The 288,358-nt window shown below is 41.3% G+C and overlaps 3 protein-coding genes across 13 annotated transcripts; 2 read left to right on the forward strand and 1 right to left on the reverse strand.

The window, feature by feature from the left end:
- Positions 1 to 4,198: 4,198 nt before the first annotated feature.
- Positions 4,199 to 142,916, forward strand: TMCC3 (transmembrane and coiled-coil domain family 3). 3 transcript variants are annotated; one of them, XM_052774282.1, is made up of 4 exons: positions 4,199 to 4,359; positions 131,948 to 132,846; positions 134,346 to 134,481; positions 137,267 to 142,916. In XM_052774282.1, exons 2-4 carry the CDS (start codon positions 131,963 to 131,965, stop codon positions 137,567 to 137,569), a joined length of 1,323 nt encoding a protein of 440 aa, XP_052630242.1. In that variant the 5' UTR covers positions 4,199 to 4,359; positions 131,948 to 131,962; the 3' UTR covers positions 137,570 to 142,916. The 3 variants fall into 3 exon arrangements, with proteins under 3 accessions (XP_052630242.1, XP_052630243.1, XP_052630241.1); XM_052774283.1 differs by lacking the exon at positions 4,199 to 4,359 and adding an exon at positions 62,299 to 62,352; XM_052774281.1 differs by lacking the exon at positions 4,199 to 4,359 and adding an exon at positions 88,683 to 88,838.
- Positions 142,917 to 149,423: 6,507 nt separating this feature from the next.
- On the forward strand, positions 149,424 to 177,319 carry CEP83 (centrosomal protein 83). Of its 8 annotated transcripts, XM_052774265.1 has the most exons (17): positions 152,743 to 153,294; positions 155,262 to 155,521; positions 155,873 to 156,023; positions 157,297 to 157,389; positions 157,667 to 157,798; positions 161,522 to 161,773; positions 163,084 to 163,215; positions 166,969 to 167,083; positions 168,560 to 168,704; positions 168,839 to 168,988; positions 169,641 to 169,716; positions 170,813 to 170,970; positions 173,753 to 173,882; positions 174,771 to 174,874; positions 175,539 to 175,719; positions 176,410 to 176,520; positions 176,995 to 177,319. In XM_052774265.1, exons 2-17 carry the CDS (start codon positions 155,373 to 155,375, stop codon positions 177,040 to 177,042), a joined length of 2,127 nt encoding a protein of 708 aa, XP_052630225.1. In that variant the 5' UTR covers positions 152,743 to 153,294; positions 155,262 to 155,372; the 3' UTR covers positions 177,043 to 177,319. The 8 variants fall into 8 exon arrangements, with proteins under 8 accessions (XP_052630222.1, XP_052630224.1, XP_052630226.1 ...); XM_052774262.1 differs by lacking the exon at positions 152,743 to 153,294 and adding an exon at positions 149,424 to 149,502 and having other exon boundaries at positions 176,410 to 177,319; XM_052774264.1 differs by lacking the exon at positions 152,743 to 153,294 and adding an exon at positions 150,942 to 150,997 and having other exon boundaries at positions 155,363 to 155,521; positions 176,410 to 177,319.
- A 1,186-nt stretch (positions 177,320 to 178,505) lies between these two features.
- PLXNC1 (plexin C1) lies at positions 178,506 to 250,265 on the reverse strand. 2 transcript variants are annotated; one of them, XM_052774547.1, is made up of 31 exons: positions 249,253 to 250,259; positions 239,009 to 239,131; positions 237,494 to 237,628; positions 235,373 to 235,473; positions 230,120 to 230,234; positions 228,970 to 229,114; positions 225,692 to 225,761; positions 224,249 to 224,324; positions 224,074 to 224,127; positions 219,452 to 219,591; positions 218,183 to 218,362; positions 216,795 to 216,882; positions 215,090 to 215,296; positions 214,785 to 214,976; positions 211,218 to 211,317; positions 210,080 to 210,181; positions 209,591 to 209,694; positions 205,696 to 205,737; positions 205,081 to 205,205; positions 204,333 to 204,531; positions 202,787 to 202,933; positions 195,168 to 195,345; positions 193,901 to 194,004; positions 189,541 to 189,595; positions 188,450 to 188,481; positions 188,254 to 188,361; positions 186,168 to 186,331; positions 185,581 to 185,728; positions 183,590 to 183,730; positions 183,426 to 183,500; positions 178,506 to 181,713 (listed from the first exon to the last, which is right to left on the reverse strand). In XM_052774547.1, the coding sequence occupies exons 1-31, from the start codon at positions 250,204 to 250,206 to the stop codon at positions 181,609 to 181,611; spliced, it is 4,509 nt and encodes a 1,502-aa protein (XP_052630507.1). In that variant the 5' UTR covers positions 250,207 to 250,259; the 3' UTR covers positions 178,506 to 181,608. The 2 variants fall into 2 exon arrangements, with proteins under 2 accessions (XP_052630507.1, XP_052630508.1); XM_052774548.1 differs by lacking the exons at positions 178,506 to 181,713; positions 183,426 to 183,500; positions 183,590 to 183,730; ... (2 more) ...; positions 188,254 to 188,361; positions 188,450 to 188,481 and adding an exon at positions 188,494 to 188,753 and having other exon boundaries at positions 249,253 to 250,265.
- Between the last annotated feature and the right edge of the window lie 38,093 nt (positions 250,266 to 288,358).

The following is a 288,358-nucleotide window of genomic DNA, read 5'->3' on the forward strand; positions in this document are numbered from 1 at the left end:
TCTGCTTTTATTATCTTTTTGAATATCAGCTCTGTGTATCTTGTTCACTTTCGCTAGGGAAAACAAATTCACATGTCAAATACTGCTGGAGTCATTTCTTCAGGCAAGATGTACCCACACTTGGAAATTAATGGAAATCAAACACATCAACAAGAAATTAGTATTTAGGGACAACAAAAAGAAGAAATTACTATGGGCAGAATATACTGAAAATCCAGGCTGTGCTAAAAAAAGTGTGTAATAAAGACAAAATTGTGTGCTACTTCTGTTTTTATTATATATCATTTAATGTTCTTAGGTGTTTTTTGGCTCTGATGCTCAGTAATCAGTAGTGACTCTTGCAGCTACAAATGAGGAGGGAAAGGGAAAAGCCTTGCTTGGTAATGCTCTGTTTAATTCATAAGGTAATTAGGAGGGACGTATATACCTTGACAGGTACAGAGCAGTACCAAGCTGCATCTTGCTATAAATGTTATTCACCAGATGTTTGAACAGAATGAAAGCTTTATTCTTAGCCAAGTTGTCATTGTCCGGTCTTTACAACTTGCTGGGCAAAACTGCACATACTGGGACAATTTGGGCTAATGGGAGTGGGTCTGCTGGGGGAAAAAAGTGCCTTTTTGGTATTTTTAGGTGCTCAGAGATTGTCTTCAAATAGTATATAGCACTGTCGGTCAAAGACTGCATTTCAGGGTTGAGGTAATAATGAGATTTTCCTTATTCAGCTATTTTAGAGGCTCTACTATTTTGGCTACCCTCGGGGAATATAAAATGTGTTAGCAGTTAAATCCATGACAACAGATAACTTACTTAAGCATTAGATTTAGCTGAGCTAAGATGCAGGCAATTTAACTGGGTGAGACACAGGCCACCCTGGCATGAGGGGGCCCTGAATAAATCCTTGCTCCAAAGACAGCAGAGTGGGGGTTTGAATAGGGGTCTCTGGCCTTCAAGAGAAACAGGACAGACAGGCAGTTGGAGATTTCTGCTAGAGCTTGGGCAGGCTGTGACTGGGGCAGGTTTAAGTGGTGTTTAGTGGATTTTTAGTGAATTTAGGTGCCTGGAGGTGTTTAAGTGCCTAAAAGATTACATGATGTGCCAGTGAGGATTTCGGTGGGACATCAGCGCTGATTTTGAAGGACTAAAGATTTCCTGCCTTTACCTCAAGCACTCCTATTTGCTAAGGAGTTCATTTTCCCCATCACTGCTTCTGCTAGTTTTTTTCTGTGACTCAACTGATTAGCAGTGGGATCCATCTCTGCCAACAGTGTCTGTGATGCAAATATGGACCAAAACGGGGCCAAAATTCCCCAATGCTTGAAAAGACTCGAAACAGTAGCAAGGGAGTGAAGGGGACCAAGGCAGTGAAGCTGAGGCTTCAGGCTCGGGGGTGGTGTGTGTTCTGCGGCAGGCAATAGATGATGGACGGGCAATTCATTCTGCTCTGCAACGCCAACTAGGATGTTTAAAAGGTAGGCTGGTATTTCTGCAGTTTTGGAGGTCTAAAGTAAGTTGGAAGTGTCACTGTGGTATAAATAAATGTCAATGGGCTTTCTCAAATATATCTACCATTCATTTAAAATCTCTGTCCTAAAATTTATTTTCTTAAGATTCTGGAGTAAAATTCTTTGAAGTTGGGCAATAAGGAGCCAAAATCTAATGGAAAGTCAGTGAGGTTTATGTGTTGAATTCCCTGGGTTCATTTCTGAAAATGGGATTTAAATGGCTGACGGGCTTTCAACTGTCTTTCTTACTGATCATATTTTTATCTGCCACCTCTGTTGGTAAGCAGAGGGGAGAGCAAGGTGTAAATGACATGGGGAGGAAGAATTAGAGAGTGACCGATTGTTCACTGTCTCTGTCAGCAGAAGAACGGGGGCCATCAAGTGAAACTATCAGGCCCCAGGTTCAGAGCAGAAGGATGTGCTCCTCATTTAGCTGTGCAACTCCTTGCCATTGGGCGTTGTGGGGGGCACAAGTTTCCGTGGATTCAAAAAACAAGCAGGCAAATTTAGGAAGAATACTTCAAAAGCCTCTGAGTACAAAATTAACACCGCTGGCTCAGGAAAGCCCTTGACCTGCAGATCCCCAGCAGCTGGAAAGTATTCTGGGGAGCAGCATTACACAATTATTCTGGTTGTGAGAAGCTTCCCAAGGCATCCACTGTTGGCCACTGTTTCAGCCAAGATACAAGCATGGATTTAATATAAGCCAGTATGCTCCTTACAGTCCAGCACCACAGAACTGAGCTTTGTTTTCTCCTGAGGTCGATTGTGAGATATTGAAACTATTAGAGTCATACTGTTGTTTAAGCGGGTCAGCTGAAAAATGTTTTATGAGTCGATGTTGTCTCAGAGATGCGTGCATAACTTAAGATCGAAGCAGTGGGAAAACAAATGAAGGAAGATTAAGATCTCTTAAACGTGTTGGCTTCATTGAACTAAAAACAGAAGGATTTTTTTAAAGTCATTTCATGTGTTTGTGACTCCCGTTCAGGGCAATGGTAGGTCAGAGTGGCTGGTTGCATGTTTATCGACAGCTTGCCTGCGCCAGGACCAACATTTCCCAAAATCTCCAAACAGACATGGGGAAAAAAAAGGGACAGAGGAGCTGATTGACCTTTTTGGTTGTGAGGAAAGGAGGGAAATTTTGCCTCCTTTGACAAAGATGATTTCCAGGTTTGACCAGTGATAAAACTGCAATTTCCGAAGGGTTTTTCATTTCCATTGTTTGGGGTATGGCTGTGCTGGATTGAGCAGCCAAATAAATGGAGTTAATAATAGGTTCACATAATGACAACCTCCAGTCATAAGGTGAAAAATGGTTAGGGCTCACCTTTTCTGTCTTACTACAACATCTGTGCATGCCCTGACAGATCTCATGTGGCTTCAGGACCTATAAAATGAGGACACTGGCTCTTCGGTCACTGGTTTCCTGCTTCTGAACAATTCATCTTAAGCCATTGTATTTAATGTAGTGAAGCCTGACCTTGAATGCCAGAAACCATTACGAAAGGAAATGCTTCACTGGCCCATATTATTTCGTCAAAGCTGTTTTTAATAGAAAATAAGGTTTTGATTTAAAAAAACCCAACACCACAGAAAAGGAATTTCTGCTGAAAATATTGATCTTTTTCCCCTGAAAAACTAACCTCTAGTTGAAAAAAATGGCTTAAAGTTCTTTATTCTCAATGGGAAGTCAAAATCTTTTCCAGAAGGGGAAAATATGTCTTTTTTTCCCAACAGCAATATAGTATTAAAGCTTGCTAGTTTGATTCATATATTCTACTTTTTTTTGTAAATGAATTAGTATTTACATCTGGCTTGTTGGTTTTTTTAATTATTGTTCATCTTGGACATTTGCTAGCATGCAATTATACATAGCAGTAATTGAATTTGCCAATCTCCCAGTAGTTCTCTGTCCTTTTCAGATGCTCTAAAAACTGTTCTATTACATGTTCTCTTTGTCTTTTTCAGCTTATTTCTGGGCAGATGAATAAACATACTTTTTAATGCATTTCAATTATCTTGCTTTTTGTCAAGATATATTTTCAGATAACACAATTAATTAAAACTCCATTAACCGTTTAAAAAGGGCATATCCCCTAGTGGCAAGCCTTTGGTACTGGCCTACTTGAGCTAATGAGTGCAAATGGATGTATGATACATATGGACTTGCTCAGAAATAAAGGGGGATTTTTGTCCTTTTTCTTGCTTTTTTATGTATAAGGGAAGCCTGAAGAGATACTCTTTCCACTGCTTTTTACCATTTAGATTCAGTTTATTCAGATCTTCCTGAGACTTAGATTGCAGGGCTATTCTATTCTATTCTATTCTATTCTGTTTGTTTTGTTGAAAGCAGGGCTGGTTGTACAGACTTGGGATGCCTTCTCAGCAAACAGATTCCCTCTGACCTTTAGCCTTCAGTAAGAAAGAATTAAGACAACTTTTCTAAGCTTTTCGGTATTTGCATCCACTCTCAGCAAAGGTATAACCGTGCCCAGCCTTGCAGCCGAGAAGCTGTGTCCAGCCTCAGAGGCTTTTTTCCTTCTCCTGCCAGACCAACCTGTTCCCATCCCCTGCTGTTCCCTTCCCACCTGAGCAGCCAGTCGCTGAGGATGCTTGTTCCGGCTGTGGGAGAGCTCAGGTAGACCAAGTTGTTTTTCTGAACTGCTTTGCAACACAAAAAAGACTTTTCAGAGAGAGCTGCTTTCACCGCTGCTCACTGCTGCCAGGTCAGCTACTGGTCTGGGCAAACTGGGCTTTTGTGGCTTGCAGAGCACCTGCGTGGGAAGGCAGCTGAGCACAGAGGCTGCCTTGATGAGGGAAAGGAGCAGGAAAAAGGTCCTTCTGCAGTGTGGTGAGTGCTATATTATATGAATAACGCTTGATTTTTGTGATTACTGGGGAGCAGTGTGACCAGATTGCTTTCTAGGCTGTAACCCCAAGTGCTGTCATTGCAGAAACTACATAGAATGAGTTGAGGGTATGCAGAATAAAATGTCCCTGGCTTTGGGTGGTAATAGAAGCCACAGTTTCCTGACACTTACTTATCGTTCCTCCTTTTAATGTGTGATCCAAAAGTTTTTTTTTATCCAACAGGATTTTTTAACTTAGCCCTGCCACAGGTGACTTCTTTTAACTACTGTTTTCAGATCCTAAAAAGTAGGAGTGCAGCTTTAGCAAACAAGAATGTGTATCTACATATGTAACACGCTGGTAATTCACACATGTTGGGAGAAAAATAACAGATTTATATCCTAATAGCCTGGCGTACCAGTTCTAGAGGTGGGAGTGAGTAGTCAAGACTTTTGTACTTGGCAGCTCTGCTGCCAGACTCTACAGAAATTGGAATAACTCAAGAAAAAGAGGAAGTTGCTTTTATTCCATAATATGGCAATGGTGGAGAATAAAGGAACTTCGAATCACTGGTAGTGGATAGTAATCTAATGTAAAACCCCAGGCAGGTTAAGTTAATGTATTCTCGGCGTGGTGCCCAGAATAGGATGGGGGGGAAGGGATGGGAAAGGATGAATCAGCTCTGATGTTTTGCAAGATTCTGCCTTCTAGTTCAATATTGTTTTGTTTTCTTTTCCTGAATTTATTCCTGACAGGTGGTGACAGAATGTTTTCATTAAGGAAAGGCAGACACCTTCCTAGAATCACAGAAATCATATGAAGTCTCCTGTGGCAAACTAGTATTCAGACTTACAAAGGGCTGGATTCTCTTCGCCAGTTCTTTAAAGCTTTGAAATTCCTCATTGCTGCCTAAAATCCCTTTTTTCTGGGCCCCATTATCCAGCAGTGCAAGGACGAGAGCACACAGGCTATATCGCTTGCTGCCTGCCCCTGCCCAGAGGGAGAATGGCTGCCTGCAGGAGGACAGGTCGCCCGCAGCAGGATTGAGCCTTTTCCATACGCGTGCGTCCCGACATACTCTAGCGCTGGTTGACGTTAAATTACAGGTCAGCTATGGCATTTTTTGCTAGAGCCTCTGAGATTAGGGTACAGTTTTAGAAATACTGTCAAGCTGGGCATAGGAAGCACTCCCGTAACAATGCCACTGTAAGAATAACACATTATTAGTGATTGCAAAGGGTGCTCGTGCCTCCTTTGTAAGCAGCTGGCAGAGCCAGGGTAGCTCCTGATGCTCAGGGAACAAACACATGAAGTTTGACTCTCGACCGTCCAGGCTGGGTCGCTGTGCCTCACCTCCTCTGTCCTCGAGAGCTGGTTGCTGGAGTTTGTTGGAGCCTGCGCCATCGGCTCTGGTCTCCCAGTTGTGGTTCCCCAGTAAATTTGAATGAGAATGTGGGTCACTGTCGGGGACAGAGGAGAATGTGACCGTCTGTACCTGAGCAGGGTGGACAGTCAACCCGACAGCTACTATTTCCAAGTTCGGGGTCAGGGACAGTGTGTGGGCCAGGTCTCCGTGTATAGAGCAGGAAAGGAGAGAGGAAGAGGAGCTGCCTGAGGAACCAAGCGCTGTCGTCACGAGTCTTAGCAAAGCCGAGCGTGCTGGAGGTGGTTTTTAATTGCTGGTTCTGGTGTGTTGAACCGCCACCTCCAGAATAGCCTGCCTGTACCAAGTGCCCAGGTGTTCAGTCTGGGTTTACTGTTCTCTATGGTAACTGAATTTAGACAGAATGTAATTTAGAAATGAAAGACACAAATCCCTAAATCAGAGGGAAGCATGGCATTGAATCAAATGAGGAAAAAGCAATACTTTCCCTAAGCTAAGTAACAATTGGTTCATTTGTTCTTTGTTGCTGGAGCCCATTTTGATTTCTTAAGCGCATTTTCTTCCTTAGCATTGCTGCTGTAGGGATTTTGAAAGTATATGTGTGTTCTCAAAATTTTTGCTGTGCTGAGATCAGCATTGTTAACTTTACTCCTCTGAGTGTTTGGTTGAGTCCCCTGGGCCTATACGGTGATCTGCTCTGGCTGTCCCACCAGGCAGATTTTGGCAAACGGCTTTAGAGATGCTAACAGGGGCTGGTGGAAGGGGAGAGATACTCACCACAGGGCTAAGTGTGCATTAAAAACCTACTGCCTTGATGTACCTTAACGCTTGCAGGACTTCTCATCTTCACAGTGCTTATAAGCATTAACGAATCCTCATGACACCACTATGAGGTTATACAGATACGTATTATCACTATGTTAGATGAGAGGGCGAGAGATAAAATTTTCCTGTGTAAGGCTCTCTAAAGAAGCCAAGGGGAAACCCCATAGTTTTAAATGACTGTCTTTTCCAAGACGACTAGAATTTGTCTTTCTAAAACACTGCGTTGTAAAAGCATACACTTGTGTAGCCACATGCATCAGTGCTCTCCTGAATAAAGAAATGTTCCTAAACTAGTGCTTGGGAAACCAGCGCAGCTTTGAAATAGCTGAATGATTCTGCAGGGAAGAGCTCTCGGGTTTTTGTATCTGTTATTGAGCTTACTAAGGTTTTTCATCCTAACAGGGTTTAAGATTAGAGCTTGTTTAGCAATTTCAGACTTTGCTCATGCGATTTTTCCTTCCCCATACCTCAGTTTGAAAAGGAGGATGGGGGAGAGGGAAAGGAACAGCACCTCTGGCATATGTGAGGAGCGGTGCTCGGGTCACCGAGCAGCGGATGGGAGGAGAGCGAGCAGCTGAAGGAGGTGGCTCGGGGCTGAGGATCCCTGACAGGGCTGTGGTCGTGGAACTCCAGCTAAGGGAAGAGGCATTGCTAGTTCTAGCATTATCTGCTAGTTCTGCTGGAGCATCCTTGGCTGGGCTCTGTAGGTCCTGGGCTTTGTCTGCTCTTAATGCCTGTTGTTGTCATCCTTTTGTAGCCAAAGCCTTTTTAGTGTAGTTCCACCCTTGCTGCATCCACCTCCTCCCATCTGTATTTGTTCTCTGCTCCTAGCAGCTCCTTGGCAACCTGCCGCACGAGTTATAATCTGCAGCCTCACTTAGAGAATTACTCTACTCTGACCTCCTCTGTATTGCAGACTACTTCTGCTTCATGGGGCTTAATCCTGCAAAGAGCTAAACTCAACTTAAACTCGGCACCCTTGGCTGAGACTGCCTTCCCGCATGGTCAAAGTACATTAACCACTATAGAGTAGAAATCAGTATGATGAATTAAATTTTTCGAGTGAAATCTGTAAACTAATTCTAGCTGTATAAAATCACATTTTTGGTGGAGGATCTTCTTTCAGAAATAAAAAGCTAAGGTAAAAATGAAAGCCTATTTCAGTATTATTGATTTTAAAACACCGTAATGTATTTCTTTTACAGGTAGCACTAATGTTTTCTGACCAGTGGTCACTGAACATCATTCAAGATCTTTTTTTTTATATATATATAGCATAAATCTAGAGACAAATACTTAGGTATAGAGAAGAACTAGGACACAGATAATTATGTTTCTGATCAAATTAAGTTTCTGCATGCTGAAATATCCATGAAACAACCTTTCTGAGGCATTTTAAATGGCATAAAGCTCACCAGCTGAATCCCTGCTGATTCTAATGCCCATTGTGACCTGCATGCTCTGAGCACGACAGCCTGACACCGTGACTTGTTCACAGAAAGGCTGACCGGGTTCCTTTGCTCACAATAATGTCATTTCAGAAGCTGTAATGGCCATCTTTTTTCTGTACCTTGGGTTGCTCCATGATAACCTCTTTATTTTCTGCAGGCACTTCCCTTTCTGCTCTCCTTCCAAAGGAGGTGCTCCCACAAACGCTGTCTCCCACCTTCCATCGTACTGCTGTCCTCTTGGGGTCCATCCACCAGTGCTGCGTCTTTTCAGACCCCCCGGGCAGGTGCCGCAGCTCTGGCTTGCCTTAGCCCTGGTCCCTTTCTCCTGCTATGTGACATTTGTGTAGCTCTTCCCAATTGCTCTGTTGTCCCCTTCTCCAGCTCTCGGTGCTGCTCCGTCTTTTCTGCAGTCAGTGGGCTGAGGCAGGTACCAGACATTTTCTTCCCCATCTCCTTTCACCAAATCCCACTTCTTTCCCTCAGAGCCAGCACCTTTGCGTGGCGTTGCCCTGTGACTAGGACTTTGTGTGCAGGTCTCTCTCGGCTATCTTACGCTGCTAGGATGCTTTTCAGATAATGAGGTATGAAAGAGTGACATAGTTTACTCAAAGAGCTGGATTAGATTCATGTATCACCTGTAAACCTGTCTTCCTGAAAATAGAGCAGAAGTTGATGTCCCAGTTTTGGCTAACGATATATTTTGAGTTTTTCTTTTAGCTGGTAGGACATGCTGCTATCCGGGAAGCAGGCTCCTGTGATGCTTTGGCAGTTGTGAACCTCCCTACGTTCTCCGTGGGCTCTTCCCAAGAAGACAGGCTGATTGATTAGTAAAGTGTTTGGTTTCCCCCTAGACTTTGATTGTGTGTCTTGTGGGTTTTGTTTCCCCTTTTAAGAATGCCAGGCAGATACTAGTAATGGCGATTAGTGAGTCTGATGCCTCAGTACTGTTGTGTACTTCTGTGTTCGAGGTAAGCACATGGGAATTAATTCATGCTGAGGAGTTCTGCGTAGTCCATCACCAGTACATAAAAAAGGGTGTATGTGAACTCATACGTTGAGGTTGCTCTGTTTAAGTATCCTGCATTGCTACAACAGACTAAGAATTAGTATCTGCATGTCACATTTTTGTAGTACTAGTTTAAACTAATTGAGCTGTATATGATTTGCCTTCTGGACTCTCACGCCTACTGAAAACAACTGGTGATCAGTGCCAGTGCAAGTTAGACATGAGTAAAACGCTGTTCAGCTAAACAGCTTGAATAACGTAACAAATGGTGCCATTTTGCATGCCTATTCAGAGCGCGGCAAATCAATCTGCTTCCCAAGCTGGAGCCCTGCCACTTGATTTGTGGGTTTCTAGCAGTTTCAGACTTACAGCCCAGTTTACCTTATAGTTAGCATAATCACGCTGTCCAGTCATGAGCATATAAACTGCACAGGTTATGTTCAGGAATTACATTGTGGAAATATAGATGGGTCTGTTTAATGAGGTACAAAGCCTGTTTTGCATGAAATGTATAATCCTCAATTATCTGTACACCACAAGGGACAAAGGATAATTTTGATAATCAAGCTTTCAGAAAATGGCAGGAGTATTCAATGTGATAAGCATTAAGAATCATGACCTCATCTGGGATAACACAAAGCTTGGATAATTGAAGTGCTTCTGTATTGGATTCAAAGAGCGTAATAGTACTTAATGTTTGGGCTCCAGTTCGGTGACTGCTATTAGTATCCAATTCAAAAAGATCTGTAAAAGCCAAGTAGGTCCGAGTGCTTCTCACTGGCACTGGTAGTCTTCAGTTAGCTATTACTGGGGACAGAAAAGGAGAATTTGACAGCCTGCTTCTCAAAGAGAGCCGGTGTGCCATTTTTACACAGTGTATTTGCTGACTCAAAAAAAATATTAGTGGGCTTAATTTTCTCTGAAAGTTGTATTTTAAAGAGAAATCCTTTTCTTTTTGTTAAGGTTTGGAGCTTGGAATGTTTTGGAATATTTTTCTTGCTCATTTAGAGTAAATCCCACTTCATTTGAATTAATTACTGCTCCTATGGTGATATTTGAAATAAAGACAATCTTGGATGCTCAAAAGAGGAAAAAAAAAGACTAAAACTCATCATATGAGTCTTACTGATAGAATCTTATTAACTCTGCATGCTGATGTTCACAAGTTCCTCCATCCTCCTGCCTCCCACTATCGCTGCCTTTTGGTTTTTAAATGCATGGAGGGTTTTTCAGACAACTCCAGTTGACGTAAGCTTCACATTACCTTACCAGTGATAGGGATCAACTCAAAATCATCTGAGTTGCTACACTCTGAAGAGATCTATGTTTACATTCTTGGTATGAATTAGCATATTCTCCTGTTTGAAATACCAGTAAGTTTATAGTGAATGAGGACATCCACTGCTTTGGTGGCTTTGCAGCTCTTTTACTTGACTGCTTCACATTCTGCCAGACTGTGTATGAGTGTGTCTTCTGCTCCATGGACAGAATGTATAGATTAATCCAAAGAGACAGATGCATGAATGAATGGATGTTGTTTGTCTGTTGAGATGCAGCCTGCCTGGGTCAATTCACTGTCAATTGCGTGTTCTGAAGTCAGTCTGTAGCTGACACTGCTTTGTTATTCCACCACGCAGTGTGCTTGGAAAGGGGTCTGGGGCCCATCCATCGTCTCACTGGCTTTTTGAAAACTTTAGTCCGTTGGCTGAAAGGATGCCAGTGCAAGGTCACTACTGGGATGTAATGCTAGATCAAAAATACCTGTAAGAAAGAAAATATCTAAGGCTAGGCTCAGGTAGTTCTGCTGTCTGTCCCTACTGTGTTCTTCTGCATAGCATGTGGTAGCTGGAGGTGGGCAAGCCACACTTTGTGGTAGTATAGTTGCAAATATAACAGTGGTTTAGGACCTTGCATGTTCATAGTAAAGGCCTGCCTGCAAGCTAAGGAGTTCTTTGCAGTACAGGAGACCAGATGGATACAGAAGATCAAGGGGGACCTGAACTCATGGCCTTGCTGTTTTCACATCAGTTGTGCTCCTCCGTGACAACCCTGCAGACGGTTCTTCAGTCGGTGAGCATTTATCTTCTAACCCATTTCTTTTCCTAGTGCTATGAATAACTGGCACTGTGCGCTGACACATAACCAGGACCTCATTCTCTGTGTGTGCACGGGGTATTTGGAGATTCAGTAGGGTCCTTATCTTTGTGTTCAAGAAGATTTGTTAAGAATGACAGTCTTGCACTATTCTCTCCCAGACTGTCATCATCTCCTCCCTTCTCATAGCTGGCTTTAGGTCCCTTTTGCCATTCATTTAAAGTGGTGCCAGCTCTACCGTGTTGTTTTACAACAGCAAATCAATAGTCACAGGGAATCTCTGTAGTTCATTTTACCATAACCACTATTCATTTCCTGTGACTCTGCTTGCAAAGCCTGTTTTCCCAAACTCTCTGCCACTCTTGTCCTTCGCATTATATGTGAAACAGAAAATTACTTCTTAGAAGTGTCCTTGTTGGGTGTTAATGTGGCACAGAAAAAGAGCAGAATCTTTATGGTATTACATGCCAGAGGACAGTCAGTTGTACAAAGAGGGGGTGTGTTACACACTCAAATGTACATTTTGAAACAGGAGGTGCAGTGCTTGAACAAAACTGAGACATTTTGTTTTTCAGGACAAAACCTAGCAATTTAAGAGTAAATAATATATGTGAAAGTACATATGCCAATGATGTTAACCCACACTGTATCACGGAGATTTCTGTAGGATGACTTTATTCACTTGATTTCTGTGGGAACCCTGTGTTCTTGTGGAGTATAGATAACGTCAGGGAAAATATTAGGAGGTAATGTTTCAAAGCAGTGCCACCTTATGGTTCTTTTCAGAATAGGAACGTGTGGCCTCCCACCCATGGAAAACATCGTGTGTACCTGGCTGGGTTCTGTAACTTTCTTAAATGGTCACCTTCTGTGTTTCTGATCACAGGGGTCAGTGGTGGCCTATGCCTATCACTCTCAGGACTAATTGCAGAGAAACAAATGCAATTATTAGCCTGCTTCTCAAAGAAGAGCCATTCCCTCTGTACAATTAATCATCCCATTGCTCACTTGGGCAAAAAATCCTGCCCCGAATCCTTCTCTCCCAGACTGCTTGCAGAGGTGCACGTGCAGTTACTGTCTAGGGCTCCCATTTCTGCTGAGATGTTGCGCTTCAACCCAAGGTCACAATCTATAATCTTGATAGCTGCAGCCCGTATTCATCATACCTACCCCTGCGGTCCTGTCGTTCACGCCACGGTAAATAATCGCTGTCTGGCCAAGAGGAGGAGGAAAGGCTTTGAAGTTCTGCAGCGGTGTTCTGCACCTAGATCCCTGATCCCTAAGCAGCGTGGGTTTCATGGGCCTGGATGTGACCCTGCAGCCAGGGAAGATGATCTTAGAAAAATCCTTGCCGAAGAAACTGGTCTTCTCAGTCTCTTCCTGCTCTTGTTCCAGTTTCTGGCAGGACTAGCTGCTGCCTGGATGCCAAAAGTTTGTCAGAGTTGCTTGGTTGTGTGGCTGCACTGAATTCCCTGAGAAGTCAATTACATATTGACGTATGCTCATGTGTTAATTACAGCTACTGGTGCAGCTTAGAGACCTCTTTTGTCTGTAGTAGCCGGAACAGTTTGCAAATAATTCTGGCTAGCCTGTGAGAGAAGGGTCACTGAATTGCGGGAGAAAAATCCTGGGGATACTTTAATTAAATTCTAGATTTAAAAGTAGCAGTTTCTTCCGACAACCGCAATGCACAAGTCCCAGAAGTGGGATTAAGGAAGATGGGATTCCTCGCTACCCTGCTGAATGCAGAGGAAATCTATTTCTCAGGGAAATTACTGTTTGAACTGGAATGAGAAGTGGCACAGGGATGGATGTGGCGGGAGCAGCTGGGACTAACGTTCAGCTGTTACTGCACTGCTGCTCAGTGCAGTTCACACAACCATCACCACCGCCATCCTGTGTTGACCCACCACCGGTTGCAATGGGGTTAAAATAAAATAGGAGCCATTAGCTAGGCTTTGACCCTTTCTGTCAGACTAGTTTATTCATATGCAGCCCCTTCTTCCTTTTAGGCACACAGACACTACACAGCAGCTTTACTGAGCATTGTGCAGAGATGGCCAGCCCAGCACGACTGCTAAATTCCCTGAGATTCCAGCAGCAGTCCCATATATAGTGGAAGACAGTAAAGCTCATCATTAGTATTAGCTTAAATATAGCTGCTGCTATGAATTTAGGTTGTTCACAAAGGTGTGTATGTTAAGTCCTGTGGCTACAGAGAATACTCCGTTCCCTATGATCTTAGGTCTTTTTATTCATAGACTTTTAAAAATTAAATTATACTACCATTTTCTGTTCTCACCATGTATCCTATAAAATTCCCATCCTTTCTCATACAGCCTTTCTTCTGCCAAATATTTTGACAGTTACATGCAGGCTGCCCCATTTGACTTATTTGGCCAACCAAATCAAAATGTTGGCCTTCCCTCACTCTGGTGTTACAAAATACACAGGGAGCTCATCATATTTGAGATCTCCAGTATCTGTCTAATTGGTCTGAAATCAACGTTAAAAGTTTATTACAGACATATACACAGACTGATCCTGGAAATCTGATTTCTGTAGGGAACCAGGCTAGCTAAACCAAGTAAAAAGTATGGAAATTACAACCAATGTAAGATGAAAATGATTAGAGTATGGAGATACAAGAAAACAGTCCAGAAATGAAGGTGATGCTACACTAGCTGCCTTGTAAGAGCATCTGAAACCCTCCACATCACTACCTTCCATGATTTAAGGAATATTGCAAACTTTACTTCCGAACATCTTGACTCACAGACTTGGGGCAGGTTCTTCTTGGGAATAGACGGTTACAGCTTTCCTGACGGCAGTTTCAACGCCAGCACCATGCTGAACACCAGCCGAGGGTGAGCTCATTTTGGAACAATTTTGCAATGTACCTTGAATTGTGTATTTCCAAATCACTTCAGAAGAACTCTGCTGCTCTGTCTCGAGGCATCCATAGTAACTTTAATACGTGGTACTGGTTTGGCAGGCCTGTTTTATGATTCACTTTTTTGCTTGACACTATTTCTGTAAACTCGATACTTCCCTTTCATTGTAATAAAGCTTTTGTTATCAAACAGTGATTGTATGTGTTATAAAAAAGATTTATTCTAAATGAGAGAACTCGCTGATGGGGAACTTACCATGTTTCTCTATGCCCTTGACATAATCTTTCAACAGCATCGTCTGTTCATGAAGTGCATTCTCATTCCGATGAACGATGGATTTATTGGTGTCACACAAACTATTGGATATCAAAATTATATATATCTGGGGAATTAAGTAACTGCAATGTTGGAGCTGTTCCTGGTAAGTAATTTCAGTCCAGATTCAGGTGACTTGAGACACATATGGTAGGTCATACAAAAATTCTGAAATATCTAAACACACGTGCGACCGTGTGTAGCCTGCCGTGACAGCCTCATATGCCGATTGCAAGGGCTAGACGTCAGAGTTCCCTGCTCCCTGATTGCAAGGGCTAGATGCCAGAGATCCCAGCTCAGCAGGCTTCTCTTGACATGAACGGGAACCTTACTCAGCCAAATAGGACCCTGTGATTCACAGGTGTGTAGTTCTGATCATGTTCAGCAGCATGCATATGTTTGCATTTATGTACTCTCACTCTGCATTATTAGATGAATGGAATGGTTTTACTACTCCTGTTGTTTCTAAGATAGGGGTTTAAGTTTTAGGAAAAAAGCTGACTTTCAAAAAATGAGTATATTCTCATTAAATGTGTGATATTAATGGAGTAATTGTTATAGCTTTGTTTTGAAGTCTCATTTGACTTGTTAGCATTTTAAGCGTGTAAATTTATTTTGTTGTATGTATTTTTGACACAGCAGTTACTGGTTTGACTTTTTTTTTATAAACACGTTTTATGGAGACAGAAAGTTATTTTTATAAAGTATTTCTTACCTTTAACATTACGTTGCTGAATTTGAGAGACAAAGAAAGAAGCTTTTCAAAGATTCTGCCAGGTTCTTTAATGCCAGGTTTTCCTATATGAAAGAAAATATTTAGAAAGGATTCAGGATTATATGATTAGAGAAAGTGGGTTTTGGTTTGCTTCTGAAGACGCAGTTTTGGAGGCTGTACGACCTCCCAAATTCAGGAGGGCTCATAGTTGTAGCGAGACTCATGTTGTCGACAAGACATTGCTGGTGAGCGCTCTTCTGCAAAGAGTCTTCTAGTGGTTTTCTTCTAGCTTTCCTCCCTCTCCCTACTTACTTAAAGAGTAGTCCTTTATCACCATTGTTTGTTTTAATGTTCCCTGCCGTCTAACTATGGCTTCAGGTATGAAGCGGCGACACACTAGTTTTCCAACCCTCTCATTGGTATTCATGGCCAGATTTAAAGATGGGCTGATCTTTACTTGCCTCCAACAGTATCTGCAGGTTTATAGCATCTCTGATTGTCAGCCTTGAAGGTTCGCTTACACTTGCATACAAGATCTCACCGCTGTATATGTAGCTGAATGTTGTTTTGTTTCTTTACATTAGAAAATCTCCCAGCTTTGTGCAAGATGATGAGACTGAAAACCATGTTGTGTGTTGCTAGTGTTTTTTATATCTGCCAGAGCATTGTAGTTTGTGACACCTGAACTGTGATCTGCTTCTAATCACACCACCAGTAAATACTCATGGCTTATTTTTATGCTGTTTACTTTTTAAAGCATTAGAAGCCTTTGTATTGTTTTCACATTTTTAACAGGGGATTGGTCTGTGGAAAATTTTATCTGTATCTTAGAAAGAATCAGGCTGCTTTTCTCACCCTTTTAACCTCAAAGATGCACAAATGTACAAGAATTTGTGCAAAGTGATTAAGTATGCAACACAGAGACTGACGCACTATACGTGCTTCTCATGTGAGGGCATTTTGTTTCAGTTACACCTCCTGGCGTATCCCCTGGAAAATTATTATGGATGCTACAAGCTGTATGGAAAAAGTAGTGCTGCTAAAGGGCATGGGGTAATTAATGTTATGTAGGACTTCATGCTTGCGTGGATCCTGCTGCAGGATCAATGTGTGATGTCCGTGTGAGTCTGGGTGAGACACAGCCTGTGAGGTGGAAGTGGCAGGCTTAGGGTCTAAAAGGCAATATAATGCTTTGTCTTCCAGTTTGTTTTTCTGAGGTCTGCAGTAAATGCTACTGCTTGAATGCTCTCCACCTGGTTTCGTCTTTCTTCGAGGCCCTGCCATGCTCAGCAGGAGTGTGTTAGGACGGAGAGCTTTGGGTAGTTGAGCTTTCAGTCTCCTGCTCTGTTGCATCCTTCCAACACAGCGCTGCAAGAGGAAAAGAAAAGGTATTATGTATGAGAGAGATCATACTAGGAGGTAGGTTCCCTGCAAGAGGCAGGTTAACCCCATCTCCTTGCAGAAACCGAGCCTGTCCTGTCCCGTATCCTAAATTCCTTGTATACAAAATGACTTTAAGCTGCCACAAGCCCTGCATCTGCCGATGTGATCAGTCCCATTTGTTTTTGTACACTCAGTTTTCTGAGGTTTAGGTTTTATATAGATGCTGCTCTCCGAATCCAAAGGTTACAGAAAGCCATGAGGTACCCAGTGATTTCAGTGGGCTCTGGGGCCACTCCTAGATCCTAACCTCACTGATGCCTTTCAAAGGACCAAATGATTAGATGAAGTTTTGAAACAGGTAGATCAGCAGGATCTCCATGCAAGGTAGAACATACGAGTCCTTCTGCTTCACCTGTTCTGAAAGTTACTGCCTCCCCTCAGATTAAGGAGTGTGATTTTATACCAAAACTAGTGTGTGATGTTCCCAGAGGGGGAATGAATGATGCCCACCAGCCCCGGGCACAGAGCACTGTGCACCCACCATGCGTGCCATGTGCCGAATTTGTTTCCAATGGGCTTCTCCACTGCCATGCCCCGCCAGCCCCATGGCAGGGAGGGAGGCACTCGGGGAACGCCAGTGTGAACAGCCTTCAGGACGCAGTTGTTAAACCTTAGCTTGCATGTAGTCTTGTTACCAAAAAAGCCAGTCGAAGAAATCTTAAGACTCAATTTCGGAGTTTTAGAAAGCAAGCATTCTTTATTGCAGTGCTGGATGCATGGCAGATAGTTCCTCGTAGCATGCATACCGTTACCTACAGCAAGCAAAGCTTATATTGTTCTAATATATACATATTCATTACATTTCCTGGAATTGTTGTACATATTCATGTTATTTCCCAGAAATTATTTACATAGTGTCTGCCCCTTTTGGGCATGTGCTATTAAATGGGTCGGTGGTCTTTTGGGGTCTGGTGGTCATTTTCTTGGTGTCTGCTAATTGAACTCTCTCTTAAGGCATACGCAGTGCGGGTCATCTCAGGTGGTTCATCTCTTCTTCCTAGTTAGCTGGTCCTGGCAGATTTTACTTACAAAGCTCAGCAGAACTTAAGGCTTCTTATCTATTTGTGCATACTGTTAACAAAGTTCAAGGTTTTTTTACACACCAAAAGTTTCAAAGTCGCTCAAGCAAGCATAAATTAAGCGCTACAAAAATACAATGGAGTCTTTCAACTCCAGCCTTTATTTCAAGGCATCAGTCTCACCAGCCACAAGCCTGCTTCATCAAAAGAAACACATTCCCCAGGTCTTGTCTTTAGACCCTGAAGAGGGGCTGGTGCTCTGGAGTCACGACAGCCTCTGCTCCGCAGAGCAGCCTGGTAAGGAAGGCACAGGGCTTGCAGTGGGTCTTTTCTAAGTGTTACTGCTCTGTGACTTCCCTGGGGGGCATTGCAGTTTTCTGTGCATCCCCCTCCCCTGCAAAAAAGAATGCCATTTAATGGACTTTGCAACGTCTTTTGACATCCTTAGACGTAAAACAATCTACAGAAATGGAAGAAGATCTGTTTACATTTAGCTAAGACTAAAACTGGTCATTTGAGTTTCACTTTGATGATGCAAAATTACAGGACTGAAGCTATGATAGAATAAATCTCCCAAGATCACCCAGTTCAAAGATTTATTTTATGTTGAACAGTATACATCTTGTGAAAGATTTGTTGATTAGGGTTGTTTCTGAACCAGTCTCTCCAAGTTGTGGATCTAATCTCACCTTAAGAGCATATGGTTAAATAATTCTTTACACCGGCTCTTGCAGTTCAAAAGAGGCTGCGTCACAGTTGCTGTTTGATCTGATTTCAAGGTCTGCCACACTGCAGAGTTATTTTTTATTTTCCTGCCTCTGCTAAAGGAGTCATGCGAGTTTTTTCAGCTACCGTTGCTTCATTTGAACAAAATAACAACAAAACCTTCAGGTCCAGCATTCCTTTCTGGAGAAATGTTCAAAGTCTATTAAGTTATCAAACAAACCGGCACCTAGCAACAGATTGCTCAGGATATGTATGGATGCGATGTGATTCAGTAATAAACAACCTGGCGATACGTACATTGCCAAATGTTTTTTCCTGTGCTACAGGACAGCAGTGCCAGTTTGGGATCTGAGCCTTTTGATTTTTTGTTTGTCGGTTTGAGTCACAGGTGGGCAGCTATTTTCATTTCAACCTATTATTTTGTACAGCTAGCAAGGTTTCTGCACGATCTGGAAAAGAGGAGGATCCTGCCGATTCGAGCTCCTGTTGTGTGGTAGCATCGGTAAGTCACGAGTAGAATTGGCTGGTGCAACAGTGCTGGTTAACCACCAGCTGGCTCGAAGGGGTAGGGTTGATCAATCTCCTTGTTTACCGTTGATAATCAAAGATTTAAGATCTTGAGAAGGTGAAGAGCTAGAAAAAGGCTAGAAAAGTGTGGAAGATTCCTCCCTCCCCTTCCATTTTTCATTTTGGCTGAAGGATCTCACTATGGGCAGCAGCAGTGACCAGTCTGCCCAGGGAGAAGCGATTGCTGGGTTTGGCTCAGGAGGTGGATCTGACATCTGGGGGGGCACAAGCTGAGCTGAGCCTTACCCCAAAATTCCTCTGTGACTCCCCAGGCACTCGTGGGCTTTCACAGTCCCTCTTCCTCCGCAGAGGGAGAAGGAAGAGCCGCCGTGCTTGGAGGAGGGCTGGGAAGCTGCGCTCGTTAGCGCTGGGAAGGCCCTATGAAATGCAAGTCAAAGTACCATTTCTTGTCTTACACATTAGAATAATTCACAGCAAATAATTCCATTTGAAGAGGACAGCAGTTTATTTAAAGATGCAGTTTGTAGTCATGTTCTTACCATGGTTTTAAAAGGACACGCTTGTTCCTGTTGCAATATTTTTAAGAGTGATTTGGTGAACAAGAAAGAGGAAGCTCTGAAAGTGGCTGTATAAAAATTGCCATCAAAGGCACAAAATAAATTGAAAACCAGACAGGCCATGCTATTCTTTTTTAGCATCTTGTGCTCTGATAAACTTAGCAGTTGGTGCAACTATGGCAAGTAAAAATCAAACCGTGTGATATTTGCGTGTCTTTAACATGATGTTTCTTTCCCAAATGGTGGCTGAGAGTAGCTGAAGCATTTTATTCCTCTGTACTATATGACTTAAATAGCCCTTTTTAAATCATCAAGGGATTAGCTTCCATTTATGTGTTTATCTTGGGTCTGTTTATTAGGTTTGTTATATCAAATGATGTAGAAGTAAAGGCTCAAACCTCTGAAGATACAGCACAGTATTGAACACAAAAAAATAGGAAGAAAATAAAGTTGCAGTATGTACCTCAGCATGTTCTTTATACTAGATGAAATATTTGTATTTACAAGTGCAGAAACTAGTTTTACAAGATATGCAACATTATCAGTCCACACCACGGGGCCAATTACACACATAAGGTTGGGGGAAAGAAATGGGAAAGGAGACTGTGCAGTGGACTGGCATCCTTCCTCATAAGACCAGGAGCAGACATCAGCTCAAGTAGTATTGCTGAGGGTTGGTGCTGCCTGTGGTTATCTGGTGCCGCTTTACCTTAGTTTAATTACTTCAGGAAAAAAAAAAATATTAAGTGAATAAAATCTTTAAAGATACAAAGTGGAACAGATTTTTTCCCAAGAGAAAAATCGGATTCCATGTATATGAGACATTAGTCAGATTTTTTGTTCTGAAAAGCCAACATATTATTGCTTTTCTATAAAATCACCATTTTTTTTATTTTAAGTAAAATAAAAAGTTTTAAACCATAATGGATGATTTTGTGGAACTTGAGAATATTGTAAATTTTTTATTTTGCTAGGAATTTAGAAAATGCTTGTTTTCCCTTCGTAACAGAGCCAAATAATCTTCTAGGGGAAAAAAGAACAATATGAATCAGTTTTTCATTTACCAATGCCATCAAATGCTATGGAAGTGACAATCCTTTTTATTAACTTGCTCCAACAGCAAAAGCTAGCACAGGGACATGCTTCTCTTGTCAGAGACCCAGCAGACAAATTTTAGGGGATCCTGTGACAGGTGAAGTCTCTCAGAGTCCTTCAGCATCAGTGCCCAGGGCTGGAGTTTTTGAGAATCGTCCCTGGGTTTCTGAAGAGCCTTTGGTTGACTTCCTTAAGCAGAGGCCGTCTAAGAAAATCAAGATGCGCAGTGTCCATGAGTTAAATGTGTTAGCTGCATCACTGTTTGTTTTCAGCTCTTCATGTTGTGTTAGTGGTTTCATTTCCTCTTGGTGAGCACTTTGCTCAGAAGCTACTGTTTCTGTCATGCAAGTGACATCTGAATCAATTAAACCTAATTTTAAATGAGCATCCAGAATTGCCTTTCATCTTCAAAGGTACAGCTTAGTGGGGTTTTGAATGCCTGCTTTGGTCTCCCATCAGTGCTTTAAATGCAGGTCTGAGAGTTTTGAGCAGGCTCCTCTCCTCCTTCCTGCAGAAATCAAGGAAATAAGGTTTCCTTTAGAAAAATGTCATATCAAAATGTTCCCAGTTACTACAGTCTTGTGTTATTACCGCTATGTGTGCACAGATGTGAGAGTTCATAAATAGCTTTTGCTGTACTGTATAGCTTAGTACAGCCAAACACGCTGTAGTAGAAATGCCATTAATAGGAGAGGGGAAGGAAAGAGCACTGCCTTATCTGGTGTGCAACACATGCAGGCAAGACCTTAGCTATGTTTCCCATGGAGCTTACATATCTCCTGGGTGTTCAGAGCCACAAATTTTTGGTCTCCAATTCTAATTAAGATGAAGGACAGGAAGGATGGGATGAACACTGCTGTCATCTCTCACAGCGATAGACTGTATGGCATAAGGTAGCATTTGCTTCTTGCTGAGAGCCAGAAAATAAAAGATATTGAGAAAGGTCTGAACGGATCGTATTGTCTACTTAAACAAATTCTCCAAGTTCTGTATTTTAAATGAATTAAGCTAAAAAAATTGGTTCACCTGTAGGCTTTTCTTTTTCTAAACCTTTTTCAAATGCCTTACTTATGAATTGTATTGTTCTGGTTTCCAGAAAATAGACCTTTCAAATCATTAGTGCTAAGACATATTTCCTGAGGCCTGACTGTCTTGTCTTTTCTTCCATTTTCTTATAAAACATCTGAAATCCTATCCTGAGGCACAGAAACAAGGTTGTTTGATTTCAATTTCATGTTCTTTAACTAATTAACTTACCCTCTTGCTTTGGCTGTCTCATGGTAATTGGTCCCAGATTCTTGGTATAAGCTCTACAAGCACCTCAGGAAATAGTAAGAAAAGTCCAGCTGGGAGAGGACCGCTGTGAAAGACTGGCCATGATGCAGAGCAGTGCCAGTTAAGGGAATGTTTCTGTATCAGTGGAGATAAAGCTATGTGACTGTGTACTTTCAAACCACTTTTATCCTGCATTATGTAGGTAAAAATACAGCTCTTAAAAATGGCTATTTTAAGCTGAACCCATTAAACTCGTGTGTGTGTGTAAGCTCCAAGAAGTGCAGAGGATGTCCTCAACAGGCAGATATGTCAACAGGTCACAGTTCACCCAAAGAACCAAATTTCTCATTCCTTTGCATCCTATAGGTTTCTTTTCATGTCTGTGTGAAGTGAGTGACAGTGTTTCATACTGAATTTACCCAGAGCAACACACAGTCCTTGAAGCCTCCAGTCCTGCAACCTTGGACCTTTAGCTTCTAAAATGTTTGCACTTCTTTTTCAATGTGTGCATTCAGACTTTATTTTTTTTATATTACCAGTGTGATGAAATGCAGGGCTGTGGGCTAGATTCTGATCCTGTTTATAGTCTTTCTTCCAGTGTAAGTTGGCTGAATTTGCTGGAGCCACTGCTGATTTACATGGAAGGTTAGTTTGCAGAGCCTTGCTTCCTTCATGTTTCAGCTTCTCGATGACTCTGGTTCCTTCTATTTTGTAAGAAATGACTGTTGTTGCTAACACATTCATGTTTGTGATGTAATTTTTCCCATCGAGACTGTAATCCCCAACGAGTTTCCAGGCTGGTTGAAGAAAGCATCTTTGGTGAGGGATGGTAAAGAGGAAGCTGAGCTTGCTTTGCTGTGGGGAGACCCCCCTCCGCCATCCCACCCCTTCTACTTCCACTACCACTGTGCTCAGGCAGTAAATGCTGTGTTGGTTAGAAGGACCAGGATGTCCCAGGCAGGAGGGATCTGAAGCAGAAGCTGTAAGGCCACTGAACTTTCTCTTCTACTTTGTTTAAACTGCCAGTGCTACCTGTTAGGAGAGAGGACAAGGCTTGTTTTCTCATCCTTTCCCTCCCTAATCTTTTATTCCAGAATGGGACGAAACTTACTTTAGTCCCTGGCAACACTCAATATGTAGGTGTGAGCAAAAATGCCTCATTTATGATGAAATGTGCTGCCAGCTACAGATTTTGAGCAAGTCAGAGTCCTTAGGCTGACTTAAACCTTCAGACAGTCTAGATGCATTATCCTGCTTGAAATGGAACATTGTTCCTGTTCTTAGGCATATATTGCTCTAGACAAACCAGAACTCATCAAATGGTACGTACTTTTAAGTATGTTTGTAGTAGCAGGGCTGAAAAGGGGAAATTATTTTTTTTCAATGCATCTGAATAGAATTGGCGTGTCCTGCAGGACTCCCAGGCTGTACTGTTAAATAGCCAGCACCCTCATGACCCTTAATCTCCACTGCAACGAGAAACACAGCAACACTTGTCTGGGTGCCAGATAACCTTGCTGTGAATGAAGTGGAAGGAGTAAAGGCTGCTCACTGCCATCTCTCTAAACTACAACAAGGTGGCAGCGTACCTCAGGACATTACTGGTGGATCTGCATCTGCAGCTGGCTGGCCATTAGCTACCCCTTCTCTGGGTCACCACTGGGTATATATGCATATCCTGCATCTACTGCTGCAGCAGCACCCCTAGGCATGCAAGAGTCATGAGAGGAGATGTTATTGATTATCTGTCTCTGGTAGAATAATGGCCATACCAGGTCACTCTGTAGGTCTCCCATGACAATCAGTATTAGATACTAAAACATGAATTTAAGCATCAGGCTGCATGGGTGTGTATATACAGATACAGCTCTAGGTATGTATGGAAGGGAACATAGCAACAGTAGCCCACTTTTTTGTAATCGGTGTTAGGGGAGCATCCTGAGCCAAAGCTTGTGTCCAAGCTGCCATTCTTACCAGCAACTGATAGTCACAGCCTCCATGAGGTTTCCACATTTTAGCCCATTTATACTTCTGTCCTGTAGAACATCACTGCTAATAACTACCACAGTTAAACTGTGCCAGGCAACAGGGGTGGCTCTTAACCACAGGCAGCTGGGGGTAGTTGTCATAGGCAAGAGACCAAAGTGGATTGCGGAGCAAAATTGGTTTTGTTGGGTGCTAAAGCTGTAGGTCTGCCTGCACTTAAATTAGGCTGTCAGGAATCCTCATGCTGCATATTCTGTGGCTGCTGGGAAGAACTTATTTAAATGCCACTAAGAGGTCCTCACACGGATCTGCAGAGCATCTCAGTGTCATGTCACATTTGTTGCTTCCATCCATTGCTCACTTTTCCCACTTGCTTATGTCTGCACACAGAGGAGCTCTCTCTGTATCCTAAGCTGTGCCAGCAAGGACCCGCCGAGCATGGGGACCTCTGCCTTTGTCCAAAAAGATCTCAGAGCAGGAATAAGCATGTTTGTACCTGGGTGTATAAAGACCGTGACCAATGTCCAGTACTCCATGGCAAAGGAGAGGAGGAGATCTTCATTTTGCTTTCTCAACAGCATGTGTTGTCTCATGTGCATGTTGCTGGGGCACCTCTGCTGCCTCAAGCTGCAGCCACCAGTGTAGCATGACAGTCCTCAAGGACTGTTTTGGCCCCGTAGTGGACACAGATTACTGGGGTGAGATATCCCCTAGGCCCCCAAGAAAAGAGGACACCGATCACAGCCCCTAGAAGGGCTTCTTTGTGCTTCTTTCACAGCTTCCTTGCTCCCCACTGGTTGTCCTCCCTGGCTCCTGAAAAATCCTTCATTTTGTTTCAGTCTGGTGCCTGGGGCATCTGCTCCGCTGTCCTTCACGTGGAGTTGCACTTTGCGATGCTGACTGCAAGCAAGAAGCTTAGAGCTGGCTCTGTATTAGTGTAGTACATATCATGAGAGATGAAGGTCTACAAAGCTACCTGAGATTGACACCAAGGTGTGTAAACACTAGAGAGGTGACAAGTACAGAAACATTTACACCCTTCCTGAAGACATGTCTTCACCTGTGTGTTTCAGAGGAGCAAATCTTTGGGTTTTTTTTTTAACTCTGACTGAATTTGCTCGGCTGCACATCGGCCCAGAGATGTAGCTCTTGAAAAAACTGGGAAAAACAGTAATTTGGAAACAAGATAACAAGGGCAAAAAAAGACAGATGTGATTTTAAGAAGTGTAAAACAGAGGGCAAACATCCCTATCAGCTTGTAGAGATGACACCCTTTTTTTATCCATTTGGAATAGCTTTTGGTTTTTTGGTTTTGCCAGCTGATAAATGAGCTTTTTGCTTTTTATTGCATATACGGTGTCCTGATTTACAGCTGTGTGGGAAAGCAGCGGTGACTCTTTAGTTAAAGCAAGATTCTTATCTGAGGTGTTTTTGCCTTCAAACTTCTTCTCAGTCAAGATACCTACTTTCCACTGGAATTACATTCTTGTATTACTTTCCAACCTGGTTCTGTGCTTGGCATGAATTTGGCTATTCTTTTGCAGTCAAAAGAAGAATGTATTTCTTCTGTTATTTTTGCTTCTGAGTTGGTTTTTTCCCCCCAGGAAAAATGAACATGGACAGACGCAAACTTCCTGAAAGTACTTTTGGAATGAAACAGTCTTAAACCAGTGACTCAGCCACACAGCTTTTTCTGATATTTGTAGAGATCTTTACCCTTAACAAGTGGTCTTATGGCTTCAGAGGTAATGATTGCAGAATTGGATTCAGGCTTGAATTCCCTGCAGGTTCATCATGGGATTATTAACACCTGCTTCTGCTGGTTGTAAATCCTGTCACAGAACTTCACGATTTGGCCATAGAGGTGAAAATTTCCTCTGCTAGAGCTACCTGAGGAAGCCAGTTCTGGCTGGGAGAAAGGTGAGACTGGAGCAACAAGGTGGGTGTATGCTTACCTGAATTTTTCAGTAGTTTCCTCTAAAGGAGTACAAAGTAGAACTAAAGCTGTTCTCACTCCTCTGGGAGGATCAGATGGCAAAAACGTTGCCTTATCTTTCCCAAGAGAGGTGTTTGGTTGGTGAATATTGATTCTCTATGGAGTGTTTCTCTTGAATTCTGATTTCAGGTTGGAACAAATTTGTATCTGGCTCATGTACTAGAAAAAAATTGGCTGTGGTAGATAATAAGAATATGCAATCCTTGGCTGAAGTGACTGTCTGTGACCTGGTAGGGAAGGTGGAGAAATCAATCACTATGTGACAAGTCCTGGGTCGTGTTTTTGGTAGCTCCAGAATGTATTTCACTGGTTTAAACTGCTTGCATAACAGCAGGAAATAAAATCTAGCTTTGAGGTTTAGAGTGTTTGCTCTGTGAAAATCCTCTGAGTTCAATCTTCTTCAGATATTTATGATCCAGTGAGAATTAAACCTTAGCAGAAGGTTTATGAAGCATGAACATATACATAAGCAAATGCACACACTTGGATATGCACATCTGCACATTCTGCATTAAAATCCTGATTTCCTACTGGGGGGGGGGATAATTAGCTCAGAATTATACAACTGAATTTAGTTACTTGAAGAATTAGGGCAGTGTATGTGGCTCGTGGAGGAGCCACGAGGTTGACTTTTTGTATGAAATCATAGCTTCTCCTAAACTTCTAACTCATTAAAAGATGAAGTGTATGAACTGGCTCCCTTGTTTCAATGGTCTCCTGGGACTATGGACTGAAGTGCCTTGTTGAATTGGAGCTGCAACTGCTCCACAGTAAGGTAATAGTTCAAAAAGGACTTCCCAAATAGTGTTTTGAGTCCATCACTGTACTAGCTACTTTGGAGATCATATACAGCTGTGAAAGAGGGGGCACACTTTGCTCCAAAGTCGCCTGCATAGAATCAGATATGAGGGAGCTAATAACATATAGTTCTATTTTCAGTAGTGTTTGTGTACTTTTTGCACAGAGAGAAAAAAATTTAATCCTTTGTGGCAATCTCTCCTTTTGGAAATGCATAGGTCTAGCATTACGCATGTTTTACATCTGCCTTCTCTCCTTTTCTGCTTGTGGGGGTGTGTGTGGTGTTAATCTGTAATAACACCTAGGGAAAGAATCATGGTTTTAAAAGGTTTTCTTTTACCAGTTTTTATTAGCAGTTCTCAGCTTTTTTTGTGGTAGACTGTGTAAAAGATGTTGTGTGTACAGTACATGGAGCGGTAGCAGAAGATAAACTGGCCTGGAGAGAGGAAAAAAAAAAAAAAAAAGGCAGACTTGGGAGACCTAGAACTACTAACACCATTTTGAGCTAAATTACTAACACGTATTTTGTAGTAGACAAAATTGTACTGGAGTAATTTCCTGGCATTCAAACATATATCTGAGAACACCTGCTATTGTAATTCCAGCTTTATGTTCTAAGTGAATAAAATCCAATAAATGTTACATTTTGTTCTCATTTTCTGTATACATACATCAGTTTCAATTTACATAAACCATATGCTGTGGGGGGTTTTTCTGCTTCCTCTGTTTATCATTCTGTATATTTTCTTGTACGTAAGAACACTTTGAAAAGATTTGCTATCCTTCTGAGGCATACTGAAGGAGGAGACCTATTCCCCAGATTTATTCTCCCAGTGCTAATTGTCTTACTTTGTAAATAAATCCAGCAAGCCTAAGCCAGAATAATACATTTTATGTTAAAGATTGTGATAGTCAAGTGGATTGGCAAACGTACGGAGCCTGTTTGTTCTGTGCTTGGTGGTACTTGTACTGCCATGGTGTTGTAGATTATGTGTCTTTGGTCAACAAAGCAAAAATATCATAAAAGTTTTGTTTAGCCCAGGTTGTGCTTCCGAATGCTTTGGTCTAGCAATGTATGTAGTGCTCGGCACGCTGGAAGCCTGAAGTTAGAGAATGTCTTGATTTACAGTGCAGATGGATAAAATGATTTGAAACTTGGTACCACTGCATTTTCCCACTTTCCTGCTACTTCTGATTGATTGTGAACTGTACTCTCCTACTGTTTCTACTAATCCTTGGTAATGCAAGTATTATTAACAGGTTTAATAACAACCAAGTGAGATATGGGGTTTAGTCTGAATTTTAGTTTCTACATTCACATCATAATTTTGCAATTGTAACATGGAGTAGTAAAATACTGCTTCGTTAGCTATGTAAAAAAAGAGAACTTTTGATCATCTTGTGTTTTAAAAGTAGGTATAACTAAATCATTGCTAACCAAGGAAACAAATTAAAAGTTCTTTCACTAAAATACTTAATTTGCAAAAACCCTGGGGGTGATGGGGATTGATCCTGTGATGGGTGCTTAATTTGATGCTTGTGGTGCATGCAGCGCTCTAATCCTAATGACTTTCAAATGATGGAAGAAACAAGTTGTGTTCATCTGTCATCGCCTAAGAATCTTGTTTGCATATATCAAATGCTGCAATCGGTTGAGAGGACTGGTGGAAAATGACAGCACATAATCTCATTCCAGTGAATCTGTGTGCTCCCAGCAGGTTATTACTGGGTTTCTCTCGATACCTGTAGGTTTTGCACTTTTATTTTTCTGTCCTGTAGGCTTTCAAACAATCCTTCTCAAACCTGTATCACCTATGCAGGCACAGACTGGTCTCTGATTCATTTCTTGCTGTTGGAGTGTTGCAGAATGGCTCTCAGATGGAGAAAAGATCCAAGAGGGAGGGAGACTCTTTGCTCATGTAGCTACTACACATGCTGCAGGAATGGGCATGCTTTGATTAATGGGGAGGAGAGCTGGGGAGAAAAGGGCAAAATACCTTGTGGTCTCCTGTCTCTCCTGTGCCCTGTGAAACAAATATTCAATATAAAAACTTCATATGGCTGTGCATTATCCTGCAAAAGACCCTTGGAAAGATTTGTTTTGATTTTGTTTGATTTATGAAATTTACTGATGTTTCCTTTTTTATTTCATGATAAATCCCTCATCTGTCTTTAGAATGATCCTCCAAATAGAAAATCAGTAATAAATCAATTTTGTGTAGTTGACCAGAAGCTTACTGCTGACAACTAGGTATTAAATATGCTGTTTTATGATGAAAGTTGAAACCCTTTCCTTTGGCCCCTATGGCAAACCGAGGGAGAGATGGTTTGCATTTGTCTTCCAGCTCAAGCCTGCTGTTAGTAAGGACTAGGCAATGGGGATGCCTTTGTAAGCGCAGTCCATTCTCAAGGCTAAAGTGGTTCTGCTTTCCTTATCAGGCAGCAGTATCGGGAGCAAACAAAAAAGGGCTTGTGAGCCAGCAGATATCTTGTACGACATGTATTCATACAGAAATTGCCGTGGCCTCTGGATTACCTTTGCTTACGTAAGGCAGGGAACAGCAGAGCGGGAGGAGGGAGATGTGCTCCCAGCCCCAGCTCTGCCTGCCTCCAGCGCGGGGGACCCCCGGTACCCACACAAAGCCGGGGTGGTGGCTGTGGCTGGGCTTTGGGGACACAAGTAGCCAGAGGTCTGTCTGGGGCTGGTGGTGGAGCTTTTCCTCGCCGTGTCCCTGCCCTCCGTCTGGGAGCGCAGCCAGCTCTGATGGGAGAGCAAGCACATGCTGCTGTGGAGGTCTCGCCCATGGCAAAAGAACTTCATGTTTTCATGAAAACGCTAAATAGACTTTCTGAGGCAGTGCAGGGTGGCCTTAGCTTCCTACAGGCACTGGTGTTGAAATCATGACAGTTAATGCTATCTGGTCAGAGAGAAACTTGTCTTCTCCAGACGCTTCCATAACATTCCCTCAGCCTGAGGAACCGAGATTCCTGAACCAACACTCTTGTCGCCTCTTAAGGTATAGTGTTTCCCGAGCATTTAGTGAGCTGAAAACATGGGTATCTGCAGCATCACACAGTAGGAAAATGTCAAGGCTATTTGATGAATGTCTTAAGTTTTTGACGTACTAGTGAAGTACAATAAACAAGTATGAGCCCCTGTGAATTCCTGTGCTGCTTCCAAGACATCTGTTGCTTTTGATTTTTGTACTCTTGGTTGATATTAATTAACACAAAAAGAAGAGAGGTGCTTTTCTATTTCTTTTGGAGCTCTTTTTGGTGCTAGAGTTGCCTATGAGTGCATTTGGACTCTCCTAGGACTGTCAGATGCAGGGAGTTCTTCAATTAGCAGTGACTCTCTCCCACCGCTGGCTTTTTTGCTCTGTCTCTGTAAGTATGCCACTTCTGCGTCTCCTTTTTTTTTCTTTTATCTGGATTTCTTTCTCCCTGTCACTCTACAGTAGAAGCTGTAATGTCACTGAACTGCTGCTGTGCTTCCCTGTCCTTTCTGTATCAATCAAGTCATCTGGGACAGAGGGAACACTGTGAAGGTCACAGCCCCACTTTTGCTGTGGCTGTATATTGAAATAAAGGGTGTAGGCAAGAAGGAAACTAGCTGTGCTTTTAGTGGCGTGATCTGAACCCTGGGCCTCAGTTCTAGTTCTGATGCTGGCTGTCCCACTTACAACTTGCAGATGCGTTTCCCTGTGAGAATGGTGCTATGTGGTTGTTAAAGGAACTGGGATTTCTGTAGAACAAAATTTCCCATGCTGCAATATGGAAAAATCTCATCTGACCAGTCTGTGATGCAGGATGAGTAATGGGAGTCATGTGGAAGATGTAATATGGTCAGGGATCCTGAGAAGTAGCAGAGAACAGAAGTAGAAAAATCCTGGACCAAATGCAACAACCCCAGTTACTGCTCTCATTACATTTAATTATCTGTGTTCTTTGACCACCCTGCAGTAGTCCGTGCATTCTGAGAAGTGCAGTGCCCAGGCTGGGTGCAGTACTCTTGCTGAAGCATTAACATCTACAGGTGAAACGGATGTTTATGGATTATGAGGTGAAGTTTGTTTTAGAGTCATTGTTTGTCTGTTTCGTTTTGCAACAGCATGACACAGATGTACATTTGTGACCCTATCTGACCTCTACATTCACCCATTCTCCATGTTGCACTTGTGCAGCTGATAACTGCTTCTTCATTTGTTCCTACTGTATTATCATCTTATTTTAAGTCCATTCCAACTGATTTCTCAAATCCTTTAAACTTCTAATTCTGTCCTTCCATGTGTTCGCAGCCCCTTCCAGATGCCGTCTGTACTGTGTAAGGAAAACGCATGTTCTCAGTTTCACTGTCTCAGTCGAGACCTAAGCAATATCACAGGGATGGTACCTGCCTTCCTTTTTGGCAGCGACCCACCGAGAAGCACTTTCTAGTTTTGTATTGTGAAAGAGCATTAAAAAAGCTGTATATTAACTGAAGATACAGAGCATCTCCTACTTCTGTCTTACAGAAGGGCCTTTTATCTTGCCGTAGGAGGAAGAGTGACATGATCTGTCTCTGATAAATCCACATTAGCTTTTCCTGAACGCTCTATAACCTTCTGGGTGCTTGCAAAGAGAAAGCTCATTTCCTCTCCTGTTTCCATGTTTCCTGTGAACTGAAGTTCAGTGGGGCCAGAAATGACTGATCAGTCAGCATATTTGTTGTTCCCAGAAAGACAGCAAATTTTCCGCTGAATGGAAGTTCCCAAACACATCCACTCTGTCTCTTATGCTGAGGTAACTGTAATCTATTTCGTTTTGATTTTCACTGCATTTTTACAGAAGCCGTGTTTTCTATCTGTACTCTTGATAGAAATTTTCTCTCAAGCTTAATTTCAATAATCACTGCTGAATACAGTGTCCTTTATTCAGTGAATTACTATGGCAGTGGAAATTGTGGTAGTCTACTTTCCAAAATAGTGGGACTCAGAAAGCAGAGTCCTATGTCTGACGCAAAAGCATTGATTTGTCTGTAGGTGTTACTATTGGGAGATCTAGATACATCAGCCTAAATTCACTCCAAAGAATTTGAAGCTTTTAAATGACAACTCATTTTTCTTTGTACAGAATATCGAGAGTGCTTGGATAGCAATTTAGGGGCTGCAGTTAAAGAAAACAAGTTGGGTGGATGAACTCGGGCAACAGGGAGAAAGTAAATGCACTTTGAAGTCAATAATTTACTGCATGAATTGATGCAGACACTTAACCTCCTGAAAAAACATGGGGACCTCACTAAAAATAGAATGGCCTGAGAGGGACTCCTTGTAATCAGTTTTGGCCATGATTGTGACTCTCCAAAATGCTGAGACTAAAAAGACAGGCTGATCAGCCAACTAATTTAGGTTGTGATCCAAATTGCACTAAAATTAATGGATGTACTGTGACCTCATGAGAGCTGAATTGAGCTCTAACAGATAAAAGAATTCACTAAGCACAAGACACTTCAGAATATTTTTCTTGCTCTTTAAAAGCTATATTTAGTTTAAAAGTTTCAAGCCTCTTTCTTAAAATAGTATCTGCCTATGGTGAACCACATGACTTGTCTGGATTACAGCAGAGCAGGAGTTAGTGAAACTTTTGTCTGGTTTTGTCTTTCCTCAAAATTTTCAGATTAAGATTTCTGTATCTTAACCCTACCAAATACAACCTCCTTTGACTTTTACCTTCATTATTTTTCACGTTAACATCTTGCACGCTTTCAGCTTGCTGGTTTTAGGGGAGAGATGAATTGCAGAATGAGGTAGGTAGGACAGGACCTCTGGACGCCTCTATTCCCCCCTCCTGCTCAAAGCAGCCCCAGTTAGAGCAGGTGGCTTGGGTATGTTCCTGTTGAGTTTTGAGTATCTCCAAGGATGGAGACTCCTTGGCCTTTCTGGGCAGCCTGTCCCATGGTCTGGCCAAAACAGAGCTCTGATGAGCAGATGACATCCAAAACAGAGCTCTGAAAGGCATTGCCGTGATGGCAGTGGATGGACAAGCATCCTGGGTTTCCTCTGGAAACAATCAGGCATTCGTAATTGCAGAGAGGCCTAGAGAGACCATATGTGCAATAGATACTCCATCCTAATATTTTTTATAGCCTCAGTTAGGGTTTAACTAGTGTGTACGCAATCTGTATTTTTGTTGGAGTTTTTCAAACGAGGAGGAAACTCGGTCTCAGCTTGACCACTGTAGCTCCCATTAAGTTTTTCTGATTGGATTTCGTTGTTGGCTGCTACAGAGCTTGCTATTTAGGGTTGATCCTTTGGATCGGCGGAGAAGATCTGCAGGAGGCTGTGGTGGACGTGGAGCTGTCTGAGCTGGCCACCGAGTCCTTTACCTTGACCCAGTCACAGTGACATTTTCTCTGGATGTGTTTGACATTGGTTTGGTAGAAAGCCTGTCTGCATGCAGGCAGGAGGGAGAATGTTCGCTCCGATAGCCTTCCAGCAAACACTTGGGACCAAAGTCTGCCGCCGTGCTGGCCTCCATCCCTGCTGAGCTGCAAAAATTGGTTTGAGGGGACCAGAAAAGCCAACCCAGACTCCAGGGGTTGCCTCTTGCAAGATTTAGCCTCGTCATTTCTTGAGGCTGGGCCCTGCTTTGCCAAGGTGGGACTGCAGGCAGCTGCCTCCTTCCCTCCCTGTTAAGGTCAGGCAGGGCAGTAATGCTGCAGGGAGCACTTGGAGGGATGGAGGCTGGTTTCTTCCTCTTATAGCCTCCTGGAGATACATCACTAAACCATGTGCATCATGTTATGGGAAATATTAAATGCAATAACTTTCTTGCAAGATTCAGGTTTTTTTCCCCTCTCAGTAAGCATTGTATGAAGATTAAATATAGTATTAGCTGAACAGGTTGCTTATATTACTAGCAGCATGCACTCACAGGGATACTCGCTACACTCTGCTGGTTTTAGAGTGACTTCTTTTTGGGGTGGTTACACTCACTTCTCACCTTTTAAATAACATTTCTGGTTTCTCAAGCTCTGGGAAAACCTGGGAAAATAAGAATTTTGAGACCGGTAAACCAGAAGACAAAACCTTAAAAGTATACATTCTGACGTGTGGTTGTTTTCTTAAAACAAGGTCTTCAATCTCAAGGACTCTCAGTGTTTTAAAAAAACCTGAAATTCTTCTTTGACTAGCCTTGCTCTGCAGCCTTATACTGTCTAGAGTTGTTGAAACCAACATCAGTTTGGGTCTCAAAACTCAAATGTTAATACCACTAATTAACTTCTGGCATGCTAAAATGGGAAGAGTATTAAAATTTTTTTTTTCATTTTGTGTCCCTGTTTTGACTGATTGGATTATTTAGATGTCATTAGACTACTTATTTATAGCGTGAGCGCTGCACTATGAGCAGTAGAAGTAATTCCTGGCTGCTTACCTAGAAGTCCAAATGTTAATTTTTATTAGTGTTTAATTTAAATGAAAGCATCATTTTGTTAAATTCTTCAGTATCCAAAATAAATTGATTACACAAATTAAAACAAGCTTAGTCTCTCATTTTATTGTGCAAGTTGACTGTATCAGTATTAGCCTGCAGTCTTCATGACTTGCTTATAAATATTGTACATTGCTTTGCAGTCACTTAAAAAAATAAAACTTCCTGAACTGAAGAGAAATAGTTCAATTCTTTTTAGAATAACAGCCCCGATATGCATAGCATGGAGATAACAGTCATATTTTATCAAAATGCATTCTCAGTAGAAGACACTTTGCAAAACATGTCTTAATGGAGATAGTGTTTAATCTTGCTGTTTTCTCTGGATTTTATGTACGTGATTGAGTTCATGGTTCAGCACTATTTAAGCCAGCGGTTATGCATGATATAGGGTCCTTAGATTGCAGAGCTCAACTCTTAAAGCAATGCTTTAAGGAGCTAAGAAGTCCTATCATGAACACATGCAATACTGTGCCCCCCACTCCCCCCCCCCCCCCCCCCCCCCCCAAAAAAAACCCCAACCAACCCACCCCATACATTCAAAAACAATACTTCCCAATAGGAAAAAAATTAGGAGCAACCCTGCCCTCCTAGCGGAGATCCTTATTACAGACTCTGCATGTTCTTCCTGTAGCAGAACTCAATTAATGAACTCTTTTCTCTTATTTTAATGCCTAGAAAAACCTCAGTTGTGGAGAACTCCTACTTCCCTCCCTCAACTCTGCTTTTTTGTCTCTTTTCTCTCGTTCCCCTCCATCTGCAGCAGAATAGCACTGCAATTTTTTTTTTTTTTTTCTTACAATCTTTAGAGTCTAGCTCAAGAAGTTACCCATTTGTGCTGATTTTTACCTTGAAGACTGTGTGCAAAACTTGGGATCAGCTAGGGAGTTTGTTCTCTTGGGTCATCCTGTCATGGTTTGATAGCTGTGGAGCTCTTCTAGCCTCTGCGAGTGGAGACTGCAGCACCTCCAGGGCCTTTATATAGTCCTCGTGACCGTGGTGTTCGAGAAATGGTATTTGGTTGCACAGCAGCCTGGGACTGAGGTAAGAACAGAATATCAGCCTCTGGAGTCTCATTTTGGTTTTGCATCTTCTATTTCCACCCTAGCAGCCAGGGTAATGCCCATGCCTGGAATTTTTCTTGTCCCTGGAGTTTTCTGCCCATCCAGGTCCAAAGTATATTTTGAGTCTGGCTTCAAGCCCAGGGGGACTAAAACTGAGAAAATACTCCTGGGCTGATTAGTGACTGAAGGAGGATAATTGATCTAATGATTCTGGTTTGCTGGATATATGGGAAAATTACTGCATTTTACAAGTAAAAAATGGTTTCTAAGTTTGGGTGTGGTTTTTTCTTAACGTTTGTTAAGAATGTCTACTGGCAATAGATGGACATGCAAACATAATCTCTATATAAGTAAACCAAAGAAGATTGTGATGCTATCACTGATGGTCCATGCTTTAGTATTAACTGGCAGTTGTGATAAGTGTTTAAGTGAGGGAGTGCTCTGTAAGATTAATATGCTTTGCACTGAAGTAGGTAGCGTGATGGTCCCTTGCTGGAGAGTAAATGCTACACTTAACTCATTATGTCACTGTAGAGTTAAAATCTAATTAAGATACCTGACAGAAAACAGTCCAGAGAATGTATTTACAGGAAACACAGAGAATTATTTCTAAAAAGGGAAATTTAATTGAGTGGGGAACAGACTGAAAGTGCTAGTGAGCTAAGTGCTACTGGTATGTTTTAGTTGTCCCTCAAACTTTCCTCAGTAGGGATTATGGTTTGGTGCTGGTTTGTGGCCAGAATGCCAAGCAGTGCCATAGAAAGCAGATCAGGTAACTTGTAAGTCTGCTGGTTTTACAGCACGTAGAGGAAGGCACAAAAAGTACTAGGTGTGAGCAACAAAATTGTCTTCCTTTGTTGTATCTGTAATAAATAATAAAGCTGGAATAGTGCAGGATGATGAAAGGACTACATGGAGGTGTTTAATGAACGCCTGTGTGTAGACAAAAATAGTTCAGTGGAAACAGAAGAGTCCTGAGGTTTTCTTTGGCTGGTCTTTTGTGGATCAGACTGGCTGAGTATAATAGTCTTGCTGGCCTTAACATCTATTAATTCAAATCATGTCAGTCATTAGCTGTTCTTTTTCCTCTTCTTTTTTTAGAAGAGGTACTCACATATTTGATCAGTTCTTAATGAGGTAGCTTCATTTGATTTCTTCACGTAATTGCAGTTCGTGCACATCTGTGTGTAGCGATATTGAGTTTTGCTTTTCATTTTTTTCTTGTTCCAGTCAATCAGTCACAGAAGAAAATGTGGAGACATCCGAGGGGAAGCTCTAAGTAGCCTGCCAGGCTGCCTTAAGATCAGACATCTAGCAGACTGGCCTAGAAAGAACAATACCATCTGGACATGGAAAGAACCCTTAAGATGTTTTTGTGTCATACAAGGTTATTTACATGGTAAATGTGCAGCAGTAAAGCCTGCCAGAAATCTGCTAGCTGGTCCATGTGCTTTCCAGCAGCTGTGGATGTTAAAACTTGCCGGACTAGCAGCCTGCAGCTGTACTTTCATTAGCTCCCTGTGAATTTCGGCTCTCGCTGAAGTGCAGTTCCTAGATGGTAGGACTACTTGAAGAAAAAAAAAAAAATCTCATTTGATTTACTGCTTTATCCAATTTAAGCAAGTGCTAGCATTCAGGAACTATTTTTCAGCCATTTACAAAATTCAGCTATTTTAACTAAAACTGTTCTTAAAGCCTAAAGACTAAAAATTCTGTTCATGACCATTTTCCAGACTTGTCCCTAGCAGATGTTAAACTCTTGTTTGTGTTACGAATAAACCTTTGAGATGGCTTCATTGCACCATTTACCTAGCTGAAGCTCAGCTGACCAGTTTGGTTAGCACGGCAAAGGCAGGCGGGTGTCACGTTTAGCCAGGTTACTTATTCGACATGGATAGCCATCACTTCCAGTGAGGGTGCCTGGGACTGGGTTTTGGGATGCAACTGGCACAGTCAGCTCTTACCCAGAGTGAGCTGCCTTATCAAGCCCACTCCTGTGATCGGTGCTCGTTTCTCATTTTAAATTCTAAACTGGTATTTTAGCTCCTGTACAGCTAGTGGGACCGATTTTTCAGAAGCTCTCTCTCCAGGTCTGGAGGAAACAATTTGATCTTACCCCTCTGATTTGAGGAAAGATGATATTGCATCCTGCCATCCAGCTGCAGTCTCTCACCACCCTTCAACAACTGTCTTGGATTTGGGGAAATGTGATGCCTTCGGTGTTCTGTTAAGCAGAAACCTTTCCAGGAGTGAACTCAAGCTAAATCAAAATGTGATGAAAGTGAAGTTGAAAGGAAAAAGGCTTAAAAGCCAGCCTGTGCTGTAATCACCTTGTGAACCTTTCCTTCCTCATTGGCTTCATTATTCCTCCTGAGGAAGCTTAAAATCAGGCCAAGTGCAGATGTTATCAAATGTAACTCTGTATTCTCTATGCAGAGCTCTGTGCCGCCTCCTGACTCTGCTCCGTTTTTAGCTTTGGAGTAATGTAGTGCTCTCATGATTTTTTACACAAAACATTCTGGCAGCAGAAAGGATCAAGAGTAGGTGGGGGCATTATAGCTGTTATCTAATTCTTTTGAATGTTAGGCTTTTTTTTTTTTTAAATACTCTTTTTTTATGTGTGCTCCAGGGTTTCCATTTTGTGTCAAAGAAGGAGCGGTCTATCTAATAGCTAGCTGACCCTCCCTAAACAGGGTAAGATCCAAACACTGAAACTCAAGAGCAAAAACTCCCAGTAACCTCAGGAGGGGGAAGGGTTTTTAATGCCTTTTGTATGATCACAAAAGAGACTTCTCTGCACTCTCTGGAGGACAGCCTGGACATCTTCCTTCCCAGCCTGTACGCCTGTTTTTTGTGGGAGTGGAGATGATGCTGGAGGGGACCAGGCACTCCATCCTGCATCCTCTCCTGGTACATGACTCCCCCAACAGATTCCTCTGAAACTACCTGGATCATGGTGCAAGGAATGAGGGGGTAGATGGGGACAAACTCGTACCTAGTAATAAGCCTCTCTGCAGGCTCCAGTGAATAAAGGACAGCTAAACATGGGAGCGTGGGAAGTACTGGCAGCTGTCAGAAACCTCACGTTCAAGCGCAGCATAATTTTTTCCCAGCAGAGAACCACCATGTGTTGGATGATGCAATGGGCCACTTGTTGGTCATGTGAATGGGCAATGGCCACAGTGCTAAGCCACAGCTGTGGGTTGTGTAGTGGGACTGAGAAGAAGGAACAGTGTCACCCTCTGAAATATCCTCAGCAAGAATACAGGGCTGTGGCCCCTTCCCCGCTCCATGTCCCCTTGCGTTGGGTTCGGCTGCTCAAGGAGACCATGTGTCACGCAAGCGATCTCTGTACAGCACGTGGGTGCCCAGCGTGGCAGAGGGGACGTCTGTGCATGGTATAACCCAGGCCTGACTGAAGACGGGTGTGAAGTAGGAGCCAGCGTGTGCCTTGTACTCGGTGCAGTGGGGAACAAGTGCCGTGTCCTCAAGGTACAGCTAACACAACCTGCAGTGCCAAGTTGCAATTGGGTGTAGTAGGGCTATGTGTAGTGTGCCTCTTGGATGCAGCTAATGCAGAGAGCAGGAATGAACTAGCTGTGAATAAAAGATCTAGAGTAGTTTGGAAAAAGTAGCATTAAAAAAAAAAAAAAAGACAAGCTGGTGGTTGTACTCCTTCAGAGAAACTTGCTCTGCAGTACAGAAGCAGTGAGGATTGCTTTAACTCTTTTGTTTGATCAAGAAGTGCATTAGTCAAATTATTTGGTTTATTCTTTTGGTATTATTTATACTAGCCTGAGAATGAAATGTGGCTGGTCTTTCCCTGGGACAGCTTAGGGCATCTACAATCTGTAAGCACTTGTGAGAATGAAGAACCGCCCACCCTAGGAGAAGGTCAGGTTTGAGACCATCTAAGGAACCTGAAGGTGCACAAGTCTGTGGGACCTGGTGAGGCGCATCCATGGGTCCTGTGGGAACTGGCAGAGGAAGTGGCTAAGCCACTATCCATCATATTTTAGAAGTCGTGGCAGTCTGGTGATGTTCCCACTGACTGGAAAAGGGGAAGCATAACCCCCATTTTTAAAAAAGGGGAAAAAAGGAAGACCCAGGGAACTACAGGCCAGTCAGTCTCACTTCTGTGCCCAGCAAGATCATGGAGCAGATCCTCCTGGAAGCTATACTAAGGCACATGGAAAATAAGGACATGATTGCTGACAGCCAACATGGCTTCACTAAGGGCACATCATGCCTGACAAATCTGGTGGCCTCCTGCAACAGGGTTACAGCGTTGGTGGATAAGGGAAAAGCAACTGACATCATCTACCTGGACTTGTGCAAAGCATTTGACACTGTCCTGCATGACATCCTTGTGTCTAAATTGGAGAGACGTGGATTTGGCGGATGGACCACTCAGTGGATATGGAATTGGCTGGATGGTCGTACCCAAAGAGTTGTGGTCAACAGCTCAATGTCCAAGTGGAGACCAGTTATGAGTGGCATTCCTCAGGGGCTGGTATTGGGACTGGTGCTGTTTAATGTCTTTGTCGGCGACATGGACAGTGGGATTGAGTGCACCCTCAGCAAGTTTGCCGACGACACCAAGCTGTGTGGTGCGGTCAACACGCTGGAGGGAAGGGATGCCATCCAGAGGGACCTGGACAGGCTTGAGAGGTTGGCCTGTGTGAACCTTGTGAAGTTCAACAAGGCCAAGTGTAAGGTCCTGCACATGGGTCGGGGCAATCCCAACCACAAATGCAGGCTGGGGGATGAGTGGATTGAGAGCAGCCCTGCGGAGAAGGACTTGGGGGTATTAGCGGATGGAAAACTGAGTATGAGCCAGCAATGTGCGATTGCAGCCCAGAAAGTATTCTGGGCTGCATCACAAGAAGTGCGACCAGCAGGTCGAGGGAGGTGATTCTGCCCCTCTGCTCCGCTCTGGTGAGACCCCCCCCTGCAGTACTGCGTCCAGATCTGGGGCCCCCAACGTAAGAAGGACATGGACCTGTTGGACTGAGTCTGGAGGTGGGCCATGAAGATGATCAGGGGGCTGGAGCACCTCTCCTATGAAGACAGGCTGAGAGAGTTGGGGTTGTTCAGCCTGGAGAAGAGAAGGCTCCGGGGAGACCTTGTAGCAGCCTTTCAGTACTTAAAGGGGGCCTACAGGAAAGATGGAGGAAGACTTCTTACCAGGGTCTGTAGTGATAGGATGAGGGGCAATGGTTTGAAACTGCAGGAGGGTAGATTTAAATTAGATATAAGAAGAAATTCTTTACAATACGGGTGGTGAGGTACTGGAACAGGTTGCCCAGAGACGTTGTTGGCTGCCCCATCCCTGGCAGTGTTCAAGGCCAGGTTGGATGGGGCTTTGAGCAACCTGGTCTAGTGGAAGGTGTCCCTGCCCAGGGCAGGGGGGTTGGAACGAGGTGATCTTTAAGGTCCCTTCCAACCCAAACCATTCTATCATTCTCTGTTGAACTTTAAGCTTGATTGTGTGTGACTCTGGGGAGAAGGAGCAAAGGATTTATCTTTCCCTTATGGGCCTTAGTAATCTGGTGATGAAAATTCTCACCAGTTTACATCTTTTTATAGAGTTTTTAATGAAGGTTATAAAGAAAAAGTGCAAAACTAGAAAATAAGCAAAACTAGGTCCTCCTTGTGGTTTCTGGTTCCTCTGTATTCCTGTGGGGTCTCCAGCCTTTTCACTAGTATTCAGCTATCAAAAGTCAGCCTGGAAGCATTGCCCGCACATCTTTGCTCAGAAAGAGCAACCTCTAGAAAAACTGTAGGCACCGCATGCCCTCCCGCACCTTCTGTCCATCCTGGACAGCTGGGGCAAGTAGGCTGATCGCTGGCAGACCTGCTGCCTGGGCTCAGCGCTGGGCAGGATACGCTCCTGCAGCGCAAGAGGCTTTGCATTCGTGCAAGAGGAGGAGTTGTCTGGTTTTGAGGAAGGGCTGTCTAGCAGGCAGACAACTGCTGGGTTGCACTTCTAGAAACAGAAACAACTCTCTTGTCTGACTTCAGTGCTGTTCAGGTCTGCTGCTCAGCTCACACTTTTGTTTCTCCCCAGGCAATAACTCCTACAGATGCTACATCAAGGCAGAAACCATCTACCTCTCCAAGTTAATGGTACCTACTTAACCCTTTTCACCTTGCTGGGAGAACGTTGTCCTTCTGGACTGCTTGGGGAACGCTGTTGGCTTCCTGAGTACAACTCACCTGTATTTAGATATTACTGTCATCTGCTTTTCCAGCCAAGACTAGGTGGTCTGCTGTGGTTGTAGCCTAGGAGTAAAGATGTTCTCCAGATGCTCATACGCTTTTTAGTTTGACTGTGTCTTCTGCCGTCTTACAGAGGCCTTATTCTCTGCCTCCATGACAGCAGACTGTATTGTGTATGTGCTAAACAAGTAGTAGTCAGCCTGCAGAGGTGACTGTTAATGTAGGACAGATTGAGTTTGTATCCTGATTGTCGAGAGTTAGGCAGTAATAACTACCAGTGATTAATTAGATGACGAGCTGTATGTATAATACCAGTATTTACTGGAGTTGTTTTACTTTTGAAGTTCATGCAAAATCAGAAAATAGGTTAATCAGCATTTCTGTAGTCCTTGTTTGCAGCATTTACTGGGAAACACAGTCGTTTGGCTTCACGTACCTCACAATTTTCCTTCAATTTGGAAAAAACAGAGAAAGACTTGCATTTACAATGTTCCAAATATATTTGTCATGTTCCTCACTCATCTCTTGTTTTGCAAGGGCTAGTTTTAAGCATTCATTGCTCAAGTTAGCAGGTGACTCAGTTTATGAATCTATTATCGTATGTTTTTGAAAAATTGGCCAGGAGACCAGTTTCACTGGTGCTGACTTGAGTGCCTGCATACAGAACACAGTGGTATAAATGAGCAACAAATTTATCAAAGGTCTTAGCCTGTTTTATCTAGTACTAATTTTTAAAGTGTATTAAAATCACTGAGGGTTGTCACCTTCCTTCCTTTAAATATAATATGGTTTTCCTTTCTGATATAATAGCCAAGATGCTCCACACCACATATGTACGCTTACTGTATTGACTGTAAGAGAAGACAATGTGATACTTCTTCAGAATAAGTACATATATCTGGATTTAATGACTAGATTCTGAACAGCAGTTGAAAGTGTAATAACCTGGGATTTCAGGGGTGGAGGTGTTCTTGTGAGGGACAAGAGGCACTAACTGAAAGTGGAACAAGTTATTTCACATGATTATCCCCTGACTGTGTGGTCATCCATAGTAAATGCATTTTGTGGGTAGGGCAAGGCTGGCTTTTGATAAGCGAACCTGAATAGGAATAGTTTTTGTGAGTAACACATGCATACAGAGGACAAAGCAGCTGACATTATGCGAGTAAGAACTGGGAAAACTGAATTGGGAAAGAACACTGGAAGTAGGAAACAGACAAGGAAAATTGATTTAAAAAAATGTATTGCATTTTTTTCTTTATATGCAAAGCAGCAAAATGTTGGGAGTTGGGTGGCCCAGTGGGAATTCCTGCGGTGTTGTGGTGTAGTTTGGGACTGACTGCCTGGCTCGGAGTACTCCTTGCCTAACATCAGGTAGCTGAATCTTAGACAGGGACAGCTCAGGTCAGCCATCTAATTGCCGATGGTAATCAAAGGGGTTTGAAATATACAAAAGCAACCATGCAATGGCGTATATAAGACAATTTACACTCCGTTTAAAAGAAGACGATTTACAGCCTCTAAGTTGTGTAGATAAACATGCACAAGATAGCTCAAGTGATGAGGTAAAGGAGATGTGTATGACTGGATTTCTCCTGGGACTCTGAGAACTCTTTCTTATTATCAGTATCTCTGCGTCAGGCTTCAGCCTGTCGGTGAAAACCTCGAGCCCCTCGGCAGTACTGCGAAAGAAGGTCTCTTGCTAATGCTTTCACAATAGCAAGGCTGTGCCTGCTCTGCTCTGCTCTGTGGTGGGAGCCCTAGTTAGATGCTTCTGTAATTAGTGTGTGTAAATATGCTAGCAAAATATTAGTTGCTACTCCTGACAGTCTGGAGCTGTATGGACATTGTGTAGCATCCATACAGCTTGGTGCCTGGCAGGATCTGTCCGTGCAATGCTGTATTCGGAAGCAATGCACCTCTGTTAGGAGCACCACAGGTAGAAAGGCCTGAAGACAGCTCCTAGAACAAACTCATTTTTGTTGGTTCATCTAGCCTCCTTGATAAACTGAAGTATTTAATGACTGATGTGTTTGTTGAGCGTACTATGGTGGTATTTTGCACTTATTCCAATACTTGAATTTCTTTGAAAGTAGTTCTCTTCTGGGGCCATACAGGACAGTGTCCTGACAGGGCCAGGTGGTGCTGCCGGAAGACTGAGGAAAGCTCAGGTTCCACAAAATGATATATCATCATGCCCCGTTTTAAAGATAGCCACTCAGGGATTAAATGCATGGGCTTGGGTATCTTTAAGGCAGCTGCTATTCAGGCAACTCTCACTCTTATTCTGTGTACGGGGTATCAAGTCAGTTGTTCCAGAAGGTGGCTGTATGGGGTAGGTTAGTGGTTTTCTCCATATGTGTGCCTGTGTGTCAGCACACTGTGAGACTTGGGCTTGCCTTTCACTTTAGACTCAGCATCTGAAGGTTTCAGCCACTGATGTATATGTAGTTCCCTGCCTGTATAAGGATCTCAGGATAAGAGTAGAGGCAGTGCACAGCACCTGTAGTAGGGAGTCCTTATCCAGCAGTGTGGATGATGTGTGCTAAGGCTGTCCCACATCTGCCTTGCAAGAAAGAATACTGCAAGGTCTTGGTTCTTTCTTATGTTGTCCGTTAGTTTTCTTAGTAGGAGGAGATTTAAGAAATAGGATCTCAAATCCACAAAAAGGGATAATTAACTGTAATAATTGACAATGCACTGTGTGTGTGTTGAGAACATGTAGATAAAGGGAGGGTGTTAAATCCTTGGAGAGAAACTAGCCTGACTTGTGCTTGGATTTTGAACTTCTTGAAAGTAATGCATTTTAATAGCATCATCACTGCAAATATCAGTGGTCTTGGCTTCCTCTGACCTAACGTGGTTCCTCTTGAGAAGACTGAAGCTGTAGCATTTACATCCAGCTCAGTTCAGTTTTTGTCAGTCACTCCATCTGAAAGGCAGCAGCTCCCTTCTGGCTTTGGAGCCTTGTCCATAAAACTATGCATCCACTGATACCACTCCTGTGGCTAGAGGTGTGCTGGGTTATTCTCATGCCTTCTCCTGCTCAAGGTTGAAATTCATGTAATGATTTAAGTCACAAGTAGCAGCACACTGGGAGTTTCACCTTCTCCTCCTGCTTACGCACCTCAGAGAATCTGTGTTGAAGAGTGAATTACATTTAAGAGAGTAAAAGGTTGAGAAACAAAGTGTGAGATGCCTTCCCAAGAGGGATAGGACTTTATTCTTGCATTTCCAGTCTACCCTAGCAGGGTAAAAAAAGCCTTGAATGGATGTAGGCCAGCCTTAGTGCAAATCATAACCAGGCTGCGGATTTATTTAATCTACGGACTCCTGAGATCAGTGTTTGTTCATGAGGCTCAGAAGTCATCTCCTCACTGCGGGGATTCCTGGGTGACTTCTGTGTCCCGTATGCTGCAGGAGATCAGAGCTGCATGTTATGGTCTTTGCTGGCCTAAAATGTCTGTGCTTCTGTGAACTGGGAAACAGCAAAAAGTGGAGCAGTTCTTTGTGAGAGAAGCTGATGGACTGCATCAGCACTGTGTTTAGTGCAAGCCCTTATTTTGCCCCCGTCGTGTTAATTAGGTGCTATTTTGAGTTCAACAGGGGATGCAGTGTTAACCAGACCCTTGTTTTGCTGTTACTTCTTTAAACAGTTAACTTGACACCAAAACCCGCAACACAATTATCTGCATTATTAATGGCTTTCACTGCTAAAGTATGTTTAGCCTTGTAAGAAAATACACAAGAAGAAAGGAATCCACTAGCAGATAAACATAAAGGCTTAAATAGGGCTTTTGCTGCAGCAGCCTTTCTTACTGCTTTCGATGTTGGCTGCCTGGAGTGCGTGTAGGGAAAAGCCTCTGTGTGACTGTGTCCTAGCTGGTGGTGTCGGTCTTTCTGAGATAGAGAATTGGATGAGATGATCTGGCACTGCTGTCAAAGTTTGCTCTTTTTTCTGTTAGGACAGGAAAAACATAGATAAGGGAGATGACTGAAATGATGAAGTTTCTACCTCTGACACCCACTTGCATGTATAGGCCTTTTCTGGAAAATTCAAAAACATAACACAAAGTGTCAGCCACTCAGGCCTTGCAAGTTTACACCAGTCCTGAGCTGTAAAAACCACTGCTTTCCTTTTGCTTTCTGGTTACAGGCTTCAGGCAGTGTTGCATGTAGTCAGGATGACTTGACCAGCTATTTCTGGCACTTACTAAACAGAAGGCAGAAAAAGAGAAGTTTGTAAGAGTAGAAATACAGAGGAAAGAATGGCATCTGCCTTTTGGAGGGTAGGATTTAGTTGATGTTGCTAATAATAGAGATTTTGCATTCCATGTCACTGGCAAAACTTTATCTCTGCAGTTTTCATTAGTGGGAAGATCGGAAACAAGAAATATGGTCACTTCTGATCCTTTCAGTCCATCCATCCTCATGGTCCTTTGACCCTTTTGTGTCTTCTAGATAAAAAATTTCCAGAAAGTAGTGGTAACTGTATGCAGTTAAAACTTACCAGTCTGAACATTTTCATAGCATCTGTCATACTTCATTCTAAATCTCCTATTTCTAGAGTATTCTTGGGTTTGGGGGGGGGTGGTGGTTTGGGTTTTTTTTTTGCTTTTGGAGGGGGGAGATTGCCCCCCCCCCCCCCCCCCCCCCCCGCCCCCGGTAGTCCATGAAGATACCCAAAACACTGAATAAATTTGATTGATTGGTTCTTTTACTTTGAAATATTAAAAATTATGTAAAGTGATTTAATTTCTGTTTTTTCTCAGTTTTATGACTATTGCTTTTATAGGTGTGTGTCTGTGTAGTGGCCTGAGTTGGATTTCATTACCTTGGAAAACAGACCTCTGCTTCGCTCCCCTGCTTTTATGCACAGCTGAGCTGAAAGTTGTGCACATCTACTCAAGATGGAAAATAGTAACATACATGCTCTGGGAAAAAATTCACATTTTTTCAAAACTGGGGTATTGCAGTGTGATTGCATTATTGATGGGACACTAGTTAAAGTGTTTTGGTTACTTTCTTTTTTATATAGTTTCTAGATCAGATTCCATTCCATGTTCCTTTTGCCTTTACAAACAAATAGATTTTAGATATCTTGAAGCAAACTTACTGAATATTTTAGTTTTGCTATGGGGGAAAAAAAAAGGACACTTATCTTTCTGCAGTTAACACATTAATTGGTATTGCCAAGCCTGTATACAAATATGTCCAAAAACCTTCAGGGCAAAAAAAGCTGAAGCTTTCCAGTACCTGGCTTGTACGAATATGCTGGGATTTATGGCAAAATGTATAAATGGTTGCAACAGATCTATAAAATTTACTGGCAAAATCTATAGTTAGTTTTTCATTGTTTAAACAAATTAAAAAAACCTCCACGGCCTTCCCTCAAATTTATGGCCCCATTTGAAGCCCAGTTGAATTTTGCCTTTCTAAAGACTTCAGCAGGCTTTGGACCACGCTGATATTTTAAAAGGTAAGTGTTTGTCTTCAGGGGACACATGTTAAGAGATAGGGATCACATTCTTCATCACTGAATTTTCCTATGGTATTTATGTGATTCTTTTCATGTCTAACTATAAATTGCTTCACCAATGAAGCCTCCATCAGCTGCCTAAGGAAAGCATCCTGCATTTCGGTAGAGCTTTCTTCCCCAAGGCTCAGCATCCATGCTCCCCCTCTCAGCTGAAACCCTCACTCTTGGTTACACCCCGTGCTGACAAGTCCTGCTTTTCTCTTCCAGCACCAGCTGCCAGAAGCACAAGCCTGTGTACCAGCTGAGATGCTCTTCTCCTGTATTCCCGTCTTTGGGGCGGGGTGAGCTCCTTGTAGCACTGATGGGGGAAGCAGGGATGGAACTCCCAAACTGAGTGACCTGCGTTCCTCCTGATAAGAGGAACAACTGCTGCTGTTACAGTTGCTTATTTTAATATAAATATCCTTTTTGCTTGCATGTTTTAAGAGCATCAGTAGGATCAGGCAGAAGGCCATGGCTCTGCAAACAAAACCACTTGATTACGTGTTCTGTTCAATGCTTGTATTGTGCCAGGCACAGCGTGGGGTCTTGCCCTAGATTGAAATTGCCACTGTGTTATAACTAATAAATAATAACATCTGACAGTAATTGTTTCATTACTTTAAGGGTTGGACCCTTTAGTGGGCGATCTGCTAATTGACAAACATGTTGTTCAGCTCTGTGGTACAGTCTCCTTAATAGAAACAGGCTTTTCTGTGTCTTCGTACTGAGATGGAGACTTGAAGTCATTAATCATCATCATAAATAAAAAAAGAAATAAGAAATTAGACAAATAAGTTGGACTTCAGTGCTTCATGGCTTGTTTTAGGATTCTCCCCACTGCTCCAGGCAAGTGAAAGATATAACGAGGGATTTCCCATGCTGGTCATAGCCTGTGTCTCTAGGTGACAGGAGAGGCAGGAGGCAAAGGGAGGGTGGCAAGGCGATCGTCACAGCTTGGCTTTGACTTGCAAGCCCTTGCAGCCACACAACTGCCCTCCCAAGACCCTGCTAGGGCATACCTGGGGTGTATTGGTCCTCTCTGCCTTGGCCACCTGAGACCGCCTCGCTTGTGCCAGGGGCACACTTCAGAGCACTGAGAGGCAAGTTAGTTTTAAACAGGGGTGTGATACTAGTTTGAAAATGGAAATTCCCTTCCTGGTTCTGCCACACAGTTCTGGTGATGCCTGCAACAAGTTGCTGCTTTCCCAGTTCCCAAAGAACCATGGAAATACTAATTTCCACTAATTGTCCACTACCTTGCCTTGTTTCCTCCTACAAATGTTCTTTCAGGGAATTTGGAATATTTCTGCACTTTACTGATTAAAAAAATGTTTGCTTCACCTCTGCAAAATGGCAGTTAATCCACACTGATGTCTTCTCATAGAAGTGAAAGACCTGTCAACCTTGCAGTGATGTACTTCTCAAGAGTTTCCATCATGAATAAAAAGGGCAGTGATTCTGACTGGATTGCTGGGCTTGTATGTGGATCTTGCTATATTAATTTCTTGTTGCACAGATGATTTTGAACAGCTTGGAAATTGTTTTCCTGCTTTATGAATAAATCCTCCTTTGACAGAGGAATGCCATTTTTCTCCATGATGTTTTTCAACTCAGTTTTTGTCTTCCATCCTGGTCACAGATTTGTATCTCTCTACATTTATTAATTGAAGTGAGTGAATGCTGATTTGATGGGTTAGTCTCTGCTATTACTGTAACCTGACTCCCCTCCAATAAACTAGTTAGCATGGGATTTTTTATTTTTCAACTACAAGATATGAAGTGGAATGAAATGAGAGGAAATAGTGCCATATGGTGTTCATGTTCCATAAATCACATTTCTTAATCCGCCAGCTGCGAGTCCTCTCCTGTGCCTGGGAGATGGTTTCTGCAGACAGTTCTGGATGTGATGTGCGGGCAGGGTATGGCCCAAGCCCTGTCCCCAGCTGAGGCAAGATCACAATCTCTTCCAACACTGCTTCTGGCATACAAGAAAAAAATAATGGCATTCATTTTCTTCCTGTCATTTCAGCAACATCACCATAACATTTGTAGCTCTCATTTCAGCCTAGGAGGAAGGCATAGGAAGATGGTCTGTGTTAGGATATGAGCACAAACCCAGAAATGATGGAATTGCTTTCTCTTGAGTCGTCCCTGCTCATCAGCTGAGCCTGAGGAGCTGCTGGTGTGCCTGGAGCAGCCAGCTGGGAGCAGTGGCAGCCAGAAGGCAACTACTTCTATAACTTATGCTGAGGCCCACGTGAACCCTGAGGATGGGTTAGCCGAAAGGCAACTGAACCTTCTTGCACGTTTTCTACCTTCAGTTGGTGCTAGGCAGAGTTCATGCCTAGTGACTGGCTTTCCTGTGTTTGGGTGCCGTCAGACTTCTCGAACCACGCTGAAAGAAAAAAAAATTAAAAATAAATAAATCATGCTGAGATAAAACAAAGACAATTGTTAGGATCAAGGAGATCCAAAATTTCTCTAGACCAAACCCCATTTTATCATATGCCACAAAACTCTTCCTTGAACTCCAGTTGAGCCAGACTTTCACAGATGGAGCTTATTTTATTTTGGGGAGTTTGCAGACTTGGAGCAGTTTGGGCAGTATTTAGTCATCTGTGATGTGAATGTGTAAAGCAGTGTAATGAAGTAAAGCCAAACAAAGCTCTTAGTTTGCAAAACCCTGCAATGAAATTTTTATGAATTTTGTTACAGATCCTTGAAGACAGAGAATAACTCAGTACCATGTAGTCCTTAGCATCAAGTGGTCCTCTTGCTCTGCAAGAAGTTTTGACATTTCTGTGTATTTTTCAAATATATTTTGATTTCAAAATGAACTGAAGTAAACCAAACCATGTAAGTAACTTCTATTTATGAGAATTACCACACTAAATTTGTGCAAATAAAGTCACACAGCTGCAAGAATGTTTGCAGGACATTGCTGAAAAGGAAAATGGCTTGGGCCCCATTTGCAGGGTGCAGTTATTCTACTTTGTAACCAAAAATGTCTTTAACTGAAGTGTGACTTTCACTGGCAACTTCTGGTTTTGTTTTCAATATATGCATTTGTGCTCAATGATGGGTCAAAAATTTTTTCCATGAGCAGAATTCAAATATGCTGTTTTAAATTCATGTAGTGGAAAAAGGCCTATTAAATATAATACAGAAAGGACTGCTAGGTGTATTTCAAATTTTAGTGGGCACAGGAAGGGAGGTAAAATTAGCATTTATTCATTATTTAGTTGGTTTTTAATATTTATGACTAGCTCTAATTGTATTCTATTTCTTTTTTTTATTTTTTGAGAGTGCTAGTGTAGTTAGATTCTGTAGAAGTGGTATTTTGGGGCAAAAAGCAGAACTGCTGACATCAAGTGTTTAAAAACTGAGACTGACCAAAAAAACTGCTTTCCTCATTCATCTTATGATTCCTGAGCCTTCAGATGTACTGAGATCCCATTTCACATTTTCTCTAGGAGACCTGAAAACTTTGAACTTGGGCAGTGTTGTTTTTCCTACTGGCAGGTGATATGTTCATCTGATGACGCTGATCCAGACACTGGGTCCTTTAGCATCATTGTGGGATTTGTTATAAAGTTATGAGAGCTGGAATAGTGTGTTGGAAGGCTTGCATTCCCATGGTAGTAACTTTGTGATCCTCTAAGTGTCTGAGCAGAGATGATAACGCTGAATATCTGACTGGGGCTGAATTCTTTGTCTAGAATTTGAGGGGAAAAAAAAGGGGTTCATCCATTTTGAGGGCAAGATTAAGGAAGATAGTTTGGTCTTGTCTGTTTGCTGGTTTTTGAGAGTAGGCTGGTGGGCTGCGAGGACCCGGTCTCTTGTGAGGAAAAAGAACAAAAGCTTTTGTAATACACAGCAAAAGGAGTTTTGGTTCTTGCAGGGAATGAAGGATGTGGCACGTGACTGTGGCTGTTTTGCCTCCTGTCTCACAAGCTTGGGGAAGGGACTTGGCTCCCAGATTTGCCTTCAGACTCCCCTCTGCTCCAAAACACAAATCCAGAAACACAAATATCTATTTCACCCCTTACCCCTTGCTGGCTGATGAGTTAAGAAAGTCCCCAGGTAGTGCTGATGAGTTTCTGTTCCTCTGAGGGCAGCTAGGTACAAGATTGCTCGCTCCAACTATCCAACTGGAGCTATCCAACTGGAAACCATATCAATTAGAGATGCACTTTGAATGTATTAAGTACTATAAAAGTGTGAAGTTCTGAGCAAAATGAAACCAAAACTGGTGGATATTATGGCACTGATATTTCTGTCTCATTTTCCCTCCTGTAGAATTGTACCCTGTAATTTTCTAATGCATTTAAGATAACTTCAGAAAAGTTTAAGAACTCTGGGAGTCTGATGATCCCACAGTAATGCCCTTGCAGAAATGCAGGGTACAGGCATTGGGAAGTGACATTATAAAATAAGAAAAACACAGTTGGAATGTTAGATGGATAACAATGGCAAATGCCATTTTCTTCATTCAGGTGAATGATGCAATCGTTTTGTTTAATCATTGTCTTTTTTTCTGTATCCTTCAGTGTCCATCAAAAATACTGCTGTTACGGTATGCTCTGACCAAGTCCCCTGCAAGGGCAAGCAGAAGTCCAGGACACATTGTGCAGTCCTGGGAAGCATGGCAGAGCACGGCAGGTCCTGCTCACCTAGGCGTTAGCATGTGGCTTTCCAACACAGGCTTTATCTCGCTGCTCCCGAGAGTGAGGATGGAAGTGAGAAGCGTGGGCAGCCAGAAGACAAGCGTGTGCTAAGACGTGATGCTTCCTGGGGGGTTGCTGGGAAGCCAGCGTGTGCGTGGTCCCCCGGCATGGGGAAGTTGCACCAGCTTCAGCAGAGATGGGTGTTGTGACTAGCTGGTGTGCCCTGCGCTGTCCCTCAATTAACAAGGCAGGAGAGCAGCCAAGCACTGTAGAAGCTTCCTTGCTTCACGACATGATTTCTTGCTTCCTTCTTACCCAGCCTTTGATTTTCCTCCTCCTCTGAGAGGGCTGACAGTTCTCTTGTGTTTCAGGAGCACCTTTCCCTAGTCTCCTGGCAAACACGTTTTGCCATTTTCTCTCATCTTTCGTTGCCCTTGATCTACTCGAGCCTCCCTTTTCATTTTCACTCCTCCCTCGCAGGGTCCCTGGTACTCCCAGCTCTCTTCCCCTCCTCTCCTGTGCAAAGAGCGCTAATGGGCACTTTCAAACCTGTGCATGCTCTGTCTTGTGTGTGCACCAAGAATCAGTGGATGGTGACACGGCTTTGCTGAAATCACGCCGGTCATGCTGACCTGGGCTTGCTGAAGCTCCAGCAGTAGTTAATGAGCAGCACTGGGAGGCTCATCCCAGATGCGGCAGGTGAAGCTTGGGAAGAAGGTGTACTGTGAGTTATTAATTGTGCATTTGTTTTAGCCTGCCTGATCCTGTAAATGAAGGTCTAGTGTTGTACAGCCCAGTGTTGAACCCTGGAGGTTACTGAGTAGGGTTATTTGTAGGTACTTTGGCACCAGTGTTCATATCAGGAGCTATTAAAAATAATGAGATGCTGCAGCTTTACTAATGATTTAAGAGGTTCTCCTTGCATCTCAGTATGAGGCTGATCTGATGCAACCATCTTCTTGATAGCATCCCACAGTGTTTTGTCTTTATGAGTACATCTTGTTCTGGCTTGTTTCAGAAATCTGCTCTTAGCTCTAAGGTCTACAGTTGTTGGCCTGTAATTAGTACCAATATTACGGTGCTATTACTGCACTGGTCTGAACTGCTGGCTATTTTTAGATACGACATTGTTCAGGTTTTTTGTTGTGTAGCTTATTTCTCTCATCATGAATCAGCAGGCCGCTGAGTATAAAATAATGCTGGGTTTTAGAACACTTAGTGCAGACTTCTGTAGATACCAGTTAGCCAGTATTTATACAAACATATCTTTAGATGGAGACTGTGGTCAATATTCTCTTCTGGTGGCTTGAAATACTAAGTACCTGCCTTGCCCATGGGCCAGGTAGTTGAGTGGATTTACACTTAGTCTGCAGCAAAATCAGATACTTGGCGTGCACACAGGTCACATTTACCATAACTGAAACTGAACTGTTTGTCAAGAAGCTAAATACTACTAATGCCTTATTGAGAAAGAGCCAGGTTTATGCCTTATGGAGGACTAATAACAGGAAGCCTGATTTCATGAAAGCTTGGGTAAAAACTAGGACATGTGCTGTGTCTGAACCCTACAGCTCATGTCTGAGTTCTCTCAACTTGCATCTTCTCTTTGAATTGTAAAATGTTAGCCCTCCGGTGGCTGTCGTGTCCTTGACTCCCAGCTAGTATTAATCATAGATTGTGCAACTTTTGTAGATAAGTGGCAGCTTCCTATTTCGGAGATCTTCTTTGAACGCCCTTAGGTTTTATTCACAAATAAAACTGTATTCTCTTTTCCTTTCTCAGCACTGTCATTAAAGAGAACTTTCTTTCTGTTACACCTCTAAATCAAGATGTGCTAAACGTAAAAACCCACTGAGCCTGGTGAAGAAAAAACCCACGCAACTATTGAAGATACAGTCCTTGATTCTGCAGGAGGAACTTCCGAGACTTTAATATCCCAGAGAGCAGGCCAGTAGCCTTAAAGGCTCAGGCTGAATAAGAGGTAATTAAAGCTAAATTAGTAGCAGGCAGTTTCCATCAGTGAGTTTAGAATCGTAGAAAATACTTAACATTAGAAAGGAAGGCATCAAAGCACAGAACTAGAAAAGTAGAAATCAGGAGGCTACCTCCAACACGGATGTTCACTGCCCATGCATACTAAGTCAGTCATCACAAAGAAAGATAGAAATGGGCTTAGAAAACAAAATGAAATTCACCCTAAAATAAAGCTAGATCTAGGGAGAAATTTTCATAGAAAGAGAAATACTAGAAAGGTTTAATTTTGAAAAAATCCCAGGAGTGAGAGCATGCAGTTAATCAGTTATGACGTTGCAATTAATATGAATTATTCTTTATAATTTGATAGCATTCAGAGGTATCAACAACAAATGAGCATTTGATTTTTTCTGTAGAATCTGTCATTGTTTTACCTGTACTGGTTGGCTAATTATTGCTTAAATCTCAGGAGTGTTATGAAGCTTAATTCCTTAATGTGTTTAAAGAGCTCGGATGCCCTGTGCTAAAAGATGGCATCAATATAAAAATATTGATAAGCACTTACATTTTAGTATCATTTCTGTATTTTGTTAGTTGATGAATCTCACTAGCATGTGTCCCCATGTACATGTATGAAAATGTGCACATTTTCAGTTTTCAATAATTTTTACTCTGCTCTACAAGGAAATTTAGTGATAGTTATAAAACCTGCATTTTTATATAGTAGCATTTTAAGCCTTACTTACATTTCAAGGGAGAAAAATACATCCTGAGGTATGGCTGACCAGGGCTGAAACTGCTGCATGCCATGAACAGACAGCACGTGGCAAGCTGTGGGTCCAAGCCCGTGACCCCACTGTGTAGAGGGTTGCCAGCAGCTTTCCCTGAAGAAGACACGGCTCTGTTCTTCAGATGGAGAGAGGATGTTTCAGCCCTTTCGCAGGGGCTCTGTATCGAGCTGTCAGAAGAGAGAAGACCTCATGACTGCAGTGACCGGACTTTGTGACGTTTCATCACAAAAATTGAAGGCATTGTAAGCGACCTGGTGAAAATGGAGTCGGGACACTCCTGAGCACCTCCAGCTATAGCAATCACGGCCTCGTCTCTTTGAGTGTGGACATGAGCCTCCTCCGTAGGTAAATGCAAGAAATTAATAGCACTGATAAAACTATCCTGTGGACACTCCTGCAGAGACATGAAAAGCTAATGTGGTTGTTCACCAGAATGAAAAACTGCCTCACTTCGATAAGGGACTGCAGCTAGCAGGACAGAAATACTTCTCAGGCCAGTTTTCCTCTCTCTGATTACTGAGCAATCTGCCCTCCACAGGAAAGCAGAAGAGAAACCCTCTTTAAAAAGTTGGTTACTAACTAAATTGAAGTGTAGGGGCTTTTTAAAATTATTTTTTTTAGTTCTGGAACTATCTCTTCGCTTTGGGGAAGTAAATACATCTTTATTAACCTTGCCAGGAAATACTGCTGAAGATCATCAGCTCTTTTTAGCATTTCATTTCTAAATGCATTTCTAGGCTTTGGTGAGCTTTCTCAGTGCTGAATATAACCCCTCATTTTGCCCCACTGCACAACCTGCTTGTCTTATGTGAACTGAATCTAGCAGCTTCTTTCCAAACTTCTGGAAGTCGTGTACCCCAGCCAGCCACCTGGGTGTTCCCGTACCTCATGCTACCTCATCCCCAACTTGAATTGCAGCTGGTAAGGGCCTTCGCTTCATGCCTTTCTTCCCCTTCACCTCTTTGCGTGTGTTTGGGAGGGCAGGAGGACTGGGAGGACTTTACGGGCACCACGTGTGCGTCCTCTCCTTCCTCTCGCTGCCCCGTGTCCTCTGCCGCAGCTCCTGGCTTCCCGGGCTTGCTGGGCTTCGTTCTTAGGAGGTTGCCACACACTTGACTGACCCAGCCTCTCTTTTTTCTACTTTCCCCTGTGCTAGAAGGTGCACAGGGCAGACACCGCTCCTGCCCTATTCCTGCTGTGGCTCTGTCTTGAGAAGTCCAAGTAATTTTATGCCAGATCTTGTATTTTGAGTTCTTGACTTTCTTGGCCATTGGGAACCCACAGAAAGGTGCTATGTATGGGGAGAATGAGAGACTCCTGGAGTGTCCTAGAAAATGGAAGGCTGCTGACTCCAGGCACTGAACACTGGGCACTGCCAGTCAGTCTACCTTTGTTCCGTGACAAAATACAGCTTGGGGATTAATATGGTGCAGGGAGACAACTCCAGCTGCTTCTAATTTCCTCACTAGGAGCCCATCTGTCTAGCTGCCAGGTTGCAGTACAGTTGTATTGCTAGTTGCATTGACTCATACTCTCTTTTCCTAATGATGCACAGAGATCAATTACCCATATGTTGTTTCCAGTGCCTGTACCTGCTTTTCATGCAGTCCCTCCTGAGGGGTTATTGGCGTTCCCGTGGAGCATGAGAAATGGATGGGACTCTCGCAAGCAGCCTCTGTACTAAGCTGTGAAGAGATCCTGAGGAGGGAACGGGGAAATTGTTTCCCTTCCCTTACAGTGTTGTGTGATGTATGTGCATATGAGTTCTCTCTAAATGGGTTTTAATTTCTTTTTGATTTCTTCATTAAAAGGTGTGTCACCTACCTTCTTCCTATTGCTTATGGCTAATATGCAGCTGAGCGAGTTTTTCAGTATCATGTCAAGACTGGAAAATAGAGGAGAGTGAGCTGGCTCATTCTCAGTGCAGATAAAAAAGCTTGGGAAAAATATCCTGAATATGCCTGCCCCCTTTACCCTGAGGCAGTGGTTGCACCCATGGGCCACCGAGGGCCTCAGTTAGACTCCCAGATATGGCAAAGAATCAGCATGTGCTCATTTATGGTACTTGTTTTATTTGTATTCGTTTGCTACCATTCGCTGTTACTTCAACATTAGAGATGTTTGCAATGACTTACATTCCGAGTTGCTGCTTAGTTGCTCCACTAAGGACTAAGCAACGTACGACACTGTTACAGAGAGCATCTTGCTTCAATCATATTATATTATGTTTTCCTTTCTTACTGGAGGCTCTTGACTTTTCATTAGGTTTTTAAAATACTGATGTTAACCCCAAGTGGACTGGGATCTGCATGGTGAGAGAGAAGTCCTATCTCAGGCCATATTGCCACAGATAAAACGTAAAAGTGCTCGAGCTCATTGGATTCATTTTTCAAGAAAGCCAAGTGGCTGGATCCACTGAACCATTTGCTTACAGCAGCCGGAGTGGGACAGTCTTGCGGGGGGGCCCAGGTATGGTGTTTATCAGTGAGGCTGCTCATCATCCTTGCAGAGCCTTACATCTTCTGGCTTCAATAACATGCTGATTGCTAGATTAGAAAAATGTCTCATTAACACTCGTTACTTTTAGTAGGTTTGTTCTGACTGGACACAGTGACGTGATAGGAAGTAACAGGACTTTCTGTACAGAAACAGAGAGTTAACATTCTTTACCTTAGATTAACTTGGCAGAAGCAGAACCATGCCACTGAACCTAGATTTGCAATGTGTTGGACTTCGAGTATTTATTAATTCCTAACTGTATGAAACTTCTTTACATGAATATATCCTCACTTATGCTGAACAAATATTTTAAAATGCTTAATTCTTCCCTAATTTCATTTTTCCAGACGCCTGACCATGACAGAATCAAAGAATAAAATCCGCTGGCAGTGTGATGGCTCTGTCTTGTGGTTATAGGTGCTTTCCAGTAAGCAGAAAAGTTTTGCCTTTGTACTTTGCCAGGTCAACACTCTTGTAAGAGGTGACATGATGCTGATTTGTTAGGCTGGTTGGTCTGTTTTAAAAGAATTGAATTACAGTCTGAGGCATGCACAGCATGTCAATAAATAGCAGCGTTGCTGTCTGCAGATATTTCTGGGGTTTGGTTTGCTTGGGGTTTTCTTTTCTGTTTCATTACTTATACTTAATGAAGGAAGCAGGCTACTTAAAGCCACATAGGAGTTACCAATTTGGATCACACTGGCAGTTCATTAACTCTAGTTATGATCACAGCTAAGTGCATTGGAGGAAAGTATAATAATATGCAGCATAGAGCGTATTTCATAACTTGTCTCCACAAAAAAGACCTTCTCAACCTCTTCTGTCTGCTCCCCTTCCCCCCTCCAGTTGCGAAGATGTACTTTCTAACATTACTTCCAAATTTTCTATTTGTAAGCTGTGATATTCTTCCTGGATTGTTCTCATCCAGAGTTGTTTGGGTCCACAAGTCCTGCTTGTTCCTCTGTCTGAAGCCATTTCCTAACCCTGCAGGTTAGGTTCTGACCATCTGAACAGACTTCAGGTGGCAGCTGACCCCCAGGGAACCACGAGAGATATTGGATGTCTGAGAGATGTCTGTGAAAGGACGGGAAATGTCTTTAGGACAGAAAGAAACCCTACAGGAAAGCTAGGAGTAAACAGACTCAGGAATTAATCTTGCATAGCAAGGAAACTGAGTATCCAATTGAGCAGGATGGAAACTTCTTTGTGAGTTTTATATTCTTGGAATATAATTCCGTCAGATGACAGGCCGAGTGGAAATACCTTTGCTGCCTATTGTTCTGTGGGAAATCCACCAACCTCTAGTGAACATTTTCTTGCCAGCTCATGTTCGCCACTCCTCGCTGCATTACTAGCTACCTGCGAGCCAGGTGTTCACAGCACAGCATTGACATTTCACATCACCCAAGTGAACCTAACAGGATGTTAAGGTGCTTGATCTCATCCAGACCATTCGACAGCTAAACATTAAGGCTGTGAACTTCATTTCCTCCATCAGCCAGGTCTCTGTTTACACAGATGTCAATAGGTGACAGCAACATGTTAAGACACGTGCTGATGCAGGAGGCACCTCTACAAGAGGGGAGCCTGGCACATTGTAGAGCCTAGGTGCACTTCAACTAGGTCCAGCTAGGAGAAAAAACCCAAGCGCAATGGAATTGGGTATATTTGTGCATTCTCGTAAATAAACAGAATTGCATCAAAATCCCACTCCCTTGAATGCCAGAGGAGTCAGTGGGTAACCCAAGGCAGGGTCCTCGCTCACATCGCCAACACTTGGGACCGCGGGTAACTCCCCAAGGCTTGCTCTGAAACCTGCTTCAGTCACCTCCTGCTGCACTTGTTCAGCCCTGCTCCAGCTTTCTTCTGATGCGAGCCATCTCTCCGAGCTTCTCATGCTGAGCTGTCACTCACACATGCATTTCTGACCAAAGCCATTCCCTGCAGACCTTCACCGTTCAAGGTTCAACAGCCTTTGGCCTTCTCCCGGTCTGGGATGGGAGGAGGGATGAATATATACATCTCTTGTCAACAAACATCTGTCAAGGACTGTTTAGCTAGCTGGTCCCCAAGGCAGCTCTGTGTCTCTTTAGCTCCTTCCCATTTTTTTAGGTTTCTATGAATTCTGGATTTTCTTTTAATCCTTTTAGGAGACTAACTAACTACTTGCCCATAAAGGGATGTGATGCCACCATCCCCCCATTGGTTTTGTGGAAGGTATGTAAGTTTCTTCTGAATTTAGCTGGAAGATTGAACACTTCCAGGCATAAATACATTAAACTGATTGCTTTAGAAATACCTGACTTTATTAATTTCAACCAAAACTTTTCAGTGACTTCTGGCTGACTTGCAACTTTTGCCGGGTCAGCTGAAACTGCACTCTTTTTCTGCAAATAAACTGTTTGTTAATATACTGACCTAGTCTTTCATGCTAGTCTAGTGTCCTGTTTACAGCAAGTTGAAACCAGCCTTGATAAAATACATGTTTCCTATATTTTTTTAATCAATTTTATCAATTGATAAAAAATTGAGAAATTTTATCAATTTCTCATCACTGTCATGGAGGCACTACTCTGGAAACATGAGAAGTATGTGCATCTGTCAGCATTTCAGTTTGATTAGAAAGGTTGAGTACCATCAGTTAAAACAGGAGATTTGTGAAGTGGATGCTCATTAGAAGTTCAGGACTACTCACTGAAAGGTTAAATGAACTGGGGCACACTCTGTATTTCCCTTTCCCCACACCGTCCCCAGACCGAGTAGAAGAGATGGGTGCTATTTCCCAGACAGATACATCTTGTGGATGAATCCCCTTAAAATTATTTTTTAATAGAACTGTGCCTTACAATGTTTTAAATAACTTTTTTCCTAAATATGCCAGAAACAGTTTCCATCTTTGATAAAGGTGTTTCTAGTGTCTATTTTGGTGTTACTAAAACAAGCCATTACGATTTAAATGGCCTTAAATGAGACAGTTTGTATAATGACTGAAGATTAACAAAACCCAAACAATGTGCCTCTAATACATACCCCAAACACATGCATATTATTTAAAGATATTTCAAGGACCTAGTTAGATTTGACATCTTTTAATTTGAAGCTTAACATTGAGCTGTACTAATGGCACAATTAACTTGGACTGTTACTAATGAATTTTCTAAATACATTTTTATGCAAGTTGTTACTATCCAATTGCTGGAGGCAAGGGAGTGCTGGGGAACCATACCAGCAGTTGCAATAATGTCTGGGACTAATTGCCTCTTAGGGCTTGACCTTGTCAATTGCTGGGTTTTCATCGGCTTCAGTGATTTATTTTTCACAGAATCAGAGTCGGAAAATATGAAAGCAACCAGGTAGGTTTGCTTTTGAAAAGCATCATCTGTTGTTCGTTTTCAGTGAGCACCAGGGCAATGGTATCTTCGGGCTGCTGCAGATAGAGTCCAGTTCCTGGCTTAGTTGAACTTTGTGACTTGAGTGAGTTGTTTCTGCCAAGACACGCCACAATGTTCATTAATTTTTAGCTACATCAAAGTTTGGGGCCAGGATGTACAACTTCTTTGAGGCAACATTTAGATGTATTGCGTCCCCTCTGCCAACTTTTGTACTTAGCAGCCATGAGTCAGACCTTCCAAAGTAATGAGATTAAAAACAATGACTTTTTTCTCTTTGCCCTCTATTTTATGAGTCGTCAGGTGACACTCTTGACACTTTTTTAGCTTTTCTTTGTAATCACAAATTTACACTATTACAAAATATGAAAGCTGAGAATCTCACTTAGTTTTGTCATTCCGGGACTGGGAGCTTTGAGAAACTGTAAATGTCAGGAAATTTGGATAAAATCACGAGAGTTGACAGGGCTGTGGCAGGACAATAGAGCCCTTCCTCGGTCCTGCAGGAGGGCTTACGCCTCTCTCCCAGGGGTATCAAGGGATCAAAGTTTGTCAAGGGATCAAGGCCTCCTGACCTAAGAACCCAAGAGTACACAAGCCAGGAGTGACTGACAAGTAAATGACACCACGGATACACACATCAGGAGCGTGGTCCCCTTGAAAGGGTTGTGTGGGATCCTAGCCACTGCTTGCCTCTATATTGGCTAGCTGTGTATGGATGGGGAGTTAAGGAAACTACCTGCTTCTCAACTGTCCTGAATCCCTGTCAAAAATTGATTAATTGGCCCATGCGCAGCTGTAGTGTGGAGACAGCTGGTCTTCATGTACTTCTTCTGAGATACGTGCCATGACAACTCTTACTCTTGGTGTAGGAAAGGTCACGGTCTGACCTAACCTATGTCTGTGACAGTGGCGCGGTGTTTATCTGCTCTTGCAGAAAAGAAAAGAGAAGAAAGTAATATCTGAATTTCCTCTCTGGTAGTCAGCATAGGGATTTACTCGTTCTTCATAGAGAACTGTGCAACGTTAGGAAAACAGTGTTTACAAGACAGAGCTCCTGATGGCATTCAGAGCTGGTTTTCAACCGCTTGTCAAAGTGACTGCAGTCTGAGCTACCGGGGCACAAGAATAAATCCTAGAATTAGCAATCGCGGTTTGCAGTTGCACATTCTGACCCCTCAAGATTTTGTAGCTGCCTCCAGTAAGGAACTAAAAACACAGGGGTGCTGTTAATCTTGTATAATTCTTACGCAATGGCCAAATAGGAGAATAATTGGAGAAAATATCAAGAGAGAAATTACTCTTGCATTTCACAGAAATAAAATAGAAAGTTGTTATCTTTCTGAATTTCCATGTTTGCGTCACATATGAAATTGATTATTTCCTAACATGATTTAAGTAAGTTGTGAATGTACTTCTCTGCTTTTAAAAGTCTCATTATTTTATCCCAAGGAAGATCTGTGCGTGATCTGAATGACACACATTTTGGGAGCTGCTTGTGTTCTGCTGAAAAGTCATTAGACTAAGGATGAGGAATGGTATATGTTAGAAACTCAGCAATGTAATTATGTGCAAGAACTCTGCTACAGCCTTTGGTGATAAACTACAGTCTAGATCCAGTCCTTGAGAATCCAGGCAGTATTACCTTATGAGTTACTTAGCCTGACTCACTGCTGAATCTCTTCTCTGTAGTCTAATGCTATGTGGCATGCTCCCACGCTGTGGGAAATGTGAAGGCAGTGGCCAAAAGACCATGTGTGCGATGAAACCATTTCCCTTCAGTATTTGTATTACAGTTTCGCTTCCTTTTTTTGGATGTGTACAAGTGAAAAGTGTCAGCTTTGCATGCAGAGCTCAGATGTACTCTTTTCAATCAGCCAAGCTAAGACTTGGTGACACGTATTAAAAAACAAACTCCCAACAGCCAAGTATCTGGTAATTTAGGCCGTTTGGTTATGATGTACCCATGCTCTTTGGTCCATCCAGGCATGTGGAGTCCACAAGCTGTGTTCTGGAATTGGGGGAAGTTGAGAAATGAGGATTTAGAGCAAGATGTGTTGATGATACAGAAAGTTTGATTTCTCCACCCCTGACGACACTTTCGCTTCGTATCAGCTCTCTCACTTATGCACTATGTATACGCTGTTCCTGCGACTCTCCATCAGTGCTCGGCGTGCTAACAACCAGCTGCTGCGTGGCGCTTATGGAAGTGGGTTGGCTAGAGGGAGGGATGTCAAGGAGAGGAGGCACAAACCACACTCAGCATGCAAAGAGAGCTTGAGAGGAAGAGGTGGGTCATTGTCTTCTGCTTCTGTTCTGTCAGATGCGTCTGCTCAGATGTGCAAGAAGTTGCCTTTTTTTTTTTTTAAATCTACTAGAGGGATAGAGCAATGAGAACTTTAATATTACCAAGGAACTGAGAAGATCTGGACCTGTGCTGAGATTTGCAGTAGGTACCATATTTAGCATACGCCCAGAGGAATTTTTGTGGTGAATTGTCTGTACATCTTACTGAACCCAGTAGAAATCCTGCGAGAAGATAATCTGATTTCAGAAGACTAAAGAATTTCGGAGGGAAAATGGGAGAATTGGGCAGAACAATGGGAGATCTATCAGGCTGAAGGAAGCCAGCTTTTTCTCAAAAAGTGAGGTATCTTTGGATAAAACCAGGAAGCCCATACCAAACCTGCTATGGGTAACTGTTTATTTTTGGTGTTATAACTCACATGGATTGTTTTGAAAGTGGCTGGCAAAGTTACCTCTGTTCTCATACCTCAGTCCAACTTAGTCACTGGCTACCAAGGCTGGTAAGAAGAATAGGACCTAACTTTTGTTGAAGTATTGAGAATCCCAGAAATGTTCTTTACTGGATTATTTTTAGGTATGTCAAACTGTCTTGAATGAACTAGCATTCTGCATTCCCAGATGCACTTGTTATAAGTCAGGTCTTTGACTTTTCTGAGCTTTAGTTAGCAAAATCTGTATTCTCTAAGTTTTACTTAAAATTAGGTATAGCCAATGACATTTGTGTAACTGGTTTTCTTCTTGGAAAAAAAATGGGATAATAATTAGCCATTTCTCCTTGTGTGTTTGATTTGTTCATGCAGAGTGCAAGCCAACCCTCCCTGAGGCTCCTTATTTTGCTAGAATGGCAAGTGCTCATCTATGGTCTTTATCAAGTGAAGACCTTGGGAAAAACTGGGATACTATGTTCAGGTGAAGGACACTTCCTTTTTGTCCCCGCACCTAATTTAAAGAATCCAGGCAGTTGGTAAGCTGGTAAGAACAGATGTTTTAGCAAAGCAGATTCAACTTAGGACTAGAATAACTTATGTCTAAGTGTGCCATGGTGATCTAAGCTAGACAGGTGCTTTAGGTATGCTCAGAGCCTTCTTTCGCAGGTGATGCTGGGCAGCTCAGGTGGCAAGTCTTCCTCTTGTACCGGCAACCCCCAGGCGTATGGGACAAAAGTAGCTGGAGATGGCGAGTGGGCCCCTGGGTTTGAGATGCCTGAGGAAACAACCTAGAAGAGGCTGAAGGCAAATTTAGCTGCTGTGGGACCCACGGTGGCAGCCATTTGGCTGAAGAGTGGATCAGGTAGGACTGGTTGAGGTAATCTTTCATCTCCCCACAGATTTGCATCTATATTTGCCTTTTCGGTGGCAGTTCAGGTGAAGGAAACCCCTTTGTTCCTGTGGGAGTTTTGACACATGAGTGAGGAGCCTTACCAGTGCACTGTTTGCAAAAGACTGCTTTGGAGGCTTGTGGGAAGTCTCCAGCCTTCTGCAAATCAGCTAAAATGTATCGGTCTGTTTATTTCTGCCTTTCCTAATCTCTTTGTTTTTACCAGACAAGAGCCCAAGTCACAGGCTCAAAGACTTGCAGCTGAATTTTGTCATTGACTCATCACATGCCTATTGGTAAGCCATCTGCAAATAAGATAATCGTCTGTAATTTGGGGTGTCTCATCTAAAGATGTCAATTTCCATTACTAAAAAATGAGACTAATGCATATAACACAAGGATATTGTGTAGAATAACTCACTGTATCTAACTATTGAAGAGCTCTTGGCAGGTGTAGAGTGCTTGTTAATGGCTAATTAGCGTTATTTAACTGTACTTCCAGCCATTAAAACACCACTGTCCCAAATGAAACCAAATCAAGCTTTTATTCTAACCTGTACATAGAGAATAATTTTTCCAGCCATAACTGTGTGTAACTTGCCATTTGCTCTCATCTAATCCACTTATTAGCTCTTGACAGTGAACTGAGTTCAATCTCATCTGACTCAGTAGCTCAGATGTTCCTAGACTTCATCCTGAAAACCTCTGCATGCAGTTAACACGTTAAATCCCCATTTTGTTTAATGGAGAGATTGTCCCATTTCAAGCAGTTGAAGGTTGAGAACCCTACTCAATAAGTAGGGGTGCAGGTTAAAAAAACAGTATATGCCACACTCAGCAGGAAGCTTTTTAGACTGGTAGAAAAGGGACGTGATAGATTGACTGCTGGGTGGTAGCTCACCCGTTGCAGGTATCACAAAGCCACAGAGAGCCTTTCTCTGAAGAAGGTATCTGCTTTGTCAGTTCAGATATACCCCAAAATGGCACGTGCTTCATCTCTGTATATGAGACACAAGACACAATGAAATACGATAACACAGGATTTTCTTTCTTCTTGGTTTCACTGGCTGGAGACAAGTTCCTTATTCATTTGCTCAGAACAAGTGTCAGAGCAGGCTGTGGAAAGTAGCACAAAAACGCCGATCATTATCTTTAATTTCACTGTGATGTTTATTACTGTGTTTCACAAAAGTGATTTCCTTTATGAGGCAATTTCATGCCTTACTGCTTCCTAATGCATCTTGCTGCTACCGTCAAATGTACAATTTTAGAAGACTTTTCCACAGAATCCTTTTCAGTTCCCAAATTTTAAAATATTCAATATACTCCAGCATGATTGTCATTAGGCTTTAGAATCTATAGCTCTACCATGTTTACTTTTAAATTTCATTTTCTAGAAATACTCAATTACTCACAGCAACATGTGATTGATGATAATTCTGCAGCCTGGTGGAATCCAGTTACTTGGTTCAGCAAAAGTTCACTTTTTGAGGGGTCACAGGGGGAACACGTTATCCTGGAAGCAGTTTTGGGCAGTTTCCCATTTCCTCCTCCTTGCACATACTTACTTGTTTCAGCGTTTGTTACGCTGTGCTGAAATCCCATCTCTACAAGCTTGATTCCTGCTCCAGGTGGATGGCGTATTCTCATTTATACCCTTTCAGGTGTTGTGGCTGAACTTGCCTTCTAAGCAAGACAGCAGAGGCTTGACTAGAGCTCTTTGAAATCAACCTTTCTATTTACTCATTGGGCTTTATTCTGAGTTAACAGCATACTCCAGTCAATTGCAAAAGCAGCACAGCCCTTTCCCCAACTTGCCCTGCCCAAAGCCCGGCACAGAGCAGATTGTCATCATTTCTTTCATCCTTCTGCCAGTTTTTTTTTCAGTTCAGCCTGAGTGTCTGCTGTCTGGTGTTTCTGCTATGGGATGTATGTTTTAGAGTAAACAAGGTTTGTTTTAATTTCTCCAAGATAAATCACCTGTAAAAAAAAAAATAATCGTCGCTTGAAAAAGCTAATTGCACTTAGTCAGTCTAAAACTTACCAGTTAGTGTGTCTCATTCCAGAGCTGGAGGCATGTGTCTGAGCCCCTTGCTCTGCTCTCATGTCAAAGGCTGTTCCTAGTGAGTGCCGCTGGAAACGAGTACCTGCTCTGTCAGGGCCAGCAAAGCAAAGGTAGGGGCCACGGGACTAACCCCATCCAAGGGAGCTCTTGTGCTCCAGGCTACAGAAAGGAGCATGCTTGCTGTGCCATCTGAATTGGGGGTGGGCCAGGAAAATAAAAAGGAATCGATCAGATGTGCCTGAAGCTAAGTGTGTCATTTATTTAGAGGTGTGAAGTTTGTATTAATGCGGAAGCGGGAATGGTGCACATGTGTCAGAGAGCGAGAGCGAAAGAAAACTTCATAATTATTGGAAAACAAAAAGTTAAAAACTTGTATGTTCAGATCTGATGCTTGTCAGATTTCTTAGTAGTTCTGAATGATGATGAATGGAAAGCTAGAACCCCCTGAACCTAAACATCCTTGTATTGTAGTTAGTCCTGCTGGATGTACATGTAAATCCAACAAAAGAACTTCTGTGTTCACAGATTAAAACATACCTGTGTAAATTCTCTCACCCCTTCCTGCCTACCTTGCCCACCTTGAACTTCTAACTAGGAGGAATCAGGAAAGGACGCTGTGTTGAATTTGCAGTAAAATTTGGCCATATGCATGTGATGTAAGTATATATCATGCCAGACAACAGCTATATTATGTCACCCTGATTAAAAAATGGACTGCTGTATCAATAAGCTACTGCCAATCATGATGTCAGTCTGCACAATGCCATTGGTTTGGCAGGCTTTTAAGTAAAAGAATTATAACCTCTTTCCTTTTGATCACTTTATTAAATCCAGATTGATCTTTCATCCAAAATGTCAAGGAATCTGCCAGCAGCTTAGCAATTAATGAGAATAATGACCTGCTATAAAACGAACAACGGTGAATTAAAAGTACAGGTTGTGTCTGCATTTGCCAACAAGATACAGATAACTTTTTTTTCAGCTGTTCTTAATTGTCATCTTTAAAAAAAGACAGAGATACTACAGAGAGTCTGTTGATTGCAGTTGAACTCAGTTTCCTATTTGAGTGCTCAAAGATTTTGGCTCACAAATAGGGACAGCTTATGCTAAGTCTGCTGCAGCAATTCTGGTCCCAAGCTTTTCACTCTGCTCTTCTCCAAAGATTTCTGCCCCTGCTGCTGGGATTGCTCAGCTAATCATAAAGCAGTTGCAGATCTGCTTAAATCATAGCTGGATGCACTGGGAAGGACCAAAATTGATGCCAGTTTATGTTAATATGCCAGAATGATACAGCATCTACTTCACCAGAAGCTGAACTGGTCCTGTGAGGAGGGAGACAGACATCTAAAATGGGCAGATTGTTGGGACAGAAAATTCTTCTAAGCTTTCCTAAGCTCATCTATATCTACTAATGAGTCAGAGCTTTAATTCCCTTTGAATTAAACAGATCAACTCCAAGAGAGTTTTGTACTTGAGTATTTTTAAGACTCCAGCCCTTAAATTCTTAAGTTATTTTGATGGTAGGACTGAAGCTCCTGAATCACTTAGACTTTGCAGTGTTTTACCAAAAATACTGTAATTCCATTTAAAAATTCATACAACTCAGACACTATCTGTAAAAAATATTCTTGATCAAAAAAAAGCGCATACTCCGAGAGAATGTACTGTTTCTTGTTCACATTTATAATTAAAAGGGTTTTATTTTAAAGGTTAAATGTTTTACATTTTTGGCCAAACATGGAAGTGAAACTGTGTTACATTTTAGTGTAAATTTTAGCAGCACTTCTGCTTTCCTTTCATGTTGACATAGGCCACGTTGGTAAGATTTTGTCTGTGTAAAAGATAAGAAACATCCTTACTACAGTACCGGGTAAGATGTGTGAAAGTGTAACTTAAGTCAGAGGCAAAGCTCTCGCTTAGTTTAGCGAAATCAGGGTTTTCCTAGTGTGTTTACGAGTACGTTAGTGCTTTGTAAAAGGTCTTGTTCCTTCCCTTAGAATAAAACACCACAACCTCCTAAGTACGAGAGCAAAAAGAGTCACTGTACTAGCATAAGCCTCTAAACACCATTAGAGACATTATGGCTTGAACAGTGTGGTTTTATTTGCTTGGATTATTCAGCATGTGAAGATACATCAGTTGTTTCTCATATATGTATTAATACCAAAGCCACAACTAATCTTTGTCAGGTCCTGCGTGGGAGAACCTTAGAGTCCTTGGATGCAAGTCCCAGCTTCTTGCTTGGCCTCCAAGAGGGCACGTCAAAAGGTCTTTTTCACTTCTTTTTGAAACACCGGGCCTTTTCTGATCATCTATGCTGTCTTCTCAGAGCTACCAAACCTCAGAGCATTGTCAGCGTAGCCATCAGCTCCCAGCCCTGCTCTCCCCATCCCTCGCTCCTGCCGGTCGCGTGGTCCCTCTCGTGCGGTGCGGAGGATGCAAACGCATCTCTTCTAACACACAGCGGGTGTCTGGGTCAGCGGCTTCCTACCTGTTCAGAAAGATGTACCGTCACTTCTCAAACGAGTGTTATTTTCTAGGGATAAACTGGCCGATAGCTCTTTTGGCTGTAATGCTGCTCCCACTTCAGCTGGGCTGCTGTCCCAGCTGTGAGATTTGCAGTGGTTTGTGAGCATCTTCTCAAAAGCAGACGGGTGCTTTTCACGCTGCTGATGTCTGTTCGAACGCCGTCTGTTTTGTGCTCTGAGACGTTTCCTGGCCACTCAGTTGAAATTTCTGATTAATTAGGTATTGTCAGGTTGAAATGTAGTTAATTACAAAAAAAGAGGTAATCGCTTCAGGGATGATGCTTGCACATATCTTTTTTTCCTGTTGGGGTTTTTTCCCCCTAATTCTACGGCTGAAAAACAGCCTGGTTTTTGTTTTGCTGTAGAAAGACCCCATACAAAGAGGAGACACAGCTAGAACTCAGTTGTGCACAAAATGTTGTCGAATGAAAGTGTGAGAAAATGAGGAAAAGGAAATAGTTTTTTCACTACCTCTTTGAAATCTAGTAAAGGGGCCTGAGCCTGGTAAAGTTCAAACTTGGCCATTTATGTTAAGAGTAGAACATTGAAAAACACATACTTCTAGCAGGAAATTTCTGTAATTTCTCTTTATATAGTGTGAACCTGCTTCTTCGGAATAGATAGGCTTTTGGAGATGTCTGGGGTAGTGATATACATACACCTATTTTGTACCTTATTGCAATGGAGCTTCACATCCATTTGGGTTTATCTGGTATGTGGTATTTAAGTGGTGTTTGTGTTTCATTTATCAGCTCATAATTTTTTCTGCACATAAACACGGCAAAAGGCATGCCAAAAGAAATATCTGCATTTAGATTGAAATGATCCATTAATATGAAGGACCAAGATATATCAACATCATTTGTATTCTGTATACGTGCATATGCTAAATAATTTTGTTTTCAGAGTGGATATATTATGGCTTTCTGACTCTGAAATAATTACAAGCCTCAGCTGTAGCTGAAGTATTAGTCACAGTGATTTAGCTCTGCCGGTAATGTTGTGAATATATAGACTATCAATATGGTGTGGGGCAGCAATGGTGAAGATGAATCTGTGGCTGTACTGCGTATTCACCTTTCCAGACAGCATCACTCATCTCTCAGTCAGCACTTGCACCCATCCATCTGTGTAACACTGGGAAACACTCATAAAATCAGATCCTTGTTTTCAGTAAAAAACTTTTTTTTTTTTTAATTAAGACCATTTTATTATTTAGTTTTCCAAGATCTTGTGTACCAGTTCCCATACCCATCCTCGCATGCCCTGGTGTCTCAGCGCTCTCAACGCTTTTCAGTACTGCGCTTGGTAAGACCAAAATGTGCCAAAAGCAGCTTATTTTATTATTCTGACTATACTATTTTGCTAATATTTTGGTTTCTTCAGCTTTTCTCAAAATGGCTAGCGCTTACAGCTTCTTTTATTTTCCAGTGATATTTGCAGATACTGAGCATATCTGGAAATTACAGTGCGAGTAACTAAAATAGGAATTCAAATAAGCTTAAGTACTTAATTTGGAAACATTTGCGATTGACTTATTCGTAGACGATGATCAATCTGAGCAACAAGTGTGGTAGTCACCACTAAAAATTATGATTAAATTACCTTTTTCTTAAAAAAAAAGAGTATATTTCCAAATAAAGAGAAAAAAGTTGCAAGTGTAGAGAGGTTGCTCAGAAGGCACTCTGCACTGCCCAGGCGTACATTACCTTAAAAAGACGAAGGCTATTGCTCCCCCTCTTAGACAAGCCAGCAAAGGCAGACAACCGCGTCCTTGCCATGCACGTTGTGTTCTCAGCTGCAGCTTGGGGTTGCCAAACCTGCTAATTCCTCATTCAGCAGAGACCCAAGCTACCTTTGGCTGTAGGATTTTTGCTGCCCCAGATGAACCTGAACACTGGTGTGCTTCACTGCCTGGGGTGTACCATCGAGCATGTCCTCTACAGGTCTTTCCTGTTTGCAGAAACTACCTAACTACTAAGATAGTGTCTGATCATACAAAACAGGTCTTTTTTTGTCTGACTAAACAGAATTTATATTTTTAGCCTTTCTGCCACTGAATTTTTTAACGTTTTTCTTCATTCAAGTGAGTAGCAGTTTACTGAATCTTACAGTAGCTGTTCAGTTGTAGCTTGTACCCAGAGAGCTGATGACGCTGCATCTTCAGTGAATTACATGGTAACGATTGAATTTATTGGAGTATAGTGCCAAGACAGCATGTTTCACTGCATTATTTTTTGCAATGAAGGAAGAGAAGAATACCTGTAGGTGGCAATCATATGGAAGCTGTAGCCACACGCCATTGCGGTTTTTTTAATTAGTAGGTTACCATCAAGTTAATTTTCAAGTTAGCTTTCTGCAATTCCAATTCAATAAGCTGCTTTACTGATGCTGAAGGCCAGGGCAGTGTGGTCCCTAATGTCTGACTGCAAATCTAAGTGCCAGATTCTCCACACTGCCGGCACTGTCTGGCTTAGGCAAATTCATGGATGGCTTGAGAAATTTTGTTTCAATGTTTACTGATCTATCTACCCATTTATTTATTCATTTTCAACCAGTGAGTGCTGACATGGGTTTTTAATGACAGCATTGAAAGAAGTGTGATATTTTTATCACTAGCAATATTTTAATGCACAGTACAAGAAGCTACAATAATAGAGCTACAAATTACAGAATTATCTCAGTGAACTGAAAAGATAAAAGATTGTGTGTACCCAAAATAAAAAAAATAACACTGTCCATGGATGAAGCCCAATGCGGTCGCTCTTTTCAAGATGATCTCATGGTGCTGATGGGTAACATCAGGACCTGGGGAGCGGAGTGGTAGCTGTGCAGCTTTGAGGGCAGCCGAGGGAGAAGGTCTGCCATGAGCATGAGCAGCAGCACAAAGGACCTTGTCAGGGTTACCAGTTGATGGGCTGGCTGGTGCGCTCTGGGTTTCAGCTACGCTCAGGACAGACCTCAGACATCTCATACGTGGGCTGCTGTCACCCGGGACTGATACAAAATACTCTGGGAGTGTGGCTGGCTCCAGGTCTGCCGGCCTCAGAGCCACACATCAGCTCTTTACACTGCATTCAGGGGGTTGCACGATGCCTTTCACAAAGTGCTTCTTGAGTAGGAGCACAGCTAAAGTGTCAGAAGTTACTAATTCAGTTGGTCATCGCACTATGATGCACTGGATTTATCATGGCAGTGGTTGAAGACCAACTAGGATTACAGAAGTATTGCAAACAACTGCACAGGTACAAAGTAAGAAACAGTTCTTAATTTACAGTCTATATCAGTATTTCTTCTGCATCGTTATTACTTGGTAGGTTATTTAAATGCCTACTGAAAATTAAGATCTTACTTTGACACAAATAGTTTGCATTAGATGAAGCAATACTAACTGAATAGAAAAATCTAAGTTCTATTTATGGCCCATTATCTGTGGTGGCATTTTTATTAAATTCCACAAAATGGGGAAGCGACACATCCACTCAGAATTCTGGTTGCCACTAGAATAATTGTTTGTCCAGAATATTATTTTCTGGGGGAGTCTAATTTATGCATTCCAAGTACTTTGCTGGCTGATAGTAGTTCAAAATAACGTTTTTCTGCAGAAATTTAATCATTACCTTCAGCTGTGAATGCCCAGTGCTTGGAGAAAATTGTCCCTGTAATTGTGCTACCATTTTAACTGGCATTTTAATTAAGGCTTTTCTGCTTATCAGTGTAAAACCAGGGACCGTTTGTTGTGCACCTGAATCCACTGACTAAAATGAACAAGTTGGAGAAATAAACTCCATGTAAAATGTTGGAGAGTTATTTGAAATAATGAAATAATTGCAAGTGCCAAACTAACACGTGAAATCAAAGCAAAAGAGAGGAAGCCTGTTGTGACTTTGGGAGCAGCAGGTGAGGTGGTGACTCTGTGACCTACTTTGCTGTGCTGATTTATTGGTATTAGTCATCCTAGTAGCCAAAACCCAAGATCTGTTGTTACGCAGATGCTTGTAAAGGAAAGTCCGTGATGGTGGTTTCAAGCACGGCTGTGATTTTTCTCTCTGTGATTCACTATACCTGACTAGACTTGTTGTCCTAGAAGGTTAGCATGTTGTTCTCCTTGACATATTTTATCCCTTTTTTTTCAATTCTTTTTGCTCTGCAGCTTCAAATAGTCCAGGCCTTTAAGAAAACATTTATGGTAGTGGAATTCAGCAGTCAAATATCAGGAAAAATATAGCTAAGACTAAGCTCGCAACTGGTGTGTGTAAGTCTTGTATTTAATTATTGATCCTAAATTATTTGAACTACCTTGTGCCATATGCCTGCCTTTGCAGTCTTAGAGTTCAGCTTGGTGAAGGAACAGTGTTACAGCCTCCAAAGGTTAAGAAAAACAAGCAGCCAACACACCTTAGAGGAATTTTGTAACACTAGTGGTGGGTGGAAACAAGGTTAAAAACCTTTCTGTGAACTGAAGTTCAGATACATGTTTCTGTTGTCAGGGCTGGGAACTCAGTTAAAGACTGATGACCTCAGCTGAACTTAATTATCTTGTTGTATAATGATCATAAAAAAGGGAGAGGCTTAGAAATACTGCCTTTCCTGTCCTTGTATAAATGCTGGGCAAAGAATTTCTGGGTAATGCTGAAGTTGACTTTTTTGTGTGTATGAGCATGCTTCCAATCTGTGCTGTGTGTTTGTGGGGTTTTTAATAAGATGTTTTGAAAAGATCGTGAGAGAATTTAAAGCTTGACTTGATTACGCAGGTTGCTTAACTGCTGAGGAACCTGGGGGCCACCCAACCCACGATAATTGTGCCAGGCAGTATAGGTAAATGGTTTACAGACCAGCAGTAATGTTCTGAAAATACATTGCAGCTTCTCAGTTTTACAACATGGGCAGATCCTATGCATAAGCTACAGGATTCATACGGGATATCAAAACATCTTCCGGCAAGTTACAGACTTCTGTGTTTCCTACGCTGCCATTTTCCGACTCACCATTGTCCTGTCTTGCAACAGCCCTTGGAAAGATGGTCCATCCTGGGCTGTGGTGGTAACGGGACTGGAGGAAAGCCCACCTGGAGGTATTGCCTCCCACTCTCTCTGTGATGAACATCTGTCTTTTGCCTTGCTCCAGGTTACCAAAGGGAAGCATCAGGGGATGACGTTACATCTGTCGGGAGGGATGGTGCAGTCCCCTGGGCCCCTCACCCGGCCATTTAGCTCCCCTCTCCCTACCTGACACCTCCTCCGAGTACGATGGCATGTGGCTACCGGACCCTCTAACCCGCCCTAACCCTCCGTTGGCCGGTGTGGGACTTGTGCAGCCCACTGCATCCCCCCCCGAAGAATCTGCGGACTTTGCAGGTCAGCGAGACGTCACGCTTGGCGTTGCTGCACGCTCCTGTGCTGTGTGTGCCAGGTGGTGCTGCCGTGTCTCACTGGCTCCTCGCAGCAGTCACTGTCTTCCCCGGGGAACTTAAAGCGGGGATGATGGTGTATTAAAACCCCCAACATGCTTGTTGGTCTGAAAAATGCAAGCATATAGCCACTGCTCCAGTTTTCTCAGTCTCCTCCCTTGCTTTTCTCAGACTGCTGCTTCCTCCCCTGCGCTATTCCATGTCCTATCACTTTCTCCTCCCCGCACAGCCAGATGATGGTGCAACGCATGGGTTAAAAATAAGTCTTTTGAATGAGAAGCATGTTTACAGTGACAGCAGACAAGGGAAACAAAAATCAATAGAAATGGTTTTCTAGTTCACAGTTTCGTTAATGTCTTCAGCTTTAAAGGGATTTGAGATATTTGTGAGGTAAATGACCCGTTGCAGGCTACACAGACATTTCAAGTTACATAAAAATTTTAAGGCATAATAAAGTGTTTGTGCATACTCCTGCTCCAGGGGATTTGAAAGGTTACTGCAGATTTCCTTTCCTGTTGCTATGCATTTTATTTTCATTCTTGGGAAGCACAGATGAAGGCAAAGATAGCAGCTGTTTTGGGAGGCTGCCCATGAAGCAGGAAAGTTTTGTCAAAGTGGTTTAGGTACCTTCTTCCATTCTTGTTCCATCCTGCACAAGAGCAGATGCCGAGTACCATGTGCTCTCCTATTTTGTCAGTCAGCTTCTTACATAGGATTCGCCTCTGCTTCTTGTGTAAAGGCCTCCCAGTAAGCCTCAGCCGCTAAGCCAGTTCCCCTGTCCCCATGCCCGTCTCCATTTTGTAAAAATGCGCCTGGAGAAGGTTTACAAAATTGTATGTGCCCCAGTAACTTCCCATGACAGTCCTCGGGGTCCTGTACAAGCAGTGTAACATCTGAAAAATATTTGAACACAGCAACAGAATGACGGAGCTACCGATGGCCCCCCTCTTTTCCTCCCCTGGTGAACTGGTGCAACTCAGTCCTTGCTGGGCATTTATCCAGGGTAACTGGCATTAGTAAATAAGGCCACAGGCAGATTTTAACAGAAAAAAATAGCTTAAGAATTTACCATATCATCTCAGCAGAGGCAACAATATCTCTTGGCAGAGTTTCCACCCACCCCATGAGTGGATGGAGCAGGACGTGTGCCTGCACATCAGCTCCTCGAGGACACGGTGGGTGACGTCTGCCACCCCAGCCCCCTCCTCCTCTGCTCTTGCTGGAGGAAGGATCAGATGTGTAACTCCACAGCAAATGAAGCAATGTAGGTCTGAAAGAAAGTGCTCGCTGTCCTCTGCCTGGGACAAGAAAACACGGTTTTTGCTGGAGCTGCGGCTAAAACGTGTGCTGTGCACACTGGTTTTATTTTTTTTAGGCTTCCAGTTATCGTGATACATTTAAAGATGAATGTTGACGAATACAAGGAGATTTTTACATCGAGTTTTCTTACCTCAGGGCAAATTTAAAACATGGTGCCGCTGGATTACAGCATGTCAACAGATGCGGTGGATTGTTTCAGGCAAGCTTTCATGTGTCCTGCAGTATCACCTACGCAGCAGATCGCTAAGCTTTGTTGCTGTGCTTAGTATCAGTTACAACTTTCTCAGTGCCCATGTGCTTTTAACTTCCCTTGAAAACTGGCTGCTGCTGCAAAATAACCCAATTTCTGTTATTATAACATTTAAATGACATAGCATGGTCCAAACAAACCATCTGTGCTGACAAGGATTGCCATCAGTACACAGCTGAGGCATCAGCCTTCCGCAGAAGAGACCCAGTTAACAACATCTATCTTCCTTATGATTTATTTCAAATTCATCTAACACATCCATCCACTGTCTTCCATCTTTCAGAGAGGCTGACAGAAATGAGATTAGTTGGAAACTGTCTGAGAGGTGAAATTCATTCTTTGCTCATGACAACACCCCTGACGCGTAGAGAGCTCAAGAGGTTCTGTTCTGGGAACAGTGTCGTCTGATTTGCTTAACATTATCGCTTAGGTATACTTGTTTGTGTTATATTAAAGCACAACTGCTATAAACAATTTATATATATATATATATATAAATATCCTTCAGACTGATATTTGAAAGATCCCTGTATGTATCAAGTCTTTCAAGTAAGCCACAAAATCAAAGGATGCGGAAAGATCAAGGTTGAATACTAATGAAAGGTTGCAGCAGGAGGCCTTTCAAACTCCCTGTTTAGCAGTGTTAGTGCTGTGGCCATTTCTGAAAGTTAACTCTGGGTTTTCTTCTGTTCTTTTGTTAGCACCTCACCTTGATACTCTCCAGATCTCTTTTAAGGAAAGACAGATTAAAAACAAAGTGAAAAGACCAAGTAGATTATCCAGGGAAAGTTAAGTTTTAGTAAATGATGAATGTACTATAGCCCTGAGTGATGGATAATTCGGTAAAATATCAGTGTGCCTTTGAAATAACCTTACGGAAGAGCCACCCGCCATAAATTAAGTCAGTAACTTGTATGTGCGCATTTCTAAAATCTCAAAAATACTTTCCATGTTCTCTCTCAGGTGCCACATGATCTGACAAGGTCAGCATATTCTTCAAAGGACTTGCATAAATACATCAGTGTCTTTGCAAAACTATGTGAAATTCAAAGTCCAAAGAATTAGTCCTGGGTATCCATTGCAGCAGGTATCTCACCTACATGGTAAATTCTGCCACAGCTGCTCCAGAGACTGATGCTGACCAGTACTGACAGCATGATCTACAAGGTCTAGCTAAATTGTGATGTCTGGTGTAGGAATCCCCGTTTGTCTAAGCAGCAGCACTATATGCTGATCAAATCCTTGATGATCAAAATCAGTTTAATTACTGTCATTAGATTTGAATCAGAGAGGTAACACACATTCAGAAAAGTAGATACATACTTCTGAAATTTCTTACGGGGAACAAACTGTCATCATGTATATGTTTTTTATGACTCATTCAGTTAAATCCTAGTAAATGGAATTAGGAAAAGCCAGCTAGAACTAATTATGTATTTCTTCCCTTCTCGTGAGACGCTGTCCTGGCGGAAGTGCTCCGGTGAGCTTGCAGCCCACCTATTAATAAGAAAACAGAGCAGCTGCTCAGCATTAAAACTGCAAGTTTTCATACAGCTTCTCATACTTCTGATTCAAGAAATTATGCTATTGCATATTCTTTCTTTTATATATATATGAATATATGTGTCTATAAATATATGTATTTATGTATATAAATTCTAGCTTGAAATAGCTAGACACAGACAAGTGTGACTGAGGGCTCCATATCCAACATTCAAAGGCATCCAAGTGCCACAGAATTTGTGGTGGAAAGAATTTCAAATTTACTAGTGGCGGAAAGCAAGATTTTATTGCACACCTACAGCAGGACTGTAGTAAACTACAGACACTGATGCTGCATCTTATTTGAATGGTTCTGCAGAACATGAGAACTCGCTCGTTCCAATTACAGGACTAATTTTTTCTCTTCTTTAATGGCTGTCTACAATTTATTGAACTAAAACCCATTGGCAATAACAGAAGAGATTCGGGAGGGTCCTCAGCTGTTGAAAATTGGTAATGTTCACAGAAGTCAGAAGGTTTGTCCCAATTTCATGACATTTAAAAAATCTGTTGCAAGAATTAATTACTAAAAATCAGCTCAGAAACCCCTCTAATCAACCTGTAACATGCAGAACAAGTCCACTTATTTTTTTTTTCTTGGGGTAAAAATGTACCAAGACTGGTACATCCTTTCTCAAAGAAACTGTTAACTTTCCTCCCACTGCCCTGTTTTACTATTTACTGTCCATCCAACACAGTGCCCAGCTGACAACTGTTCAGGCTTTTGGCAGAGTGAAGTCCAGAAGGCACAAGACGTGCGTTCCCCTTACACACCGCGCAGTGCCACAAGGAAACTGCTCACTCTGCCTCTAAAATACTGTAAGCACTGGGGAGGCATAAATTAATAATGTGTGTTTATACATATGCATGTCCGTAGAATACCTAATGAACAAAGAGAAGGTAGCTTGAGCAGTATATTTTTAGCCTCAAAGTTTTCTGTCTAGGTTTTTCTTATTTCTGAGATTACAGGGCACTATGAAAACATGTTGAAAATAGTAGGGATTCGTTTGCTGGAAGTGTCATTCACAGCTGCTGAGGAATATTGGAAAACTAGGGGAGGGGGAAAACCTCATGTGCATGTGTTTACCAATGCACATTTGTATGTGCATAGATCTAGAAGTTACAAAAGGAAACAAGAGGTCTATGTCAAGAAGTTTGGGGGGGAATCAAGTCGGAAAGAGGTTTGTCACAATGCAAACAAGTTGCAGGGAGTTTAGCTCTGTGCATGCAAAGAGGAGATAAAAAGTTATCCATAAATAGAAAACACGCCTTGTGGGGGGAAAATCTGCTAATTTGGGGTCTGTTAATCTCTTCTGGTTTAAAATTGCTGTATGATTTTGATAGATGGGCTGAAGATGTCTTGCTGAGAGCAGTTAATGTTTGGTTTTCTTCTCATTTTAAAAAGAGGATTTACTTTAAGCTATTTAAATGCTTAGGGACATTGTTTAACTTTTAAATGTTTATTCTGCTGCCTGTCTCCATTCACTACAGAGGAATGCAAGAATAGCATGCTAATTTAGTTGAGCTTATCTACTTTTCTGTATCAGTGAAGCTCAGTTGTGTACTGATGCGCCCTTATTTCTTAATATTGGATACCTTAGAAAAATAAATACATTATGTTTTTGGGGACTGACCAGATGAAGTCCAGATAACTAAAGGAAATTTCATTATCAGTAGCAAGGGGAAAGTTTATACGGATTTAGTGAAGCATGCCCTGGAGATGACACATTCTTAGAAAAGACAAGAACATATTCTTGCTGGGTTACTTATTTTCGTTTCATAGAAAGATTTTTTCCCTTTTGTAGCAAACCAGATAATTGTTTGTCCTACCTCAGATGCTTTATCTCCACAGATGTTCTAATGCCAGATTTGCATTATTCTTGATCCTTCAGGCAGTCCTGTTAGTTTTCATCTTTCCCTCATCATAATTTCAGCAGCTGGTATTATGATACTCAGATGTAATTGCTGATCTCAGCTTCACCAGAAGATTCTCTCCAAAGCTTTCCACTAGGTTTATGCTTGGATGAAGCTGGCTGTTATTTTTCCAAGGCCTGCCTGAATCATACTATTATTGAAGTTCTGTTAGAGAATGAGAAAACAGTTCATTTTAAAGGCTCAATAGTTCATTTTGGATTCCCCATGCTTTTACAGATTTCCATAAATGTTAGATGGCTTAACATTTGACTGTATCCTGACTCTGTATCTTTTACAAGGATAATTAACCTTTATAAAGATCCACAGTATATTGATGTTAAGAGTCTTTGGACACAAACATACTGAACATGCTACGACACAAACTCTTGGCAACTAAGAATGCAATTGAATGATCAACTTCAGTCCTTTCGTCTGACTTCTGCCGGGTTCTGCCTTCTGCCCTCGGGCATGATTCCCTGCCCACTTTCCTGAGTCAACACCATGCCTTGAGGAGCTGTGCAGCCAGTCAGATGAGGGAGTTAATAAAACTCATACATATGTATTTTTGCAATCTAATAGTTTATGTTGTTTTGACAGAGGTAGTTTTCACCTGGATCAGCTCTCTGAGCAGCTCACCATTGTTGCATCCAAATTACAACCCAGCCTCGAGGAGAGGATACCAGACCAAACACAGGCGTTAAAGGTACATCTCTGCCCTGATAATACACACACATGTAGCATTACAGGCTACCAGTCGTCAGTTCTACATACTAACTCTGAAGCAGTGGTGTCCAAGCAGTCAGTGGTTTTTGTTGCAGCTTAAACACATAGGATGAACACTCCTCTGCCTGTGTCACTGCCTGTGGGTAGCTCACGTGGATTGCTTCCAGGCCAGTATCAGTAACTGGCCATTTCTGTTTATGGCCCTGGGGCCTTTGATACCTCCCCGTGCCCGGAGTTTCAAGGCCGCTGGTGTCAGCCAGTGACTGTGCTGTCAGGAGGCCCCACCTGTAGCTGGGATCGTTCTTTATCTACGCAATAAAGGCATATATAGAGAGCACCCTTTTGCAGCTGCTTGCTATTACTCTCTGTGCAGTCACAGCAGAGCTGCAGGTATGTGACCGGAGCGACTTTGCTCACCAGCCAAGGCAGAACTGTGACTTTCCAGCTTAAGCAAATCCTCAAACCATGCCTAGGGTTTCAGCGGCGCAAAACAGAACTGCTGGAAAATGGTAGGTTGTTTTCATGAAAACTTGTGGCAGAAATGAAAAATAAGTGAAGTGAAAAATGAAAATGAAAAAAACCCCCACCTCTCGAGCTTTTTCCTGTTACGTTTTCAAACAGTGAAAGGTTTGTGATACGTTGTTTTAAAAGACAGAATAACGTGAGAAAATGTATCATTTAGAAAAAACACCTTTCATTGAAAGAAATACAAGGTTTTGGTGAGTGTTAATGAAGAATATACTCTATTGTTTTGTAATTGTATCAGACCTGTGTGCCTGAGATGCTGAAAATCATTGGAATTGGTGAGCGTTAGAGTGGGTTGCAAGGCAGGCACTTTCCCTTCATATTCTGTGTCTTTGCAATGCCGCTTGTTTCTGAGGGGTTTGTCTTGATTTGGTAATACAACTTCTCCTCAGCTGTGTTATTTTGTCATAACTTTCATATGCCAGGGCCCTAGAGCTCTTAATTACTTATGATGTATACCATGTTGCTCTTAGAGTTTTTATGTTGCTGTTAGAGTTTATATATTGCTCCAATGCTTTCTACTGAGACTCCTAATTACAAGTGTTTCAATACATGTATGTAATAATTAATCTTTATTAGCAGAATAGGAAAGCTGGAACATTCAATTTCTCCCCTTATAATACTTCAAGTAAAATTGTTTATTAGGCTGTGTACGTGTGTGAGACACACACACAAACACAAATAGATTTACGGGAACGTTGTAAAAGAACAGTTTCACTAGTAAGCCTGTAGTTATTACAGTTTTTCCCTCTGTTTTGATTTGTAAGCATGTGCCTGTGGGATTCTTGTTGATAATGTCACGCCTGGGCTTGAAAAATGTCTGACATCTGTAAAATTGTTGGCCTGAGGTGGTTACAAAAAAGAAGTGGGCTGGAGCAAAGGCAATTACTTGCCGACCCAAACCCTGCTGCCAAAATTAGGTTTTTTTAGGCAGGAAGAGGGACAGCTTCATCTTTCAGTGACACTTGAGGCTAGCTGGTGATGGGCAGGACTCAGTACATGGTGGGCACTGGAAGGGGCAGAGGTGTTTCGGTTTCTTCCAGCCACAGAGCTGGCCGGCTGCTGCAGCGCGTCTTCTGTAGTGTTGTCAGGCGTCTGTGGACACTGAGGTTCTCTACGCTTCTGTTGCCTTAGGATTGCTTTACATATAAATGCTTTATCAACATTGCCATGTTGGTTAAAAAGGTAAAGAAAAAGAAATCCTACCCTTCATGGATGTAACTTCAGTAAGAAAAGCTCAGTTACAGTTATGCTGGGAAAAAAAGGTATTACTCTTGTTCCAGAAAATGATATTCCTATATAACAGAATAGGAATTTTTATTGGCAAATGTTGTATCTCCACTGTTCCATTTTCTAGTGATCTCATGCTGTAACATTGTCCATTTGTGGACGTTCAGGGGAAACTCCCCTGAAATGCTAGGACTCTACCTTGTGTGGCTACAGTTTCCAAAAACATTGCAAAATAAGCTGCTGCTTATATATTGCTGCTTCTTATATATTCCTGCTAAAACTCAGGTCCCAGGGATAAGAAAATTGTACTGTATGATATCTCATACATTTCACTGGTTGTATAAGAACAAAGCAGGAGACTTTAATCTTTCAAAAATTGTCCCAAAAATTTTGCAATGAATAATAGCTTATGAAATTAGGATTTTAAAAGGCCCAAAAGGATGACTATGAGTATATGTTAAAAATTCAGACTTATTTTTTCTACTTAAAATCTGTATTCTCTCACAGACTATTCTGAAGCATCTGACAGCACCAGGATAGTTAAAAATAGGAATCATGTTATATCTTATCACTTGCCTCTGTGGTCAACCAGTCGCATGTCTAAACTCACTAAATCTAAATTCGAATCTAAATCATGATTCCAGTACTCAGAGTTGTATAATTCTGATGCAGAAACGTATGCATACAGATGCTGCAGTTTGATGTTGTTAAGAATGAATACTTACATGCAGGAAGTTATGAAGCTCTGCCCTTATCTTTGGGACATTAGTAGTGAGTGAATTTGCTGTGGAATATGCAGAAATATGTGATAAAGGCCTTGCATATTGAAGCAATTGGCAAAACTTTAATCAATAGACCTGGATTTTTCCATAAAAAGCCTTATAAAATGAAAGTAAAATGAAGGTAATACCTGTTAGCAATACAACCAAGAAACAAATACAGCAAATACTTTATTCAGTGAAAACTATCCTGTAGAATTATATGGTAATACATAATAATAACCCAGAACCAGCTCCTTGATAAATTACTATATTTAGATGAGTAAAATGAGTGTGTTGCTGGATACTTATAAATGATGGTTGATACAAATTTACTTAGCATAATGCAAATGTTTATGCTATGCTGTGTTTTTTTGTTTGCAATTTGCTGCCTTTAAAATATTTGTTGTGAAAATCAGGCTCTTGGAAATTTTATGCCAATTAAACATAGTGGCATTTGGGCTTTTCTGCATAGTTGATGTTAATCTTTCAAGTCCCTGTCACCCAAATCAGAGCTGAATGTCATATGTTTAGGTCCGCCAGAGCGAGAAGGAAACTGGAAGGAGCTTTCTGGTTTTATTATGCTCATCTTAAATGGGCTCTTAACCATATTTATCTAACGGCTTTTATTAATGCCTGGTTAACCCACCAGATAACTGACTTAACGTACTTCCCTGTTCACCTGGTCTTAAAGGAAAGCTTTCATATTGCATTGAATTAGATTTAGCAGAACCACAGCTAGATGAGTTGTAGGTGGTCGACTTTGATAGTGGTGAGGGAACTTGAGGTTCATGTCCCTGTAACTTGCATCTCTGTAGATGTAGAGTCACTGCAGTGAAACCCAAAGGGCTACGTTCTAACAATGCTCACCAGGAAGAGCTGTAGGCTTACTTGCATAATCATTAATTTTTCTGTCCTCTCATAACCCATCTGTGTTTTCTGGTTGACTGGCAAAGAAGTCCTAATCCTGCATTTGACATTGTCTCTTGATATGGAAATAATTGATGTCACACATTTAGCGTGACGTAACTTATACAGACCCACAGCCATGCAATGAACTTCACAGACAAATAAAATTGACAGGTTCCCGTCCAGCACAATCTACAGTCTCTCTGTGCAGCCATCAGCCACCAACTGAGCTGGGATGTCTGTGAAGCTACAGCCATAAAGCAGGAGGGTGAAAGTTGTGGTGTATTGACTTACAGAGCCTTTAGGAGCTCAGATGTCAGCTACCCAGCTACATGCCACTTCAGGGGGGCTATGTGCACTTCTCTGAGCAGTGGGTAGAGGTGGCACATCCTGAGAGCAATTCTTGTGCTCATGGGCTATGTCTAGTTTGAAGTTTTGGCTTGTTTATTTTAATTTGGGGTAAACCGATGTAACCGATGTAACCACCAGGATATGCAGTAATAGGAGATTCAGGCTGGCTGTCTTCTGGCTGCAGTCTGAATGGTTTGGATGTAAGTTCACATTCGTGTTTTGGAATAGGGTACACATTTATGCACCAACAGGCTGCAGCTGTTGGTCCTGCATACCTCATGGCACTATCAAAGTGTCTGATTCGGGACACACAGCCTTCATACGCTTATTCCCAGAAGGGCCCCAAATCACGTACTATGAGGCAGAAGAAAATTTGTATGCTGATAAGCAGCAACCATTCACATTGCCCGAGGGAGAATTCTGTACTTGCCTCTGCAACATGGGTCATCTTTAACGTAAATAGCTGGGTTCCAGGCAAGTTCTTGGGTATACAGAACAGCTGTCATTCAAGTCTGCTAAAAAGGTGGCTCTTATTCACAGCATTTGAAATGCAAAACACTGCCACCATCCTGTAGGTACTGTTTGCACTATTGCTGTCACTCAGCAGCAGCAATGAGGAATTACATAGTAGAAATTTCCTAGGCTGTATGAGAATGAGGAAGGGGCTTGAAATTGCCTCTCATCACACAGCAAGGGACACAGGATAGTAGGCAGGGGAAAGGAAGAAGAGGGAGAACTTCTGTTACCCTCAACTGGAATTTTTCACGTGCTTCTCTATACTTCACCCTCTATCAATGCACCTCACTAATACACAATGACAGTCTTAGTTCTGAAGCTTTTTCCTGTGTAGAAAATGGGTACTCACAGAGCATCCATGGCTGTTACATCCTGAAAGCACATAAAACATTTCTTAATGAGGAGAGGACAGGGGAGGAGAGGAGTTGATTTGAAATTTTAGTTTGATATCTGAATGTTTATCAACATCTTCTGAATGAACATCACAGCTTGGCAATGCAATCTGTAAGTCTCAGTGTGATCCCTTGGTAGTTTGTGCTGGGTACAGAGAAGCGGAGTATCTCCTTTCCTGTGGGTGTGAAAGGCTCATGCTTTGGCAGATAAACTGAGAACTGTCACAGTGTGCTCACGGATAACTGCAAGACTGACGTCACTCAGCTCTGTCCCATTTGCCGTCAGACTTAAAATGGCACTGACAGTCTGTCATCACGTAGACCTTCTCCCTGGGGGCTGGTTGCTACAAGCTTTAGGAAAAAGATTTCGAGGGCATGTTAAAAAGTCTCTCATAAGAAGCCCCAGTATGCTGTTTAGAGTACAGATGTTACCATTGTGGACAAAGGGACCTTCACCTTCTTCCTGATTGTGCCTTTGAAATACACATTTGACACCACATGTTTAATTTCTCCCAACAACACCAGAACACAACATTTAATAATAGCATTTTTAATTCTGGAGAGCTCAAGGTTCTCCGCAGAAGAAAGATGTACTGTGCTTCTCCTTTTACAAATGTGGTAGTGGAAGTCCAAAGAAGTAAAGTAAATTACCAAGGTCCAGATTCATGATAAAACTGGAAAGAAAGCGGGGCCAAACCTCAAGCCAGCCTCCTAATGACAGAATTTCCATGCCTTCCATCTCCATAAAGGTTTCCTTTCTTGTGATACTTCCCAGTGTGTGTGTAAGACCCCATCTATGGGATTACATTGTGTGGGAGTTGGCTTTTGCTAAGTAATCCCACTGTCGCCACTGCTGCTGCTTGTCCCTCCATGTCCTACCCATAAATCAGTATAGATAATTCATGCAATGCAGGCAATGCAGGCAAACCCAATATTGATGTCTGCCCCTCTGAAAGCCGAATACAGTGGTGTACGCCCTTGTACAGTGATCTTAAGTCTAACCAGACCTTCCATTCCTAATTGGCATTATTGTTTAAAAGGTCACTTTAAAAATGTAGGCAAAATAATGTAAACATCAAGAGCATTGTGGGTCGTGTCAGCATGCTGAAGTGAGGGAAAGCACTGGAAAAGGATGAAATTACTCTGTGCCTTTAAGGGCAGCTGGGCAGTCAGTGAGGGATTTTGAGGTATTTGAACTTTAAAATTGACACAATGGATGGCTGGGATGATTTAATGCTTTTATCATTAATTTAAACCATAGAAATGAATTTAAAAATACTTTGTGGGAAGAACAAAGGATGAGAGAATTTATCTGTGGGCTACCACTTCTATCTATGTCACTGTCAGTCCAGCCTCATGCTCCTGCCAATACATGGAAGGATTTGCTTTTGTGGGTTGAAGGTTCAGTTGGAAATAGGTGCGCTGTGTGGGAAGAGCATTTATTCAAACTCCATGGGCTTTTGAAAATAACTGTGAGAAGTACCTGGTGAGGCTGTCAGAAGTACTGTGCTGTGCAGCATTCTGCCCCGTGCAGGGAGTCATGTCTCTGTTTTGGAGTGAGGAAGGAGAGCTGTACAAACCAGCTGTGTGTGCGAGGAGGGGGAGTTGTCTTTGCTCATCCAAGCAAAATGAAATGTATTCCGCAAACATGCCATAGGATAAGTCCTTCTGCTCCCGCTACAGGGCAGGGAGGACCTAGTGGCATGTGTGTGAGGGGGAAAGATAAAGGGGGAAAAGAGCAGCCTTTGGCTGCCCAGAGAATTGCATGGCACCACGGTTTGATATATGCTGAACTTACATTCTGAAGATGCAGATGATTTGACTCCAACGTATGAAAAGAACCATTTATTGAGATGTTTGTGAAGTGTGTGGCACCTGCAGAGGCTGCCGAGATGGCAACAGCTCCTAATTCAGCTTGTGTGGAAGGGCGCTCCCGACCTGTGGGAGAGGTCCCTCTACCCAGGCAGCTATTTCTGCTCCACCATAACTTGCTGCTGTGTGCAGCAGTTGTTCCTCGTTGCCCAGCCCGCTGCCAGGCGGTCACAGCTCCTCCAAGAACTGCCCAGTGCCACGGCTTTCGCTGCGGGTGCAGGACACGGGAGCTGTTGTTGCTGCAGTAACTGCCACCGCTGAGAGCAGCGGCCAAGCAAACGGATCCACAGGCTTGATTGGAAGGTGTGACTAATACAACACTGAGGTCTTACGAGACTAACTGTATTATCCTCTCTTTTTTAGAAGCTACATTAGGAGAATGCTTTCTTTGTAAATCTATTAGTATGTATGTTAATACTACTGAGCCCAACCACACATGATATACCTCTAAATACATATTGCACATCCCTGCCTCTTTTCATCTTGAAGAGAAGTTTCATCATTTTGTGGCTAGTCTGCTGGTATTATTTAAATAAAGCTGATATTATTTAAATAAAACTCTTAAACTTTTGAGTAAACTATGATTTATAATAAGCCTTGTATTACTAAAGAGCCAAGTAGTTGAAGCCTTTTATGTACCCCTTTTCCAACTACTTACCTTGTCTATGCTTTGATCAACTGCATCTGGCAAGGCTTAAATAACCCTGAAAGTTTCTGAGGAAATAAGGATGTTTCATCCTAGGTGCTTGAAACTGCACAGTCCCCTTTGGAAGTGTGCAGTTACGACTTCAGAGAAAACCCCAAACCCACAATATTTGCCTATTTAATTTCTTACTGACCTTTACCTCCAGAGTCCCCCACCCCCTGGCACATTTTGAGTCACGAATTAAATTTCATGTCTGAGCTGAAGAACTGAAGAAATCCAATTCCCATTTTAAAGCTTTTTCCCAGCAGCCTTCCAACTTCAGCTATCTCGTTCAGCTGCATAAGGAGTGTAGGAAAGAGGGCAAGTCATCGCCTGTGTGCAGGTATCCTGTGTTAGTTTGGTTACTTTGAATACTGCATTGGGCAAATAATGCTTCCCTTAGCGAACCTGCTCACTACTTAATTTGGGATAACTTTGTAAAAACTGGTGTTAGAGTTGAAGAAGAAACACCTGCCAAGAAGGTGAGGTCTAGTATTTCTTTTTGCTTTGGAATTTCAAGTCTTTCCTTTTTGAAGACCTCATTACGTGAAAACACCAAGAAGGCCCCTGTGTCAGATAATTAACCTCCGATAGTAGTGTTACCTCAGAACATAAGATTCCAATAAAAAAAGTAAATGGTGGCAGGGAAATATTTTTTAAAAGCTGCCCCCCCCCCCCCCCCCGATAGTTAGCTGTGTTGATTTACGTATGTTTGTCCATGCACATGCCTTGGGACTGTTGCTGTCTCTAACTAGAGAAGAAAAGCAGTGTGACTCATACATGAGCATCGTAACAACTGTACCTAAAAGGTAAGTCCTGCTGCTGTTGCAAGGGAGTCAGTCCAAAGGAGGTCCAGATTTACTTTTTGTAACACGGTACAAGTGGTAACTCAACTATTCTATTTATTCCAGAAAAGAAAAAAAGTACATTTCCTGTACAATTTAATGAGCGATTATAAAAACAGTATTCTACTTACACTTTTCAGTAGTTTAAAATGTGTTAAGCGTTACTGATTTAAACGCATTCCTCAGCATAGATATTCTGAAGATAAATGCAAAAATCAGTCAGGAGCTCTGCTCAACTCTTAGGAATTTAAGTACATTGGCATACGCATGCCCTGGAAAACATGTTTTCCTTGGGTGTTCACAAGTATGGTTTGAAGCTCCCTTGTGCTAGGGCACTGAAGGATTTCTCTCGTATGTGTAGTGTTCAGAAATGGGGGCTGAATTGGTTGCCATGCTCCACTGACCACTTCGGAAACTGCAGACTCTGATTATGTAGTTGGTTTGACAGAATTTTTTCTAACATGTTTATTGTGAGAAGCTCTGGGTGTTGAGGGTTTTGCAGCAGCAGCGCTCAGCTGCGTCCGGGGTGCCTTATGCTACTGCCAACAGTCAAACCCTTACAAGTGAGCCTGCCCCGGGATGAACAACATACTTAATACCTCTGGTTTCTTCCTTTCTTTCCCTTCCGAACCTTTAGGACGTGCTGTGTTTCGTGGGGCTTCGTTGTAGCCACAGGGTCTAGATTTCTTTTAACAGAAAGTCGCTCGAGTTTGTCTGGAAGGTAACTCCTTCCAAGAGCCGGAGCTTTAGCGAAAAGCCTGAACCGCAGCAGCGGCTGTCTGCAGGAGGAATGGGACTGTCACCCCTCCGCCCAGCCACACCTCTGGGAGATCATCCTTGCTCCTGCTGCCCCCTCAGAAGCGCCGGCCTTCAAAATCTTTTAAAAAGAGACGATTTAAGCCCGCTCCCTCTGGCTAAACCTCGCCCCCTACCCTCTTCTCCCCTCAGGGCGTCCTCCCTTTTGCGAAGGGAGGGAAAACACCGCAGCCGGCGCCCGCCTCTCCCCGGCGCGGCGGGAGCCGGAGCTCTGAGGGGGTTAATCCGGGTGTGCCGCCTGAGGAGAACCGGACCGGCTGCCGCCGCCGTGCGGGAGGGCCGGGCACGCCCGGAGGGCGTGCCCGGCCCTCCCGCACGGCGGCGGCAGCAGCTGCGATCCCCGCCGTTCCCCTCAGAGCCGCGGCCGTTGGGCGGGCGGGCTTTTGGCGGGCGCCTCTGAGGAGAAGGCGGCGGCGGGGCAGCATGCCGGGCAGCGACACGGCGCTGGCCGTGGACAGAACGTACTCGGACCCGGAGCGGCACCGGCGTCGTAAGATGAGGGTGAGGGTGCGGAAGGGGTTGCCGGGGTCACCCTTGGAAGGAGGGGAGGGGAGGGCGGTGGGGCGGCCACGGACCTGCAGCGTGTTCTCCCCGAAGAGGTGTCCGCGTTTGCCAGGTTGTCGATTTAGAGGGAAGTTTGGGTTTTTTTTTTTTTTAATCTGTGCTTCTTTCATATTCCTGCTCTAAATACTCTTTGGAATACGAAGACGAAATGAAACTGGTTGTTGACATGACAGAAACAGATGTTCAAGATACATCCACAATAGAAACTAGCTGGAGGCGAGAGTAATAGAGAACTTACCAAAGTCAACAGCGCTGATGATTTAATGAAGGGGCTTCGCGTCGAGATCACACTGGTGACTAGTTGGTTTTGGTCTTGTTTCTCAAGGTCTGTTTAATAAACTGTGGATCAGGTGATTATGTCTAGCAGCAGAGAATGATTACGGTTCCCTTCCTGAAGTTACTTGCAAGAGGGCTGTGGCAGGGATGGAGATCAGCAGAAAAGGTGTATCTGTCTGCTAGGGATAAAGTAAGGATATACTGTATATCCATGACTTACGGCTTTATGGAATAGTTTTTCTTATGGTCTGCTGGCAAGTTCGTCTTTCTTTATCTTACTAGTTTGATGGCTTGTTCATACGATACACGGTAAACGTGTATAGGTAATGCTCATGATCCTTTCATATATTTAGTAGCCTTTGTGGTGAATGTCCTGCTGATGAAGGCAGTTGGCTCTCTAGTTAATGCACAGATTTCAAATTCTTACCTAAATGCTCAGCTCAAACAGGTATAAAACAAATTGCTCTTCTTCCCATGCACTGCAGGAAGATGTGAAGAAAAAGGAGGTTGCTCTAGTTGACTTGGGATATCAGCAGAAATTCTGATTTCTTTTCTATGCTGAGATCCTGCATGTGTCAATAAATGAGCTTTACAGTTTGACGTGTAGGAATTAACTATTTGTGAAGGAAGACTAGTTTTGGGGGTTCTTTTGGGGGGGTGGTTCTTGGGTTTTGGGGGGTTTTGTGTTGGGGTTTTTTTTTGTTTGTTTGGGTTTGGTTTTTCCCCCCCCTATACTGCACATTAGCGGTATTTCCCTCCAGCCCATTAGTTGACAGTGCTGGAAAGGAGATGGTGTGCTTCAGATAGTTGCTGCATAATGAAATGTTTTAAAAATAGGTAACCCTATACACTGTAGCTTTACTACTGGAGTCTACAGTGCTCTTCATACCGTAAGCTAGGTGCACATGCTGGTCATAACCCAGTTAAAAATTTTACGTATTTCCTTTGTTTTTCTTTGTGAAAGTTGAAGTGATTAGTTTTTCTTTGTTGTTCTTGCTGTAAGAATAATGGGCTACCTAGCTTACTGTGGCCATGGAAGAAAGTTTCATACCTTCAAGGATGATTTTTACTGTATTTAAGAGTTAACTCTGAAGTCTCTGCTCTGTAGTCTAGCTGATCTGCTTAAAAGCGTGAAGTATCATGGCTAACATTCAGTGTTGTGTATTGTACTTGTGTATTGAAAAATAAAAGAAAAATCTCACGCTTAAGACAATTTTATGAAAGCATTTGGCTTCTGTCTGATTTGTGGGTTTTTTTTTTAATCAGGATTAGCCTCTCCTTCCCTTCATGCGATGATGAGAACTGGAAATATAACTCTATTATAAGTTTGTAGAGTTGTATGTAATTGCATTGCTCTAGGGCTTGGGCTTTACAAATTGTGTCAGATATCACAGAACTTGTAATATAATTGCTAGAGGTGGTAGGAGCAGGTTGTATGTTCCAGATGATGGCAAGAGCTTGCATTAAATCCATTTGTGCTTATTCCAGATAAATAGGAATTTTTCCTGGGTAAATTGTCTGGATAACTTCAACATTCCTCTTACCGCTTTAACCAGTGGGATGGAAATGGTCAGGCACTGGAGCAGCAACAACTGGTGGTATTATGTAGGAAAGCAGCAAGAAAGCAGGATGCTGTTTTTCTTTTTGAGACTGAATAAAAAGCATCAGTGAAGCTGGAGTTAAAGCTGCCATTCCCAAACATTCGTGGAGAAAAACAATGCAGCGCATGAACACAGCAATGCAGAGCTGATGGGAGGACACTCAGAGAACCTGAACAAACTAGGGAGACTTGCTTGTGTGAAAAAAGTCTTAGAGCTGGTTTTGTCAGCAGGATAGGGACAGTGTATAGTAAGTAGCATGAGATCCATTTATTAAAGCCTGGGGAAAAGAGAGGTGTCGGAGTAGTTGCTGGATCTCATAGCCTGTATAATATAGGTTGCTGAGTCCAGTTTTTAGATGGGCAGGTTTTGAAGGCCTTCTCCAGCCCTATAGGTTACTGCCTGTGCCTTTCAATCCCATGTAAGGATTTTTCTCATGAGAAAGTGAAGCCTCGTCTATGGACAAGCAAGAAGACGGTTTCAAAATTGCAGCTGTATATACTGTAGGAAGGCATCATCAAATTCAGTTTGCGGAAGCGCTAGAACGACTTGCTGTGAATACAGCCTTCTGAGTTTGTAAATGTAGAATCTGAGGGGAAAAGGATTTTTAAATTCCTGCTGCAGCTAAAAAGCTCCTTCAGTATAAGGTAACAGGTCTGTTCAATACCTCCTTCTTTGAGGCCATTTGAAGTATAAGATATCCTGGGCTCTAACAACTCTCCAATGAACCATATGTCACCTTTTGTGCAAAGTTCCCAGTGCCTGAAAGAGTGAAAATACTTTAATGAAGAACAGCTGAGCCAATCTTAACATGGGGGAGTCACTGCTGCCTAAGGGGGCCAAGTATTTTGAGGGAGAGGCTGCTCTGGTGACACAGGTGGAATCAATGTGGACAATACAGCTGTGCAAAATGTTTCAGTTCACCTCTGCTAATGCCTGTTGCTGCAGCTTTACTGTGCTTCACGTCTACTACTAGTTGATTCCTGCAACACTTTGAAAACTAATCCAAATCTTTCAAAATCAGGGCCTAAACCATGAAGTAGGACAAGATTTGGGAACAAGGGTTGCGTTTTTAGCTGTCATGCACCACGTACTGTTCTTGGTGGAACGTAGCTTGCACAACTAAAGAGTGTCACGGTGCTTTCTTAAGGGACTGGGTTTTGCAGTCGGTACTGTGGGAAACCGGAGGTGCTCAGATTCTGGCTACACTGTGCTTCTTCGGCAGTACCATGCAGAGGTCTATGCAATTGCAATAGTAACATTCCCGATGCTCAAACTAGCTTGGCTATGCTAACTTATGCCTCATTGTGTTGACTTTTGCTTTCAGAGTATTGTGTCAGAACTACTTTTCAAGGCTCTATCAAAGCTGTCATCTCTGAATGCTCACCAGGTTCACCAGGTTGTCCTATTTAGACCTCAGAAACCTGTGTACACAATTTTTTTGCTGCTAATTGGGGCATTGCTCTTCACTCTTGATCTTTTACCCCTTACAGAACAAGAATCCTCCACATTTCATCAGGTTTATAAATTTATACGTATGGCTTTGTAGGAGAAAAATCCTCTTCTAGTACAACTAAAGCACATGAGTTCCTTCACTGCTTTTAACAAGTACCAGATGCTTTAGAGAGAGATGCAGGAAGTCCTAATTACATAATTTCTTGCACATTGGAGCCTATTCAGATCTTTCTCTTTATTAGTGGTAGACTTAAATTTGAAATGGTAAGAATTCTTCCTTTATTTAAGAGAAAAAAAAGGTTACCTGGAACAGATGTGGTTTATTTATTAACAAATAGAGAATCTTAATTTCAGTCTTCTTGTGCTTTCAACCTTAGTGAGACTAGTGATAAAATCAGTGTTTTGTGGATGAACTTATTGTGTGATCTCACACACACACAAAGGCTTACATTAAAAAAGAATACAGAAAGCCACTTGCCTTCTACTGATGAAAAAAAACATTCTGTGGAATGTCTCTTCTCATTTTCCATGTCTCTGTTATGATCTCTCCCATTCATCTTGTCTAGAAGTGAAGCAGTCTTTTTAATAATCTCTCCTCATATGGAAGTCTTTCTAAGCCTCTAATCGCTTTCATCTTCTGTCCTTGAATTCCCTTTATTTCTTAAAATCTTTAGTATGTTTAAAGGAAAAAAACATAAAGGGACTTAGAAGGATTAAAAATGTAACCCCCCCCCCCCCAAACCCAAACAAAAAAACCCAACTGACAAACAAAAAACCCCGAACAAACAAACCAAACCAAACAACAACAAAAACCTCTACCCAAAACAAAAAAACACCCCACCCACAGTTTTAGGAGAAAGGGAGATTTAATCTCCTGGTGCTCCTTTAAATGCAAAGATCACTGTAGAAGAAATGCTTGTTCTGGGATTTTGTGACTTGTAACCAAACCTCCAGATATTTTGTGCTCAAAGAATTTACGCACACAGTTCCCTCATGTTTTGACATAAGATGAAGATAATTTGATGAGACGGAATATTGTTAATACCTCCAAACATTGGTTTTAATCCATGGTGTATCTAGAAATCTGTGAAACCTGTCAAAGAGTAGGCTGCTTGATGCAGAGGTATTGGGAATAAGACAGGGAAGCCATAATTGTAATGTGAACCCGAAAAGACAAATTAGCTGGTTAGAACTGAAGAAAAGCCTGGTTTGTTCATTTAAAACAGTAATCATGTTTAGATGATTTTGTCATTGTAGAACTGTTTGGAAAATTGTGACTTAATTTTTTTGCTAGTGCCAGAAAGGAAAGTTAGCAAGTTGACAAAGTTGGTATCTTCTTTTTTGGTATACTTTGAATTTTGGGATTAAATACATCTAAAAGCTAAAGGTCAATGTTAGGTGTAATTTGTTGTTGTCAAACAAAATAAAGGGGGAAATTGTTGCTGTACAGCTTAGTATAGTATTGCTGTGCTCCCCTGATCCTGCGAGGTGAACCTCTTTGTTAGAGTTATAAGCCATAAAGGTGGTATTTTCACCCAATCCATCTTCTCCCTTCCAACCCAAGGTGACAGTTTTAAACAGTAAATAGAAGTGGGGATGCATGTTCTTTTCAAGCTTTAAGCTGATTTTTAGGTTTGGAAGTTTTATACTTAGACCTTTCATAGTTTTTGTTCTCTACCTGGAAAATTCACGTCTCTGAAGATTGTACAGTGTCTCCTTTCCTTTGGTGTGCTTTTGATTCATCCTTGTTGCAGTGGATAGTATTGCTTGCAGGACTAGGGCATCTATTACACCTTCTAAATGTTAGCTATATTAAAAAAAAGTCACTGGGGGAGAATCACCAACATTCTGGTTTGCTTTCTTTTTGAAGGACATGTAATTGTCCTTCTGTCAGGTTGCCAGTGGTGATGTAGGGGGGTGCCAACAGCTCTGGATCCCTAGCTTGCTTATTGTCGTCATCTCTGTAGGTAAGGCTTTAACTAGGCACCAACTGGCGCAATGTCTGCATGGAGGCTGAGCCTTTAAGGTTTTGGATGGATTTGACAGCTAACATTATCCAGGCTAAAAAGATTGCCACTGCCCGTTGCCCAGTTTTAGTTGTTTTGGCACCATTAACAAGTGTGCAGCTTTCATCTTCACCCCCACAGTGAGCGTGGGTTTTGGGAAAGACCTGCGTGGGAGATGAGTTTCTAGGTAGCGTTGAGGAATGGTGGAACGTAATTCTCACTTTTCATTTATGTATCCAGATAGAGAAAATTTGCTAAAGAGCATTTGCACTATTGCTAATGAGGGTTGCAAATATCTTTACTACTGAAAGTTTTCTGCTCTTCCCTTAGTCTGAAAGAAGAGCGGAGGTTTAATATACAAAGCCAAAAATAAACCTGCTGTTCTAAAACCTTGACATATGGGACCTGGTATGCAACTGGGATGGCTTGTAGCTGTGCAGCTAACCTTTTTCAGACACCCCGCAAGTGAGAACTCCTCTAAGGCAGGTTTTTTTATCATTGTACATAATCTAAGCTTTAATTTAGGGACAAAGATGAGAGTGGAGGGATGTCTCTATGGGCATCTACAAATTGTGAGCTGTGATGCTGTTACTGTAGAAAGCTGAAATGAGGCTTTTTGTTTTCAAAAAAATTCCGGAGAAGCTTAATAATATTGAGAGCTGGCCCACTTCATTATAGTTCTGTTTAGGTGTTGCAACTGGATAAAATTCCAGAGGGCGGAAGTTATGGAAACCACTGCTGCTAATATTTACTTGGTTACCTCTGTATTGGACACTGAGACTATGATGTACTTTCGGACCTTTGATATAAAATATTTGGCACCAATTATAAATAATTCTTGGTTAATCTTTACTATAGTAGGCACCTTTTCCTTGGTTTACCTATCTGTGTACAGTTTAGTAACGGTTACCTTTTTTTGTAGATTTTTGTTTCAGTAGCTCTGGATGAAGAAGTTACTTGGGGATGCAAAGAATTAACACTGTGCTATTGAATTAAAAAAAATGTGATCCAAGTAGTGCTGAATCCATTGGAAACTTTTGATTGACATCAGTGGCCTATGGAACCAATCTGAGGTGAATTAGAACAGCCTTATGGAAAATTCTCTATGTATTAAGTGCTCTTTACAGGATGGTAGATGCTACTTCCAGTTCGTATTATAGTCTCATCTAACTTAAACCAGGATGGTGTAGGTGGGTTTTTATCTTTGTTTTTGTTTTGTAAATAAATGCTCTAGTAGCGGGTTTGGCTAAAAATGTGTGGAAACCTGTTTAGTTTCGTGGCAAAGGTTGTGACAAAAAGAGCAGCCTCTGTGTATGTGGATATATATCTAAGGATTGCAACAATTAAACACTCTGATTATGTCATGTGATTTTTGTTGAAGTTAATAGGACAATGGCTTTCAAAAAAACTACTTGCATTTACAAGATCTTACACCACTGGCTTTTTAAGCATCAAATAAGATCTTTTTTTCTATTGACTTGCTAATCTGTGTTTAAAGCAAGGCTTTTGGTTTGAAGATGAAGCATTACGGTGGAAGTTGGTGTTTTAAAGATATGGAAGACTGCAATGCTCTGGAGTCAGTTTATATGCACAGGAGGTGTTGATTTATAAGGTGAGACAAAGCATTGTGCAGAGCTGGTGGAAGCGCAAGTCCTCCATTCTTGAGAAAAACCTGATATTGCCTACCACCACCGAAAAAGCAAGTAACACAGCTTACAGGAAATGTGAGCAGTCAGTGCTTTGGGGTCTGTAGATTATTAGTTCTTAAATCTAAGTGAATTTCTAAGTGGGCTTTCAGTGCTACACTACAAGAATTACTGTGACAGGAAGAGAAGCCTTGTTAGGGTAAGTTGATGTTCAAGTTTCTCTGGTTTTACAGTGTTCACTCCTTTTATTCCAAGTTATTCCAGTACATGTAATATAGAAATTACAATTAAGCTAGTGCTCATTGTTCAAATGCAAAATGATATAAATATGCAGAAAATGTGCTGCTTTATACCAGCATGTCTGTACAGGCGAGTGACACCCAAAGATCAAACTGACAGACCAATTAGAACTGACTCTTAACGTTTTTTTTCTAATTCAGGGCAGTACAGCTTAGTAGCATACTGTAGTGTAAGTGTGCTAAGGACTTCTGAAGATCACTGCTTCACCCTCACTTCCTAGGAGATAAATTTATATCAAACAGGAGGTGGCTGTTTGTTGGACTCCAGTGGCCATTGACTGTGTTTTGGATTACAGTAGACAAGAAGCTTTGGTTGAAGGCTGCAGACAACTGCAAGGGAAGGTGGAAGCTTTGGAACCGAGTAGGATCAAACCCAGTACTAGTCTCAAAGAGACATTTAGTGTTAGAAAAAACTAAATGAACAGATCTTGTTGAGTGAGCGTTGCCTAGATCAGGTGTGAGGAACTCTTTTTACTTAAAGATGACTTTTGACTGTGCACTCATTCACAGCTTTGCGTCTAGTGTGCAGCATTGCAGGTTGCCACCTTCACCCTGCCAGCTTTCCCAAAGCTGCTCAGAGCTATCTTGTATAAAGTCTGTTAGCAGCACCCTAGCATGGGGCTCCTTCAACCCTACTGTGGTCATATTGTGCTTACAGATTCTGCACCCCTCCCTGTGCCAAGCTTCCTCACTTGCTGTCCCAGGGCTGAGGGGCAGGGGAAGTGTGTGACTGGGAAGCTCTCAGCTGCTTTTGGGCATGGTCAGGGCAATAGCAAGGAATGGAGAGGATAGTAGGGAGACATGATGGAGAGAGGAATAGTGGTGGGACTTCACATGCTCTGCCCAGGATGGAGTCACTCCACTTTCTCTCTGTCTCTCTCTTTCACCCTTTTTTTTTTTTTTTCTTTAAGAGAAGTGTCTAAATGTTGTAGATACTGTGAGTGAGACACAGAATTCCATCTGCAGTAAATTTTGAATGTACTGGTCTGGAGTCTTTGAATCCACACTTTGATATTTGTGCTGTATGTGGACACTGAACTATGAGTGTCAATAGTGTCATACCAGTGTCAATTTATTATAATTATTTTATTATTATAAAATAATAAATTCTCATTATCTTGCTAAGTTTAGAAGAAACATGAGTTCAAATTTGAAATTTATAGTAACTACGAAAGGACAGGAGAAATGCTTCTTGGTGTTGGGGGCGGGGCACACAAAAAAAAACAAAGGAAGAAAAGGTAATAAAATATTGTTAGTGAGAGTATGACTAAATACAGTAAAAATGTTAAGAAAGAAATGTACATTGCTCTTGTGATGAGTCAAGTTTTATTAAATGTCAACTTCTGGAACCTTTTCTTCTCATACCTGCCTCAATTCTACTGTTTACGAATAATGTTCTGATATATTGGGTTATGAAGAGGATGCATCCTGTATCATGTGCCTTTGGATTCTCTTTGGTCTCGTAAAATAAACTTGACTGCACTTGAATTATGTATCTGGCTTGCTTTTTTTTTTTTGTTTGCATCTAAACCACTAAGAAGAATCTGCGATGTGTTGAAGTGTGACAAATGTGGACTTGGCTAGAAGCAGGCCAAAAATTTATTTTGAAGGCCAGGTGTGATTTTTCTTGTTTCCCTTCTTGACTCCACACAGATGACTTGAAAATAAAATGCATCAGTACTTGGTATTGCTCCAGTTACTAATGCATGTGCATAGTATGGGAGTGTCTGGCTCTTACTATGTTAGGAATCTTTCTTTTACTAGAGGTTTTGGCAGGAATAACACAATTCTGTGTCATGGTTGTCCCCGATATTTGTTGCCAGATCAGAAAAGTATCTGTTCACCTCATCAGGTTTCTGATTTCTTTCTTCCCCCTTCCCTGCTATGTCCAGAAAAAGTGGTTATCTTTGTTCTAGCCCCCCTTCCTCCCATATCTTAAGGAAGAAATCTGGCTACATCTTCTCACCTGTAACCAGTCCTTTTTTGGAGAAAATTGCACAATTTCACTCTAACAAAAGAAGGATGACAGCCTGCTCCTAAGATAAGAGTTAAAGGGATATTCTTAGGAGTCTCTTTTAAAGCCAGGTAGTAAATGGCAGCAGACTGATTCAGTAACTGCCAGGCTCCTGTTGTGCTAAAATGTGTCCAGAAGGTTGACAGTGAGTTTGCCATGCTCTTAAGTTGTTGTCCTGCTCAGCTTTTTGTGAAGGTCTCTACAGTGGAACCCTTTCTTCACACATGATTTCATGCAGTGGGTGACATGCAGGCCCTTCTGATGTACAACTTCATCACAAGCAGGTGCCGCTGGTCCTGATGTGGGTCTGTGATCTGTACAAGAATTATGCTCCTTCTGTCCTGTGCAAATGGATTGGATTTGGTAGACTTTTGTACCAGAGGCACGGGAAGGCTGGGGGATGAGAGAGAGTGAAAGCATTTATTAACAAGACCTGAAGAAGACTTAAGAAAAGAAGAGTGAAGATAAAGAGATCATCTTTGACAATCAGTGGGAGTTTCTCCTTGCCAGTAGGTGTATGAAGAAATTCTGAGACTGTCCTTGTTGGCCCTTGCATGTTTTCCCATAAACTGTATGGATGTGATCATAAGTAATTTGTCTTGGGAAGTGCCAAGGAGCATTACTGTCTACAAGAGCTAGATGCTTACTGGTAAAGGAGGTGTGCTGCTATCAGGTCATTCCACTGTGTCTTTCCAGTGTTAACTCCTATGGTATTCTCTCCCTAGTGAGAGATTTCTCACAGAGAGATCCTATTGAGCAAATCTTCTATTTCTGATATTTATGAAACTGGTTTCCTATGAATTTCTACCTGAGGGGTATCATTGTGTCTTGCAATATAAATTTAATGTAGAAAAAAGATACACCTTTCTGTTCTGTGTGTTTTTCTTTGCCTCCAAGGAATGCTTTTTCTCTCTTTTTACCAAGGAACTGGAAAGTCTTGGATTGCAGGTGAATTTGGGAGGATAAGACATGAACTGACAAAGCTCGATCTGAAAGTGATCAAGTGGAATCCCTAGTAACATTCATAAAACTTGGTGTCAAGCTTTTGTTTGTGATTTGTTGATGCCAGAAGCTATGATATTCTTTTAGGTTTGGGAAGCTGGGCTTTGAGTGCAGTAGCTTACAAATTGCTCTTTCACAAAATGTTTTGACCTATGTTGCCACTTTTCATGCATACTTTAAGTGGAATTTCTCATTTACTAGTGAATATGTACATTACACTGTAGCTTATATGTGAACTGCTCTTTAATTTTGAACAAGTACTCTTGCAATGAAGATACACCTACTTGTGGTGTTTTGAAACAAATAGCCAAGCCCTTGTTTTGGTTATTCTTGTTTGGACTTGAGGAAGTCAACTAGAATAATCCTTGTGTGCTCTGTGCCATTACGTGGTGTGGCGGTTATGTCAGAGAAGGTTGAAGTTGACTTTCTTGAAGAGAATCCATGTTTTGAAATGAAGTCTAGAGCGGTGGTGACAATGTTAGCCTAAGGCTCTGGTGACATGAGTTCAGGCTACTGTGGCAGCTTTCACCTTGTGTAATGATGGGAGTCATTTAACCTCTCCCAATGTGCACAGGGGAGGGGATAAATACAGTGAAGGATATATATTTCAGAATCATTAGCCATCTGGGTGGATGCTTCAAAAAAAAACAAAAACAAAACCCCCAAACTCTGGCTTTTTTCTGGAGATCCAAAAATATGCAGGGAATGCACATTCCTGCTTTTCACATCAGGCATACTTTAATACTACCTACTATAGGTGCTTCTTCCCCCCAAATTGTGTAAGTCTTGTGTACCTGGTTGAAATTGGGCATTTGCTCTTAAGGTAGTTGTGTGGACTACAGCTCTTGCAGGTGATCTGTCTCATCTGTTGATTTGGTAGAAACTTAAGACGCTTAAACTAAATCACATAAAGGTAGGCATCTGAAGCTGGGGAGACTAAATCCAGTCTAAATAGCTGTGTGGCAGTGGATATTGCAGGCACTGCATAAAAGATGCAAGTTTCACCATTTTTCTTGCATTATAGAACTAGATGTATGTACTGAATATCTAGGCATCTGTGCCAAATCAACTTTACTCTTGAGTGGGACTTAAAGTTCTTTTTATTAGGCAGAAAAGCAAAAGGCTTTTCTGGCTCTCCCTCTTGCACAGTGCATTCTTAATATTACTGAATCTTCGTTTCACTTATGCGTAACTGTACTGTTTTAGGAAAACTGTAAAAAAAAAAAAAAAAAACTCTGTCTTTTGCCAGCTTTGCCATTATGCATAGAAGCCATTGTTGGTCTCCAGTTGCTCAGAAATTTGGCAGTACAGGATGTTACCTTTCTTTTCCCCTCTTCTCTCTGTTTTGGCTCTATTATGATTATTATAGAGTGCTGCTGCTGTGAGTATTGTACAGAAATGCATTATTTTTCTCTGTGTAGTTAAGCCAGAATAAAATTGTGGAAAGGTTCCTTTTTTTAAATAAAGGAAGAAAGGTGAAAAAATACCATTGTGTGACTTCAAAAGAAGGAAAGTAATCTTAAGTTTACCTTATCATTACTGCAAGAAAGTAAAAGATTGCTTCTGTAAATCTTTAGGGCTCTTATTACTTCTGGTAGCAGCATATGCTTCTGATAATGTTAATTTTGGCAGTGTTTTGCAGTTTTAGTGGTGCAATGAATTGGAATTAGACTGGTACGTACTTTCGTGTTGTCTTGTGGGAGACTTGAGGCTGCAAGCAGATGGGACCACCACCAGGGCATTCCTGTCAGCTGTGTCCTGCTCTTGGGTAAATCAGCAGCAACACTGGGTAATTTCAGTGGTGCAGGATTAGGCCTTCTGCAGACGCTATTTGTAATAATTTCATTAATGAAAACAGGCATTTATGAACTTTTAGCATGTCAGTAAGCAGTCAGAAAGAGACAAGCTTTTAGTGATAGGAACTGGGAGCACACAGCCACAGTGTAAAGTATTTGTATTGTTACAGGTGTTGCTTATGCAAAAATAAATAAATAAATAATTCTTTCAGCAAGGTAGGCATTACAAGGTTCAGAAATTCAGAACTTGATTTTTAAAAAGCCTAAGGCAGAAATTTATGTAGGAATTTTTAGAACATGGAAAGTGTGATTGAACTTGTTTCTTTGTGTATATACAGTACTACTTTGGGTTTGAAGTAAGCTGATTTTTTTCAGTACATTTTTCTGTTGGTTTAAGGAGTTCACCTTGGCCTTGCCTAACCTACAGCAAAAGATATACTGATAGAACATATTAGACAGTTTATTATTCCTCCTGTGTCTGTCAGACCTCAGTCTAGCTTAACCTTTTTGGCAGGTTCTGCCAGTTAAAATGAATCCTCCCTAAGGAGCAGGAATCTAGTTTTCTAAGACTAGGATGTAAAGTTGTATAGTGTTTGAGCATATGCAGCGAGTCTTCACATCTTGCCAAGAAGTGCTGTGTGGTAAGTTTTCAATGTCACTCTTATGTGTTGTTTATATGAGACTACTTTACGCCCAGACACTGGCAAGCATTAGTGCTGTCATGTTCATTTTGTAAAGTAGGTGTGGCTGAAAAAGGAACCTGTATAGCACAGCGGCAGGGGTAGAAGGGCAAAGAAGGCTTGGAGTTTGAGGTGGAAAGACTGTCTTGGAGCACTGCTGTTGTATTAAAGCATGTATAGAATTTGTACTCAATGGCTCCAGCAGAGGTCCAAACTAGAGGTTGCTTGAGAAATAGGTAACTTAACTTGCATAAATTGTGGCCTTCCAAAGACAGATGGTACTGTGTCCTAATTCCTTTGAAACTTTTAGTCTTTATGATGATCTTCTAATTTCCTCTATTCCAGTCCTCAGAGTAAGAATGCATTGGTTCCCCTTGTAAGTGCTTCTTCAGCATAATCTGTCAGTGAATTCCCCAAACCGTAATGTCTTATTTTCAGAATGTGCCCTGTAATCTTCAGTATGTAATTGCTTTTGCTATGCCTGAATGGACATTTTGAAGAGAATGGGGGAAAGAAGGGAGCTGGGGGAAAGAGGAAATTTCTGCCCTTTATTTACAGTGCTGTGGCTCAAATCAGTGTCTGTGAGTTAAGGAAATTTGGGTCTGATGCTCATTACTCCTAAGTGTAGCTGTGTAGTTAATATTTGTGCCTGTTTGCTTGTGACTGACAGTATGTAGGGAGTTGCAGCACTGGTCCCTGTTCCTGCAGACTCATAGCTTATCTTGCTAGTTTCCCTCACTTTGTCTTTCTCTAGCTATGAGAAAAAGTTTGTTCAGCCTTATACCATTATTGCAGATGCTGATTGAACTAACTTGTGCTGAAGTTGTTAATATGGAAACCGAAGTCTTAAGTCAAGACTTGGGTTGGAATTTGCATTTTTAAAAGTGGAGAAAGTAATTTTATGTGTAATACAGAACCCTAATACTGTTTTGGGTTTGGGGAGTGGTGGTGTTGTTTAACCTTTATGTCTGATTTTAGGAAAAATAAAGGGCTACAATTAATTTGTAGACTGCCTAGTAAGCTTTAAAATGTCACATAAAGTTGAAATCACTTTATTTATATCCCCTGCATATTGCAATAGAGTCTTAATTTCTATTTTTAAGAAGAAATTTTTATCTCTGGTTACATCCAGTGTAGCTTGCTAATTTTAGGAGTGTGAACTCCACATGGTTTAGTGAGACAAAGTTTTCATAGCTGCGTCTGAATACTTGTTTAAAATTTATCACTGTATGTTTCTATGTTGGGCCAAGTATGTTGCTTATGGTGTTGCTCTTTTGGTGTCTTAACAGGCTGATGGACTGATAAATACATACTTTAATAAAAGTAGGGTTAGTGAATTGGAAATGGGAAGAAAATCTCCTTCCAAGATGATTTTTGAACAGTCTCATGTCTTAATATACTGAATCATTGTATCAGTGTGTTTTAATGCTACAGAGTTAGAATTGGCTTGGAAGTATTGTATTTGAACTGAGTTTTTGAAATTTCCATATAAGACGCAGTGAACTTGCGCTATATTTTACTAGCCAACATATGAAGCAATACCTTTATTTCCTGTAGTAAATATTCCTTGCTAAATCTGGGGAAGCTTTAATTTTAGAAGGGTAGTGCCTGGTACCATCCAGTGCTGTGATTAACATATGGGGAAGATTCAGTTCTGAGTGCTCTGAGACTTTTGTGATAAAATTGCATCATTCCCTGAAACGTCTTTTCCTCCTGGCACAGACAGGTCTATCGGTTGTCATCATCTTTGCAATAGCAATAAGATTTAGGAGACAGTCATGTTAACAAAGGTACAAAGTGTCCTCAATTCAACAGCTCACTTCCAAACACAAAAAACCCTCAGCATTATCACAGCAGATGTGCTTGCTTTTTTGAATGTTGAATGCTCAGAAGTATTCCTTAGGCTAACACTATGCTCAGCTTTCTTCTGCCTGAGCAGGCTTTGCATTGTTTATTCAGCCCTTTGTCGTTTTAAAAAGGGAGAATGACTAGAGATGATGCTCATGCATTATTTGAAATTGTAAGTATATGTTATATATTCTGCATCATTTCTGTATAGTTTTTTTCAGAAGTGAACAAATTGACAGTGTGAAAATATTGCAATGTTCTGATATTTGAACTTCCCAAAAGGCACACTCCTATTTTTAATCTTACTCTGAATTATGTTAAGTCATCCCCTTGTTCCCACCAAAGTAATGGACTGTCTCTACTGTATAAAGCTCTTTGCTGGCAAAGTGTGTTCTTCATGCAACGTGGTTCTCAAGATAACTTTTTTCCTAAATGGACTCAGAACTCCATGTTCTTGGTGTGCTAGATGTTACTCTTGTAGGTGCCAAATGGAGTTTCCTAATTGCTAGACATTAAATTAAAATGACCAGTTTGCACAAAATATGTATTTTCAGTAGTAACAATTTTACGCTTGATGTTGTCTGTGTTTTGTGGAAGAAGAGAAAAGAGGACATAGATGTAATTTTATTGTCATAAAATATGCCATTGTGTGTTTTATTTTATACATACGTTCACACATATATATGCATGTATAAAATATTTATACCCTTTCTATATTTTAAGTATTTAATCTTTCTTTTCCTTTTAGAAAAATGAGCACAAACAGAACCGAAGGATGAATATTGTATTTATCTTAGAAAATCTGGTTGATCTTTTCCTCCGAAGTTTTGTTTGTGGAAAGAAATTATTGTAAAATTACACCATGTGAAATGCATGGAATGTGACTATTTTTCTTTTTTCTCTGGGAGCTATATTTCATACCAGGTCCTGCAGTTTTCCATCTCTGGGAAAACTTGTATAGAAATTGTAGTTTATCAACTTCATTATGAAAAGACAAAGTTGAGAGAATAGGGATGAGTGCTATGAAGATTGGGAAGTTGCTGTTAATCATTGTTCTTCTGCAAGCTACCACAAGAAAAGAGAATTTTATTGCTGTTGGCTCAAGACATATCCTCTTTTGGGATTTAATGGCCAGTATGAATTACAATAGCAACATGTATTAATTATTTTAATTTAAAACATTAGTATTACAGTGCCTAAACTGCTCCTACTCTTGCATACGACACCATGATTTTAGCCAGAAGTCTCATAAATTGAATTGCCTATGGTGGTTGTAGTACTGACAGTAGTTAGATTTGGTAACAAAGAACCTGTGCTATCGTATCAGCATAGATTTTTTTATAACATTAAAGAAAACCCAGAAACCCTCTAAACAGCCCTTAAAGATTCCTCATGTTACAGCTGTACATCCTATCCAGAGCTTTTATGAAACTGGTGCATCATTCTTCAGATTCTTTGGGCATTTTTTCCCAGTCTGAAGCGTGCAGATTTCTCATCACCTCCTAGACTAACCTTTCTCTTCTTTTCCCTCTGCATCCATTCCATTTTGGACTAATACATTCTTAGCTCTTTCATTTCATTATGTTTCATCTCTCTTTGATACCTTTAATGTGTTTATTAAATGATTCGGATAATTCTTTCCAAAGTATTTACTTCTTTAATCCCTTAAAACTAGAAACAGTATGTTCTGCTGTGTAAATAAAAAGCAAATAGGTAAATTTCCCACTGAAGGTAAACAGGGAATGAGATTAACTTTATTTAGATATGTGCATAGAATTTAAATGGTTAACTTTTTGTCCTGAGTGTTTGGCAAGACACTGGTTTTCAAGAGCTGAGGCAGAATGGCAAATCAGAGTGAATGTGTAGAAATGGGAGGTACTTGTAATCAAGGTGAAAATAAAACATGGACTTCAGTCTTTGTGCTGGAGAGAAAACTGCAAGGATTTAGCAGGACTAACCTCCTCCAGGAGAACAGCAAGTGTAGGACCTCTTTGCAAAAGAGAAAGGAATACTCCAAGTAAATACGGGCCTTTGTATAACCTCAGTGATGTGGAAGGCTTTAAAGCAAATAGAACTCTGAGCAAATTTTCAAGAAGAGAATAACAGAAGACTTAATTAAAGACTTGGAAGTAAGTAGAAAATGAAATAAATTTAACTTTTGGTTTAACAAGTGGTGGATCCTGCCAGTTAATATGGTCTGTTATCTTAGCAAAGGTAAACACCATGTCTGCTGAATTCCCTGTGCTTAGACTTAGAGTGTGACCCTGAGTCAAAGTCTTGCTATGGTGCCATGTGATAAACAGTATGTGAGGTCGGAGATTTCACAGGGGACAGGGAAATAGGAGACATGGGGTTAGAGATGGTTAATAACCTTGCAAAGCATCTGATATAATTTTCCTTTAAGCAAAGAGGGGAAGTTTGTACTATTAAATTAATTTTCATTTAATGTATGTCATCCTGCACCTATGTGCCAATAGCAAGGAGAAATGGCTGAAATCAAGTTGCGTGTAGAACAGAAAGATCTAACTGCAAGTAGAGGTAGTAAATCAAGGTAAAATTTTTATTCATGGGAATAATGATGTTCTGAAATTACTTTCCAAACTTGAGTAGCAGGAAAAATACATGACTTCTTTGGAAAGGAAGCCTAATAAGTTTATGAATGTAACTTCAATGTTAGGAGCCAGGAATTTCCTTTAAGTCCTTTGTTTCTGTCCTGGAAATTATTTTACATGTTTCCTGAGGCTTTTGCATCATTCAGGTCTGTTGAAGTGAATATATTCTGCCTAATAAATTTGACAGGAGACTAGGGGCTTCAAAGGTAATGAGCCCAGACATCTTGGGAAAATAAATTTCATGTGTCCTCACCAGGTACTTATCCATTCTTGTAAGAAGTGAAAGTTAGAGGCAATTTGCCCATTATCCACTGGCTGGTATGCTGGTCTGTCCGTAGGCAGATAGTTTAAGATTATCCACAGAATATGCTTTCTGCCCATCTGCTGGGTCAGTAAGGTTATGCAAGGGACACTAATGAAGTTGGAGCCATTATAAAGGACAATTAAGAACACTGGAGGAAGCAGAAAATATTCTATAGTATTTTAGGGACAATCTGAGGGTATTGGGAGTGAGGGGATCTGGGAGGGTGTTGCTGGCATTGTTGCCGTAGGAAATGAGTCTAAGGTCGGTATGATACCATGTTTCATTGTTTTTGCTGAACTAATGCTTCTGCTGGATTGTGGGGGATTATACAGCAGACTGTCCCTGCCCCTTCTTCTCTATCAATTTGAATGTGTCCAAGGGAATACAGCAATTTTTCCACGCTGCTGTTCAGGTTGAGCTAAGGCTCAAATCTCTAAGAGTTGGTGGATAATTTTGCATTATGGTACACTTTCAGAAATTTTGTTTGTGGTAGAGAACTGTCAGGTCCCCTATCTCACATGCTTTTCCACACACAGGAATATATACACACTTGTATTTCAGTTCAAATGCCATTATTATGTTAAACTGCTTAGCTAACAATCCAATCCATTTAGTGACAGGTAAGCCTTAATTTTGCTTAAAAGTATTAGACTAGAATACATATTCACTGTAGCCCTCTGTCCTAGCTGCTGGTCCTGGTATCCTCCAGGTGTATTGGAAAAAGTTATATGATTGGCATTGTGCTGCTGGAGTTTGTAGCCTGGGTAATTTAAGCCAACCGCAAATCATTGCTTAAAAAACAGTAAAGCTATGTTAATGTGTAGATGTTCTTGCCCATAGTGCTCATCAGTTCAAGCATTAAGTCACAACATAACAGAGGATTAATGTTCCAGGGACATCCAATGTATTATTAAAAAATGGATTGGCTAGACTTTGTGGGCATATGTGGTTTCTTGCTGTGATTTAGAGATGCTTCTTGGAAAATTCATACAACTTGTTACAGTCATTCATCTGTCAGATGTCCGTTGCAAGACAGTTGGGTTGGTAGTGTCATTAAAGCAGTTACTGGTATTTTCTTTTGAGCTGTAGAACTGTAGACAACTTGCTTAAGATACAGGCTGTACTCAGGTATGAGGTTTCCTATTTAGCTTCCTTAGTAACCTTAGAAGCAGATGACTGTCTGCTGGTTCTAAACTCAGTCTGATGCTGCTATCTTTGGTTGACCATCAGTTTGCATGTAACCAGTCCTGCAAAAGAGTTCTCTCTCTGGAAACAAATTTTTAATCATCTGTGGTCTCTTCTGCATTGCATTGCTAACAATAATGACACCATCCAGAAGGCGCATGGAGTTAATGTGGGATCAAGTTATTCACCTGATGGATAACTGGTGCTTATTCAGCCACTGATCAGGTGTAACATGTGCCCTCTGATAGTGTCTATGTCTGTACCATGGAGCTCTGCCACAAAAGGCAGCTTTATACTCTAACGTGAATGAAGTTTTCCTATCAGCAGGGTAGTGATGAACTGACAAAAGTGTGCTAACAGTGCAAGCTCTATTAATGATCTGCCCTAAATGCTTGGGCAAAGGTGCTCTAGCATCTTCAGTGTGTTATGTTGGAGGGTAGAAAGAGAAAACGGGCCTGCCAGAGCGCACTCTTTAGGAGCATTGGGAAGGCAAGTTTTGGTTTGAACACAACATCCCAGCCAACTCTTGTGCTCTTGGCAGCAGATAAGTGGCCAGAGAAAGCACTGTGAAGGAAGGTAGAGGACTTCAAAATGAGATGGGGTGCCTTTGGGAAGGCAAAACATGTCAGGTGAAGAAGCAGATACTGTCAGCAGACCACTTTGCTCTGGTGGGGTGCTTGGTGTTACTCAAAGTGCTTCCTGCCACAATTGATGGGCACACTTACCCTTGTATCCACTGCATTTTGATGTGCCTGTTTCCTATCACACCATTGCTCTTTTCATTGAGAACAGGTGCCATGGAATTGTTTGTGTTGATACATATAGAATGTCATTGAAATTTTAAAGGGGGCCAGTTCCCTTTTTTTTTTTTTCTTTTTGACCATTTCCATGGTTGCATTTGTTATTGGAAACTAAAAACTAAGATTTTATAGTTTTAAACAATTCTTGCTCTTGGCTTTTTTTATCTATGTTCCATGAGTTAATTTAAGATTCACGGAAGACTAGTGTTAACTAAATTTGGGCATATGCTTCATGTGGCAGGGGATAAATGGAAAATTCTTGTTAATCTACATTTTGAATTATCTCTCCAAGAACAACGAACACAGCATGTTCATTGCTGTCTAGTGGTATTTTGGTTTGGGTTTGTTTTTTTTTTTTTTCCAGTAGGCACACTTATTTCTGTTTGACAGTGTTTCATTGTCTTCAGGTGCATAATATAGTGATGTTCCTGATAATTTTGGGGGGAATCTAGATTCATCCATGCCTGCAAACACAAAAAGCAATTGATGTTGGTCAAATATTTGAAATGCCTTTCTGCACTGCTTAGCTGCCACACAGTGTGGAAGAATGGTCTTTAGTGAAGTAGCTCTGGTTGCTGTTTCTGAAACTCTGGATCTAGGTGTCTTGACAGACCTCTGGGGGTTTTCAGTATGCTTCATTCCTGTGCATGACATTAATATTTCACTTTCACGAGCACTGAAGCAAGAAAATCATGACCTTCATAAAAAAATTAACAAATATTGCTTTATTTTGGAATGGATTGTTGCATAGTAATTTACCAAGTGTTAAGTGTTTAACAGCTTGTCTACACTTCATGCACTTTCATTAAAAAAAAAAATCTGACTTTTAATAAGTGTTGGGCTTTGCTGCATACAAGGCTGGATATTGCAGGTAACTTTTTAGCTCTGGTTCAATTTTTGCTTGCCAAACTTCAGACATCCATGTTAAAATTCATAATCTGAAGAACTGAAGTTTCAGTTGATACAAGTTGTTGTTTTGTTTCTTTTTTTCTTTCAGAATTTTCCTATTAACTTTTCTAATACCTGATATATAGAGCAGGATTGTCCAAGAAAATGTTCCAAAGGATGTGAGCGATTTTGTGCAGGTACTTGCTGTCCTCTGACTAGTTGATGAAAATTTCTTCCATGAGTATATTTAATAGAAAAAATAAAATCAGTGGAGTTTTAAAATAATGTGAAGTGCTCAAGCATAACAGTTAAAGTTGTAACCAACAGCTTGGGGTTCCTGAGTGGGGAAATATACACAGAGGAGTCTCAACAGTGACAGGCTCTCGTGGCTCGATTTCAAACTACAGTGCAATCACCTCTATTCAGTGGTGAATTATTTAGGTATATAAGCCAATTCCAGCCTACCATGATTTTAGAGGTAACTAGATGGCATTACTGGTGTTATGCATTTACTGAAGAGGTAGGAACAGTGTATGGAAATCAGGTTCTGCCTGCAGTCCATTTAAGCACTCTGACTTGCATACAATACCATTTTTCAAGTTATTCCTGTCAATATTAAGTAGTGATGGATGTGGTTTTTGGTAGGCTCCGTTCAGGTCCTGGCTGGTGGGGAACATTATAGCACAATTGCTCTTTTAATGGGAGAGATGCATGGCTCAGACCCTTCTGATTAATAATGTACTGAAAAAATGGTCCAAAACATGGTTTTACAGGAATAGGATAAAAATTAGACCCAACATGTTTCATGGAAATACTGCAGCATGAGTAAGCTGCTGCTGAACTAAGGAAAGGAGTCTGTTAGACACCTTGAGTATTGCCTACCATCTTGTTTGCTGAGCTGCTTGGGAGCCTGTGTTTGAGGTGTGCAGTCTGATCGAGGCCCCTGTGCCTCTCAAGGCAGGTTAGCCTCAGCACTGTAGGGGCTCAGGGCAACAAGTTCCCTGTTGAAGAATAACAAGAGCAAGCCCAAGAACACAAGGCAACATGCTAGCATGCCCTCTTGCAGTGACAGTGTGTTTCTTCAAAACACGTCTGTGGTGTGAGGACAGTTTGTCCCTTGCTGGGGTATGTACTCACTGCCCTACTGTCTTCTGTAATTTCTCAACAAATCTCAGGATCCAGTGGCCAGAGTTCTTCAGGAGAGGCAGAGGAATGCCATTGTCTTAGCTGTCAGCTTGGTGGTTGGAGTGTCTTCCTTGAAGCTGGGAGTTTGGACATGTCTTAAACTGAAGAGAGCCTAGAACCCAACTGTTAGTTGCTTGATGATCAATTGTAACTGCTAAGCAAGTGTACAGGTTGTTTCCTTCCCCATGCCTGTTGCTGAAGGTACATATGACTAAACATGTGATTCATCTTTGGAGTATTTCTTCCCCGTTGATTTCTGCAGTGAAGTCATGATATATTTTGAATCTGAACTGATTCCCCTGGCAACAGATTGTGATATCAGTGCCCCCATTAGTGGACTATTATGAAGTCACTGCAAAGATCCCTGGAGAATGAGGCAATAAACTTCAAGAAAACAGGTTTTAAAGCATGTGAAATAACAGGAAAAAGAATTTCAGGAAATGACTGGCTAAGTGCATCTCCGTTGAAACAGTGACATCTGCCTTTGTACAAAGTCTTCAGGCTACCTACGTTAGTTCTCTTGTAGGTTGTTTAAAATCATGGCTGTTTCAATCAGCTAAAATTGCTTTTGAAGTATTACTTACCATCCTTCCAGTCTTTGTTATTTGAGTGGCACAAAAGAGAGACAAAAAGATGTTGCTGATTCTTTTCATTATACAGATACCACAGAGCTTTAATTTATTCTGTTAGTTGCTGTAAGCTTAAAAAAAAGTTTAGCTAAAAAAATTGGGAAGTATATTTTATAGTGCAATTGCAATCATCTCTCCCTCATGCAGTATCTACTGTACAGTGTAATGGTAGGTTTTAAAGCAGATGTCATTTTTGCTTAACAGACAAGTGGCAGCCTGGATAGACTCACGAGTAGATTATGGCTGATATTATCTTAGCACTTAAGCTTTCAATGTTGGCCTGGGTTTGTTTGGGTTTTGTTTGTTTTGGTTTTTATATATAAACCCTTTCATACTTCCTTGCGCTTCTGAGAAGTGAAGGCACATACGCAAGAGACTAAAGCAGAAAAAGTTTCTTCCAGGCACTGGCAGGCTGCTGGTGAAGGCTGAGCGTCAGAGCTTGTTATGTGGCTTACAGAGCTGCTTGTTCTGCATTCACGTTGGTTCTTATTTCTGCAGCTGCATTGTATTGCTGCTGTTAACTTAGTGTTAGATTCCTAGATTTAAAGCTGCTGTTGCTTTCCTTGTAAAGTTATGTAAGCTAAAGAGTATCTGTATGTTTGATACGGCATCGAGAGACTGAGAATGACCTACTAGAAATACTGTGCTTGGAGAGTGACATAATTTTCTTCAAACTTTCTAACGTGAATGGATACTGACTTGATTTACAGGAAGTTGTACCACTAATGACAAATTATATGCTTCTGTTATAAATGTTATAAAGATAGAGCCTAGCTTCAAGACCTTTTGGCTCAGAGATGAGCAAAACCTAAACTGAGTCAGGAAATTTTGGGGAGTAGATAATGCAGAAGTTCTGGGTGAGGGGAAGGTACTCACCTATTACAATGTATGTAGATCGAAAAGTGGGAGGGAAGCAGTGACAGAGAAGGAACCGAGAACTGAAGAGTTACAAAAAAGTATACAGAGATAAAGGAAGAGTAGAAAGGGGTAAGGGAAAAAGCCTGAGCTCATGCGAGGCAGAAACTCCCATGAGCTTCTGCTCACGCAAATAGAACTCATGAACTTGTACTTAACCAGTAAGCTGTGATTTGAAGCAAAGTCCTTGTATGTGGCATCCTCCCATCCTCCAGGAAGGAGCAGAACAGCTCCTGCAGTGCCCTCCCTGAGCTTAACACTGAGAAAAATTCCAGGCCTTCCTGCTTCACCCAAAATAGTGACTGGTTCAGCTTCCACCTGCCAAAGTGGCTACCATCATCATTCATGGATGCCAGCTATGCCATGGATGAGAAAAAGCAAAGACGTAGGAGCCTAGCTTATGATTTGCAGGTAGCAGAATCGCTATGTGCAAGCTGTCGAACGCCTGTGGTATCAGACCGAGGATGAAATTTCACCTGAGGTGGCTGCCGGAGCTATGTGGCATCTAAATGTAAGCACAGATCAAGTGTCTGTGGTAGTCTAAGACACACTTTGTTTACTTTTGGCCTAACAGGAGTCCTTGAATGTTTCAACAAAGAAAGCAGTTGTGACACTTGATCTTCTGTGAGCGGGAGATCACAAAATCTTTGTTTTAGGAACACATGCTGAGCAGGTTCAGGAGGCAACACTGACCAAAAGGGAAATAAATAGATCATGTTTTAATACTTGGAACTCGTGACTGGTTTGAAAGAACAATGCGGTGATTAGTTTTTGTTCTTTTAATCTCTGGCTCCTGTTGCCCACCAGTGTGTCTGTGTGCTTTGGGGGTAGGGAGAAAGGCAAGTTCCTATGGAACAGATCATTGAGTACATCTGGCATGGCTATCTCAATGCAAGCTTTGAGATAGTTTGTCACTGGGGCTTCTCCTGCAACTAGTGGAGTTTTTCTAGGATTTGTCTTTTTGCAGGTCAGAAGTACAGCTCAAATCATCCTGGTGGGTTGTGCCAGAGTCAGTTATCTAGAACTACCAGCCATACGTTTTTAAATTCTGCTGTTAACAATGAGAACTTTTCAGAAGGTGATCACAAAGGCATAATAACCCAAGTCTGACAATTTTACTCTAAAAATATTTTGACCTTGCTAGACTTGCTTTTACTGTAAGGGATATAGGCAGGCTGCCAAGTCTGTAGGTAGTGGTTTTACGTACATTCACATGTAGCAGTGTCTTACATGACCAGTCTGTTAGCGCGTCTACTGAATCCATTAGATTTTCTTTTAGTTGCACTGTGAGATTTTTGTCTTGACAGCAAGGTAATTACTTGTAGTTGGATCTCAGCATTTTAGGCTGTAACAAATTTTCTCTGGTTGGATTAAAACTTACATAGCATCTACAGGGTTGTTGCTGTTTGTAATGAAACTATATACCTTCTGGAACAAGGCTTTTTCCGGGAGGTATTTCCGGGAAGATTCCTTTCCTTTCCCAACAGATAATAGTAAAACTGTAAGAAAACTTGTGATCCATTCTGACACAAGTTTCAACTCCAATACATTAGGTAATCAAATATCATAATATTGTGGTATTTTAAACATAGTAAGAACTTCTCTATAACCTCATGTGACCCTGAAGCCATCTAGAGAACTTGAAAAGCAGTGTTAAAATGGTATAATTTTTTTATTACGCCACATCATGTGTCTTAAGTTATTTACACCCTACTAACCCCCAACTCCACTTCTGCACACTAAACAAGAATGCATGCACAGCATTGTGCATTAATCATTTAAAACCTGTATTGTGAAGTCAATACCAGAAACTAGACATCATCTTCGTCACATGAAGAGGAGTGAAACAGCTTTTCAATAAAAAGCTAAAAAAATGACAAATAACTGTTTTTACTAGTTTATTTTAAACTACTTTACATGTGCTTTAGAGTTGTTACATGGATATGCTGCACTGTAGTGGTCCCAGTATCTGTGGTTAAGCAAATCTGAAAATATTTGAACATAAAGCTGCTTTTATTTTGGTGAATCTTTGTCTTTCAGCTAGCAGACAGCCCTAACAAGCTTTTTCAATAATTTTTACTGTATCTTTACTTTCAGGCTATATGACTATTGTCTCAATGTTGTTAAATTACACAGAGGAACATAACACCTGGTGTATTATTTCTGTACTGACCTTTATTTTTGTAACACTCTTGTTAAAGCAGTAAATGAACAAGAAAGACAAACAAAAGTAAGTAAAAAGCCTACAGACCAAATGGGATGAATAATGAACTATGTCAGTTTATTCCATACAGTTAAAATGACGCAGTGTTGCCTGGTTAGTACCAGAATCATATGTAGAGACAGACTTTTAAAATCTGAATTTGGAGAGCAGATCAAGTAAAGAAGTGGCTTGTCATTTGCTCTTCCAGTTGAGGCGGAGGGGAGGGCAGGGCAGGGTTCCTTGCGTTCATGTTTACATGGAAGGTTTTTGGCCTGTGCAAATCACTGCAACTCGTTAAAGTTTCCCAAAGCATTTAATGAATGTTTGCAGATCTACAAGCTTCCTCCCTAGCTGACATAGAATATAAGCCATTCAGGCCACCTTGAGTTGCTGAAATGTTAGGTATTCTTGTTTTTAGTTTACTACCTGCTTTCCACCCCCCCACACCCCCCACCTTTGTTTTATTATAAGCAGTGTTAAGTCTACAGGAACTAATTTTTACAGTATATTTCTGTCCAAGTTTAATGCTGGTAGCAAGTACTTTTCTCAACTTTGGAAAATAGTCGATACTCTGAAATGAAAATTCGAACGGCAGCTAGGTTGGTGTGTGTTACGCTCCTGTGTACTGAAGGTGACACCTCTAACCTGTTTATTCCACTTGCTTACCTGCAGGCAGTCTGCTTTGATTGTAACGTATGTACCAGGAACTAGGGAGCATTGCAGTTTGCACTATAATTTCTTGGACAACCCTCTATTTCTCTGAATTCAATGTAATATCAGCAAAAGCTTCTTGACACAGCAGCAAATATAAATTGTTCCGGGAAGGGACTCTGAAACCCAACGTAACCACTATCCATGTGGCTCCTGAATTTTTGGCCTTGGCTGTAGTTGCAAAACCTGGACGTAGTCGTGGAATTTTCAGTGAGGTAATAGGCAAAAACATTCCTTAGAAATAATGGAATTGAAGTCAAGGCATGACAGACTTAGTGGATGAGCAAAGAGCAGTAGTTGAAAGGAAGAGCGGGACTTGCTTGAGGAACTGTTGGCACCATTGGCTTGTGAAAGAGCTATGGTGCGATTTATGTGTTTCTCAAACTTGTCAAGAAACTGACTGCAGAAAGTGAGTGTATTTGTCAGTTTGTTTCTTTAGGAAGAGTATCTGGAAAATGTTTTTTCAACGTGTAACACAGCATAGAATATTAACTCCCTGTGTGGAAGTGGTAATTAGGCTAGCATCATTTGGCCCATCCCACAGGAGGCATATTTTTGAGAGTTTAGTAGTGAATATAGAGTTTCATCTGCCTGTTGAGACCACTAAATATCTGATTTATAGACGGTAGTTTACGCAGGTTAAATTACTCTAAGGACATGACCAAATGAGAGCGCAAAAAAATATTTAGACAATTTTCTAATGCCTTGATCTCTTAAAATGAGTACTGTGGTTTGGGTTTTGTTTTGCTTTTCCATTTTCAAACATATGAGGTCTCCTGTGTCGAATGTTAGGCTGTTTACTACAGGATTCTGGAGCCTGTAGCCAAGCAGAGCTCACTGCTCAGGTACAGAGCTCTGGCTCAGTGCAGTGCCAGTAACCGTGGTCGGACTCCAAGGGCAGCATGACTTTTGTCTGCTTCCTTTCCCACTGAGCTCCTCTTTGTTCCTTTTCTCTGTGCTGTTGCTATGACTGAATATGGTAATATGTTTATAAATCTTTTACACCAAAGTCAACCATGTGATAAAGCATATCCTTTTAGACTGTCTGAATAGAAACTTAAGAGAGAAAAAAAAAAAACACGATTCTATTTAGAAAGTTCAAAGGAGAGGGAGGGAGGCAGACAGGCTAGGAATGGAATATTGATTGCGGCTTCATTTCTAATCAAATCATATTGGTGACTAGGCTGCTAACATCTCCATAACTCTAAAAATAGGAAAATCTAATATGAGTTTAATACGTAGGAACTAGCATTAAAAGAGAATTGGCAACTAGTGTTTATGTCTGTGTGCTTTTGAGAAACCCTGCATGGTTAGCTTGAATATAAGCTAAACACATGCCATTTTCTGTTGATAATTTTTTTAAAAAGCTCTGAATTCAGATTACAAGCTGCCTTAAAAAGACCATCAAGCTTATTGCAGTATTTTATGGCATAATAAAATTATATGGGGAAGGTAGGTAGGGAAACACATGACTGAACTTCTGTATCCTCCTCTAAATTGTTCTGTTGTGCTGTAATGGCCAAAGAACATGAGAAACAAACTTACTTGAGTTGGGCAGCCTGTAGCTTCATACAAAAATGTTATAATGAGATGAGTCCAACTGTTTGATTATGGCAGTGGCTTGAGAGAGGCTCTCCCAATTCTCTGTGGTTAGGTAAGGGAGGCAGTGGCTTTCAATAAGCTGAAAAATAACTCTTAAAAATGCTCTGAAGCATCTTCTGTTGTTTTCATACACACGGCAGAGAAGTTGATTGGTGAACTCTGTGACTCTGTTTCTGGAAGGTGTAAGTCATGGGTGGCGAGTGTTTGTGTGACAACTTGACCAAGCAGAAAAGCAACAGCCTGTGCTCTTGTTTCAGAAGTGCTATCCTGGTCTAGCTAACATGAGGTATGGCTATATAAGAATCTGAAATACCTACTTGCTTAATGAAGTTTTTGTTAGATATAATATGAATAACTTCTATTACCATCTCTGCTTAGGCAATATAGGTAGCTTTATGTTTCTTCATAGCATGTGAAGCTTACCAGCAATGCTGAAAGAGATTCTTGGGTAAAACAGAGATCTATACTAATGCCTACCTTGAAAATTGTGTCTTTATCATATGTATTTATACCAGTTGTCTTACCCATCACTATGGATTTAATAATGGACACTACTGCGGATGTAACAAAATCCATTCTCTTTTAAGATTGTATTTTATTAATTAAGCAAAATTATCAGTTGTTGTGTCAAGTATCCATTCAAATGAAGTGTATGGATTCCATAAAATCATGTGCTTTGGAGTTTGCAGTATCCAGAATAAACACTTGTTTGTGTGACGTGATATAAATCATCATTATTATTTTAAAAAGACAGATTGTTCTGGGATGGTCTTAATTTCCTGTATCTCCTTCTATAAGTCTCTTAAGAAACATTAATGCATAGACCGGCAATTTTTTTTAAATCTTGGCAAGTATTGTACCAGTGTTCTGGGTTTGTGTGGTGGGGTTTTGATGGCAGGGAAGGGGCTGCAAGTGTGGCTCCTGTGAGAAGCTGCCAGAAGCTTCCCTGGCTCCAAGTCGGATCCGCCTCTGGCCAAAGCCAAGCCCATCAGCAACAGTGGTAGTGCCTCTGGGAGAACGTATTTAAGAAGCGGAAAAACTGCTGGGGAACAGCAGCCAGAGAAGAGAGGGGTGAGAATATGTGAGAGAAACCCCTGTGCAGATACCCAGGTCAGTGAAGGAGGGGAGGAGGGTTGCTGGAAGAGGGGATGCCCCTGCAGCCCGTGGTGAGATGGCAGGCTGTCCCCCCCAGCCCATGGAGGGGAGTGGGGGAGCAGATGCCCACCTGCAGCCCGGGGAGAGAGGAGCCCATGCCGGAGCAGGGGGATGCCCCCCAGGATGGCCGGGACTCCATGGGAAAGCCTGCGCTGGAGCAGGCTGTGCCTGAAGGACTGCAGCCCGTGGGAAGGACCCATGCCAGCGCAGGGGATGAGTGAGGAGTCCTCCCCCTGAGGAGGAAGGAGCAGCAGAGACAGTGTGTGACGAACTGACCCCAACCCCCATTCCCTGTCCCCCTGTGCCACTGGTGGGGAGGAGGTAGAGAAAATGGGGAGTAAAGTTGAGCCGGGAAGGAGGGCGGGGGGGGGGGAAGGTGTTTTAAGATTTGGGTTTATTTCTCATTATTCTGCTCTGATTTGATTGGTAACAAATTAAATTGATTTTGTTTTTTTCCCCAAAGTTGAGTCTGTTTTACCCGTGACCATAATTGGTGAGTGATCCCTCTGTCCTTGTCTCGACCCACAAGCTTTTCTTTATATTTTCGCCTCCTCATCCTGGGGTTGGGGTGGGGGGAAGAGGAGTAGGAGTGAGTGAGCGAGTGGCCTTGTGGTGCTTTGTTGCTGGCTGGGCTTAAACCACAACAACCAGTTAAAATATATCCTGGATAAAAAGCATGATTAAACTAATTTCAGATAAAAAGGTGAAGTTGCAAATATTAGATGAGCAAAAGCAAGAAGAGGAAAGATATAACTGAAAAGAAAAATGTACAAACTTAGAGTGTGAATAAGCACATAACTGTCAGTGTAGATATTATTTCTGTAGCAAGCTATACTTGTTTTTATTTGTGTAAATTTGACTGTACTACAATATTCTAATGACAATATTAAGATTTCCTCTTCCAAAAAATCTCAGTTTGATTAGCCAGTGGTCCTTGTTGATATGAATTGACAAGTTTGCCTGTTTTGTCTTTAGAGTCTAAATTATGTTTAGTATGGCATCTGGCCATATAACCATCTTGGTAAAGTAAACCTCTCTGAACTTTAATTATGTTTCAACAAATATTATTTGAGGAATAATTTTATCATTACCTGAGGGACATTATCGCAGAACAACAAAACATTTTTAGTATTGCCCTATTGAATTAAATAAATAATCCCTCTGACACCATCATGTCCTTTGGAGGGCTAGAATGAAACGCCCAAGATATCCTTAATGATGCTGAGATCCAAGTTAAATTGTGACTCTAAAAACATTATAAAGGCCTTAATCGCCTGTGTCCTAGATGGAGTTTTAACAAAAATTAAAAACCTGAAAGGCCTTGAATATGGACAGGGCTCTATAACACTTATCCAAAGGCAAGAAAAGACAGAAAAAGCAATACAGGCTGCAAAGCCATCATTGCTTGTCATTTTCTAATGTGACTCTTAGTCTTGCTGTTGCATTATTGGTGTTGCCTTTTTAGCCTTGCTGTCTCCTATGATAGTTCTTGACTAGATCTGTGCCACACTGAGCACAATTTTGCATAAACATACTAATGTAGCAAAGAAGTTGCATTAAGTTGGTCTATACTATTTTATCAACCCTCTCAATTACAGTAGCTAAGATAAGGGGTTTTAATTTCACTGTATTAAATGACTTTTAGATTAGGAATATGGTTTTAGCAGATTAAGAAAGACCAACTTGAACACTATTTTCATCTGTTGAATCTATGCAATTTAATGTGCTGTGCAACTGTACAGTTTCTGAGCATTTTCCAGTAGTCTGTTAAACAAAGTCACTACGGTTTGTTGCCTGTGATTCTCATCTCACAGTCCTGCATTTGGGAATGGTTTTTGCATTGGATGGCAGAGAGAAAGGAGCAGGCTTTTCATTTGGTTTTTGTTTGGTTTGGTTTTTTATTTAGTTCATGAGCACTGAATTTGTGTCTAAATTTTGTGCATAATATGCATTCCTCTGTGTATTTATACTACATGAAGAGATGTTCACCCAATGTGCCCTATAGTTGGAATAGAAGGCAGTGAGCTTTGTAATGAGCCTTTAGTATCTGCAGCAGTTCATTCCACCCTTGACATTTTAGTTCTGGCCAAACAGAGATAGATGTATTTTCAGTTTGCAAATATCTCTGAGAGGAAAAGGCTGCTTTCATTTGCCATTACTACCCTGGCAATACATAACAGTTACTACTCAAGCTTGTTCAAAATTACATCAGAGGCTTTGTACCATACTCTCAAAATTTTGTGAATCCCCGTTAAAGGCAGTTGTTTAAAAAATAGTTTCTTTCTTTACCCCCAAAACTTAACAAAAGTGTTAATTCACAATTTTTTTACAAGTAATATGTGATGTAACTATAATTTAACCTAGTTTATCTTCCAGAATTGTCTGAATTGCCATCTCAAAGTAATTCAGTTTAATAAATATCACTAATTGGGGAAGTGTGTTCTCAGGACAGGAATATTTTTAAGACTAGATAAAAATTTTACTTTAGGGTTTTATTACTCTCTAATTGGGTGAGTCTCTGATTTTTCTTTGCAGTTAGACAAGCTTTCTGCATTTTGGGTTTTTAATTAATTGATGTTCTCTTATTGACTTGTGGAACTTCTCTACAATGCAGTTTCTTTTATGGGTTGAGAACTGCTGTAACATGCATTAGTATTTGAAGCATATGGTATATACAAAAATTTGAAAGAAAAAGGAAAAAATGGAGTATGGAGACGACCCATCACTAAGTACAAATAGTACGTTATTTTAGTTCAATAAAATTGATACAACAGTCTTAGCTGAACTTGGTTCAGAGAGAAAAGACTGATAGGAAAGGTTTTTTAAATATTTTTTTAAAAAACAAACCCTCAGCCTCTTATAGGAATGATTCATGCCAGTACAAACTCATAAGCATATTAAAAGATTGTGTGAGAAACTATTCAAAATCATGTGCTATAGACAGTGTTTTAATGTACAGTGATTCCTTCAAGACACTTAACCTAAGAGTTTATTTAAAATTTTTTGTAGGCTTCTAAAAGGACTTTTGTCCTTTGCAACTAACAAATAGGCAATTGGTGCACATACGGAACATGTTTCTGGAGAGCGCACAAAAGACTAGCGGAAGCAGTCGTTCACTCTGATGTGTTATTATGTGCATGTGGAGCCTCTTCAAAAAGGAGGATTCAGGGAGATCTGCTTGTAGAGGCACACTCGTCTTCAAAATGTATGCTATTTGTGTCTTTTTTTTCTGGGAAAGTCATCTTTTTTGTGAATTCATATTTAGTTGTAACTATTTGAATTGATTGTTAGGGTGTAAACTTAAAATACCGTGCCAAGAGGAGGTTCTCGGAAGGTGCACATCAGCTGAAACACTGCACATCAGCTGAAACACTGCTTTATTTTTTTTGTATGTATATGAGATTTTCTGTGGACTCGTACTTGCTTATAATAATAATAATTTTATGTGTATTTGTAAAAATATTTATAAAAGCTTTTTTTATATGTGTACATTTATATAAATAAGAAGATAGTAAGCATACAAATAATATTTGAAGACATTTTCTCCAGAATAAGGAGAATTGTTACAGTTGCTCTCAAGGAGATTTGATTAGTTCTCTTCATAAATAGAAAGCATTGCCTGTGACCCAGTTTAGTAGCATAGTCACAGCAGCAGAAAACCTTGTTCCATTATATTTTTACTTCTCAAAACAATGTTATTTATATTAACTTGGGGGACAATGTTTCATTTTCTTCCAGGAGGAGGATATGCAAAGAGTACTGCCTGAGCAGGAAACTGTGGTTCTGTTGCCTAATGCTTTATATTGCCCCTTCAGTGAAGAGAAAGGAAAAGATTTTTGCTATTTTAGAAAGAAACATAAATAAGAAAATGCTTTAAAGTTCTGTTGTTGTGGTGTTCAGGAGGTAGAGGGTTAAATGCATTGAATCTGCAGAGAATTTTGGCACCTACTGCACTGCAATTAAGATGTTTTCTCCAGAGTTTATTCAGAGCAGTGTTAATCAGTTATGTATAGTAGCTTAAAATACAATTATTGTAGCAGTATTTTTGAATAACAAATGACCTGTATAATAATGCATCTGTGTGATTCCAGTTTTAGTTGTCCTTATCTTGCATAATGAAATACAGTTTTGTTAATAAAAATAATTTTAAACTTTTTTTTTTAATTAGGCTTTAAAATAAAACCTTTAATCTCTCTTTTCTTTCTTTTCTGGGCTCGTCGTCTTTCCTTTTTTTTTTTCTTCCTTTCAGTATATGTAGATCATGAAGTATGGCCAAAGTTTTTGATTTTTTGTGGCCCAGTCTCCCTGCAGTTCTCTGTCTTTGGGCTTATTTGTGGTATTAGGTACAAATACAAGTCTTGGATATCAGGTGTGGAACAAAAAAATGTACTTATATGTGTAATGTGGCACATAGTGAAAGTTTGCTTGTGTATATAAGTAGCTAATCTTTAAAAAATAAAGTTGCCTTGTCAAGAGATGTACTAGTTATTATGGAGAGGTAAATAAAATGCTCTTCAAAATGGAGATCCTTTCCTAGAGAGCAGCCTGAAGTATAAGGGCAGGGGTGGGGAGGAGGAGAGGGGGAGGAGAGAGAAAGGAGAGATCTTGTGGTGTTCAGCACACTTCCAAGTTCAAATTTGTTTGTTTGCTGCTGACACCTGGAAGGAGGGCTACCAGGTATTGAACTTAGTGGACAAGCAAAGCCTAGAGCCCCTAATACCTAAAAGTTAGAGAGGGGAGGAATATCAGGTATGTGTGAAGTCGTCTTAAAGAGGGATCAAAGCCACAGCTGTAAGCCTTCCAGTAGTTCCTGTAATAGTGAAAAATGACATCTAAGCTGCTCATTAGGCAGCCTGTGGTTGTTAGTCACACAATGTAGTGAAGCAGAGCTTCTCTTTTGATTAGGCCTTCATATCAAAAAATGAACTAAAAGTCCTGTGTGTAGGCAGAACTGCTGATGTAACAGAAATGTATTTTTGAGATTTTACTTTATCAGCCCAGTATGGAGAGAAGGGGGAAAAAAGGAAGAAGTAAGCAAGCTCCTTTGAATAAGTGACTCAGTTCATGTACAGGACAAGATGTGATTGTTTATAGGCTCAGGATATGCTGCTGCAGCATTAACGCAAATGAAAAGATCTTATGTGTGATGGAGCTATTGTTCTCCTGTTTATAAATGGAAGTTTTGCAATGGTTAAATAAAAATCCCATGTCTTGGGTCTTTTGCCTATGATGGTCAGTCTATCTGGATTTGGAATGTTTTATCTCTGAATGGTAGTACTTCAAAAATTCCCTGCTACTGTAAAGTCTTAATGTTCCTGTTACAAAATAGGTTTTATATAAGTGTTGCCAGCTCAAAGCAATAAAGTAATGAATTAGACTTTCTAAAATCAGTTGTGGGTTTAATTTTTGTGGCTCTGTAAATCATATATTTAAAATTTCCTTAATATTGTCTGTATTTTGGGGGAAGTAGGACTTGGTTGTTGACTATTAAGTTAGATGTGGGAGTTATTTCTCTGTAACTGAGGGCAAGAAACTTAGTAATATTCCCCGGAAATCTCTTGTATGATTGTACATTTCTAGGAGCTGGGATTTTGGGAAATGCTTAGACAATCTGAATAGCAATGAAATTGAAAGAGTTGACTGTGAAACAGAAAGAACTGGGTGGAGGGAGCAGGTAACCTGTTGTAGCTTTATCAACATGGACTAGATAATTTGTGATGTGAAGTTAGACAATGGAGTCATGCGAAGGAAAGCACACTCTAAATCACAAGCGGTGGGAAATCAGAAGCATATGCTGTAACTATGAGAGGTGGTTTGTCATAGCGGGGATGTGGCTGGCTTTTTATCAAATTCTCATTCATAGAAAAGGATTTAATAACTGAAAATGTATAGCAGCTGGCTTTTCACAGAGTATTTCACAGTATTCTGGAAAATTTCATTCTTGCCACCTATTTGAACATCTATTGGAAAAAAAAGCTTATTGAATCGGAGGGGAATAAAATCCATAAAAGCTGGGGGGGGTAGGGAAGAAAAGCACTTATTAGAAACACTAAAAGTGAGTTAAACAATTAGTCTAGAAGAAGAGATACAGAATGTCTTGCATCACCCTTCAAAAATATGCAATGCCCACACTGATTCATAGTATTTTGAGGGGTTTGTGTCAGGTGAAAGGCACTGTCCTTCAGGGGGAGTGCAGGCTTCTCATAAGCACTTCCCGATGGAACCACACGTGTAGCACCTGGGGCTCCCAAGTATTTCCTTATATTGCTATGGAAACCTGAGACAGAAGGAATATACACATAAAAGTGACATTTATTTTGATTCAAGAAGTTAGGAGACAGTATTTTAATGACTCCTTCTTAATTAATGGCACTTATCTAAAGAGTGGGACTGATCTGAAGCAAAATAGTTAACTGTGGGGTGTGGAGCCTACCTCTGGCCTGCTTAAGAAACTTAAGCATAATGAATCTGACTATTAGTTCATCACTGTACTGTTTTCCCTAACCAGGGCAGTGAATTTTTTTTTTTTACATGTCTGCTGGACAGTAAGTGGAAAGTAGCTAGCTTACTTTTATAAAGACCTGTTGAAGTTTGCAGCGTCTAGGCACAGAAGTTGTTTGTATTGGAAGTGGTTTGCTCATGTCAGTTTTGTGCTGTGGAACAACCTGGAAACAGGACTGAGTGCGAGTTGTGACATGGGAGACTTTTCAGTGGATGTTGTTGGGTTTTGATGAAGCTGGTATTGGCAATGAAGCAGAAAACTGCCTCTTCCCCCCATTGTTCTCTTCTCCCATTGTTGGTTTAATCTGAAACAGTACCATATCTGAAGACTTATTTACACACAAGCAGTGACCTAGCTAATTTGGCCTTAGTTCAGTCTTTAATTAGAAATTAGATAAAAGGTTATTTCTGGGATACTCCTAGTTTGAACTGGGCATGTCCATAGGATTCAAGGCAAAAAAATGTTGGTGTGAACTTGGCTGTTTGGGTTGCAAATTATACATAGCTATTTGGCATTGACCAAATTAGACCAACAGAGTAAAAGCTGTCTTTCTAGTAACACCAGAACTTATGTGTATCTGCTTTCTTTGTAGTTACTTTCTACAGAGTTTGTTTTAAAGCAGTTTAAACTTTTTTTTTTTTTTTTTACTAAAATTACAAGCACATTTACATCTTTCTTGAGGTGCCTGTGCTTACAGTCTCAACTCTGTGGTGCTGATAAAAAGAATTAAAATGGAGGGAAAGATCAAACTGACTCTGAGGAGGAGTGGCTTCTGTATCTGAGCTCTTGCCTAAGTTGCTTAGTATAACAACTGAATTTTTATTATTATCGGACCATGTTGGCATAGTGGGGAAAATTTTCAAAAGCTCTACAGGCTAGTCTGCCTCTGTGTGATGCCTTACTCATGAAATGGCCTTGAAGCTCCCCAGCCTTTGAATATTGAAGTGCAGATACCTGCCAAAGTGTATCTGGGATTATCTTTGACTATCACTTGGAACAAATCCCTAATGTGTGTTAGTGAGATGCCTAACAGCTTTAATGTTTGTCTTTTTGATAGGTGATAGAGGAACTGTAGATGGTAAAAGAGCCACCTTCTGTGTTATTTGACTCCATTGGCGTTTGCTAGGTGGTTTCAGGCAAATCACCCTGGATCTCTGATTTCCCTGGTAAAAAGTAGAAGCAGCGTTTGCTGTCTCCCTCCATTCCTCTATTCTCAACCCTCTGCATGATTGTTGGTATGATGTTCTGAGTGTAGGTACTTCTAGATACTACTATTAAGTAGCTCTTCAAAAAAAAACCATGAGCAGAAGATGTTTTGCTGTAACATACTGTACAGCAATTTTGGGGGCTGATTTTATATAACTAAAACCTTTCATGATGATTAAGCACTGTTTTAAGTCTTCCATGAAATATTCTTTCCTGTGGATTTTAGAAGGAGCAGTGAATTTGAAAGAGATGGTAAAACTCTCTCCCCAAACACATTTCTGCTTTGGAATATGCTGAAAAAGGAATAAAACCTCCTCTGCATGCTCTTTTACCCATTGGAAACCCCTGTGCTTCTAGTATATGTATATTTCTTGACAAAAAGATAATTACTCCTGGTTATTTTTGTTGCTATCGCTAAACCCTAAAAGCTTTAAAGCTGCCTCAATCCCATCTTGTATGTTTCTTACGGGATTCGTTTTCTAAGCACTAGTCAGATACCCCTCATAAAGTCGTGCAAGATAGGCTTAAATTATCATAATAAGCTTTTGTTTAGCTTGCACAGCTATGGCTGGTCATGGTAATGAGGCTGTTTGGGGAAAGAAAAAAAAAACCAACCCTGAACCACCTTTAAACTGAGCCTATTTGAGTAAATAGATCACTGTGTCTTCATGGTTTGCTTCTGTTAGTGAGGCAACCCAAAGATGTGTGCTTTCTGGATCCTGATGCGTATATGCAGTTCAATGACTCTGTCTTGCAAATGCTTTTTCTCTGTGCTTCTTTCAGCCACTTCTTAAAAGAGTATGACAAATCTATGAAATAAACAGTAGAGTTCGGTTTGACACCTAAACATAGCTGGCTGAGCTCTTACTTGTTGGTGGAGAGCTACTGACACAGTCAGTGGAACAGAGGAAGTGATTCATCTGAGCAGCCAGGAGATGTGTGCTTGAGGGTGGGCTGCATGCTCTCTATGCTCTATTCACTGTGGATTTCTTTCTCCCAAATGGATCCCATGCAGGATCTTTGGGAAGAAATAACCTTCTATGTCTGCTTTACATTTTGCAACCAGAGAATATAATGGCCAACCTATACAGGCTGTTACACATGTTCTTACCCGTTCAGCAGTTCCTGTCCATATGGAGCCCCTTTCCATCAGTCTTACCTGTGGCATTTGGGCACATGGGTCCTTTTGTGCTCTGGGCTCATTGTTAGCATGACCTGCAAATCTCAGCTTTGGGTTGCTTTTGCAGGCGGTAAGTGAGAAAACGTGGATCATTATGATGCCAATAAAATACCTATCCTTGCTTCTGTGATTGGGTTTTCAAAGCAGTATTGTGCTCTGAATGTTTCTTCATGAACAGCAAGTTTCCTTTTACCCAGCCCTCTACTTGCCATTTAAGATGGAAAGTATACCTGCCAATTCATGCGTAATGAAAGGGTTCCTAGCAATGTGCCTGTGTTCATTGCACCAAGTAGTTACTCTGTTATCCCTTTCAAAGCTGTGGACTTTGGCTTGGGATGGGCTGCATGAACAGCCTGGCCCTGCAGCCAGGGATCTGCATGGCTCCTTGGAAAAAGGGGGGTTGGGGCAGAAGGAAGTTGCTTTACCTCCAGGAGATACCTGTCTAGTCATCTGTGGTGTCTGGCTCTGGTGCAGGCAGAGAGCCTGATTTGCTGCACTTGTAAATCACTGTTCTTAAAAGTTAGTCTTTGAGCTGCACAAACATTACAATTAGTTCTCAGCTGCGTTGTAGCAAAGTGTATATGTGAGCAGCTCCATAAAATGCAGTGGTCTCTCCAAGCCCCAGATTTCTTCTTTCAAGCTAACATCAGCTATGGCTATCCCAGTAACCTGTTTTTCCCCTTTTTTCCCTAGAAGCCAGATCCAGGGCATGTCTCTGTTATTTCCTCAGACTCTGGGCTGGTGCTTTGTCTTCCTTGTGTTACCACTTGGTTTCAGGACTGCTTCCTCTCATCTATTGGTAATCTCCAGCTCCCTATTAATTGTTATCATAATAGGAGAGATGTATGATGGTTCCATTCTTTTTTCTTTAAGTGCTTCTCACTCCCAAAAATATGGCTGGTCCCTTTTTGGCTATTGGGGCCACTACTGTGTGTATATATTTTTTTCTCTTGGCAACCATAATGAAAACATTAAAAAAAACAAATCAAGCTCTCAATAACTTCTTTATTATTAACAGCTTGGCACCCTTGTAAGGCACTGGTGACCCCAGAGTCACAGAAAGAACAATAGCATGGATGGCATTCATCATCTCTTGCCATAGCATAGTTGTAAGAGCACTCACATAGTTTGAGAGGGATGCGTGTTCAGTCTCCTGCATGTGGGAGGATTTCAGCCCACATCACAGGAGAGTGCGCCAGTCCCTGCAGGGTTGAGGTAGCATCTCGGACTCCTACGGATGGTCTTCTGCTCAGTATAAAGAACTGGGTATTGGATACAGCAGGAAGAGCAAGCTACGCTTACAGTGCTTCAGGAAGGAGCATTAGTGACTAACGCAGAGGGTAATTCTTCTCATCTCAAGACGAGACTGTTACAGCAAGGAGGATTTGGGGTAGGATTTGAAGTTGGACCTCTGGTGTCTTGGGGTAGCTTTAGTGTTGAGCTATAAAGCAATCATAAATGGATCTTTGTCAAACTACCTCATCAAGGTAGAAGACAGGTGGTAGGCCACTTGTTTAGAGATACCTGGGTCTTCCAGTGTCTGCTTGCTTCTGATTTAAAAACCCCAAAATACCCAACTGACCAAACAAAAAAAACTAAACCAAAAAAACCCCCACAAAACCAAACAAGAACAACCCCCCCCCCCAAAAAAAAACCCCAAACCCCAAACCCCCAACAAAAACGTGTATTATATCAACAGAAGACTTCGAGAGCCTCTGTTGCCTGACCCAGCCTTGCAACATGATGGCAAGAGGACACCTGCCATTTTGGCCAAATACAATCAGACAGAGCAACGTGTTGGATATGACTGTTCTGTACCCTTGGTGAGCTCTCAATGCAGTAAGCTAAAAAACCTACTCCTAGCAATGTTTTGGGAATTTAGACACAGTTCTTTTCTAAACTTCACTGAATTTGAACTGGCCCTGTGATTGGTTTTACTCGTTTCAGAAGTAGATTTGCCACATGCTAATTGATTTCCTCAGCTCCAAAAGCAATGCAGCTTTCAGCAGACATATTCCCCCAACACTATTGTTCTTTTTATCTCTGTTGCTGTTGTGACCTTGAAGTTCCAGGAAGGCACAGGGTGCATGGTGATGATAGACCTTGCTGACCGCTAGAGAGTCCAGTGAGGGAGGGGACATAAGGGAGAAGGGATCTGGTTTGGGCTTCTATCCAATTAGTATTACAATATATTTTTAGACTATTTTGTACTAAGGAAGTAAACACTTAATGCTGTGTAAAGGTTAGAGAGACCCACCCATTCTTGGAATTATGTACAGCTTGTCCTGAGTGACATCAGTGATGGATCTGTCTTGTGTGTACATGCAATTTGGTGATTTATTACAGTATAATTTTGTGCCAAAGCTTATTCAAAAATGTCTTGAGTTGTTCCAGGAAACTATTGTTTTATACTGAGCTTTTTCTCTTTACTGAATTTGTCCAGACACAGTAAATCCATTTAAATAAATATTTGCAGTATGGGGTACAGATCTCGTATCTAAGCTTTTTAGCTATTTGCCTTGATTGCTTTTCATTGCTGTATGAGCCTTTGGAAAGATACAGGTATCCTATGTCACACTATTTTTGCTTATATTAAATGCATATTTTAGCTACCACAATAATATTATGAGTGTTACCACTTTAAAAAGTGATCTGTAAAAGCTTTTTTTTCCCCCATTAGTTATATTTCTAAGACTAAGTCAATTAAAAAGATCAATAAAAATGGAAGTTAGATTTCACACTTGTGATTTTTGTCACTGTCGTGGTTTAGGCTCAGATGGCAACTGAGCACGACAGGGCTGCTCACTCATTCCTCCCCTCTGTGCCCCCCCCCCCCCCGCCCCAGTGGGATGGGGAGGAGAATTGGAAGAAAAAGGTAAAAATTCATGGGTTGAGATAAGGACAGTTTAACAGGACAACACAAGGAGAGAAGAAATAATAGTAACAATAATACTAATAAAAAAATATATGAGTGAGTGATGCACAATGCAGTTGCTCACCACCCTGGAACCTGATGCTCAGCCCGTTCTGGAGCTGCAATCCCTCTCCCTCCCTGCGCCCCCCCACCCTCTCCCAAGTTATATACTGAGCATGACGTCACATGGTGTCGAATATCCCCTTGGCTAGTTCAGGTCAGCTGTCCTGGCTGTGTGTCGCCTCCCAGCTGCTTGTGAAAGTTAACTCTATCCCAGCCAAACCCAGGACAGTCACTCTTTAAATTAGGTATCACCTGAATATAGAATGCCATCCATGTGAGTCATATCTGTGCAAATACTAAAAGGACATCTCATCAATAAAGTAGATTTTCATTGAAGCACGCATGACTGATGATATTAAATCATAGACAAATTTTATATATTTATAAAAATTACTTAGACCTCTATTAAGCATATGGCTCAATATAAATTATTTTTAACAAACCGGTAAAGTGCAAAGCTATTAGGCCACAGCACTGATTTAATCCTTGGAATAGAGTCCAAGGCTTAAAGGTCACCATTAACCAATATTCTCCAGCAGCAATTGTCAACTCCAGGAGTCTTCAGTTTGCATTTTTCAAGTGTCCATTTTTCTTAGAGGTTGGTGAATGTGAACTTTTATGTTACCTGGTTTGCACCCTGAGCAGTGCAGTAGCAAAAGAAAAAAAAAAAAAAAAAGGAAAAAGAAAAAAGTACTGTAATCCTCAGTAATATAAGGATAAGAATATAAAGTAGGAGTAGAGATGATCTTGTCTCCGAAATGATCAGGTACAGATCCAATTTTATGGCTGTATTACCCCCTCTGTATTTGTAAACCCATCATAGTAGACACAGGGTGAGAATAGTTCTCCTGATCAATCTGTGCATGATGCATGTCATTAACAGTAGGACACCATGTCTGGTTCCTGAGCCTGTATTTTAAGGGCAATACAGGAATACTGGAGAGAATTTCCAGGAGGGCCACCAAAATTGTACAAGGATGGGAAAACAAACCTCACAGCAATGGTTAATGATGTTTTTGGTTTTTTTAATCAAGAAAAAGATTGAACGGTCATCACCGCACATTTATGTGCGCATAGGTCGTGCTGCAAGATCTTCGGTATTATAGACAATAATAAATACTGTAGTTGGAAATCAAACTTTTAACATAGTATCTCAGGCATTTTGAAGCAAAGAGTAGTTAAAGCATTTCACAAATGCATTGTTCAGCTTCTGCCTTGTCTTCTGCAATGGTCTTGCCTGAGCAATTGTATTAGTTCCCTCTGGTGTTAAAGCTCTGAAAACCCATCATGGCTAGAGTGTTTTTTCAAGTAGTCTCTATAGATATGATGTTGTGACAGCTTTAATGAAATGTACCTCCTTTGTGACAGAGGCTAGGACAAGACGATAATAGGGATGGAGCTATTTTGGTTAGATCATTCTTGTCTCATGCCTCCCATGTGACTTTGACTTTATACGAGGAAATACTTTTTATGTTTTGTGTCAGACTATCTTGCCTTTCTGTTGAGAAAGGTGAATAATCTGTTGTGTTCGTGTTGTGACCAAGTTGCCTGATTGGTTTTGTTATGCTTGAGAGCATTGTTAATGTGTACTGAGTGAATGCAGTTTTCTTTCCTGAGTTTCTTTTTCTGTAAATCCCGCTCAGTGAATTTGCTATTAAAACAGACTTAGCTACAGCAGATCAAGTTGTTGAGCATCTTCATCAAGCATGGAAAGTCAAATGCGGGTCAATTCTTTCTCTATGCTCTCTGCGCTAAAAACTAGCAGCTGCTTCCTGCTGAAGTATGCAGTAAATTTCCAAGAACTTTCAGCTAGTTGTGGAAAAACTTTGAATTATGTGACAGATTTGCATGGGAGGAGCACGTATCAAAAAAAGACTTTACCCTGGTAGAATATACTGAACATTATAACATTGCTGTAGAGGGAAAAAATCTGTTTATGCCTCTATCAGCGTTTGACCATTTCTAAGAGAAAAATGGCATGATTATCCGTCATGATCTTTTTGAAACTCTTAATAATGGACAATATATTTAGGAATCTTTTCTAACTAGGCATTGTTCTGGTTTTGTGAATAACTGTAAATGATTCTGAAAAACTATGTACTCGAATAATTTTCACTCTAATTCATCTTTATGCTTTTTTAAGAGAGACGGGCAGTTCCTTGGGCTGTTTATCAACCTAGGGAAGTCGAGAAAAATGCTTCTTAATTTCAAAGAAAACTTCATTTGATTTTGCTACTATAAGCTACTTTATATTGTGTACTTGTTATAATTACATGCAGAAAAGGAAACTGGAAGTTACATTTAAAAAAGTAAAATTCAAATTCCATTTATCTCTCTTTTTTTTTTTTTTTCTTCTTTATTTTCCCTCTCAGGTGGAAAGACATGACATGAATACCCTGAGTTTACCGCTTAACATTCGCCGTGGAGGCTCTGACACCAACCTGAACTTTGATGTACCAGATGGGGTCCTAGAGTTTCACAAAGTCAAACTCAGTGCAGATAGCTTGAAACAGAAAATCCTCAAGGTTACAGAACAAATCAAAGTTGAACAAACAGCTCGAGATGGAAACGTGGCTGAGTATTTGAAACTGGTAAACAGTGCAGACAAGCAACAGGCTGGGCGCATTAAACAAGTCTTTGAGAAAAAGAACCAGAAATCTGCCCACTCCATTGCCCAGCTGCAGAAGAAATTGGAACAGTATCACAAAAAGCTCAAGGATATTGAACAAAATGGATCTTCCAAAACTACTAAGGATACTTCCAAAGATAACTTGAAAGATAGTCAGCATGGAAAGTCTCGTACCTCTGGGCATGGAACAGAGAGCGGCAAGTCGGGTGTGCCGGGTGTATCTTTGACACCACCTGTCTTTGTTTTCAGCAAGTCTAGAGAGTTTGCAAACCTGATCCGAAACAAATTTGGTAGTGCAGACAACATTGCTCATCTCAAAAATACCTTGGATGAATTTCGGCCAGAAACGAGTTCTAGAACATATGGGGGCAGTGCCACCATTGTTGCCAAACCAAAATACGTTAGTGATGATGAATGCTCAAGTGGAACCTCTGGCTCAGCAGATAGTAATGGAAATACTTCCTTTGGTCCTGCTGTGGCAAGTACCCTGGACAGCCAAGGAAAACTTTCCATGATTTTGGAGGAACTAAGGGAAATCAAGGAGACACAGTCCCAATTAGCTGATGATATTGAGAATTTAAAAACACAATTTAAAAGAGACTATGGCTTTATTTCTCAGATGTTACAAGAGGAAAGATATAGGTATTTTTTTCAACTGTTCTCTTGAAATTACTTTTGAATGGGTATAGAAGCTATTTGGAAAGTGTAAATGTGGGTGTGTGCTTGTGTGTGTGATATTTCAGAAGCAGGAGGAAAAAATAGTTCCAATCAATATCTCTTACTAAGATGTTCCACTCCTTCCAATAACTGAAAATACATGTAGAACATTAATATTTTCTATCAAATAGTGTGGTAGTTCTTTGCCTTTTGGCAAAGGCTTGTCAGAAAATTCTCTCATCTGACGTAGTGTATTATGTGAATACTGCATATAGGAGATGCTAATTGTTTTGTAACTGGTGGAAGGATTCTGATTTATTGTGACTTGAAAATGCTAATCAGTCTACGGTGTAGCAGAGCTGATTTACAGCTGATAAGTATACCCTTTAGTCCCAAATACCTTGTCCAAATACTTCTCAGACACATTGCTATCTTGTGGATGCAATGTCACTTTGTACCCTGATGTAACACGAGGCTGTGAAATGTAGTTTTAAGTGCTGTAGTGCAACTTCCTCTTGCATTTGGTACTTGGCAATTAATTCCTTTATCACCCACTGTGGGAAGTGAGATATGTTCTACAGAGGGCTTGCACCTGCTGTACCTATATCCCATTTGTTATATTGCTTGTTAAAGTAAGTGTTGATTCTTGAAGTCTTTACTACGCTAATGGGCAAAAACTCAGTAGGAAATGCAATATTTAATGTTTCCTTTTGTACAGTTCTTGAAATACAAGGGAAGGCTGGATATCAGGTGGTAATGTGGGGGAGGAAAGAACAGAGCAAATGGCCTACTGAAATCAGGACTTGGTTTCAGGAGAAGGCAGAGCAGCCTCTTCTGACAGCTCACTGCCATTATGATCTTAAGCCTCCTGCCACCATTTCCACAGCTAGACAATTTTGCCTCCATCATTTTTGTGCCAACTGCAGTGTTTGCCTGTTTGTGTGTTAAATCAAGTTACAACATCACCAAAAAAAATTTTCTAGTTTCCTGAAGGTTTAATTGAACTGGTTTTCCAGGCAGAGAAACAAAACAGGCTGTGCATGAATGGCAGGACCTTGCAGTTGTGTTTGAGAGGGGATCCAGGGAACGTATTTTTTCTTTCACTAGTGGCGAGCTGTTAACTGGCTCAGGCTTACATATGAAACCATATCTTCTTGTCTAAATGAAGAGTGAGAAGTGGAAAAATGTAAGTTGGATACCCTTAGGCACTGTTTATGGTTCATATAATTTGCCAATGATGTACAAATATTTGCTTTTTAACACCCACTGCCAGCAAGAAACACTCAGAAAAGGCTTTCAGTTTGCTGAATAAATGCTTATGGAGAGTTTCCAAAGTTTTTGCTGATTTCTCTATGTGCTCTGTAATGCTAGTCAGATGAATCCATAGCACACTGAAAAATTGCCTTTTAAAATGTGTAATTGTCTTCATGATTTAGCATTACTTGAATAGAAGGCACTAAATTTAGACCTTTTTTCCTAATAAGATACGAAAGATTGGAAGACCAGTTAAATGATCTCACTGATCTTCATCAACATGAGACAGCAAACCTGAAACAAGAGCTAGCCAGCATAGAGGAGAAAGTGGCGTATCAGGCATATGAGCGATCACGTGATGTTCAGGTACTTTTTTTTTTTTTTCCCTTATCATCAACTTCTGACGTTTTGTAGAAATCTTGTGGTGAAAAACACTTGCATCTTTCTACATCTTTGTATATAAGGAAACTGGGGAATTATTTAAGCCCATGTTTTGTCTGTTTTAAGGTGAAAACCCAGCATGTTTAAATTGGTGATGGTCTCCTTTTGTTTCAATGGATTCAGAATTTTATCTGCTGGAACTGATGATACATCCTAGGCAGACTCATGGGTGAAGAATGGCCTGTTTTAATTTCTTGCACCAGAGGAGGAGGGAATTGAGTCTCCTTGTATTGTGTAAAATGCCGCTTTTGACAATGTCGTAACACAAACCTCTTGCTCAGACTTTCTCTGATATGTAGTCATATCACTGGCAAGGTTTATTATAAATGGAGTTTAAGGTAATAAGTGAGAGAGCTAATTGATAAATAGACTTGTAGATTTGCCAGTTATAACTTAAGAGTTCTAATCCATGGTCACAACGGCCCCTATAATCAACACTGGAGGGTGTGTTCACCTCAGTGATCAGTTGTAGTCATGTCTGACTTCAATCAAAAGCCAGTAGTAATGTCTACAAGTTTGTCCTGACAGCATGTAGTTACATACTTGAGTATTTATATACAATATAAGCATTTATATAATGCATAATATTTCTACCCAAAGTCTGAGCAAGTGGTGAAAAATGGTGAAAACATTGTTTTGCCTTACTTTGGGTTTAAATTCACTAACAACTAAGGAATCCTCAAAGACTGTCTTCATATTGGCTCAGATGGTAAAAAAAAAAACAACAAAACCCAAAACCCCCACCAAAACCAAAACCCCTGTCCTGTACACCCCTGTGCTCACATTTCTAACATAGAGCACACAAGCAGCAGGATGATCACACAGTTTCCTGATTGGTGTGAGAGTTAGGAAACTCCAGGGAACAGAGTGGCAAAGGAATAGTACTGAATGTAGGCATATAATAGGTTCCTTTGTAGGTTTAAAGAAGAGAGGTCTCTTGTGCAGGACTTCTTTCTGTGAAGGCATCTTGAGGATGTAAAAACTGAATGAGACCTGAGTTCCCCAGCAGAAGGGCTGTGAAATGTTCACAAACTCATTAGCAGAGCCCTGGAGGGGTATCAGAGACTTTTAACACTAATTGCAGTGTTACATTGATACAGCCTTGTTTCTTTTATCTCTGTACAGTTGGGCCTGTTTAAACCTGTTTCTTTGGGGGGGTTGGCAAATAATCTAAAACAGAGTAAAAGCATTTAAGTTGTGGATATTTTAAGTAACAGCCTAACTTCAGAGCACTCTGTCCCTAAGGGATGGGCAGATCGTCTTTAAAACACTTGCTCAGCCTCTCAATGCAGAGCTGCAGGTATCAAACTTTTGCAGCTGGACTTTCTCTAAAGCAGCACGAGATGATTTGAGAATAAATTATGGTCAGAGTGGAAGAAGGACCAGGAAAGTTCTTCAGTGTGTAGTGGAGACAATGCATGAACCCTAAGGGACTTTGTGCCACCCATTAAGAACTGTCTTCTATATTATTACTAATTCCTAGAACAGTGAAAGGAAGCAGTCTTTTGTAAGGTGCTATGCCATGTGCTTTGCACTGAGTTTGGTGCCTGGCTGGTCACCTGGTAAGCCAGTTCAACTTGCCAAAACAACAGAGAACTGACCCAGCAAAAGAAAGCTAATACTCTGTGTGCAGTGGTTTTATTTGTTTTTACACGGAGGATTGGGTTGAATCAGGTTACTCTGTGATCAGGTGAACACCCCTGCCAGTGCAAGGGAAATATTTGGAGTTTGAGAGTGGGGAAGGAAGCAGGGATGCTGGAGCAGAATTTTTTCCCATTTACACAGTGGTAAAAGGTTATGTCAAGTTGATCGATCTCATTAAATTATAGCCTTGCACTGTGCTACACAGGGTTGCCCAAATCCCAACTCTGTCAAAAAGTGGCATTTTGGCAAGGAAGTGAAGCAGTTGGAAACTTTTCCATGTTTCACTTTGAGAGGGCTTAAGCGTGGGGTTAGTGACTTTAGAACTGTTTTACTCAAAGACCATTTTTAGTCTACCCTCAAGCAGAAGAGAAAGGTCTGCTTTCTTTAGAACAAAACGTGAAGCTGGATATATCATGTGTGAGAGAGAATCCCATAAAAGCATCACCACAGGTTTCTCCACTGTCTCCACTGCCCACTGCCCACTTGGGGTGTGGGTTAATGAGCCTTCCCACTGACAGAGGGAGAAGGCAATCTCTTACTGCAGATTCAAGCCCAGCACTGTACAGTGGGTGTCTTTGAGAGAAAAAGTAGACCAGAGAGATGGTGTAAACCAAATGCTATATGTTGCAAAGTAGATGTAATTAGTATCACAGCAAGCCCGTACTACCCTAATGTTTTCTACAGCGTATACAAAGAAACTAACTTTGCTGGTTTAATCCAGTGAAAGTTGCCAAGGCAACAGCTTTCCCAGTACTTTATCTCATCAGTATATGCAGGAAACATCTGTCATGAACATTAGAGTTATGATACTATTTTTCAAGCATGAAGAATGTAAAAACTACATTTTGGACAGTGTTGTCAGACTTCATTGTGCCTGAGCAGGCAGTGATACACACATGCAGGTATATACGTGCATTTATTTTTTAAAAAGTTGGTGGCTCATTCAAATTTTAGGAGTCTATAATAAATTACATTTCTAATCTAGCTGATGGATGGCTCTGCAACTAAAATGGGAAAAGTGGTGTATGGAAATACAGCTGCCCTAATTCTTGTTTTCTGTCTCCAGGAAGCCTTGGAATCATGCCAGACCCGGGTTTCAAAGCTGGAGCTCCATCAGCAAGAACAGCAAGCACAGCAGTCCGAAACAGTTAATGCCAAAGTGCTCCTGGGGAAATGTATAAATGTTATCCTGGCCTTCATGACTGTCATCTTAGTGTGCGTTTCTACTATTGCAAAGTTCGTTGCTCCTATGATGAAGAGCCGTTTTCATATCATCTGCACTTTTTTCGCAGTGACGCTGCTGGCAATATTTTGTAAAAACTGGGATCATATCATTTGTGCCATAGAAAGGATGATTATACCAAGATGAAGCTGCTGGTCTGGCTGCTTTTTTTTTTTTTTTTTTTTTTTTTCCTCCCTCTTCCCCTTCCAGTTTTTTAAGTGCTGTGTGTATACAAATCATTTTTTGTTGGTTTAAATGTGCAGACTGGATGGAGAAGGCTACAAAGACTCCTGGACTTTAAGGTGTAAATACATAAATGCATACTTGTTGGCAGTCATTTGCCTGTTCAATCCAATTATGTCTAATTGGCTATGTCTGTGATGAACTGCTCGCTTATGTCTGTCTTCTGCCTTAATCCAAAGGGTTTTCCACTTTACAAACCCACACCCACAAAAGATGGTGTGATGCTCTGGGAGGGATCTGAGCAACTGCAAGTGTCAGGTGTGCTTTTTTACTAGACTGGAGTGCAAAGAGTGTGATCAGGAGGGAGTGAACCATAGTGTGTATCAGCCCTGTTAGACTAAGAAGTTAATTTTCTCTCTGTATCCAACTAGAATGATAAGCCAAATTATACAGTCATATATATTAATAGTTCTTGATTCTAAATTAATGGGTATCTGTATATGGGGTTTCTAGTTTTCAGGAGCAGCAAAACTTGATGCTTCTGCTAGTTATCTTTTGCACAGGGAGTTTATTGTTTGTAAATTAGACCAGTGATGACTATTGACCACAGTTAGCAGTTCTATCCTGGCACTGTTCCTTATCACATTCAGGAAACACATAAATGTGGCATAAGACTCCCAAAGATGAACTGAATTGAATGACAAGATCTCCAGGCCACTTTGTAAAGAAGCAAATAACTGGTGTGTAAGTGTGGTCATGCAGACCAAAGCACTCTCTTGCTTCAAGCCCTGCAACCTGCAAGGGGAAGGAAGTACACAGAAAGGCAACATCTAGATTAGCCTTTGTTAGCACTGAATTGTTGGGGTGCTCTAACTGAATGCAAAGCAGGTAGGTGGTGGGACTCTGGGTACAGTGGATTTCTTTCTTGTGTCAGATTAAGGAATGTGGAAGAAGCATGAGGGAACAGCTTCTTAGGGGAGCAGGGAGTTAAACTTCCGTAAATATACAAACACTGTGCAGACTGTCTTGACAAACATTCCTGAAAATAATGTATTAGCATACAGTACCACTACTAGGAGACAGGGTTGGTTTTGTTTTCCTACTGGAATTTATTTTGCTTGATATAAGAACTGCAAAAAAAAATTTCCCTGAAATCTGCTTGGCTTTCAGCCATGATGTAAAAGAAGATCTTTAATTAAAAAAAACCAAAAGAAACCACCACAACCAGAATTATTCTCTGCTCTCCATTAAATGAAAAGACAGTGTCTCCAGTTATTTGATGTTCAGTGTTACTTACTTTGAAAATAATTGTCACGACAGACTTTCTTTTCAGTTGCAGTATTTGTTATGCTGGTTTTATGGCGGTGGGGGGAGGGGATCATTTGATGTGTGTATTTGTTTTTAATCAAGTGCAATAGTTGGTGTAGAAATTCAGAAGACCTTATTCTGAGGAAAGTGGGTGGGGGAGGGGAGGCAAGGGAAGAACTTTGACATTTTACCATGATTGGATTAACAGTGAATACAGTTACTTTCTGTGGCTTCAGGGACCGAAGGAAGGGAAGAATTAACTGCATGAATAAGGATATGACTAAGCATTTAGAAAATTCAATTAAAACACTTTAAAAATCATTAAAGAATTTTTTATATGTCCAACATCTTTGAACAGAGAAATCAGGAAGGATTGTGCTGGCTGGCACGCACTGGAAATGGATCAGATCAGGCACACCCATGTTATCCGAACCCAGCCCTGCCTCATCTTCAGGGGGAGGTAGAGTGGAAAGCAAGTCCTGCTGAGAGGGATATGACTTTATAAAGCCCAAACTTACCAATTGGTTTATCCCTGGCTGTGTCAGGAAGAATTATTATATAGATACATTCTTCTTTTCCTTAGTGTTTGTTTTTGGGGGTTTGTTGTTTTTTTTTTCTTCTCTTTGCCTTTACCCCTGTATTCCTGGTATCCCCTGAAGAAGGAAGGAGGTATTGTGTTACGTATAAAAATCTTCTGTCTGAATCGCTGCATGTGCTCCTGCTGTTGTTCGCTTCAGGGAGACCTTTCTTCTCATGTCTTTTAACCCATTTTGGCACTGTATGCGTGCATTGCAACAGGCCTTCACCCACACCTTCCAAGTATCTGCACTTAGCCTCCTTTTACAGCCAGCTCATAAACAGGGGATTGCTTCTACTGCTGCAGCTCATAAACTCATCTTCAGAGGAAAGTCCCTTCCACAATTTTAAAAAGATTAAAAGGAAAAAAGAAGTAGCTCTTTCCTGGCCTTTACATCACAAGAAAGGCTTTCCCTTGGTTTGTTTTTATGCCCTTTTGATGTTTCCTGAGATCCTCTTCGTCTTTTCCACTGTTTCCATACAATTTGTTCCTATCTTCATTTTTAAAAAGGCGTATGATGTCTTTTTATAGTCTGTATTTTCCATTTCATTAGCCAATGAGCGTGCTTCTATTCAGAGTCTTTTCCTTTCTGAAGTGTTTTCCTGAATTCCACCACCCATTTTACTGATGAGCCCTATGACTCTTTCCCCCTGCCCCATTTCCATAGGCCACAAGATTGTACATCCATTACAAAAAACCAAGAGTCCTGTACTGCTCCTTAGAAAGCTGTGACTCTTCATGGTGTTTTCTTGCCATCTTCATTATAATTTCCATCCTTCTATTCTGTTTGCACAGCCACCTTCTGGTTTGGCCACTTGAGAAAACACTGTCTAGCATTTTGTTAAATGGGTTCGGAAGGGGACGTGTGCAAGAAAGGAATACCACGTGTTAATTTTTACGTAAGGAAAAACTCCTTTGCCTGTTGCATGGTTATATGTTTAAGGAGATAATCCTCCCAGTGCTAGTGTATGTGGTTAAACATGTAATGTCAGATAGTCTTAAGGTCAGGCAGGAAAAAGGTTAGTCATTTTTCTTATAACAAAGGAAGTTGGTATAGTACGACCTGGGGATGTGAAGGCTTCTGCTCCAAGGGCATCCTATTACAATCCTGGAAGATGACCTCAGTGCAAAATGAGGGTAGAACATAAAATCAATGGGCCTACGAAAGATTGCTCACTGTTTTGATAAAATCTGACCGGGTTCAAATTGGAAACAAAAGGGTCTTGTGTTTCCATATTGGCTTTATATCTGGCAGAGGACACAGAAAAAGCTGTAAAAGGCTGCATGATGTTATTCATGCAAATTAAAACAACCCTAATTGGTAAATGGGCACAGCACTTCTCTAGGTTATTTTCCCTGCTGGATTTAAATCACTGGAGCATGTGACATGCATCAAGAAATTAAAAAAAAAGATGTGAAGGGCAAAAGCCTGCTTTTGGGTGAAACTGCTATGGTTTTGCACAGAGTTAAGGCTGCAGTGCCAGGAGCTCGGCCAAGTGGAAGGGCACCCGAAGGGGAGGGAGGTCTCCCCTCCTGCCTTTCCCCTCCCATTTCTTACCTTGTGCTGACACTGGTCTGTGTTGCAGTCTTGCGTGTGCCATGTTAGCTCGCTGGGCTGGGAAGAAAAATGTAGCAAAAGAGCTGACTAGTTCTCTGTCTAGAGACTTAAAGGGCTGATGGAAAGGTCTCGTGCGTGCAAAGCGGGGACAAAAAGGGAGATGAGCCTTTTTCTTTCTTGCTGCAGTGAATCATTAGCTGCCCCTAAAACTGTACTCTAGGCAGCCTCCCTGCAGAATGATGGGGCAGCTGCAGCACAGAAAGGTTCTTCCTAGCTTTTGCCTACAGGGAACAGATACAAACAGCACCAGGATCTGGTAGCACAGGCTAGCCGGCTGTGCAGATACCCAGGATCAAGAGCAGGCTGGTGGCTGGGCTGGGCTAGCCAGGGTTGATGCCTGTGCCACTAGCATCAGTATGAGCATCACTTCCACCGCTTAGGCTGGGATTATGCGAGTGTACATATCTGGCCTGCAGTCAGAGCTCTGCTTGCTGTGAGAGCATGCCTAGGCCACCCCAAACAGTTGCAAGACATCTCTTAATGAGAACTTTGTTCAGCTTCTCAATCAATTAACCATGTTCTGTCAGGATACGGTTTGCTTTTACATTCTCACACAACACCTTAGACATTCTTAGTATACAATGTACTCCTTACGCTTACTCATCGTGAGCCTTTGAAACACTCCCACTCAACAAAAAGTTGCCAGACAGTGTCTTTTCTGCTTGGCGCTGCCTGGTAGTCAATTATTTCACTTCACTTTGACTGTAGTTCTCCAACTGAAAAGCCCTTCAGTTAGTTGTTAATACCTGTTCTATAGGCTTTTGGCAGATTTTTTGCTCAAAGGTTTCTGGAGATTCAGTTTCTTGTGAAGGTCAGCACAATTTTCCTGACCTCTCCCATTTCAGCATTCAGGTCTAAATTGGGTTTCCTCTAAAACTTATATAATGGATCCCTCCACTAACTTCAACTATAACTCTATTATTGTTGGACATCCAATTAGTCATTGACAGCACTGAACGAGACCCAGTTTAAATTCCTTCTCCTTTCTGCTTTACGTTATATGCATTTGTGCAACTTCTCATTTTACTGCGCTCCTGTGATGTCTACTTGTTCTGATTTCTTAGAGAAGCACTATCAAATCTGGCTGCTTTTTAGTTTAATATCAAAATGCTTGTGTTACGCAGTGCCTCTGCTGCAGGACCGTCACATAGAGACCCGATATCTGCACTACATGAAGGATATTTAAAAGCAAATGGTTTTCTTTGAACAAATCATTGACTGCTTATCTGGGGAATAAAAATTCAATAGGTGAAGGCAGCTTGCTGTAGGAAAGATACATGATCCACTAACTACAGGCTGAAGCTAGGCAAATCCAGTGTAAGCATAAGCTTCAGTTTTGTAATCACAAGGGTTACAAGCTAATTATCAGCTACTGAATAACATGAACAAGGACTCTAACATTTGCAGTTAAAGTTGAATGCTGCTGTTCAAAGGAATCAGTTCAGGCTTGTGTTTGTGTCACGGTTTAACCCCAGCCAGCAGCTGAGCACCACACAGCCGCTCACTCACTCCCCCCCCCCAGTGGGATGGGGGAGAGAATCAGGGGAAAAAAGTAAAACTTGTGGGTTGAGATAAGAACAGTTTAATAAATAGAACAGAGAGGAAGAAAATAATAATGATAATAACAACAATAAAATTATAATAATAAAAGGACTGGAATATACAAAACAAGTGATGCACAATGCAATTGCCCACCACTCGCCGACCGATGCCCAGTCAGTTCCCGAGCAGTGATCCCCCCAGGCCAACTCCCCCCAGTTTATATACTGGGCATGATGTCACATGGTATGGAATACCACTTTGGCCAGTTTGGGGTCAGCTGTCCTGGCTGTGTCCCCTCCCAACAACTTGTGTCCCTCCAGCCTTCTTGCTGGCTGGGCATGAGAAGCTGAAAAATCCTTGACTTGGTCTAAACACTACTCAGCCAAAACTGAAAACATCAGTGTGTTATCAACATTCTTCTCATACTGAACCCAAAACACAACACTATACCAGCTACTAGAAAGAAAATTAACTCTGTCCCAAAAAGTCAGATAACAAAGTCACCTGCATAACCACAGGTAGTGCTTTCTGGAATTAAAATTGATGAACAAGAAATTATTTTGGAAAAAAACCCAACCCCAACTCACAGAAGCTTGTTGTTCATTTAGGTGGTATGGAAAACAATTTTGGAAACCAAGCTCCTTTCCAATGTGGTACAGGCATTTTAATTCTGGATTCAATGGTACAACAGAAGGTAAACACAGATTGGTGTAGTTAAACACTTTAATTTGGATAACAGAATTTAATCACTTCTGAAAGTCCATCTAGGAATAGCAATCAGGCAAGTTTATTCTCTTCTTTTTTAATCAAGCAAATATTTATCTGCTTTTTTTCATTTACCATTGTGCCAGAATGTGGCCTTTAATTAATTACATTGCTCCCTTTTAAAATGCAAAAGATTATAAAAGGCTTGTTTTCAGATAAAGTTTGAAAGGTCTCTCTGATGCTGAGTAGAATCCAGCAGAAAGAATCTTTTTTTTACATTACAACAGTGAAAGACTAAGAAAACTTTAGGTAATGGAATTGCTTATTTTCCCTGAAAAAGCAAACCGAGCAAACTGAGATGATGCTGTATATAAAGACTGCATGAGGACTAGTCAAACTATCTTGTATGGTTGATTTGCTGTATGTTTAGCATATTAAGTTGTACTGTTGTTGGAAAGTTTTGCACAAAGCCACCTTTCCTTTTTACCCAGAGAACCTGGGTCTGGTAGTATCGAGGTGTACCAAAAATTGTCTGGTTTTATTGACTAAAGTTAATTGTCTCAGTATGTGATCTACTGTGTTTCTCATACCATTTTCATTTTGTGCAGCACTGTGGAAAGATGCAACTACAAAAATGTAATTTTTGTATATTTCATTGTGTAGTCATGACTGCCTCTAAGGTGCCATTAACATTTTTTTAAAATAAAAATATTTACATTTATTTGATGATGAACATTGTTTCTTAAACTTATTGTCTGATCACTCAAACCACTATCGGTTTTTCTTTGTCAGTACAAAGTTACTCAATTGACAGTGACAAAGTCATTCAATTGAGCATAAGTCCCAGCTTTAAAATACTGATGAAACTGAGCATTCTGCTCTGCTGCAGTTTTGACCGAAACTGGTAATTTGCGTTTTATTTACAGCTATGACATGGCAAAACTGCAAGCATCAAATGAGGTATCGTCATTGCTCTTCTCTAGAGCTTGTGTGAACATGCTATGCAAACACGGTGCTATTGTGCCAAGCAGTTGGACTCGCTTTGGAGTATCTTTTGGGAAAACTGAATTAGAAACCTAAGCTGAATTTTTACATTATTGTCAGAAATCTTGGTCACGTGTGCCAAAAATGTGATAGTGACATGCCTAATAGTTAACATAGCTGACATAAAGCAAAACATTTGCATTTATTTTTCACAAAGCAGAGGTCTTGTCAGCTGGCACCAGCAGCCATTGGGAACGATATTATTTTTATACCAAGAACAGTGTGTTGCTTTGCAGTCATGCCATACTTCCTATTTCCTCCTCTTCGAGGAAATGGCATACAGCAGCTCCCATGTCACCTGCAGACAGTCCAAGGTCTCGTCATGCTGAGTTTCACATGGGTGCCTGGAACTCTGTCTATATTAAGCCATTCACAAACAGCAGGTTCCCCCGCAGCCGCTGATAACTTTTGCCCACTTCTGGCATGGGCTGAATAACCCCTGCTAACACACTGGCAAACCAGGCGTAAAAAAAAGGCATCTCACTCATCATCAGTTCTCTCAGTTGTTCATAACTCTGGTTTGAAGAGTGCGTAACACACCCTGGTAACTGTTTTAGCACCCAAAAATAGAAAGGCAGAGAGGAAAATACAACAGTGCTGTTTAACTTAGCACAGAAAGAGAAGTGTCATTCATAGCCAAGTAGTGGTCACTGTACAGTGTTAGCAATCTTTGGATGAGACAAATAACCCTTACCAGTAGTGGACACCGAAAATACTTCGTGTTGGTGCGCCTAATACCTCTGAGAACCAAAGCTGTACAAATGTGCCAGAAACCAGCTGAAGGCACCCAAGACTTCATCTGCTACTGCACTGCAACTCATTTTGCAACACCAAAAACTGCTTTGAATTAGCTAGTTCAGATACCGCTAGCAGTGCAGTTTAAACTTGGTGATAAATGCTTCCTGAATGCATGTGTGCCATCGCTCTGCTTGTGCTACTGTGGGAGAGCACAGCAATCAAATGGCAGGTTCTGCCTCCCATGGCAACTAGTACAGAGTTGATGTAATTGAAAGGAGAAATTTCTACGCTGTATCCTCCTCAATTCCTGTTTGGACTGTGGACTTAAGTGACAACACATTAGTTCTGTGAAGTTATCTAGTGGATCGGTGCCATGTTACCTTTTATGTGCAGCCTACCAGATTCAGACAGAAGTAAAGCAGAGAGGCTGAACTCCCCTGCCTTAGGACAAGCTTGAAGCTGGCCAGTGCTAAGCTGCTGAAAGAAGCATTGACACGCTTTTGACAGAAACTTTAGAAATTGAGCTTGCATTCGATGTAGTCGTGATCCCTTCAGCTGGTGAGGAGTGTGTGGTTCTACCCATCTGTATGTGTAAATTTGGAAAAACTCTTTTTAGTTAGCCTGGCTAGAATGGAGTCAATCCAATGGAAATGAAAGCACAGTCAGGACTGAAGGCTGTAATATGTGAGAACAATATACATAAATGTGAAATCTCCTTGTAGCCCAATGAATTCACTCTGTATTTTTCTGTTGAATACCATTTTAATAAGTTGGTATGGGTCTGGGAAACGTCCTTTTCCCCCATAGCCACAGACACAGGGTTAAAAGGGGATCAGTAATTATAAGCATGAGATACTCTGTGTACATGCTGAACAGAAAAGTAGAGAACACAACTCCTGTGTGATCAGCAGTCCCATACAACACATTTGCCACATTTGAGTAATGGATTCATAAACTGCCAGATATTCATGCTTTATATCTACTGATGTCCTATGTGCTAAAAATTACATTCTGGCCCTACTGAGCTCAATGGTAAAAACCCATCCGAGTTTAATTGGGGAAGACTCTTACCACAGCACTATGGCACTTAAAAGCAGTTTCATCTTCTGATTTTGCAGTACCAAAAATATTATTTTTCTCAGGCAATCCACACACAACAATGTATGGTTTTAACTCTCCACCACAAAGAGCACACTACTCAGTCACAGACATCTCTGCCGCAATTGTATGAGACGATGAAACTATTTGCACACTTTCAGGCTCTGCTGACTCAGAGGCTGAACAGAGCTCGTACTCCCAACACTAATTCCCCACTTGGCCTCTATCCTCCTAGGTTGGATTCAGGTCAAGGTGACATAAACTAAGCATGGATTAAACCACAGGTATGACCAGTAGCATGTCTGCATAACAGCATAACCCTTCTCTAAAGATATGCCACTGGGCTACAGGAGCTTGAGGATCTATCTAATCTAGCAACTATTTTCAGCTTGCTCAACTGAGGCAGCAAGGAATTCTAAACAAGCTTTCAAACTCATCAACACTTTTTCTAACCATACTTACACAGTGTCTTCCTCCAAAGAGTGTATCTGCAAAATGCATTGAAATACTTCCCTGGGCTTCTCTACATATTTTACAGCTCTTTGTATGTTGCTTTCTTTGTGTGAGGATGAACCTTGCTGCTCTGTGAAATGCTGATCTACCCGGAATTAATAGAAGATGACATTTAAAGAGACATAAATAACCTCTAATACTGTCAACCAAAAACCTTGAGGTCTCTAAATGAAATCTCTTTACTTTTACCTGAGCGCCACAGTGAATTTAAATAGCGTACCTTAAAGAGACTATTTTTTTGTAAAATAAACTACTGAGATCTGAAGCTGCATAAAGTTCTATTTCTATAAAAAATCTGTGTTGTGGGAGATGTTTCAAAAAGGCAAATTTGCCACTGTTGGAATAATCCAACATGTTATAAAGGTATTATACCTGCTTCCTTTAGGTACTGACTTAATTAGAAATGTAAGACTGACATAAAGAGAAAACAAACAACCAAATCCCAATATGTGTTTCCTCTCTCTCCTCAACAGGATGGCTTCTTTTCATATTTACTTCTCTCGATTATTTTTTCATTTGTCTTGTAATATTTATAGTCTTCATTTTCTAGCTATTTCTCCATCTTGCTCTCTAGGCTCATCTCTTGATTGACGCTCTCCCCTCTCTGCTGTGTCCATAAGCCCCACACACCTGCTTTTCTACTCCTTCTTCCTTCAGCCATCTCCTCCTTGCGCCCTTGAACTCCATCTTGTCTCTTGCTTTTTCTCTCTCTTTCCTTGTACTCTACAAGATTCCCAGATCAAGCCCATCTGAGTCACTACAGCAGCTCTATTTTTAAAGCAAGCTTCTCGCATTGCTGTGAGACATGGAGAGAGATGGTCACTGTGACAGAGAGGAGCATTGTTACTACTCATACTTCAAAAAATGCTAGCTATCAGGTGATTAACTAGAATCACCTGACTCAGCGGGCCTCAGAAGGAAACAAGTACCCTTTTTTGATCAATGTGAAAAACTTGGAGGCAAAAATAAAGTAACACGATTTCCAACCATCTTGAGGCATCCTCTTAGAACAAGATTCCACACTGGAAATGATTACACAAAAACTGCACCATTATCCAACAGATTAGCTGGCAAGAGATACCCAACCCTGTCTGTTGATTTTAGTTACCAAAATAATTTTAGCTTTTGTAATTTTTTTGCTATGTCCCCTGCAGAGCTCATACCAAGTGACCTAGATTCTTGACGTCATGTTTCTCAAGTAAATTAATTGTTTTCCAATAGATTATAGCTGTGTAATCCTGATGTGAACAGACACTAATGGAACCAAAGAAAGAATCTGGGCCATGCTACCATTCCTGTTAATGAAGCTGTACAAGGGAGGAAGACTTCTGTTTGACCTTAGTTAGCATTAATATTTGTAGAGCTGATAGCAAAAAAAATAACTTAAAAATGAGCAAATTTGATACAGAAAACAAAAGTCAGGCATGCAACTTCATAATACTTTTTTTAAAGATTTTTTGTATTGTAAAGCCATGTAGAACTACAGCTTTTTTTTTTTTCCCCATCAAAATCTGTTTTGCATCAAAATTAAATTTTAATTCATTTTGGAAGGTGAACTTTTAAGCTGTTGTAATGTTACTTATTTCAGTGTAGGTATACATTGGTATAGACCGGATACTGTTGCTATTTCACTTCTAGCATTGCAAAGGTATTGGCCACAAGCACAGCATGCATGTAAAACCGTACAGCAGCATCAGTCTGCACGGTCAGACTTGCAGTGCAGTACGTACTGAACTCTTGTCATTGTAGCTGTGGAAGTGACTGCAGTATGTTTTGGACACCTTCTTATTAACTGAGCTTACAACCACCTCTAGGGGAGCTAACTGCTTTTATAATCTCCGGATCCGTATAAAACTACGGGCGAATTTAACATTTGGCTTTTTTTTTTCCTCTTTTTCCTTGGGGATGTGCGTGTGTCATCAGTAACACCCACCTTCTAATATACTAATTGAAGCCCATTTTAATCCTTATTAAAGGACTGTTAATCTCATTAGGGGATCGTCAATACCGCTCTGGATGATCAATCTCCCGCTTCAGCCAGAGAGGCCAGAGAGAAATCGAGGAAGTTTACGAGAAGGCCACGCTTACACTATTTCAACTGCCCTTACAACCTGGTTTCTGTCAGAAAACAGCCCCCGTTCCCAGGAACGCCTGGAACGCGTTTTTCTTTCTGCACGGCTCCGTGAGCCCCAGCGTTCAGCTCGGTGTTAGCAGCCGGACAAATCGCCGCTCAGTGCCGCTGGCTACAAAACGAAACGCTAGCTTCTTCCCCTCAGCTCGGGAGCGTTACCCTCGGCTACCCGTTACCAGACGTTTTGGCGCGCTTTGGCGTCCGTCCGCGCCGCCAGGCCTGCCGTTCTCCTCTCTCCTTCCACAGAACCTCCCGGTACGGAACCTGAAAACTGCCCTACAGCCACGCAAAAAAAAAAAAAAACCAAAACCAAACCCGCATTTCTAAATACACGACGTTGACGCAGAGGCGTGTTATTTTGACCGCCTCCCCGCCTCAGCCGAACGGCGGAGCGACCGTTGGCGCCGGGCACCGCCCCGCACGCACGCGCGGGGGGGGCGGTGCCAGAGGGCTCGGGGGCGGTGCCAGAGGGCTCGGGGGCGGGGCAAGCCCGCGGAGCCCGTTTCCCCGGCGACGCTGTCCCGTCTTCTCCCGCCCCGCCCTCCTCGCCCGGCGCGGCGTTCCCAGGATGCTCCGCGGCTCGCGGGACCCCGGCGGGCGGCGGCGGGCGGCGGCGGCGGGAGGTGAGGCGCCATTTTTAAATTCTTCGTACCGGTGGCGGACGCTGCCGGCTGAGCGGGCTGGGGTGTGAGGGGCCGGGCGTGCCGTTGAGGGAAGGCAGGCTGGCTGGCTGGCCGGCCGGCCGGCCTAGGCCCTTCCTGCTCGGGACTTCACCTGGTGGCGGACGAGGTGGGAGGCCTTTCGGCCTTTAGCTCCGGTGCCGGTCGCTCCTCCCCTGGGCTGTTAGTCACGGAGCAGAGAGCCGGGAAGAGAGGCCGGCAGCCCGTCCCGTGTTCCGTCTGGTGCTAACAGCCTGCTGCGGCCTCTCCTGGCCGGTCGTGGGCTGGGAATCGCCCAGCACAAGGCCGGGGGGGCAAAGTTGAGGGGTGGGAAGGGCCCGCTCGCTGCCAGGCTTTCAAATATTTACGTTTGCATGCTTTCTTTTCCACTAGTGGACCTCAGCGATGTGCAGTTTGAGGATAATGATTATTTTTCTGCACATCTGGATGTGACACCCGTATTAGTGTTGCTTCTCTGACCAAGCTCCCACGCCCATAAGTCATAGGAAAATTAACCGTAAAAATGTCACAGTGACTTACACGGCTCGCTTTGCTTCTCGTATGCTCTTTGTCCACATACTGTAAGGTGCATATAATCATATTTCTGCCTACAGGAGGTGTAGGATACATATACTAACATGAGACCTATGCCCTGTCTGAACATCTTTAAGTCAATATGAAAGGAAGTGATTTTTCAGAAGAGTTTTGGTTGTGGACTATAGAACTATTTGTGACAAGCAGCCATCTGTATGTCCAAGTAAAACTTTGAATGGGATTCTAATGAGCAGAAGTTCTCATGTGTGTTTGAAGGTCTCTTGTCATGAAAAAACAGTGGAAAACACGTGGCATATGTAGACTAGCTGTTCTTGAGTACAGCTAGATTTACCAGCTGTAGCTCCCATACAAAATTTCATTTTGATCAGTAACTGCTGTCAATTTGACGTAGTGTAAGTGGCTAAAGCAAAAATTTTAATCCTGAGTTAAGATATAACCTTGTTTGTTGCTTTTCACCCGATAAGTAACCATATCTCTAGAATAAGACAGAAATTGAAAGGGCGATACTATATGCCGTGTGTAGGGATGGACACTGAAATAACGTATGCTTAATTGTTGTTGGAATTCATACTTTGAACAGTGTTGTGGAGGAAGTAATAGTAGTTTGAGTGAGATTGATGTCTTCTGTAATGTAGAAGTCATACAGATGTTCTCCAAAATTTCTGTACCTAGGCATGCAAAAGTGTTAAGTGTTTATTTTCACTGGATTCTCTACAATGATATCTGAGCACTATCCAGATTATGGAACTTCCTATAATAAAGGTTTTCATGTCTCTCTCTGATACCACCCCCCCCCCCCCCCCCAGATATAGATATCTATTTTTTTGGGGGGGGGTGATTACTTTGGCTATTGCAAGTTGCTGATAGTGGATTAGTAGAATGTGGACTGTTAAAGTAATGAGAGGTATGCTATCATATTTCTCAAATTATATATAATTTTGTTTTGGTTTTTATTCACTTGATGTTCATGGGAAGTCTGATCTCTCATGAGTGTGTTGCATAGTCGTTTAAGGTAGGATTTGTTTCACTTACCTAGCGTTTAGACAGTTACCTAGTCTGAGGCTGTGATTTCTGAACATCTGAGCTCATGATGTGACAACTCTGCTCCTGAAAGGAGAAAGCCTTGCTCCTCCTCCTGCTTATTTCCTTGCCTCTTTGTTCCTTTCTCCTAGCCAGTATCAGCTGCCTGCTTTCACTGATGATGTAGCCTGTTGGATTTCTCCATGAGCTAGCATGACTAACTGACCTCACAGAAAAACTGTTGAGTGTTTTCTGCTTGTTTAAGTGTGTTGGCTTCTTGAGTTAAATCAGTTCATGGAAGGGTCTGATGAATGACAAATCTAGGAATGGGGATGAAGAAAGGAGGAGTGGAACCTCCCATTCCTGGTGACAGTGGGCTCTTGTATTGGATTCCACTTTTTCATTAGTTCATTATCTAGTCTTACTGTAGACTCTTAAGCAGGGATGAGAAGGAGTAGTGTTTGAAGAGTCATGAGGCTGTGCTGCTTCTGAGTGTCTCACTTATTCTTTCAGGCAAATAGTTTATTGTTTCACAAGACCTTGGCTGATTGGATTAGAAAAAAAGAAGAGAAAGAGCATATAAAGAGGTCTAGAGTTCTGACAGAAACAGGCAAATGGATTAAACCATACATTGTGTGAAACAGCTGTTTGGCTTTCAACAGATTTTACTGAGAATTTTACTGGTTGAACAAAACATGGCACAAGGCTAAGTACTGTTAATTTTTTTCATCAATAGCTGCAAAATTACATTCATTGTATCAACTAACTGTTTAAAACAGTGTTCAAATATAATGAATGTATGTGTTTTAAGTGTGGATGTGGTATGGAAAGCAGAGCCATGAGTGAGTTATTATGTTACCCAGGTGAATTATCAGTACATGCTGAAATCATGTAATTTGGTTATGCCAGGTAAGCTAGAAGGAAGCCTTGTTGTTGTAAACAACATACAATAAAAATAAAAATTGTAATATAAATAAGTACAATTATCTTGATATCTTCATATTTTTCTCTAAATGCAAGTATTCTCACCATTTTAAGTGCTTGTAGCAAACAAAAAGTTAAAATAATATAGCTGAAAAATCTTGTAAAAGAAGAAAAGCCCTTTCATGATGTGTAGATATAAAGAAGAGAGAGATGTGAAATAGGTCTTTAAGCAGTGTTTCTCCCTGTATGAAAATAAACAGTTGGAGAAGAAAGGCAAAGTAAAGGTCATTCTTGCAAATGTAATTAAGTTACTTCACTTAGCTAGATATTTTACAATAAATATTGCTATTTTAGCTACTGAGTGTGCATTTCCTAGGTTTCAGGACTCTGCACCAATACCTTTATATGTATACCTGCTCAAAATTATGTTAAGATTTCATAGTATGAATTCGGAGAACTGATACAAGTTTGCAGTTCTGTAACACGACAAAATTTGGCAAATATATAGGTGGAGAATTAACTTTAGATATGATCTGGTTTTAGTTTCTTTAAAGTATGTTTTATGGTTCTCTACTTCTTGAACAGATTTCCAAGAGAGGAAGAAATTTTAACTAGTGTTCCTTTGAAGTATTTCTCAAAAATTATGGGTGTAGTCTTGTGTAATTTTGAAGATTATTTAAGGTCTGTTCATTGACTATGAGCAAGTACTGTAAGCCATTAGCACAGAAGAAATTCTTCTTAGTAATATACTTACAGTATTTGTAGCCCTAAATGATGTTGACTACTGACAGTTCACTGCCACGGATTATTTTATGATTTGGGGGAAAGAAAAAAAAGTTTTTTTTATTTGTAAGAATGTGAGTAGGTTAAATATTACAAGTTGCTATTAATAATTTCAAGGAAAGAGCTCCATGTGAAGTAATGAAATCTCTTACGTTACTGTAGTTTGGTTCACAGTTGTCACCAGGAATGCAAATCATGAAATTTGCCACTAGGTGTCCCTGCAAGCCAAAATAGTTTTGTTTCCTTAACTACATACTGCTTGGGTTTTTGCAGTCCGAAACAATTGTTTTGTAAGCTACAATTTTTTTCCCTCTCTTCTTTCCTTTTTTCTTTTTCATGAAGTCTTCATCCAGATGAATACATGACCAGGTGTGTGTCTTGCTTTATAATTTGTGCGCTTTTTCATAGCAGCAAAAGCTGTGAGGAGAGCATATACTTCCCACCCACAGCAGCTTGGAACTGAGAGTACAAAAGGTTGCGTTTCCATTTTTCTTTTGGTTGATATGTTCTCAGAAAACGCCATGGGCTTTTTGGTGTCTTTGACTTTATATCTGTTATGCCACTTCAGAAATACTTCTTACTCGAGTAAGCTGCAGGATTCAGACCCAACTTTAAATCCTGTGTTCTTCCTTCTGAGCTTTGGCTTACAGTTTGATGGTTACATTTGGTACCTGTGGCTTATGAAAGCAAAGACCTGAGACGGAGAAAAGTACTATTGCCTGGTGGTTGGTTGTGTTGGTTTGTTGCTTGTTTTTTGGGGTTTTGGTTTTGTATTCTTTTTCAGTGATCATGATAACCCTGTTGGTATGCATAGAAATTCTTAGGGGTGTGCTGCCTTGGGTTTTCTCTGTGGACCAGAACTTTCTGTCCTCTCACATGGTTTATTGTCCTTAGGATCACTGACTAGTTCTCCTCATACAGCTGTTGGTTTAACAATTGAAAATGTCCTTATATTGAGTTTGGAAATTGCTGTTGTCCTTTGTTTCTCAGCAACCAACAAAATTCAGGAATCAAAAATAGATACTGTATTGATTAGAAGGTTCTTCAGAGCTTATGCTATTAATGTTGGAAATTGGTTGTGCATACAGGACAGTCACTGAGGAGAATGTTCTTTATTCTGATTTCTTTCCCCTTATTCTCTCAGCAAATTTGGGTAAAGCAGAATACAAAGTTGCTGTTGTCACTTTGCCTATACTAGTGGTGTAACTCTGGTAGATTTGAAAAATGGGAAAGAAAACTTAAACGTAAGACTTTCTTACGTTATTAGGTACATCTTAGTGGAGTGGGCACTGACATGCAACATTTCTTTTCCTATATGGAAGATGGATTTTCATCTTGCTTATAGTTTAGGGGTTTATAAAATGAAATGGTAAGTGTTTAAGATAGATCCGTGAAAGATTTGAAGAGTGGAATGGTAGAAAACATTATATATTCAGCTGTATATGTAGAGAAGGTGAGGTATTTGCAGTGATGGTGGAGATTTAACATTTTTCATGTTTGAGTTTTACTTTGTACAAAGTTACACTTTGTAACTTTGAATTACATTTTTGTACACTGCAACCATGGAGTTCTTAGGCATCGGTCCAGTTATGCCAAAAGCTAAAATGGCAGAGAGGTTGGTTTCAAAGCTTTGTAACTTCCCTAAAATTCAGTTATAGTCCTCCCGCCCCCAGATCCTTTAGAAGTGTCAGTAATGATCAGATTAATATCGAAAAGAACTGATGGGGCATATTAGAATGCTTCCTCATTTCTCAGCATCTGTTGATTTGCAGCTTTCTCACACCAATCTGATATTGTCACATTTAGCAAAACTCTTTCTGGAAAGGTCACAAGAAACCGTGAGATAAACTTTGAAAACGAGGAAGTGACATGTATCGATGATGTATTTCAGGGCTGAACTTTGGGCAGGTATGTTCCAGACTGTCCATGAAACCTTAACTCTTCTCCAGAGAGGGCTTGATAGGAATTCAACAGTGAGAATTATCTGCTCTTCTAGCTGAAATGAGTAGTACAACTTGTTAGGATAGTGTGACAGACTATGACTGTAATAAGTAAAGCTATATGTGTCTGATGTCTGTGGCCTCTGCTGAACTCTGGTTCACAAGGCATCATTAGGGCATTACTAGCATCGTAGTTTGCTTCTCAGTGTACAGTATAAGTAAAAATAACTTTTCATGTAATCTGTCAGATAGAAGTGCTTGTGCTTATTTTGTATTGACTCAAATAATCTCCATGTTTAAGTTTATTCTGTGCCCCTGGAAGGGCTATTACTTTTTAGGGTAGGCAGAATGAGCAGAGAATAGTTGCCCTCTTAGTAGAAGCTTCTAACCTGAGTTACAGCAGAGCCAGGATTCTTCTGTACTGAAGGCAAAAGCAGTGTGTGAAATCTTTGAACTGTGAATATACTCGATTGCTAATTACATGTCCTTGTATTTGTTCAGGTGACTTGATCTTCTGGGATGTCAGCAGAAAAAGTGGATGGCGTTGTGGATTAATTATAAGTTAATTTTTATTTTGTCTTCTCCATACTCATTGTGAATAGTCATCATAAAATGGATGATTTGGGCAGTCTCCGTCCTCCCGTGGCTGGAAATGGTGATATGGCTAATTCACAAGAATTACAAAAACTTCTGATGGATGAAAAAATCCGATGTGAACACCATAAAGCAAATTATCAAACCATAAAAGCAGAACATCTAAGGTACACTAATTTAAACAGGTTTCTTCATATAAGTTGTTAAAAGGTGAAGCTAAATAGCAGGTGGAAGGGATTTGAGTGTTTGCTATTTCTGTATTTAAAGACAGATTTGAGCATTGTTCAAACTAGAAAATAAACAATTGAAAATACCTTAAGACATTGCAGATTAAGTTTCTGCAATACTTCTTATGCTTGTAAATATGGGATAACTTTCCAGTATATTACAGGAAGAGGATATTAATAACTTAGTTCTAACTTGGTATTTGCATGTTTGCTTCTACACACGAGTCTTCTGAGCTTTAAGATCTAATTTTAGAGGGTAAATATAAAATAAATATGTATTTTATCTTGCAGATTACAGGAGGAATATACAAAATCACAAGATGAACTGAAGCGGTTGTTAGTTGAAAAGCAGACTGTACATGACAAATTTCAGTTTTTTCTTGCTGAATGTCGAGAGGAGTTGCTGAGTAAAACACAAGAGCTGGAAAAACTGAAGATGCAGGTGAAATACTTTACTGGCAGGACTTAATATGAATTTTAATCCTGTAGTAGGGCTATACATATATTTCTGTTTATGTAACATGAATATACCTAGCTTGAATATATTTCAGATATCTTGAAATTCACCCAACCCGAGTAATGTTTCTTCTCTAGAGTGACTATGGGTTGAAATTATTGTTTTCTTGTTTAACTGAACCTTCCAAATCCTATTGTTATGTGCTATGTTAATAGTTAAGACCCTCAGTCTCTGTCTGTGCATGCTCTTCTGTTATGGGGAGAATCATCTGCCCTGAAGGATGACTTAGATGCCTAAACCTGTTAGGATAAGTGACTGGAAAAATAGATATTTGTTTCTCTCTGTGATGACAGCTTGCTTCATTTAAAAAAAACCAAAAAAACCAAAAACAGCCAAACAAACCAAACACAAAGCCAAACACCACCCCCACCCCCTGCCCCCCCAACATTTAAGATTGTTTGGATGACACTTTCTATAACTGCTTGTTTCCTTAAAATAATGCAGGACATGTTCTTAGAAAACAAATAGAGCATCTAACAAAGGATCCCAGACTCTGAATGGAGGAGATGTGCCTCAGTATCGTAACTAGAATCGGTTTGCAGGGACTTCAGGGTTCAGATAAGTGGAAGAAAAGTAGAATAAATTAGAATATATCACAGGTTGTGGATGAAAATTTTTTTTTAAACACTTTTTCTTGGTAGGTAGCTTGCTGTATTAACCATACCCCCAAAAACTTAACAAAATGCCATGCCAGCATGGAGTGTAAGGCAAGGAATCTTTCCTGATTCCATTTTCATTTCAAACCAGTACCCTTGTATCTGTTGGAGAACATGTATCTAATGTGTTTTACAAAGAATTGGTTTGGTATTGCTCATTGTGATTCTCTGGGGTTGGTTCACTTACTGTTTAATTTTTTTCCAAACGCTAATTCTTTATCTTTTATGTGAGACCACTTTTCCTTCCCCCCCTCCCCCACAAAGGAGATAAACCTCTTGGCAATTCAGCTTGACATTTGTATTGCTTCTACCAGTAAATACTGACATTTTAAATGCTTCTGTTATCTCCCCAGAATATTTTTAGTTCACTAGTATCATGGGTTTTTGCTTCTGTAACTACTATTGAAAGGTCTTTAGAAAAACAGAAAATTAAGCAGCATTCCTAACACCATATTTGAAAAACTTTATTCCTGGCTATTTGTCCTATCGCAGTGTAAATAAATGAATTTGACTAGTTATTTATGATACCTTTCTGTCTTAAGGTGCTAACTCCTCAAAAATTAGAACTGTTAAAAGCACAAATACAGCAGGAATTGGAATCTCCTATGACAGAACGTTATTGGAAGCTACAAAATGTAAGTAGTAAGTATTGAAATACTATTTCATTTAGAGTAGTGATCACCAGGTTCCTAAAACCTTAGGAAATTAAAACTGAAAGGGGAGCAAAGTATGTCATTCTTTGTCTAGTACTGTTGCCCCAGGCAGTGAAGGTTGAAACCCTAGAAGAAGGAGAAGGAGGGATTCAGTTCATCAGATATAACTTGTGAAATGACAGGAGCATTGCATGGACATTTGAAGGAAATAAATCTGAAAACTTCTGATTGATGTTTTTGGTTCTTTTGTCTAACTTAGGAAGTGGAAAAATACAGAACAGAATATAACAAACTTCGTTATGAACATACTTTTCTGAAATCAGAATTTGAACATCAAAAGGAAGAACATGCACGTATTTTAGAAGAGAGGAAAATAAAATATGAGTCTGAGGTACGTAGAATGTTACAGTAGCTTAAAATGTATCTGATGACAAAACTGCTACAACATTGTGAAAACATTGGTACTTGATGCATTGTCAGTTTGACACCATTTCATAACATAGTGTTTGTTTCCGTTCTCTTAATTCTCAAAACACTTTTATGACTTAGCCTAGAGCTGTCTCTGTAGGTTTGTTCAGTGATGTGTTGCAATATCATTTGTGCTATTATAAGTAAGAATAGACTTGCCTTCTGATAAATGACAGCCAGTAGCTTTGCTTAATGCTTTTTTTAATCGCATTTGTGATAGAATTTGAGACATTACGCTAATCTGAAATTAATAAGTTATCTCAGCAACCGATGTAAGTTTAGATTTTAAATTACTTATGTGGCAACTAATTCAAGAAGGCAGCAGCAGAAGATATTGTTAATACCAGTGTCCTGGTTTCAGCTGGGATAGAGTTAACTGTCTTCCTAGTAGCTGGTACAGTGCTATGTTTTGAGTTCAGTATGTGAAGAATGTTGATAACACTGATGTTTTCAGTTGTTGCTCAGTAGTGTTTAGACTAAAGTCAAGGATTTTTCAGCTTCTCATCCCCAGCCAGCGAGAAAGCTGGAGGGGCACAAGAAGTTGGCACAGGACACAGCCAGGGCAGCTGACCCAAACTGGCCAAAGGGGTATTCCATACCATGTGATGTCACATCTAGTATAGAAACTGGGGGTAGTGGGGGTGGGGGATCGCCGCTCGGAGACTAACTGGGTGTTGGTCAGCGGGTGGTGAGCAATTGCACTGTGCATCATTTGTACATTCCAATCCTTTTATTATTACTGTTGTCATTTTATTAGTGTTATCATTATCATTATTAGTTTCTTCTTTTCTGTTCTATTGAACCGTTCTTATCTCAACCCATGAGTTTTACTTCTTTTTCCCCGATTTTCTCCCCCATCCCACTGGGTGGGGGGGAGTGAGTGAGTGGCTGCGTGGTGCTTAGTTGCTGCTGGGGTTAAACCACGACAACCAGACAAGGGTATATTTTGCAACTAAGTTGGATCATGACAGTGGCGGTTGAAAGGATACTGAAAACTTTGGTAACTTTATTTCAGTTGTATTAACTCTTGAAAAAAAAATTCATGAATTTTCTGTTTCAGAATTGGACTTTCAAAAGTATAACTAAATAAATTACCAGCTTATTTATCTTTTAAACATATGCAGCAGTGTAAATGAGTGGTGCATGTCATCTGCATATTCATTTAAGTATTTGGGAGTATATATCCTAAGATGCTGGGTTTGAATGTATTAATCCAAACATGAGACACAAATCAAAGCAATCATCACTTTCAAAATCAATCCAAATTTGCAAATGGAATGCATTAAAAACGTAACAGTTGTCCTTCCCGGAGCTAAACCCACATGCTGCTTTACAGCCTGCCTCTCTTGTGGGCTTGTTGAGTTTTTGCTAGTCCTGCAGCTAATTAGCACACTTACAGAGAATGAAACTACCTTGAGCCCAGGGCACAATGTGATCTAGTTTCTTTCTCTTAGATCCTTTTTAACTTTCTATGCCATTTAGCACAAGGAAGCTACAAAAACATCATAATTCTTAAATGATGGCTTGGGCACGTCATGCAATAAGTGTTTGAATTTCCTCATAAAAGGGATTTGGAGGGCTTTTGCTGTAGAAATTGGCTTTGCTCCAATAGAGATCACTGAGGCAACCTCTGAAAGCACTGCTGCAGATCAGAGTTTGGACTAGTCTCCAAATACCAAGAGAACTCTTACATACCTTACTTTCTCACTCTTTTGCCCCCAGTATTACATTCAGTCCACATAACTCATTTTGAAACACTGGAATCTATATAATACATTTGTTAGTTACAGTCTTGAGATTAGTTTGTACCTATTGTACTACCTTGTAACAGAAAGATTTTTTTTTTTTTTCCTTTATTTTCTATCTGACAGGGCCCAATTGTGTTGGCTGTCTTGAATTACTAAAAGATTTGAGTTCTGTTGTGGTTGTAGAATTGTGGAATTATATGAGTTGGAAGAAACCTTCTTCTAGTCCAACATCCTGCTTAAAATATTGAAGTGTAATGAGATCGGGTTGCTCAGGGCCATGTCCAATTGAGTCTTGAACATCTGGAAGGATAGACATTCCACGACATTTCTGGGCAAACTATTCCAGTATTTAACCATCTTCATGGTAAACTTTTTTCCTAATACCTAACTGGAATTTCACATATTCCAACTGTGTCCGTTGCCTCTCTTCCCATCACCATGCATCTCCTCCTCTTCTCCAAGCTGAAGAGGCATAGTTATCTCAGGCTGTCCTTCTGTGTCGTGTTCCCCAACCACCCGACCAGCTTGGTGGCCATCCGCGGGACTTGCTCTAGTTTGTCATTATTCTTCATCTACTGTACACAAACTCCAGATGCAGTCTTACAAGTACTGGAAAGGAACAAAGGATCATTTCCCTGGTTATCCTCCTGCCAATCTGCCAGGATGCAGTTGGCCATCTTTGCTGCAAGGGTACTCTGTTGACTAATGTTCAACTTGTTGTTCACTAGGACGCCCAGATCCTTTTCCATGGAGCTGCTTCCTAGACAGTTGCCCCCAGCCTGTACTGTTGCATTGGGTTACTCCATCCCAGATGCATGACTTGCTCTTGTTGAAGAGGTTCCAGTCAGCCCATTCCTTCAGCCTGTCCAGATCCCTCTGAAGAGCAGTTCTGCTTTCCCAGCACATTGACCATTCCCCCCCCAATTTGGTGTCACCCGCAAGCTTGCTGGAAGTGTACTCCATCCCATTATCCAGGTCACTAATGAGAACATCAATCAGTATTGGACCCTGTACTGATCTCAGAAAGACCCTACTAGCTACAGGCAGTCAGCTGGGCTTTGCACCACTGATCATCACTTCTTGAGCCTGGCAGCCCAGGCAGTTTTCCACCCACTTTATCATCCACTTTTCTAGCCCCATATGTCACCAAGTTGGTGAGAGAGATAATGGGAGACTGTATCAAAAGCCTTGTTAAAATCAAAGTATACAAGAGCCACTGCCCTCTCCTTGTCTGCAGTGCCAGTCACCTCATTCTAGAAAGCAGAGAAGTCGGGCATGATTTGCCCTTGGTAAACCCTGCTTTCCATCACCTTGTCTTTCATGTGTTTAGAGATGGCTTTTAAGACATTTTGCTTTATAACCTTCACAGAGACTGATGTGAAGCTGGCTATCCTGTAGTTATCTGGATCCTTCTTCTTGACCTTTTTGCTCTTCTTGATGATGGGTGTGCTGTCTGCCTCTTTCCAGTCATCAGGAATCTTCTCTGATCGCCATGACTTTTCAAAGGTGATAGAGAATAGCCTTGCAATGATACTAGTGAGCTCCTTCAAAATGCTTGGATCTGTTCCAAGGACTTGTGTGCGTCCAGTGGATTAAATGATCCCTAACATTTTCTTCCTCTACTCTGGGTACTGCTTTACTCCCACAGACTGCTAGGCAGCTCAGGTACATCTGAGGCCTGAGGACAAGCCTTATCAGTGAAAACTGAAGCAAAAAAGGCATTGAAGAATAGGTCTGTTCATTTTCCTACTCTAAGAAAGAAAATAACTGTGAATGTAATTTCTTAATATTTTAAAGGCACACTGCTGCTCTTTCCTGAATTGTCAACTGCTGTATTTGTTGCTGCCTGACACCTAACTAATGTAAAAGTTTTTATTTTTCTGATTAACAACTATCAGATTGCAAGGCTGGAGAAGGATAAAGAAGAACTCCATAATCAGCTGCTGAGTGTTGATCCCACGAGGGACAGTAAACGCGTGGAGGCACTCTCTAGAGAAAAGGCACAACTGTATCAGAAATTAAAAGGCTTAGAAGCAGAAGTAGCAGAACTGAGAGCAGAAAGAGACAATTGCGGTGTGCAAGCAGAAAATGTTCAAAGAGTACAAGTACGACAGTTAGCTGAGATGCAGGCTATGACAAGGTCTCTAGAGGTAAGATTCTCTTTTTTTCTTTTTTTTTTAACTTTGCCTCCTTGTAGAGTGTAGTGAGAATAGCACTTGAACTGTCACTAAAGTCACTGATAACTTTGCCATTGACTCTACAATTTGAATTTGTACCTTTCAAATTTAAAAACAAATTGTAAGTAAATTGGGAGTCATGTACTGCCAATTCGACTTTGGAAAGGTGGAGAGCTCAACTGAGAGATTCTGCTGAATGATCTTGTTTCTAAACATGCGAGTGATATCCATGTTTGCAGTCAGTAAGATGGTCATGTCAGCACTTGTCACTTGGCTGGAGTTAGAAACTGATGACAATATGTTAATAATCTGCTACAGTAAATTTTTTATTCTTTTCAAAAATGTCATGAGATGCTCCCCTATTCCTTTAATTCTTTCCTCACATGTTGTTTTCTTTCTTGCCTACCTGTGTCTCTCCTTTTTCCAACAAGTTACTGCAATCGTTTATTTCTTGGCTGTTGCTCTCCCTTAAAGAAGCTTTGGTATTTCTGGCCTGTTGTATTTTTCCCAGGGTTCCACTGTATTCCTCATCTGTGGTCTTCAGTCCTCCTGTTAGTTCTTGCTGTCTCTTTAGGTAGTGAGTCTTTCCATGTAGATTTCTTGCAGAGTTGCAGCATAGAGATAGATGGTTCATTTTCCTTTTTACTGTTATCAGTGCTGTATACCTTTGTTACAAAATGCTCTGATCACAACTTAAGAATATTACAGCACTGTTCATTTTAACTTAGAAAACTTAAAAAAAAGTCCTGCTGGAAATAGCTCAGAAAAAGAAAGGAGATATCGTAGGTTAGATTACCTTTTTGATACTTAGTAAAGCTCAGGGTCTTGAGTCTATAATACTCACAGTAATTGCATTTTATTTCCTCTCCATGATGTTAATTCTTTAGTTAGTGTAACTGTATAGGCCAACGTATGACATGTTTTTAAGCACCACTTAGAGTCATACTGGTGTTTACAGCCCAGTAATTTACTGGTAGGAATACCTGCTGCCTCCTAACCAAGTCAGATTACCTCTGCCTCTTGTGAAGTAGGATTGAAAATGTGTGTGATTCTGTGCAGGCAGTGTTAGTAAAAACAGTTGTGACTTTTGAGTAAAATTCAAGACCCTTGTTGTATTGGAACATATTGTTGAGCAAAGATATAATAATATATTATATAAATATTTATAATATAAAGAGTCAGTAATATCTGAAAGCCCAGATCAATTGAACCTTTCAAGTGAATAGCAAGAGACAGCCCTGCTCAAAAAAAAAAAAATCTTACAAATACCTCCTTTATTCAAGGCAGAAAAGAAGTCTGCTGAACTACAGATTGATCGAATTGAGAAAGAACTGCAGATGAGTCATGAGCAAAACATTCTCTTAACTAGCAAACTTCACAAATCTGAACGAGAAGTCAATGCCTTAGCTACTAAAGTAAGTGCTTTTATGGTATCTGAAATACATTCTTCATATCCTGTTATGTTTACATTTTCCTGTATATTTTACATTAAGAATAAAATAATAATGTCTTCTGCTGTGACTTAAAATAGGTTTGGAATTTTTTTCCCAATTTCAGTTGGAAGATACAGAATATGTGACTTTACAGGAAAAACATCATCCCTAAAATTATCTCTAAAGATTGAGGTTATGCTCTTTCTATTTCATTTTCTAGATCTTTTTTTCTAAACACAACAGGGCTTGAAGAGGTATCTTTCTTTATATTCATGATTTTAGTACTCATGAAAATAGCCAGCCCTATTTGATGGAAACAAGCATTACTTTTTCATAAAGTGTGCAAAGTGCAATAGAGCTTTAAATTGTTTCTTTTTTTTTTTTTTTTTAATGGAGCTATGGCTTCTAGAGATCTTAAAAAGTATCCTGTGAATGGGCTGTGTTAGCTACAGGAAGCAAGCTGCATTGGAATCACCTGTGGAGATTTAGGTTATATTAGAAGAAGGATGGTCACATTAACATAGCATTCTTCTTGGGCTAATGCCAGCATAGCTTGTACAGAAACATTTCTGTACAGCACTGCATCATGTCATTTTAAGTAGATCGTTGTCTTGCAACATGTTTGAGCATCTTAGTTGTTGGGTTGGCACCAGATCTGAGAGATTTTGTATGCTTTTTTTTTTTTTTTTTTTTGAGATATTAGAAAAATTTCTAGAAAAATACTTAAGACAAAAAAGATCAGAAAGCTTCAAGTTTAGGGAAAACCTGAAAGTGCTTAAGAAACTTGACATCACTGTTTAGTATTTTAGCATAATTAGTTTAGTATGGATGTCAGATTCAGAGTTTTATCTGGTTGCAGCGACTCTTCAGCTACACAACTTAAAAACAGACAGATCCTTTATGCAGTTTCATATGTGATTATTTGAATAAATAAGAAAAATCAAAACACTAGTAAACCGTTTTACCTTTAAATGTTGCAGAATACTTACATTACTTTGTGTAAATCTGAGTCAGGATACTAGTCCTAATGAAGTAGTTACTTGGGTAAACATTAGCTTTCTGCTGTCTCTTATTCCCTCCTTTCTGGAGAGAATACTGGGTAATAAATTTTTATCACATCTGTCAGTTCCTGGTAGCAAATTTAATCCCGTGTGTTTTCTTACCGTTCTGGAGAGGATTTAGTTAGTTCTGAACTAACTGTAAAGCCAGTAACTTTGGTCTTGTAAATCTAGCTGAATGCAGAATTATTTTAAGCTCTGTTGACTTAAAGCTATCCTGCACTTCTGAATATACTTTCCAGAATAACACTGACATGTGCTTTGAATGGGTACGGCAGTTAATATTGTCATAATATGCCTCAAGAAAGATACAATACAGGAAGAAAACTTTAACTTCTGCCATAGTTGTTCTTTAACAATCTCAGATTTAATTCAAAACAGGCTTTACAGCGCACATTTATGAGTGTGAAGTATTTCATTTTGGTCCTTAATCCAAAAAAGGTCTCATTTACCCTAAGAACAGGATATACCTATACCAGTATTTAAAGCCTCTTTATACAATGTGTCATACTTGTCTCACGTGAAAAATAAATAGGAGGGGAAAACTTCTGTTAAACATTTAGTAACGAATTGTCTATCAGAATATATAGAAGATTGTTACAGTCTTTACTTTTTGTATCAACTGGTGTTCTTTGCTCACCTCCAGAAGTAGGAGAAAATTAAACTGTTCAGTGGTGTTTCTTGAAGGGAGGAAAGTAGAAACTAATTTCTATACTAACCTCCACCCCCTTCTGCACCCACTCAAACTTCTTCCTGAGCACAGGTGCATGCACTGATCTTCCAGATTTTGTGCCTTAAAAAAGCCACCTTAAAATCTTTGCAAGTTGCCCTGAAATGTTCTCAACTTAGTATTTAAGCAACCAAATCCACCATGTAGTTACTTAATAAGCTACTATGTCATTCTTAACCTTTTGCCACTTGTATATGCTAGCAGGTTGTAATTACATTTGTCATTGTGAATGGATTTTTATTATAAGTGCTTTCCTCTAGATATTTAATTCTCATTGACCGTGTAATTACTCCATACAAATGCCTAAACTATAGAAAGTTTCCATGCAAGCAGTAATTGTCTTTGATTCGATGTTCTTAAAGCTCCTGCTTTTATGAGGCCATTTGATGTGTGTGTCACGGTTGTAGAGAAGTATTTGAATTAAAATGCACTTTAAAACTATGAAGACCTGCATTTTGAGGAAGTAGTGTAGCACTCCAGGAGGTCAGGGGGACTATAAGTAGTTACCAAATTGAAATTACTTGGGGGAGCAATTGGTAATCTGGTTTTGCATATTACTGTTTTGTTTTACTTAGGGAGATTAAATTTAACTTTATTTTAGCTTGACTTTGAGGGATCTTTAGTCAGAAGTGAAGTATGTGTAAACTGACATGCTAATGCTTGAGTTAGCGAGGCATCAGGGTCTTATGCAATTTGGATCAGTGTCATAGCAATGTATTTCCAACGAGTAGTCTTTTCAGAAATGCCCCAGTATTCAGAGGCTAGCTTGTAGAATGTATAGTATTTACTCAGAAACCGAGTTTTCAAAGGCAATCCTGCACATCTGTGCATATGCCACCAATGCTTCTTCAAAGAGTAACTTTTCTACACTGCAGCCTGTAATAACTGGCTGGTTAGATGTTGTGGTTTAACCCCAGCTGGTAACTAAGCACCACGCAGCCGCTTGCTCAATCCCCCCCCCACCCAGTGGGATGGGGGAGAGAATCGGGGAAAAAACAAGTAAAACTCGTGGGTTGAGATAAGAACAGTTTAATAGAACGGAAAGGAAGAAACTAATGAAGACAACAACAACAATAATAAAATGACAATAATAATAAAAGGATTGGAATGTACAAAAGAAGTGATGCACAATGCAATTGCTCACAACTTGCCGACCAATGCCCAGTTAGTTCCCAAGCAGCGATCTGCCCCGAGCCAACTCCCCCCAGTTTATATACTGGGCATGACGTCACATGGTATGGAATATCCCTTTGGCCAGTTGGGGTCAGCTGTCCTGGCTGTGTCCCCTCCCAACTCCTTGTGCCCCTCCAGCTTTCTTGCTGGCTGGGCATGAGAAGCTGAAAAATCTTTGACTTAGTGTAAACACTACTCAGCAACAACTGAAAACATCAGTGTGTTATCAACATTCTTCTCCTGCTGAACCCAAAACACAACACTATACCGGCTACTAGGAAGAAAATGAACTCTATCCTAGCTGAAACCAGGACATTAGAGATGAAATACATGTCAATAGTCAGACAGCTTGGTTCCTGGAATATATGTTGTGTTTCAGCACTTTGATTGTTTTAATCAGGGAATATATAAAACTTGCCTCTCAACATGACTGACAACTCATTCAGTAACCTTCAGTGTGTGACTTGAGGAATTAATAAAAACAAGTAATAGCACTGATTATGATTTGGGGAATCAGATCATGCTAATAGCTTTTGTGTTACAGTGTCTATATAATCACCACTAAAAATTATCTACAGGAGTGGATATTCTGGACTGGCTTCAGAAAAGCAGTGGAAGAAAAAAATATTTAAGGTATTTTTAAAATAAGCATAGTCCATTATTATCTGGCAGACTTTCTTGTTCGCAAAGTATCACGTGAAAAACTTACAGTAAAGCTGTGAATAATATATATATTTATTTTACTTGATTTGGGGTTTTTTTTCTAATTCATAGGTAGAAGAACTTAAACATTCACATAAATTGGAAGTAACAAATGTCAAACTGGAGGCAGCAAGAACAAAGAGTGAGGTAGAAAGAGAGAGAAACAAGATTCAAAGTGAAGTGGATGGTAAAACGTGCAATTAATTTCTAATGATTTCTTTTGTAACTTCTAGTTAGAATACTACAATTATTCTTCCTCCAAACATTCCCCAGCAGCCTTCACCTTCTAATTCTGGTCTAAGTTATAGATCTGACAATTCATTTTGTATCTGAAATAACTGTGTTGTTTCACTTGGTCTACTAGGTTAAGAACAGTTACGAACAATTTTGCATTTATGTAAATTAGTGAATCTGTGACACAATCTGAACATAATCTGTTTCAAATCATGTACTTCATATGGTTATTTTTTCTATTATTGCCAAATTCTAGTGTCTTTCACACTCTGCTTGAAACTGTAACATACCATAGGGCTTCAGTGGTTGTTTTGTTTTCTGATTCTGTGTCCATGGAATCGATAACAACTGGGTAAGGTTGCCATGTGAAACAAAATACAATTTCTAGCTTATTCTTTAAAGAAAATAGGCGATGTTCTAAGCTACCTAATACAGCTGAGTATGTAGGCAACTCAAAATAGCTTTCTGGAGTGAAAAGGCCAAAGCTTTCTAGTACTAGTTATGTGTTGATGATTTAAGTCACTACACAGCTTTTAAGCAGACTGTCCTCACCGATTTGCCATAACCCCCAATTGGTACCTTCATCTTCCTGGAATAGTTGTTTCTGTTCACTTGCTTTAATACTAAGTTCTCTAAGAGCAAGTAAAAGTGGTGTTTTCTGTATTGACAATGCGCTTACAGTATATTGCGAACTAAAAATGTTGGACCCTATGAAATACAAAACTAAATACAGACAAGATTTAAGCTAACCTGAACTTGCTGTGGAATCCAGTTTGCGCCACTGAATTAGCTAAACAACCAGGAGTCATTGTTATAGCATGTTGGCTTATTTGCTGGTGAACACAGGTGTCTTGGTCACAAGTTTTTAATTTGCATCTTTTGTCACTGCCTGTAGAGTAGTAATTTTAGAATTGCCTCGTGGTAATATGAGTGGATTAAAATGTGGGATTTGTTGTAGCCAGGTTACTATGGTTTCACTGGTAACCAGTTACTGTTTACCATAAACTTTTCGATAAAAAGAAAATAACAGATTTTCTTCCTTGACCTTCTCATAGCTATTGTGGAAAACTTTTTTTTTTTTTTTTTTTTTTAAATCCAGACACAACTGCCTAGCAGGAATTGCTTTAGAGCTTAAATCTATAATAATATCAGCTGGTTTATTACTTTTATATGTTAAAATAATAAACCTTCATAGACAGAGATTCCAGTGTAACAGTTACTCTTCAAAACCTTTTGAAATGTTGCTGTTATACTAAGAAAGGCCATGTCTCTTCTGTTTTTCTTGGGTTTTTTTCCCATTCATTCATTCTGTCATGTGAATTGTGATTTTTAGGTCCCTTATATCAATTTATGAAGTTATTTTAATACTGGATTTCATCCGGTTGACATCAATAATGACATTTTAACTTTTTTTTAATGTATAATGCAGGATTGCTGTCAGACAAGGAAATTCTTAAGGCAGCTGTTGAACGTCATAAGGTGCTTTTAGTAGAAAAGGATCGGGAGCTAATTCGTAAAGTGCAAGCTGCCAAAGAGGAATTTTTTGAAAAAATTGCAGCCTTACAGGATGAAAAGTATGTTTTTTGATTTACTGCTCAACTTCTAAAAGAGGAGTGTTTTGAGTAACTTTTAAAAATGTCATTCTTAGCAACTAAACACTTCTGGCATTTTGTCATGACTCTTGTGTGCATGTTGAATAATGTCTCAGGTTAGAACTCGAGAACAGATTAGCTGATCTAGAGAAGATGAAAATGGAACAAGATACTTGGAGACAATCTGAAAAGGATCAGTATGAAGAGAAACTACGTGTTGTACAGATGGCGGAAGAATCTAGCAAAAAGGAACTTCAGCGTTTGCGGTAGTGTGGCTTTTCTAACCTTAACACAAATTTCTCTTTTTTTCCCCCTATTTTCTTTACAGTAGTCAGTATAAAAGTTTACTATTCATAGATACACAAATGTTCATTATGGTAAATTAAACAAAATTATCTTTTTTGCGTTGTGTAAAAAGAGAGTAGAATTAAAAATGTGCTGTTTAAAAAAGAATAACATTTTTCATCCAAACCTTTAAAAATTACATTATTTTAATTAACATTTTTAAGGCATAATTTTCCAATACTCATGTTTGTTAAAATTGGGTCCGTGTTGGCTGCTGGCATAGCCCCAGCGTTAGAGTAAACCATTCCTCTTTCCATAATGGCACCTTATCAGCAACTGGGACCCTAATACAGTATCTCTTTGAGTTGGTTATTACAGTTCTCGGTGAAGTTGTTTTACTACAGTATATGTATGAAGGTCAATATGATAAAAGGAGCAAAAGTCAGACTCCAAAAGCCAACAAATCTACTCCTATATGAATTCTAATAATCAGTAAAAATACATTTTAAATCATCGTTTAGTTAAATATTTACCAGCCTTTCAAATTATACAATATATTCTATTGTCAGACCGATTTGTCTTAACATCTATATTTTAATTAAATAAAAATAAGGATATCTTATACAATTTTAGATTAAAAATTCAACAGCAAGCTATTCAAACAGAGGAGTTGGAAGAAAAGAAACGTGAAAGTGCTGATCTGAAACAGGTAAGGTTTTATTGCGTTGTAATGTTTTATAGAGAAATACAATCTTTCCTGCAGTTATCATTTCCAGTGTTTGAAGATTAGATTGAATTTTTAAGGCTTTTTTTTTTCCTGAGAGACAAAACACAACAGATAGTTAAAAGCGAAAGTGTTCAGAAATCAGTCATGCTTTCCTGGACCTTTACAAGTGGATTATAGCTTTTTGCTTAATGTGTTTCGTGGGTACCAAGGATTTCAAAGCTGAATGTTTATAGACTGGTGTATTGAATATGGTTATGCACTATTTAACTGGAGATTCAGTTTCCATGGAGACTTATAAATTGCTTCTAGGTAATGCTTTGCATTTACACTGCATCTCTCATCTGAGGTTCTTCAAGTGCTTAACAGATGTTTCATATACCTCTTTACACTACTTTATTCATTTATTTCTATTGCAGAGTAAATTGATGGCAGTGTTGAAAATAAAACCTAATTCTTTTAACTCCTGCTCACCCATGATGTTATTTAGTAGGTAAGAACATAGCTGCGCATCAAAGTACTCTGCAAGCTGTGTGCACTTGAAGTTCAAGGCAGTATTTTTTTTTCCTTCAGAAATTGAGGTATCTGAGTGTCCATGTGGAGGGAGAAAAAGGAAAGGGAAATCATCTTTTCTATGTGCTGGCTGCAGAGGTTGGACTTTTCAGACTCTGTACTTGTTTTTGTGAAATGGTTGGTACAAAGCATTGTGCGTTGTGAGACAGAAGAGTCTGGGTAGCTCCACAGCTCTGCTGCTAAATGTTGTGTGGTGCTCTAGTTCTGTTCAGTCCGGGGGCTTAATGTTGGATTTCTTAAGTTCTGGGGGACACATCAATGACTGAAGACTCCTGCACCCCTTTCTCATTTTAATTACAGTAGAACACCTTCTTTGTCTAGTAGTGATTTACTGTAAAGCTTCTGGAGAAGCTGTTGAGTAAGAAGACAAGGAACAAATAAGAAAAGCTTATGAAAAGCTAATGCAGCCAATTGGTGTCCTCGTTCTGCTTTATCTCAGTATCTCAAAATTAATTGTTAGTTATTTGTATACCTTCTCAAATGGAAAAAAAATTTTTTTTTTTTGTAGCAAGTTCATGACATGCAACTCCAGCTTGCCTCACTTTCCCAATCAGAAAATGATTTGCTGGAGTCTAATCAGAAGCTGAAGGAAATAATAGAGAGATTGAAACAAGAATGTCAACATGCAAGGATTTGGGCAGAAAAAGCTCAACTGGAAACAGAGAAGTAATTTTTTTTCTTCCTTTTGGCTTTACTTTTCCTTTTCATATTGCTTGTGTTCCTTTTGTGTGGATTACTTTATTCAGAATCTACAATCCATAGTTAAGTCAGAAATTAAAAATAAACTGGGCATATCGGACAATTGTAAAAAATGGCTATACATTCTGTTACGCAGAATGTATAAAAGCTTTGCTTGTGGTAACTTCAAAAATAGGGGTCTGTTTCCATTCATGTCTGTTACAATTACTTATTGACTAGTGAAATACACTATTTGTATAAAATGAAATCCTATTGATACTGAAGTGAATGTCAAACTTATATTAGTTTAAGTGGATCTAGAGTTTCACACACAGTTTTTTTTAAGAGTGTTTAAGCATTAAGGGTGAAAAAAGCATTGTATTATGCTTTGATAAGGTTTCAGGGACCCAGTCTGTATATGTGTGTATGTACTTTTTATTTTCCCCCTCCCACTAGATCCTTTTAGCTGATACGAGGCAAACAAAAGCTTATTGGATATCTTCTAGTTGCTCTTGTCAAAATTAAAAATAATCACTTTCCTTTTTTGCACAAGCTTGACCACATACCATCAAAATATGCTAGTAAATGCTGAAGGAAACCAAATCTTGTTCAGACTCCATATAGCAATGAACACTTTCCTGAAATTCAAAGATTAATTTGTCATTTAGTCTGAAATAGCTATTTAGTATTTCCTCACCTAATAACCAAATACATGTCTAACTTGTGGTGGGTTTTAAAAAAAGTCAGCATCCCAGATTAAACAGAAAACTTCCAAAAGATATAATGTGGTGGCTTTTTGTTCTAGCTTCTCTTTTGCTACTAATTGGTACTGCAATTGCTTTGTTTTCATTAGTTTAAGTATTGCTTTTCAGTTTAACATTTGAAGAGATTATTGCATTGGGACTGCAGAGTATGTTCCGTTGTCAGTAGCATGTTAAATACTTTAGATGTTTACTTTAGGAAGGTGTATTCATATTTTGAGTGAGATTGACAGTCTCACTCAAATAACAGTGACAATGTGATTTACATATTTATGGGCCATAGACCAGTCAGGAGTAGGTTTTCCTGGGAAGGCAGTGGAAGGAACTTGGCAGTCCTCAGAGATCGTTGTATAAGTATGTAGATAAGGGGAGATGCACCAAGGCTGGTACCGCAGAAATTTAGCAGCTTTGCAGCCTACATTTAAGTCCTCCAGGTTGGTCCTACTGTTACCCTGGGAGCCCTGGGACATGTTTCCATTCTTTTTCTGACTCTGTGGGTGACAGGACTTCCTTCCTCAGTTCAGTAATTCTTACGAGTTTGAACTCCCAAGAATTAAGTTGCACCAAAGCAACTTGGCTTAAAGAGGAAGTGAAATAAGAACCAAAAAATAAGAAAGCCGAAGATAAAAAGTTTCAGATAAATAAAATAATGCCAGCTGAACCATAAGTAGGCAAAGCAGCTGCCTGCCTGGCTGTGTCAATCTTAGGCTTGGAAATGAAAATGTGAAATGAGAAAAAGGGCTGAAGGCAAACTATGAGACTGATACAGATCAGAGATGAGCTCAAACAGGCACTTGTTAAGTATTTCAGGAACAGCATTAGTGGCATTTTAAAAAAAAAAAAAAAAAGCTCATGGCATTTTTAACCACGGTCTCAATTGAAATTATTTTAGTGTTAAGCAGTGCTTTTTGAGAAAGCTCTTTGTTTCCTGGGTAGTAGTAGTTATTTATAGTCAACAGCAAGACACAAACCCCACTGGGTCTACTAAAAGAACTGTGACAGGTACCAAGTGGGCCAAGATCCTGGTTTGGATATGAGAGTGGATGATTCCTAATACTTCTACTGTGGGGAAGGGAAAGGCTGTTTGATGAGAGATTTATGGAGATTCATTCATAGTCCCTGTAGGAAAACTGCATCAGCCCAGGATTGGAGTGGTATGGATGCACTGATACCAAGCCTTGGACTGCATTTCTTAAAAACTGCTGCACAGAATCTCACTATTTGGTTTTGTGTCTCTCTTTTTTTTTTTTTTTTTTTTAACAGTAATGTAGTTAAGTATGCAGTTAATTCTTGTCTGCTTTAACCCACAATGCAGATAGCGCAAACAAGGCAGCAGAGAGAAACTGGCTCCTTTCCTATCCACTGCTAGAGAACACAGCCTAATTTTAGTATGTTTTAACCATGCAAAGACCTAAACAGATAACATATGGCGTCGGTAGCGCGTGTTCAGCTGAAATGTTGTCTAGGAACTACGTCGGTGGAGCTTCCTGTTGTGTTGGTGTTTGTTCTGGCCGTGAGCACATACTAGTCAAGTCTGTACTTCTCTGTTACAAAGGTGTAGTAGACTGCACAGGGCAGCAACCTATTCTCTTACATCTTACCTCCCGAACAGAGAAGGTAGTTGTCAGCACTTCTGACAACTGATGTTTGGCATAGATGTCTACTGTTGTGTTCCAGTGTGATTGTTTGATCTGAATTTAGAAATTTTCCGTGGATGAGTTGGCATGCTGCCAAACCAACAAGCAGCCAACAATTAACTAGCTTATTGGAATCAGTTTTCAAAATTTGCCTCATAGTTGAACAAAACCTAGGATGATGTTAATGCACAGGTTCGAATGTTGTTAGTCACAATTAGATTGTTAGCACAATCAAATTTAAATCAGATCCTTCAAGTATATAAAAGCAGGAGTTGTGAAAAGATGCATCTATTTTAAGAGCCTTAAGGCATTAATTGAACACACTGCTTTGTCTATATAACCTCTTAATGTTTTAACCTGATTTTTTCAAAGGACTTTAGAATACAAACGTATAGAATGGCTGGAGGAGAAGCATGTGCTTACTCAGCGCATCACAGAGAAAGAAGAGAAATACAACCAAGTGAAGAACAAGCTATGTCGAGCTGCTGTTGCTCAAAAAAAGGCATGTTGACTCTTCCTTTATGAATGATCCAGCTCATGAGAAGTTCAGCTTTACTTTGGCCAACTAGAATTGTTTTAATATTAAGAGTTTATTTGCAGTCTACTCTATATAATAACAAAATATATCAGGTTTGTCAAGATTAGCATAGAAATAGGTTGAAGTGATAAGCCAAAGAATATTACAGCCAACAACTTTGTTATAATGCCATCAAAGATTTTGTGAGGCTTTTTTTGCATGCGTGTGTGTGTCTGTATATGGTTATTTAAGAGGTGGACTCCTTGATTAGTAAGGATGATGTTTTGGATACTAGACAAATGATGTTCTACTTTTCCTTGATGGGAATATTGAAATATTATATCTTCTCCTAAGCTTGCTTTTTATGAAATAACTTGAAAGGAAAAGCTGATTGTTTATAAAAGCTCAAGATTAATTGGCAGTTTTATACATTGGACACACACAGGTTATGAAACCTACCAGTAGCTCTTAAGGTTGTAAGAAATTGAGGTTAACATGAGGAAAAACAAAAAACAAAACAAAACAAAAGCATACTTTTTTTTTTTTGGTCATGTTTATACTTATTTATACATGGTCATTTAAAGAACGAGTTCTGTAATTCTCAAATATAGTTAGTGTTTGTTAGTACAGTTAGTCACTGACCCAACAAGTGACTGACAGCTGTGCATCTTTCAGTCACAGCTATGGATCATTTCCCATCTCTTCTGTTTCCCATCATCAGGATTCAGAACTTTCGAACAACACAGCACCTCTTCTTAAGGAAGGAAAATCCTAAAAACTCACAGCTTGAAACCATGTACAGTGTAGATTTAATTTTTACGGGATCTAATCTATCAAGGTGTTACTTAGCTGTTTGAAATGTCTGTTTGACAGAGAAAGACTCTCAATGATAATAAACAAAGGAGGATGCAAGAGAAGCTAGAACTTTTGGAAGCCAAGATAGAAGAACTAGAAAAAGAAAATCAGGTGTTAAATAGGTAATAAACTTTGCTTTTTCTTGGCTTGAAAAATGATATATACCCAAGATCTGACTTAAAAATACAAAGTATTTTTGAAGATACATGACACTTAGTTTAGTAACTGGAGTCCAGTCTGATGGCATTTTCAGCACTAGAATTCTTTGAATGGAGTCCATTTAGGATGGGCAGCTGAGAGCTTATAAGACAACTGCAGGGCTGTCTCTTCAGGAAAAAATAAAGGAAAAATATCTGATAGATGCAGTTGCAGGAATCCCTTCAAAAGAAGGAAGTGAAAAAGACTTCAGAATTGCGAGAGAAACAGATTTAGCATCCTCTTTGAAAGACAAACTCCTTTTTTTTTTTTCCTCTTTCTTGAGTGCCTACGGAGGGCTTGATAATATTTAATTTAATGTGGCTCCTGTGACTCACTACTGTGAATGCTATTAAAAGCTTTATTTATTCCATGTAAATTCTAATCTGTAATACAGCAGATACCTTAATATGTAGAGGGATTTTTAGATAGACATTTAGGCAGAAGAATATACACAGCTCTTCTACCTTCCAGTTCTGGTATATAGTTTTCCCTCATAGTGATAGTAAACAGCAGAGTACTTGTGGAGAGGTATGCTTCTGTGGTGGGGTAATAAAGATTTTGAGCAATAAGCAATCTCTTATTTCCTAGGCAGAATGTTTCCTACGAAGAATATGCACGCCTCCAGAAGAGACTAAAGGACTTGCAACGTAGGCACAATGAATTCCGGAGTTTAATTCTGAATCCTAACATACCGTCACTCAATCCAGTCAGTATAATGTCATCGTCTGCCTTGCCTCCTGGTCCTGAAGTGTCCTTCCCCCTTCTTCAGGTGGTGATGTATTACAAGTTGTGAAAATAATAGCACAAAAGAGGGTACTGGAACAGTCCTTCATTACAGACTTCAGTCTTAAGGAAGGAGTATTTGATCTTTGAGCAGAGGAAGGAAACTTTGAGGAATGCTTCTAGTATTGTTCCTCACAATAGGAAGGAGTTCTTGAAAGATAAATGATATGTTATAGAGTGTAACAAATGGGCAGTTTTAACCTAATTCTTCATACTTTGTCCTTCTGAGAGGCTTTAAATGGCTCCTTCTGGACAAGAAATACCATAGTGGTGTTCCCACACCATGGTTTCATTACTAAAAAGCAGGATTGCTGCTTTTCATTTCTTGTGTAGTTAAAAGTTTTTCTTACTCTGGTGAGCTTCTGAGGGTGAATATCTCTGGCTGAGGTTGACCAGGCTGACTTTACAGATTCTTGATAACTGTGACCTCAGGTCTGCGTGCCTCTTCATTTGAGAGGAGGAACGCTTACGGGTGTATTTCTTGCCGATGCTGTTCATCATGAAAGTCAGAACAATACCCACAAAACATTGAGGAGTAAAATTTAACAAATAAGGATATTTTGGACTTCACAATTTTTATTTTAAAATCATTAATTAAAGGAAATTAGTGCCCATTTTGGTCCCTTGTAGGTGTGCAAACATAATAAAGCCACTTTGTTGTTGTTTTAATTTCAAGGAGGAACAGCATCAAAGAGAGCTTTCCCTGCTTCGCAAGCGGTTGGAAGAACTAGAAACCACACAGAGAAAACAGCTGCAAGATCTTGGACCATCTAGAGAGCGAGCAACGGTGGGTGCATACAGGGACTTGGCTAGAACCAAGATCGTTGGAGGTGGTGATGCACAAAGCGAGGACTCCAAATAAAATCTGCAAACTCTACATGCTGTTAGTTTTCAGTAGTTTCTCCTTTGTACATGCTTTTAATATTTGGCCAAAAACATGCTTGTATGTGCCTGCATAGCATAAAATATATTCTGCATAGTTTTGTATTTATTTTTGATAGGCTGTCATAACTTATCAAATATAATGGTTCAAAACAAAAGCATTGAACGATTAACTACATTTTAAAATGTTTTTATATAAATGATGTAAAATTATTTGGAAGTCAAAGCATAGGAAATAATCTCATCACCTGAAACTTTAAAAAAACTTTTATCAAGGTTTGGGTTGTGCTGACATTTAAAATAAAAATTAAAATAAACTTTTTTTTTGGTAAATCCTTTAAAACCTATTTGATAATATCCTCTTAGTCCTTCAATGTAGAAGTTACTGTATCAGTGTGGAGTTTTGCTGGGTTGCTGTTTTGATTAACAATGCTGTAATCCACATTCGGATTGTTATTTTGAAGTTCCCAGGCAGACAGAGAGGATGAAATGAAACGTAGGAAGTGCTGGAAACTTTTATTGGCTACTGTTGACAATGTGCCTCTTGTATTTTTGTAATGGGAATAACCAATAATAAGGTTTTTAATATGATGTAGTCAAGATCAAATATAAAGTGCCTTCACATTATGAAAATGTAAGTTTTTATTTGTTGCTACTGTAATTTGTTTACTTAACTACAATAAAATTATTTATTCAAGGTTGAATGTATTTATTTAAAATCTTTTTTCTTCCTTATCAGTTTAGTAACAGAAACTTGTAAAGGATCAATTAATTTTTTTGACTTGACAGTGAAAACTGTCTTGGAAGTGTAGGAGTGATTTTCTTCTGTTTGTTTGTTGTGTGGAGTTTTTGGTTTTTTGTTGTTTTTTTTAAATACTGCGGTGAAAGTACAAGACAGTGAGATATGCAGTGCGATTTCTTTTAATAGCTTATTGGGTATGCTTTATTACTACAGTCTAACGACAACTGAATAACTATGTTGCATATGGTGATATTGTCATTGATTCAACTTTATTCAAAGGCTGCATTTTTGATTTTTCCATGCAGTATGTAAGTATAAGGATTGTACTGCACTTTCTTGGGGAATTTGTTAGACTTCTCTGAGGAAAACAGTGTAACTATTAGAAGTAACAGCAGCTACTTCTATTGGCTCCTGCAGGATTAATTTGGAAAAAGTAACTCCCTGTGCCTGAGCCAGCTTTGCCAAATGTAATGTGCACTAACGCTTAACCAGTATGTAATGGTTGCAAAGAGCTGGCGCGCAGCAGCCTGGCGTTTCTGTCCCTGGCTCTGGTTACGTGGTTACTTCATCTGATGTCGGGGGGCAGGGAGGGGGGGTTATACAAACTGGGGAAGCCTTGGAGGGCAGAAAAAGGGTACTAGCAGGAGGAAGGATGATGGTTATCTACTGGTTCGTGCGCTCCCCTTCCCAGTCTGTCTCAGCTCCTTGGTTTTAACATTATTTTAACAGCTTTGTAAAAGTATCATCATACTCTCAGAGCCTTAAAGCATGAAGTTGTAGTGCAGCTCTGGCCTGCACAGCTTCCCAGAGGTGGGAAGGCTGCCACGAATCCCCCACCCTGGGAATCCCCCCTGCCCTAGGGCCAGCTGCTGAGTTTCAGGCCAGTACCCCTCTGCCCCCAGCACCATACCTTCCTTTTTTTGTAGTTCCCAACAAATACAAAACTTTCAGAGTGGTGGAAGTGGATTGTAACACACAGTGCTGAGGCAGGTGGCTCTGCCTTGGAGCCTCGCAGCGCTGGAACTGCCGTGGTCCTCCTCAGCCGACGCCAGTCAGTGTCTTGCGTGCTGTTCCTTGCGTGACCTTGGACCGCTACAAGCTGTGCTTGCTTTCTTTTAAACACTTTAAAATACACAAGTTAATCAAAATAACCTCCAAATGCATTTTATTCTAGATAAACCCTTACAAACACCAACATGTATTTGTCATTTGCACTTTTTTTTTTTAACCATTCATTTTAAACAACAGGTTAACTTCTGTACAACAGGAATTACTTTACATGTTAGTAAGATTTGACTTTAAACTAGATGACCGCAAAATAATGCTCTGTAAGCTAGTGTTAGAAAATATACTGTTTGCCATAGCAGTTTGCCTGTAAACATGTGAAAATAAGTTAAAGAGAAGTTTGCTTTCATTTCGGAGAATGCTGTTAGAATTGTTGGGTTGCCATCATACAGCTTTAGTCAGAGGCGGTTCTTTTTTGTCCGTGTTAACAGTAACGGCGAATTGCAGATACGGAAGGTGTGCCAATGTTTTGTGTGCTGACCCAAACCTACCAAAAGAGCCACAATCACTTAATTATACTTCACATCACTTTGTGAGATCCACTCGATGGGTTACAAAGTCCCAGCATGACTTTAAATGGTTTACTAACAGAGTGACACTGTTTAGGAGGCTTGAATAAAAGGCAATAATCCTATTCCAGGCTGTAGGCTAAGGCTACAGGGCCTGCTTCAACACATACTTAATCTCTAGAAATCATTAAAGCTAGTGTAGCAAACAAGCAGTAGTACAAATACAGAATAGGACCGATTTTCATTTCCTCATCATATAAACACATACAGTGAAGTTCACAGGATCAGACCCACGCAAACAGATTATATTTTACAGCTTTCCAAGCAGAAACGTTGCGGGAGTAGGGGGTGGTTTCTGCCTGTACAGAAGGTTACTGTTGAACAAAACTGTCACAGTTCATTCAAATGCACTGCCAGCAAACACCTGAAGTGGAACGGAACTGCTGAGATGTCTGTCTAACTGGAAAGAGTAATCCGCTCATGCCCTTCCTTTAATATTAATTAAATTACTGTGCTTTTTTTTTTTTAATTTATTTGATGTTGCTTTAAAATGTTAAGAATGATAAAAATCAAGCCCTTAAGTACAGGTATTCTAAGCTTAAGTGCTACTTAAGCCACAGTCCACTCCTTTAGGACAGAGGGCAAGATAGGTTAGGGTTGGGGGGTGAGTTTTTTTCCCAATCAAAATTAAACTTACCAAAATCTATTGTGCCAGGCAGAGAACTGCTGAAAGTACTGCAACATTGTAGTGCAGTTTCCTGAACAAAGCCATACATTCCATCAAGTATAAAGTGTAAACTTAAGAGCAAGTGTAAGACTTAAAAAAAAAAAAAAAAAAAAGCCATCACAGTATGGGTTGGTGGCTGCCCTCTTGGCTACGCAAGAGGTACAACTTGTGCAATCACATAGTAGGGAGGGGGCAGACCAGTAGGCAATGTTTGTGGTTTTGCTTTTTTTCCCACATTAAGAGGCGGCCTTGCTTCTACCAAAGCGTGGTTAGCGTTCGCCAGCACTGGCCGGCCACGTGCCAGGGCATCGTGCCTGGTGCCAGCACAGCCCCAGCACAGGCTTTCTATACCAAACTTGGGCCACCTGTGCCCTTCACAGCCCATGGCACCGCCAAGGCAGGGGACAGCTCTTCCCTCTCCTGTGGGCCACTGCGCTACGCCACTCACCTCCCGTGCTGCATCCCTCCGGGAACGTGTGGAAACGTATCTCCATCTCATGAACACCTTACCTCAGCTCTAAGGGCAGGCGGCAGCCTTAGTTAAGTGTCTCCACGTGACCGAAGCAGAGCCCGCGGCAACAAAACGTTTCAGCTCTGTAGTGGGGGACAGGACCGCGCTGGTGCGGTAGCAGAGCCAGAGCCACGGCTGCTCCTCCGTGGCTGTGCACAGGAGCCACTGCACCAGCCTCGTCTCAGCAGCATGGCCACGCACCTGCTTTCCAGCTGGGCTAACTTTAGCCATCAATGCAAATGTAATGGACAGCCGCCTTTTAAAACCGCCAAGCCTCAAAAAACACCCCAGCAGCACTAAGGCAGTTAGTTACCCCCTCCCCACCCCCAACCCTAGCTAGCACACTTGTATCAGTTTCTCAGACACAGCCAGAGGTTACATACACCAGCCCTCCTGTTCTTACATATTAAACTAATCCTTTGTGTGGACAACCTCAAAAAAACCCCCAAAACCGCTGGCTTTAGATCTATGAGGCCCCTGTACACCCACGGCAAGACTGGCCAGGACTGTCAGCACTGATGCATCAGGGCCGATCGTGCGCCGGAGTCCAGGTTTGGGCACCAAAGTGCGGCCATTGCCAGCCGCTTCATCAAATCAAAATAACAGTGTTCCCATGTGGTGCAGCTGCACGGAGGTTTCACATGTGAAGCTGCTCACAAGTGTTTCACAGCTTATTTAAGGATGGAAAGGTAGAAATGTAAACACAGACTGATGCCAGCCTAGCGCCTTTCTCCAAAAGCCTCCCCGCTCCACCCCGCTCAGTGGTTGGCTTCACTTTGCAGGTGGAATTTCTAACCTCAGGAAGGTAAGTCCTGCCACGGGGCATTTGGCCTTCAAACCTCAGACCCACTTTTTCTGCTAAACGCACTTGTCCTAAGTGTCACTTTGGTGCTGGGTTTTTTTTTTTGTTTTCGAACAGGAACCAGTGTACATTTCTCTGGAAGGAAGGAAACTGCAGCTGACCCGTATTCTGAAGCCGGAGCTCATCCTCATAGTTTGCCAAGGCTGCTGAAAGGATGTGGCGAAACATCAGCTTTCTCTCTTAAAAAAAACAAAAGAGCTAAGCAACTTACAAGTTCACATGGGCAACTCTGACCTTGCAATGTGGTTTGCACATCTCCTGCAAGCTTGTTTTTAAGTAAGCAGAAAGCTTACTTTTAGGCAGTATTGTTGAACCAAAAGGTACATCTGTTCAAGTACCTAAAAATGCTGGCCCGGCCAACACTAGACTCACTTTCACTTTCACATGCCCACGTTCGTTTGAATATCTACCCCTGCCCGTACTTCATTCCCAAATGTAGATATTACTTGGAATGGTCAGAGTGGAGAAGAGTGTCCAAATGTTTCAAACCCTGTACATACAGTCAGTCAAAACAGTTTGGGGAGCAGCAGCGCTTATTTAAAATCCCCCACAGTGACGCTGTGAGTCAGTGCTCTGCTCAAAGCCATTTGCATTTTTTCTTTTCATCAAATAGCGCTTTTACTTGCTGGAGCTGTTTCTGGACTTCTTCAAAGCCCCGTTCTCGCTCAAGTTTGCTGACAATCTGTTAACAATTAGCAAAAAAGAGAATAATTTTTTTAGTGCTTATTTTACTTGCTGTTTTTAAAGCCTGCTTTTCTGCATTCCAACAACTAGTGGCAGAAAAATCCATCTGAATGCCTGCCTATATGTAAACATTCTTTTCTGACTTGAACATTTTATTTTGGTAGTTTTCCTTTCAAGTCATTGTGATTACAGGATTTGCAACACTTCCACAAAAGAATGACAGAGCCAAGCAAGAAAACCAAAACAAATCCAACACATGCTCATCTCTTGAAGTGCGAGGCAAGGCCAGTGCTCCAGTTTTACCCAAGAGCAGATTTGCAAATGGTATTTTATTTCTCTTCCTCTGCCCTATAAACTGAGGGCAATAAACTGCTTCTCTTCCTCTAACTGGCCCACTTGGCACCGGCCCAGGTGATAGGAAGGAGCACTACTGCTGTCTGAAAACTCTTTGCTGGCAACTCTACAAAGTGACTGAGGTCTCAGCAAACAATGAATGAGGTTTAGCTGCTCCCAGTCAAAAGCCAGAGAGGGAAGAGCAGAGGGAGGGTTTCCTTCTAAGGATGGGGTAAGTTTAGCCAGTACTAGCTTCAAAAACGCAAAAATGGGCCCTAAGATTAGAAAGTATTCTGAAGTCTCCTCTGTCAACAATTCTAATAAGCTTAATAAAGTGTAGTGCCATTCTGAGCATCATCCCAAGCTTTTTTAAGAGGCAAAGATTTGATGCCAAGCCCAGATAATTTGAGATATTAGAGACCAGAAGTGGTAAGCTAGCTAACGGGTGACTGAGAGCTGGATGATTACAGCAAGTGCTGATGCTGAGCTGCTGGGGATGAAAGAGAGAAAGGTCTGGTTGCTGGGAGACCCAGAAAACCTGCTGCAAGTGGTAAGGAGGCCTTCAGGCAACACCCCCCCAGCTGGCTCTTATCTGCGTCCCTGCGCAGGCACACGCACACGCAGCCTCTGTCAAGGATGCTGCCGAGCAAAATGGAGTGGAGAATCCTATCACGCAAAGCGGAGGGCAGGGATTTTCTTACAAAGCAGCTTAGAGGTAGCCTGTGACTAAGGGCTTGCAGTTGAGAAAAGATTTCTTTTGTTAGCAATAGCAGGCACTGGAAGCTATAGCTTCTTTTCTTTAAGAGAAAGACTATTAGAGCAGAGCGTAAGAGGGCTATGATGGGAAAGGAGCAGAGACCTCTTGCTGTAAGGCTGAGTGTGCTCCGTTGAGGTGTTTGTACTGACTGTTAAATCGAAAGGCCTGGTGCTACCGTCTAATCTGATTTCTGAATCGGGAGGTAAATGGAGCGCATGCACTGGAGTTGTGACAGGCATTAGCAGATACTCTGCAAACACAGTAAAACAAGAAGTCTAGACTAGATAGGAACTTTCTCGAAACTGCAGGGAGGATTTTGTTGCTACTGTCCCTGTGAATCAGAGTGGTGACAGTAAAGGTGCATTTACAAACCTTTGGCCTGTGACCCCTCTGAGAGTTGGGGGCTCCAGCCGCCCCGGGGGTGGTCCCCCCCAGCTCTGGTCCCCCCCAGCTCAGCAGGAGGAGCAGCCTTGGCTCCGTCACCGAGGGGCTGTCTCTGGAGCGGCAGCCAGTAAGTCACACACCAGGCCAGCCCTCGGTTACTTTGTCAAGCCCAACTTTCCAGCCTGAGGTAGCAAGTTAACATTAAGGGGTTAAGCAGGAATAGCAGACATGCTTACCTCATCATAATATTTCACTACGTATTTGTAGATTTCAATCAAGGCCACTTTCTCATTAAATTCATTTTCATGTTTCTAAAACAGAAAACAGTTCTGGTCAGATACTTCTCCTTTTTAAAAAACTTAACATAAAAGCAAATGAAGTTGCCGCTTCTCAACCATACCTTAGATTCCTGAGTTAGAAATTCTTCAACCTCTGAAGTGGTCAGTGGAGGCAGATCCCTGATGGCTTTATAGTACGCTTTCACCTCCTTCTTGTAGAGCGGAATGTCCTTAGCATAGAGAAGTTTATTTGTTGGTGCTTCCTTAAAAGAAAACATTTGAAGCCTTGTCAATTTTCACAGCACAGATTTCCTAAGGTTCCACCTCCACACAGTTAATTGCATCTAATTGTGTCTGTTCTCTGTGTGACTCATTTCTCTTTGCGGTGATTATATGCAAGGAATCAAGGTTATGAAATAAAGATGAAGAACAGACACAGGACCTCAGTAACAGTGCATTGTGTTTCATGACAGTTGCCATATTATTATTTCTACTGGTATCAGGAGTGATGAACATTTGTCCCTTAGACGTAGTTTTCTTTCTTCCTCCCTCCTCACCCCTCCCCGGACCTGAAAGACTGTGAAAGCTGAACCAAAGGGCTTGAGGCCGATACCCTACTTAACATACAGGATACAGCAGTGCTGTGGAAAGTTCCCCTAGGGTAACATGCCAGAGAGCCTTGCTAGATCCTGTCCTGGCAGAGGTTCCCCTGAAACTCTTTGGTCCCTACTATTCCTTTCGCTCGGGGGTTCAAGGGCACGGAGAGCTGACTGCCAGGCATGCACAGCCAAAGGGATTTATTCTTTTCCCCAGGGCTTCAACAACCCAGGTCAGCACTGACCTACCAGGCAGTGTGAGGCTCATCTGAGAACATAAATGCTGATGTTTGTGGTAGGAGCCAAAGCCCCACCTGGAAACTGTGTTTTCAGAATGTAAAAGTGGGGGCTGGTAGTTTCCTGTCACTGCTCTAGTTTAAATTCTGGGGAATAAATGACACAACCATGTGATACCTTGTCACTACTGTTTCCACTGTGTGATGAAATGATTTAAATGTTTGTTTTCTAAGTGGCTAAAGAATGTTTTAGGATAAAATGCTAAAAATCGTGAAAGTAAATACATTATAGTACTAAAAGGCCACAAGATGTTTACTGCATTGCAAACCTTTATCAGGTTTCAGCATCCCTTTTCAACATGGCTAATGGGAGCTGTTGTATCAACAGTACTTCACATTGGATGTTAAGCACAGAAACCTAAGAGACCATTTGCAGTTTTTCCATCAAGTGATGTGATCAGTTTTAATTCATGGCACTTCACTCCTAAAATAAGATAAATAAGCACATTATTTGTTATTTACCTTTAACAGATGAGCAGTTGGTTCAGAGCACATAGGAAATTAGTCCATTTTTATATGAGGTTTTTTTAGGCTAAAAAATCTCTAGCCTGTTTTTCTTGGTAGTATGAACCTGAACAAATGCTTCCTGCTTTGGTCCAAAGAAAAGGAAAATATCCTTGGGAAAAATGAAGTATTCCTAATCCCCAGAGTTCTGGACACTGTACTAAAGAGCTTTTGAATGTAAGATTTCTGGACTCATTACTCCAGCAAATAATTTTGCGTATAAAAACAGAGCAGCTAATACATGTGAAAGGAACTGTTTCAAACTTCAGAGCTCTTTCAAGTCTTCTTATAGCTCCCAGTAGCTTACTGTGTGTTTTCTGCACATTGGTGTGTGGCAGACAAAATTTGGACTACTTATCAAATAACGTTAATACTTTTAAGACTGGTGTTTAAAAATTTCTTTAAAACTTCCTTAAAATCTTACAATTTCCACCCTCTTCCACAAATTCTATAAACACATTGTGCAGAAACTAACTGCAGAGAAGACAAGCAGCAGTTAACTATCAATATGGCATTCTAGTAGCTGTATCTGACTACTCCAGTGAATTCTTCAGTCACGTGAGATGGAGCAACAAGGAATGGAAACCCAGCTTAATTACACCACTGACAATTTGGCCCCCAATGTCATCAGATCCAGGACTTCATCCCCTAAATCATTATACAGTTGCAAAAGACATTGCTTGAGAAGTTAGCAAAAGACTGGAAGGGCAGCATTACCTTCCCCAGTGTCTGTTCTGCTAGAGAAAAGGCATCCATGAAAGCTTGTGCGATTACAGACAAACAGCCATCTATATGTGAAGTCTTCTTAATATCAAAGACAAATTGCGGATTCTTCAGTATGTTCACCCAGAAGCGAAGAGGAAGACTAGAAAGAACAAGCATCTTTAAAATTAACCACTCAGATAGCACAACTGCTTTAAAATGGTAGTTTAATTGCACTGCACTCATGGAAAGAAGCACGTTCCTGGGCTGCTTATTCATGTAAAAAACGGATCAGGGAACAAAGGCTACAGAGCAAACACATCAGTCAGTCACCCTTCCCTCTTCAAATAATGCTCTCAACCTGCAGGTACTTCTTTCTGAGTGTGAAGTCAGTACACAGACTTTGAAGTCCTGGAAGCTACGGTGGTTTGTATCAGTATCCAATCAATATGCTAAAATTACTGGGATCCACAAAACCAAACCATGTCTTTACCCAGACATGCCAAAATCTTATTCTTCTGATCACTGGTGACCTGTTCCATCCTTGCAACATTACATTTTCAGAGAGTGCATGCACTCCTGCGCATATCATATGGGCATACCTGTTGGTTTTCCATATATGGACCACATCAGGGTCAGTAATTTTTTTGCTCTCAGCCTGGGCATCCAGAAAGTCAAAAAAGTACTTGATGGCAACGGGTGCTTTATTGTTGGGTAAACTCCAAATGCTCCTAAAGAGCTTTTCAACAACTGAATGAATTGCAACCTGAAAAGTAAGAAAATGAATAGTGCTACTATTACACAAGAAAAGAATAGGATTTCTTGTCTCAGAGAGCTGAGCTTGCCGCAAGGCAACCACACACAGAAACTACAATACACTTGTGGTAAACATCTAGGCCATAGGTTATTGGCAAACAAGACAGTCAATAACAAAAATGAAACTACAAATACACCATAATGAGCTGCTTTCAAATGTCACATGTCCTATCACTTCAGGAGAATTGTGGTGAACTTTGTGATAAATCGTAGGTGGAAGGAATCACTCGTTCCAACAAAGACAACATCAACTGTTTGGATACTGTTGGCACCGTGCTAAAGGCATTTGGAATTTGTGACTGGAAGAGGGAGGTGAGCAAAAGGAGTTTAACCAGTTTTCTAGGGCACTGGTCTTTGTGGTGCCATCTGCGACACACGTTGAACGCATGTGCTCATCAACGCTTCACAGCCAAGTGACTGTGGCGCTTGATCTAATTCTAGGATAACAGCTTTGGGTGGCATACAAAGACACTAGTATTAGAGAGAAGAACTGAAACTGGGTATTTCTGATCCAGAAGTGAAGCTATTTGGCTCACAAAAGCAAAGACTTAGTTACTGACGGACTCACTGACATCGGCACAGAGTATTCAAAAGTAGAGGCAAACAAAGCAAAACACTGTTCTGTGCTTTTTTTCTTCACATCTGTTCTGAAGCTCAGTTCAGCCCAATCTTCTCTCAATGAGAAGGATTTAAGTGTATCCCAGGGCCTCGATGCGCTACTGGCCCGTTCATTTCACGTGGTGAACGCTGCAATTGTGTCTGGGTGTGTGTATGGGTGAGAGACATGGTTCGATGCAATTTCCTTTAGTGCACGGCATATCACGGGTGGAATTCCAGTGAAGGATATCATAGCACTGTTGTTCAGAGCACTATCCTACTTTGGAGAAAGAGATGATTAATTTAAAGCCCTTTAAAAGGACTGTTTCTTAAGAGCCTGATCTTTTCTTTTGTTCTTCAGTCTTCCACCATAAGATATTACTGGTTTACTCCAGCAATTCCTAAGGGCTTATTTTAGTTTCCACAGCTAATGAGAAATGACCAGTCTTCACTCTCACTTTGGGTAGCGTCCCAAATTACTTCAGATGCTATCAACAATCTAATTAAATAATGATTGACAGATTTTTAAATGCAAGAAGCCCACAATCATCATCCCTTCAGGCCTCTTGTATCGCACAGCCCTCAGTGTTGTGCACTGATTAATATTTTAAGTATTATGCTGTTGCAAAGAGTTTTATAACCCTTTTGAGTAAGTCAGAAACAAGATGACATTACTGGAGGGAGTGAGCAGGGCTTATTCCTAAGGAATGCACATTGTATAAATTAGGTAATTGTATTATAAATCCTAAGGACCTTGTTTTTAAAATTTATGTAGTTATTTTGGATGCTTAATTTGAGACCCTAAAGGATTAATTCATTTCATGGGCAGCATGTTGTGAAACTCAGGCCTTGGAAGTTGTCTCTAAGCTGGGCAAACTGTAGTAGAGGGTGAGGAGATTGTTGACTGAAAGCTGTCTCTCCAAGAGGAATCGTTCTTGCCCTATGGGACTCAGTGGCAAAACTCACTTTCTATAAGCTCAATAACTACCTTTTTTCTTTAACCTGAGAAAAAAGGTTGTGCTTACTGAGGAGATAGAGAGGGCAAGTAATAGACAATTTTAGAACTCTAGCATTAGAACACGTGAAATGTGTCTATCACTGCAAATGGTTATAATCCATAGTTAGCACAGTGATTTTTATAGGCTACCTTTTTATTTAACATTTGATATACATGCAGGAGGTCTGCGTAATTTCTGCTTTAATTTCTATTTCTGTTGTGCCAAACTAGCCAAGCCTAACATCAGCCCTCCCCCAAAATATGGCTTTACAGTTTACCTTTGTTGACAGAAGCTTTGTCAGATACATTTCTTTCACTTTGAATTTTTGCTTTCCTTTGTGACCTGTTCCTTTCACATCTTTGTTTGCTTCGGAGTCTGGTAAAATCTGTTGTGAAGAGATTAGAGAGATTACACAGATACAAATCCAGCTTAGCATTAAATCTACCACTTAACAGTGTAATGACTGAACTCACCAAATGACAGTGTTCATCGGAGTACTCCACATCTAAACACCAGAAAGCAGAGAGCAAACAGGCATTAATGAAACACACAGCTACAAGCTTGTGAATTCTGCTGGGCTCTGGGCTGTGCAGCAGGGTGCATGCCAGGATGCCGAGCAAGCAGGCTGGGTGTCATGCTTTCCTGCCTGCAGCGTGGGGGAAGCCTCTAAGAAATGCACAGGTCCTGGTTCACCTCCCCAGTGCCAACCTGTAGCTCAGACCACTAAGCTAGGGGTGAGCTGCTGCTGGGGTAAGCTGGTAGCAAATCGCAGCTCCTCTGAAAGGAGGACAACAGACAGCAGATGAGACTACTGCCTGGGTTTAGTCTGTAAGAGCACTCAGTGCAGGCAGGCTGAGGTCAGGCTTGAAAGCAACGGCTGAGAACAGACAACCCTGGTCTTGCTGAGGGAGAGAGCAATGCCATCCCAGTGACTTGCACCTCAGGGACACATCTCTCCTAACTTTAGATGTCCACTTTGATGGGGAGGTAAATCACAGGCTAGGAGCGTCTGTTTCTCCCCAGAGACTACAGAAAGTCCACCTTCCCCGAGCCACCAGCTGGGCTGGAGCAACCTGCATCACAGGGGTAGGTGAGATGAACTGACCCCTGGCAAGCACCCTTTAACTTCTGACCTGCTGTTGAGACAGCCGAGTCAAAGTTTTCAGAAACACCGTCAAGAGAATAAGGAAAATTCCAAAACTGTGGGTTTGTATTATGCCAGGGCATGCTCCCTGTGTTGGTCTCAGCAGTCAGCACTTTGTGTCACCTGAGCTTCCCTGCCCTGCTTCCCTGCCTGTGAGTCTGTATCTTTAAGCGTTCATTTGCTGAGGAGTCCAAGTCCTTCTGTCTTTCTTTCCTTTGCCTTCTTCCCTCCTCCTAGGCCCACTGTGCCTGCCAGAGGCCCAGAGCCAGGGTAACATGGCTCTTCATTTGGCTCAGCTGTATCAAAGTACCAAGTTTTCTGACCTCCTATTGACCAAGATACAACCTGTCATAACTCAGCTCTCTGCATTCCCAGCCCATTCTCCACGAAAGATTAAATAGGTTGCAGTCCCTTTGTTACCTGATCGGGTATTTGCCTTCTTTTTAAAGACTTTTATGGTTGCTCCATTTGAAATCTGAAAGCAAAAACAAACATATGCTGAAACAAAAGTGTCTACAATTCACGAAACCCTCAGTTTCATTTCCTCTGTCCTTAAGTCCGTGGCAGCGCAGGAGCGTGCCAGCCCGCTTTGTTCTCACCATGGTGTGCACAGCTCTCAGCAGGCAGCCAGGGCCAGTCTTTCAGGCACAGGCAGCAGTTGCAGTTTGTTAGCCTTACCTGGCAAGGTGGGAAGGCAGTTCTTCTGACAAAGCGGCCTTTCAGACTTTTCCCTTTCTTTGGTTTTTCTGGTTCAGCCCCTATTTGGCCATTTTTGTTTTCATGTACTGCTCTGTGCTGCTTCTTAACCTAAACGATTCTACGATTCTATAATTCTTGCACCCACCTTTCTACAGATTGCCCAGGTTGAATTCTCTGGCTCCAGTGCAATAGGATCTTATGGGAAGGTGAGGCAGGGAGGAGAACACAAGGATGATTTCTCTTCCAGCCCCCTTTCTTCCAGCTCAGTCCGTTTCCCCCATGCCTTACGGTGGGGCCATGTTGAGGGTCTAGCCTGGTGCTCCCAAGAACTATTTTCAAACTGAGCAAAATATTTACACCCCGTGGACTGTAAGGTCAAGATCCGTATCTAGCTACCTTGGGATTTCTAGTAAAAATCTACCCCCTTCCTTCCCTGAATTTATAGCGCTGCCAGGATGGTAACTATTATCTTTAAAAGAAACTGGCAGGTCATGCTTTTATTGTCAAAGAGTAACTCAAAAACGGTTCCCACTGAGAACTACACCACTGCTCTGCTGTGAAATGTTGGGTCTTGCCAAGTGCTAGTATACTTCCCTCTATAATTACAAAAACAACTGGCCAGTTCTAGGAAGGGATCTCTGCCAAAATAATTTAAGTGTTTTTTAAACCTTGGCAGCCAGCCTTGTGTGAGAAACCAGTTTAAACATTAAGATACTCTATCAAAAGCTGTGTCTTGTGCCAAAGAAATCTGTACTTACACTTGCTCCTGGAAAGTAAATGCAATCTATTTTATAAGTATGATTTTTTGCAGTGTTTCCATTTATCATACAGTGTTTCAGAGCTCTTTCAGATAACACAGAGCACTTTAAAATGACACTGCAAGTAGGAATATGCTCTAAGGCTAGCTTGTGAGGTGACACAAACACCTAGAGAGTCCTCCTACTTGGCCCTGAAGATAGGTAAACAGGAACAGGGCTACCCAGCAGCTTACCCCCTCCCAGAGCAGTGTGGGCAAAACGCTGCTTCAACTCCCTCTCCAAGAAGCAGGAGAGCAGCTCAATGCTGAAGTTGTGTTGGCTCCTGTCCTGAGGGAGATGGGCAGAGCTTGGAGGAAGAACCGTGCTTCCCCCCAGGAACCAGAAGCGTTGGTGCAGTGCAGCCATGATCCAAGCCCCTACTTCAGGTTTTATTTCTGGTAAAAATTATGCTTTTAGTGGAAAAAAAAGTGGAATATGCTTTCCCTTCTTTATCATTACTGCAGCAGCCATACTTGCTGTTTCTTTCAGTGTGATCCAATAAAAAAAAAAGCAAGCCCTTCTTTTTGTGTCCTGCTGCCTAAGTCAATTTTCACGGTGGGCTGCTCCCATGGGCCCCTCAAAACATCTTTGTCAGCTGTGTTACTGAGGGGGACAAACAGGGAGAGGGGAGATCTGTTCAGATCCACACAACATGGAGTACAGCTACTTTGCAAAACAGAAGATGGAGTAGTGTGGCTCTATGCCTCTGCCTCGTTCTCCGGGCTTCCTGTCCTCCCTATAATCCAGTTCTTGTCAGTGAGCTCTCCGGATCACGCATTCAAATTCGCTCTCTGGGACTGTGCCTGCTCCTGGAATGCGCGATGCTGCTACAGGTTGAGAAATTGGAGATCTGTGACTGGAGAGCAGATCTGAAAGCGGTTCTCCAGCTCTCTTCTTGCATGGGAAATAGGACATCATGATGTCATAGGACATCATCCATAGGACAGCAACTTTCTTGTCAAGGCTTGTGGTTATTCTCATGCAAACCATAGTGCAGACCTCATAAATAATCACATCAGTAACCCTACTAGGAGCAAAAAATTAAGAGCAAAAGGAGCACAAAAGTCAGAGACACATGAAAGTCTAATAAGAGTACAGTGAATTTTTTTCCCTTCAGAAACACCACACAAAAATGCAAACATCCCCTACTTGTGCATTTTAAAAATCAGTGTAGAAACTAACGTCTGCTTTTTCAAAAGTCCCTGGTGATTCTGAGACCTTTACAACACAACCCTCACGCTCCAGTATCTTAAAAAGATTTGATAGTACTTCCCAGTTTCAAAATCTGGTTATTTTCTAGCATTTAAGCCTGGCAAACAAAAAGAAAAATTCAGGCTTGCCACAAAACTCTAGGCATTGTTGAAATGTACGTTGGAATTCCTCAGGCAATGTTACTACTCTCACACTGTGTATGCAATGTTCCTTTTTCTTGCTAACTAGACACCTTCACATTCCTTTTTGCATTAATATGCATACAAGAAAATAAACTAGATATGCTAATGGCTGACACTCGCCACTAAGCCACTGCCTAAAACGCCACTAAGCTTCTGCCTAAAATGTACATTATTTTGTCAGTGTCAGAAAAAGTGAACTAAAATATCTAACAGAGATACCCAGCACGATTTCCATAAGGCAGCTGCTAAGCTATAATTAGTGTAGTTACAGCTTTGCAAAAACAATTGAACCTCCAACCTAACTTGCATCTGCCTGTAGAAACCTCAGACAAAAACAAGGGCTGGGACAAAGATACCCAGCGATGACAATGACCAACTGGAGCAGACTCATCTGCCATGAGGTATGGCACCCATGAGCCATGGCATGCCATGAGCTCAGGAAGTGCAAAAAGCTGCCAGGTAAAATCAGGGAGCACTTGCAATAGCTGCCTGTGGTAAGAAGGGTGGGTATTACCGCATTAGACAGAAGTTCAAACGTCTGATCAGATTCAAATCTACGTTGGCCTTTGCTGCACAGACTCTTACTGCAATACTGCAATGTCCTAATTTGTACAAAATCTTTACAAGTGGAGTGGAGGAAGTCCCACGTTAATCTATATACAAGATTCAAGAGAGGCACAGGAAAAGCTGTATTTAAGACACTGGATGGTGACTCAGGACATCTGGGTTCACTGCTGCCTCCCCAGGAGGTAAGGAGAGCAACAAATGCCTACAGAAATCTGTAAAGCGAATCCAAATGAGCTTGCTCCAGACCTGAGCAGCCTTGTGCTCTGCCCAAGCTACAAACAGTCCTGCTAGTCGTCTTTGTTCCTCTCTGTGGATGGCACTGTATTTGCTCATGCAGACAGCAATGTTCAGGGCTGGCTCAGGTTTCTCAGCACCATACTGCATTGCATGACACAGACCTACACTCATCAGCAAAACTTCTAAATAAATAAAAATTGATTATCATGTTAAGAGCCAGGCTTTCAAATTCAACAACGAGGCACAAAGAAAGCTCACCAAAAGCACTCAGCATACTAACCTCATTTCCAGAAATCTACCTGTAAGCATCAAAATGTGAGCCACCGTATCACCCGAGGCCAATCATCTGTTGCACATTTTACCCCAGCCCCTCAGCCTCTGACTAGTGTCAGTAGAAACTCCTTAGACAGGCAATGCTGCTTGCTATCTTTTGCAATGCGCTACACCCAGAAGGGCTCTGCCGCCAGTTGCAGCCTTGTGTGTTGTTGCAACGATGGACAGATTATTGCAGCATTGAAAATGACAGGTGCAATTGGAAATGGAGGGGAAAACTTGCGGTACAAGTGGTGACAGTAGGTGGAAGCAAAAACAGAGAGAAAAAGGGAAGAAGACTGACACAGGAGGTCTCGAGAAGAGCAAGCAAACGCATCAGTCCTTTTTTATTCTGACTCCCAATGAGCTTTCATAAGTATCACTACCGCCTGTTCAGATAATCAAAATATGAGGTGGGAAGAGGTAAACAATTGCGCATGGTGCAACAAAACCTCAGCAGCAGAAACTAGAAAAGACTCAAGGCAATGTTCACAGCTGGAAATCAGGTGTTGCTTTAACTGAAATGCTCAACAGAAGTAACAGTTTAGCTGGTATGCTTGAACCAAGCAACCCTGCAACAAGCAAACCTCTGAAAAGTAACAGAAAACATATGACTCATTGGCAAGAAAGTTGTGTGTCACACATTTTCCTTCTGTTGATGATGCTCAGCTATCTCTTCAAGATTTTGATCAATCAAGATACTTCTGTGCAGACAGCATTTGGGAGTTGGGGAGAAACTGCTTCTCGATTCATTGGTATGGCTTCCGTGCTTACCTCGTAATGACCGATGGTATTTAGCTTCCTTATCCCATCCTCCATCACCTCTGAGGAACCATCAATATCTAACAATTCTCTTTGCTGCTCCTCAGACACAAGTTCTGCAGTATGACAGCAAGAAAAAACAATTACATCCCAATGGCATTCTCACTGTACAGATGTTTGTAAAGAAAAACAACGCCTAATTATTTCTGGACCAGTGGCTCCCAACTGAGCTGTTTCTCTCTGTCCTTGTGCTAGGTCACATGAGAGTGGTTTTGCACTCCCACACTACAGATTCCTTATCTGGGGTGACAGCCTGGGTGGCTTCCATTACTGCAGGCTATTGGTGCCTCACTTTGTGCTGGTCAAAGCAGAATTTTTGGAGGTGCTTTCACCTAATCTAGCTAGTTGCGCAAGTGTGCCCTGGTGTTACGGTGACTTGAAGAAAGGTTTCACAAGCTGTACAAGACTCGCATAGTATTTGTGAAGGGTGGTCAGGTACTGGTGGTGGATATAAACATCAGATATGAACGTAAATTATCATCACTTGCCAACATAGCATCTGAGAAGGTGGGGAAATATCAACACCTTAGGGAGCAAGTCCGGGAGGTGACAAATGCCAACAATGTAGAGTTTGTTAGATTTCCTACTGGAGCACATGGGAAGTGATATGGTGGCAACTACAGGCTTTTATCTGACCTTGGGCTCTTGAAAACCCAACAAGAAAAGGCGGCTCAACTCATCTGCTGGAATGGCTTTATTTACATCTATAGATATTGTATGTACCTTTGAGTCATATGTGAACTATTATATGAACCTAATCTAACTGTAAATAAACTATATTTGTGGGTTCTCCTGATAAAGGCAAACGTAGGCCTGTGGGAAGGAAGGGCAGTAGGAGGGATAATAGGTAGGGACTAAAGTACTTAGTAATCATGATGTGTCATCTTACCTGCTGACAAAATTTATCAACCAGCTGTACTTAGGTGGACAGGCCACCTTACTTAACTCAGAAAAGGAACATATAAATCAGATGTGTTCAATAAATAACATGCGTTTGTTAACTGCATGCTGAAGTCCATGCAGAAGCGAAGCAGATGTAGTTCCAATGTTCTAACTGGTAGCATAAATGATCTAGTATTTCCCTAGAAATTCCTTACAAAAACTACACTCCGCCTAAATGCTAAACATATCAAAGCCAAAGGTAGGATTTCCTAACAAGAAAACTCCACAGACCGACCAGTGAACTCCATGAAAATATAACACAGTGACATGCTCTTACCAAGACCAATTTCATCCATCTGCAGACCATAGAGAAAGCCGTTCTTATTAAGGAAAGCCTGAAGGCTCTTCTCCTTGGCTTGGCCTATGGTGTCACAGTCCAGAACATTAACTTGGATAGTTTGACAGGCATCTCCACTCTCATTTTCTGGGATTTTTTCAAAGATAATGTTCACTGTCTGCAGAAGGAAACACACGTTATTCTGACTTACAGGGAACACCTGGCACGTGAAACCTAAAAACTCCTGACAGCGCATTTTCAGCATATTTATTATTAAAGCTATTTCAAACAAAGATTATTTGAATTAATTACACAATGAAGCATTTAGAATTCCTCATGTCTGAAGAATCAAAGATATATAGCTATATATTTCCAAAAGTGTATTTTGTATTCTGCTTTTGTGCAAATCTGTTTCAGTGAATTACCAAAAAAAGACAGGGGACCAGGAATAATTACAATGCATGTTCTAAAAAAAGCATTTTATTTAAAAGGAATGCCTTAAAAGCAAAATGGTAAGCGACTAGAGATCTGATAAGGTTGCTCAGTAAGTCGTCATGGTAAGCATGATTGATTTTGACTGGATAGGGAGCAGCGTTAAAATGCGTATTTGCACCAGCAGATCATGCTGAGTGCCTTATATCATACAAAAAAATACACCTCCCCTGGCGACATCAGTGTCTGTCTGGATACAGCCGTGTCTCTAGAGGCGGCAGAGACAGGGCTACTGCAGAAGCAGTGGAAAGGCAAAGCATGCTGCAGCAGACAGAACCCAAAGTGGTCCAGATCTGCACAGAAAAGTGTGATTTATTCTGTTAGTCATTACTCCAGGTCAAACACCCACACAACCTGCCCAGTTACAACACCCCTGCCCTTTAGCTCACAGCTACTCTTAGCTGGGACACAACTCATCTGCTAGGCTGCACACAAGGTGAGCACGGGCTAGAGGGAGGTGCCAACGAGACTGGGTGACCATGTCCAGGGAATGTTTTCAGTCGGGTCTTATTTCTGGTGACGTCAGGCAGCTCAGCTGCCAAAAGGCAGGGAAAAAGGGATGAGCACAGAACTGCTAGTGCTAAACGATAACAGCAATCATTTCCAGTGCCACAGCCTGCTCCTTGCAGAAAAATTACTGTTCAGCTACACGGATACAGATGTTCTGCTGGAGATGCCTTGGGACAGACTTAAAACAAGTGTTGTAGCTGCTGGCACTTGACCACAAGTGGCAAAGGAAAATCTACATACTCGAACCATTCTGGCTGTTGGACATTTCTGGTGTAATACATATCTTTTGACTGAAATGAGAGGACTGCGGGTACGACTCAGTGAAGGAGCGATCATTAAAAGAGGAAGCAACTAAAAAAAATTTATTTTCCCTGCTGTCATGTGAAGGAAAGAACTTCTGTCCAGGTTGCTGTAGGGACAACTTTTCTCTCTTCTTAGAAAAATGGGTAGTTATTAATAGTTGTAGAATGCTATTTTCTGCTTTATTACCCAGCAAGAGTGGAAATTATGACACACTGGTGGTGAAAAAAAGTAGTCCAATGAGACAGAAATTAACTTTACTGTTTCTACAGAAGCAGGAAGAGTATTAAAAACAGGGTTGCAAAACTATGAAGATCAGGATTCAACAAAGACTAGGATGTAACTGAAGTCACTGAGAATAACTTAATCAGGACACCGAGATGTTTAATTGTGAGGAAAATGAGTCCATGCAAAGGACAGACGGGATGGAAGAGGAGGGTATGTGGGAACAGTGCCTGCAGAAGGAGAAGCAGACTGGATGCCGTGCCTCAGGTTGGGATTTCATGTGGAAAATTAGTAAAAAAATATATTGGCACAGGAATGAGGGAGTCATGCTTGGTTAGGCCCACAGACCAACTGAACAGACAGCAGTCCTGTCCTTGATTTTGATTGCCCTGAGGTCATGGTCTTGTAGGATAAAAATGTGGACAGAGACTAACTGTATTTTGTCTTTGGAAAACTCATTTTAATCAAATTCTTTGTCTCTTCTAGTCTCTGAACGGATCTTTCTGGAGTAGCTACTCACACTTCAGCTGATGTTGATTTGTCTTTACATCCTTGGAAGCATTCCTTCCTTTAGTTGATCCTTTCCTCCTAACATTATTCCTATACTGCAATATTCATGTTCCTGCTTCTCCTTCATTTCCTCTTCCTTTCAGACTGTCAAGAGAAACTGTCTTTTTCTCTGCTGCATTTCCTTTTCAGCACATGCTCTCACACAGATTGCACATAAATGTGCAGCCTCTTCAATTATTATTAGCATGTGAGAGTCCTCCCATCCCCACTCAACTCATTGTAGGATGACAGGACTGTAAAAAGAGAGCAGCAGTCCTTTATGTAGGTGGAATACAAGTCATTTATGGACTTCTTAATCAAAAGTATCCACAATGTGAGGAAAATAACAACACTTGACAACTCAAAGAAGTGGTCAGATGGGAAGAAATATTTAAACACATAAAAGTCTCTAAACCAAGAGAGACAGACAGTTTTGCTGATATGATTTCCTGCAGAAGTTAATCTTAAGTGATGAAGCAATTGATGGGGAGCTAGGAAAGCCAATTATTATTAAGTCTTCCCTCTGTAGCTGAAGTTTTCACAAATCAGATTCAACCTGTCTGACAGCACAATCCCTGGCTTTAGAAACCATTAATCAGAAGCTGACAGTCACAATCACTGCATTTAGACACAAAGTGTAGAACTGGAAAAAGAATCAGAAATGACTGTAAAATTATGAAAGCCTTTTTATGATCAGCTCTGAAGGTCAGAAAACATTTAAGAGAAATCACAGGAGGATGCACGGAAGGCACAAGGAAATATCATCAGGCCCTTTTCTAAGCTCTCTCACTTTGCAAAGGAAACAAAAGTACAAGATAACTTAGGGAAAGATTCCGGAGGAATTACAGGACATGTGGTTCGACCTAGTAATATCTAGAGTTGAGACTTCACGCACTAGAAACTAGTGATTAGCAACACAAAGTCCCAGTGCTCTTCAGCAAAGGCTCAACACAGGTTGCAAGAACTGTTAAAGGCTACTTAAGGAGAACAAGGCAAGCATCTTGCAACTACTTGTATAGCAACTAGCTTGGAACCTAGCTAAAAGACAGGAACAAATTTTAAAAACATTTTTTCACTCATGCAGTGACAGAAATAACGACATTTGAAGACAATGTCTGCAGATGGTTTTTCAGATTTGTAGCTTTCTTGAAAATGAATTTCAAACAATGAATTATTTAGCAAAACTATTAATAACCATAGCAGATAATAAATGAGATGTGGTTTAATAAAGAAATGTGATAATACTGTATTTTCTTAGAAGTGAAGAAGAATTATCTGGGATATTCAAGGGCTCTTATTCATTACCCTGTTCTCTATTCAGCTATGCATCTGAACAAAGCATATTTCCGTTTCTCAGAGAGACTGAAAAAAGAAGAAAAAACTTTTGATTGGTAAAAGTTAGAGAATTTATGTAAAGGAGACAGCACAATGATGTACAGCACAACGAAATTGCCTTAAACCTACTCTCCTGTCTCCCAGATTATGAAATACAATAAACAGGAAAAATCTGATTGATTGTATGATCCTTCTGTAGGAGCCAGAACAGTTACCCATGAAGAGGTTAGAGCACAGCTAACAAATTGGCACAGAAAATGTTACAGGAGTTAAATTTAGGTTAGAGGGGCACTACACAAAGCAAGGGTTGTACTCTCGATGCTACAGTATGGTACTCAATCTGTACCTAATTCAGAAGACTCTCCTGTAGCCAACATCTGCACTGCTCGCTTCCTAGCAAGGGCTGTTGTGTCCTTTTCTGCTGACGAAAATCCCCATATGTCACATGCTTTTAATAGCTTCCTTATCTCTCACCAATTGTGTCTAATAATACCAAAACCATGGCGTCTTATTAGGAAATTGGGTTCCCTGTCTCTGCTTTACTCCCTTACAGCCCTCCCACTTCTTTTAACGCCCTTCTTTTAACTCATAAAGCAGTTGAACACTTTAAACAACTTCCGCCACTTGGCTTTGCTTCACTTTCAATAAAAGGCTGTCAGCTGAACAGGTGAATTACATCATTTCTTCCCATATAAAAATGCAAACTCATTTCAGCAAAGAATTCAACAGCCCAAATCCCTTTTTTAAAATAAGCAGTGACTATTCAAAAGAATGCCGGAGCACCAAGTCTACCACATGAAGAGGTCTCCCCTGGTTTTCCACAGGAGAGATTCCACCGAAAACTCCTCCCATGCCAGGCTGGCACTGTGTAGCTTTTCTATTTAAAATGAAGCACTTCAGTGAAATACTAACACACAGCTGTGCACCGTGCTTCTTCATCAGTCATTGAGCAAATTAACCACCGAGGAGTGCAGCTGCCTGTCTGCCTGTGAGAAAGCAGGCTTGTTTCTTCAGCCTGCAAAAAGGCTCCACGACACATCCAAGTCTCTTTCAAGGCAGTTTTATTTCTCAATACTCAAATATAAGCACAGCATGAAACCACACAGCTCCTCAGCTCATACTGGACCAGTGCTTTTAGAAGCATCTTTCCTTCAATTCCTCTGCTCAAGTATTTACTTCAGTAGCTCATCTCTGTTCAATATCTGACCCTTTCCAGCAGAGAAGGGTAACAGTAGGGGGTTGGCTGGTCCCAAGGATGGTGGCCTTTTTAAATAAGGCATGGGGCCCAGCCAAAGACAGCTCTAATACAATTCAAAACCAACATGTTTCTTAGTTCTCTTTTTCTCCTGTTACAAATGGCCTGAATTTTAGAAAATCTCTCCTTCTTTCTCTGTGCCCAGTGCTTCCTCCTTGTCCTGCCCCAAGAGTTTATCTGCATAGTGGTGTGTTCAGGAGGAGACCTGTGGAGCTCCCCCTGAATTTTAGGAGCCTGTCTGTATCCTGCTGTTATTGGTTTGGAACTGAAGTCCCAGTCCTGAAAGGACAGATTTGCATGCAGAGTGCCTACACCCTTGTTTGTGCCCTGCCACTGATTTGAGAGTTGAACTCCCTATCAGATGCATCCCTGCATCTTCAATGGCCTATATAGCTTAAAAATCTGGACACTGAGTGTCTCCAGATGTGCTTCAGTATCTTTCTATCACCCTCTTTTTGGCTGTGTTTTTATACTTTGCTCTGGACAGGTAGGTTTTAATGTACTGCTACTGTGGGGCTGTGGAAAGGGGCAAAAGAAAATACCAACAAAATACTGCAAGACTCAGAATGTAACTGCAGTGAGCAAAAGTGCAAATGCATTTGAAAACTCAGCTCAGAATTTATTCCATTTAGAAAACAAAACCTGCAATCCCTTAGGCAGAAAGAGAAAATACTTGGTTCCCTGTCTGTACTCTCACAGGTCCTGCATGTCATTGCAGTGCATGTGAAGTGGTGTTAGTGAGAGAAGAAAAGCTGACTCCTTCCACTTCAGCATCCTGTTAAATGCTGTTCTTGAAAACGTGCACAGCTGGCCTGCTTCCCCAGCCCAGAAAGGCTCACTATTCCACCTAAATCTCTTTAACAGCACAGCTTTAGTTTCCAGCATAAATCTTAGACAAAACACCAAACAAAACTGTTTCCCTGTCCAGCCAGAGCTAGAGTCCTTGGGCTCCATCTCTGTAATTTTACTGCAGGATCCTCTCTCCTTGTCTGACGGTTTTAAAGGGAACATTCAGCCACTTCTCAACTAAAAGTCCAATAAACTGCTGGACAGCAGGGAAAGCTGACTTATTAACCCTGTAACAGTATATTATCTCCTATTTAAAAGCAGGAATACAAAGTACAAAGGCAGCAAACAACGCCTGAGAAAGGCTATCTGCCCTCTCACTTCCTCATCCATCTACAGACAGCCTTCCCCACTGATAGCGAGTCCTTCAGACCACTTCCCCTCTCTCCTCTTTGCTGCAGGCTGCCCACAAAACCCTATCAGCGACTGCACGTGTAAAAGTAGCACTAGGAAAAGTACTTAAGGCAGTGTTCAGCAGTTTCAGAGTCAGCTATCCCCTCAAGGTACTCTCAATTTGAATTTGTGCTATAAATAAGAAAAGTCAATCAATTCCACAGGACCAGATGTTCCTGCACAGTCTACTAGTAGTAGGCATATTGAGCTTGCTTGAAAATTGCTGCTCTGCATAACTACTGGGTTTTGTATCCTATGGCTATAAATAGCAATATATTTAAACTTACCCCAGATCCCAAATGCATGCCAGAATGCAGCGCACAAACAAGGAAACCAAAGATACGGTATTATGCATTTAATTTTTAGTCGCGAACTTCCTTTCCAAATGCACGCTGTGGTAACTTAGCTTGAAGTACCTTCACATGAAGCTTCCAACAACAGCTTTGTAAATAGCTATAAGAAGATTTGACTACAAATTTGTCAGTCCGAGAGCTTTCAGCAGAAAATGACAATTCAGAAATGTTTCACAGAAAGGTTGTCATTTCAGTGAGCTTCCTATGTGACCCAGTGAGCTAAGTCCAACAGATTGCTGACCAGGCAAAATTTCCAGGGTCACGTAGTCTCCTCTAGTATGTGGCATCTTAGGACCTCCAGGTTCTTCCTGCAAAAACGGAAGATGGGCAGATCTGGAAGCCCTACCTCAGGGTCAGGATATGGGCTCTGAAAAGGACTGAATTCTCCTCCAAAGCTGCCAGCACTTGCAGTGTCCCTGCCATGGCAGTTGCTGCCCTGGCAGTTTCTGCTCCCAAGCTCTGAAGCCCACTATTCAGTCACACTTCTCATATTCCTAAGTATGTCTGGTAACTCTGACAGCAAGCCAGGAGTTAAGAAGCAAGGAAGCTATGGAAATGACTGGAAATGCAGATTTTTAAGTTCTCAGACTCAAAATCACTTGGAAATTCTGGGAAAAAGTGCTCTGGTCATTCTGAAAACCTTTTTCAGACCTCCTACTCAAAAAGTCACAATTTTTACATGCTCCAAAGTGCAGTAATCCTCGCTGTCCTTTCTCTCCTCAGTGTCAGAATAACAATCAGTAAGGGAATTCCAGCTTTCAAAGAATTCTGAGTGTAACGGTAAAATAGGAGGCACTTTGTAGTTGCTTTAAGAAAGGCAAGAAATCTATGGTAAAGCTCAGAAAGTTAGCTAGGCTTCCCAGATACCTTGTTTTTAACCAAGCAACTAATTAAAATCCACCACACTGTAACCTTGCTAATTTGGAGCTAGTAACATGGAAACCCACAGCAAATTATTGTTGCCTGAAGATTAGCCACAAGTAAACACAATAGAAAAATAAAACCTCTGCATTCCATTCCTTCATTCATTGGAAAGTGTAATTTAGTTTAAATTCTAAGCATATGTTTATATTTTTGTAGTACAGTTTAAAATAAGAAGGAATTTTAATACCCTGAGACTTCATTAAGCCTAACCTTTGGCGATTAAGGCATGCTGTGAAGCAAGGAGTGAGTGCTATTTGTGAAATGTATATTGGTGAAATACCAGCTAGTTAAACTCTATTGCATTTTGAAACTTTGTCAGCAATAACAATTTTATTATACCATCATCTTGTGTCTAAGAGCCTTAATTTAACTTCCTAGAAAAAGAGAAAACATTGTAGTTATCTGTGTTTGGAGGGAACACAAACTGGCAAACGTACCACTGTTTTGAATTCAGACACTTGCCACAGCAGCCAGTCTTCATTAAGCGTGTACAGGGCTTTGCAAGTTATCGCGTCAACAGGTCCTTTGTTTATTCTCTGATTGAGGGTTGTCACCAGCGAATAGAAAGGTTCACCAATTGTCTCCTAGGACATGAAACAAACGCAAGGAACATGTTTATTTTTGTAATCATTAAATGGGCATGAATAACTATAAAAAAAAAATCTAGTGTAACTAAGTATTTCCTTTCAACTAACTTGTTATCTTGCAATTAGAAAAGAAAATCCCTCTAAGCAGATTTATCCAGTTATTTGTTTAACCTCCATCCTTTGCTTTTCGGTGTGAAAGTCTCATGCAAATAGCAAGGGACAGCTGGAGTGTGCGGCAAGATAGCTCACAGCCCCTTGCTGTGCACAAGCACACTACAGACAAGCTGCTCCTACTCCACCTGGCAGACGCTTCCTAGTTCCACCAAAGAGCGGGTGGGGGGTGAGACGTGCCTGTGTTCACATGCTTACTTCAGCTATTTCTTCCTTTTTCAGTCTTGTGAGAAAACAAGCTAACAACTAGTTTCCTTTTGAATTGGCGTGTCCCCTTGTTGTCCCTGAAAAAAGCCTTGGGAGCAAGGTGGTGGGACATACACTGGTGTATCAGCGAAGGAGGGAATGAAACTGGGGTTTCCCTCTCCTGCCTGAGCCTCAGGCTTCAGGAAAGCACCTGAGAAAGGAAGGTTGGATCTTTGTTTCCACGTGACACCATTCCTGCAGCCTGGCTAAGGCATCTCACTAGCACAGCTCTGGAAAGATGACTGGTGTATCGAGAACAGATCTCTGACAATTCCTTGGCTCGCTCCTGGGGTTTCAGGAAACTGGTGCGAGCTGCTGAGCCTCAAACAATTCTGCTGCTGTATTAATGCAAGGACTGATATGAGTGGTACCAACACTGCAATATCATCACACTGGTAAGAGAGACAGGAAGCATAACCAAGCACTGAAACCAAGAACGAAGTGCTACCAAGTGGGCTAAAATAAACAAACGGTAAAATGAAAGAAAATGCTTATTTTATTTCCACTGGAAATCATTTAGGTCTTGAAATCTGCAATGCTGTTTGGAGGTTAAAAAGTTTGGAAAGAAGTTTAGTTTTCCAAAAGAAAGTATTCCTTAAAACTCCATTATGTGGTAGCTTTCCAACAGCTTGCAAAGAAAGGTACAGCTGCATTTTAACAAGCGTGTCAGTCTTTTAGTATGATCACAATACATCTCATGGAGATGAAATAATGTCTGACATGAGAAAGGGATATGCTAGAATTGCAAAATTACCCAAATCTCAGCCAAATAAATGACATGATCATCACTTACAGACGTGCTCTTTTCCTACATCCCATTGATGATAGCTAGCTAAGTCACCTAAACTAGAGGAGCACACATTAATAATGTTAAATGTTAGAATGAATGCTTTAAACTGATCCCTCTAACAATTCCTACAGAAGAAATCAGTTAAAAAAATCTTGCGTATCTTACACAGTGAAAAAAATGAACACATACCCGGAGAAATCCAGAAAGGCAGACTGACATCCAGTTTGTCAGCAATTTTTCGACCACAGATTCAGTTCGTCTGAGCAGGAGCTTAGGCTGTACATTGCTTGATTGCTCCATCAAGTCCTTTGTCAACACTTCCAAAATATGGGTTAGATAAACTAGCTTAGTTTGTAGTGCAATAGTCAAGAAGGACGCAAACAAGCACCTGTTTAAAAAAAAAAAAGAATGCTATAATATTTGGAATTTCTCTTCCCAGTCATCTTTAATAAATGAAACACACTTTAGTGCAGTTCATATCCTAAGTTTTCCCTCCTCAGGCACAGAAACTGTCCACTGATCTCTAAAAAAATATAAAAATGCAAGTCCATCTGCTCTTGTGATTATTTTTTAAACACAGAATTTGTGTCTCTAAATTTAATTCTGCAGAACAACACCTGCTTCAGCGACAGAACATTTCTAAACTGTAGAACTGTTTATCTAACCGCAGGAAGTGTTTACAGTTTTGAAGTGAGTTTTCCTGCTCCTTTGCCTCTTTGTTTACACGTACAAACATTCTGATTTCTCTTTAATGGCTTGTTTTAAAGGCAATGTTTTTTCTTCCTCAGTGTATGCAGATGGAGAAGATAGAAAAATTCTCTGGAGTAATGCAAGCTTGTTTTGCAAGAAGTAGAAATTACATTTGTGTGCTACGATCCATGTTGGTTTTTCCTGCTAATTCTTTGTCTTGAAGATGATAAGCATAATCATACTATACCTGTCTTTCACAGAGAAATTTTTCTGCTTTTCAAGGGTGTGAATGAGAGTAACAAGAAAGTTCTTGTTACAAATTAAAGCATGCAACATGTTGAAGCTTTCATCCTTGCTCGTTTGGTCTCTGCTCTGGAATAGTTAAACAAAAATAAGCAAACTGTAGTTTGGCTATGATGGATTCTTAATGCTCAGAATAATGGTAAGCAACATATGTGATAAGATCCTAGCCTCATTCAAATCAGTGGGAATTCTGCATTTATTTCATGGGTCTCAGGATTTTACCAAAGATGCATTTGCGCTTGTGTACAACACAGAGTACGCATATGCAGAGCACACATTTTCTGTCGTATATACAAAGTAATGCTGATAGTTAAGTTTGCCTGTCATTTCCCATGACTAGATTCTGTTTATTTTATTTAAATAAGTCATAATATACATTGGATAACAGCATCTTATATATCAAATTCTTTTTATGTATAAATCCATGTAACCCTCCTCATGGGGGAATGGGAGCATACTGGAAATGCAATCTGATGTGTTCTAGGACAACACTGAGATAAGAGATACAATCACTCTTGAAAAAATGTTTATTAAGGCATATCACACTACATCAACTTACCTGTGGCATGTCTTCACTGAAGATGGATGCAAAGCCTCCTGACTAAAATATAAGACAGGTGATATTTATCATTCTTACGTATACCAAAAGTTTCTAACACATGTAGGTTAAACATGCCAAGCATGTTCCTGATGGCATACAACTTGAAATAAAACCATGGAAATGCTGGCTTCTAATGCAGCTACAATATAAACACTCTACACAATAACTTCTGCAAAGGTGCTGTCAAGGTTCACTGAAAAATGAACTCTCAAAGGTGACCTGGTATTGACTTCCACATTACTGTGTATGTTAACTTATGGGGCTGAGCTGCACTAGCACAGCCATCATCTAACACTCCACAGAAAAAGCTGTTTATTAGACCCATCTGCAAATGTGCTGGTGGGCAAGGGGCACTGCAGGCTGCATCCTTCTTGGACAGCAATGATACCCTTTGGCATACAGGGCTTCTGTAACAGTGACACTTGAGTTCATCTGCCTCCATTCACTTCAAGGCATTTAGTGAATGTTCACTAATGAACTCTCCAGGAGGTCCATGCTGTCAGTCTCCAGAGAGGCACAGGTGCCACCACACTTCCAGTCCCAGGGAAAGCTCTCACAACAAAGGGAAGCCCTCAGTTCTCAAATACCTTGTCAATGCCTCTTGTCTGACTCTTACAGCCTGTAAGGTCCCAACACAGCTGCATGTTCCCAAAGTAGCACCCTTGAGCAATAAATTCACACTAGTACCATTTACTGCCATTTGCTGTATCTGTGATGCTGGCAGCCCCTCGTTTCCTTATAGAATCATAGAATCACAGAATGGTTAGGCTGGGAAGGGACATTCAAAGATCATCTAGTCCAACCACCTGCCCTGGGCAGGGACACCTTCCACTAGACCAGGTTGCTCAAAGCCCCATCCAACCTGGCCTTGAATGCTTCCAGGGATGGGGCATCCACAGCCTCTCTGGGCAACCTGTTACAGTGTCTCACCACCCTCATCAAAGAATTTCTTCCTCATGTCCAATCTAAATCTATCCTCTTTCAGTTTAAAACCATCGCCCCTCATCCTGTCACTACAGGCCCTGGTAAAAAGTCTCTTTCCAGCTTTCTTATAAGCCTCCTTTACATTGAAAAGCTGCAATAAGGTTTGCCCGAAGCCTTCTCTTCTCCAGGCTGAACAACTCCAACTTGCTCAGCCTGTCTTCATAGGAGAGGTGCTCCAGCCCTCTGATCGTCTTCATGGCCCACCTCCGGACTCGCTCCAACAGGTCCATGTCCTTCCTATGTTGGGGGCCCCAGATCTGGACGCAGTACTGCAGGTGGAGTCACACGAGAGCGGAGCAGAGGGGCAGAATCCCCTCCCTCGACCTGCTGGCCAGCCCAGGGTACGATTGGCTTTCTGGGCTGCAAGCGCACATTGCTGGCTCACATCTAATTTTTCATCTACATATCTGATTTTTCATCCCTCCCTTTCCTCATATCTCCTGTTCTCTTCTCCCCTACCATACTCTTCTTCCTCCTCCTCCACGGGCTATTCCCATTTTTCCAGAACTTCTTCAGCATCCCTAACACCACCTACCAATAAAACACACACACACAGAGTCAAACAACCAGAACTATGTTAAAGGTTAAAAATGCTTGTGAACGGGGAACAAGCATGGTAGCATTAAACCAAATGATGTTGGAAATTAAGGGAAAACAGAAACAATAATCCAAATTTAACAAGTAAAGCAAAAATCAGGCTGAACATAAGGAATATTTTAAGAATAGATGTAATATCCACTTAACACCTACAAGCATTAAGCACAAAACAAAAGCTATCAAGCCAGATTAAATATAGAAAATTGAAGCAGAGGGAAGCGAGAAACTAAAAATGAAGATGGGGTCCATCACTCTTAATTTTAGGTATCTGACTCCCTCTTGAAGCAACTCATCCCATCCTGAGACAGATGTCTCAGGCAAATGGGATGAATCACTTTCTTGAGCTGCCTGTCTCTGCACTGACTACAGAAGATGCTCAGTGAACAGCTTTGATGTCCGTGTTTAAACAGCTTAGATTAAATGAGACAAAGCCCATCGAACACACTGGAAGGCAGAAAGAGTACAATACGGACATCATTCAAACACATGAGGTCAGTGAGGGAAGTGATGGTTTGTCACTTCGACCCTTCTGATACCCAGTTGCAATCTACTACTCCATTGCCTTTTCTGTTCATCTGTAATATTTGTTTAGTAGAGCACTGCTCTCAGCACAAGGCATGTTTGGACACTCCTGCAATGTAAACGGTAAGTACTTAGCAGGAAAAATTGGTACATGATACGTTAAATAACTTGCCTGACTGTAGAGAGCTAACAGTGGCAAGTTTACCTTCGTGGTATCAGTATTTCAAACGGAGACAAAATCTAATTGAAATCATTTCCAGGATGCGCAGTGGCATGAGACTTGCCAAGGCAAAACAGGAGCCCTTTCCTTTCTGACCTCACATAATGCAACAGAGTGGCAGACTTTGTGCCTTTTTTTCTTTCCTTTTTATTTGCATAAAGCAAAGCATTTCTACCCAGACAGCTTCTACAGATTGTTACTGTTTTGACAGGGGACTATCACTAAGGAAAGATATATTCCTAAAAATAAAACCACTATTTTAATGCTAATATGCCTGGCAACAAAATAAACTGAAACGAGAGAGATGCAGAAAGTAAGGTTTCCTTGGTCCACTTTTTTCAAACCTACTAGTGACCCCATACAAATTAGAGTGGGGGCATCACAGCAGTACCAGAAGAAATAATCCCAGTTTCCTTCCCAGTGAGAACTGGACTCAAAGTGCACAAAGATGACGCATATGTAATTGTTAAATACTATTCTGCCTTAGTATCTGGTATTTGGTGGTGTACAAAAAAAGGCCCTGATTCTGCACTATCACATGTGTTTAACTGTATCACAATAGCTTTTAGTGGGATCACACACAGCGATAAAGTGAAGCAGTGTGCAGATAAGACTGCAGGACTGGGCCACAGCAGTGATGAGTAACACATGAAGACTAGCAGATAATTCACATACATACAAGCTATACACTAAAACACCACAGCACTAACCAAGGGTTTCTACTCATTGGTGTCAGTTACACAGCACAATATCACCAGCTGAGATCACAGCTTCTGCCAATCAGTAAATGCTGGTACGCACTGGTTACCATCATGATAGAATTTTGAAAGCTGTGGCAAATGCACTTATCAGCATTGTAATGTGCCACATATGCAAAAAAATAGCAAGAGAAGTAAAACATTGAAGAGAAGGCCTCTTCGGTCCTCTGACAGTGGCACAAACTGCTCCAAAGAACAATTAAAATATCCACCTCTAAACTGGACAGCACTTAAGTACTTATGCAATTTTTAGAGCATTTGACCTGCATTCCTTTGAATCAAGGTCTTACCATTTCTGTTAGCAGCTTGCAGTAGAAAGTCAGCACGACCTTAGAGCCATTTCTTCATCCCACAGGTCTAATTAGGAAGTGTCATGATGTTAGCTAGCATGTTAGCTAACCTGACTGTTAGTTTAATTAGCTATAGCATGGAAAGTGAAAGCATGAGAACAAAAAAAGCAATGGATAAATTATAGCTTAGTTAGGGTGGCCTGAAAGGCAAGCAGCTTAGTGAGGCTGGGCAAAAAAGAAATGGATGCACACACAACCCTTGAAAATTCAACAACGGTGCTTTATCTACAACATTTAGGCTTGGTTAAATATAGAGATGTACAGCCTTAAGTGTTCTTTAGTAATTCTTGATTCAAGAAAAGTTTCTTGTGAAAACAATGTGCAACTACTGTGTAGCATTTACTTTAGTTATTTGATCCTGACCTTCCCAGCTTTTTCATTATTAGGCAGGACTAACAGCTGAAAGACTTGTAAATAATTACCTCTGGAAAGAAAGTTCTAAGAGCAAAGTGTTTGTAGTCAAGGAAGGGAACGGTTCCAAAACTATCCACCACGTCTAATTCATCCATCTGCAGTTCCGCAAATCCTGTAAAAGCACACCCCACCCCCAACCCAGAGAGTTAGTTTAGTCGACACAAAGTCATCTTCACAATTATAAATTGGCCCCAATAGCTGTTCCTTAAAAAACAGTCTTCAGGGAAGAGAGGTTGTTTTTCTAGCTGAAGCTCTTATGAGCGGGAAAGTACCAATCCATTTTTTTCCCCACTTTTGTTGAAGGAAATATTACATGCAATCCTATTAGCTCAGTGCTATCTGCTACTACAGTGCACACCAACATTAAAGAGGAACTCTGATACAACACACAAATATTCTAACAGCCATAAAATTAAAATGTTTACATGTGAGCTTCCTGACAGTTTCAGTTCAGAAATTATGCTGTACTTAAGCACTATAAAGCTCTTTAGACCTACCCTCGCGTATTTCCTTCCGAATCTCATATTCCAGCAGTTCAAGTTGCTGACTCTGTTTACGAGTTAACTCTTTGGATTTGTATCTAGTAACTATGAATGCCGCTAAAAAGGAAGAAAAAAGGATTCTGAGTACAGAAATTGCAGAACAGACAACCCCTATACAAGACATATTTTAATATTATTTTAAGAAACAGAAAGATTAACATACACTTGCACTCTGCAGGAGTATTACTGCTTCTGCTGTTGTCAGTGTGCTAGTACCCATGAGCCCTAGTTATCTGGATCTAAACCCCAATGTTTAATAAAACCCATTCCTTTTAACAAGGTCTTAGAATTGTCAATCCAACTTTATTTGAAAGTACAGCACACCCTGCTATGTACAACCTGCACAGAGAGACACAGAATCTAACAACCACTTCTACTATTAGCAACCTACTTAAAGTAGCACTGATTAAACAGGAAAAACAGTTGTTTTGAACAGGAAATCCACTTCCAAATTGTTAACTTCTCTAAAGTTTATTTTGAGAGAGTAAAGGCACGAGATATGCTTCCTGTAAAGGTAATGCGCTTTTTAAAAAGGAACCCAACCAAAGAACAAACTCCCAAACTTATTACAATAAATGGAAATTTATCAAATATCTAAGCAGGTCAAAACATTCAGAAAAAAGGTGTGACAAAGAGGAGGGGATAACTATTTCCCCCCCTCAGTTTAGTAATGACCTACAAATTCACGAATGATCCAAAGGAGGCTGAGCAGAAACACCACAAACACTGCCTGAGGATAAGCAGTTTGTTAGGGAACATCTGCCCCAGGGACAGGAGGGGAGCCCAGCTCTGACAGCTGGAAGGGCCCAAGTTGTGACACAAGGATGTCAGTCCTGTGACTTGCCTCACTAAACGATGGCTAGTGATCCCAGCAGAACAGCCAAAACGACTGCCTTGTAACATGCTGCAGTCTGACAAGATGGACTTCACCACCAGACCAGAGTTAACTTTGTCCACTCTTATTTGGAACAGGGAAAAACCACCAGACTGTTTGTGAGAGTTCCAAACACGTACATGTGTGTGTATATGTGTTTATGCATCATGAGTATACCCTTCAGCAAATCAAAACCTGAAAACACATTACTGTACTTACCTATAATGACACCCACTACAATAGGCAGCAAAATAAGAACATATAAATATATGTGTGATGATGTTGGTTTGACTTCGTGCTCAAAATTTCCTAATTTGACCTGAAGAAAAATAATGTCTGTGTTAATAGAAGACAGGTATTATATCAGTGCTTAAACTGACATTTGACGTATTAAAAAGAAGTATGTATCTGAGGCACATGAAGGACCCTCGTTCTCCAGATTATTGGGAAGACAGCAGCAATTTAGGAAAACATATGTAAACCAACACAAACTTAACTTTTGCTGTATTTGATGTTTAAGCAGGGTAACAAAGCAGTGACAAGAGAAAATTTTGGAGGTCCTCATGAAGCACCAAATTTTGCTCTCACTGCAAACAAGAGCCCTCAAATGAAGGGCAGGATCTCGCCTTCAGCTGGCCAAGTAGCTCATGCACTTCAGAATTATTGCTAAACTTTCTGGCATTTTGAAGCAAGGAGGGCACATGCTGATAATTAAAAACATTCCTTTGCACTCAGTGTTACTCTGCTGAGCAGAAAAGCAAGGTAAGACTCAAGCTGATAATGAGGGAAGTAATATTTTTAATAGATGCCTGGCCCACAGCCCTCTTCCCTGTTTCTTTGCAGAAATTTCAACCTCTTTGTGTAGGATGTTCCTTAAGAACAAATACAATACATGTACAACATCCCCCAACAGCCACTGGGCTTGTCAAAGGCAGGACAGGCATTAATTCTTAGGAATACATGAAAGTGCTTAGGTCTGCCAGATGCCAAACTGGAGCATTCACCACTGATAATTATGGCAGAAGAAATTTCACAAAGAAGGATCTCAGAGGACTATGAAAACACATAAATAAAGGGTAGCTAAGCCTACAAACAGACTAGAAGTAAAAATATGCTTTGACACAGAAAAAGAATACCACCAAGTGCCAGGGATAGAAATGAGCCTGAGATAATTGAAAAGGAGAGTTGAGTTGAAATTATTTTGGGTTACAGCAGGGAAGGCAGAGATCTGGTGATTTCAATCACTGGCTTGTCACAGGAGGTGAGCAGCCAGGGCAGCTGGAGTCTGCCAACTGGATAGTCACATCACAGCTACACGGACACGACCAAGCAGAGAAACCCCACAGGGCTGGAAGGACACTGCCTTCGTATTTCTGGGGCTACAAAGAACAGAAGATAAAGCAGACCTATTTCCTCCATCAAATGTTATTTTTTCCTCGGTTGCTTATGTGTTTTCACAATTTCTATACAAAGTACTTTCGGTCTGAGCCTTCCTAGGATTCCATTTGCCTTTTCCAAGGCTGAAATGCATTGGTGGCTAAATATGTTAATCAACCCGTGACTAATACACCTGTCTTTCTCCACTTGTTATGTCCAACCAAAGCATTCTTGAAGCAGAAATTTCTATTACTCATCCCTGTTTATTGAAAACTGAGACAAAGCATTCGTTTAATTTTCTGCTCATATTTAGATTATCTTTAATCATCACCATAACCTTCCTATTCAGTGGCCCCATTTCTTTCCTTATCTTTTATTTATCTTGCTTATGAATCAACGGACTAAATCAGGTACACCTGAATTCATCCAATTCCTATTCCTAAATTCATTTCATTCTCCCTGCATGACATTATAAAACCTCCTCTAGACTGGTAATGCCTCTAAGCTTTATGTCATCAGCAAACGTTATTAGCGCATGCCTTAGTTTTGTGCTCATCACTAGCGATATTAAGTAATATCTGTATGAAAATCAACATTGCCCAGAGCCAGCTCCCAATACACAGCATCCAGTTTTTCTAATCCCTAGCATCTTCATAATCACCATGTTAAGTAGTTTACTGAATGACTTCCAGGTACATGTGATCTACCACTTTTTTGTTGTGGAAATCACTCATCTTACAAAATAAAGACATCTAGCACAATCTGCTTTTATTAAAAAGAAGTTGACAATTATACCGTTTTCCATTTACCTCCAGGTCTTTCATGAGTCCCTCATTCAAAATACATTATAAATCTTTACACAGAGCTAGGATTAAATCAGCAAGCCTCCATTTGCCTAGTTATTTTTTTTCTTTTAAATACTGGTTTGATATTTGCTGCTCTCCAGTCATATACTGTATGTCTCCTGACTGCAGTTTTATTTAAAATCTTCCTGCAAAGCCTACAATATCATGTGCCAGTCCATTCTCTGGGCTGTGATGGGAATGATCCTGTTCCTGCTGTCTTGAGCCCCTTGTTCTATCTGAATCTTGCTTCTGTCACAAGAACGGCGTTTTCCTCTTTGACACCTCCATTCAGACTGATCATCCTGTCTTTGACCCCACACTCAATATCATCTTTCTTCCTGAAAACTAAGGCAAGAGATACGTTTATTCTTGGGCCATACCTGTCTTTTATACCCAGCTTATCCTTTCTTCAGAGCAGCCCTACTTCTTCTATGATGATTTATTTATAAGACTGAAAAAACACATGATGATTTCCTACTTTTACATTTTTCTTGATGTTGGAAAAAAATAATTTTTAAGGTACCAGAAATGAAATGTTACATTATAACTATTGCATTTGATTTGCCTCAGTGAAGTGGTGACCTTTCTATGACAGTCACTCCTATGAAGCTTGCAGGACGAGCATGTGATATTGCAAGGCAATGTTAATATTTAAATGCAACACCAATCTCAGAAAGGCTTTTCCATGCCATAACTGGCTCAGACGGCAGGATCCACAGATGGGGGATCAGTTAACAGTGATATGAAATTGAGAATAGCTTCGTTAATCTTTACTATGAGCCATATGCCTTGAAGTCAATAGAGTTATTTCAGTTTTATACCACCATACACCGCAATAAGTCTGGCATAATTTTTCTCCCTCATAAATGGCAATGATTGCATTTTAAAAAATTCATATCTTCATCTTATTCACGGAGCAAATATCTTAAGCTGCCATTTAGCTTTGACATCCATGCTAATGTTCTTATATTTGGGCCTGGCTTTGTGCCATATGTTCAAAGCATTTTGGCCTTTCCAGTGCACATTGAATTTTACCCCCTTTTTCATCCAGAAATGCCTTCTCTTATTCTCAGTGGTCATCCCTATGCACTGTTCAAGATCCTTATCTACTTTAGTAGGAAAAAGTGAATGGAAGGATACAATCCTTTTCCTCATGGCCACACTGCAGCAGCAGATTGCTTACAGATCTAAGATGAGGGGCTCTCCTGGAGCCAGTGATGCTGTATTGGTGATGTCTATGCTGCAGCTAGAGGTGTGACAAGCTATTGCTCTCCTGGAGCTCAGCAGCAGTGAGCTCAGTTTGGGCTGCAGAGCCTACCCTCTGACACCACAGCAGTAACCAGACAGTAAATGAACTCAGTACTGTTAGTGGTACCTAAGCTAGGCAGGCATGCTTAGATATGAGGAAGAGAACTGTACTAGCAAGTAGCAGCAGAGCAGAAAATGCATCCAGTTCCTCCCTCTATAAAGAACGTTCATGACAAGAGCATTATTGTTACATTTTACTACATTTGTACAAACATCCAAACACTGTTGAATTGCAACAAAAGGGAATTCTACTTACAAAAACTTTCACCGTGGAAAAGTCAATCTTGTCTGTTCCTTCCCTTTTGAATTTGCACAGTATGGTACTACGGTCTGGCTTTTTGGTAATATTTTGGACACTGAACCATATCTTTTTGGTCTGTGCACCATTCATATATGACAGATAAACCTCTACCTCAGTTTTAGAAATATTCAAGTTGTCATTTTCTTTCTAGAGGGGAAAAAATTGAAGATAATAAACAGTCACTAACTACAGTAAGAAATAAAATGATCCCCAACAACCTTTTAAAATAAGGAATTATAGTTTATTACTTTCAAACTTACATATATTTTTAATTCCAGATCAGGATCCAGCTCAGTGTGCAGCTGGTAGTTGATGAACACTGGGTCAGGGTGGTAGTGTAATTTGACACACGGTATAAAGGTAGTTTCCACTTTTAACATCATATCAACAACTTTACCCTCTGTTGCATGGCTCAGGCTTGGTGTTAAGTAATGATATTCAGATTTATTTCCAGGACACCTAGACACCTAGAAAAGCAATAACAAAGCTGTAACAGTCATTAAGTACTCAACAGTGGGTACAATTACAAACAGAAGCACTCAAAATCATTTTAATGTCTTCCTGACTTCACACAGGTATCTGCTAAACCTCTTCTCTGCGATCAGGACTGCATGCAGAGCACCTGGGAAAATTTCTGTGTCAAGCCTGTGTCTACCTTTAAGCACATTTATCACACACTCTGCACGCTGCTTTAAGGCTGATTGCACACTGCTAAGGCAGCTATTTCCTGCAGTGAGACAGGAACAGTGACAGTGATTTCTCCTTCCTTCCCCTCCATGGAGGTGACAAGAGAAGAGCAGGACAAGCTCTCCAGCACCCCGGGCATTGGCTCTCCCCGACTTTACTCCTGAGAGAGGGGGTTGCTACAGTCACCCCATTGTCTACTCCATCGGATGGTGCTGCTCTTTTCTGGTCTCTGTGCTGCAAGCCCAGGCGTCAACAGGGTGCTCACCTCCTTATAGCCTCAGAGAAAGGGTTTCATCCCAACATCAGCTCCAGTCTGCCACACCTTGCTGAGGCAGTGGCACCATTTGGGTTCTCAACACGAAACCAGAGAGAAGTATACCACCCCCTCCTCCAACAGACCCATATATAGAGGTTGGGGAGACTCAAAAAGGACAGATTTGGAACAAGTCTCTAGAGCATAGAAAAATGCAGGAGAGTACCTTACGTGCACCCATGATCTTGTACTGACAATATGTGCAACTGTGTCCTGGTTTTGGCTGGGACAGAGTTAATTTTCTTTCTAGTAGCTGGTATACTGTTGTGTCTTGGGTTCAGTATGAGAAGAATATTGATAACACACTGATGTTTTCAGTTGTTGCTCAGTAGTGTTTAGACCAAGTCAAGGATTCTTCAGCTTCTCATGCCCAGCCAGCAAGAAGGCTGGAGGGGCACAAGATGTTGGGAGGGGACACAGCCAGGACAGCTGACCCAAACTGGCCAAAGGGGTATTCCGTACCATGTGATGTCATGCCCAGTATATAAACTGGGTGGAGTTGGCAGGGGGCAGGGGTGGATTGCTGCTCGAGGACTAACTGGGAATTTGTCTGAGAGTGGTGCGCAATTGCGTTGTGCATCACTTCTTTTGTATATTCCAATTCTTTCATTACTATTGTTGTCATTTTATTATTATTATTTTTATTATCACTATTATTTTCTTCCTTTCTGTCCTATTAAACTGTCTTTATCTCAACACACAAGTTTTAGGGGGTTTTCCGATTCTCTCCCCCATTCCACTGGGTGGGGGGGAAGTGAGCAAGTGGCTGCATGGTGCTTAGTTGCTGGCTGGGGTTAAACCACAACAAACTGTAATCCTACAAGTGGTCATATTTATTTCAGCAGGGTGACTGATGTGTGCCTGCAAGTGTTTAAAAAATACTGAGATTCTCCTGAAACCATAGGAACAAAGCCTAATCCCTCAAGAGTCCTCTGTTTGGTATTGTAAAAGAGATTAAGACTTACAGTGAGGTTTGATCTCTGGTCATCTGAAATAATCACACTGTCCACCACATTAAAATTTCTACCAACAGTAGTAATTTTGCGACCACCACTGTAAAAAAAAAAAAAAAAAAAAGGAGGGGGGGGAAGGGAGGTTAATATTACCTGTTTTCCCACAGATAAGTCCTGCATTAAGGCTTCAGCCGTGAATAAACTACCCATGTGCATTTTGCTTTGGTAGCAGCCAGTATAATAAAGTCAGATTGCAGGACAAGATAATTTGAGCTATATTCTTTCCTCACAATGTAATCGTAAATACTTATGCTACTGCAGAACCAAAAGACTTGATAGCATACACACGCATACTCCTTTTCACGGACTTCCCACCTTGTTTTCTATTCATGCAGCCAAAGAACTACACCATGATTTAATAATCTGTCTTGAAGAAAGAGCATCATGGTCTTTCACTGCCTCAGAGGAGCCCTGCCTGTGCTTAATTCTTGCTTTCTTCAGGACAAACTGATGGTGCCGGGCACCTCACAGGAAACATTCTCGGCAGTGTTCAGACCATCTGTCTCAGCACACACAATGGTGCTTGTGTCTGAGGGCTCTGGCTCACAATCTCTGATGAACACAGTTGCAGTGGTTTAAGGTATTATTAATTTCCAGCTGCCTGAGCTGCCTCTCACCTGGAAATGAGGGCATGCATCCTAGCTGCTCAGCTGCTGCAGCTGCTAGCCCAACTTATTACCTCAAATCCACACTTGCCACTGCTTGACACCAAGATATCAGATTAAGAATGTGAAAGTGGGTAAAAGCTGTGCAGGCAGAGGGACAGGTGGAAACCTGTGCCTGGGAATATCTTAAAACCACCCTGCAAGTCTTTCACCAGAGCTGTGAGTCTCCCATAGAACAGAGCAGAGGCTTGAAAAGGGCTCTTTTGGCTTTAAGGAACACAGTCCTAAAGCAAGTCTGCGTGTATCACTGCAGTAGTGATTATTTTCACTTCATTTCCAATTCGCTGACACCTTACACTGTTGCGGAGGTGAAGGGTATATTAGTATCAAGAAATCAAGGTTAATTGCAGTTTGAATTTATGCATGCTACCCATATTTTGGATTTAGCTTTTGTATGAAGAGACTATTTTTGACTTCTACAAAGGAGACTTAGGGTGGGCAGGAAGAAGTTTACAGAATCCTGCAGAACACAGAATCCGTCCTGGAGCTATCATGATCCTATCTGTATGTTAAAATGTTAAATCAGTTCACCAGCATAAATTCATCCTCCACAACAGGTTACAGCAGTCATCCAAGTTTACATCAGCTGCAGTCTGGCCAAGGAAGGAGGCTCATATTGACTCACTGGGACTACATTTTAATAAATACATAAAAAGTATAGAAAGACAAATTTACCTGATCCAGGAGGTATTTGGTGTGATTCCAAAACACGATGGCAGTGAAACATAATGTAGAGTCATTGGTGGTGAACATTTTTTCCCATTAGCCTGTATACATATACTTTTGGCCTCTTTACGTGTTGGTGGGAGAGCAAATGTCATTTGTGTATCGTTTAGCACATTTCTAACTTTAACACTGGAGGAGAAAGAAAACAGTCAGATGCTGAAACACAGATGCCACTATGCCACTCATTGGTGTTACTACACAAAGCCTATAACCTAAAGCAAAGGATGAGAAAAGAGGAATGAATCTCTCTTTGAGCTGCCAGATGGAGGTGGAAAGAGAGAGCAGGGAGTTGAAAAGACAAAGTAAGGCATCTTTTGAATGAAGTTGCTATGTGTCACAATAATCACAGAAGATGGTACAGATAGTGGTCTTACAGCCTTGGGATGAGGCTATGTAATGCAATGTGTGATTTTGCTGTGTAAACGATGTACTTTGCTGTGTACTTCTCTCTGCTACCAACACATTAGCTAGTCAAGAGTGAGAATCTTCAGTTTCCTTTTCTTCCTTCTTTTTCTCTCTCCCCCCCTCCTTTCTCCCTTTCTCTCCTGCCTCTTTGTCTCTACTTCCTCTCTCTCCCTCCTCTCCCACTCTCCACCCTTCTCTTCCTTTGTTTTCTGTGATCCCCAAGAAATTAATGGTTGAACTAAAAATTGAATTGTACCACATGAATACTTGTTCAAGTGCTAGCTGTGTAAAATGGGCTTGGTAATCACAGGCAGCCATTGCAGCTGCACCTGAAAACAACTGATTCAGAATAAGATAGCCTAATTATCTAGGGGGTTACACTGTGCAATCATCAACAGAGAAAAGTACACGCTATTGCATGAGAGATTCCCTTCCCTGGCACGATGTCTATGCTTTCACAAGCAAAATCCTAGAATATATGGGGGATATTTTGAAGCAGAGGAGAGTTGAACAAAAGCTGAGGTTTTCCTGTGACCTAACTTCTCGTTGCCTGCTGCAAGGCACAGAGGGCCATAGGTACAGAACTGCCATAACTACTGGTGAGAGCTTCCCACCTACCCACCCATCCCTTGTATTGTACCCAAACACCAAGTTCATCTCTATCCTTCGGGCATTTAAAGTGGAAGTATAACTAAAGGAGTGCAGAACATCCCCCCTTTGCTGAGGAGAGGTCCATGACAACTGTTCACGCAACTGTACTGCTAGGGCAAAATGGGCATAATTTTCACCATGCAAAGTAAATAGTTAACTCACATGTCTGGTTTACAGCCAGTGATTCCAGTCAGTATCAGTTTTATGCCTGATACATGTGTAAAGTTTTCTCCTTTGACTGTTACTTCACTTTTGCCTAATGTAGAAATCCACAGAGGTTCAATGGAATGAATGCTGATATGCTATTAGAAATCAAAGCAAAACAAAATTGGGTTATAAAAAGCCTAGGCAGTTAAACAACAGCTGCAAAAACAACCACCATTCAGGAATGCAGGTTTTATGGCACTGGGATACATTTTTCTTATTAGTTTCAAATCTTGTTAAGCTTGATCCTGGGAAGTACTGTCAATTACAACTTATTTACAAGCCAACAATTTTTACATACATATTTTATATTTCAATTTATCTCATAACAAAGTTGCCCAAAGGAATCACAATCTGAAATACTGGAAGGTAAGTGTGATAAAAACCCAGCTTGAAATAATACATTTTGTGTGACCCTTGAAGAACTAAGAAACAACGCAAGACAAAACCCATGGTGCTGTCACTATGAGAGATCAGAGAAACAAATGGTGGTATCTCTCGTGACCTGAAAAGAGAAAGCAGGGTCAAACCCTAGAATGAAAAGTTGAGAGAGAGCCCCAGAATTAGCTTTACTAAAAAGTCTTTCCAATGTCATACATAGAACTAAAGGTACAACACAACGGCAGGGATTTTTTGGTATCCCATTTCTCATGCTAAGAAGTTTACCAATCTATTTTCCAGCATTTAAGCATAATCCTAGTTTGCTCTGATGCTGTCACCATCTTGCAGAAATGTGGCCAATTTTTAAACCATGCTTTTCTTTGTGTATCTTTTTATTTACTTATTCTAACTTACTAACACTACTGAGCAAGAAGAGAGATTTTTTCCCTAGCGTATTTACTTGACACATTTGACAGCATCTCGTGTTTAATCAGTTTTGCTGCTTCCCCAGTTTTACAATCACACAGACGGTTTCCTCTCTGTGTATCTTTCAGACAACAAACTAAAAACATTCAAAAAACCAGGAAAATCCGCATGTGAAACTGTTTGGAACCTTCTCAGGCAAATGATTTCTAGCTTGCATTTAGACTGCCTATAATAAAGTGAGTTTTTAGAGTATTGTGATCATCCCAATTTCTGCTGTGCACCTGTGGACAGTTCAGCCTTCCGGACCCCGAGAAGGGCGCTGGTGCAAAATCTCTAGGAAAGTCCTTTCCACAGGGTTTTTCTCCTCGCTGATCTTTTGATGTATCCAGAGCAGAACCAAGACTTTGGGCTGGCGGCCAGAGGGGACCACTGGGGTCACATCACCGTCCTCTGCAAACATAGCCTTTGCCCATTTCAGAAAGGTCCCTGGCACATTGTCCCCACACTACCACGGCCTGCTGAACGCCGGAGCAAATGTGAGACCTGTCACAACTGATCGAAAGCTGCAACTTGTGCCTTAGGAAAGGGCAAGAGAGTGCAAAGGCTGGGGCCAGAGGGCCTGCAAAAGGGCCTCCAAGGTGACCTCTGGTATGGATAATGGAGGAGGGCAAAGGAAACCCCTGACAAACAGCCCGAGGGGGAGAATTCACTCCCACCCTGATGTGGCGATCAGTTTAACCCTTAGTATGCGAGCAGGACAACTGAAGCAGAAATCTGAGAGACTAAAGCCAGCGAAGCACCAGCGCTTTTCTCCACCCGCGTCCCATCCCTCTGCTTGCGCGCAGCCTCCAGCAGACAAAGGACAGTCAACACCCTCACACAAACCCAGAAGCCAAGTACTACAGAAAGAAGGAAACCACTGCTTTGGGGCTCTCACTGGTAACCAGCAGGGAGCCCTGAAGCACAGGAATAACGCAGCGTCACACAAACACACAGAGATCTCCCGAGCTGCACCAGGGCTGTGAGGCCCGGCGAGGGCAACGCCAGACACCTCCCGCCCAAGGGCGCAGCAGGACGCTGCGGCACTTCAGGGCTCCCACTCGTCTCTCTGCCAGGCACCACACACCACAGGGCGCTCGGCTTAGCTTGCCTTGTTTCTTTTCTTACACCAAGAAGAAATCGCGGGAGGAACGGTTCACACTGGAAGTTTCAGACCCCCCTGAAATCATGCCTTCCCTGCGGCTACACGACGCGGTCTCCCTTGCTGCATCCTGCCTCGGGCTCATGGCGTCAGTGCAGTCACTCGTGGCGCTGAGGCAAGCTGGCCTCGGCTACTCAAGAGCCTGCTTCCCGGCTTGACCGCCGTGGTCCGCGACACTTTCCTCAGCAGCCAAAGAAACCACGAATCTCCTCACTGAATGCGGGAGGGACCAAGCGTCCTCGCTGGGCTCCGCGGTGCTCGTTTCCACAGGGCCAGAGAGCCGCCGACCTTCCAGCCGCTGCGTGGCAGGGAGAGAGACGCCCGGCAGCAAGAGGGAAGGGAGAGAGCGGAGAGGCAGAAGGATATTTATAAAAATCACTAGTTGCGAGGCATGCGATGAAAGCAGCGTAAACACGCAGAGCAGCAAGCGTGCGTCACGTCCTCAGGTAATGTAAATCAGCACAGCCCTGTCAACTTTGATAGAGCTCCGCATTTCTGAGCTGCAGCCCCCAGCTCCCTGGACAGCCTAACGCTTCCCTGGGGCTGGGTAAACAGTGGCAGCCACTACCTCAGAGGTGTGGTTAGCATGGCTGCAGGTCACAGCGAGATATCTGGCAGCAGCCCAGGTGTTAAGCAGCCTCTGCCAGCCCGGGGGGGAGCTCGTCCCCGCTCAGACATGGCCCCTCCTGAGGTGCTAGCGTGGGGGCCTGAGGCCACGCGAAGAACTGGATCGGGGAACTGGCCCAAACGAAAAATAACCTGCTGAAAGACGACGGTTATTTGCAGCCACATCAGTTCCCCAGTCAAGCATACTCGTGCAACCACTCCGACTGCTGCTCTGGCACAGGGAGGGGGAAGGTGCATGCATGGAAACCAGCAGCTGGAGTCAGGAGGAGGGCTGGGGCTGCCACTGAAAAAAAAGTATATTAATCTAAATGCTCAGCTGGGGTTGTGGGAAAACACAAATCCTGCTTCTCAGCTATGCAGTATGTTCTCCTTAAAGCACCAGCAAAGGAGAACAGGATTTCAAATGCAATTTCAAGCCCTCTGAATGGATCAATCACTTCTAAATAAACATCTGCCTTTGGGCTGCCTCTAGTGCTTTCACTGCCTTGTCCATCACTGTCTTTCCAAGATAAGGCGTGTGGAAGAAAGCCATCTCCCAGGCAATTCCAACTATCTACGAATGTCAAATTAATGCACTTGGAAGCAGAGCAAAGAAGAATTTCCTCTGTTCTTTCACCAGCCGTAATGCTTTATATGCAGACCAAATCCAGAATATTAATGCTCAGAAGCACAAGTATTTCACTCGTCTCTATGAAAAACAAAATGGATTTTGTGATTTTGTTTAAGAAACCTCAGCTGAACAGCCAAATTTAAGAGGTAATTCTTGTCTTCACAGGTAAAAGTCTGGGTAGTTCTAATGAAATATTTAGAGATAAGAACACAGTTGCTATTTATACCAACCATGCTATCACTCACAGAAAAGCAGAAACGAAAAGTGTAGGCAGCAAATCGCTATGTACTTACTCATCAGTCAAATTTCTCTTCACTACTCATTTCTTTCCTAACACCTGCATGTCATAAGCAACCACTGATGACAAGACCGCTCAGTTTTATGAGAAAATAAAACCATTTTGGCACCATAAAGAATGAAGGGATAACCTCGTGGTTAGAGGGCTGGCCTACGAAGCAAAAGGTTAAAGAGCTGGCCTACGAGGCAAATCGTATAGACTATGCTCACATACAGTCTATGTGGTTTCAACAGAGAACTCAACAACCAAATTCAGAAGGTACTTCAGCACCAGCGACACTCCTTCCTTTGCAGTGATCCAGCTTGAGCAGGATGGATGGAGAGTAGCTCCATCTCCAGTTTTGTCTACAGCCTGGAAGCAAGGAAAATTTTTCTCGAAGTGTGAACCAGGAATTTACTAACACCCAGGGATTTCAGTTCCTGGATGCATCCTCTAGCCGCTTGCCTGTTATGCAGAAACTGGGTGGCACATCCTCCCCTTCCTTCTGCTCCCCTGGCAGCTATGTTTCAGGAGAAGCTGTGATCTGGCTACGTAAAATGAGGAAGAGGTTTGAGGCTCTGAAACCCAGTTTCACAGAGTTGTTGTCTGTGACAGCAGAACTCAAACATGCATTTAAGTCTAGGCAGGAGATTAAGTCCAAGGTGTTCTCCTTTGGGTTTTTTTGTTGTTGGTCCACTTACACATCCCAGCCCTCAGCATGCTGGCTCCTGCGGAGTCCCTAAACCCAGCATACAGGGACTCTGGCATTTAAAGCAATACTGGGAATACTGTATCTAGAGGGAGGCACATGACTATTGCAGTGTTCACTGTCTCAATGCCTGGATCTGAAATGCAAATCTTTGTTGGTACATTTAAGCACCAACAAAGCACTAAGAAAAAATAGTATCGATCCAAGTTCTGCTTTACCTTTCTATGTCACCAACCGACTGCCTCCTCATCCATATCTCTATTCTTCCTGCAAAGTCCTTTCATTTTAGATAAATTTCCCCCCCAACCCATAGAACCTCAATAACACCAATCTTAAAATGCTAACTAACCTCTGTCTTCTGTGCAGTGGCGATCTCCTCGGAAGCAGTTGCATTACAACTATCCTGAAAAAAAATCAGCATTTCTTCAATGTCAGGATAAGGAAGAGACAGATTGCTGCTCAGGTGTAAAAAATAGAAGGAAAAGGCATCACAGGGGATTCTAGTCCTCCCCAACAAACTTCACCTGGCAGGTGGTGGCAGGAGAGACACTCGTCCAACTACAGCTGGCACACTCTCCCACATGTATACATCGCGAGCAGCTGGTAACACAGAAACCAGAGTTTTTGTAAGACACAGGAACTCAAGCTAGATTCAACCATGAATGTGAAATTTCAAGTGACAGAAAAAAGCACAAACCCAAGAGAACAACCTGGCAAACATGTAATGAAATGCGTAACACACATAACCTGCATTTACCTTCCAAGCCTATTGTTCTGTTGTGCTTATTCTGAGGACAAATTTAGTACGAAATACAATCTGTGCTGAGATGCTGAGAGCCATAAATTTCCAAAAAGCATGAAGCAGACGGAACACTTTGGGTTTCATTTTGCTGTGGTTCTCTCCAGTACATATGTGGCCAGATAGTGCTTTTTAACCACGAAAGGGGAGAAAACCATCACTGATTCTTTCACAGCTTGCCTGAACTTCTGTTCTGCGTGTGTAGTGCTAGCAAGTATTGCTAGTTTGCTATTGCCTTCCCCTACCAAAAAAATATGCCTGTTGGAGACTAGTTTGTCCCTATCATGCTTAGCAATGCATCTATCAGCATGGAGAGCCAAGAGCAGCACAGGCCCTCTCCACTCATGCTGAGAAATGCTCTGATTTAGAGAAAGACAGCTCCTTCCCTGTGTTGCTCCAGGGACAGGGAAGTGATGTGCCACTTCCCAAAAAGCATGAGTTCAATTTCATCACAGGTGCCTATGAACTAGTCTCTTTGTATAGGGGAGGAGTGTTCTGAATGGGAACACTGTAGTTACCTACAGCATATGTTAGCCAGATCTTTCTAAGGTTTAACAACCACATAGGATAAAGGGTTAGGCCATGTACTGGCACAAATGCTTTCTACTGCAAGCTCTTAAAGAGTGTGGCTCTGAAAAATAATGTCTACAGAACAATAGATATTCATTATTCCTATTAGCAGATTAGAGGTTACTTTCTGGTTTAATTGTATTCATGTTACCCATGGACCATATCTAAATTGCATCTGGCTCTATTAAAAAACAGCTCCATAAAGTGACTCTTACAGAGTCTCTTGACTCCTCTGATCTAGGTCTTATCCTGAGTACCAGGGGCCCACCTTTTTCACAAGGACAAAAAGGATTTTAATGTCATTGTGACTTCCTTTATTATCTCTTTAGGCACTTGTCATAAATTCAGTCATTGTAATGACTCTCCCACAGCTAGCTGCCAGGGTCCCATTAAATAAAAGTCATCAGAACAAGTAGCTTTCTAGGGACAGTAAAAAAAGAGGAGGAGGAAATGGGCCAAGAAAAGGGATTTGACTATATTTAGCGAAATGTATTTCCTTAATAAATACCAAAAAAATAATGACCATACTTCAGCCCTCCCCCCGCCCCCCCCCCGCCCCAAACCCCTCAACGGACTTCAGCAGGTACCAGGCTCTTACTTTTTCATCTGAAACGTTTGTGTGATATTCCAAGAGCTTGAGGACAGTGATGCTTCAAGAACTAGACAATCTGGAAAAATGTGACTGTTAGACATATGCTGGATATTACAAGAAATAACTGTAAAAAAATAATTGAGTTGAAAGCTCATGCGCCTTCAGCTGTTCTGTACATGGTATGCATGTTCTCTCATACATTCGCTCACACTTTTGACTGATAAAAATAACTAGATTTTATCCTTCCATAGCACCCTTCAGCTGATTTATTCCAAGCCTATATACACACTCATTAATTAAGCTCGATGCTACCACTGCATGACATACAAAAGTAATGTTATTGTCAGGATACAGATAAGGAAATGCTACCATGGAGCAGGTATATAAAATCATCTCCTGAAGAGCACACAGTGGCACAGCCAGACCCCAAATTCAAGCCTTCTAACACAACAGACTGTTCTAATGCAAGAGACCCCAACATATCATACTTCTCTCTCTTTGTGTCTCATAGACTTGGTTTCAGAGTCTTCTGTTGTAATCTATGCAGTAGCAATTTTCATCCTATTTAAATCTTTTATGATTGCATGAGTCAATTTGCCATTATTTCAGCTAGCAATTACTATACCAACAATTCACTGGCAGCTGTGGAATGAAAGAGTATCTTCTCCCATGAGCAGAATACCACATCGAAAAGTAGAGTTAGATATATACCACTTAAGCCATGGTCCCTTTCATCTGTGTGCCTGCAGATGTGTACGTCTGTGAAATGAATGACTGTCTGAGATCAAATGAAACCCATGTGTGCAGACTTTTCTGGCTTCCCTATGCTAGGAAGTAGATAGCTATTTAATCCGGGAAAGTTACACAGATTTAAAGTATGCCTACCTTGCAAAGGCAGAGAAAGCTTTGTCTTTATCACAGGCTTGCTTGTTCAGATGAAAACCAGCTTTGGCTACATCTACATTGTTAGATCAGAAGTATCTCCTAGCTCCACACGTCAGCACAGCACTTGGGTGCTCACTGCAAAGGTCACCTGCACTGCTTGTTAGAAACAGCCCTTGAGACTGTTCATATGCTTAAATACCTTACTGAATGGAGAGCAAAGAGTCTGATTTTTAAAGGTGTTGTAATGTTTGAAGATGTGGATGAGCACACATAGATATTCTGAAATCCTTCACCAAGCACCCATTTGCATCTCCAGAATTCTACATATCTGCAGAAATCTGACATGTTGGGCACAAAATTGCCTAAATCACTTGCACATTATATGAGAGGGGTCTCAAGCCATGAGCTACTGAAAAATAGTATTTTACTAGGAGTAGTAAGTAAAAGTAAGGAATTTATCTGCTTCTGGCAGAGCTTGTCTTCTCTTTTAAGTTTGTATAAATGCTCTAAAAACAACACTGTCAAATATGGTTTCCTGATTTTGTCTGTGTTGACATTAATGGAACCTATTATTTTCTGTATGGCCTGGGCTGACCTTTCAAAATGCACCAGACTGCACTGAGCAGCAGGTATTTTCAAAATGGTTAACACTGTCAAAGGGCTCATCTTTGGCACAAAGCACAGGCAAGGCGAGCTGGCTTCCGTAACCCTATACTCTGAAAACCTGCTAATGGAGTAAGAGAAAGCCTTAGTCCAAGAAGAGAGAGAACCAAAACAATGTACTCCATAATTGTAAGAAAACATGGCTTTTGGGACTGGGTCAATAAAGGACATTTTTTTCTTCTCTAATGCATTTGTCTCTCTTAAAAATCCACTAATAGTGTTTACTAAAGACAGCTTAATAGACCAGAATACCCACAGATATCACCCTAGCTGTCACCTGCTAGTGACAAAGTCTTTTCTTCTCAATTCCCAAATTGATATTGGACAGAAACTTGACACAACACTTGTATGATGCCAGAAGAACTTCTCCCATACAAAGGCCACAGGATGAGCTCCTGAGATCCCAATATTCCAGGGAACCTCATTCAGGGGCAAGGGTGCCCGAGAGAGCGAGCTCTTTGCAGCACTGAGCTCTTCAGAACAACAGGTCATTGTTAAGTTCTGGTTAACATTTCATTCCTCTTTCTACACAAAGGTATTTTGAGAGAATCACATTCATGCAGATTATTACATGGTTTGGGGGCTATATTATCCAGGAAAAGATAAAGGCAGGCATTTATCTGAATTTTCTGTTTCCTCTTCAAGTCACTTAAGAGCACATAGTATCCTTGAGCTTACTATCTTTGTCCCTCAGTTTAGATTAGAACTCTCTTTCGTATTGTAACATACACAACTTTAAAAAAGGTCAACCTGTATTAGGAAAGCTTTGTGTTTCTATACAGACCCTTGAAGCAATGCAAGGAGGATGCTTTCATCCTATTAGTCAAATAAGACTCTACTGTGAAGGATTATCATCTGATCTTTGAGACCAAAGTCTAGAGAACAGCTCAAAAGTCTAGACATTCAGTAAATTACCACCTCATTCTAAAACCTGTAGTGGCCCGTAAGATGTACGAAACAGATCACATGCATCTTGTGTCTGATACAAATGGTTCAGGTCTCTAATTCTGAGAACTACCAGTGAACAAAGCAGTATAAGAATTATTGCAAAATGATTCAACCAATAATTCAGAGAGATGAATGAAATCAAGTCAAAAAAGATGTACCAGACAAATTGCCCCTGAACCATGTATTTTTCTGCTAATCCTCTACATGGGACAATCACTTTCTCACAAGTGTCTAAGTCAAGTTGAAACAGTCAGTTGAATGTTAAGATTATTTATTGTACAGACATTCATAGTCAGATTCTCCTCTTATTTATGCTAGTACAGCTTTTTGCAAAAACAAATTCTGTTTGCAGATGAGAGAAGGGTTAAGATGGGTTAATTTGTCAAGGCAGAGCACCGCACCAACACTGTTTCCATAGCTCCAGCCAGCTTGACTGTCATTGCAGCTATCTTAAGTTTCCTTAGACAGTGATTAATGGCACCATGTAAATATACTCCTAATGCTAAAATACTGCACTGCTATAGGCTAAACTGAAGAAGCTGCTTCTAGCCATAGGTTAACATGTTTTACTACTTCTAGAAAGGATTCCATATTAACAAATCTTTAATTATCAAGAACAGTGTAAGTATACTCAAATCACTTGACAAAACATGAATTTTTTTTTTCAATGACATTCAATAAAAAGCATTACCTTCTCTCACACTCATTAGGCCTGTATTTATGCTCAGTCCTCCCCAGTAATAAAGGGCAGTGAATAAGAATTAAATACACGTAATAGTAAAACATACCATTATCAGTTATCACCGGAGTGGTTAGATTGCAGAAACAGGATGAGTTTTTCAGCACTACATTTTCATAAAGTATTTCAACAGATGTTACAATTTTTATCATACAGGAAGTAAGGATTTTGCTTGTGTTTGCAGCCACAGCAACCTATAAAACAATAAAAACAAGAACACAACAGATTTCTTGTAGTACTTGTTAAGTCGTCACCTTGTCTTTACAGAAAACTACAAACTATGAAATGTACAAAATGAAATTTTTTGTGGCAGAAGCAGACAATTCACTAGGTAGCTTCTCAAAGCAGAGAGCCTCTCCCAGCTGAAGAAGCAATACAGAAAGTGTCCTGAAAGGAACAACATTGCTTACTTCCAGAAATTAAATGGACCTGGAAGGTATGTTAGGGGAGCAATCTGGAATAATTTTGGATTTTAAAACAAGAATTTTGCTATAACAGTGTTATATGCTGTTATAGTCCCTTAAAAGTATCTGAGCAAGAATGTACAAATCCTCACAGAGAGGCAACGTTTGCATCCACAACCAAAGTGCACTTAATTATGAAAAAGAATTTGTCTCGTAATGAATTATCTTTTGTTTCTGGCTGAGAGCGCTTTAAAAATATGATCACATTAGTGCATTCAATCAGGAGACCAGAAACAATAGCATGCAGATTAAGTGGCCAGTCATAATACTTGATAATCAAATACTCAAGGCTGTGTGTGCTGTGAACAGATACTGAGTAAATACTAATATCAAACACCTAAAGATGCATTTGTGTTAGCATATGTGTCCCAGTGAACGTTTTGTAACTTGTTACAAAGCTCAGAACTTACATAATGCACTTGATATATAGTCACTGGAAATATTAAAATAGCTGATAAAGTGATACAAAGGAAACGTTGCCTTTGTCAGCATAGTGAATTTTTGACTCAACATCATGAAATATAGCTTCAGGATACATTTTATAGGAGAGGAAGAGAACATCTATCTGATTGACACATTCAACTTACTGGGATTTCCAATACATTTGCCAATTGTTGAGATAAGAGGGACTAATACATGGAACATGGTGACAAAAGAAGGGAAGCTGCAATAAGCAACAAAATGACACATTTTAAGTCACAATAAACAAACACACATAAAACTGGGTGTACATACCTGATTTTTGGCAGGAAAACTTAGCAGGATTTTCAGATCTTTATCAGGTGCATGTGAAATGTTATACCAACCCTTTATGCTGTTTGAACGTGTACAATTTTCTTTTAATGTGCACCTAAAAGTATACATAAAATTATACTAGCCTCCTTATCATGGCTTTGACTTCAGACACTGTACTTCAACTTATTTAATGTTATTGATTTTTTACAGGAACACTATTGATTTTTTACAGGAATACGCTTATAACTGCAAAAAGCTTGAAGAAAACAATCAGTAAAATCTTCTGCTTATCAAAATAAATTACAATGCATTGATATATGCTCTAGGGTCCTGATTAAGTCAATGGGACTCAAGCAAGTATTAGATGCTTGGCCAGTAACAGTGGACTTGGTAGCCTGGGATGGAATTCATCACCCCCAACTTGATTGCTCCATTGTACAGCTCTAGATCTCACCCCCCAGTTCCCTCTACACTCAATGAGGAGAAATATGCTCTTTCAGGGTACAATTCACCTAACCTATTTTAGACATTCATACAAAAATGAAATGTATCACACTATAGAAGCTGCTCGTTCACTCCAAAGAGTATAAGAGGAGATGGGGATGAAGCTCAGATGTCGAGCTATGCTACAAATGTGTATAGTTGATGAGATGCATCCTCCTTCCTAATCTCCTCTGGCATCCACTGATGTGAACAATAATCTTTCCCTTTTATGTCAGTGCACTTGGTTAAAAACTAATTCAAAATAGATTTCTTTGTCTTCAATAATGAAATCCATTTCAGAAATAGGATGACACAAAGTAAATAAAAATGTTATAGATGCCAAATTGTAGGAAACAGAAACTACACAACAGAAAATTAAGGAAGAATGAGGAAACACTGGGATATACAAGTACTACAAAGATTACACATATTAAAAACATGCGGTAAGAAAAAGAGAACATAAGCATACAAATTAGATAGACAATCACTGAGTTTGAAAGGCGAACCCTTAAAATACTGGCTGCTGTGAACAGTTAATGAACAAACCATAGATTAACTCCAAGTAATTCCATATAGCTAGCAATTAAAGACAAGTAAGTGCCAGCTGCATATATCTTAATATTTTCAGATTGAATATTTATAAATAAATGTTACATTTAATATTGTTTTAATACTACTTTTCTACCAAACATAGAAGCATGTATAGCTTCAATCATGCAGTGACATGTGCCTTAATGAACTATTCCTTCACTAAAAACTAGAAATTAGTACATACTTGCAAAGCATGGACCTTTTTCATGAGGAGCTCACTGTATAAACGTATTTCACAAACAATGTGCTTTCTCTCCAGAAGGAATAACACAAGAACGACTTTCAAGAAAAATATCCACTGCTTTCAAAAATGCCCAAAATAACCCCACAAACCATGGAAACCATAAAGCCATCTTCTCTGTAGACCAAGACATTGGCAACTGGAATGCAGTTAAGCACAAGGTCACTTCCTTTGTGGTCTAACTCAGGAAACTGAGTTCCTGCTGCACAAGAACCTGGTGGGGCTTTGCATCTGAATACATTCAGATCATAACTATACTGTAAGAAATCGGGACTATGCCTGACATATTTCAAACTGTCTGAACTAGGACAAATTTCAGTCTCATTTATACCTCTCTTCACCTTACTGAGATCACAAAGGTCCATTAGCTCCACAGTTTTAGAACCACAGTGGATGGGATCTGTCATCAACAGATGTGCATAAATCAGATGCTCAGATATGTATGGGTAGGTAACTCACTGGCAAGGATGCACGGGAGAGAGACATCCTATAGTTTCTGACAGGCTGCGGATCATAATGTTGAAGATGGAAGGCAACACACTTGCAATACTTGGCACTAAAGAAGTGTATGCATTTCAGTGACACTAACATTAAAATATTAAAGAAGACACCTGTTTATAAAGCTGAATATTTAAAACTGTCCTAGGACAAAGTTATTCACCTTCTTAGACTGCCTGAGGAACACAAGCAGTGAACTTGTTTCCCTCATCTACAATGAAGAATCTAAGAGTTTAAAGGCAAAAATGTAATGCCACCCAGGACCCAGGGTCACGCTTGTCTTCATGCCAGGAAAAATGTGTCTTTTGTTGCTCTAAAAGCTGACCTTTAACACTCAAACAATGTGCTATGCAGAACGGTCATTTCATAGGAAGCAGTCGCAAAGCGGGTAGTACAGCATCTGAGGACCCTCAGCATGAATTCTCTCAAGTGCCCTGCACAGGCCAAGAGTAACATGAATTCTACTTACCTAAAGATAAGATTATTTTGTTACATCCCTATTTTTTAGACAATTGATATTGTTTGCAAGCACATTGGAATGAATGTAACAGATAAATATTGTTTGTGAACCACATGGTTCTGAAAATTAACATACAGACTCAGACAACTACCAAGTCTGTCTTTCTTGGAAAGGTGGACTGGACCGGACCTTATAGAAGTATGAAAGTAAAAGGTATGAAACCCTAGGATCACATTTTAGACATGCATAGGTATGTGTACTGAGAAAAGCAGAGTCAAGAGTTTTTTTTAATCTTTCACAGCAAGCTAGTTCTTTATACTACTAAAGATTCCTCTTCACAGTTGGAATTGAGTTCCTCTTATTTCATTATGATAACACGATACCTATGCATACCGGTTCATTCATACTTAAGTCTCTGCTTCACTAATCTTGTATTAGCTACAGATCCTACTGAGTTTGCCCTCTCTGCCTTGCTAAAGCATACTGATTTCCTCGTGGAATAAGAACATGGTTTCAGAGAAAGTTTTGGCTTCCTTTTCCAAGGTGCCAGTCCCTGAATGAAGTCCACAGATGTCACACACACTGACCAAATTCAAAAGTAAGTCTGGTCATGTCAGATAACTAAGACATATTGTGTTATTTCCATATGGAAAATACATGTAAAACATCAGTGCCTTGTATTGGAATAACTTCAGCATACTTCAGGTAAATCTGATTCATCTATAGGAAATCTATAAACATTAAGGGAAATCACACAATGCTATGACTAATTGTTTTGAATGATTGTAAGTGAAAAGGAGAATTTATACATTTGTCCCTATGGAAGAAAGAGTAGAAACAGGAACAGTAGAAACATTTTGCTTCATTTTGTTTTCACTTGCAATAACATGTGCAGCTTTTTTCATCAAAATACTGGATTTGAGTTCATACCATCTTTAAAATGAAGCACTGCTGGTAAGTTTTATTTAAAAAGTGTAGTGCATACTTAAAAGAAAATTTATTTCCCAGTAAGAGTATAAAACATAACATCAAGCTCAAAATTATTATGGAATATATTGCTTTAGGGACATGTATGGACTTTGATTAAAATACTGGCTAAAAACATGTCTTCCTCTTTTTCTAAAGCTTTACTCAGAGCTCTCTCTTCACAAAACCAAATATTTAATGATGCTAACTGCTTAACAGTGAAAGATTATGTGGGTGTTGAACAGGATTCATATTATAGTAATTCATTTTTTCTCCAAAGGAGTAAATTATTTCTGTTTCAACCAGATGGAAACTTTTGGTGATTCCCCTCATAAACAGGGCATTTACTGACTAATAACTGTTATTCGCAAACTCTTTATAAGGTAATTAAAAGCTTGAAAAGCTTAGCACTGTAATATATACAGTTTCTAACAAGGTAGCAAAAGAGAGTTTGAAGAAAATACATTACAGAATAAACACCTACTCTCTTCCAATAACTACCTTTGCAAACACAAAGTAGCAGGTCTTCAGCAAAATCACCTTAACATTGAAATAATCCAAAATGGGTAGTATTAAGCTTCTAAAAGGTGGCTACTAGTGAATTCCTCAAAAATTAATCTTATAGCCACTTTTGTTTAATGTTTTAATCACTGATGAACTGGCATAAAAGAAGATTTACACTGTTGGCATCTGATGATGATACAAAGTTGGGAACGTTACCATGCAGAGGAAGATGAGAATATCACACAGGAACACTTGGATAGCCTTGAAATGGGATGACATTTCAAAGCATAAAGTACAAGAACATGTACCTAGAGCAATAAAAATCTCACAACCCATATGTGTTATAGACTGGAAACTCATCAATTGGAAAGAAAACAAACAAAGAGAAGGACCTGGGGGCATTCTTTGATCATGGATGACTGTGGCCCATCAATGTGATGCTGTCATGAAAAAGATCTTTGTGATCCCAGGACACACTAAGTAAGGTGCTTCCTGGACAGACTGATTAAACACTATTGAGCAAGGCACAGCTGAAATCTCTTCTGGAACACCATGACAGTCCTGGTCATCCTTATTTTAAAAGGATACATAAACTTCACAGAAGGACTATTGGAGTCGAGTTAAAGGAATGTCTTATGTGAGAGAATCTTAGTGAAGTTAGCAGTTTTAGCACACCAAAATTAAAGTGAAAAAAGACTGCTTTCACAAAAACATTGAGGAGTAAGTGTGAAGGAAGGGGGAAAACCTATTTAAGCCAAGGCGATGTGAGCACCAGAACAAATTACTATAACCTGTGCATGAACACGCACGTGATGAAAATGAGCAGACAGATTTTAACCAGCAGAAAAATGAGACTCTCAGATAGCCACACAACCACGGCAGGGAGGACAAAAAGCCTATCTAAATTTAGGATGGTCCTTGATTAGTTTATGAGTAGGTTTACATGATGTGGTTGCTTGCAATTGCCAAGTCTAGGCTTGATGACCCAGGAATTTCTCCAGTCCAGGCCAAAGACATACAATAGCTTTCAAACCTGCTTCAAAGAAAGCAGCAAAACTAATGACTCAAATGTGAGGATGAAGTGTTTAGAAAGAAATTCTCCTCTGGCCTAAACCAAAGGCAGTGGTTCCAAAGCAAGGAACTATGAATACTGTAGACAACTGAGCACTCTTTCCCCGTTCTCACATGCAAGATGCTCCCAGCTATTAAGATGCTTCAAGCATGAGTATACAATTTTATCTCTCAATCAATCTGGAATTGTAAAACTACAATAATTTCTTCTTCTTAGCCCAACATATATTTTATGGGTAGATCTCAAAAATCTGAGAGTTAACGTAGTCTTTAAAAGGTGCAGAGCTCCCTTTCACATGACTCACATTTATGGCTATGATTGATTCCATAAAAATTCAGTAGATACAATCTTGATGCTGAATAGCCTCAAGCCAGTCAAAATGTACACTGACTAATAATGCATTGCTTTTATATGAAAGTCTAAAATACCAAAAAATACCTTTCATTCAAAGAACACCACCCACAGTAGGGATCCTTTGCAGATAAGCATTCTTGCTCGGAAACATATCTACCGCAATTTGCAACTGGTATTCTTCTCACCTAAAACCAAAGAATGCAATAACATACTGAATTAAAAGAACCTCCATAATCAGGGAAATTGAGGGTTACCATTAAAAATCCGAGAGCAACCAAGCACAATCCCTTTGGGGAAGTTTCCTTATGGACTCCCCTCTGCCAGAAGACCTTTGGATAGAAATAGGCAGCCTATTTTACACACGCTGTATTTTGCCATCAGATGATGAAACACCTCTGACAATGACAATTTGGTTCTACTACTCAAAGGCCAGCATAGACAGATTAATGCAAGAAAGACTGATTAGCATAGATAACAATAGAAAGGAGGTATATTTTACAAATAATGCTCTGCTTAGCAGAACACCATTTTCGTCTCATCAGAACCAAGATTTTTAAATGATTGATGAAGTTGCATCCAAAAATGCATGCGCAAAACAAAATGCATCTGTGTTTGCATCACCATGTCAGGTTACTGCATGTGCACACTAGAACAAACGCATGCAACTACTTAGCATGCATGAAAATGCCATTTCAATAAGTAAATATAGATAATTGTGGCTATATTGTATGTAGCTATACTTGTACATTCAGCTCGAATATCCTAGCCAGCCATTTTCAGAAAAGGAAAGGAAAAAGAAAAAGAGAAAGCTGATTACAAATACTGAATACAAATAATGTTATTAATAACAATGTTAATTAATAATCTTAGTAAGAAAAATATTCCTAATTCAAACCATTTTTTTACAAATTTGCAAGAATTAAAAGTTCCTACATTTTGTGAACAAGGATACATGGCTCACTGCAAAACTGTATTTACTGTTTTTTCCAGCCATATCTTGTAAAATTCCATTTATCTGAAGGTGTGTGAGATAATCGGTTCAGTACCAGCCAACACCACAGACTATCAGCAAGTTAAAAAAGACAGTGTAGAAGCCTTATTTAAGTTCCAAGAGATGATCAGAGAAGCATTTATTCCTAAAAGCTGTTGTTCCTCTATAGCAAACTTGCTCTTTTACCAAAGCTAAAGAAAATTCAAGTCTTTTCTTTGAATATCTACATATACTTTTGAATGAAATTTTTATTCCTTCTGCATTTGTGATAGATGGTTCGTATCAGTCAGGAGTTCTCCTACTAACTTACCCACTCTCTCAGACGGCAGGCTAAAATGTTATGTTCACTGCTGGAAAAGCGATTTTATTGCAAATGAAGGTAATCAAGTGTGGGGTGAAATCCTGTCCAGCTAAGATGGACAGCCAGCCCTTATATGTTTTCACTGCCATCTTCCCTGCTGCTGGTGAGACAAAGGAATTTGCTGAGTTGATGCTCAGCAGCCCTGCTGCAGGATGTGCTGCAACAACTGCACCGGCTCCTGGGAGCCGCTCTCTGCTTGACATGCAGCTCTGACACGTTTGCTCACATGCAGTAGTTCCCAGTGATTGCTGAACTCCTTGGCCTCACTATGCATACACATTAATCACTTCTGAGTGTGTTTTTGGTTTGGTTTGGTTTTTTTAAGGTCTATGCCTAACTGAAGACAATGAGAATTTTATAATTTATTTCAGCAGAACTAAAACTTCAAATCCACCTCTCAAATTAAGAGCTTTCTCCCCCTTAGAAACTCCATGACTGACTAGCAAACCCTGGCCTACCAACACCTGGATTTCTAATTCAGAGGAACTCCATCTCCAAAGAGTCTACAAGTTTTGTTTGCTACCTCCAAGCTTGATTCTGCATGATGCCTCCAGGAAAAGGAGAAAGAAAGACTCCCTCGACAGAATGACATAAAATAAGCATGGGATTAAGGGTGTTGCTAGATCATAGCAACAGTGGGTAGCACCATGACAGTGGAAGCTCTTCTGAGCTCTGCAGAAGTGCAGCCCAAACTTAGACAACATAACTAGGTATTAGATGTAAAGTTGGTAACTGCAGTTTGGATATTTAAGGTCTAACTCTGACCCAAACTGATGCTTCACTTATAAAGTGGCAGAAATCCTTAAAGCAGTAGTTCACACAAACTTATTATTTTATTTAATATTGTGCTTACCTTATTGGCAGAGGACAGATAGATGTAGTTATTATCTACTGGATCAAGTCGAAGTTTGGGAAAAATGGGGGTTTCTTCCTTAATTTCATATAAAACCTCTGGGCAATTAGATTCCATATGCTCATTAAGAATAGCCTAAAACACATGAAATCAAATTATTCACAAGTCCTTTTATTGATCAGTCAGCATTTTAAACAAAAGCCTAGTTTCAGCTACATCAGAGCTTCTGAGATGATTTACTGAGCCCTCATTCAATTCACCTACTGCACTGGCTCTCACACTGCAGAAAGATGGAAGAAAAGATCACCAGAACAGAATTTCAACAAAATCCAGGCCAGACACTTTTTGCACTGAATCTGGCACTGGTTTAGTGTATGAAACGTCCCTCCCACCAAATACGTTCCTGACTGACGCAGAAACTCAACGTGGAAGAGACGCCTATATCCCAAAGTCATAATGTGTTAAGTACTCTTATGAATGGAGAAGAAAGTATTAGCCTTCAGAAAACAAATTAACATCCAGACACCCATAACGTAAAAACCACGCAAGTTACTGACAATTGTATTCAAGACAGAAGTTTCTCTGTGGCTTCTGTAAGTACACATCTGAGGTGGTACTTCTTTTTCTTACCTTGCCCAACTCTACAGTTGCCCACCACCCTTGGCACAAAATTCAAGAGAACCGGAGACCACAGAAACTTTATTTTGCAAGTTAATAAGAACACCAACATTGATATAAGGGTTTCCATAAACATGATTAAACAAGGGAGATATGTTCATGTTCTCCCCTGTGCTAAGCAGACACGGAAGACTTCAAGCTCATTTTTCATTATCAAAAGCACAGTGAAATCAAATGGGCAAAAGCTTTTCAAGCTCTCTACTATAGTCCTCTCCAACTGCTTGCTTAATAAAAACAAAAAATGAGAGTCATGCTTTTCAGTGTAGACAGGAAATGCACATTCTTGCAAAACCCAGAAAAAAATTAAAGCATAAAAGACATTTGACTGGATGGTTGAAAAGTTTGATAATGAGAAAAAGTGACTTTCACTTCCAGGTGATTGATTTAAGTTAGTGTAGGTCAACTATTCAGAACCTAAGGCAAAATGAATCCTGACTTTTCTATCGGACAGCTATTCACATCACACAGACAGGCTAACAAACAAATAAATACGCTTCCAAAATCTAACAATATTTAATATTTCTACTGGAAAATCAAAGCAAGGTAGGAAACAAAAGACAGAGTGACTGAGAACTCCACAGTCCATAAATTGATACTGTGGGCATTAGCAGTTTAATGAAATGTTTCCATAAATTTTAAGCAGGGTACATAATTGCTTTTGAAAGTTATCTTGCTCTCCAAGTAACAATACAGCAGTTACTTCACAAACAAACAAAAAAGGAAGAGATTCAGGAGGTTATATCTGTTTATAATACAGTGCCTAAACCAGGAAACATTTAGCCACTTGAACACAGCAGCAGCTGATGGAGAAGGGAAGAACTGCCACACTCATCTTACCTTCAGTAACTGTCCATCATCTGTTCCCAAAAAGAGAACTATCTGATTCAAAACAACTGTGCCATAAACAGCCACTAATCCAGAGTGAATCAAGGTAGGTAATTTCTTGATTGATCGTGCCTCCTGAAAATCAGATATAAGAGAAAGCTATTACAAAATCATTCACCTATACTGCAAAACATTAAGAAAAAGAAGAATCCCTGGAAAGATTCTCAGAGAACTCAACTTTAGACAATATTTTGGGTAACATTTTAATTCTGACACAATTTCAGAGCAACATATCATTGGAAATGGCACATGAAACTACTTCTTTTTTTATACATGGCAACTGGTCACATCTGTGATAAAGATTACATCTACCGCAGCTAAATCACTGACCTCAGCGGGAAACAGACTTGGCCTAACAGCAGCAAGTTACTTTGCAACAGAACTTTTCTTTTTTGAGGACATAATGCCCTGGGCTTATTCTGAATTGCCAGTTCTCAATGAAGCCATGCTTTGCCATCACCTGACTGCACCTACCATGAAGGCTGCAGATACACTCAGCAACCACTTTCAAAGGCATGCAAATATTCTGGAGAAAGGAGGCACTTCAAACACATGGACTCTTTTTTTTTTTTTGCGTGCGTGTGTGTGTGTCAGAAAATGAGGAGCTTCATCCTCCCCTTTCTGGTTTCCTGCTTTACACTAAAGGAAGTTGAGACTTGCGTATTACATAAATATAAAACTGAGATAAAGCAGCATAAAGTTCATGTCAGGGAGAACATAAATGTACCTGCGTGAACTTTAAAATCAACATGTTACCTACAATTCTCTGCCCAAGCTGGAGGAAGTTAAGTGACAAACACGTGTAAGCAGCTCATGAAAGAAAACATCATGCAGGAAATCTCAATATCTTGTCGAAGGAAAAACCAAACCAAATAACCCCGACTGTAGATGACCAAGTGCTGAAAGTAAGCCCTGATGTGCGAGAATAAGGTCATTCACCAGGTGAAAGATGTCTCTGCCCAGACTCCCTACAAGCCCAGATATCTCCCTACCAAGCAGTATCTCAGTTTTGCAGTCCCGTAATTGCTTTAAGTCAATCTCCATGGCAGATGCTGCCAAAGGTGTGATGCCACCTGCTCTCCAAATGGGTCCAACCCCAGCCAAGCTCTACCTCCCCTTCCCTTAGTATAATGCTTTCCAGTGAGCTTGGTTAAGGAAACGATGTGCCTAGAAAATGGTCTGTAAATCCATCTACCCACCTACCTAAATTTTCATTTGAGTCATTCTCCTCATCACATGAACATGTGGTTGCACAGATGCCAGTGCTGGCACTAGGGCACAGCAGGCATGGGACGTGGGGGGAAGAGCTCACATCGGGCCATGTCCTTGGGAACAAGCTTACAAAGCCCAGCATCTCAGCCTCAAGGGCGGATTCCTAAACCTACAGAAACCCTCTGAACGCGAGAACCTATTTCGCTTTAACGCACAAGTCAAAGTGTGAGAGTGGACCATTAAAACTGACATTTTGCAGAAAGGTGAAGGCATTTCTCAAAAGTTATGAAGTGAATCCATAACACAGTAACAGCTGAATTCAACTCTTGCATGCTAGGATTCTGGCTTAACCCCAAAAAGTCTTTCCACACAGAAATATTTTTTTTCTGAACTGCAATCCTAAATCAATTAAAATCTTTTTCAGTCATCTGAATTATTTTAATTAGCCTGCAAGAACAGCTACTTAGAGTAAAAGAAGACTTGATTAACTTTCATATTTAAAGATACTATTTTTTTTCATGCAGCGGGAAGACGACACAGGAACTGGCATGTACTTGCACAGAACTTCAGTAAAACCTACTTAGGCATGAGACTCCAGTACCATGGAGATCTGTTTTAGATATGGGGGGAAAAAAGTGATTGCAAGCATTTTAAGGTGGAAAAAGTTAACTCACTTTTTTATTAGATCAGAGGGTAACAAACTCCAGCACAAAGGAGTAAGGAGGTGAAGCTTCCAGGCTTTGATTTCCATCAGAATTAGAATTTTTTTTTTTTCTGCAGTGCACCGTATAGTAGCATAAGGAAAACAAACCGCCTCGCAGACTCTGTACAATAAGATCACAGAAGAGGGGAGGACTCACCCAGCCTCTGAAAAGCTTTGCTGCCAGATTTTATTTTGACCCACATACTAGTAAAATAACTAGTGTCATATCAGTGCATCCTCCTCATCTGACTGAAGAACCAATACTGACAAGTGTGGAAGCCTCCTCCCCTCATTCTGTTTGCTAGAGGGAGGGTCAATATGACATTGAGCTAATACAGATAAGAAGAGGGGAAATTTAGACGGTGGGAAGTCACAACAAAAATTGCCTTCTCTCTTTTGCAACCTATTTCTCCAGCTTGCCCATTCCCTCCAGGGTGCAGCTGCTGCTTTCACCCTTCTGTCACCCCTTTTCCATGTGCATTTATTTTTTTAACAAGCCCTTTTACCTCTTTCACTGTGACTAATGGGGTTACAGCACTGTAGGGCCTTCCCAAGCTTTTTCTTTCACAGCTAAATCCATCCTTAAAATGCATTTAGAGTCTAAGCTTCCTTTATACTTGAAGAGTCAGTCATCTCCACCATCATCTATCTGTTGATCCTGTAACATTTTTGGGCTCATACAAAAATAAGAAAAGCAAAAGAGAAGACAATGCTGCTCTAGAAAACCTTTCTTTTTTTTAATGCTTCAGTTCTACCCTCTGTTCTATTCTATAGTCCCCCAAAATTTTCACATGCACAGGTAATCCTAGGGAGCTCCTGAATTAACCTGTATTTTGCTTTTAAGTTCACCTCCCGATGCTGTTTGGTTATTGGCATGAAAGGTATTTATACTCATTTTCTATTTTGCATCTCATTTTCAGATTTATCACCATATGATTCCAGCTGCAGCAACCATATTCACACTGCTACTTTCTGTCTTGATTTCTTCCTGATTATTCTACATTGCGTGCCTCAGAGGGAAGAGCAGCATTTTTAGCTCACGCAGCACTCAACATATTGCAGCTGGCCAAAAAGTAAAAATAAAGGGTTTGAGCATCAGAGTGAATGAACAGATGCAGCTATACAAAAGGACACAAGACTTGTGAACAGTGTATAGCAACAGTCAACACTGGAACAACACATAGATGTTTTTCCTAGAGGGGAAAAAACTTCTGGAACCTCAGTCTTCTTTCTTAACTTCATCACCCTTCAACTTCCTGTATCGATTTTTATTATATCAGAGGGTAACAAACTTAAATATTGGTTCATGCAGCGAGCTTTTATCAGGGCTAAGGAACGAGGAGATGAACTGTTCCAAAATTTTATTTTTATGAGGTTTTTTTTTTTAATTTGTTGCACTGCATAGCAATGCTAGGTGGACAAACCATCCCAGGCGAGCAGACTGCAAAAAATCAGGGAGGATGGCCACGAAATCAGAGGGTCTTCACAGAGACCTTGCAGAGGCAAGGTCCTGAGCCTCATGATGCAAGGCAGGAGGGGCAGTCAGGAGCTATGCTTGAGCAAGGGGGTGATGGGGACTCCTGAGATGGGGGAGGCTAGAAATTCGTGACTTCTTGCAGCAGCAAAAACACTCCTTCTCCGCCCTTGGATCTGAGTTTACAGAATTGATAAAGTGCCCTAATACCAATGAGGGAGCACAAGCTCCATTACAGAAGGCTTTGAAACCAACTGACCTTGAACAGAGCATTAGCAGAAAGCAAGAGGAAGTGGTGGGTGACCTTGGTTGGAGATTCCCTCCTGCAAAGGATGAAGGCACACAACTGCTAAACCGTCATGCTATTACAACAGGTTTCTTTTTCTCAGGGGCCCCGATCCATTACATTGCAGAGAGACTGCCAATGACTTTCCATTGCTTGGACCACTACCCATTGTTGCACATCCACGTGGACACCAAAGACATTGCCTAGTGCAGGTCAGGACTACAGAGCTCTCCGGGCAAAGTGAAGGAGATGGGACCCCAGGCTTTGTTAACCCTATGGGGTCAGTGAAGCATGATACTCTTCTGGATTTGCTACTCACAAACAAGGAAGAACTGACTTGGAGATGTGATAATCAACAGCAGCCTTCACCGTAGTAACTACGAAATAATCGATTTCAGGATCCTGAGGGTGGTGAGGAAAGAACAGCAGAGTACAGAGCCAGAGCCCAGGCTTCAGCTTCTTCAAGGAACTGGTTATTGGGATCCCCTGACAGGCAGCTTTGAAGGGAAATGGAGGTCAGGAAAGCTAGTAGGTCTTTCAGAACAACCTCCTCCAAGCACAAAACTCAGGAAGACAGGCAGACGTATCAGGAGATGGCCCCTAGCTAAGCAGAGAAGTCATGATTGAACGACAATGCAGAAAAACAGTATAGAGGAAGTGGAAGCAGGAAGAGGAGGTGGAAGCAGAAACAAGCAACTACAGAGGAACTGCCTGGACATGTAGGGATGGTGTTAGGAAAGTCCAAGCTCACTTGGTGTTGAAACTGGCAAGGGATGTTATGGGCAACAAGAAGAGCTTCTACTACCACATGAGCAATGAAAGAATGAACACTGAAAATGTGCACCAGCTGCTGAATAAGTCAGGTGATTTACTGACAGTGGATGCAGATAAGGCTCTGAATTCGCCAGCAAGGTCTTGTGGTCCTTTGTATCTACAGAGTTCAAGGAGGAAAGGAACTACCAGGACTGGAAAAGGATTAAGCCAGGGATCTCTTAAGAAATCTCAGCTTATAGAAGTCCCAGGGGAACAAGATGGGATCTGTAGGAAGATGCTGAGAGACTGTCTGATGACACTGCTAGGCCATTTTCTCATATTTCAAAAGTTGTAGAGATCAAGGGAAGTCTCCAACAACTGAATTAAGGCAAATACTGCACCCATCTTCAAAAAAAGACAAGAAGAATGACCTGGGGAACTACACATTGGTCAGTCTCACTTTTTCCCTGGGAAAACCATGGAGCAAATCCTCTTGGAAGCCATTTCTAGGCACAAGAAGAAGAAAATGACCGGGAAAAGCCAGCACAGATTCACCAAAGATAAATCATGCCTAACCAACCTGATTGCCTTCTATGACGAAATGACTCAATTTGTGGAGGAGGGCAGAACAGCGCATGTCATTGACTTTAGCAAGGCTCTTGGCACCATTTCTCACAGCATCCTTGTACCCAAGTTGAGATGTTACGATTCAGACAGTGGGACTACTGGATGGGTGGAAAAACTGGATGGATCATCAGGCTCAAAGGATATTGGTTAACAGTTTTTACTCTACCTAGACACTGCTTACAGGTGGAGCTCCTCAGGGAACCTATCCTGGGACATGTCCCACTCAGTATCAGTGACCTGGAGGAAGACACTGAAAGCTTCTGGGTTAAGCTTGCGGATGACAACAAAACGAGTTGTCATGCTTGAGTGCAGGGCTGCCATTCAGAGGGACCTAGATAGGCTGTAGAATGGGCCAACAGGAACCCCAAGAAACTCAGCAAGGACAAACGCAAAGTCCTGCACCTGGGATGGACTAACCCCTGTACAGACTGGGGAGCAGCTCTGCTGAAAAGGACACAAGGGTCCTGGAGGGCAGTAGGCTAAACAGTGTATCCAGGCAGCAGTGAAGGTTAACAGCATCTTGGGCTGTATCGACAGGAGCATAGCCAGATCGAGTGAGGAAAGTGATTAATTCTTCTTTACCTGGCACATGTTCGATCGTGTCCAGGATACTGCACTCAGCTCTGGGACCCTCAGTACAGCATTGATCTTGATAAATCAGAGCGAGTTCAGCGGTGGGCCACTGTGACGGTCAGAGCCCAGAGCGCCTGTCCTATGAGGAAAAGCTGAGGGAACTGGGCTGGTTCAGCCCACAGAAGAGACAATTTCAGAGGGACCAGAGAAACAGAGCCAGGCTCTTGACTGAGGTGTATGTGTGACAACAAGGGATGACACAAACTGCAACAGGGGAGGTTTCTAGTGGACGGGAGATTAAAAAAACATCACTATGAGGACAATTAAGCAGAACAGGTTGTCCAGAGAAGTTGTGCAGTCCGCATCCCTGGAGGTTTCAAGATCTGACAGGACAAAGCCCAGAGCAACCTTGTTTGATCTCAGAGCTGACCCTGCTGTGAGCAGGGGGCTGGACTAGAGACCTCCGCTGAGGTTCCTTCCAACTTGAACGATTCTGTGATCCCAAGAAAGTGAATCCTCTGTTCAAGAGCCCCCCAGGCTCTCAAAAGTTTCTGCTAAGAACACCTGGCGAAGCCAGATGACTAAAAGCAACTCTTCTTCTTACTGACAACGTGAGAGTTTACAAGTCTCCTATGGCTTACTTCTCACACCAAACAGGGATAAACTGAAAATTCATTGTAACCAGACAGGAATATTCATTCGAGAAATATTAACTCTAGAAATCTGTCAAACATCAGATGAAATACTAGCAGTCTGGTTTCTGAAAAGAAAAAGAGAACAAGATTTGGCAAATTCACAGTTATTAACTAAGGAAATTGTGAAGAAGATGCGCTTACGTACATGCAGGTTACATTAGCGAGTCTATTAACACATACACCTCGACAGTGCGTATAAGTAGATATAAATCAAAACTAAGAGATGTGTGGATCAGAGGAAAACAAGCTGAATACAAAACTGCAAAATGATTTCAGAGTAGTTTCATCTAAGACACCACTTGCCTCTTGCTAGTTACGGATCTTGTCTCTGGGAATCCAGCATTATATATGTCCAGAATAAACACATCCAACTAGGACAAAATGCTTTGTGCACACTACTGCACAAAACAAAACCAGAATTAGCTAGTTCTCGTAACCAGCAATTCCACAGAATTTGTAGCAGTCACATATTTTTTGATAAAGTTGGTAAGCAAAGATATTAAAAATTACTAATTTTCAACGACAGACTCAAATCCAGCATTAAAACTTAATGCAAATGTCAACTTTGGCCTAAGTAGCAATGCGAGGCTAAAGAGATTACACACCTACAATGAGTTCCTACAGGATGCAGAGCAATTTGGTTCCAATCCAGTGAAGTACTCAAGTTCATGCTTAACTTTAAATGCATGGGCATGAAGATGATGGAACTACTTATATGCCTAATGTTAAATATGCCCTTAAGTGCCTTACTGGGTTAGGGCCAGAAAGCTCAGTACCTTACACGAATGAGCTTAGAGTAGAACATGCAGCAGTAGCATAGCAGGGATCTCAGGACCACAAATACCTTGGGCTAAGTCCCTCTTGCAGTGCACTATTGAGAAGCACGGTGCCGACACAGTGCAAATACAAGCAACTGTTTGAGTGCAGACAGGTAAGAGGATGTCTTGCCTGAAGGTAATCAGAATAATTACAGAAATCTGAAGAATGACAAGATCAGAAGGAAAACAAACTGCCACTACTCCCTAACATACTCTAACTATAAACTGTATTCCTGCAGCGAAAAAAAAAATCATATTTTCATTCCTACATAAACTGACAGTCTGTGCCCGTGATCCGTGCACCTCATCACATCACGCCTGAACTCCAGAATTCAAGAGTACCCAGCAAAGACGACTGAGACTCGCAGCACCCTACAACACATTGCATCTGCAATGCAAAAGCGAGGCTGACATTCAGCATGGTCCACCCGCCACAAACACTGTACAGGTCTTGCACTCCAGGCAATCACAATGCTGCAACACGTTCATTTGCTCAGTACCAACACTGTCTTTAAAAGACTGGAATTTAAAGCACACATAAGTACTGTTACTTGCTGCCATTCATACTTATCGTGCTACAATAAACTCGTAACAGCTCCGTGCTATGAGGCACTCCTTTCTGGCCAGAGCCACTGCTAGCTATTGCACACACTTCTCCTACAAGCTGCACGCTGATGGACGTTCTGCACGCCATCTTCCTGCCACTTCCGAAGCCCACACACTTCGGAGTCCAAGAAGAGCATATTCCACATTTGCAGGGACTCCCATGATTGGTGAGAGACAGTAGAAGGATCTGGTCTAAAACAACCCAGAAGTAGCAGCATATGGGCCTGTCATCTCCAAACTTACTCTGCAATAGCGTAGCCTAACCTTCTGTAGTATAACAAACAAATTAAAGCTGAACTACATGAATTTATTTCTGTGTTTATACACCATAAGCACATAGAATTAGCTTAAAAAGGGAGCCTAATTAGCCATGTAATGTTATAGGTCATATTACTACACAACACCCAGATGTCCTCCTATCTCACAAAATATTAAAATACCACTTCCCTGTCAGTGGTAAACTGTATTTATCGTGCCAAAATATCATGATTAATGACATCACCATAGTTAAGGACAATGTTAAACGAACAATCCTTTTATTCATCTTTAAAGTTGGGGTTCTTCAGCATAGTACCCAAATATAATCTACTTTTCCAGGAGGGACGAGCCTTTTGGGACACGAAAGTAACTTTGCAGTCACACGAGTCTGATCTGAATCAGACCAATCTTTAAACAAGTGGATCATTGATTTTTAATGTTCAGGCACTGGGAGGCAATGGGGACAGGGGATTGAGAGGAACACTGGTCAGACAGGAATACCTGCCTCACCTTACCTGCATTATGTTACTCTATGAAATCCATGAGACTCTTCTGCAATTTCTAGCATGGGGCTTTGGAAAGTGTTTATAAAGGATCTGCTGCCCAGGGAAATTTCTCTTTTTTTTTTTTTTGTTTTGCAGGCTCGGAAAGCACCTCGCAAAGAAACTCCATGAGCAATTAGGAACAAAGAATACAAATTAAAAATCCAACTAGCAAATGGGTATTTTGGGATGAGGATGAGACTTCAAATTCATTCAGCAAGTTTGCCTTGTGAGAGCACAGAAATCATGCAGTAAGCTATAAACTGGCACTAGAAATCAAAGGATTGGCTCAGGCTCCGTTGCAATAGTTTCACTATTTACTTCAGCACAGTTGTTTCACCCACATATGGGGTTCTCATTCATAACTACATCCTCTAACACTGGCAATAGACTCGCAACTTAGTAGGGAGATGAGCAGCCTGAATCACACATGCCCTCTGGTAGTTTGTATTTGGAAGCATCTTGACACTGTGCTCTGCTATGGGCTAGATTTGGGAAGCCAAGGAGCGACAGTAAATCTACCACAATTCTTTCAAAAAGTTTCCAACAAACTCCCATCATAACACAGCAAGGATTCAGGGTTTAAGCTGCAAAGTCCCTGGATGGTGGGGGAACTGCAAAAGCCCAGGGCTTGCTTTATGATGGCTTGTTTGATCCCCTACGGTTCTCCCCGATACTTTTCATGTTGTTCCTTTTGCCACAGCTCTGAAAAGACTTCTGAGTGTGACTTAAAAGCATGAACAGGCCTTGCAAAAGCACCTTCTTCACCTGAATTACATTTTTAGCTTCTTGAATTTCATTTTTAGTTCTTTACTAGCTACCAAGGCCACAGCAAAGCCGGCAGCCTTGCCCATCCTGTCCTCCATGTGCCCAGCTCACCCTCAAGAAGAGGAAGGAGCTGAAGAGAGAGTGTTACAGAAGTAGGTGACCAGGGGATCTCCATGGGATACCACTGCCTGTGAAAATGTAACCACCGCAACAACGAAGACTTATCGCCTATTGCCGTCTGCTGTGCATATGGGTTTGGGGGGGGGGGGGGGCTGCTGTGAGCCCTCTTGCGCAAGGCCAATCCTGGCAGGTTTGGGAAACACCTACCGCTGAACAAGCAACTATAAATAACTAGTGAGCAACGGGGATAACAACGCGCACAGCCCAGTGCACAGGAGTCAATTTGATGGGCTTTTTTTCATTTCTGATGTAGCTGCAATGACATGAGATGTGAATGCACAGAATAAGGTAGGAGATGTTTTATCTAGGCTGTACGGAAAATACAATGAAGTATGACTAATCCTTGGCAGATAAAGGGCGCACTGAGTGAGGAGCCCTAGACTCAGGGTTGACCCAGGATGCCCTCAGGTGTTCCCTCAGACACGTCTTCCCTGAGATGTAGGCGGGAAGGACACTCCAGGATCTGGTAAGGGATCAGCTTTTTAGAAACAGAAAGTGCTGGAGAAACCACTAGGGCTGATGGAGCCAGGGCTGGTGCCCAAAGCCTGGCGCGGCTCTGAAGTTCTCTGCGAACTTCAGGTGCCTTCAGGCCAAGGACACCCCACGAGTCATGCACAGCGACACCAGCCACAACAACAACAACAACAGCGTCAAGAACGGCGTGCAGGGCAAAAGCTTAGCAAAACGATGCCCAGACTTACACAGCTCTTCCCGTTCATGACGAAGTGCGTGGACGCGCAGGCTTGCTCCTTCACCTCCTCCATCCCGAAGATGCAGACGGCGGTGGTGTTCCAGGCCGTGATGTTGTGGCTGTGGTGGAAAACGCCCACCCACCAGCCCTGCTCACCCCGGCGGACGAGGCTGGAGGAAACGATGAGGCTCCTGCACCCGCAGTCCAAATACACGTGCCCTTGCAAAGTAAGGCCACCCTCCGAGGGCTGCAGCTGGCGCAGGACGGCCATGCTGGGCGGCTCCGTGCCATTGCCAAACTTGGCCTTCAACCCGTAGTAGGGAAAGAAGAGGCGATCCCCCCACTGGAGCGCGTCGACGAAGTGCAAAGGCTCCTCCTTGCGCTTGATGATGCCCAGCTCCTCCTTGGACTCCAGGTTGTCCATGCTGCGCACCGTGATGACGGTCGCCTCGTCCGACTCGGAGGGCTCGCAGTCCATCCGCAGCCTGTAGGGTCTGGCCGAGTAGGTGGCCGCCACGGCCAGGTACCAGGCGCCGGCCAGCTGGAAGACGACGCCGGCGGTGGAGCCGTCGGGCAGGCAGCTGACCACCTCGCTGCGGTTCAAGCGCTGCCGGTAGGCCGGCTGCTCCCACACCTCGCAGGTACCTTCCTTCTGGGTCCAGCCGGCCAGCAGGACGCCCTTCCCTCCGGCTTCTTCGTAGGGCAGCAGCAGGTTGCTGCGCACGCCGGGGGGCTCCCCGCAGCCCTGCCCCGCCGCCGCCGGCACCACGCGTCGGCGGGGCCGCAGCTCGGGCCGCAGCTCGTAGAGGCAGCTGCCGCCCGCCACCAGCACGCCGCCGCCGCTCACCTCGATGTTGTCGATGGGGGCCCCCGGTAGCTCGAAGCTCTGGGGGCCGCCGGCGCCCGCCAGCGCCGCCAGCAGGGGCAGCGCCCAGCTGAGGGCGGGCGGCGGCGCCGCCGCCATGGGCGCGGGCTGGGCTCGGCTCGGCGCCGCGGGGCGCCTCAGGCGGCGGCGGCGGCGGCAGCGGCGGGCGGCGGGCGCTGCTGCGCCATGCTGCGCGGAGCGGAGCCGGGGGGGGGGGGGGGGGGGGGGACGGACGGGAACCGGGCGCGCTGCTGCCGCCGCCGCTTCTCCCTCCGCCGCGGCCGGGCTACGCGCGGGCGGGGAGTTCCTCTTTCGGGGCGGGGAGGAGGGGGTGCCTTTATAGGAGAGGTGGGCCGGGCTCCTCCGGGAGGGCTGCCGTGCCGAGCCACCTCGCCGCCGTGCGCCGCCGCTCCCCCCCCCTCGCCTCGCCTCGCCTCGCCTCGCCCGCCGCGGGAGCCCCCCTCGGCCGCCGGGCTGGGCCGGGGGCGGCCCCTTCGCCGCGGCGTGGCGGGACGCGGAGGGGGGAAGAGACCCGCCTCGCCTCGCCTCAGGCGGGCCGCCTCGCCGGGGCAGCGGTCCCTCCCGCAGCGCCCCGTCACTGACTGGGGGGGGGACCACGGACCCCTCCGGGCACCCCGCTGCACCCGGGGGCAGCGCGGGCGGGGGGTGAAGGCGCTAAGCCCGGAGGGGAGCAGGCCTGTGGAACGGTCCGCGGGTGGGTGCGGGGCGTGGGCGCCGGGTCAGGTGTTGCTGGGCCTCTGCAAGCGTGGAAACCCGGCTTAGACCCGTTAAAATACTCTGCGTCACCGTCCCGCCAAGCCCGTGGCGCGGCCGGGCGCTGCCGCCGTGAGCGGGAAGATTGAGGTGTCAGATCTCCAGTTAGAAATCTCGGGGTCTTGCCTGAGGTAGAACAAAGGCGCTGGGTTTTTCTCCCCGGTTCAGCAGGACAAAAAGCCCCTGCCCTCTCCAGCTGTGCCGCTGCTGCGAGATGGACGCCCATCCAACGCGCCCCGTTGAATGGCGCAGCTGATTTACTGTCTTTCCCGCTGGGTCGTTGCTGGTAGGGGCTCGACAGAGTGAGAAGTAGAGCCTGCGTGCTCAGCTAACGGTAAATTGTCGTTTTGCTGAATTTTAAATGCAAAGTGGGTTTATGAAAGGTTGCAAAGGTGCATTTTAGTGTTCTCTCTTGGGTGTCTCTGGAAACTCCGGGTGAGGACGGGCATAGGGCCCATCGCCGCTCTTACTGAGAAGAGGACGTGATGTTCAAAACCGAGAGGCCGTCTGACCCTCCATTTACGCTGCTTTTATCTTAAAGTAGCTTTACAGCTGGAATAAGTGGAGCTGCAAAAACCAGAACAAAAGTAACCTCTATATAAATGAGTCAAGTGCAACATTTTCAAGTAGGATGTGAGACGTAGGATAGCAAATTTTTATTATCATTCTCCATTGCTGTACCCAGCGGCAGTTATTGTGCAAGAATTGATGTTGCTCTGGTCAGCAAAAATATTTGACCGTCTTGCAACAATCAGCGTCTAGGACAAGTATTACTGTGAAATTCAGAGCCCTCCACAACTCATGTGCTTCTCTCTTGTACACTGACTCCAAAATGAGTCCAAAATCTGCAAATGTAGCAGAGGATGTGAAACAGAATTGTTGCGCAATTTTTCTTCTCGACAGATGCAAAGAGATGCTCTACATACTAACAAACACTGCCTGCAGCTCCCCGTGCAGGACTGAACTTCTGGTCAACACGTAAGCAAAGTAAATCCTCATGCCAATATCACCAAAATAGATTGTGTACAGAAGTGCAATTTATACAGCCTTGCAAAGGAGGCTGAACATGTCACGCTGGAGTGCATTATACACTACCTTGCCTTCCAGCTGCTTTTCAGTGTAAATATAAAGCTCTCAGTGATCTATGTCTTGCTCGCAACCTATGAGGCTAACCAGGAAAGCACACCAACCTCCTATCTGCAAGATATGTTTGGTCCTGGCCACAGAGCATGTCCAGCAGTAGGTCTCCTTCTGCAGACATCCCTTTGCAAAATCACTGAGCTCTGCATTTGTTGGCTTTCAGGACTGACCAAATGGCCTGTTTCTCAGGCTTTATGTCTAAAATAAGCCATGTGTACTTCACCAGATGACTGATTTGGTTAAATGGCTGAGGCCAGGCTTATTCTAATCTTAGAGAACAGTGACGGATCGTAAGGCTGCAGACTTCTCTGACTGCCAAAACAGCAGTGTTCTGCTTCAAATTTTGCTTATTCTAGGACCTGGGAAGTCTGGACTGCGTACAGCTGCTGTCACAAGAAAACGGTCTAGTTGTGTGGGGTAGCAGGTACTACCACAGTGGGATGAGATGGGATGGGATGGGATAGGATAGGATAGGATAGGATAGGATAGGATAGGATAGGATAGGAGGTTGCACCCCACCTGTCCCAGGGACAGCCATCAGAGCCCAATTCTGCAGACTCTTCCCTTCCTGCGTCATTTTTCTGTTTCTGTTCTTTCCTCCCTCTTCCCAGGGAAGCAGTAGCTTGGACCAGAGCCTCATCTTGCAACATCTAATTTTGCATGTGCTTCTGGGAGCTTTGCACTGAGAATTAGTGCATGGTCGTGAGCAGTCCAGTTCTTGAAGCAGCAAAGTATTCTCAATTCCTTTCAAAGCCCCTGAAGTAAATCGGAGCTCCTATCTCTAACTCGTCTTTCCAGAGATACCCATCAGGATACTGGAAGAGTTGAGCTTCTACTGATGTTATGGAAATAGAAAGGGAGGCTACAGGTTTATTTTGTAATGCTGCAGAGTATAATATTTGTTATTAATACAGCATACCAGAAAACACTGCAATCAGTTCATGACTGAACTGATTCCAACATGAACTGGTGTTCATGTTGGAACTAGATGATCTTCAAAGGTCCCTTCCAACCCAAACCATTCTATGATACTTTTAGAAAAACTAAGCAGACAACGGCAAATCGTCTTGCTGTATTTTCTTGGCTGACAGTTCCATGGTTGGTGATTTTATCCTATTGTTGCACTGTGGTTTATTTTTCAGGCACTGAAGGAAGGGCAAACAAGGGAGTCTGTCTGTTAATGTTAGACTTTACAAGGCGTCGTTGCTGCCTAACTCTGGCACTCCAACCAAAATTTCTGAAAAAGCCAAGGAACCAAATTGAGCTTCCTTGGCTATCCTAAGCAAGCTTTATATATTTCAGCGGGGCGTATGAGATCTGAAGTTAGAATGTGAATCACACCAGGACTTGGTTCTAAACGTACAATTTAAAGAGCTCTCATTTAGATCATCATCAGTGTTAGGCAGAACACATCCTGAATTAACTTATGATTGCTTTCCCACTACAGTTCATCTGCCTGCTTCCCTCCTCCTTATTTCTCATCTGCATGCTAAATTTCTCTGAATTTATGACTCCACAGAGAATCTGACAAAATATTACTCCATAAATGAGATTTATTTTTATGTTTAATTTATTTAGCTTAACTTTGTTATTTTCCCTGTTTTGAAGCTCCAAGCCCAATTAAGGTTTGATTTGATTTGTTTATTTAGTGCATGTGGTTACTTTAGCTTGGTTCTGAAATGTTTTTTCTTGAAGGGTAAATAACCTTCTGTTTACAAAGTAATAATAGGTAGCATTAATGTTAACATGCATTTTATCCTCAGTGTAATACTTGAAATAACTGCTTTTCTCATTATATATTTAAGTCAATTTTGTACTGTAACTAAGTGTTAACAAAATAAAAAGGAAATGCTGGGCAGTTTTTCAAAAGGCTTTGCTGAGAAGGATTCCTTTCGTGGCAGAGTAAGTGCTTTTGAATACTGAAACTGAGTTTGCAGATTTGGATTTTAGTTCTGCTTTCCAGTTTTGTTTCTATGCATTGTTTAATCTAAAAGTTACTGACCCTTCTGCATTTTTCTCGGTGGTCTTCACAATGAGGAAATGGCAGATCCAAGAACAGGCACCTTTGTGACCCTTGAGAGGAAATTCCAGTTGCTATTGCGAAAAATGAGCAATTAACTGTGAAGGCTCTGCAAACAATGCAACTGAAGGAAGAGGACATTGACCTGAATTCGTGAATGTACTAGTCACATATTTGCCTGTATTAAAATATTGACAGGTACTAATACTTTCTGTATTGTGGAAGGGAGTGGGAAAGAAGGGAGGGAGGGAGGAAGAAACAAAAGAAGGAAGAAGGTTTTAATCCTGTCTCCGTTATAAATGCTATAAAAATTTGGATAAGAAATCAGGAAACCACAATTTTGTATGTAAAACACATTTTTTTCAATCACATTATGTTTCCTTTCTTTTCAAATGTGATATTTTTGAGATACGGTAGGGATGTTACAGAAAAGGAACTGAGGAATATACACAAAGGACAAATATAGTTTGCTCGTCTTTACATTGAAAAATGTTCATAATCTAAACCAAAGTGACACTGAGAAGGTTAATTTTGTATCAGAAACACAAGCAGGAAACCTGGGCTTTAGTTGATCTGTGCCACAACATTCCTATATAATATTGGACAAGACAAATCTCTCTCTGAACCCCACGTTTGTCTCCTCTGTCTATGAAAGAAATAAAATGACTTACCTTTCAAGGAAGCTCTGGGAATCCACACCAGTAAGGGCATTATATGCATGGGAAATAAAATCACAGGATTACAGGAAGGCACACATGCCGTACAGGTAACATCATAACTGAAAATAATGGGGTTTTATCCTCAGCTTATCTAAACTTCCAGAGCTGATACATATCAACAGCTATATTTTACCTAGTATGTATTTTCTTTTCATTTTATTTATTATAAAAGTTCATCCTATGGCATTCAGCAAAATAACGTCTCCGTGAATTAACTAAGAGGAATGAGAGTTGAACAATATCAATCTCCCTTTTTTTTTTCCTTCACAACTGGTAGGGTTCATGGGTGGTGCCGTCTGGCTTGTACCACACTGGACCAGAATGGTGCAACTGGACAGTAGTGGCCAAAGCGTGGTAATATACCTGAAACTTTTATTTGCTGGTGTATTTGCATCTGCCATTTGGATGCACACAAAGAATACCTGGCACAGAAGGACTTCTGGATGGGGAGCTTTGCCTATAGTCACTTGGGGACAGGTTTAGTGTATCAGTGTATCTTGCCAACATCCAAGGCAGTGCAGAATAAGGAAGGCACAAAGGTGTCTCAAAACCATGGTAGGTCACTCCATCCTCTGTAGGCATGCACATTGTTTCATTTTTCTGGTGCTGTCTGCGTGTGAAGGAAAAAAAACCCAGTTGGAGTAAAAGGTGCCAGGGCTTGAGCAAAAGAAAAGCTTTGTGAGTGTGACGAGAGGGAATGTGGAGACACTATGAGGATAATGCTGGGGATTACTGAGGGGAAGAGGTTGAACCACGGAATATGAGAAAGGATGTGAGGCAGGTGAGGGGAAGGGGACAATATCTTTTTAGATAAGAGAGAGCAGAGTGTAGATAAATCTGGAGAGACGGCTGATAACAGCCAGCAAGGACTATGCTGTTGTAACTCCTTGGGGATCTGTGTGGGGTGGTGTCAGCTGTAGCCACCAGCGATATGTCCGTGGGCTCCAGGGAAAATGTTACTTTGCTGGAGCCCCACTAATGTGTCTGAGGCACTTGCTCGGGGAGATGCTCCCTTCTGATGAAATGCTGGAGCTATATGCAATGCCTGGGCATCTCTGACCTAGCAGAGTGGTCTGGATGCTGGTTAATGCTTCCCGTCATGGGACCAGCACGTTATAACCAAAAGACTCAGCCTCCAACTAAGCAGGGCTGGAAATTTAGGGATGGGTTCTGACTATCAGAATGTGGTCCTTGAAAAAATTTTTAACAGGAGCAGTGAGTACAGAGATGCTTTTAGAGTGGAACTTCATGACTTTATGGTAGGGGAATATGACATGGAAACCCGCAGGATTTTATGACTTACAGGGCTCCTTCCAGTGCTTTATTCTTATGTCAAACCGGCCAGGAAGGGTCGTACCTGGTCTTACTCAAATGCTTTTTAAAGTGACCCAAGCTCTTGACCTGGCTGTGTCTTCAGCCAGTGATAATGATCATGCAGTGGAGGGGCCTAAGATCTAGAGCGAGGTGTGAAGCAAGAGCGATTTTGATCAAATGAGAAAAGGGCAAATGCTGTATGATGAGCCAAAATACAAAATAGAAACTTCCGCATCAAGTCAGTTCCTCAGGATGAGACAAACACGCCCTGAGTAAAACAAGGACAAATTTAATCTGCTGCATCTAACTGTGCCAGTAGAAAAGGAAAACTATCAAGGAACTGTCCTAAACTCCTTTTCATTTTTCCCCTTTGCACCTTTACATCTTCATCCAAAGGCTTGCTAAACCATTTCAAACAAAATCTCTTGGGTCAGTATATTTGCTATTTAAGCTGTCTAAACCAGCCCATTCAATTCGAAAGAGGCAGCTGTAGAAGAGCTCGTGCAGGTTTTTCTGCTGGAAGTTCTGAAGGGATGATAAATTCAAGTGGACGGTTGTGATGCTAAACAGCTGGGTATGGGCCAAGAAGTGGTAAAGGAAATGGTGGCTGACTCCTCAGGAGTCTGGGTATGTCTCTGTTAATGTCCTGTTGATGGGAACTGAGGCTGCGAGATGCGTACATCCCTTTCACAGATGCCTTGAGTGTTTCTTAATTTACCTTTTTATTAAAGACTCATCAGCTGTCATTAAAAGCGTCTAGCACAAAATCACCGTAGTACTGTCTTGCATCAGCACAGCCATTTGCAGAGTCACCATCTGCCTAAATCCTTAATATTGTCCTATCTCTGGCACCCTTCTTTTATTCAGTTTTCTCCTCGCCCTGTTCATTTCTAACAAACGTAACATTTAATGGATATATGAACAATTTTTAATGGATTAGTTTAGCAAGAGCTTTTTAAAAATAGAGCTTTTTGCACCTGAATTCAAGAAATTTTCACCTAGTAGGATTTGAAAAGCCAGTGTCATTCCACTAATAAGAACCTTCAAATCATAGAAAAGTTAAAATGCATGCTAAAATTTGATCATCGAATTTATTTCAAATTAAGCTTGGAATACTCACTTGAAATTGAAAAAACAAGTGCTCAAAGTTGGGAAATAAGATGCTGTAATCTTCCTCAGGGACAAGCTAAATGAATGACTGCTTTAAAGAGTAGCCATCTCAATTTTAATTACAGAACTGTATTGTACAGAACATATTGATATGCTCCAGGATTAGAAGAGGTTCTGAATGGATCAAGTACTGTTCATTTCCACCATTCTTTTCTCTGATTTCCCAAAATGATACCAATTTTGTGCAATCCCACTGCAGATGTGAGTAAACACACTTACTGTTATTTATAACTCTGACTTTTGGTTGTGGTTGTTAATCTGGTCACCGCCAGAGTTTCATAATCTGATACAAAGACATCACTTGGGAACTGAGTCAGATTACAGATACATGCCACTGTAGCAGATAGATAGGAGTATTTGTTAACTTTAAGTGAAGGGTACTAGATACACAAAGGAACAAGCCTTAATTATATATAGTTTCCCAAGTATTCAAATACCCTTCCACAAATCCTGACAGTCACTTACAATGATGTGAAGTGTTAATTTTGCTTGCCGTTAGACCCACTTGCATCGGTTGGATCTAAACTCAGATAATATTCCAAGTCCACCCTTCAGCACTGTAATGCTGACGTTATTTCCCAGTATGTGGACTAAAAGATGACAACATACCAAACCTGCTTCGCCAGGGCAGTTTGGGAAAAGGATCCTCCACAACCCCTCATGTGCCAGAAATTCCGGTTCCCTCCATGCACCTTTCCTCCTTCAGCCTGGGAGTCCTACCATCCTATAGTCCCACCATCCCAGAGCCCAGACACTAACTGTGGGGGAGATCCCATCTGAAACACCGACCGTGGCTTCCAGTCGTTACCAAGCGTACGGGCCTCCACCCAGTTCAACAAATTAAAATACTTACCTATTTCAGAGAAAGGTCAAACATGTCTGCAGAAAAGCATCTTGGATTTTTCTTTTGTAAGGAAAGATGTAAACAACACGTTAGTGCTAGATAGGTTAATACAGAGAGATGCACGGAATTAAAATTGATTTTGGAATAGAAAACAAAAAGTTTTTCCAAATGCATGTTCATTTAAGGGACTGTGTAACTGAGCACCTATTTACATACGGATCTACTTCTCCTTATATACTGACCTCTATATTTTGAAATACTGTTGGTGAGAGAAAGAAAAATAACTGTATTGTCTCCCAAAGTTAAAGATCTATTCAATTATGCTGTGAAATGAATAGCTTATCAGGAAAAAATAACTTTGCAATTAGCTGTGCGTAAGAAGGCAATGAAAGATGTTAACTCCACTCAGGAGGTAACGTGAAAGCTATTCTGGTGTTCAGACCAGTCTTGATCTCTCACTGCTGGTGCTTGACCTTTCCTCCCTGACTCCATGGCTGGCTTCCGTGAGCAAGTCTTCAAGGAAAGGTAAAAGCCAACCCAAGTTTAACTCCTTATTCATCATTCTGACAATTGTTTTTCGTGTATCTCAGTCTCACTTCCCCCTTTTTGTTTGTGCTGAAGAGACTTTTGCATGGAAACAGGACGTTAGAGGCAGACAAGCTAGCCCAGCGCTGCAGGGTATTCAGTGCCTGCAGGCTGCGAGCTACAAGCTGATATTTTTTTTCTTCTACAGTCATCTAAGAGGAATCAGAAAGACAACAGAGTGAAAGACGAGCTAGGCACATAAAAAACCCCAAATTATAGAGAAATTTTTTCAAAGTTGTCTAAGTATGAACAGTCTTTTAATGAGCATTTTTTAAAAAACTTTATCAACACAAAAGCAGTAGTTTGTTTTTTCATTGGTTTTAATGAAAGTCTGATTAATTAAGTTAGCCAGATTAATTAAGGTAATGAAATTAACCGAGAGAACTTTCAGTTTTGTGTCCAGAGGGTACAAAGATAGTTTTTGCCAAATAATCTCCTCAGTGTTCCCCCTCTGAGCTAATAGAAAGACCCAAGATACACACTACCTTTGCCACCAGAGAGTAGTGGAATTAAGTAATTTAATTACAACAATAATTGTTTTTAATTAGTGACGTGCACTAAATGCAAGAGCTTCCCTTTCCTTGAATGCTGTTGAATAGTGGTGGCTCTGAAGGAAACAGGGACAAACCCCTTAATTTGATATGAATTTGCTTGAAATTGTTTCTTTTTTTCCTAGTATTTCCCTTCCCTATGTTCATTCTGAGAAGGATCTGATTGAATTGTCATTGTCTCTGACGATTCACCAACAAAATTACCCAGAAGAGCTTGTTAGTGGATGGTTGTACCCCCAGTACATCAATCTGGAATACCATTTGGAAAGCCTGTCTCCAGTCTTTTCATCATTGCCACTTTTGCAAAGAAGAGTCTAACAGACAGACTGCTCTGCCTATTTCCTTTTCTTTTTCTTCCTTTCTTCCTTCCTTTCTTTCTTTCTTTCTTGCTATTGCTATTTCTCCTCTTGTTTTTCCCTTCTTAATCACCCCATCTTTCAGGCATGTTTGTCTTCATATTTCTAAAAATGCTGCGTGCTCCTTGCCAATTCCCCCTCTCATGGGAGTTGTTTACACCCCAGTGTAATACCATGTTCCTACAGATTCCCCCTCTGTTCCGCTCCTTTCAGTCTGGGGCGTTGTTCAGTGCCAGATCTGGGAAGCTGTCCTGGTTTTGGCTGGAATAATAAAGTTAATTTTCTTCCTAGTAGCTGGTATAGTGTTACGTTTTGGATTTAGAACGAGAAGAACGTTGGTAACACACTGATGTTTTCAGATGTCGCTGAGCAGTGCGTACACCAAGTCAAGGACTTTTCAGCTTCTCGTACTGCCCAGCCAGCGAGGAGCCTGGGGATGCACAAGAATTTGGGAGGGGACACAGCCAGGACAGCTGACCCCAACTGGCCAAAGGGGTATTCCAGACCATAGGACATCATGCTGAACAATAAAACTGGGGGGAGTTGACTGGGGGGTGGCAGCCCACTGCTCTGGGACTGGCTGGGCATCAGTCAGCGGGTGGGGAGCAATTGCATTGTGCATCACTTGGTTTGTATATTCTCTTATAATTATTATTATTTTCCCTTCCTCTTCTGTCCTGTTAAACAGTCTTTATGTCAACCCATGAGTTTTACCCTTTTTCCAATTCTCTCCCCCAACCCAGTGCGGGGGAGTGAGCGAACGGCTGTGCGGTGTTTAGCTGCCTGCCGGGTTAAACCACAGCAGCAACAAACATGTGCCGCATGCCCTATTCGCCCTCTTTCTCTAATGAAATCCACGCTGTGAATATGAAGCCAGAGGATTCTGGATTGTCAGAGGAAAACAGGGATGGTGGATTCTATACCCACATGAGGGTCGGTGGAAGTAAGAAACCTCGAGGTATACGAGATCAGTCAGCTTCCCTATCACAAATGTCACTGAGCTTATATATTATCTGCAGAAATATCTTGCTGCTTTTCTCTCTTGTTACGAATACCTGTGGCTTTTCTCATCATCTACAAGATCCCTTATGTTCCCCATATCCTCTAACCTCAGTAATTCACCAAATAATCTGCTAGAAGATCTCCTATCCAAATAACCCTCTAGGTATTATAATGACACCACTTATACAAAATGAAATGTTTACTGTACAGTCTGAAACTGAAATAGAGCTTAAATTACTGAAGCATACCATGCTTTAAAACCTTCCATGACTTAATCTACGTGAAAGGACACCAGATGCGGTTGCTTTTTTTTTTTGTGAACAGTATATTGGTTTTAATATTCTAGTTGAAGTATAACAGAGGCAGGTCCTCAGCTGGTATAAAATGTCACAAGTCTGCTGTGGTCAATGAAGCAATAGCAGTTTATCCCAAAGGAGGATCTGAAACAGAGGAGAACATTTAGTCTGAATTAAAAGGAAAAAAAAAGCCATAATTTGTTTGTCTGCAAAATCAATGCCTGAAAGGTGATGGTGTTCTGTGTATCTCCATATTCTCTATACACTTAGCCTTTCATTTCATAATCTCTATATTCATTAATTCACCAAATAATCTATTGTGAAACCTCCCATCCAGATAACATGACCCGAAGCCAAAAATATACATTGAAAAAAATGCCACTCTGTGGTAGTATAAAGTATGTGATAATGACCCAGAAGCTAAGAGCTCATCCCAATCCAAAATTTACCCTAGCGAGAACTAGTTTTCTGCATGAGCACTTCTGTTAAGTATTTCTGTGAACATTGAACATGCACAAAAAGCCTTTGAATCATTGTCTTATTAAAAAAAAAAAAGAATGAATAGACATATATACAGTTAGGGCTGGATTCAAAAAGACAGTTCAAGAATTAGATCTGTTACAGAAGTATGTGGAGGCCAGACAGTGGCTCAAAGAACAAAACAAGCAGCTCGCTTTTTACACAGAGAAGAGCTGCAAGAAACAGAATCTTTGCAGGACTGCTCTGGATGTCAGCCCAGATGTCTCTTCCTTTAGAAGAGTAGCAGTAAATAAAGTCTCTCCCTTTTCAAGGTATTTAGAGTCTCTTAATCCAGGCTAGAGAAAAAACTTTCCAAAACTGACCCATAGGTGCTGCAGCTCAGCAAAAAGTCAACATTTAGCAGCTGTGTTCAAAAGTCTCCTGGGGTCACCGTTTGCAATGAGTGTTGGTAGCCTCCAGGCTGGGAGGGGCTTCAAACATTTTGGAGGACAGGATTATAATTCAAAATGGTCTTTACAAATTGGAGAAGTAGCTTGGGGGAAAAATAGAATGAAATTCAATAAAGGAAAAGAAAAACCCATATAATTTGTTTGGCTGTAAAACCCATGGCTAGAAAGATGACGCAAGTTCCTTGAAAGTAGAAGGTTCCACATGTAACTGGAACAACCGGTGTCGCAGGCACAAGATTGGGAGAAACAAGGTAACCCACAGTTTTACAGGGAAGGATCCATGGGGTATCCTATCACAAGCTAAATTATGAGTCAACAGCATCACACTTTTGTGCAAAATCACTTGGAAATGAAACTTCTGTATAAGCAGAAATATTGCCTGCAAGAGCATGAAGCAATCCTTCTGCTCTGCTCAGCAGCGGCAAGGCTGCAGCTGACGTGTTGCCGCCGTTTCTGAGCAATCCCCTTCAGGGAGGAGGAGAATCAGTGGAAAGCAACAAAAACCAGAACGGGCCTTTGAAGACAAGACTGGATTAATTAGAATTGGTTTGAATTTGTTTTTCTCCAGAGGGAAAGAGAAAAGGGTAAACTGAGAAGGGTTGCGGTGATCTTCAGCTACGCAACAGTAAAGGAAACCATTTGTTCCCCTTGTCTGCGGTTGATTGCACGACAGGAAAACTACAGTGAGTAAGGTTCAGATTTGACATTAGGAAATGTCAGGAAAGTGAAGTCTCGGATGGTCAATTGCTGGGCAGTATTTAAGTGTGTAAACCTTGGTCAGGAATGACAGGCAGAGTTGGTCTTGCTTGGGTGGTTCCATAGGGTCCCACCAGATTTGCAATTGATGTTTTGACTCTATCTCGCTGAAAATAACTGGGCCTGAGCAGACATGAATAATGAATAACTGGAAGAGGGAGATGCGTGTGTGTGTGTGTGTATAGCGATGACACCATTTAATGGGGAACATGTGTTACGCATTCATGTTTCGTATCTTCACCCCAAACTCAGGCCAGTAACATTCTGTAGGATGATAGGATGGCATTTGCTTCTATCTCTCATTCTCTATCGGTCCCCTGTGTTATCATTCCTTCTCCCCCCTGAAACTGGGATTTTTTGGGGTGGGGGAGGAGTGGGAAAAGAGGTTCGCTCTCTCTCATCCTATTGGAACAACCTACATTTTACAGGGATTAGGAAAAACCTCTCACAAGTCGACCCAGGGATGCTGACCTCTCTTTTAGCACTGTGAGAAATAGTGGTAGTGTGACAGCTGCAAAGGCTGAGCAAGGCAAAATAAGGTCAAGATTTTGCAGGCAGAACGTTTTGAAAGTATTGCCTGGGAAAACTGATGAGAAAATATCTCACTAATACATATTTATTAAAGGTAGAAGAATTATCTCAGATATGAAAGACAGCAGTTACTGAAGCATGAAAAAGGGATGTGGATCCTCTTTTAAGTACAATTTTAAATGCAACACAAACTTTGTCATGTATTAATCAGTACTTTTTTAATTGACCACAACTAATCGGCAAATATTTTTGTGCATTTAATGGACTTAAGACAGAATAAGACTTTACTTTTGCTTCAAAGAAGTATCACTGTTCTTGGGGTACTGGAGGGTTTTTGTTCTTTTCTTTTTTTGTTAGGATTGTAATCAGTGTAGAAAGTCCCTTCATGCCAGTCAGAGACCTCTAGAGACAGAAAATTTCAGCCACAACTAGAAATCATAGAAAAATAGGGCTGAACAGCACCTTAAGAGGTCCTCTAGTCCATCCTCTCTCTCATAATGGAGGAACAGCTACAAGTAAATAATTCTCCAGAGATTTTTGTCTCTCCTATTGGTAAGAGTCATCAGTGGTGGAGAGTCCTCTCCCTCCCAAGACGAGCTGTTCCTGTGCTTCATTAACCATACAGACAGAGCCTGAACGGATACGCTGAACCAGGTCTTCCTTGGCTATTTAGGAAACTATCACCAAAACTTTCCTGTCCCATCCTGCTGTCTGAGGTGTCTGCCCAGCAGCTGGTGAGTGAAAATGGAAAAAGCCTCAGTGCATCAAGCTCACGGTCCAGCCTGTAAAAGCGCCCGTGAAGGTGGGTGGCCGAGAGGATTTTGCTTCTGCTATAGGTAGAGGAAACCCTGGAAGAGGGGTGGGAGTTAGAGTCTCCAGCGGTTTGCTTCTTCCTAACCCCAACACCTTCCACTTTGAAGCAAGCGTTCATATGGCAGGATATTCTCTCGGCCGGTGGTTCCCAAAGGAGGAACAACTCACCAAAGGGAGGATCACATCTGTAACCCGTTGACTAAGAGCTGTGTTTCTCTTCACTGCTTAAAGTCCAGCGTGGTAGGAGGGAGACTTACAACTAGGAGAAACAACTAGAACAGAAACCAGTTCAGAAACTGTCCTGCCAGGCATTTATCTTGGTGCACAAGGGACAGAAAAGCGGGGCACCTGCCGGTGCTTGTTTTTAAAGCTCTTTATGGTGAGTGTGCTTGGCAGCTTCCCCTTAAACTTCACAGATGGCTTTGGGAGGGCAGCGGTGATCCGTAGTTACGACCGCAAGCCGGCAAGTGAGGTCTGGGCTGTGGTGAGCCCTCAGCGAGTGCTCACTCTCACTGCCTCTCTGCATCAGCCAGCTTTTTCCAGTTTTAAACAGCTCATGGTGCTCTCTGCTGCTCGTTCGCAGCTTTCCACACCAGGTTATCTCCCCGAACTACCACGGGAGGCCACATATTTGTAACAGCCTGCACCTCACAACAAACACCTGTGTTTATTGTCTTGTGTGAAGGGTGTGCTGGTGGTTTTTGTATCAGTACTGATCTTACACTGCCTTGAAAATGTTATTTTACTTTTATGTGGTGCACTAAGAGCTTTGGCTGAGTATTTAGGCAAACATTTCTTGTTATAGCAAGATGTTTCTGGCTGCTACTGTCAGAGCAGGTGCCCCGCTACGGACAAGCACCCCGAGGTCCCCCCCAGGGTTCAGCCCTGAGGGCTCCTGGAAGGGTCCTGGGGCTCAGTCCGAAGGCTGAAGGCCATGCAGTGAGAAACCCGTGTCTCAGAGAAATCCGTGAGAGTTTTACCAGCAGCAAGGCAGATAGGTCAGGGAAAGCCTTCCTACACACGCTTAAGGGACGCTTAGCACCTCGCCAGTTAGCATAGGTGACAGCCCGTGCCATTGCAGCATCGGCTGCTCTCATGCCTACGTGGGCTGGATGCATGCAGGGGGCCAGTATTTCAGCCCCGGTGTTTCCTCCACAAACACTGACTCATGAAGTGTTGATACTGCACAATTTCATGTCGGCTTTTAAATTGTGAGCAACATGGACCAGCAGATAGATAGCGGACTCTTGGTATGGATATTCTGGGTCCGCCTGTTTGTTTTCCTACAAAATGTGTGTGCGCACACACACATATATAATTATATGTAACACACACATATAATGATATATCACACGCACATATATGTGTAAATAGAAATATATGTAATGTCAAAGGCAGGGAATATTATAGTGTGCTATAGCATAGGCTATATATAGCCAGGAGCTCACTGCAGATATTTTGCTTCCTATCTGCAATTATGAGGATCACATCCCTTCCCACAAATCATTATATAACCCTCCCATGGCAACTGCAGCAGTTGCACAGGAAAATAATGTTAGGAAAATATGTATATTTAGCTGTTTCAGTGAAAAAGGGCATATTCCAAGGGTAATTAGATACCTCAATGCCTAACTCTTTTAGTACTCATGAGAGAGTCTGGAAACAGTTTCCCCTCACCAGGATCTCCCTGAGCTTAGCTGGAAGCTTTTTACCTGGGGGACACGAGTACATTGGAGTTGGGAAATCTTTGGGCTAGTAAAATTTGCAGTCCGTATTTTAGCCACTGGGTGCCGCTACCAATTCAGTTGACAAAACCAGTTTCTCCAGCAAATATGAGGTTGTAATTTTAACAGCATGCCTTGTTCTAACCCAGCCTGTGACACTAGGTTTTGTGGGGCTGCCTGTTGTCCAAAGGTTCATACAATAACCCTCTTCTCGCAGTCGCCAATGGGCTTCAGTTCAGCTGCAGTCAAGATGTTTCTTCACAGAAGAATGGCTTTTTATTAAAGTGCACAGGTGAAAGCTGAGCAGAATTAATAATAAAAGTATCTAAAGGAGAACTTTAAGAGGTATTTCATAAACATCATATGGTTATAGAGGGTTAAAAAAACTTATGATATGATTTGAGATGAAGCTGCTGAAACTAAGCTATGCATCTCTGCTGTTATACAAACTCATAAAAAGTATTAGTGAAACAATTAATCCTATTCCAAACTTCAAACATCTCCTCCATCATCATTAGAAAAGTGCTGTTTCAGATATTTTTTTAATCAACTGCAGATTTTTTCAAACTGCTTCCTCACATTATCCTCAATATTTTAGCAAACTTTGTTTTGTCGGGAACTGCCAGGTATAAATGCAATACCATCATTGTAGTCTAATGATATATTCAGACACGAGAACATTTATTTGCAGTCCTCAGTGGTTAGGAAAATGCATATTTTCTAACATGGGAAAAGCATGCATCTCAACAGATGCAACTACTTACTGAAAAGCCCACCAGCATTTTGCAGCACCTTCAGGTAGAGGGAGAAAATGCGATGCAGTCGAGCCATCTCGCCAGCAACAGCTGGGCAGATGCCAGCTGAAAACTACTGACAGAGCACTCGCCTGGGTCTCCTCTGAGAGGCAATGACAAAAGGCAGGGAGAGAAGGATGTGGTGGGAATCCTTTGTTGGGTGACTAGAGAAGGAGAGGGGAGTGGTGGTAGCAGCAGCACTGGGGACAAGTGGCAGGAGTAAAAGGAGCAGGATTTGGGGGAAGGGGAGCACGAGCATACAATCTTACCGATTTTCTCTAGCGAGCCTTTCTTACAAAACAATTGGGAGCCACTGACCTACAATTCATGGTTCTGCAGGTGATAGAGACCATGTAGTCATCCTGGAAATCATAAATTTTTCCTAGAAATCATAACTTCTTGAATGCTGCTGGCATCTGGCCCAGTCAGATATAATTTCACTGATCCTCTGCCTGAAATCAATTTGTGATAGTGCAGCATGGAAAGAGCCCGACAAATAACCTCACAGAGCTGTTCTTGATTGTGGAGTAGATTTTATATTTTAAACAGAAATTTGCCTCTATTCATAGCCAGTTGCTTTCACTTGCCTGATATTAGCTCATGCAACAGTGAGTTTCAGGCATGCATTTCAATGTCAAGCCTTTGAAAAGAATTTCACATTTTTCTCTTAGTTATATATCACCTTGTTTCACTTCCCTGTATTCTGCAAGATCCTGGACTTAAAAAAGTAAATAAAAGAAATTAAGGGTGACTTCATGCCATTTCCGTGCAAGGTACAGGACTGATGTTCCCACAGGAAAATAGTCTGCTCAATTCCCTAAATGTGAGCTCAGTAAAAATCCCCAGATTCTCATTAAATGGCTGGAATGTGTCAGACTGTAGAAATCAAAACACTCTGCTGAAATCGTTCAGAGAGCGCTCTGGCAGTCTCCTGCCTGATGTGCGTGTGAGTGCACGCGTGTATGTAGGCACATACGTACTCCTGCCCTAGCCCGTGGCAGCTCAGCTGCTGGGTTGCCTTTGGTATTGGATCCGAGCAGTCCATGGCTGTTGCCTCCTTTCGGAGAACATGAAGCAGTTTGGTATCTGCTCCCCAACAGGAAGAAAACACCTTCCAAAACACCCAAATCCTCTTCTAAACAAATGGGTGTTGCTTTGGCAAGTCCAACCACCATCTTAGAACCCTTTTTTCCCTAGAGAGGTGCTGCAATGGGGTTTCATTTGCATGACCTATTTACTCACAGGTTAGCTAACACCATGTGAAGACATTATTGCTGTCCATGAACTTGTGTCCTGAGAGGACAGACGGCCCCAAGACTTCGTATGTCGGGGCAAGCAGCTCCTTTTGAAGCTGTCACGGCTGCTCCAGGGCTCTGCATCCTCTTGCTTCTCCCTTGTGAAGACTTTGGTGCAAGGGACTCTTTTCGATGGCAGCTAGGATAGAAACTGGGAGAGCACTGGCCGTTACTGGAAAAGAACAGGCACTCGAGTCTATTTGCAAATGTAATTGGTGTGTGTTTTCCCAGACTGATAACCATGTCCCCTTTTCCTTAATAAAGATCTCCCTGTTTGCATCGTTTCTCACCTGCCTGCTTGCAGCAGGTGTAAGGGCAGGCTGGGCCAGTGCCTTTAGCTTTCACAGGTCTCGGGATGTGGGCTCAAGTTGCTAAGCCACTGGGCAGATGATTGACAATTGCATTCACAACGATGGGAAAGAACAATATTTATTTAAAGAATTAGGCTAATGAAGAATACGGCAGAAGGATGGGGGAGGAGGAGGTAATACAACCCAACCGCAGGACCTGCTGGCAGATAGCTGTAGATAAACCATAGATATTTGTGCTAAACAAAGACAGCTAGTTTTGTCCTTCAGAGTTGTTCTAGTTAGAGCACTGGTCAAACTCGACTGTGCCTTTTTTAAAAGATCTAACAGGAGCAAAAGTGCAAATGCATGGAAGGAGGCCTGACTCAGTCAGTCACTTTTTATTGATGCCCCACACAGGCAAGCTGGCAGGAGCAGGAATCTAAGACTTCCTGCAAAAAAAAGGGGGAAAAAAAAAAAAAGGCAGCATAGTTCTTCTGTAGCAAAGACTGGAGAATAAAACAGTGAGAGATCTACTAAACTCCTCAGCAGGGGGAAGAGCCTGCCCACCTTCACGTGCACAGCTGAACAAATACTCTGCCTTTACTGTGATCCAAAGATACAGTGCCTGAGCCTCCTTCCCGCTATCAGCGGGCCTCAGCTGAAGCTTGCACAACTCTTGCAAAAATCAGCGCTACTGCTTCTTGGCTAAAGCTGGTTTGGATATTCCTGAAATGCATTGCAGAAATAATCGTAGTCTGACTGCCTTCTGGAGATCTTGTTCTGACTTGAAAGCAGCAAAAGCTCGAGCCTGCAGGATAATCCGAATGCTTCGAACAGTCTCCCTTACACCGTGTGGATGGTCCCAAAATTGGGGCCCGAACGTAACTGCCATTGCAATTAGTGGCTTCAGGGGAACAAAGAAGGGGCTCTCTTTACTACAGTGAGACTGGTAAGATGATCTCTTTCCCAGCCCTAAGTTCCCACTGGTCCAATAATAACCAATAACTGGGATTTCCATCACTTGCATCCTCTGGGAGACACATATATATCACTGATTCATATTGCAAGTTTCCTTGTTATGTGACTGCCATAAGCCTGGCAAATCAAAGAGCGCTGACAGCTTACTGAAGGAAGGGACACTAAGCAGAGCCGGACAGGAATTTTTCAACAAAACAACATGTCAACACCAAAACATTTAAAGGAAACAACAGGAGTGCCAGTGAAAGTTTAATGAGGAAGGTATTTCGGAGAGAGAGGCGTCCACTTCGGACTGATGGGTACCCCACGGGGAGGGATGTTATCTGGCAAGCAGGAAACCACCGCTCACCGAATTTGTACCTGGGCTTCTCCCTCCGCCCCGACCCGCCGGAGCTGCCGCCTGCTATATAAACTGTGGGCGTATTCCCTTCAAAGTCAATATGCCAGATGGCATCCTCCCTTCCCAAATTAGAGATGAAGCGTGTTGGCAGAAACTCCTGGGGAAGCAGGGAATGTCTGCACGATGCTTCCCGCTCCTGTCCCAGCAGATCTCCTCGCTGCCTCACCGCTGCCTGAGTCAGCAGCTCCCACCGGCGTCAGAACCCAGAGCTCCTTAGTTTTCTGAAGTTACAGAAACAACTCTGTATAGCTGAGCCCTCTGTTCCCACCATTTTATTTCCAGTGCTTCAAACCTCTGCTTGATTATATCCTACAAAGACAGTAATAATTTTCCAGGTCCAATTTGATATGATATAGTTGAATCCCTAGAAGTAAACTGTTTCGATAGTACCTAGAAGCAAAAAACCCCCACCTCTTAGAATATTCTTTTAATAAACAACTTTCTAAGTTTTGAATTATTTGCAGGCAGTTTCCACAATGAGATATTTGAGACCAAAAGGTTACATTTGACAAAAAAAAGGAGCTAAAGTAGATGTAGCATTTCAGTCCTGTGGCAGTGATATAATAATCACACTTCTAGCCCAGAACTGCTCGCCTGATTTCCACAGGCACTGTTTGAGAGGAACGGCTGGCCTATTCTCTCCTGGAAAGACCAACTTTCATGAATTAACTAAAGCACTCTCAACAGGTGTAAACAACTTTCCATTAGAGGTAAAGTTCCTGATACATTAGACAACATCACACTTTAACCTTCCAAGATCTAATTTAATTCCTAGGATCAATAGCTCATGTTACTAATACATTTTGCCAAAACCCTGGGATCATGTCCTACATATTATAGTAATTCTTTCCAGAAGAATTTCAATTTGTAAATAATGAAGAGCTCGTACAACTCCTTCTGTTAGCAGTGCTGCCGGGCCTTTTGCCAGTTTGTAAGCTGAAGAATTTTGGTGTTTAGTGCTCCCATCTGTTCAGAAAGCCGGAGGGTGAGTAGTTATCAAAAGCAATATGTGGGCTTTTTTTATTCCATGTCTGAGATTTTATGACACGCTCTGTCACAAAACAGGCCACTGGGGAGAAGAGATTTCCCTCCTCCCGAGTCTCTTTGCCTGGGGAACCTCTGAAGTCCCACATAGTTGATTTTTGCCCAGTCTTGATCTAGCCAGACCAAAATTCACACAAATATCTAATAATTCCCATCCTGATGTCTCGGACAGAAATACAACCAAGTGTTTCACAGTTACGAAAGAATTAAAATCTCAGGCATGTATATACTCAGCACAGAGGAATTTGATAAACACAGCTCTGTTTGAACGAGGGCTTTGAAGGCAGCCCTGCTGTCAAGGTATAAGGAACCTTTTGTTCCCCAAATAAACACTTCAAATGTGCCCTTCTGCTGCGTCAAGGTTCGGAAGGTGAGAGCTCCTCTCCCCGTGGGGACAGCGGGGTGCATGGGGGGGGACACGGGGCTGCAGGCAAGGCAACCCCCCTGCTCCAGGGGGACTGGGGCAAGCCCCTCCGAGCCACCCAGTGAAATGGCATTCTCGCTGCCTTGCAGATGGGACGCCTCAACCCTCCCGGCTTGAATTCCCTCCAGCATAAAGGTTATTTTCCGCAAGCGACCATTCCTTAGAAGTCACTCAGGACACCTAAGGGCAGGTAGTTTGGCAGCTACGAGCTCTCTGCATTGCATCTCCCGCAAGCTCTGTCTGTAGAGCTTGCACAAAATTAAAGGTTGTCGTTGGCTTCTCGTGCTGGCAGCACAGGAGGTGGTGCAGAATTTGGTGGGGCAGCCCCAGGGCTGGTGGCACCCGCTGCAGAAAGCAGCGGTGGGAAATGTCAGTCTTTGTAGAAACCTCTCCCTGGTTCCTCAAAAGGAGTTACTGCACCCAGCGATGCTGTACTCCAGTGCGATGCCAAGGTATAGATGGAGTAATTCCTCCCTCTGCTTTTTATTTCTTCAGGAAGGCTTAACCGTACAACTGTCCTGAACTGGACAAAATAAGGGAAAAACTCTGAGGGGCCTTAGATGGCAAGTAGATATTTAACTGTTGTTTAAAGCCTACAGTTTGTGGACACCAGCTTCTTCGGGGTTTGCTCTTGGCCTGCTTTAACTCAGAAGACTCACTGTCAAGATAATCATGTGCAGGATCCCAAATGTTTACTGAAGTTTCTGATCTGTTTGTTGTAAGTGTTAAGTGTTGTAAATGTTGTAAATGTGGATAGTTTTTGTTAGGTTCATCCACTAAAAACCTGGTGGTTTCATGTAGCTGCGTTTTAGCACAGCAGAAACCAGACAAAATCCAAATGAACTCTATTACTAAAATTAAAACCAGTACTAAGAACTCAGAATTTAAACAAGCTCCGCATTTGAAGAAGTCTGGCATGGCATGCACAAGGTGAAAAAGAAGTGTCAAAACATGAGCCTGAGAAGGAGCTCCAAGGAACCATTTTTTAACACCCTTTTATCTCCAAATCAGCCAATTTCCATATTCATTAGACATAGTCTATAAGTATAACTCCGCAGTAACTCAGAGTACCACATTCAACTGGTTTCACATAACTTTGTCTGCGTTATCTCTGCAATATCAGTACAATTATGAAACAACCTCCACTCGACCTGCACATATCTATCGAACATTTGAAAGCCAGGCCGGCTAGTCTCATTAAAAAAACCCTCATCAGTTAAAAGTGTCAGAGCTGCTTTTCTTTTCCTTAGTCACAATGCATTCCAGTCCTAATGAACAGGCACAGCAAGAGGTTTATTACCCTCCTGCTTGGTTAAGAAACAACAGGAGTCTTCCCTGTCGATGCAGATCATCTAAAAACCCTTCTGCTTTGTATTTGTTATCAGATCTTCTAATGCACCTCAGCTAATTAGGCCTTTGCCTTCCAGACCCCAATCCTTCTCTTACCGCTGTCCTTCGGTTCCAGTTTTAATTGGCTTATGTATGTGCAACTGAACAAGCCTGGTTTTGTTATATTTCCCGGCTTAAGAGGGATCATTCGGAAAGCGATGAGAAGAGCCTAAAACCAGTACCTGAGCGAGATTTAGGCAGTTATTCCTCCTTTTCATTTAAATGAGAGGCACACATTTGAAATATCCTTGAAATCCAAGGCCTTAAGGGCAGGAAATTGTACATTTAGGGTTTTATCCTCAAGCTGGTAGAAATCATCGTAACTCCAACCACGCGTGCGGCTGGGATAATGAGGAACACCGCAGCCGGCAGCCGGTGGCCAAGCCATCCCCAGGCGCGACAGGCGGCTGCCGCTGCTCCTCGTTTAAGGGACACTTCTCGGCAGGGCTGGGGAGCCCAAGCTCTGCCCGTTCTGGCACCACGGCCGGTTCAAGATGCCCGGCAGTCGGCGGGGAGAGGTGGGGTGCGGGCAAAGTCACCGTGCTCTGCCGGGTCCGGCAGCCCCCGGAGCCCACCGGCTGGCTGAGGATGCCGGGGGGAGCTCCCAGGCGACGTCTTTTGGGAAGGGATGCTCTCGACATCTGCTGTGGGTGCGAAGGGCAGGGTCCGGCGGATAAGGCTTTGGCTCCTTGCCACCGCTGGGAAAAGTGGTAGGAAAGCAATCAGTTCAGCTGGCCGTGTGGCCGGTTTAGCCGAATCGGCCGCGGTGCTGCCGGCAGGCTGCCTGGGAGAGCAAACACCCGCGGCGCTGGCACGGCGAGGTGTCAATAGGCATTTTATTTTCTTGCTTGGTTTTTTGTTTGTTTTCAAAGGGAACCTCCTTTCCTCCTTTCTCCGCAGGATTTCAGCACGGGTAGAAAGCACGTCTGTAGAGCAGCGCGCCGTGCCGTGAAAGGCCTTACAGAAACGTACGTCTCTGAAATTGCAGTGATTATGGATGGGAGCACGGTGTGTCCCATGGGAAAGGGGAGAGCTCTGGAGGTGCAGCTTAACGAAGTGAAAGGGTCTCTTTCAGCAGCCAAGAAAGCGTGTCAGTATTGACTGGAAGCCTTAAGCTTGTATCTATAGTTTTATAGTTTAGAAATTTTGACTTCCTAGAAATTAATTGAACATTTCTTTTCCAAGTATGAGCATAGTACACCCTCGTCGAGGATCCAATGGATGAATTTGTGCTTTTGTATACTTTGCAGTGTGGTGCTTGCCATCTGTGACACTTGGATACAAATTGTTGGCATTTAAAAAACTAAAGTTTTTGGTGTGTTTCTTTCCATCTGAAGATGAGCTACAAGAACTCCAATTTTATTTAGTTGAATACTAAATTAAATGCACATGATTTATTTGTCTTTGGTGCCTAATATGTCAGCTTTAAACTTTACAGTTAACAGCTGCAAGGAGGCACAAAGTTGGAGTTCGTATTTCCCAGCCACTGCCCAGAGAGCTGCAAGCTCAACCTCTGGGATATCTATTTTCAAGAGTTTCTTTGAAATCTTGAGAACTGGCCTGATCGTTTCATCTTAAGTGGATGCCGAGCTGTGGTGGAGGGTGCAATGGGCACAGGGAGCTTCCACAGGGAATGGCAGAGTTCCCAGGGGTCAGCCCATCCAGAGATGTGAGTTATATCTCCTAAGGTGGGTGTGGGCTACAGCAGTCATATTTAAGTCAAGGTTTTATCTGCAAGGCTGCTGGAAGCTCCAGAATAAAACCCAACCACAACAAATCTTTCCGAGCTCACTATAGCTTCCTATGCAAGATGCCACAATGTACCAAAAATTTGCTTTTAAAGACGCTAAGGAAAGGGAACTCAACACAGAGAAACAAATTAATGACACCATTTTAGACTAGATTTTTAAAGCAGCTATTAAAGGGTCACTGCCAATTAGAAAATTACTAGAGATTTATTAGAAAACTAGAGTAAAGACTTAAAACCGCTTTCAGTTTAAGGGGAAGTTTAAGGGGAAGCATCGTATTTCTCATTGTTTTAAGAAGCAGTTCCCTGAGCAGAAGATGCGATGAGCTCTGGTTACTTGTGCCTCAGTGACTAACGACATTTTGCACCTCATATGGTGCAAGCTCTGCCAGAAGCATTTCCTATGACTGGAATATTTAAACTTCCCTTCTCCTGAGTGGCTTCCTTTAATGTCTAGTAGTAGTGCTCAGAGCTCATGGTGAGAGCACTATTTTAGGTCTTTCTCCTCCACCCAGTCACAAAAGATCATGAAACCTGTAGGAATTTAATGTATTTAAGAATTCTACACCTCTCTTTGATATGGCTGCAACTGCCCAAAAGTCATTGAGGAGGACAAGGAGAAAGACGGACAGGTCTCCAGGCTCTGTAATCATGTGAACGGCCAGGTATCTGTAGGAAATTCAACTAAAAATAGGTTCTCTGTAAGCTCTTGCTGTGTGACTGGCCTACCGAAGCCACAGGATATCCTCATTAAAGGACTACACTAGGAAACGGGAAAACTGACTTAAAAGTCATGTCAAAGGTCCAAAACACACTATATAACACTTGATTTTTTTCCCCAGTGTAATCATCCTGAGTGTTGCTTGTCACTGCTGCAAGTTTGGAATAATAACCTTGAAATCTCCCTCTCTGTTGTTTTGCTAAAGTTCCCTTTCTCTTCCTTTTCTTCAAGGCTCACACACACATCTATAAAATCTACTGTCTGTATGAATGTGGCGTAGGTACACGCACAAGAACATGCGCAGTCGTTGAAATGTAAAATCCATACTAGTAAACTCTTAGTGTTAAGTTACTATTTTCAACATCGCTAGCAATTCACACTACGTACATGTATATATGTATAAAAATACATATATATGGACATATTTGGTAACTGTTCCTTTAAGATGCCAGAAATGAGGCAGCCAGGGTTCAGTTTAGGCAATGTAGTAGGCTGTGTGTAGGCAGTGGGAAGCAACGTAGAATATGAATCCTGGCTCAGCTTTGATCTAATCTCCACTGAAGTTGAGGGAGTTGCTCTGGATTTACGCTGCTGTTTATGAGAGCGGAGCTTGGCGCAGAGCCCCGTGGCTCAGCCTTTATAATACATATAAAATATCATCTAATTGTACTTGCTTCTACAAGATTAACCCAGCTGGTGAGATTTCTGCGTGTAAATAGCTATGAAATACATTGTGTAATCCCCATGATTGATGTTTTTGAACACGTTTTGGGCAGTGCTGTGGTGGCTGTCTACACCAGATTCATTACCCACCGGAGGGCTGACAGTATCAGCACAAGCGCTGGTTTGCAACGTCTCTTGCACAGTCAAATCAAGCCAAAATGAACCACTTCAAAGCAAGGATTTGCGGAAGGCAAAAATTTCTGACTCACTCTCCCCCGAAGGAGAAGGCGTAATGCTGGCATGTGTGTGGCTCTTCTCCCACGTGCCTTTCTCTCCCCACCTTTCCTTATTGATACATTAACAAGCTTCCTGACATAGAGATAGGAATTTACGTAACTACACAAGTTCAACAGCTCTAACCACTCGTTCCTCAAGTGACCGAGAAGTCTCTTTGTAACATCACAGCTACTTGCTGTGAACGCGATCAAAGGTCAGGTCGACACGTGAAGATTTATGGCCAAGGCAAAGACGGGTGGTTTTAATGGGAGGGTTTACCTTGATCTTAATCTGTGCTGGCTTGTTCCCAGTTAATTTCACGTGGAGTCCCCAGCTCATGTGAACTCAAAAATCACAGCTGAAAAAAAAAGAAGTCACATAAGACTATGCCCTTCTCCCTTGGGTTAACCCAAGCCTTGAAAGCCACAAGTTTGGCCTCTTTTATCTAGAAAACCATAGAAAGCATGCTGTAGATGCAAACAAACAGAAGCATGCGAGTCTGTGATGAAAGCTGGGCTTATACCACAAGCCCAGCAACAGGTGAGCTCTGTAACAAGCTTGGGTAGAACTGAGAAGTCTAATTAAGTAGCAGCTGAACAAAGAACAAATAATTCAGCTTTGTACTCATAGTGCTCTACTGAAGAAGAGTGAAGAATCCACCCAGCTCCTACCAAAATTAAAGACATATTTATAAACAGAATTGTTTCTAACAAGAAGACAAATCTCATCCTTGTGTAACTGTCCTGAGGTCAATGGAGAACCCCAAGGGACTAATTAAAATCAGAATATTCATAAAAGTCTTCTATGATGTGCCAGCTGGTCTTAAACAGGGAAGCACGTTAATGGTTTCTTAACAAACATGTTGCAAGATTAGCTTCTTTTATTCAGCAATTCTGGTGTTCGGAAACTGTCTTTTTTTTTTTTTTTTTTTTACAGAAACAATATTCCCCAGTACTGTTGGAACAAAATAATTAAAAACTAATAGTCTTTGGATGGATTCTAAATCTTTAATTTGTTCTGGCATTGTTCTGGAAGTTCTGGAATCTATTTTTCTTCTTTTCATTATAATTTGCAGAAAAAGTCTTGCTCTGTAGAAAATGATAAGAGTGTTCTGTCGTTGATTAAAAAAGTTCACTGTTTTGGTTAACTATGTCTAGACAAAAAAGTCAGAATAAAAATAAGGTCTTAGTCACAATTCACTTAATGCTTTGAGCCAGATTTCCAATGCAAGAGTTCATGTTTATACATTTTAAATTATTTTGAAATGTTTTGCAGTTTCAATGGAAATTACAGTGTTTCTTTAAACAATTTTCTCCAGCAAAATGATTTTTACAGTTTCTTTTAATTTAACACAGAATAGTATGCATAAAGTCTACAGAAATCCATTAAAACAATTTGAGTAAAGAAATTTAGTCATTTGAAGGAATATTCTCACGGCTTCTCTTACCGGTCCTAGGAGCTTTAAGAAATAGCTCATTATAAATTTTTTGTATATCAATAATCCTGCTCCATATGTGATTTTCCTTCCAATTTTCTTTACTTTTTAAAGACATTAACTTCGCTTATAAGACCCTTCCAGTTCCCTGAGCTTTCAACAAAAAAAATTGTTTATGTAAAAAAGCATTTAAAAATCAATTTCCATTTCAATATGTTATAGTAGCTTGCTATTTATTTTAAATCTGAGTGAATGGTATTACATTAATATTTTCTAATAACCTCTCATTCCTAAATCTCAGATTTTTTTCTAACTCAAAGTAGAATATGGACATAAGTGTGTGCAGGAGCAAAAGGGTAGAATGCAAGTATCAGTATAGGGAAACAAAAGCAGCAATGGTAGAGCTGAGATTTTACTCCTCCAAAACCTGAAAATTTCAACTTATTTTTCTGTCTCTGCTCTCCAATTTTTTGGAAGGCACAAAGACATCTTTAGAAAATACAATTATGGAAATATGTGTGCTTGTTGCATGAGGCACCGCTGTAATGTATGGCAGAGAGATATAAGAAGGGTTGTAGAAGAGGGGACACCCTGCTATACATTTGTAGATCTATTTTGTGGCACAACAAACGATCTCTATAGAAACATTATATCCCGCAGCACAGTTCCTGGAAGTTTAAGAACTGGCTGCAAACCCTTATAGCTGGTTTATTACATAAAATCAGAATGTCTTACTACTGACTATTAATTTTAAACTGTAAGAAGCTCTGTTTTAGGAATGCCTTGACTGGACTTCCAGGGGCTTATTTGTACAGACAGAAAGCAAGGTTCTGAACTTTGGCCAAATTCAGAACCATCTTAGACTATATAAGGACTTCAGCCCTTGCTCCCCAAAGCCGAGCATTTTACATACGAAACCTTTTCGATATGTTGGTGGTTACATTCCTGCTGGCCTGATGCAAACAGCAGTCCATTTTTCTCGGAGCAGAGCCTGTCTCATTTTTGGAGTAGCAGAGTATGATAGACAGCAGTCAAAAAAGCCTTGATCCAATCACCAGGCATGTTCGGTGGCAATCTTTTATGCCATCGGTTTCGGTTGGATCTGATCAGAAGAAAAAGGATTTTCAAGACCATTCAGCCTCGGCATAACTCCATTTTTTCCAGTACCTGTACCAGCAACCTGGGAGGGAGAAGACCTGAAGACCGATCCTTTGATGGTGCCTCTGTAGTGTTCCAGCACGGATAACGTATTGTCTGGTGTCTCCTGCAGCCATCTGCCTAACGGACACCGGCGTTTCTTTCCCTCTGTCAGCAGCGCAAGGACAGCAGCCACTGTGCTGCCGCGGTACCAACACAGCTGTCCACAGCTGCAACAAAAAATGTGTAAATGAACGAGTCCCCAGGAGGAGACATGGAAGGCAACATTAGGCAACACCCCTCACCTCCTGGAGCGTGTCTTGGGGTATCTCAGCCCTTAACCTTCCCCATCGCTTTCCTCCTCTTGCTTCTTACCTTTCCCGTGTTATCTACCCAGGTCAGATCCTCCAAGATGCCATGGGAATAGATACCTCTTTCATCTCCATGTAGGCTGTTTTCGTTGCTTCTGCAATCCCACAGCGTGTGAGGAAAGACTGCGAGCAGGAAAAGAGGAATACAAAAATGAAGCCAAACCTCACTCATGTCACAGCACGTCTTCACATCTTGGAGGCAGATATGGTGCAGGAGAGAACAAGTCGAGGTATGAATGGCCCTCTCCTCCTTATAAACCCCCAAGCTGCAAATCCGAACATGGAGATACACGTGGTAGGATTTAGGAGTCCATGAACCCAAAACAACTGTTGGAAGTTATGTATCTAGTACAATAGCTTCTTCATCAATAGGGCAGCACAAACACCTTGACAACACCAGTGAACCTTAATGATGAGTTTGCACTTCTGTTTCCTTCAGCATCCTTTCAAACTTCAATTTCCATTGATCTAACTCTAATTTCTCCTTCCTAATGGACACTCTCTCCATTATCTCTTTCTCGTATTTCAGGACTAGTTGCAGATCATGCTCCTTGACCTATTCCACCAACGTTTACCATGTGCTCATTTAAGGAATACACAATAGGCAAGAAACAACAGCTTCCCCCCCCACCTCCGCCAATCACTCAGTGAAATATATGGTAATTGTTTATTGGAAATGACCTCATAGTTTCCTCATTTTGTGGGTTGATCTGAAGAATAATTCTATTGCAACCACAGCATATAAATGCCTTGGAAGTATTCAGCTGGAACCTATAACTGCAGATGATTCCTGTGCTGTTGGCAGCTAAAATGTAGCCCATATTTGTAAGTGACAAATTATAGGATTATAATAACCTTCATGGAGTTAGATATCCCAGAACACATGATGCCAAGAGACGATAAAAATGACTATGTAAGGATAATAAGGAGAAGTACTATTTATATGAAGTGACTGTATATTCAGAAGAAAACCAAAATAAAACAGGATACTTCTGTGCTAACATTTTACAATCAGTAAATACTCACATGACAAGTGTATTTTTGAATTTTTAGAAGTATACATAGATTTTGCCAGCACAAGCACTTCTTGCTGCCCTCTTCCTCTTAATTCCCTAGCTCTCTTGTTGAATGGTAAGTAGGTTTGATCTGGTCACGGTTAATTTGCTGATTTTTAACAGGAAAAATAATCTTTTGCATTTCATAAACATTTCAAGAGTGCACTTATCTTTTTTTTGCCACCTCTGGACTCTTTTTTTGCTATCTTTTTCTTCTTTTTGTGGTACATGGCCGTGAGGCTTATTCACTTTAGAGCAGGCTCTGAGTGAATGAGTTTTGCTGTGGAAATCTTCTAATCGCTTAGATTTCTGACTATTTTATAATGACACACTGAAAAGGTGTCATCATTTTGAAGAAAGTGGTTTGGATAGTGACTACACTTCTCTCAGTTTTTTTTTACATCAGGTACTGTTCATCAGCCCTGAACATGAGGCCCAGATTCTTGGTTTAATGTCTTGTGAGAAACACAGCTCTATTCTGTACAGCATTATCACATGAACAAGCCTTTGGTAAGTAAGAAACAAAACCTTTTTTTTTTTTCAATAAAATGAAAAATAGACTATTTCAGATCACAGTTTTGCAAAATGTGGACAAACTTCTTGTTTGATTGATAGTAGGATTTGAGTAGGCTCAAATGCAATCTGATTAGAAATTGCATCAAAATTATCCCTTTGGAAGTCGCACTTGTAAAAACCTGGTTTTAAGGCTCTTCTAAAGAAGAGGTTCTCTGCAAATGGACAACCTTTTTTCTGAAAAATGTCTTTAAATCCCAAACCTCTTTCAAGAAGACAGATCCTTCCCCTTGTTTGCTCACTCTACTTATGCAGTCCACATTTGATATATAATTTTATCTACAATTTTAATAATTTTAAGTGAATGAGCACTTTGATTATCCAAGGGCACCTAAACCATTTGAGCCTTGCATAGCTATTCCTGAGGGACTCGTTACATTAACTTCCAGCGTGCTTCTACCTTGCGTATCTGTCGGAGTCATCCCAGCAAAAACACTGAATTCAGAGTGGGATGTGGTTGCCTGGGATAACCCAGACCACAGGTTCAATAGTAGGAAAAAAGACAGTAACGTAGGTTTTCTGTCCTACAAAAAAGCTTTTCACTAATAACTTTTTTCTAAAATTAAGTACAGCTAAAGAGGAGGAATGATATTCACAGAAAGAAAGTTCGTATTTCATAGTTATTTCTCATGGGTCCCTCAATAGTGCTTATAAGCTATTTCACTTTCAAATCCAGCAAAGCTCTTCACACGAGCTTATATTAAGCATGTAAGCAAAGTGCTTTAAGGCAATGGAGCTGTTCTTACAGTAAAAGGATAAGTACTTAGTTAGGTGCTTTGTTCAAGTCCAAGCCCTTAATCTTAATTTTTCTGTACCTCAAATTAGTGCATATAGTATTTAAAACACAAGCATTTTGAACGTAAACAACACAAGTAGGAAGGAGAAGTATTAGCAAAAACTCTGTACATCCACTAGCAATGGATGTTGAAATCACTGTGAATAACAACACAGGATGTTTTGGTGGTCAGTTAAAGGTGAACCTAACGCTTCTACAGTTTGTGTAAAACATAATTGCAGTAGCCCAGAAAGCAGGAGTGCTGCAACTTTCATTAAATATAGCTGTTACACCTCATAGCATCAACCTCTTAAAACTCTGTAACGAGCAGCAGGCATTTCAATAAAGTCAGAAATAACTATGACTTTGTAAAGTATTGCTACTTCATGCATATATCCATTTTCAGCAGTTAAAGACACCATCAACAGTGCCTTTTCTACTTGCTGCCTCTGATTTACTGGCTGACTTTGTTATTTCCTTTGTGTGGTTTATAGGACATAATTATTTAAAATGGAAAAGAGGGAACTTCTAATAGAAATTTCACTGCAGCCAGTTTCTGCTTTATATTTATTTAGTTCACCAGTCTCTAACATCAAGGAAGATGTACTGGCTTGCAGAGGGAATAAAAATGGCAGAACTGTGATGAAAATAAGCAATAAATAGTGAAAGATATATTACCAAATTGTTCATTATTTTAGCCCTGTAGTTTCTGTAGTATAAAATCAAAACAGAAATTAAGCCATCACTTGCAAAATGCATCAAAGGCCCTTGTGACTGTAAGGACCCAGCACAGGATTTATACTCCTTTTAAAGCGAAGTCTCTTTGAGAAACGATTCAACCATCCAGCTCCAAAAAGGAGTGCTTTGTTTCATTTTCAGGCTATTTAACCCCATTTTCAAGATGGCTCCATCAATTTCAAAACAAAAATAGTTTTGAAATAAGGACTCCAGAGGTTTTCTGTTGAAAATGTTTAAATTAAGCTGCCCCCCCCACCAAAATTAGAATTTTCTTTGCCATTCATGTCACATGCATAGAAGACACCATGCTGTACAAAGCCCCATTTGCAAATTGACGCAACCTCGTTTATGTATTACATTTTTACAATACAAGTGCATATTATTTGCCAACACTTAATTAGAAAGGATATGCATCTGAACATGAGTTACTACATTTTGGTTCTTCTCTTGATGAGCTGGTTCAGTAGCAACATCAAAAGCAGGGCGAGGAGGATGAGAGAGAAATTGTCCTGGTTTTTCTTTGGAAGATGGGCACCAGAGAGCAGCAGTTCCCAGGAGTTGGAGAGCTGTCAGCCAGCCGAGCAGCTCCCGCCGTAGTCAGCATTTGTTGTGGGAAACAAAGCTACAACTTGCATTCTTCCAACGAGCTTTTCTAGTTTAAAAATGAGATTTTGTGTTCTTAACGATGCCTGTGACCGTTTTACAGACTACAGTTTTTAATGTGTACTAAAGCCGGCTCATCACACCTTTCCCCCATCCCTATTTTAGGGATTTCTGAGTCTGTGAAGCTTCAATGTTTGAAGGGGAAAGTGCTAATCCACACCTTAGATGTGGCAGAGGGGGATCCCAGAGTGCCCGGTGAATGACCCTGGCACTTACCCTTTAATGCCATTCGAGCTTCATCAGCAACAGCTCAGGCTTGTGTTATTAATTTTCCTCCTTCCAACTACAGCACACTCTTGTTTTCTACCCGAACCTGCTACCTGTGCATCTCCCTGGGTTGAGAAATTACTACCTTTTAACATGACAGACTTCAGTCTTGGAGAATTATCAGCTATTTTGATCCATTTGGAAGTATGAGAGACCCTTGCTCTTTTCCTCTGAGCTTTTCCATGCACCTGAGCACCAGCACAACCATCAGGCCATCTCCCTCTTGCCTCAGCACCGCCAAATTACTAATTGCTAAAGGCACAAAAGCACATAGAGAATTTAAAGAAGACACGCTGCGTCAGAACAAAGGTCCATCTATCCCATCTGCCTGCAGCAGGTGCAGGGAGAGTCCATGAGAAACAGGCAGAGTATAATAATCCTTACATCACTATATTTTCCCAGTTTCTGGAAATCAGAGATTAAGGACTTGCTGAGCACAGTCGCTGTTTAACAGCCACAGATCTCACTCCATGTAGCCACCTGATTTTATTTTGAACCTGTTTAGATGCTAAACCTCCATGGCATCCTATGGCACTTCCATAATTTTGTGTGCTATGTGGAAAAGTGTTTCTTTTTGTTTGTTTTAGATGTGCTGTCTAGACTTTCTGCTGGATGATCCTAATTCTTGTATTGGGAAAAACTGAATTGTTTCCTCCTCCATATCATTCAGGATTTTTATACATCTTGGGTGTGTCCCGTTTGGACCTTCTTTTTCCAGTGCTAGCAGTCTTCATATATTAAGCTCCATTTTGCATAGAAGCCTCTGCTAATTTTTGTTACCTTCCCTTCTTAAGTTTTCTAATTCTTCTGCATTGCTTATGAGACAGAGGCTGAGACAAAAGCTGACCCTGCCTCTAAGCTGTGACAGCATTATTAGCATAATGCTGTTTTCTCTTAGTCCATCCCTAATGTTGTTTGCCTTTTGACAATGAAAGGTTGTAAAGCAGATGTCTTTCGAGGACCGTCCTAAGTTCTCCCTCGTCTCCAAAACAAAACCAGCTAAATTTGGATCTGATCATTGCCTAAGTGTGCTTAGGACTGCATTCCCACAGTGTGTTGCTTCATATTTATCAAGGATGAATTTTATCTTCCATTTTACCACCTACTCAGCGTGATGCAGACTTTTGAAATTCTCCTGTCTGCTTTGGTTTCGATTGTCCTCACCATTTCCAGAATACCAGCAAACTTTCTCCTCTTGCTGTTCTTCCCCTTTTCCAGGTGATTTGTGGCCATTCCAAGCCAGACCCCCCTGGGATTCCCTGACTAACTGCTCCAGGAAGAATAGCGACCATTTATTCCTGCCTGCTGTTCCATCTCCTTTGAGCAGTTATTAATGCACAGCAATCTCCCCCTGACGTTAGGTTTCTGTAAGATTTTTTGGCAAGGGATATTATAGAAAGATTTAGGAATCCAAAGGTAATTTTTTTGCTCAAGTTGCCCTTGTCTACAAGCGCAATGATCCTTTCAAAAACTGTACAGGATCTGCGAGGCACGATTTCTTTATTTATGAACCCTGTTCACTATCTCCAGTAAGTTGTATATATTCATGTCTACTAATTCTGCTCATTATTATAACTTCCATCAGTCTGCCTCAGCAGGAAGTCAAATTTACAATTCTTTGGTTTCCTGGCTCCCCTCCGGAGATTATTTTAAAAATTGAGGCCACATTTGCCACCTTCCATTACTCTGGAACCTGGGCCAATGTAAGCGATAGGTTACACACTACTGTGAAAAGTTCAGCAATTTTATATTTGAATTCCCTTAGATCCCTTGAGTGATTGTTACCTGTTCCTGGCAATGTGTTGCTACTCACTTTATTGATTTGCTCTAAAACCTCTCTACTGACTGTTCAATTTGACACAACCCCTCAGCCTCACCCCTGTAAATAAAGACTTTGTTGTGCAAACTTCCTTAAGGCTCTCTGTGCTGAATCCTGACACAAAGAATCCTTTTGGCTTTGCTTCTTTTTCTCTTTTTCTTTTTCCTTTTTTCTTTTTCTTTTTCTTTTTTCTTTTTCTTTTCTTTTCCCTTTTTCTTTTTCTTTTTTGTTCTTCTTTCTTTTTCCTTTGTTCTTTCTTCTTCCTTTTCTTTTTTCTTTTTACTTTTTTTGCTATGGCCTTAGTCCTCTAAGCATCTATTCTGTACCTTGTTTACCTGTCCAACTCTGATGGGCTTCCTGCTTCTGACACGTTTGAAAAGGCTTTTAATAGTTTTCATGCCATTTGCTTGTTGCTTCTCAAGATCATTTTAGCATGCCCTCTTATACTCTTGCATTTAACTACCAGGATATACCTTCTTGTCTATTTTCCTCATTTGGAGTCAACTTGGATTTTTCCATTGTAGGCAGATCCTTTACTGCAATGTTTAATCATAAAGGCTATTACATTTCTCATTTTTAGGCCTGAGTGTGGGTTTGAATCTTTTTTGTAGGTGATTTATGTTGACTCAAAGAGTCTGATAAAATGCCTATAAAAAAGTGCCCCTTTTAACAAGCTTCCTTGTTTTTATTAACCACCCTCCTTAAAGTGCCATGATAATATAATTGACATTGTGACATTTATCTCCTACTAGAACATTGAACTTTGGTAGCGTAGGCACTACAGAGTATCTTTTCTATTATTATATCTTGAGCTGTATCTTGTACAATGCCCACAAGATGCTTTTTTGTGGTACATATCTAGTATTCATCTAGACTAGGTTTTTTTCACTTTTCTTGGGAAAACACAGTCATTTATGATGTCTACAACTTTTGTCTCTGTATGATGCCTGTAATGACATTCCTCCATTGTCATGGGGATAAGCAGGGACTGAACTTTTCCATTATTGTTCTGTTTCTGATCCTGGAGGCTGCAGTCACCACTGTGCTCCACTGATGTCGACTGTTGCCCCAGTATCAACCTGTAACCCACAATTTCAATCCACAGTGATACCCTAGGACTTGTTGACATGGATGACTTAATCGTATTATTTAACTGCCAAGGCTTCTTTAACACAGATACTGTTTCTCCACCAGCAGACAGCTATACTTTCTGATATAATTTTTACTTTAGTGTTACACTAATTTTCTTTCCTTCCTCCTAATTCACATACAATCTCATAAAACAGTATCTTCATTTAGAACCAGGCATTTCCTTTCATCTGTCTCTGGTTTTAGACCATTAACTTTTGCCTACAGGTGTTAAACATTTTTGCTCTTATTTTCATTGTATGCTCTATTTGATTGTAGCTTTATTTGTTCTTCAATATTGCCCAATGAATTTACTCACTTCTTTTGCATATTGTGTCTCCAGAAGACAGAGATTTTATCTCTTCCCTTGTGGAAGATGAATCATCCTAAATTGGGTGTGATTGTTCATTTTTCGTCTTTCTTTCACTCTTACAGATCTATAATCTTTTAAAGTGAAGTTTCCTAAACTTCTTTTCACTTGCAAAACAAAGTACAGAACTACATTAGGCTGATACTAATGAGACTCTATTTACAAACTGGTCTTTTTCAAATAAAGGTAGAAATAGTGTTCTGTGATAAAGTATCCTTGTTCTTTTCTGATTTATTTGATTGCTAACACTAATCTAGTAACAATTCAAATGTTCTCCATGACCACTGTATGACCTTATTTAATAAAATCTGAACTGCTTAGTATAAGGCAACCCAATTAACAGCAATAGCAGAGCTGAACTCCATTGGAAATGCATGCATCTCTTAGAAATTTTAGGAGAGATCAATGGAAGTATATCGGGGCGGCACAAGCTAATGTAAATTACACCTGATACCACATTCATTTGGACACAACGATCCCTTGCTTTGCTTTTCTTCGCCCCGGAGAGGCATGCTACCTAGTAGAACTCCTTTTATTTTAAGAGATTGCCTTGAAGCCTTCACTGACTTCAGCAGAGTAGTTCCTCTTTCTGGTCCTGATCCTGTCAGCTGGTCCGGTCCAGAGCAGGCAGGATCTGCGCCAGCATGGAGTCCCACTTGGCTCCGGGGTCCTGGGAGAAGGTGGGCTCCTTGCTGGAGTTGGGTGCCATACAGGCGTGCCGGTAAGAGCTCATCTGAGTGCTGTTAACCTTCCCAATGGGAATAATTTCTCATGTTCTTATCATAGTTCCTCAGTTCAGAAACACAAAAATTATACATAATTACTATTTTGCTGTTATAGAGTATCTGTAATGACAAACAATATTCAATATGTATATGTGTGTGTATATATATATACACACATATGCATTTGTGGATGTAAAGCATACATGAACACACATATATACACGTGCTGGCCCTCACGCACAGAAAACCACTAATTATACCTTTGAAAAGGAGAACAGAAAAAGAAATAAACTTTTTCCAGGCACTGGGTTCATAATGGAGCACAGCAGGAGGAGGTAAAGAGCAGCAAAGATATTAGAAAATGTCAGTAAAGCCAATAATCAATCCTGTAAAATGTCACGGAAAAAATTAAACACATAAGTTAACACCATTTCAAAAACAAGGATCTTTCCTTGCTTCATACTGAGTCTGAAGAAAAGTCTCCAGATGTCAATTTTCTTATAGCAATTTATTTAATCTGTTCCTGGATTTAGCTCATTTTTGGCTAATCTTGCACAAATTGTGTGTGTCTATATGTACATATAGATGTATTTTTAAAAAGTATATAACCATATGTATATTAATTTATCTATGTATCTTTGAGCTCAACAATTTTTCACAGGCAATATGCCTTTATAATGTAAAGGTAAACCAAACCATACATATATTTAGAGAGCTGAAAGAATGTTTTTTTGTTTTGAAGACAAAAGGTATTTTTCAGGGCAATACCTTAAACACTAATGTTGAAGCCTGTGGTGGCGAACCTAGTTGTTGCATATCTCAGGAAGGAAGAAAAAAGCTCCAAAATCCTCCCTGAAAGCAGAGCTAGCATGGTAAGGAGGAGAAAAAGAAGTCCAGAAAACCAGCACAGGACTGAAAAAAGAGACGTATAACTCCCTAAATCTATGAGATTGAACTCTTACGGGCTTTGAAGCCAAAGAGAGATTCCCATCTTGCTCAGCTTGCGTTTGTTTAGTTGTCCTTGCGTGATCCAAGTGTAGAAGTGAGTCACAAGGTTGTGATAAGGCTGAGAAGTTTGCACAGGATCATTGTCGGCAACGGACAGGCAAAAAGCTTCTCAAGGTCCTAAGGGTCTTTGAATATAGCAGCAGGCAATGAGCTGGCAAAAGTCTAAATAAAAAAATAAAATTAAATTCTTACATTCTTTATTAAAAATAAATGCACTTTAATGGGTTTAGTTTAAATGCATTTAAAGAATCATCATGACCTATATTAACTCCTGATCTTATGCTACTAAAAACCTTTAGGGTTATATAAGGAACACTTTAGCCAGTATATATTTGCTTAAATGAAATTTACGTAAAAGTCAATTTACTTATGAAATCACTAGTTGAGCTCTGGAAACAGAATTTGCTAAAGCATTAAATTTCTTTTTGGCAATCTGTAGTCTCTTCTGCTGGAAAGATATTTTCTTCCTATCAGATGTGTTCAATTCAATAGCTACTTCAATAATGTAATAGAATTTGAGAAACCAGCTGGGATTTGAAAAAAGCAAAAAAGCCAGGTTTCCTCTTCCAATTTACTTACAAAAATGAGGTATGAGAGGGTGACATCTATTAGCTCTAAAATGCTGAAGAACATGCTGATCAG

This window comes from Harpia harpyja, chromosome 23, assembly GCF_026419915.1.
Source record: "Harpia harpyja isolate bHarHar1 chromosome 23, bHarHar1 primary haplotype, whole genome shotgun sequence".
NCBI classification, from domain to species: domain Eukaryota; kingdom Metazoa; phylum Chordata; class Aves; order Accipitriformes; family Accipitridae; genus Harpia; species Harpia harpyja.

Bases quoted from the DNA above. Each gene is read 5' to 3' on its own strand.
- TMCC3 (XM_052774281.1), top strand. From the start codon at position 88,761: ATGCCGGGCAGCGACACGGCGCTGGCCGTGGACAGAACGTACTCGGAC. The intron at 88,839-131,947 runs GTGAGGGTGCGG...TTTCCCTCTCAG, and splicing joins ACCGGCGTCGTAAGATGAGG to GTGGAAAGACATGACATGAA. The intron at 134,482-137,266 runs GTACTTTTTTTT...TTCTGTCTCCAG, and splicing joins AGCGATCACGTGATGTTCAG to GAAGCCTTGGAATCATGCCA.
- CEP83 (XM_052774262.1), top strand. From the start codon at position 155,373: ATGGATGATTTGGGCAGTCTCCGTCCTCCCGTGGCTGGAAATGGTGAT. The intron at 163,216-166,968 runs GTAAGTGCTTTT...TCTAATTCATAG, and splicing joins TCAATGCCTTAGCTACTAAA to GTAGAAGAACTTAAACATTC. The intron at 173,883-174,770 runs GCATGTTGACTC...TCTGTTTGACAG, and splicing joins CTGCTGTTGCTCAAAAAAAG to AGAAAGACTCTCAATGATAA.
- PLXNC1 (XM_052774547.1), bottom strand. From the start codon at position 250,206: ATGGCGGCGGCGCCGCCGCCCGCCCTCAGCTGGGCGCTGCCCCTGCTG. The intron at 239,132-249,252 runs GTAAGTCTGGGC...TCTGATTTTCAG, and splicing joins TCATGAACGGGAAGAGCTGT to GAGGCACGATCAATCAAGAA. The intron at 237,629-239,008 runs GTAAGATGAGTG...CATGTGTTTTAG, and splicing joins ATGATGGACAGTTACTGAAG to GCTATTCTTAATGAGCATAT.